The sequence below is a fragment of the Oncorhynchus kisutch genome, linkage group LG20 (genome assembly GCF_002021735.2).
Source record: "Oncorhynchus kisutch isolate 150728-3 linkage group LG20, Okis_V2, whole genome shotgun sequence".
Taxonomy (NCBI): domain Eukaryota; kingdom Metazoa; phylum Chordata; class Actinopteri; order Salmoniformes; family Salmonidae; genus Oncorhynchus; species Oncorhynchus kisutch.
In genome coordinates this window covers 32,533,695-32,822,052 of record NC_034193.2, presented here as the reverse complement: position 1 = coordinate 32,822,052, position 288,358 = coordinate 32,533,695, and the positions used below count along the sequence as shown (strand labels likewise).

Genomic DNA, 288,358 nt, shown 5'->3' with positions numbered 1-288,358 from the left:
CCTGCAGGAACACCCCGTCGTGGTCCGAAAAGAACACAGGCAACAGGCGCCCAGACAACTGACCCAAAGACCTGGATACAAAAATGTAGTCGAGCCTCCGCGCAACCCCCCTGGAGTTGCGCCATGTAGGACCGACCATTGCCGGAGTAGTGTGCAGGCCACCATCAACCAGACCATGGCAAGCCATTAGCCCGGTGATGGCACGTGCACTACTGTCTCCCCCTATCCCTAAATCAATATTAAAATCACCTCCTATCACTAAGTGCCTATTTGTAACACACAGGGGCGCCAGACAGTCCACCATCTCCCTCCTGTCTGCCGCCACCTGTGGCCCATACACCCCAAATAACCTATATCTAACATCCCTATACGTGACATCTACCCCTAACACTCTACCCTGCATAACAACAAAAGTGCCCTCTACCTTCACCTCCCTATTTCCAAACAAAATCCCTACTCCCGTTGAGTGCACCCCTCCTATGCCCCACAACGAATCTCCCTTTACCCACTCCCTCCTAAACCTTTCAACATCCCCTCCATCCCTCAGGTGAACCTCCTGTAAGAAACAAAAATCAAAACCAATCCCCTCTATAAAACTAAACACCGCCCTCCTTTTAACATAATCCCTTAACCCCCTAACATTTAGACTAAAAAAGGAAACAGAAATATTAATTTAATAAATTACCACCAAATAAACCCAAAACAAACAAAAAACAGGAGACTCACCCGATGCTCCCCTGTTCCCTCTCCCCCGGCAGGGATGTCCTCTCATCTCCTGAAGCCCCCCCGTCCTCCTCCATCTCTTGAACCCAGGATGCAGGCATGGTGTTAGGTCTTGGAGTGTCCTGCATCCCGGGCTCTTCACCAACACTCTCCCCGTAGGCTGTCTGGCTGAGAGTAGGAGACCCCACCCCCTCAAACAGGAGTTGGGATCCCCCCTCAAACAGCCCGGATCCACTTCCTGGGTCCCCCCCACCCATAGACCATGGGCTGTGGAAAAAAGCGATGCCAAATTAATATTTCCCCCCCATCCCTCTTTTAGCTACCCCCTCCCCATCCTCCACCCCCTCCCTCTCGCTGCCTGCCGAGACCCCCTTCATCTTCCGTTTCTTTTTTTTTGGTGTAGGAGGTAGCGGGGAGACACCACCCCCCTTCCCCGCTAGCTCCTCCACCATTTCCCTCACCATCTCTTCCACGAGGACACTCGAACTACTGCTGTCTCCCCACTCCTTTACCCCTTCTTCCCCCCTCCCATGCCCTGCCACCGACACCCCCCCTCCTTCCACTCTTGCTCTCTCTCTCTCCTCCACGGCTTTTCTTCCATTCTTCTCCTCCTTTCAGTCCTTCCGCTCCTGTGTCTTCAGTTTCCCCCTTTCTTCCAGCTTCCGCCGCTTGCTCCGCTTCCTTCCTTTCAGCAATTCCCTCTGTTGCCTTGCTCAAAGCCTGAGCCGGTCTTTCTTCTCCTCTTCTTCCCCCATCCCCCTCTCCTGCTCTCCCCCCAGCTGCAGACGCGTATGACCTCTGTTTAGCCGGGCACTCCCGCCACAGGTGTGCAGACGATCCACACCCGTGGCACGCCTTAGGCATTTTGCAGTCCCTCGCCTCGTGCTCCCCAGATCCACAGTATCTACACTTCCTTGTGTTGCACGAGGCGAGCATATGACCGTAGGCCATACAACGCCTGCAAAATGGAGGCTGACGGGCATAATACAGAGTTCCCCTGTCAGCCCCCAGGGAGAACATCGCCGGAGGATGGAGGAATCCATCATGCCCCTCTGGGTCCTCCCTGAGCAACGTCTGAAAAACTCTCCTTCCATTCCAGAAGCCCAGGGAGTCCCTTATGAGCCTCGCCGATGATATGTTGTCTAAATACCGTCCCAAAAAAGACCTCACCTCTTCGTCGGTCACATGAGGGTTATACATATTTACTGTGACCAACCTGAAATTACTTCTTCCCAGGCTGGTCACCTCGTAGTTGCACATCGGCTTCTCCTTTCCCACCTCTCTCGCCTTCTTCAACACTTCTTCAAATATTTCCTCCTTCTTCAACGTCACATCAAAAGATGCCTCCCCCGGATTTGCCTGGAGGCACAAAACCTCTCCCACCTCCAACTTTAGGGTCCCGATCAAAATAGTCCTTCCAAACGTTTCCCTCCCATACGGCTCCATCTCCTTATTCCTCCAGGCAAATCTCACGGTATTTGCTATACCGATACCAGGCATCTTTGGTGTAGAAAACCGAGCCATTTTTCCAAACAGAGAAAAATACTCAAAAATAGAAAGGGAAAAAAAATTCCGCACGAAACAATTTTATCGCCCTCCTGGTTCGACCTCTTGGCTAAGGGGTTACGGCACCTCGGTACCCAACTTGAACTTAGCCAAAAGGCCGAGAAGCGATAACCCACAAATGGAACCCTGCAACCGCCGGGCCCCCGGGGGTATCGACAGACATCAGCGGGTGGGTTGGCAAGAGCCGGCTCCTCCAATCCCACCCACCCACCGTTTCCCCGGCTACAGACAGACAGACAGGCAGGCAGGTGTTTTTTGTAAAAAGTCGCTAATGCGTCTTTAAGTGACTATCCTGGCCCATCTATGTCAATTTCTCTTGAAACAAGATACCGGGCTCTGCAAGAAGCAAAGCCCCTCCAAAAATACGTTGAACTCGTATGTGTTCCTCTCCACGGAAGTCTTTAGTAAAAGGCGAAAGGCTTGTGCGTAATGAAGAGAAACCAGAGTCAAATGGAAGTCAGAGGTCGGGGGCCCGAGACACACTCTGTGCACTGTAGGCCGGGTTCCCGCGGGTGCTCCCGGAATCCACTCTTCCAAGTTTTCGAGGGCTGTGGATGAAAAGAAGGTCACAGACACAGAGGCACAGCGACAGACAGAGAGAGAGACAGAGAGACAGAGACACACACACACACAATCCTGGCCCAATTTTATTTATTTATTTTAAAGTAAAATGGCGGGAAACGGGGGACCCCATTGAAAGGCGCTTCGCCCTTTTTTCAGTTTGAATGTTTCTTTCCTTCTCTTCTTCTGCTAGCTAGCTAAGCTAGCTGTTTACATAGCTTTGTGAATGAGTATTTTTCCTTGACAACGGGAGAAAAGTGTTGCACCGTTCCCGGAGGTACTGCAATACCGGGTCGATGCGTGGAGCGGACGGAGCAAGCCCCATTTCCGACTCCCTGTTCGAAAAATCCATTTAATATGTAGTCCCCCTATGGGGGACGTATCAGTTATTAAACTTATAAGAACAGAATTTTTTATTTTTTAAATTTTTTTTTATTACTTTCGAATACCATTCATTCCATACCTTAAGGGAAGATTTCGGCAGGTGCCATATGGTTAGTGAGAAAGTCCATATTGGAAATGTACGGTCCCTTACTAGACGTCCGAAATCGTTTGTAAAATTCGCGGACGGCGTCGGGCCGAGCGGCAGGGCATCAAATGAACTTTGTCGGACATTCGGTTTCCGTTTTACAAAAATAATACGATTTTGGTCATTTTGCCGCTGTCCCGGAAATTCCCACAAGAGGGCATAAGCAATCATATTGCTATTGGACAAAACATCACGATTCACGACGGGGCCTTATCTCGAAAACTGAAAATATTTCAAAGCCGAAACTCGGTGAGCGTAGGTTTGGCATAACGGGCAGTTGGCCCCGAACAAGATGGCGTCTAGGCCTCAACGGTTTTTGAGTTATGGCCATTTATCTGGGATTAAAGGTCCAAAATGAAAATAAAGAAATTATTTTTCCACTTCACGTCAAAGTCAAGGAGCCTCCGGTGTCAATAAAAAAAAAAAACAGCCATTTATCTATCGTCATTTAAGAGAAATCGTACAACGACAGATTGGTGATGTTCACGGATAGGTGTTTTTTTTTTTTCAACGGTTACAGATCCAGTTGCAGGGTGTTCTTACGAATCTTTTTAAAGTGTGCTGCGGAGCTCTGCGAGATTTCTGTGATTTTTTTATGATTTTCTGAAATAACACACACTCCCTAAACACTCCGTAAATAACTCAGTTCTTAACGTAAAGACTTAAAACTCAGGATTATGTAAAGGCATACCTCAATCAGGATATGAGTTTATTTATAGCTTCCTGTGCCAACCGGAAGTGCCTTAAATGGTGTCACAGTGGCATTTTCCAAGGGTTAAAAAGGTCAGATCTTTTCAAAACTTCATATGTGTGATTAGGCAACCCCCATAAACTGTAAGTCAGTCATTTCTCCCAACAGATGTCAAAGAAAAGCTCTCTCACACACACACACACACACAGAAACACACACACAGCAAGGATGGAGTGCGGTGCTTAAAGACACACAAAGCCTACAATGGCATTTCCATATTCTCTAGGCCATGCCGAGTTCAACAAGATGCCCCGCTTGACCGTAGCTCGCTCGGTCTAAGCACAGCGACCATTAGAAAAGTAGGCCCAAAATGAAGGCTGGCCCTCAATGTCATTTGCTTTTGGGTGACAGTGAGAGAACCACAATTCGACCTCAGGAACGTACCTGAGGTCCTCCCGATCCGTGCAAGCCTAACGTTGACCGTGTGGCATTAACCCTTAATAGTTAAAAGAAGGTGTTTACTTCAAAGAGTTTGCATTGACTTCTCTCCCCATAGGAATACATTGCCTGCACCCCTAAATTCAACCTGAAGCCTATGTGGGTTATGAATGCCTTATGAACCTGTCTTCTATGACAGTCCATCAGACCACTATGAGGTCTACCTGTGCCAATTCTAAGCTTCCTGAAGCAAACGGAAGTGGTTAAATTAACCCAAAAGGTGTTTTGATGTACATAACCTTCAAAGGTGAAAATGACTACATTCAACCCTGTGTAGATCGTAGATCAGTCAATTCTTAACTTAAAGACTTAAAACTCAGGATTCTGTAAGTTTCTATGTCAATCAAGACATGTGTTTACTTATAGCTTCCTGTGCCAACCGGAAGTGCCTTTAATTAGGTCACACTGTCTGTTTTGAAGGGTTAGAAAAGTCACATCTCTCCAAAACTTCATATGTGTGACTAGGTAACCCTCATGAACTGTAAATCAGTCATTTCTCCCAACAGATGTCAAAGAAAAGCTTTCACATACACACACACCAAGGATGGAGTGATAAAGTGCGGTGCTCAAAGACACAGAGAGCAGGCAATGGCATAAACATAATCTCTAGGCCGTGCCGAGTTCAACGAGATATCCCGCTTGACCGTAGCTCGCTCGGTCTAGGCGCAGCGACCATTAGAAAAGTAGGCCCAAAATGAAGCCTGCCCCACAACGTCATTTGCTTTTGGGTGACAGTGAGAGAACCGTTAGGGTGAGAAGCACAATTCGACCTCAGGTACGTTCCTAAGGTCCTCCCGATCCGTGCAAGCCTAACGTTGACCGTGTGGCATTAACCCTTAATAGTTAAAAGAGGGTGTTTACTTCAAAGAGTTTGCATTGACTTCTCTCCCCATAGGAATACATTGCCTGCACCCCTAAATTCAACCTGAAGCCTATGTGGGTTATGAATGTCTTCGATGACAGTCCATCAGGCCACTACGAGGTCTACCTGTGTTGATTCTAAGCTTCCTGGACCAACCGGAAGTGGTTAAAATCACCCTAAAAGTGTTTATCCATACCCTGCCTGCAGTTTGATAGACATAGTGCATTCAACCCTGTGTAAATCAGTCAATTCTTAACGTAAGGACTTAAAACTCAGGATTCTGTAAAAGCATACCCCAGTGAGGATATGTGTTGATTTATAGCTTCCTGTGCCAACCGGAAGTGCCATAATTGGTGTCTCCTGGGCTGTTTCGAGGGGTTAAAAAAGTCAGATCTTTCCAAAACTTCATATATGTGATTAGGCAACCCCCATGAACTGTAAATCAGTCATTTTTCCCATAGAATTTCAAAGGAAAAATAAAACACAACTTGGATGGAGGGACGTATTGGGGTGCGTAGAGACAGACAGTGACTGCAATAGACAGACCTAGAGTTCGGAAACTTTAGAATCCTGTTCTAGACCTCCGGTCAATAGTGCGTGGTGAGTTACGTGGCTCTAGAAGGTTCTCGGACCGAGAAACAGCCTCGTACATTTGCAATGACTTCAATTCATTTTGACCGTTACGAAAATGACGACATTTAGAAAAGTCTCAAACGCAAGACTAGGTGCATTGCGACCGTCTCGTTCCATAGAGACGGACCCCAACGTTTCTGTCCGATAGCTCATTCAAGGACCCCGTAGCAAGTCATGGAAAAAAGTGGATTTTCAGCACCAATTAGGGTTTTGCTCGGACACCAAATGACCGATCGAGCCGAAACTTGGGATTCGGGGTCGCCTCAGCTAGGCCTACACATAACATAAGAAATGGACCCGCAGCTAGAACGTAACTACGTGTTTTTATTGGTTTGAACCGAAGGCTTTGTGAATTTTGGGCCAGCTCTGAAGTATGTGATAGTTGGCTACTAAACGAGTTGGAAAAAGTGGGTTTGGTGTCAGAATGATATCTAATTGACTGACGGACGGTGACTTGCTGGTGACTCTTGTCCATTTGCAATATGTTTAAACAGTGAGGTACCATCACCAAAGTGACATTCTGAAATCAACCCTAACGAGCGACTGAGATTAACCAGAATCACTGCCCAGCCATCCCAAGTTCATCGGGCCAGTCAATTTCATATTCCTGCAGGATTTTTATAGCATGACAAATTCGTGATGGTACCTGCCCATTGAACCATATTGCAAATGCACAGTGACTTTGCAAAAGTAAGAAAACATAAACAAATGGACATAATGAAATCACCATATTTTTATTTTTGGGTTACCAGTTGCACAACAATGCACGTACACTTGCAATATGATTCAACAGTGAAAAAACATCACAAAATGGACATGATGAAGTCAACACAACGAGCGATGGAAAGGAACAACTATCACTGCCAGGCCATCCTGTGTTCATCAGGCCAGTCAATTTCACATTCCTTGAGGATTTTTATAGCATGACAAATTCGTGATGGTACCTGCCCATTGAACCATATTGCAAATGCACAGTGACTTTGCAAAAGTAAGAAAACATAAACAAATGGACATAATGAAATCACCATATTTTTTATTTTTGGGTTACCAGTTGCACAACAATGCATGTACACTTGCAATATGATTCAACAGTGAAAAAACATCACAAAATGGACATGATGAAGTCAACACAACGAGCGATGGAAAGGAACAACTCAAATCAAATCAAATCAAATCAAATTTATTTATATAGCCCTTCGTACATCAGCTGATATCTCAAAGTGCTGTACAGAAACCCAGCCTAAAACCCCAAACAGCAAGCAATGCAGGTGGAGAAGCACGGTGGCTAGGAAAAACTCCCTAGAAAGGCCAATACCTAGGAAGAAACCTAGAGAGGAACCAGGCTATGTGGGGTGGCCAGTCCTCTTCTGGCTGTGCCGGGTGGAGATTATAACAGAACATGGTCAAGATGTTCAATGTTCATAAATGACCAGCATGGTCGAATAATAATAAGGCAGAACAGTTGAAACTAGAGCAGCAGCACAGTCAGGTGGAAGTTGAAACTGGAGCAGCAGCATGGCCAGGTAGACTGGGGACAGCAAGGAGTCATCATGTCAGGTAGTCCTGGGGCATGGTCCTAGGGCTCAGGTCAGTTGAAACTGGAACAGCAGCATGGCCAGGTGGACTGGGGACAGCAAGGAGTCATCATGTCAGGTAGTCCTGGGGCATGGTCCTAGGGCTCAGGTCCTCCGAGAGAGAGAAAGAAAGAGAGAAGGAGAGAATTAGAGAACGCACACTTAGATTCACACAGGACACCGAATAGGACAGGAGAAGTACTCCAGATATAACAAACTGACCCCAGCCCCCCGACCCCAGCCCCCCGACACATAAACTACTGCAGCATAAATACAACTATCACTGCCAGGCCATCCTGTGTTCATCAGGCCAGTCAATTTCACATTCCTTGAGGATTTTTATAGCATGACAAATTCGTGATGGTACCTGCCCATTGAACCATATTGCAAATGCACAGTGACTTTGCAAAAGTAAGAAAACATAAACAAATGGACATAATGAAATCACCATATTTTTTATTTTTGGGTTACCAGTTGCACAACAATGCATGTACACTTGCAATATGATTCAACAGTGAAAAAACATCACAAAATGGACATGATGAAGTCAACACAATGAGCGATGGAAAGGAGCAACTATCACTGCCAGGCCATCCCGAGTTCATCTGGCCAGTCAATTTTGCATTTCAGCAGGATTTTTGAGCATGTCAAATTTCTTATGGTATTTGGCCCCAAAAAAACACATGATGAATTGACATAAAATTGAAACAATTTCGAAAAACGGTCCAGAAAGAACTTTTTTACGAGGGTGATAAGTTTTTTAAAAAGTTCAAATTTTCGACTTTTGACTTCATATGAAATCACATTGTAAATGGACAAAACATATTTCTTATGCGCATGTAAAAATAAAATAAAAATTATGCTAATAAAATTGGACAAAAGTATGTTGATACAGTTCTTATACATGTGTAATTGACACAAAAATGGAAAGAATTTTGAAAAACGGTCCAGAAAGCACTTTTTTAAGGGTGTGTGAAGTTTTTTACTAAATTTTGACATTTTTGACGTTTGACTTCCTATGAAATCACATTGTAAATGGACAAAACATATTTCTTATGCGCATGTAAAAATCGAAAGAATTTCGAAAAACGGTCCAGAAAGCACTTTTTTAAGGGATGATAATTTTTGACAAAAAAATCATTTTTTCAAAATTTTGCTTTTGGATGTTGACTTGATGTCCATTTCCAATATGAAAAACCACGGTGGAGCGCACTCACCCCCTGTTGGATTTTTGAAGTGTTACAACTGGCAATAGCCATATGACATTTGCCATCAACTTTGCACGAATTTACGTCCAATTGGGTGGTATTGACCAATGTGTATATGGTTTGTCCGGTGCCAATGTGTTGCCATTCATTTTTGTCCACTTCAGGGGGGTCTTCCCTTACATACAAAATCATACTTTCTATACAAACGTAAATAATGGTATTTTCATTTTAAATAACACCAAAAAAAACAAAATCCTCTGGGGAGCATCGTCCCTCCCCGTCATACCTAACCAATAGCTAACCCTTTCCCTATCTCCCCGTCCCTATCCCCTTACAACACTCAATTTAACACTAACAGCCCTAAACCCCCTTTCCACCTCTCCCGTGCCGCTTGCTGCCCCCACTTCTTTTCCTCCCTCTTCATCCTCCCTCTTAAATCTCCTTCCACCCTCCTCACTATCCCTTCCACCCCCCAATCTCTCCCTGGCTTCCCACAGCCCCCGTTTAAAGAGGCTCATGAGAAGCCAGAGCAGAAACCTATCCCTATCTGTTCCCCTCGCTCTCCCTACACCTCTTTCTAATCTAGCCCACGTCACCACAAAATCACTCCTGACCAAACCTATCAACACCCGTGCCCTAGCCCATACCACTCCGGCAAAGGCACAGTCCCAAAAGGCATGGCGCACAGTCTCCTCCCTGCCACAAGCAGATCTTGGGCAGGTGGGGGATCGCGCCAAGCTATGCCGGTACATGATGGAACGTACCGGCAAGCACTTGTGGAGGCTCAACCAATTCAGGTCCTTGAGCCTTTTGTCCAGGCCCCGCGCCTGCACTCCCTCCCAGACCACCGACGAGATGCCCGCTACAGGCGGAGGACTGCCTGACCTCCTCGTACAGGTGCCTGTGGTCTAAACCTACTCGGGCAACTTCAACCTCGGGGTGCGCACGCAGCCACTTGGCCGCATGGCCAAAGTGCCACGGCAGCTGTTCCGCCCGAGGACCCGCGTTAAAGACCACACCATTACGCTTCTCGCCTGATACGAGAAGAACACCCGCAGGAGGTAACCGGACGGGTGTATAACCGGACGAGCAAGCTCCGTCAACAGGAAAGAAACAAAAATGGCGTCTAGCTTGAGGGGGAGATGTGGTACCCCCCTACCTCCCTCCCCGATGGGACAGAGCATGCGCGCCCTGGCGACCCAGTCGTACCTGCCACCCTACATAAACTGAAACACAAGCCTCACTAGAGACCTTCTCAGACAAGCCGGCAATGGGTAGATGTACGCCAAATACAAAAGAGATGGCAATACATCCACCTTTAAGACCAGGACCTTGCCTATAAAAGACAAAGACCTAGCCTTCCACATTGCTAACTTCCTCTGTACCACTGCAATACCCATGTTCCAGTTCAGCGTCGCCGAGCCGGAGGTCTCAAAATGGACCCCGAGAATCCTCAGGGCCCCCTCACAGAGAGATAGCGCCATCTTCCGAAAAACTTAACGGAAGATTTTGCATGGTTCAGAACCGCCCCCGACGCTCGGGTGAAATCCCCAATGATGGCAAGGGACCTTGTCAGGCACGAGTCCTTGCAAAGCAGCAAGGAAGTGTCGTCGGCGTACTGCGTCATTTTAACACGCAGCCCACCGCTCCCAGGGATCAACAAGCCCTCCACCCCTGTGTCTGCCCTAATGGCAGCCCCCAGAGGCTCCATGTACAGAATGAAGAGGAGAGCCGAGACTGACTGACCCCAGACGAGAGGTCAAAAACATCACCCAAGTGACCGTTTACGCTAACTCGACACCCCGCTCCGACATATAATGTACGGATCCATCCTATATACTTCTCCCCAAATCCTAATCTACCTAACACCCTGAATAGAAAATATCTATTCACGCGATCAAAGGCTTTCGCCTGATCAAGCGCTGCTACCATTAAAGGCAGACCTCTATCTTCAACCCAAGCGATGGAGTCCCTGATCAACTGAAGGTTCCACCTAATAGAGCGTCCCTCTACCCCGCACGTCTGATCCTCGTGGACGACGTAGGGAAGGGCTGTGCGCAACCGCCGATCCGCTAAGACCTTTGCAAGCAACTTGTCGTCTACACACAGCATGGTCAATGGCCGCCAGTTGCCAAGGTCTGTTGTGTCCCCCTTCTTGTAAAGAAGTGACAGCACACCAACAGCCATTGATCCCCCCGGGACCCCTGTCTCAAGGATGGCCTTCATGACTTCGAGTACCACCGGTCCAAGTACACCCCAAAACTTGAGGTAAAACTCGGCCGGCAGCCCATCCATCCCAGGTACCTTCCCTTTTCCCATCCTCCTGAGGGCGCTCTCAACCTCTTCAAGGGAGATCTGAGCCTCCATCGCTTCTCTAATGTCCTCCGGCAATCGCCGGGACAAGTGTTCTAAAAACACACTTCCCTGCTCTACATCTACATCCCTCTCCTTAAAGAAACCGCGGAAATGGTCAGTGGTCACTCTGACCATCTCCTCCGGCTCTTTAGCCACACTACCATTTTCTTCCCTAACGCCATGCATTACCTTCCTACTCTGTCTGGCCCTAACCGACTTAAAGAACATAGCGGAACAAGTCTCATTATGTTCTAAAAAGCCACTATGCGCACGCTCCAGGAAAGCTCGAGCATTCCGCTCCTGCAGCTCCCTGAGCTGCGCCTTCAGGGCTGAGAATCTCTCCCAGTCAATAGACCCGCCGAGGTTGCCTGCCTCGTACTCGAGTTCTATTAAACTTTGGATACGATCCACCTCCCTCCTTTCCTCCCTTTTCTTCCTCTTACAATATCCTATTATAAAGGCCCTAATCCTTACCTTAACTAAATCCCACCACTCTAACACCCCCTCGCACATGGCCATCAAGCTTCCGAAAGAAACCAAAAAAGGTGTCAACAAAAGCCCGCTCTTCCAGTACCGCCTACCGAAGAGGCAGACTGGCGACCCCACCTGCAGGAACACCCCGTCGTGGTCCGAAAAGAACACAGGCAACAGGCGCCCAGACAACTGACCCAAAGACCTGGATACAAAAATGTAGTAGAGCCTCCGCGCAACCCCCTTGGAGTTGCGCCATGTAGGACCGGCCATTGTCGGAGTAGTGTGCAGGCCGCCATCAACCAGACCATGGCAAGCCATTAGCCCGGTGATAGCGCCTGCACTACTATCCCCTCCTATCCCTAAATCTATGTTAAAATCACCTCCTATAACCAAGTGCCTATTTGTGACACACAGGGGCGCCAGACAGTCCACCATCTCCCTCCTGTCTGCCGCCACCTGTGGCCCATACACCACCACTAACCTATACCTACTATCCCTAAATGTGACATCCACCCCTAAAACCCTCCCCTGCATTACAACAAAAGTGCCCTCTACCTTCACCTCCCTATTCCCAAACAAAATCCCTACTCCTGTCGAGTGCACCCCTCCTAAATGACTCTCCCTTGTCCCACTCCCTCCTAAATCTATTTACATCCCCTCCATCCCTCAGGTGAACCTCCTGTACAAAACAAACATCAAAACCCACCCCCTCTAAAAAACTAAACACCACCCTCCTCTTAACAAAATCCCTCAAACCCCTTACATTTAAACTAAACACTTTAATAGAAATATTCATTAATTATTTACAACAAAAAAAATAAAAAATAATAATAAAACCAATAACAACACAGGAGGCTCACCCGATGCTCCCTGCTCCATCATATCCGGCGGGGAGGCCTTCTCCTCTCCTGACGCCCCCCCGTCCTCCTCCATTCCTCCAACCCAGGATGCAGGTATGGTGTTAGGCCTTGAAGTGTCCTGCATCCTGGGTTCTCCACCAGCACCCTCCATTTCTCCCTCCTTGAAAGCTTCCGGGTCGAGGCTAGGGGACCCCATCTCCTCAAAGAGGAGTTGAGAACCCCCAGCCAGACAGTCCCGAGCCCCTTCCAGGGATTCACTCTCCACCAAATCCTGAGGGGCAGAAGAAAACAATGAATTTAAATACACGTTTCCCTCCCCCATCCCTCTCTTTGCTACCCCCTCCCCTCCCTCCGTCCCTCTGTTCCATCCTCTTCTTCCCTCTCCTCCTCTGAGATGGCGGCAAAGGGGTGACCATGTCCCCCATCCCCGCCAGTCCCTCCACCATCTCCCTCATTTTTTCCACCAGATCACACCCCCACTCCTTCCTTCCTTCCATCTTCCCTATCTGCTCCAGTCTTCTCTTCTCTCTTCTTTTCCTTCACCGTTCTGTCCTCCGTCTCCTGCCTCTCCACTCCCTCTTCTTCAGCTCCGTCCTTCTCAACCCTTTGCACCTCTCCTCCTGTTGCCCCCTTATCTCCCCCTCCTGTGCTGTTCTTTCTTCTGGGCCTGTTTTTGTCTCCGGGCCTCCTCTTCCTCCTCCTCCTACTCCCCCTCCAGCTGCAGCCGCGTACGACCTCTGGCGAGCTGGGCAGTCCCGCCACAGGTGTGCTGATGAGCCACAGCCGTGGCACACCTTGGGCTCGGCACAGGCCCTAGCCTCGTGCTCACCTGATCCGCATATCATGCACTTCCTGATGTCACCGCACAAGGCCATGGTATGCCCGTAGGCAGAAAGGAGGCTGACGGGCATAATGCAAAGTCCCCCTGTCAGCCCCCAGGGAGAACATTGCAGGGGGATGGAGGTAACCCCCCCATGCCTTTGGGGTCTTCTTTAAGGAGAGCCTGGAAGCTTCTCCTCCCATTCCAGAATCCGAGAGAATCCCTGACAAGCCTTGCTGAGGAGATGTTTTCCATATATCTCCCCAGGAAGGCCCTCACATCTTCATCTTTTACGTGGGGGTTATACATATTTACAGTCACCACCCTGAAATTATTCTTAGCCAGGCTGGTGACTGCATAATGGCCCATCGGCTTCGCATCTCCCACTTCTTTCATCCTCTTCATCGTCTCCTCGTGCTGCTCTTCGGTGTAGAGGGTCACATCAAAACCCCCCTCCATCATGTTCCCTTGGAGACAGAAATGTCATATGGAAGTCAGAGGTCGCTACCATCTCCCACCCCTCCTAAATCTACATTAAAATCCCCTCCCACTACCAAAACTCTGTTTGTTGCACACAGAGGTGCCAGACTCTCCACCATCTCACTTCTCTCTGGCACCGTCTGTGGCCCGTATACCCCTATAATCCTAAGTCTAAAATCCCTCCCCTGCATCGCAACGTACGTGCCTTCCACCCTCACCTCCCGTGTCCCAAACAAAATCCCAACCCCTGATGAGAGGACACCCCCCACACTCCACACAGACTTCCCTTTTACCCACTCTTTTTTAAACTGCTCTACACCCCCCCCCCATCACTTAAATGTACCTCCTTCAAGAAACAAAAGGTAAAACACATGTTTGATAAACAACTAGACAGCAGTTCTTTTACAGTGTCCCTTAGACCCCGAACATTCATAGTCATTATTTGAATCTCTGCATGGTTGCACAATTAAAAAGAAAAAAGTGGGTAAAGGTCCTTGTCGAACTTGGACGCTGGACCAGCAGCCTCCGAGGCCCCCCCAGCCTTCCCACCCCCCATTCCGCCCCCCTGAGAACCCAAAGATGCGGGGAAGGGGTTGGGGATGGGGGGGGTCCCGGCGTCCCAGAACTAGCCTGAGACACCCCATCCCCATATGGCAAAAACAGCCCCGGGGACGACATGTTCTTGTCCATCTGGAAGAGCTGGAGAGATGGACCCTGTGAGGACAGGGGAGACACCTCGGTAGTACTGACCATCTCCCCAACCCCTCGTACATTCACGGACAAGACCCCTTACCCCTGAGGCCTCCCCATCCACTGCATCCCCCTTCTGAGAAGCCCAAGATGTAGGGAAGGGGTTGGGGTTGTGGATGGGGGGGTCCCGGCATCCCAGAAAAAGCCTGGAACACCCCATCTCCATCAGGCATACACAGCGCAGGGGCCACCAGATCTATGTCCATCGGGATGAGTGGGAGAGATGATACCTACGGTGACTGGGGGGCCACCTCTGTGGCACTGTCCCCAATCGCTCTCACACCCCCACCCCTCCCAGCCCACTCTGGCCCTCCCCCATCTCGAAGGAAAGACTCTTCTTTTTCTTCCTCCGGGCCTCACCCGAGTGCACAAACAGCCCTGGCTCCTGCAGGGCCTGCTGGGCTGTGGAGGCGTCCCTCGTCATTCTTGGAGTGGCAGGTAAGGGTGAGTTGGACCCCCATTCCGCCGTCCTTGTTTGTGAGACTTGGAGCTCCTCCACAATCTCCTTCATCTCCCCCACGAGGGCCCCGAATGCCTCTTCATCGATATATACTTAGTCGAGAGATGAGCCCAACTCTCCCGTTGCTCCTCCAACCTCTCCCTGCGGCCTACTGATGGATTGACTACCCGTTGACATCTGGGTCTCTGGGACCACCTCCAACTCCACCAAGGCGCTCTCCTCCAAAACGACTTCGGCCTCATGTTCCTCCGACATGCAAAACCTGCATTTTACCAGCCCACATGAGGCTGTTCGACACATACAACATTCCATGTGTAACTGTGTTGAACAAAACAGTCAATAATACAGAAGAAAAAAAAGAAAAAAAGTATATATACAGTGAGTGCAAATTAGGTCAAATAAGGGAGTTAAGGCAATAAATAGGCCATGGTGGCGAAGTAATTACAATATGGCAATTAAACACTGGAATGGTAGATGTGCAAAAGGTGGATGTTCAAGTAGAGATACTGTGGTGCAAAAGGAGCTAAATAAATAAATGCAGTACGGGGATGAGGTAGATAGATGGGCTGTATACAGATGGGCTATGAACAGGTGCAGTGATTTGTGAGCTGCTCTGACAGCTGGTTCTTAAAGGAAGAAACAGTGTTTGTTTTCATGTGAGAGAAGCTGGATTTACACGCGTCTGTTTGGAAATTATTCTGCAATAATATGCTCAGTCCAAAACTTTGCACAGCCCACAGACTGAAGTGCCTGTCTCATATGATGCTTGCACATCTCTGAACTCTAGGTAGAGGGAACCCTTGTCATGTGACATTGGCACCATAGCATTTGCAGAGAAGTCTCCCCCTCGCATCGGTAAAGAAAGGATCCCTAACAAACTGCATCACCTTTGTGGGGAGACTAAACTCATCAAATCTTGTTGCGAAGTTAGTTTTCAGTTGAACAGAAAACTCTGATATCACAGGAGTCATTTATACTGGTAAGGGAACACCCCCCTGAAATAGAAAACATTAATGGTTTCATATTGGCACCGTACGAAACATATGCACGATGTACAATACCACTCAATTGGACGTCATTTCATTCAAAGTTGATTGCAAATGCCAAGTGTAACACTGCAAAAATCCAATAGATGGCGAGTGCGCTCCACCGTCATTTTTCATATGTAACACAAGTCAAGACCCAAGAGTAAAATTTTGAAGATTTGACATTTTTTTCTAAAACGTATCACCCCCTTAAATGTTTTTTTTTTTATCTCTGTGTATTCTTATCATATTTATTGTTTCAACAAAGCTGTTGCTGTTAGCAAATGATTCGATCTTAGACGTGCTTATGAATCAAAGTATGGTACTTTCAAAAGTTACCTTTCCACTCAGAGGCCCGACTGACACAGAAAAAAGTATGCGTCAACTGCTGGCTACTCGTCCGTTGCTTAACCCAACAACAGAAGGTCACAAGTGCTTCCCTAAAAGCTGTCAGGGTTTAAACATCTTATATTTTCAGAAAGTAAATTCCATTTTATGTCTCCTCGAATATAGAAGGCTGCAACTCAGCCTCCTAGTCATAGAGACGATCCTTATGGCGGCAGAACGGCAAAGACCGGCCTTGGCTGAAGGTCAGGCAGTATTATACACTATTCGGATGAGATTTGATTTACTGGGGGAGGTCGGGTAATGTAATTGTGCACGAACACGAAACACCATATCTGTCATTTTTGCCATGTCAGTCATTTTTAATTACAACCAGAATAGCCTAATGTTTTTTTGGTCTCTTGAAAGTATTTGTCCCGTGCGAATCGACATCAAGTTTTATTTGTCACATGCGCCGAATACAACAGGTGCTTACTTTCAAGCCCTTAACCAACAATACAGTTCAGGAAATAGAGTTAAAAGTTGTTGGGGATAGGGGGCAGTATTTTCACTTTGGATGAATTGCGTGCCAATAGTGAACTGCATCCTACTCTGTCCTAGATTGCTAATATATGCATATTATTATTACTATTGGATAGAAAACACTCTGAAGTTTCTAAAACTGTTTGAATTATGTCTGTGAGTATAACAGAACACATATGGCAGGCAATCTTCCAAACAGGAAGTGAAATTCTGAAGGTGGGTCAAATTTGACTTCATCGCCCCTTCCCTTCCAAATAAGATACGGATCTGGTAGCACTTCCTATGCCTTTCAGTAGAACGTGGAATGGAGCCTCTGGTGTGAACTTTGACCGAATGGGAGGGGAAATAGTCACGGTCTTGGCAGAATGCAATTTCCCTGTGGCGCATTTGTCTGTTGATGTCACCGTCTTTCCATTTGGCTGCAGATGAAAACGTATGATCCGGTTGGAACGTTATTGGATATATATGAAAATAACATCCTGAAGATTGATTCTCTACTTAGTTTGACCAGTTTATTTAACCTGGAATATATATTTTTGAAGTTTTCGTCCGAGTTCTCCGAGTTCTCTTGTGGAACTAGGACTCCTTGCACTGCATTCTGATGAAAGATCATCAAAGGTAAGGGAATATTTATGATGTAATTTCGTATTTCTGTTGACTCCAACATGGCGGAGAAATATATTTACGTCTGAGTGCTGTCTCAGATTATTGCATGGTAGGCTTTTTTCGTAGCATTTTTTAAAAATCTGACACAGGGGTTGCATTAAGAACCAGTGTATCTTTAATTACATGTAGAACATGTATCTTTAGTCAAACTTTATGATGAGTATTTCTGTTATCTGGCGTAGCTTTCTATAATTCCTCCGGATATTTGAGGCATTTCTGAATATGGTGTCAATGTAAACCGAGATTTGTGGATATAAATATGCATATTATCGAACAAAACATAAATGTATTGTGTAACATGTCATCTGATGAAGATTTTCAAAAGGTCATTTTATCTCTAATTCTGCTTTTGTGACTATCTTTGGCTGGGAAAAATGGCTGTTTTTAATTTTATTTGGTGGTGGTCTAACATGAATATATGTTGTGTTTTCGCTGTAAAACATTTAAAAAATCAGACATGGGTAGATGAACAAGCTGTTTCTTTAATTTGCTGTATTGGACTTGTGAAAGTTAAATATTCCTAAAGAATATTTTTGAATTCCCTGTGCCACCTTTTCAGGTGAATGGGGGGGGGGGGGGGGGGGGATCGCCTTGCCATAGACTGGTGATTTTATCAGTGTGAATCAGATCGAAATTATGTTATTGACATCGAATTGTTTAATATACTAACAAGCAGGTGTTAAAATTTGCGTATAATTTGTAGTGTTGTATAGGTCTATGAATTGGGTTGTTATTATACTAATTATGTTCTGGCCTGCCGACTATTAGCTCAGATTTTTTTTGGGCCCAGGGCCAAACCTAGTCGCCGACCCCTGATCTAATGCATTGTTTACATCTGGTGGCCTACTGTATACAGGAATTCATTGGCACAAAACTTGTCGTCCTTAGCAGACACAGAAATAAAAACATTAGTAGTTATTGCATTGTGCTAGTCAATTATTACAGAGAACAATCACTTTATGGAGCCCCTGTCCTGCTATCAGCCTGTGATGTGTGTGTTGTAAAGTGCCTTGCTGATGGGCACAACGGCAATAGGTAGTATACGGGGATATTGAAGCAAGGTGGGTTACCGGCTTCAATGTCCCTGTGTCCTACCTACTGCAGTTTTGCCTTTGAGCAAGGGACTTCACCCCTAATTGCTCGGCTCTGCCACAGCCCGTGCTGCTCCCAGCCTGTGACCAACAGGAAAAATAGTTACAGACACCTGCGCACTATGAGACTGTTTTTGTAGAAACTGACACACCCCTGGATGCTGACACATAATCAACATTTTTAAAACACTGAAAAATCCCCTCAACTCAGGGTTTGGCCAAAAATGTGATCTAATGCATTGTATACATCTGGGGACTTACTGTATAAGAAAGCACACAGGAAATGCCATAGGTGTAACATTTAGTTTTGAACATCCTATTCTGGTCAGATGCAGGACTGAACTTTTCAGGAGAAGCGCAATACTCTCATTAGTTGGGCTACTAAATGAGCCCACAATAGCCTAACTACTGAGTTCTTATTGCTAATGTTTTTATTTAATATATATTTAGTATGCAACAAGTGCACTGCATTCCAGTGCAATTTATGTTAGACTATAAATGTGTATTTGTTAAAGTGAAATAGTACATGTGAAAATAGAAAAAAGAAACTCATATTGATCTATGACTTTAGTAAAGTTCTTACCATAGGTTTTGGGCTGGACGACACATCAGCTTTGATGACCTGAAATAAGTGAACCAAGACAACAATTAGACATCAATTACATCTTGGTAGTTAAGAGACACTGTCTGCATTACAACATATTGCATGACAGGGTAGTGAATTGCTTATCATCCTGGCTCTTCCAAGATGGGTGGTAATTTCATCTAGCATCTTAAAAAAAAAAGTTCCTCACCTGTGTTGTCCATGGCCAGTCAGAATCACCGTAACTATAAGTCAACTCTTCGCCAATATCTCAAGTCGCGAAGAGGCACAAGTGTGGCTCATCGTTTGATTGTATGGCCTTCATTTTGAGATTGTGTCTTTTGTAATCATCATTAACGAGTCTCCCAAGGGAGGAGTCCTCTTCAGATGCATCAATGCTGCATAGAAACATAACATGTCACAGTTTAATGAAGATATTGCAGCACAAGGTTTATATTTCAGAAAAGGGACAGAAAAGTCCCTAACGCGTTGTTTAAAAAAGGAGTGCAGATGCCCTGATAGCGAACCAGTTGGTTTGAAGACTAATATTTTTCCTCACTGTTTAGGTCAGGGACAAGGTCAAATTAGGATCTGGGCCTGAGACAGGCCTACAGTGCATACTGTGCCACCAACCATTAAAATGTCTGTCTCCATGTGAATGTTGTTGCTTTTTTAAGATCTCAAAAGGTAGTAATGTGTTTATTTTGTTCTCATCAATCCTACTTACCACCATGTTCTTCCTTTCCATTGAAAATAAACACCTTTTCAGAATCATTGTACTGATCAGCTCGGACCTCGCTCTCCTGTTGTGTAAGCAGTTCACCTCGGTACTCCACAACAAAGTCTCCTTTGGATATGAATTCAGTGGCAAAAACTCCTCGTCCTTAGCAGAAATACAAACTTTAGGAGATATTGCATTGTGCTTGTCAATTATTACAGAGAATAATCCACTCTGGTCACATGATCACCCCATTCAACTTGCCAAGCTTCTCCAAAAACAACTGCTCCTATAAAGTGACCTCACACTGTCTAAAAGTGATCCCACACATATCACCGCCAATCAAAATGAGGTTCAGGTGTGCAGCAGGGGGTTTGGGGAGGGGGATGCACTGATCTGTCTGTTTCAAGAGGCTAGATTCAGTTGTCACTCTTACTTTGTCTTCTAAACCAATGATTCATTTTCAAGGTGGGCCTTTTCAGGTGGAAGGAGATTTCAGATGGAGCATCATGTGACTGTAGTGAACCTTTAACAATCCTATGACCATAACACAAAGACATGGCAAACTATTCCTTTAAACCTTTTTCCTGGGTGACTGTGCCCATATAGCCCAATTCACTGTTTCCCACTAACCTCTAAAATATACATCTGATTCATACCTGTCATATTTAGGACTGCCAGAAATATATTCAATATTCCCCTTACCTTTAAAGAATTTGATAAAACACTGGTAAAGTACTGGCTTATCGATGTTTGATCTTATGTGATGCTCTGCATCCTCCATGGCCCGGAGCAGTCTGGAAGATCTCTCCATCAGGCCAACTCAAATCTATCCTTAATCTGTGAAATAAAGCAGACATTATAAACTGGGTAGTTTGGGTCCTGGATGTTGATTGGCTGATATATTTAAGCAATAAGGCACCTCGGGGGTTTGTGGTATATGGCCAATATACCACGGCTAAGCGCTGTAACCAGGCACTCCGCGTTGCCTCTTGCACGTTAGAAGCAGTAAAAAATAAATATCATACTTTCCTTCTTCCACTCTGCCATGAGATGCAAGGTGGGGTGCACAACACCTGGTTGCAAGCTAGCCAACTTTAGCTAGCTAAACTAACAATGCACAATTTAATGTTATCAAACTGTTACCTTAGACCTACTCAAGTTTATCTATGGGGATTACGTGTCCCATTTAGCTGTCAATGCATGTTACTTATAACCACACTGATAGAATTGACTGAAATAGCTATCCATTAATATCAACACTTAGCTAACCAAGCTACCCGCCCAAATGTCAACAAAACTGGCTCACTAGTGCATTAGCTAGATAGCTTGTTTGTTGCTGATGCTAGCTCACTAACTACTAACTAGGCTAACATAGTTCATAAACCAATACAAGGATTTATGGCGGTGGAATTGTACTACAACATGAAAATAATATATTATATTACTCACCTTTTTTTTAGGGACAGCGGTGACCTGTATTTGGCATGCGCTTCTCCAGGTGAAAGTGATTTTCCCTCTCTGGCTCTGCGCGGTAAAGTGGGGGAGGGGCAATTACAACGTGGGGACAGAGATAGTCATATAGGGGACGTGTCACCACAGTGGTGTGTGTGCATCTGTCAAGGCTCTGGAATCCTATAAAATCGCCATGACTGATGTTGATATTTCAGTTGTGTAGTAAATATTATATAGACCTAAGAAGTAGGCTAATACATTGCAAAATGAATGCATTTTGCCTAGGCCTATAGGTCATAGGAAACCTCAAGACACCAAAATGGAAATTTTAAGGATTCAGAAATTGTATTGATTGATCCAGAAACACATAGAAATAAGGTCAATAGGCCTTGGCTATTTTCTAACATAGGAAGGGCCGGCTTACTGGGGCTATTGCCCCTGAGCCCCATATATACAGTATGTAGTATATATTTATTTTTTACTGCAACCTCTAACCACAGGGGGATTCAGGAGCCCACTCTCAATGAGTGTAGAGGCCTGCTTTGTTATTTGTCAGATGAGGAGGAGAGGAGGTAGGGGGGCCACTTGGGTAATTGATTAATAAAAATATATAAACTGCATAATAAATAAATGTGACTAGTAAATTGTGTGATTCAGGAGCTGGGACCAAGCCCGTAGGGGACCCAAGGGGCAAAACAAATACAAAATAAATACTTTTTACAATTATGATTATTTTTTAATCCAACCTCAGGAGCCCATTCTCAATGTTTAAAATACAACAGAGAGCATACTTTAGCCAAAGAGGATCAATAGTTTATAAAATAATAACTATCAAAAACACATACAGTGCATGTACTGTATCTGCCAAAATAAAAGAAACACCAACAAGTGTATCAAACACAGAGTTAAAATCAAATCAAATTATATTTGTCAACTGCATCAAACGCAACAGGTAAAGACATTACCTTGAAATGCTTACTTACAAACCCTTAACCAACAATGGAATTTTAAGAAAATAGAGTTTTACTAAATAAACAAACGTTAAAAAAAATAACAAAATAATGAAGCTATATACAGGGGGTACCGGTACCAATTCAATGTGCGGGGGTACAGGTTAGTCGAGGTAATTTAGATAATGTACAGTGGGGCAAAAAAGTATTTAGTCAACCACAAATTGTGCAAATTCTCCAACTTAAAAAGATGAGAGAGGCCTGTAATTTTCATCATAGGTACACTTCAACTATGACAGACAAAATGAGAAAACAAAATCCCCAAAATCACATTGTAGGATTTTTAATGAATTTATTTGCAAATGATGGTGGAAAATAAGTATTTGGTCAATAAACTTTTGTTATCTCAATACTTTGTTATATACCCTTTGTTGGCAATGACAGAGGTCAAACGTTTTCTGTAAGTCTTCACAAGTTTTTCACACACTGTTGCTGGTATTTTGGCCCATTACAATGTGATTTTCAGGATTTTTTTCCCCTCATTTTGTCTGTCATAGTTGAAGTGTACCTATGATGAAAATTACAGGCCTCTCTCATCTTTTTAAGTGGGAGAACATGCACAATTGGTGGCTGACTAAATACTTTTTTGCCCCACTGTAGGTAGGGGTAAAGTGACTATGCATATATAATAAACAGCAAGTAGTAGCAGTGTAAAAACAAAGGGGGGGTTGGGTTAATGCAAATAGTCTGGGTGGCCATTTTACTAATTGTTAAGCAGTCTTATGGCTTGGGGGTAGAATCTGTTAAGGAGTACTTTTGGACCTAGACTTTGCGCTTCGGTACCGCTTGCCGTGCAGTTGTCGAGAGAACAGTCTATGACATGGGTGACTGGAGTCTTTCACAATTTTTAGGGCCTTCCTCTGACACCGCCTAGTATAGAGGTCCTGGATGTGAGGAAGCTTGGCCCCAGTGATGTACTGAGCCATACGCACTACCCTCTGTAGTGACTTAAGGTCGGATACCGATCAGTTGCCATACCAGGCAGTGATGCAACCGGTCAGGATGCTCTCAATGGTGCATCCTTTTGAGGATATGGGACCTCATGCCAAATATTTTCAGTCTCCTAAAGGGGGAATAGGCATTGTCGGGCCCTCTTCCAGACTGTCTTGCTGTGTTTGGACCATAATAGTTTGTTGGTGAGGTGGACACCAAGAAACTAGAAGCTCTCGACCCGCCCTCCTTTTCCTGTATGCCACGATCAGCTCCTTTGTCTTGCTTACATTGAGGGTGGAGGTTGTTGTCCAGGCACCACACTGCCAGGTCTCTGATCTCTTCCCTATAGGCTGTCTCATCGTTGACGGTGATCAGGCCTACCACTGTTTTTTAATATGGTTTAAACAGAAGTCGCTGTGAATTTTGGGCCTGCTCTGAAATATGTGATAGTTGGCTTCTAAACGTGTTGGACAAAGTAGGTTTGGTGTCAATATGTATCAGTTTGGTGTCAGAATGATGTCTTATTGAGTGAGGGATGCTGACTTGATGGCTGACTTTAGTCCATTTCCAATAAGTTTAAACAGTGATGAACCATCACAAAATGGACAGACTGAAATCATTCTTATTCTAGCTGCGTGCACCGGTTCATGTAGTCTGACACCTCTGAGTTTCTCCATAAGGATAACATGGGTTTACGGGTTATGCTCTAACTGCTTCTGTGCAGGCGAATTTCAACTCCTTCAAGTCATTTTGCCAAGTGTTCAGGGTCACCTGTACCTCTACAGATATCAACATGAAAAGATTGAATGGTCCCCTTCATATCATAAAGGGGAAACGCGAACTTTAAAATCAAATAGGGCAGAGATCCCCAAATAGGGAGGCAAAAAAGCAAATGGCATCACCATCACCTACCCCAATGAGGATATGTGTTTACTTTCAGCTTCCTGTGACAACCGGAAGTGCGTTCAATTGGGGTCATAGGGGCTGTTTTGAAGGGTTAAAAAGGTCACATTTTTCAAAAATTTCATATGCGTTATTAGGCAACCCTCACAAACTATAAATCAGTCATTCCTCCCATCGGATGTACAAGAAAAAACTCTCACACACACACAGCTAGGATGGAGTGACACAGTGCGGGCCATAAAAACACACAGAGCCTGCAATGGCATCACCATAATCTCTAGGCCATGCCGAGTTCAACGAGATGGCCCGCTTGACCGTAGCTCACTCACTCAGTCTGACCACAGCAACCGTGCAATACAGTAGGCCCAAAATGTACTCTGGCCTAAATTTCAGGTGCTTTGGGTGACAGCGGCAGAACCATTAGGGTTAGAAGCACAATTAAACCTCAGGAACGTTCCTAAGGTCCTCCTGATCTGTGCAAGCCTAACCTTGACCATGTGGCATTAACCCTTAACAGTGAAAACCGGGTGTTTACATCAAACAGTTTGCAATTACTTCTCTCCCCATAGGATTGCATTGCCTGCTCCCCTAAATTCAACCTGAAGTCTATGTGGGTTATGAATGTCTTATGAACCTGTCTTCGATGACAATCCATCAGGCCACTATGAGGTCTACCTGTGTTTATTATAAGCTTTCTGGAGCAACCGGAAGTTGTTAAAATCACCTAAGGTGTTGTGATATACTAAACCTGCATTTTGTGAAAAGCATTCAACCCTGTGTAAATCAGTCAGTTATTAACATAAAGACTTTAAACTCAGGATTCTGTAAAAGCCTTCCTCAGCGAGGATTGGTGTTTGCCTTCAGCTTCCTGTGCCAACTGGAAGTGTACAAATACAAAAGGATAAATGAGAAAAGAAGAGACCGAAATTAATGGGAGCTTATCAGGCTTAGGTAACAGATGACAGAGTGTTGGGTTGTTGACGGCACAGGGGAGCGTGGCCGAGTGGTCTAAGGCGCTGGATTTAGGTCCCAGTCTCTCTGGAGGATTGGGTTGGAATCCCACCGCTGCCATCCTTGTTGTTGTTATCTCGTTGGTCAATTCAAACTTGGGTAGCGTTTCTATATTAATACAAGGGAAATAACACCTCTGCCACCTTTAGCACTATATTGCCTTAACTACCTCGTCATGTGCTATAGCGGTGGCCCGTTCTACCAGTTGGCCGAGATCCACCTTTCTGAGCTTGTTTAACTTCTTGGATATAGGGGGCGCTCTTTTAATTTTTGGATAAAAAAACGTTCCCGTTTTAAAAAAGATATTTTGTCACGAAAAGATGCTCGACTATGCATATAATTGACAGCTTTGGAAAGAAAACACTCAAAGATATTGTCTGTGAGTGCCACAGAACTGATGTTACAGAAAAAACCCAGATAAAAATACAATCAGGAAGTGCCGCATTTTTTGAAACCGCCTCATGGCAATGACTCCTTATATGGCTGTGGAGGAGTAGGAGTCAGCTTACCTTTTCCACGTTTTCCCCAAGGTGTCTGCAGCATTGTGACATATTTGTAGGCATATCATTGGAAGATTGACCCAAAGAGACTACATTTACCAGGTGGTTGCTTGGTGTCCTCCGTTGCAATTATTGCGTAATCTCCAGCTGCAAGTACTTTTCCGTTTGTTACTGAGGAGAAACCCAACTGCCACGAAGGATTTATCATCGAATAGATATGTGAAAAACACCTCGAGGATCATTCTAAACAACGTTTGCCATGTTTCTGTCGATATTATGAAGTTAATTTGGAAAAAAGTTTGGCGTTGTAGTGAATGAATTTTCGTTTTTGTTTTCTTAGCCAATAGTGATGAACAAAACGGAGCGATTTCTCCTACACAAATAATATTTTTGGAAAAAATGAACATTTGCTATCTAACTGCTATCTATCTATCTATCTCCTCATTGAAAACATCCGAAGTTATTCAAAGGTAATTTATTTTATTTGAATGCTTTTCTTGTTTTTGTGAAAATGTTGCCTGCTGAATGCTAGGCTATCAATACTCTGACACAAATTCTTGTGTAGCTTTGGATGAAAAGCATATTTTGAAAATCTGAGATGACAGTGTTGTTAACAAAAGGTTAAGCTTGTGTTTCAATATATTTATTTCATTTCATTTGCGATTTTCATGAATAGAAAAAGTTGCGTTATGCTAATGCATTATAGTTGAAGTATTTTTTCTGTTGATTTCTCAGCCAAGCAGGATGAACAAACGTGACGTTTTTCACCTACAAAAATATTATTTTTGGAAAAAAGAGACGTCTTTTGTCTCCAGGGTAACCCGATGGAAGCAGCATTTGACGTGGCCTTTTTTACACAGAGGAAAAGCACAACAAGATAATGAAGAAGGTGAGGGAAGTGGGAGATGGAAGGCTGATGTGCTATTATGAAGTATCTAGTCTGGCAAAGAACAGCTTCTGGGTGGTGACTGTTAACATGTTTTATCCGCATGTCACGGACGAGGAGGTGAGGACCTTTCTGGGGAGATATATGGATAATGTCTCCTCAGCGAGGAACCTACAGGACTCCCTGGGGTTTTGGAATGGAAGGGAGAGGTTTCCAGGCCATCCTCGGGGAGGATCCAAAGGGATTGCGTGGTTACCTTCCTCCTCCTGCTATGTTCTCCATGGGGGCTGACAGGGGGACGTTATTTTATGCCCGTCAGCCTCCTTTCGAAGGTGTTGTATGGCCTATGGCCACATCTTGGCCTCGTGCAGCACAAGAAGGTGTAGATTCTGTGGATCAGAGAAGCATGAGGCAAAGGACTGCGACGAGCCCAAGGTGTGCCATGGGTGTGGCTCGTCAGCACACCTATGGCGGGACTGCCCGGCTCATCAGAGGTCATACGCATCTGCAGCTGGAGGGGAGCGGGAACAGGGGATCGGGGAAGAGGAGGAGATCCAGACATAAGCACAGGCCCAGAGAGAACAGCTGCTCAAATTGTCGCACTGGGCGTAAAGAGCTAGTGACTTAAAGACGCATTGGCGACTTGAAAAAAACCCACTTCCCTGTCGCCAGGGAAACGTTGGGTGGGGAGGAGCCAACTTTTGCCAAACCGCTGAGATCTGCCGAGACCCCCGGGTGCCCCGCGGGTGTAGTGGTCAATTTGTGGGTTATCGCCTCTCGGCCTTTTGGCTCAAATCAATTGTGTGGCATTGCCCACAGCATGATCAATGAAGGAAAGAGAAGGTGATGGCGACAGGGGACTTTACGTCGGCCCCTTCAGCGTGACTTTTGAATACAATCTGGTTTGGTTTGGTGATAATGGGGGGGGATTTCAACACATACTTAGAGGGGGAATATGATTTTACTGCACAATATTTAAAAAATGTTTTGGGTGACTACAACTTGGCAGACATATATAGGAGACATAATAAAAAAGGTATAGGACACAGATGGAGAAAATCAAGAGGAGCAAGCAAAATATTAGATTATCTCTTTGTATCCAAGACCATCCAAAGCTTGAGTTTCTTCATATATCCAAACTGGTTTTCAGACCACGACACAATTGGGGCTTCTTGTGAAATTAAAGGGGTGGAGTTGGGAAGAGGATTTTGGAAGTTAAACATGAAGAAGCTGGAATGTGCGGAATTCAGAGCCGTCTTTACGACCTTTTATAATTCATGGAGGGATATGAAATGGGCATTTGAAAACACAGCTGAATGGTGGGAGGCATTAAAAATCAAAAGAAGGTATTTTTGTCAAATTTATAGCAAAAAGAAAAAAAAGGAAGAGAGGTATCTCGAGAAAGAACTGCAAGATGAATGACAGGCTATACATTCTGAAATAAATGAGGGTAAGCAGGTGTGCAGGGAGGAATACAGAAACATCCAAAATAAAATAGAACACAACATTGAAACTAAGGTCAGGAACTTTACATTTTTGGCCAAAATAACAGAAAAAGAACTAGATGAAAAATGTTCCAAGTGTTTTTTTCAGAGTGTTAAAGAAAAACAAAAAAAGTGTGTAATTTCCAAATTAGTAACAGGTAGGGGGAAAGTTACCAAAAAATAAGATATAATGACGCATGCTCCGGAGTTCTATCAGGCTTTGTTTAAGAAGGGAGAATTGGATAATGCAAGAGTGGAGGAATTATTCAATCATTTAGAAAGGGAAGTATCCAAAAAGGAAATAGAGGAGGAATTGATCTCTAAACACCTGGGAGTGATGGATTACCAAAATACATGTATTGTTGTTTTTGGGGAATCCTCGGTGAGGATTTACTGGAGGTCTAGAGATCTTGGTCGAGGGGATGATGCCGAAATCTATGAGGTCTGGTGTAATAAGCTTAATATACAAGAAGGGAGAAAAATACCTTTAAAAAAATTGGAGGCCCATTTCTTTGCTAAATTTGGACAATAAAAATTTGGGGAAAGTAATAACAAATAGACTGAAAGAGGTGATGCCTAGCCTGGTTAATGAAGACCAGACATGCAGGGTTATGAATAGATCCACAACATACAACCTACAGTTAACCAGGGATGTGATCGTTTGGGCCAAAGACAGAAACCTACCTTTGTGTGTGTTGAATGTTGATCAGGAGAAGGCATTTGACAGGGTCAGTCATGACTTCCTGTTCTCAATTCTAGAAAGCATGAATTGTGGTATGATTTTTGTTAATTGGATTAAGACAATGTATAAGAAAGCATACAGTACAGTACATACAGAGTGCAAATCAACAGGTTTCTCAGCAAATCGGTACTTCAAGAAGGTGGGGTGAGACAGGGGTGCACATTGTCACCACTACTGTACGTGCTATTTGCTGAACCACTAGCGAATTTGATGAAGAGCGATACATGTATAGACGGGGTGCATATCCCAGGGAGTAACGGAGAAAGGGTTAAAATTGCCCAGTATGCAGATGACACCACTTTGTTCCTATGCTCTGACCGGGCGATAGACAGGGCGATCGTACTGTTGAAAACTTATGGAGAAGCAGTGGGGTCCAAAATTAATATGGGGAAGTCCTCTATGATGTACTGTGGCGCCTGGGAAGGGAGAACAGAGGGCAAGGGAGGCATAACTGTCTGTAAGGATGAGCAAAAAATATTAGGGGTGTATTTCTTTCAAAGGGACGGGAGAAAGGAAAATTGGGAAGGAAAGATTGAAAAAGTAAAGGTAAAACTCTATGTGGAAAAGCAGAAGGTTAACGATCAGCGGAAAGATTATGGTAATAAAGGCAGTTATATGACCAACTTTAATCTACCTGGCACTGGTGTTCCCAATCAATGCCAGGAGTAAAATCGTTGCGACAAGGTTGATATTTTCATTAATATGGGGTGGCTCATATGAAAGTGTAAAGAGAGAGATGATGTATGGGAAAGTATCAAAGACATCCCATGTCTGTCGGTGAAACTGGATTGTCTTTTCCTCATTCAGATGTGTAAAACTATGTTGAAAGAAATACAGCAAATCATTTTTCTTTGTTAGGTTGCGGTTTGGGTCCACTTTAACAAATTCAGAAATGTGGCTCTCGGCCAACTGGTAGGAGGGGCCACCAGTATAACACAGGCCGAGGTAGTTAAGGCAATGTCATGCTAATTCAATGTATTCTGCGCTCGTGGGTTCGACTACACACAACATTTCTTATTTCCATTGTAAGAATATAGAGACACTGCAAAAGTATGGATTGACTAAAGAGATACCCACACTGAAGCCTTGCACAAACAATGGCAACATCAAAGATGGTAGTGTTTGTGATGCAGAGCCAATCCTCCAGAGAGACTTGAGCCTAAATCCAGCACCTTAGACCACTTTTCCACGCTACCCAGCCTCTTCCTCAAAGCCAAACTTTCTCATCTGTTACCTAGGCTTGCTAAGCTCCCATTAATTTCAATCTCTTCTTTATTCCTTCTTCATTTAATTTTCTTTGTTTATATCATGTTGCTTTTTCTTTCTGTGTCAACCCATTTGTTTTTGCTGCTATGTCTGAAGAGCACATTTGTAGAGCTTTAACAAGCTCAGAAAGGTGGATCTCTGCCAGCTGGTGGGAGGGTGGAATGGTGTTCTTCGGCTTGCAAGCATCCCCCTTTTTCCTCCAAACATAATGATGGTCATTATGGCCAGTTCTATTTTTGTGTCATCAGACCAGATAATATTTATCCAAAAAGTACAATTTTGTCCCCATGTGCAGTTGCAAACCGTAGTCTGGCTTTTTTATGGCTTCTTCCTTGCTGAGCGGCCTTTCAGACTATGTCAATATAGGACTCGTTTTACTGTGGACATAGATACTTTTGTACCTGTTTCCTCCAGCATCTTCACAAGCTCCTTTGCTGTTGTTCTGGGATTAATTTGCACTTCTCGCACCAAAGTACGTTCATCTCTAGGAGACAGAACGCATCTCCTTTCTGAGCGGTATGACGGCTGCGTGGTCCCATGGTGTTTATACTTGCATTGTATTGTTTGTACAGATGAACGTGATACCTCCACAGGTACACCTCCAATTGACTCAAATGTTGTCAATTAGCCTATCAGAAGCTTCTAAAGCCATGACATCATTTTCTGGAACTTTCCAACCTGTTTAAAGGCACAGTCAACTTAGTGAATGTAAACTTCTGATCCACTGGAATTGTGATACAGTGAATTATAAGTGAAATAATCTGTCTGTAAACAATTGTTGGAAAAATGACTTGATCAAATTAATTTGTAATTTGATCAAAGTAGATGTCCTAACCGACTTGCCAAAACTATAGTTTGTTAACAAGACATTTGTGGAGTGGTTGAAAAATGAGTTTTAATGACTCCAACCTAAGTGCATGTAAACTTCCGACTTCAACTGTATATACATATTTTGTGCACATTTGTTTACATCCTCGTTAGTGAGCATTTCTCCTTCGCCAAGATAATCCATCCACCTGACAGTTGTGGCATATCAAGAAGCTGATTTTAAAAAACTATGATCCATACACAGGTGCACCTTGTGCTGGGGAGAATAAAAGGTCACTCTAAAATGTGCAGTTTTGTCACACAACACAATGCTTCAGATCTTTCAAGTTTTGAACTTGCATGAGGCAAATGGTGGTTACACCAGATAGTGACTGGTGTTCTGATCCATGTCCCTACCTTTTTTAAGGTATATGTGACCAACAGATGCATATCTGTATTCCCAGTCATGGGAAATCCATAGATTAGGGCCTGATGAATTTATTTGACTGATTTGCTCATATGAACTGTAACTCAGTAAAATCTGAGAAATTGTTGCATTTATATTTCTGTTCAATTAATTATATATATTGTATATACACACATACTCACACATGAATTATGTTTTTATTAGGATAAGTGACAATAACATTTACTTCCATTGTGTGTTTAAAAAATATATATTCCTCTGTTTCAGTTTCTCTTTCTAGCTGAGTAAACTTTGGTTGATGAACCTCAGGTTTGAGGACAATTCCATGTAAATTCCAATGAATTAAGGAAAATACCTAGAAATTCCAATTCTCTTAAATGCTTTTCAATGAGGAACGTGTAATTTGAATCTGGTTTAGTTTCTGAATTGACTGGCATTGAAATGGAATTAACCACAACCCATGATGACCAATGATAAAATAATACATGCTGTATCTCCAAACAATCACTAGAGGGAACACTGCCTGGCATGTCTTGAAATGAGAATGGGCCAAGCGTTACGATATGGCATGAATAGCATGAATAGCATGAATACAATGAGGGATTCCGTGTACAGCACTTTAAAATGAAAGTGAATGTGATCTCTAAAGCAAACTGGATATTGTTTGAAGAGATTCCATTGTGTATGATGATGTCATGCAAGGAAGCTGAGTTGAGCTGAAAAATCGAAAGTGAAACTATAAGATAAGTTTAATGCTAGCTGGCAACTTACCTTGGCTTCTTACTGCATTCGCGTAACAGGCAGGCTCCTCGTGAAGTGCAATGTAAGGCAGGTAGTTAGAGCGTTGGACTAGTTAACCGTATGGTTGCAAGATTGAATCTCCGAACTGACAAGGTAAAAATCTGTCGTTCTGCCCCTGAACAAGGCAGCTAACCCGCCATTCCTAGCCCGTCATTGAAAATAAGAATGTGTTCTTAACTGAATTGCCTAGTTAAATAAAGGTGTAAAAATATATATATATATATATATACACACTGCTCAAAAAAATAAAGGGAACACTTAAACAACACAATGTAACTCCAGGTCAATCACACTTCTGTGAAATCAAACTGTCCACTCAGGAAGCAACACTGATTGACAATAAATGTCACATGCTGTTGTGAAAATGGAATAGACAACAGGTGGAAATTATAGGCAATTAGCAAGACACCCCCAATAAAGGAGTGGTTCTGCAGGTGGGGACCACAGACCACTTCTCAGTTCCTGTGCTTCCTGGCTGATGTTTTGGTCACTTTTGAAAGCTGGCGGTGCTTTCACTCTAGTGGTAGCATGAGACGGAGTCTACAACCCACACAAGTGGCTCAGGTAGTGCAGCTCATCCAGGATGGGACATCAATGCGAGCTGTGGCAAGAAGGTTTGCTGTGTCTGTCAGCGTAGTGTCCAGAGCATGGAGGCGCTACCAGGAGACAGGCCAGTACATCAGGAGACGTGGAGTAGGCCGTAGGAGGGCAACAACCCAGCAGCAGGACCGCTACCTCCGCCTTTGTGCAAGGAGGAGCACTGCCAGAGCCCTGCAAAATGACCTCCAGCAGGCCACAAATGTGCATGTGTCTGCTCAAACGGTCAGAAACAGACTCCATGAGGGTGGTATGAGGGCCCGACGTCCACAGGTGGGGGTTGTGCTTACAGCCCAACACAGTGCAGGACCAAGATTGTCAAATTCGCCACTGGCGCCCTGTGCTCTTCACAGATGAAAGCAGGTTCACACTGAGCACGTGACAGACGTGACAGAGTCTGGAGACGCCGTGGAGAACGTTCTGCTGCCTGCAGTATCCTCCAGCATGACCGGTTTGGCGGTGGGTCAGTCATGGTGTGGGGTGGTATTTCTTTGGGGGGCCGCACAGCCCTCCATGTGCTCGCCAGAGGTAGCCTGACTGCCATTAGGTACCGAGATGAGATCCTCAGACCCCTTGTGAGGTTGGCCCTGGGTTCCTCCAAATGCAAGACAATCTCATGTTGTTGGAGTGTGTCAGCAGTTCCTGCAAGAGGAAGGCATTGATGCTATGGACTGGCCCGCCCGTTCCCCAGACCTGAATCCAATTGAGCACATCTGGGACATCATGTCTCGCTCCATCCACCAACGCCACGTTGCACCACAGACTGTCCAGGAGTTGGCGGATGCTTTAGTCCAGGTCTGGGAGGAGATCCCTCAGAAGACCATCCGCCACCTCATCAGGAACATGCCCAGGCATTGTAGGGAGGTCATACAGGCATGTGGAGGCCACACACATTTTGACTTGTTTTAAGGACATTACATCAAAGTTGGATCAGCCTGTAGTGTGGTTTTCCACTTTAATTTTGAGTGTGACTCCAAATCCAGACCTCCATGGGTTGATAAATTTGATTTCCATTGATCATTTTTGTGTGATTTTGTTGTCAGCACATTCAACTATGTAAAGTATTTAATAAGAATATTTCATTCATTCAGATGTAGGATGTGTTATTTTAGTGTTCCCTTTATTTTTTGAGCAGTGATATATATATATATATATATAAATATAATTGGTGTCCAAAAATGCTGATTTCCGATTGTTATGAAAACTTGAAATCGGCCCTAATTAATCGGTCGATCTCTAATTAGGATCAAGAATCGTTACCCCTACCCGATGTCCGCCGCCTTGGAGTTGGCCCTAGGAGCCCAATTCTTCACCAAACGACCTCTGCAACGCTTAAAATCTGGTGAGAATCAGGGAGGGAGATGAGTGGAAAACTGCCTTTCACACCCCTAGTGGTCACTGAGTATTTAGTCATGACCTTCGGAATATCGAACTCACCGGCAGTCTTTCAGGCACTGATCAATGACAGTCTTAGGGATATGTTGAATCGGTTCGTCTTAGTTTACCTTGACGACATCCTGATCTTCTCCAAAAACCCTTCTGGAACACATATGGCCCTGTCCCACCTCACTCAAGGAGGTTTTTGCAGGAATCCTGAGGCTGACAGGGCATTCATAGAGCTCCTGATCCTACTCGCCCCTATATGGTAGAGGTGGACATCTCGGACACCGGAGCTGGGGCGGTAACCGGGAGCTCTTGGCAGTTAAGTGGGCCCTTGAGGGGTGGAGACACTGGTTAGAACCACTGCTTTATATTCTGGTCTCTTCTCTGCACCTGGGTCCAACCTTACCACGTCAAGTTATAGCATCTCTTAATCCCTTCTCTTAACATGTATGGACCCAAAACATTATCAAGCAGCTGACCAATTACACAAGACTTTAGTTCTAAGTTAACTGAGATTAATCAACAACTGGATACATTTCTTTATTTCTAAAGTGAAACTATCCTCTGCATTAGAGTATCTCTAAAAGTACAAGTTTAACCAGTATTTCAGTTGTTTTACCGTCCCATGAAGAAGTGTGGCAGGCATGTGAGGAAGGATCATACAGCCATGAGGAAACAGCCCATTGCAATGAGCCTGGGCCGGTGCAGCTTCGCCCCAAAATGGCTGACAACAGCCAGGAACAGCAGGTTACCTGCAAGAAACCACAACACTACAGAAGTCAGGAATTGCAAATTATAAATGCTGTTTAAAAAATTTAAAAACAAAATGGCATATCAGTTTGGATACTAGGCTGCAACAATATAGCATCAAATAAAACAATGTTAGGGGTTTGACAGTAGAGTCATGGACAAACGCCAGTCAATCAATTGAAAGGAACAACTATAAAACTGGACAGTATTGAGAGCAGAGTCTGATTGAACCACAAAAAAATGGATCATAATGTAGTCTGTATCTGGTTTTTACTACATGAATTCTCAAGCAACTCAATGTTATTGTTGATACCCATCTCAAAGCTGCTGTCTATGAGTCCAATGAGAGAGCTGGACAGGTCAAAGTGTCTCTCTGACGTGATGGCACTGTTCATGTAGGTCCAGAATGGTGAGCGCTTGGCCTGAACTTGCTGTTTCTCCTGCTACAACAGTGCAACAGCGCCATCTATTGGCCTGATGGACTGCTGACGCTCATGTAAAGCAACATTACATTAAACTACACATGTGAAAATGTGATCACGTTGTGTTCCAAAACATGTTTTCACATGGTTTCGATAAAATGTAAGTTGATATCATGTGGTTTTCTGTAAGGTCAGGAAGATAAGATGCATTTTGATGTTATGTTTGATGTTACATGTTCTTTGAGGTTCTTCCATGTTCCTTTCCATGTATATTCCATTTTACTTTCCCTCAGTCCTTTTCACTTTCCTTGGCAAAACAAGCTCTGTCTCCGTCAAGACTTATTCAGAGCCACCATGAATTGATAGCAGCTTCTGACAGATTTTAAACCATTCAACAAATAGTTTTATAATGAAGAGTAGACCCAACTTGTCAAGTGTCAGTGTGCAGAGGTGAGGACGGAGTCAGGAGCAGGACACAGAACTGAGTAAAATAACGTACTTCACTCGAAAAATAAACTATAAATTCCACGCAGGGAAAAACACACCATGACACATAAGACTAACACTCCACAAGGAACAATCACACACAAAACATCATGGGAACAAGGTGTGTACAATCAAGACAGAACAAATGGAAAAGTAAAATCAGATCGGTGGCAGCTAGAAAGCTGGTGACGACGAACGCCGCCCGAACAAGGAAAAACTTTGGCGGAAGTCGTGACACAACTAAACACCCTGGATTCTTTACACACACATTGAAAGGCAACAATCGCAAATTTGGACTCATCAGACCAAATGACAGATTTCCACCAGTCTAAGGTCCATTGCTCATGTTTCTTGGCCCAAGCAAGTCTCTTCTGATTATTGGTGTCCGTCCTTTAGTAGTGGTTTCAATGGAGCAATTCCATGAAGGCCTGATTCACGCAGTCTCCTCTGAACAGTGCATGTTGAGTTGTGTTTTTCTTGAACTCTGTGGGCATTTATTTGGGCTCCAATCTGAGGTGCAGTTAACTCTACTGAACTTTGGGTCTTCCTCATGAGAGCCAGTTTCATCATAGCGCTTCATGGTTTTTGCGACTGCACTAGAAGAAACTTTCAAAGTTCTTGAAATTTTCCGTATTGACTGACCTTCATATCTTAAGTAGCAATGTGGTTTCTCTTTGCTTATTTGAGCTGTTCTTGGCATAAAATGGACTTGGTCTTTTCCCAAATAGGGCTATCTTCTGTAAACCATCCCTACCTTATCCCAACACAACCTATTGGCTCAAAAGCTTTAATAAGGAAAGAAATTCCACAAGTTAACTTTTAAGAAGGTACACCTGTTAATTGAAATGCATTCCAGGTGACTACCTCATGAAAAGGTTTGAGAGAATGCCAAGAGTGTGCAAAGTGGTCAAGGAAAATGATGGCTACATTTTTGCTTACTACATGATTCCAATTGTGCTATTTCAGAGTTTTGATGTCTTCACTATTATTCTAAAATGTAAAAAATTGTAAAAAGAAAGAAAAACCCTTAAATGAGTAGGTGTGTCCAGACTTTTGACTGGTACTGTATATATTGTGATATTGCAAATATGGTACAATCCAGGGGTGCAAAGCTCTTGGAGACTTACCCAGAAAGACTCACAGCTTTAAATCGCTGCCAAAGGTGATTCTAACATGTATTGTGAATACTTATGTAAATGAGATATTTCTGTATTTCATTTTCAATACATTTGAGAAAAAATGTAAAACATATTTTCACTTTGTCATTATTAGGTATTGTCTGCAGCTGGGTGAGATGATAAACTATAATTTAATCCATTTGGAATTCAGGCTGTAAGAAAAGAAAATGAGGAATACGTTAAGGGGTATGAACACTTTCTGAAGGCACTGTATATCTGCAAGAAAGTGATAAATGAGCGACTCTTTGAAAGGGGGTCATATATACATTGCCTTATTTAAAAATAAAAAAAATAGCTATCATGCTATAATCAGCATAGTTTCTCAGACCAAATCTTCATTCTGGTTTAAACAAAGCAATCTGATACTCCAGTAAAATACACGCTACAGGGAATGCAAAAAAAAATGGCTTCTGCAAAGCACATATACATTGTCCAATCAACATCCACACATTGATTTAATTCTTCGGGTCTTTATTCAAACACAAACACACTTGGAATAAAATGCTCTTTCAGTGTCTTGTTGCCGGTTGCGCAATGTTCAAAAGTGTGTGAGAGATTAGCATTAACGTGTGTGTATGTGTGTGGGGTCAAGTTTGGACGGTCGTAAATATGCAAATAGCCAAGATTGTATATATATATATGTATATTTGAAACTGACTTATCAAACTACACTGTACAGCTTTAGTGTGTCTGTGCATCATAGGTACAACTGTAAGCAATTCCGTTCTCAAATGTCTGTTTAATGTGAGAAACAAAAGGAAAAACACCTGTTAGACCATTACAATGCGGACTGTCATGCATCTTTACTATTTCAAACAAGACAACGAAGTGATACGTGTCATGGAGACTTATAACGGATACTTTCCGAAAAACAAAAGTTTCAATTTTCAATTGACATGTAATGTAGTGCATTGGTGTCTAGATCCCTGTTGGGTGGCAAACTGTCACAAGAATCCTGTGGGGAGAGAAAACAAAAGAATACATTAAATTAATGGGTGTTAACTAATCATGGTTCAACAAAGCACTTCAAGTCCTCAATTCCTTCAAAAGAGAGAGAGAAGGAGAAAGGAGTATGGTCCCTGCAATAGGACTACATGCTGGCCATGAGGTTCTCCAAGTGGTACTCCAGGAGGCTGGAGTGCTCAGTGACCAGAGACTCTGGGTTAAAGTACCAGGCCAGCTGCTGGCCAAACATGTTATCCCACAGTACAGGGGGCTGAAACTAATCGGAATCAACTGCCAATTGCCAGTGGCCTCCTAAAGCAGAAAGCAGACAAGAGATTTGTTTCATGTCAATAAGACACAACTTGAATATCAGGGATATTTTTCAAACATAAATCCCCAAACTTTCAGAAAATTGTACCTCAAGGATAGTCTGCACATCTGGCACATCCTCAAGGATAATAGCAGCATTCTGGACATCAAGGAGGACTGGCAGCTGTGGAACATCTGGCACATCATCCAATGGCACATCCAAGTGGACCTCATCCAGGACAGTTGTTTCTAAAATGAGGAACATTGGAATATAAAAGAAACTATTGTTAGGACATAACGTAGCAAGATTGATAATACTAGCTAGCTAGGTAGCAAAAGTCGATCGCTTAGCAACAGTTACTAAAGTTAATGTTAGCTAGCAAGCTAGCTAGCTACAACATCTCTAGCACAAGCATTTTCCCAAGTCTGAATGATAGTAATACACGACATTTCGCAAATTATAATGACATTGTTAAATGTAGTAAAATAAGAGTTTTAAACTCCACATACCCTCTTCGAAGTTGCTGTCGCTGTCCACCTGTCGACGATCACGAACACTGCAAAACAGAAAACCGACTGTCCACCTGCCGCTGTCCACCTGCCGACGTCCACGCACTCTCTCCGCCAGTCTTGAAAAGCACCCAGAAATTTTCCAGTCGATTGTTCTCAGGTCTCAAAAATCAAACAGTTTGTTGTCAGCAGCAAACTGAAGTTGTTTTTTTTTCGCACAAAAAACATTCCATAGAACGTCGGTTAGATGTCTCTTGGCAACACACGTTCGAAAATGATTGTTTACAAAATTGACAACTGTGTCGTGTCGTGGAAATTTCCTCTATTTAGAGGAAGTTTTATGCTTAATCTTCACCTTTAATAATAATTAAGCTTTTGCAATAGCATTTTGACTTTCAACAGTTCAGTATCTCTAATGAAAAGTTGAGAGTCCCAACATAATGGCAAATGGGATCCTTTATAGCAAAGATCCACCCCCCCTAGACGACATGACAAACCACAGGTCTTAGGAACTTACACAAAGAAAGACTTTACTTCAGAGAGGAGTATCCCCTAGCCAGACAGAGTTGGCTATAAATTATCGTTCAGTTTGGTCTCCTAAACAAAGCTCTTATTTCGTCCTTGGTACAAAATGGTACCAAGACATTACCCCCACCCTACGATATATATCAAATTGTCATTTAGATACAACCAATTCTAAATACAACCAATCCTGGACAAGCTCACGGAGAGGAGAGTGAGGCTATAGGTTAAGATAGGAGCAACAAAAGAGGGAGCATAGAATGATTCCAGACACTGCCATCCTCCTCTCCCCGATGGGAAAAGTAGGGAGTGACTGGCACACAGACACAGTGGAGCAAAAGATATGTTTACACATGATGACACCTTGACCTCTCCCCTCTCTCCGGCCCAAACAACTTAGAACAGATACTGCAACCCCGCCACAGTATTATACAAAAATAACATTCTGTTGAGAAGTAACTTACAAACATATGATGAATATAAAACACCTAATTCTGATTATTCCCCAACAGTTGCCATAGAAATTAGTTTGGAATTCTAGGATTCCCTTTAGAATCCGTTAAAATTGCTTGTCATCATTCTAGTGACGTCGACGTGCTCCTTCGTAGCTCAGTTGATAGAGCATGACGTGTTGCAAACATTGCTAAGAAGATAGATAATGATTTTTGTGATTTTTGTGATGAGTTATCTGAAATTGAGATAAAAGACTGTATTAAAAGCCTTAAGGACAATAGGTCCCCTGGAAATGATGGTTTAATAAGCGAGTTTTATAAAGCATTCAATGATAAATTGATTCCTTTCATTCTTGCTATGTTTCACGAATCAATAGAAAATGGGGAGTTTCCGGCTTCCTTAAAACAAGGTGTAATTACTTTGATTCCCAAACTTAATAAGGATACTCTTTATATAGACAACTGGAGACCCATTCGTCTGTTGAATAATGATGGGAAATTATCACGTTAGATATTTTCATATCAGCTCTTTTTCAGAGCATTTCTGATTGGTTACTCAAAAAAATGACTGAATTGGGCTGCCTGTCTCAATGTTCCATCCCCGCAGTACTGATGTTGAATGGCAATAAATACACTTTTTTCGTTCTCTCCCATCCCCTGTAGGTTTGTTGAACATGAGTGGAATTGAATCTCCAGCACACTGGTAGCACTAAAGACGTGTGAGTATAACTTTTCCAGGTGAGTTGAACCTGCCTGTGGGTGCGGTGGGGATATTCCTGGGAGGTCTACTGATGAAGAGGTATAAGCTTGGGGTTGTGTCTGGAGCCCAGCTGTCTTTCGTCACCTCCTTCACAGCCAACCTCCTCCTCCCTCTGCAGTCTGGCACTAAGTGTGACAACGTTCAGGTGGCTGGTCAGACCATGTCCTACAACGAGTAAATATGACATCTGATTGGTTGGTTGGTGGGTGGGTTGATTAAAACAAAAGTTTTGATCAGTGGAATATGAGGGAGAGTTAGACCAAAACACACATGGGCTTTTGCCGGGGCTCCCTCTTGTGGGAATATTCAGTATGGTTGTTACTGAGCCCGGATTCCTGGCTGTTTTGTCACTGTGCCTGTGTCAATGATAGTTCAGCAAAAATTATTTTAACATAATTATTACCAGCCATTGTCTCTGTATGATGGCAGCCTGTTGTCAGAGTTTAACAGAGACTGCTCCTGCTTGGCTGGGGAGTGGGACCCTGTGTGTTCAGACAACGGCATCACCTACACCCCCCCCCCCCCCTGCCTCGCAGGCTGCTCCAGCTTTACAGGTTACGGCAAGAACACGGTACCAATACAATTAATGTACTGAGTGTACAACACATTCACAGGGATGCTGGCCCATGTTGACTCCAGTGCTTCCCACAGTTGTGTCAAGTTGGCTGTATGTCTTTTGAGTGGTGGACCATTCTTGATACACACGGGAAACTGTTGAGCGTAAAAAAACACAGTAGCGTTGCAGTTCTTGACACAAACTGGTACCCCTGGCACGTACTACCATGCCCCGTTTAAAGGCACGCACATATTGTGTCTTGCCCATTCACCCTCTGAATGGAACACATACATAATCCATGTCTCAATTGTTTCAAGCCTTAGGTAAAAAAATATATATGTTTCTCCTCCTCTTTAACTAGTGACATCCATAAGGGAGGCAGGGCATTCTCCTATAGAGCTCCATTTTTATTGAATGGTCTGCCTACCCATGTGAGAGACGCAGACTCGGTGTCAACCTTTAAGTCTTTTTACTTAAGACACATCTCCTCAGTGGATCATATGATTGAGTGTAGTCTGGCCCAGGAGTGTGAAGGTGAACGGAAAGGCACTGGAGCAACGAACCGCCCTTGCTGTCTCTGCCTGGCCGGTTACCCTCTTTCCACTGGGATTCTCTGCCTCTAACCCTATTACAGGGGCTGAGTCACTGGCTTACTGGTGCTCTTTCATGCTGTCCCTAGGAGGGGTGCGTCACTTGAGTGGGTTGAGTCACTGATGTGATCTTCCTGTCTGGGTTGGCGCCCCCCGTTGGGTTGTGCCGTGGCGGAGATCTTTGTGGGCTATACTCGGCCTTGTCTCAGGATGGTAAGTTGGTGGTTGAAGCTATACCCCTAGTGGTGTGGGGGCTGTGCTTTGGCAAAGTGGGTGGGGTTATATCCTTCCTGTCTGGCCCTGTCCGGGGGTATCATCGGATGGGGCCACAGTGTCTCCTGACCCCTCCTGTCTCAGCCTCCAGTATTTATGCTGCAGTAGTTTGTGTCAGGGGGCTAGGGTCAGTTTGTTATATCTGGAGTACTTCTCCTGTCTTATCCGGTGTCCTGTGTGAATTTAAGTATGCTCTCTCTAATTCTCTCTTTCTTTCTCTCTCTCGGAGGACCTGAGCCCTAGGACCATGCCTCAGGACTACCTGGCATGATGACTCCTTGCTGTCCCCAGTCCACCTGGCTGTGCTGCTGCTCCAGTTTCAACTGTTCTGCCTGCGGCTATGGAATCCCGACCTGTTCACCGGACATGCTACCTGTCCCAGACCTATTATTTGACCATGCTGGTCATTTATGAACATTTGAACATCTTGGCCATGTTCTATTATAATCTCCACCCGGCACAGCCAGAAGATGACTGGCCACCCTTCATAGCCTGGTTCCTCACTGTTTCTTCCTAGCTTTTGGCCTTTCTAGGGAGTTTTTCCTAGCCAACGTGCTTCTACACCTGCATTGCTTGCTGTTTGGGGTTTTAGGCGGGGTTTCTGTACAGCACTTTGAGATATCAGCTGATGAACGAAGGGCTAAATAAATACATTTGATTTGATTTATATTTGTCCGTGATGTGTATGCCGAGGAAATTAAAACGTTCAACTTCTCCACTATTGTCCTATTGATGTGGATAGGGGGATTGCTCCCTCAGCTGTTTCCTGAAGTCCACGATCATCTCCTTTGTTTTGTTGACGTTGAGCGTGAGGTTATTTTCCTGACACCACACTCCCGAGGGTGTAGCATAAGAACAGCTTCATTGGCACAATGGACAATAACCTTGCACAATGTTCTAATCTAACATTCTAATCTATATGTGCTTAATTTGTCAATTATGTCTGTTGGAGCCCCTGGCTATCAATAAAAGGAAAAAAACAAGAATATGGTGCCGTCTGGTTTGCTTATTAATATAAGAAATTGGAAAGGATTTATAGGTTTATAAGTATATTTTATTCAATTACATTTTTGATACTTAAGTATATTTAAAACCAAATACTTTTAGACTATTACTCTAGTATTTTACTGGGTGACTTTAACTTGAGTAAAAGTAAAGATACCTTAATAGAAAATGACTCAGTCATGTATGACAATTGGGGACTTTTTCCACCACTGCACTGGTTCTGTATATAAGCCATTTAGCAATAACTTTTACCCAAAGCTACTTAGATACGATCATGCTTGCTTCGTCCCGCAAAGTATTGTTCCTAGAGACACTGAATATGTCGCTGTTAAGTGGAAACGTTATTTTCGTTTGAGTTGGTTGATCAAGGACACGTACGGAAGCTTCTGCAAAGAGTCGTCTGTATCAACAATAGTTCGTTGCGGGACAAAGCAATGACCATGCACGTATACATTTTACGTATGGGTGCTCCCGGGAATCGAACCCATAATTCTTGCGTTGTGTTAGAGTCGCATCAATTCGAATCTGGTATCAGGATAAATATGACAATGAGTCACCGATTGTATACTACGTATTTTTTATTAGCTAAGCAATAAGTGGTAAATGCAATTTTCGTATATACGGGCTCTCTGTCCCACCTCGCAGGGCAAACAGAGAACTGACTTGTTCTTGACAAAGATATTATAAATATACTCTGACAGAAAAAGTTCCTGCTTCCGAGCCGGCCTGTCAGAGTAGAGACTGGGTGTGGTTTAGACTCACCCAGCCTATCGTTGATTGTTGTCGTACGAGCTGGTACCAGCCCCCGGGCGCTCCAGTTGATAGATGTAAATGTTGCTGTGTGGAGTATCTATGCGCTCATTCCCTAGATACCGTTATCACATATGTGGTTTCTGTTATTGTTAAGTTTGAGTTCTAACAAAAACAGTCTGTGGTTTGCTACACTACGTTCTGTATGTGTCCGTTTTTATGTTATTCTGTATTTTTCCATCATGAGAAAGGCCCATGGCCCTAAAACTGTTAACAATGTTTCAAGTCAGCGATGTTGCATTACACCTACATACATTCACACAAGCCAACAGCAGATAATATTCAATCACATATATGGTAACGGACTATACTGCATAACACAGAAACCTCGTAGTCGGCTGGCCCTCGCTACATATTCGTCGCCAGAACCACTGGCTCCAGGTCATCTGTAAGTCTATGCTAGGTAAAGCTCCGCCTTATCTCAGCTCACTGGTCACGATAACAACACCTACCCGTAGCACGCGCTTCAGCAGGTATATCTCACTGGTCATTGCAAAAATTGCTGAAGCTGGAGACTTATATTTCCTTCACTAACTTTCAGTGTTGCCAACTTAGTGACTTAGTCGATGTATTTAGCAAGTATTCAGACCCCTCTAGCGACACAATTTCAAAAAAGTGACTAGCGACAAATCTAGCGACTTTTTCTGGTGTTATTGGAGACTTTGTCGACTCTGAAGTGAAAGCACGTATCGTTCTTACTCATCTCAACGAGCAGCGGGTGCTGGCGTGGGCCCCATCCCCGTGCCAAAGCACTCACAGGCGGCCTAGTCCTCGCACAGCAGTCCCTTCCAGCTGCAGTCAGAGCAGGATATGTTCACCCCTCCGCGCCCAGATTGCAAATGAATCGCGCATGTTAGAAGCCCTCCCTGGCCTACTTAATTAACCTGAATTAGGGCCAGACTAGTTCCCATCATTTTCTCACATTGCCATTGAAAGTTTTTTTATTGTCTATTTTTGGTCCATTTAGATTGTTAATGTAGATGGTATAGAATTTTTAATTTTTTATGTTATGGTTAAAAATGTTAATGTTTTACTGTGACTTGTTGTAGGCTCCTAAGTGGACCATAAGGTTAAAAAGCAAACCAAATTAAGAAAACGAAACAAAAAAATACAATTAAAAACTAAGTTGTTCCGCCAGAGTGTCTCTTTTGGGTCACTTTTGCTGGTCCCAAGCCCGGATAAAGGAGGAGGGTTGGAATTGTGACGTTAAAAAAAGCAAGAATCGACAGAAGAAAGTTCATTTGACATTCTAAACATATTTAGGGTGTTCTTTACTCACTTCTTGTCTCTCCCACGGCATTATTCCTCTCTCCTACAGCATCCATCACAATTACACGATCATGGCCAATTATGCGAATTAGGAGATGACGTCATTTCGTGACTTCTAGCGACTTTTAGGACAGCCAATATCTACTTTCCTTACTGAGGAGTTGGCAACACTGCTAACTTTAAAAATCAGCTATCTGAGCAGCTAACCGATCGCTGCAGCTGTAAATTGCCCATCTGTAAATAGCCCACCCAATCTACCTACCTCATAGCCATGTGGTTTTAATTTACTTTCTGCACTTTTGCCCACCAGTATTTCTACTTGCACATCATCTTCTGCTCATCTATCAGTGTTCATTTGCTAAATTGTGATTACTTCGCTACTATGGCCTATTTATTGCCTTTAAAAAAAAATCCCTTCTATTTTGTTATTGACTGTGCGCTTGTTTGTTGTTTGTGTTGCACTGCTTTGCTTTATCTTGGCCAGGTCGCAGTTGTGCATGTGAACTTGTTCTTAACTGGCTTACCTGGTTAAAGAAAGGAGAAATTTAAAAAAACAAGAAACATTTTTTTCTTTCCCAGAAAGGGGGTGTAGCTCAGTGGTAGAGAGCATGTTTTGCATGTATGAGGTCCTGGGTTCAATCCCCAGCTTCTCTGTTTTTTTGCAAAGACTCAACTTCTACTTTCCAGAATGTTGAAATTCTAAGCAGGAAACAGAGATGTGCTAAATCATTTGGTCTTGTAATCTGAAGAACATGCGTTCAATCCCTGTTAGTACATTTATAGAACAGAAGTGGCATGGTTGCCAACTTTTATGGCATCATTTTCAAAAACTGAAGTTCATGTTTTCGATCCCTGTCCGTACCTGTTTTAAGAATTGCTGCTATCATTTCATTGTAGTTTCAATGGAGTGGTGTATATAAAATGTACATTGTATTAATATTGCGTTTTATCTGCAAATTAAATGGGATGGAAGCTCAGAGGGGGAGTGCATGCTATATTTGTATGAGGTCTTTTCTCCACTGAGTTTGTGTGCCAAATTCACATTTGCACAACTACTACTTTCAGAATGTTGATAAATATATATACATTTTACAATATAGAGTGGCATGGTGGCCAAGTGGTAAGGCGTCGGTCTCGTAAACCGAAGATCATGGGTTCAAATCCCATCCGTGCCTTTATAGAAAAGACTTCTGATTCCATGGAAATTTACATTAATTGGAGGACTTTGTAGAAAAATCATGTTGTATCAATATTTGAACACAAGGGGCAGTATCTCTACGATAGAGCCACTTTACATGTATGGTCCTACAGTATTCCCCAACTTCTCTTTTGAGATTATTCACTTGTTAAATTAGGTTTTGCACAACTCCCACTTTCCACAATGTTGACATTCTAAGAATTAAATAGATGTGCAAAGTCATCTGTTTTTGTTAACTGAAGCACATGGGTACAATCCTTGTTCGACGTTTATGATAGATAGCTGATATTATGGAAATATACTTGCATCACAACAGTGTAAAGAAAAGGTCAATTGTATTGATATGGTCACTGCGACCTGTATGCTCTAGTCGGCTGGCCCTCGCTACATATTCGTCGCCAGAACCACTGGCTCCAGGTCATCTGTATGTCTATGCTAGGTAAAAGCTCCACCTTATCAAAGCACTCACAGGCGGCCTAGTCCTCGCGCAGCAGTCCCTTCCAGCTGCAGACAGAGCAGGAGATGTTCACCCCACCGTGTCCGGACTGCAAATAAATCCCGCATGTGGGAAGCCACCGCTGGCTGATCCCGCCCTGGTCTACTTAAAAAAAAAACACAATTAACCTGAATTAGGGGCAGACTAGTTCACATCATTTTCTCACATTGCCATTGAAAGTTTTTTCTATTGTCTCTTTTTGGTCCATTTAGATTGTTAATATAGATTGTATAGAATTTTTTACATTTGAAATGTTATGGTTAAAAATGTTAATGTTTTACTGTGACTTGTTGTAGGCTCCTAAGTGGACCATAAGGTTAAAAACCAAACCAACACAAAAACATCCTATGGCGTTCTGCATTAGCATCGAACAGCCCCCGTGATATGCAGCTGTTCAGGGAAGCTAGAAACCATTGTACGCAGGCTGTTAGAAAAGCCAAGGCTAGCTTTTTCAAGCAGAAATTTGCTTCCTGCAACACAAACTCAAAAAAGTTCTGGGACACTGTAAAGTCCATGGAGAAAAAGAACACCTGCTCCCAGCTGCCCACTGCACTGAAGATAGGAAACACTGTCACCACTGATAAATCCACCATAATTGAGAATTTCAATGAGCATTTTTCTACGGCTGGCCATGCTTTCCACCTGGCTACTCCTACCCCGGTCAACAGCACTGCACCCCCCACAGCAACTCGCCCAAGCCTTCCCCATTTCTCCTTCTCCCAAATCCGTTCAGCTGATGTTCTGAAAGAGCTGCAAAATCTGGACACCTACAAATCATGATGTGAGGTTGGAGGGTAAATTGTCCTTACAACAGACTTCCATCTCTTAATATTCAATCACCAATTGTTTACTGTAGCTCTTCTCAAAGGCCTGTATAGCAACGGCAACATACAGTATGTCATTGACTGTATTGTCTTTTTAGACCAAGAGGAGGACCAGTGACAACAGGTCCACAGTTGAACAGAGCGGACCAGTGTTCCAACAATGTCTTTGTGAGAGTAGGTGTACAGATGATCTCCGCATGTGTGGTTCCCACCATGAAGCATGGAGGAGGTGTGATAATGTGGGGGTGCTTTGTTGGTGACACTGTCTGTGATTTATTTAGAATTCAAGGCACACTTAACCAGCATGGCTACCATAGTATTCTGCAGTGATACGCCATCCCATCTGGTTTGCGTCTCCAGGCTGTGTAAGGGCTATTTGACCAAGAAGGAGAGTGATGGAGGGCTGCATCAGATGACCTGACATCCACAATCACCCAATTGAGATGTTTTGGGATGAATTGGACCACAGAGTGAAGGAAAAGCAGCCAATAAGTTCTCAGCATATGTGGGAGCTCCTTCAAGACTGTTGGAAAAGCATTCCAGGTGAAGCTGGTTGAGAGAATGCCAAGAGTGTGCAAAGCTGCCATCAAGGCAAAGGATGGCTACTTTGAAGAATCTCAAATATAAAATATATTTTGATTTGTTTAACACTTTTTGGTACCTCCATGATTCCATGTGTGTTATTTCATAGTTTTGATGTCTTCACTACTATTCTACAATGTAGAAAATAGTACAAATAAAGAAAAGCCTTGAATGAGTAGGTGTGTCCAAACTTTTGACTGGTACTGTATACATATATACAGGAGTAAGACAGATATAGCTTCTGTTGCCTGTTTGAATATTTGTTTAATAGCCTACTGATTCTGTGAGAACCAAGCCTCATACTTTTACTTTTAAGATATTTTTTTTAATGTAAGAAGTGTGCACTTCTAGGTAAAGTTAAAGTCTGATGTTTACATACACCTTAGCCAAATACATTTAAACTCAGTTTTTCATCATTCCTGACATTTAATCCTAGTAAAAATCCCTGTCTTAGGTCAGTTAGGATCACCACTTTATTTAAAAAATGTGAAATGTCAGAATAATAGTAGAGATAATGATTTATTTCAGCTTTTATTTCTTTCATCACTTTCCCAGTGGGTCAGAAGTTTACATATACTAATTGAGTGTATGGTAGCATTGCCTTTAAATTGTTTAACTTGGGTCAAACGTTTCTGTTGGTCTTCCACAAGCTTCTCACAATTATTTGACTGAATTTTGGCCCATTCCTCCTGACAGAGTTGGTGCAACTGAGTCAGGTTTGTAAGCATCCTTGCTCGCACACGCTTTTTCAGTTCTATAGGATTGAGGTCAGGGCTTTGTGATGGCCACTCCAATACCTTGACTTTGTTGTCCTTAAGTCATTTTTGCCACAACTTTGGAAGTATGCTTGGGGTTATTGTCCATTTGGAATACCTACTTGCGACCAAGCTTTAACTTCCTGACTGATGTCTTGACATGTTGCTTCAATATATCCACATCAAATAAAACTATAAATAATCTTATCTAAGTCCTTTACAATTTTAGGGGGTAAGTCAAGTGATAACGAGACATAAACCAATCTGGATAACCCTTCAGCTTTGGATAATAATACCCGACCGTATAACGAAATAGCTCTCATCAACCAGAGGTTCAATTTCTTCGTTTTCTCAATGGAGTTAAAGTTCAATTCACTCCTTTGTTTTTCATCCTTGCATGTAACCTTATCTTTAATTGGGATACCAAATACTTCCTGTAAAACACAATACTTGAATGGAAATAAGACTGACTTACTGATATTAATTTTCCAACCCGAAACTAACGAAAAATCTTCAATACAGGAAACTGCTTTAGAAACCTCATTCCTGTCTCTTAAAAATATTATGGATTCGCCTGGCATTAATAGAAAAAACAGAAATTGACATTTACTATCACAGTGACTATATGAAGAATATTACACTTGTATACGTTCACATGAATCAGGGTCTCACAAAAAGAAAAGTTCTGACTAGTTGCAACTAAAAACAGTCCTTTGCACCACACAAGTGGTTGACCTAAATTATATATTTATTTATACAATTACAAATGTCCTTCACTCTTGCTTTGATGTTCTTGTCAGATTTTCCATCTCCGACTATACCGGTCATTATCGTTTACCTTTTGACTCCATTTCAGTGAGTTTCTTCTCCTGCTTTGCAACCTGAATGTTCAATGTTGCGTTCTGCTGCTTCAGAGTTTTTACTTCCTCAGCACTGAAATCAATCGATTTCTTCAGGTTAACGATACTGACCGTGTTGTTTAACACCAAATTCATGGACGATGTTGTCCTGTAGCTGGCTCATTGATGGTTCACTTCTCAGCTTCTTTGGAAGTTGCTCCTTGGTTGGGGTATTCGGGTATGAATCGCATTCACACCCCCTTTTTTACACTGCAAGAATATGAGTGAGTTTCAACAATGCCTCTTTTCTCCTTGGAAGTTTCAACATCCATTATCTCAGCAACAGTTTGGTCATGTCCTGATTACATGCTACTAGCTATGAAGACGTTAGCAGGCTAACTTAACGGCACACGCTGACACTTTTCGATAGCTAGCTTGTTCGTTGGAAATCGTCAAAAATATGTCAATGGTTTGATAAATTACAAAATTATTCATTGTATGGTTAGATATCATTTTTTGTGAAAACGAAAAACAAATTCCAACTGCAGTCTAAAACTATAAAAACTTTATCAGAAAGTCCTAAAATTGTTCCTCAGCTAGAAATGTTCCACCTTCTCATGTCGCCATCTTGACCATGTCACTGATTTCATGGAGCTCTCCTGCACATCATTTACTTCACAAAATCCCACAAATGTGAAAGCCCCAGAAATAAACATTGCGAGATTGTAAATGTGTGAGAGAGTCAGGGATTTGAAAGCAGACGCTTTCATCCAAAGCGATGTACAGTAATGCGTACATACATTTTACTTTTGAGTGGCCCGGGGAAATTAGACTTTTTCAAGCAATTTGAAGCAATTTGAATACTGTATGTATTCAATCATTTCGAATTGATCACTTCCCACTGGGCACATACATCAATTCAATGTTTATTCCACGTTGGTTCAACGTAATTTAATTGGAATTACATGGATATTGTGTCACAGTGAATTTTATAATCTGCAGTCAATTTCATTATGTTTTCATGTGCCATGATTCTGACATTTCACATATACAAATTCCCATAGGATTAGGCTACATAATTACAGTGGTGCAGTAAATGTATTCTCAATTCAATACGAGATGCATATACTGTACGTATAGCCATTATAGCTATTAAACCCATGTTCAGTTACTGTAATCTGTGACGCAAGTGGCCTAATATGTTTGTGACGTTCCATGGAACCCACGGTATTGTTTATAACTAGATTCTGATTGGCTTGCAGGTCATTCTACAGTGTAAATTATAAATGAAAACGTGTTTTTATATCAGTGTTACAGATTCACATTACCGAGCGTGTCTCAACCTGTACTGCGCTTTTATCTGCCTAAAGGTATCTTCACACACGACTGGACAGGCCTTTTGGATACGCTTGTCCAAGGTAAGGATATGTGTCAAGCTATAGCCTACTTTTAATGTTTTAGTTCCGAACTCAAGTTACTCCAGTCAAGTGATTAATCGTAAGAGTTAGTTGTTTTGACTGAGCAGTCCAATGGACAATGCTTTTTTGGACTATGAGACCCTCTGATATATACTATGATGAGCCAATAACATGCATAGATTATGCATTAGGCATTGCACAAGTCAGTGTTAGAATATAAAGTAGCTACTTCCGTCAACTCAAGTGATTAATCGTAAGAGTTAGTTGTTTTGACTGTCAAAACAAATAACTGATGGAATATTACAATGGCAATTATTCATCACAAATTCACAAATTACTTGTATTTCAATGATTCATCCAGGCCCAAGACATAAAGTCGCCTGAAAGCTGTGTAGCAATCATTCCATTGCTGACCCATAGGATGGTAATCACATACATGATTGGCTTAATCTAGAATCATGGATACATTTCATGTGAGTACTCACACACCAGATTTTTTTTTACATACCTCAGAAGGAAGATACCTCAATATCTGGAAGCACTGTCTCATGTACAATTGTTAATGCTATCTCTGAAATTTCTAACAAAATGTTGACTTGATCGTTTCATCAAGACCTTCTCATCACAAATTGGAACTAGTGGTCAACATTGGGACAATGCAGCCATAAATAACATGGACCAATATTTTCATGGAGGTAAGCACTACACTTCTGATGGGTTTAAAGATTGTATTACATTATCTAATAGTGAGAAAGTAAACCCCAGCTGTTATTCTTTCACAGGGAAGGACAATCCCCATTATATCATGAACGTTTCATTGCTGAACAACCATAGATATTTTTCCTCTAATTTGGCTCCTGTTCCTCCAACAGTGAGCAAGACCTGCCAGCAGAGCTCACTGGAGCAGGGAGACATGCCGTCATCATTTTGGCGCCTGACAAAGTACACTTTTTCCCTTCTAAATAACACTATAGTAACATCTTCTGCACAAAGTTACATTCCTAATAAGATTGGTGTTAAGTGAGAAAGAATCCTAAAGATGGTCCAATGGGCATAGTCTGAAAGCTCTCGCCATCTCAGTATGTTGAACCACCTGATTTCTTGCAGGCTTGAGATTCAGATCCTGCTGAACGATGTTAAGCATTCGATTAACCACATGCAGGGGACGCTGAACACCATGCAGGGGCAGTGTATTGAGTTGCAGACTGCCATGTCTAAGGTAGTGTCAGATGAGTCTCAAATACAGAAGAATAAGTCTATGATGGTATGGTGATAATGATTGAGATGGTGATTATAATAATGATGACTAGCGGCAAACCTCTTCAAGGTTAGGAGCGTTTGTCACAAATTAAATGGTAAACTGTCACCAAATCACCCAAGAATGAGAGTTATTTCGAACAGGACAGTACCTGTTTGTTTATTTCTCCGTCCTGGTCCACCCAGGCCGTAGGCGAGGTCAAGGATAGCAGGGTTCGGTACACGAATCGGGTTCTCGGTAGGTCCAGGTCCAAACGCCAACAGGTAAGTCCAAAACAATCCAGGTCATACACGGTAAATCCCGCCAATCTCTTTGTCTCTTTCTCTATTGTTCATAGATTCTTCCAGCACTCTCTCTTCCTCTTCCTGGTTTTTCTTGACCCTTTACCTGTGGGTCGGCTCCACCTTCTGATGGTTCCCCTTGCTTCTGGGACTTGTAGTTTTGGCGTTCTGACAGGGGTGGCCATTTTAGTGATCGGGCAGAGCCCGTTTATTAGTTCTGCTCTCACATATCTGCCATTTATCACTCGACCCCCTTCTTTGCCACAATACTTACATCAAATACTTTATGATAGCATCATCTCCTGTAGTAATAGTGCCATTCCAAACACAATAAATGTGAAAATGAACAAAGATACAAAATATTGTTGAAGTGAAGAAAATCAGCTCAAAATTGTAGGAGGAAATGCCCCTGCAGCAGGGAGGCTTACGGTATTATAATATATTGTCGATAACATTAATATAATTTGAGTATTTACAGTATCAGTACACATACAAATGAAAGTATATGCTAGGGATTGATCTACACTGAGTGAACAAAACATTAAGGACACTTCCTATTGCGGTTCCACCCCCCCTTGGTGGTGGACCATTGTTGATACTCAGGGAAAACTGTTGAGCGTGAAAAACCCAACAGCATGGCAGTTCTTGACACAAACCTGTGCGCCTGGCACCTACTACCATACTCTGTTCAAAGGGACTTAAATCTTTGGTTTTACCCATTCACCCTGTGAATGACACACATACACAATCCATGTGTCAATTGTCTAAAAATCTATCTTTAACCTGTCTCCTCACCTTCATCTACACTGAGAAGAAGATTTAACAATTAACATCAATAAGGGATTATAGTTTTCACTTGATTAGTCTATGTCACGGAAAGAGAAGGTGTTCTTAACAGTCTCAAAGATGGTGAAGGATGAATTGGGTAAAGTGGAATCTGTTCGAGTGACCAGGAGTGGTATGATGCCGATTGTGTGTCAACAGCGTAAAAGGAGAAAGCTTTGTGTGGTTTAGGTTAAACATTTCAGGTAGATGCACGTTGATTAAAATGAATGATAGACGGAAGGTTTTACTGTGGTTTGGTGAAGTGGTTCTCCCATTGTATGTAAAACCTGGGTAAGTGAGATATTCAGAAGCTGCTGCAGTGTTACGATTGTAAAAAAGTTTGGACATGTGGCAAGTGTTTGTCGAAGGAATAAATATGTAGTCAGATGAAGCATGTTGTATTTGTGATGGGAATCACGTTCCCGGAGTGCCCTGTACGGATGAAGGAGGTCATAGTAGCTAGGATGATCAGGCCCATCCAGCAGGTGTCCTATGTGGAGGCAGTGAAAATAGCCGAAGGAGTAGAGAGGAGAAGGTAGTTCATGTCCCACAGTCTGCAGTGAAGCCATGCAGGAGAAGGATCCCAACAGACAAATAGTGAAAGAGGTGGACTTTGTGTTTATAGAGCAAGTGATAAATTGCATTAATAAATTATTAGCAACCTTCGACCAAAACTAGCAGTTTCCGCATTAGCATGGAGGAGTTTCAACAAAATTGAGTTTGCATTGCCCTCACTGCCACAGTGATAAATTGCATTAATAATAAACAAATTAAACATTAAGAAGCTAGACTTCATTGTGAAGGCGGCAAATAGATTTCTGGATCTCCAGGACTTCAGACGAAATGTTACAGGGAGTACTGAATGAGGTTCCTGAACCTGTGTAGGGATCTGAATAGTACCATTTTTGTTTGAAAATCAGGGTAGTGGAGTGAATTTGGTCCGTGTTTATTTTTTATTTTACATAATTAGTATGATTTGTTAATCCCATTTTTTTTGCGTTTTGGTTATTTTTTACAACCCCTTACAGTAGGTGGCAGCAATACACCTGATGAATGTAGTCTGACTATAAACCTCAGAGAAGAGGTAGCCAACATATTCATACTTCGCTTACTCCTCTCTGATAAGATACCGCTGCACAAACATGCTTATCTAGGCCTATAATAGCACTGGTACCAGGCAGTATTAGCTAGCTATGTTTGCTCTGACTCGTTATGCACTAGGGGGCGCTATTACATTTTGGGATGAAAAACGTTCCCGTTTTAAACAAGATATTTTGTCACGAAAAGATGCTCGACTATGCATATAATTGACAGCTTTGGAAAGAAAACACTCCGATGTTTCCAAAACTGCAAAGATATTGTCTGAGTGCCACAGAACTGATGTTACAGGCGAAACCCAGATAAAAATCCAACCAGGAAGTGCCGCATTTTTTAAAACCGCCTCATGCCAATGACTCCTTATATGGCTACGAATGAGCTTACGTTTTCCACGTATTCCCCAATGTGTCTACAGCATTGTGACGTCTTTTTACGCATTTCCATTGAAGAATAGCCATAAGGGACCATATATAGCAAGTGGTCACATGGTGTCCCCGCAGACAATCTTGCGTTAAATACTGAGGTAGCCATTTTTCCAATCGCTTCTTATGAGAAACCAATTGCCTCGACGGATATATTATCGAATATATATGTTAAAAACACCTTGAGGATGGATCCTAAACAACGTTTGCCGTGTTTCTGTCGATATTATGGAGTTAATTTTGAAAAAAGTTTGGCGTTGTATAGGTAGCATTTTCCGGTCAATTTCTCAGCCAAGCATGATGAACAAACGAGAGCTATTTCGCCTACAAAAATAATATTTTGGGAAAAAGGAACATTTGCTATCTAACTGGGAGTCTCCTGAGTGAAAGCATCCGAAGTTCTTCAAAGGCAAATTATTTAATTTGGTTGCTTTTCTTATTTTCGTGAAAATGTTGCCTGCTGCCAGCAGAGCTAGCATAGCATTATGCCATGATAAACTTACACAAATGCTTGTCTAACGTTGGCTGTAACGCATATTTTGAAAATCTGAGATGACAGTGTTAAGGCTAAGCTTGTGTTTGAATATATTTATTTCATTTCATTCGCGATTTTCATGAATAGGAAAAGTTTCTAGGGGTATTTATGTCTGCTGCGTTATGCTAATTCGTTTGAGGCTATGATTACGATCCCGGATCCGGGATTGCTTGTCGCAATCCCATTTAGCAAGCTAGCTAGCCTGTTAACTAGCGACTAGCAGCTAACATTATTTGAGCAACACCTTGCTAAGACAATACATATACAATCTTTCGCCTTTAATGTAATAGCCTGAAAATAATTGCCAGAATATTATACAATGACTTAACAGCTGTAACAAATTGCCCCCTTCAGAAAATCTACACGGGCAGTTATAGAAAGAACCATTTACTATATAACCATTGATTCTTGAAGAATATAACTTATAAATGCCTCAAATGTTTCAACCGTATTACCCCACCAGAAACCAAAACATAAGCTCGTATAACGCCACTGTTTGTAAACTAATACTATATGGCTGAGGAGTAGGCTCGATCCAAGCGTTCTGACCTCACAATGACAGTAAAGCACCCAAGCTAACTGGCTAACGTTGGATAGCTTGCTAGACACAAATCAGAGAAAACCTCACTCTTACCATTTTACTTGCCCTAGCAGAGCTGGTTAGGCTGTTTTCATGTTATCCAGAACGTTGGTGACTAACTGTGCTGCTGGCAACAATTTAATTTGAGCTTTTTTGCAGATGTTTACTGACACCGGCCATATTCAACGGGTGTTGAGCGTTATTGAATTCATCAGTTATTCTGAGCTCTAATCAAGTCAATAAACATTGGGTAGTTAGTTAGAATATAGTTACTATACTGACAAGTTTGATGTATAAGTAGCCAACTAACGTTAGGTAGCTAGTTAACATACCGATACATACTGCTGTAAAGATATGCTATGCGTTTTGTAAGGATAGTGTAGCTAACATAACGTGTAACATAACTTATTTGAAAAGTCATTACTTTATTACAATGCTCAACATTTTCTTAACATTTGTCATAATCAGTTAAAGCAATGAATTTGTATCGGCTCTCGTTGGACTTGGCATATTTTCCTCCATTTTCTTCAAATCTGAAAACGCTGTGTAGCCACGCGCATTTCCTGAAGAATTGCATTATGGGCCCTAAAGTACTGCGTGTATACCGGGTCTCCACCCAAATAGGGCTAATTTTCAATTAATCGAAAATGAGACATGGCAATCTGCACAAAGGCAAAAAGGTCATTTTTAAACAATGGATGAGCTTTTCTTATTAATCTACTTGAGAAACATTTAGGGTTCAATTAAAACTTTTGAATGAGTGAATCTTTTAGAGAGAGGTTTAGTTATTGTATATTTAATAATCTCAACCCACCCAACTCCTATTCATTATATAGATAGGCTTGTTTTATTGTGCCTGGTTTAGCATCCCAGATAAAGCAAAATATTTTTTGCTCATATGATTTGAAAAACAAATTATCAGGAGTAGGCAGCGCCATAAGTGAGTAAACTGAGATATGACTAAGGAGTTAACCAGGGCAATTTTTCAATAAATAGACAGGCATTTACCTCTCCATGGTTGCAGGATCTTGTCTATTTTTACAAGTTTTCTATTGAAATTCATTGTGGAGAGCTTATTTATATATTTTGTGATATGAATACCGAGTACGTCTACTTCACCATCAGCCCATTTTATAGACAAGCTGCAAGGTAATGTAAAAGTTGTATTTTTTAAGGATCCAATACATAATATTGTACACTTGACTTAATTAGGTTTTAGTCCAGAGAGTCCAGAAAAGTTATCTACATCTTCAATGAGACATTGCAGGGATCTAGCGTATGGACTTAACATAAAACTTGAGTCATAGGCATACATGGACACCTTTGTTTTTAAGCCTTGGATTTCTAACCCTCTAATGTTGTTATTGGATCTGATGTTGATAGCTAGCATTTCGATGGCCATAACGTATAGATATGTTGACAGCGGACACCCTTGTTTAACTCCTCTTGACAATTCAAAACTCTAAGAAGTAGCCGTTATTTACTATTATACACCTGGGTTTACGATACATTATTTTTTACCCATTTTATAAGAGCATTACCGAAACTGAAAGAATCCAGGTATTTAAAAATAAAATCCAGTCTTACTTTATCAAATGCCTTTTCAAAATCCGCTATAATAACTATTCCTGGCTTCTTATATGTATCATGATGTTCTATTATTTCTAGTATTTGTCGTATGTCCAATGTATCGTCCAGGTAAAAAACCTGTCTGATCAGGATGAACAATATCTGGTAAAAACACTTTAATCCTGAGTGCTATGCATTTTGCTAGTATTTTTGCCACATAACATTGAAGCGTAAGGGGCCTCCATTTTTTTAGATAGACCGGGTCTTTATATTTGCCATCTGGGTATTGTTTTAATAATAGAGAAATCAGACCTTCCTGCTGAGTACCTGACATACTACCATTTCTATAGGAGTAGTTAAAACAATCCAACAATGGAGTTTTTAGTATATCAAAAAATAATTGATATACCGGTATGCCATCAAGCCCTGGGGCTTTTCCAGACTGAAAGGATTTAATAGCCTCAGAAAGTTCTTCCTCTGTAATTTGGCCTTTACACTGATCGTTCTGTACATTTGTTAATTTACCATTTTTTCCATTATTTGGAAAGAATTCCTTACCGTAATCTTCATTCAGTGGGAAAGGATAAAACGGAAAAGAGAACATCTGCCTAAAATAATTAGCTCCCTCTTTAAAAATATAATTCGGAGAATCACAGATGACTCCGTCTTCAGTAATGAGTTTCTGCAAATAATTTTTTGTTAGCGTTCCTGTATTGGAGATTCAGGAAGACTTTTGTGCATTTTTCTCCATATTCCATCCAGTTTGCATTTTTGTAATAAATTACATTAGATCGTTCTTGAATAAGTTCCTCAAGTTCTTTTTGTTTTTCCTCTAACTTGTTTTATATCTCTGTAGTATCGTTTTTATTGCCATCTCCATCTTGTTTCTTTAGCCAGAAACTGCTTTTTTATTATTGATGAATATTGAATTGAATGACCCCTGAAGGTACATTTAAAGATATCCCAAACAATAAGGGGATTTGCTGAACCTATATTATACTGGAAAAATTAATTTCTAAATTATTTTGTCTTAGTTAAAAATAAGCTGTCCTCCAGTAAACTTTGATTACATTTCCAATATCCCCGTCCATGTGGAAAATCTATAAGAGTTATGTGAATGCCAATTAGATGATGATCCGATCGCATTCTGTCTCCTATTAAAACTTTTTTAACCTTTGAAGCAAGAGAGAAAGAGACAAGTAGTCAAGACGACTAGCTTGATTAAGTCTCCTCCATGTATATCTCACTAGGTCGGGTTTTTTTAGTCTCCAAATATCCACTATTTCTAATGTGTCCATAATATTTGTGATTTCCTTAAGGGCACTGTGATGATAGTTTGTAGAGTGATTTCCTTTAAGGTCCATTGAGGTACTTAACACTGTGTTATAGTCTCCTACCATAATGATTAGATCATTTGTATAAATGTTTTCGAAGAAGTATGGATCTTCCTGATTTGGACCATATAGATTAATGAGCCAAATCTCTTTTTCGTCCACTTTCATATTCAAAATTATCCGCCTTCCTTGCGAATCATTCCTGATTATTTGCACATTCAGATCAAGATTTGTGTTAATTAATATCACACCCTTTGAGCTCCTTTGTCCATGACAGAAATTATTATTTCACCACCCCATTCCTTTTTCCACACAACTTCATCTAAGGATGTAGAGTGAGTTTCCTGTAAACAATATGTTATAATCCTTTCTTTAAGCCATGTAAAGACAAATATTTTTTATATTCTGCCAAACAGTTACAATAACTAGCTATACTTATTTCACCCCTTACCATAACAAGATACAATTCTCAGTCTAAATTGACCATAATTAGTGCTTGTAAAGTTACTGCCATCAGTGATATTATGGTCAAAACTAGAGCTTTCAAATGTCTGATATTTAGAATTCAAGAAATAGGTTCTAGCAATATTTATTTTATTACATTGCCTGTTTGCCTGTTAGCCAATGCCACAGATGTTAGAAAATTGAGACAAATGATGTGTAACAAATCTGTGTTGGTTGATGTGTATGATATTGGATATGATATAATGAGAGTGTGTATGATGTCTATAAGAGTAAGACTATAATGTGTGATGTCCAAATAAATAATAACTCTGCCAATTTGCATGTTTGAGTGTCTGTGTGTAACATGTAGTGCGTATTGCCTTAATATTCATAATTGTAATCCTTATCGTATCACCATCATAGTTGCATCATAATTACCTTTAACATAATTGAAAAACACATCCCAGCATTTCCATAGCAATTGACATTTCACGTGATGATGAAAGAGAATTTGCATTACTCTAGAGACGGCTTCACTACAGTACAAATGTATTCCGTACAATATATTTGTAAAGGTTTTCCTCCTCTTCAGACGAAGAGGAGGTATAGCAAGGATCGGACCAAGATGCGGCTTGGTAAGTGTCCATGGTTGTTTATTTAAAATAAACAAACTGAACACTCAATGAATACAAAACAATAAACGTGAACAAAACCAAAACCGAAACAGTACCGTGTGGCGAACAAACACAGACACGGAAACAATCACCCACAAAACAACAGTGAAACCCAGGCTACCTAAGTATGATTCTCAATCAGAGACAACTAATGACACCTGCCTCTGATTGAGAACCATACTAGGCCGAACACAGAAAACCAACGTAGAAACACAAAACATAGAATGCCCACCCAACTCACGTCCTGACCAACTAAAACAAACAAATAACACAGGAACTAGGGTCAGAATGTGACAATGTTATTATTCCCCAATGCCCCTATTTTGATATCTTCCCCTTGCTTGTTGTAAACATATATAAACTTGTAGACAAATACATAAAAAAGATAGACAAACAATAAACACATTAAATTATAAAACAGTTCTCGACAATAGAGAGAGCGGGAGTGTCACGGTCGTCCTCCTCTTCATCTGAAGAGGAGAGGCGAGAAGGATCGGACCAAAATGCGGCGTCGTAAGTGTCCATGGTAAATCTTTAATAAAGAAAGTACTGACACTGTATACAAAACAATAAACAAATGACGACCGTGAAGCTACAACATAGACAATCACCCACAAACAAACAGTGCAACCCAGGCTACCTAAGTATGATTCTCAATCAGAGACAACTAATGACACCTGCCTCTGATTGAGAACCATACTAGGCCGAAACATAGAAATACCCAAATCATAGAAAAACAAACATAGACTGCCCACCCAACTCACGCCCTGACCATACTAAATAAATACAAAACAAAGGAAATAAAGGTCAGAACGTGACAGGGAGAGAAGAGAAGAGAAAAAGAGAGTGAGAGAAGAGAGCGAGATCAGGTGAGTGTGGGTATGTATGTGTAAGCAAGCATGTAGTGGAGTACGTGTGTGTTCATATCCACTTCGTAATGTTCAGATATTTTAAATAGTTCCCATACCTTATTTTTTTCGTAACCTGAAGTCCCTGTAGAATTTAGTACAGCCACTGTGTTATGGAGCTGTCTCGGAATAGCTGTCCATCTATAAAGAGTTTGTCCACATTGATAAAGGCACGCCTACCATCCATCCTTTGTTGTCTTTGTACCGTATACAGTCTCTTACGACGTTCGTTTATCTCCTTTGGAAATTGGTAATTGAGACTGAATTTGGTCCCTTTAAGCTCCCTTCCTCTGCTTTTGATCAGCTCCTTTTGTTGGTAGTGTTCAAATTTTGCGATGATCGGTCAGGGACCCTTGGTCTTGTCACTCCAAGCTCCAAGTCTGTCTACTCGGTGGAAAGCCACCGTGTTTGCATTCTCTATAGGAAGTTTCAATGCGGATTTCATGAATTCTCTGATCGCGCCCTCTGGATTATTGGATGCGTCCTCAGGAATACCAGAAAAATATAGATTTTCACGCATGCTACGACTTTGTATGTCTAGTAGCGTCTCCTTCATCACCGTGTTTTCCCTGAGTAGACAATCCATGTTGGAATCGTGTATTTTTACCTTGGCTGTGAGTGTCTTGTTTTCTCTTTGGAGCTTAAGAATTTCACTCTGGCTGAACTCCAAACTCCCCCTCAGTATCTTCAGTATCTAAATGTTCATATTTTCAGTTGTATGGTCATAGGAACTTGATACAGACACAAAAAAAATCAAACAAAGGGTATTTGTCAAAACTTTATAAGATATTCCACAGAACAATTGTTTAAAGACGTCATTAAACAATGCCAACACACTGACCAAAAGATGAGGCAGGACTTGGTTGTCCAAGGGAGGGAGTCTGACCTCCTTGTACTAAAGGGAGAAACAAAGAGAACAGTCAAGCTAATGTCAGCCAACAGATGATTGGTTACAGCAGGGATTCCCAACCACAAGTCTGTGGACCCTCCTGCTCTTTTTATAGTTTATAGCCTGGCTGATGCACAGATCTGTGATAGCACCTTTTTTTTCTAAGTGTGTATCTAGAACCTAAAAGTGTTCTTCGGCTGTCCCCATAGCAAAACCCTTTGAAGAACCCTTTTTGGTAATCCAATAGGGTTTTACCTAGAACCAAAAAGGGTTCTCCTAACCTTTTTTCTGAGTGTAGGCAAACAGTGTTTTATGCTACATTACAGAAATCGTATTAATTATAATGTAGTAATAGATCATGTATATTTATACAGCATAAAATCTTATAAAGCATACAGAAAATATGTAACACTCAGTTTAACAGGTTTCAGGTCTCCCAAAATGGTAACATTTTTTAAAAGAACATTTGTATTTGAAAAGTTTTACCTTCCTTTACTTTTGTGTCTCTCTCTCAGGTTATTTTAACAGTATACCTATCAGGTTTAATTAATTCAACAATTTCATATCAATAGCCTAAGCCAGGTTAAAGTCTATTTTTTCACAAAGATCAGTTGCAAGCTTTGTAAATAGCCACTAGTGACTAGTCCACATTACAAGGTAGGATAAATCAATCAATAGCAGTTTTCTGCACATTTTCTACTGCGCACATCCTTCTCTGGCATGCCCACATGAGCAAAACTACATGACTAATTCGATTTCTGTAAAGTACATAAACCTAAGAGACAGCTGACCGAGGCAAATCCCCAGTTGGTTAGGCCCACCTGTGGCCTAATTCCAAAACATCTTGTGAAGTTCCCAGTCTGTCAAAGGGCTCATAAACGACGTGGCATTCAGATGCACGTGGCACTGCTGTTCCTGTCACTGCCCATATGCCCTCATTCCAGGTTAGCCTATTGTTAATCAACCTAGTTAGACTGATGCCCTTTGGAGTGCGATGTTGGGGTACCATACATTGTATGGATAAGCTTATTGGGTGGGTGAAGGGTGGGGTTGTCAATGGGATTTGATCATGTCAGTCTGAATCAGGCTTCGTGAAGGGAAAAGAGGCAGCTGTACATTTGGCATGTCTTTACTGGTTGCACATTCACACACCATTTGCAGCATGTGTGTACGCAATTCACGATGGCTGTCATTGTCAGCATATAGGCCTATAATTGGAACACCCTGGCATTGACATAACTCTCATACTCGGGTGGACAGGCTCACACACACACATAGTGCTGTACACCAGATGCACACCACAGCACACACACATTTTTTTCAGACCTCTTACACTGGACGTATTGCTGAGTGTGAGTCAAGAAGGATATGCTCCCCGTGAAACACAGACATAGTGTGAAATGTTGTAGTTATTTTGCTCACTGCCATTTGCTCATGCAAAATGTCACCCAAAGTGTAATTTTACTCTAAGTGTCCTAAATATTGATTTCATAACACATTAGAATAACCATTGTGCATTCTCAGAATTCCTGGTCCAGCTCTAAATGACGTTCAGCTTATAAAGGCTTAAAAAACGTCATAATGCCTTCATAAAGCACGACACAAATGTGTTACAAAGCATCTATAACCGTATGTCATGCTATATTAAGGGTTCATAAATATGGCATAACTGTGTGACATAATCATCAATGTCAAATATGATATAAACATGTGCTTTATAAAGGTTTGTGCTGAAGGATGGCATACGTTCTGAAGTGATGTCATGTTAGTCACATTACACCCAATCTCGTTCCCAGACAATTCCTCCCAAATGTGAGGATGGTCTGATGGACCAACGCATAAAAGTTATTTAGGGTTATGTTTAAAATAAAATTTTAAGAAGATAAATGGTGGAAATTGGCAGGATTTAGCAATAATTATGACTTTTTGACTGTGTCAAGTAGTGACGATGTCAAATCCTATAGAATTCTATGGTCCCTCCCACTAAGGTCAATTTTGAATAGCCTGGGGACAACAATACAACAAGAAACACTTACCTTGATGAAAGCCCCCAACCTAAAGAAATTGAAAGTTGCTTTTTCTTCCCGGAACCAAGTTACATTTTTTTCACTACACAAACACACAAATAACAAAAACCTGCCATATTGCGTGGTGCTGGGTCCAGACAGGTCTTTGACACATTCACCCACTCCCCCACTGAAAGATCAGCCTCAAAATGTTGGCACCATTGTAACAGGTTGTAATCAAGCCCTGGTCTCCAGAATGGGAACAGAAGAGGAATACCTGGTGCGGTAGTCTGAGGGAGGAATACTCCAAATCATCTTGGTTCTGAAATTGAAATACCTATCACAACCTACAGTAACCTGTGGAACATGATAAAACCTTGACAAATCAGCAGAATGTTAATAACCTATTTATTGACACTTTATGTAGTGACCTGTAATAGTTACAGTACCAGTCAAAAGTTTGGACACACCTACTCATTCAATGGTTTTTATTTATTTATACTGTTTTCTACATTGTAGAATAATAGTGAAGACATCAAAACTATGAAACACATGTGGAATCATGTAGTAACCAAAAGTGTAAACAAATCAAGATATATTTTATATCTAAGATTCTTAAAAGTAGCCACCCTTTGCCTTGATGATAGCTTTGCACACTCTTGGCATTCTCTCAACCAGTTTCACCTGGAATGCTTTTGCAACAGTCTTGAAGCAGTTCCCACATATGCTGAGCACTTGTTGGCTGCTTTTTCTTCACTCTGCAGTCCAATTCATCCCAAACCATCTCAATTGGGTTGAGGTTGCGTGATAGTGGAGGCCTGGTCATCTGATGCAGCAATCAATCACTCTACTTCTTGTTCAAATAGCCCCTACACAGCCTGGAGGTGTGTTGGGTCATTGTCCTGTTGCAAAACAAACAATAGTCCCATTAAGAGCAAACCATATGGTATCGATGCAGAATTCTGTGGTAGCTATGCTGGTTAAGTGTGCCATGAATTCTAAATAAATCACAGACAGTGTCACCAGCAAAGCACCCCCACACCATCACAACTCCTCCACCATGCTTCACAGTGGGAACCACACATGCAGAGGTCATCCGTTCACCTACTCTGCGTCTCACAATGACATAGCGATTGGGACCAAAAATCACTTATTTGGACTCCACCGGTCTAATACCCATTGCATGTGTTTCTTGGCCCAAGCAAGTCTTCCTCGTTTGTTTTCCTTTAGTAGTTGTTTCTTTGCAGCAATTCAACCATGAAGGCCTGATTCACGGTCTATTCTGAACAGTTGATGTTGAGATGTGTCTGTTAAACTCTGTGAAGGATTTATTTGGGCTGCAATTTCTGAGGCTGGTAACTCTAATGAACGTATCCTCTGCAGCAGAGGTAACTCTGGGTCTTCCTTTCCCGTGGCAGTCCTCATGAGAGACAGTTTAATCATAGCTCTTGATGATTTTTGCAACTGCACTTGAATAAACTTTCAAAGTTATTGACATTTTCTGGAATGTCTGACCTTCAGCTTTATTTGAGCTTTTCTTGCCATAATATGGACTTGGTCTTTTACCAAATAGGGCTATCTTCTGCATACCACCCCTACCTTGTCACAACACAACTGACTGACTCAAACGCATTAAGAAGGAAAGAAATTTCACGAATTCACTTTGAACAAAGGCACATCTGTTAATTCAAATGCATTCCAGATGAATACCTCATGAAGCTGGTTGAGAGAATGCTAAGAGTGTGCAAAGCTGTCATCAAGGCAAAGGGTGGCTACTTTGAAGAATCTCAAATATAAAATATATTTTCATTTCTTTTCAATGTTTTGGTTACTACTGTAACCAAAATCATGTACTATGGTACATGTACAGTACATTTACAATGTAGAAACAAATAAAAACCCTTGAATGAGTAGATTTGTCCAAACTTTGGACTGTCTTATATGATGCTGTACTTAACTATTTAACTAGGCAAGTCAGTTCAGAACAAATCATTATTTACAGTGGGTTATCTTCCTTGTTCGGGGGCAGAACGACATATTTCTACCTTGCCAGCTTGGGGATTCGATTCAGGAACACTTTCAGTTACTGGCCCAACTCTCTAACCACTAGGCTACCTGCTACCCCCAATCAAGTCAGACCCATTTGGTCATTCATAACGCATACATGTATTTTTTTTACCTTTATTTAACTAGCCAAGTTAGTTAGGAACAAATTCTTATTTTCAATGACAGCCTAGGAACAGTGGGTTAACTGCCTGTTCAGGGGCAGAACAACAGATTTGTACCTTGTCAGCTCGGGGATTTGAACTTGCAACCTTCCGGTTACTAGTCCAATGCTCTAACCACTAGGCTACCCTGCCGCCCCATACATAAAGACTTAATGATTTAAACACGAATTACACAAACACGAATTACACAGTGCATTATCACTAACAGATAAATTAAATAAACATTAAAGACATGTTTAAACCATACATTTCCATTTAATACTTCCGGATCTTCAAAATAAAAGTGATTTTAAAATAAAAGTGCCCCACGTAATAGTAGAGAAGTGTCAATAACCAAAATAATTGTCTAAACATTAATAATGATTCACATCTGTTCATATTTAAGTGACGTTTGTATTAAATGTGGGTTCTAAAACATGTTCCAATGTCAAATAAATGCCCCCAATGCTAATCACTGTACAGTATTTGGAATACATTTTGATTTAGAGCAAGAACTACTGTGGGAGCCGCAGTAAAAGTATTAAAGGGAATATTCAATAGGGTCGGTAGAATGTATATATGGTGTCATTTCATGGGGTACGGAGTGATGCTGGCCTTTTACTCCACCCATTACATTGGCGGCCTAATCACATCACGTGCACTAACTGCAGTACAGAAAATCCACTAACCAAACAATAGTCCAGGGCATGCTCACTGATTAAAAGGGCAAATACACAAAATAAATTAACTTCTCACATTTTTCCCAGACCTCAAAATTCATCCCCTTGTGCGTTTTAAGCATTATTGTGAACACAGAACATCTAAATGCTGTTGTTGTTCAATAAAAAAAGTTTGACTTTTGACTACACTTAAGAGTGGGGGAAGTTGAGGTCAGGTCCAATACTGACTATGCACCCAATAGGGAAAGAGATTGGGCCATCCTGGAAGTGGTTTAGTGAAATATAATATAATATAATATATAACATCCAAAGAAATGTGTGAATACATTTTTACGTATGGGTGGTCCCGGGAATCAAACCCAATATCCCAGTGATACATTGCTCTACCAAGATGCATGACAGGGTTATACATGCTTTGTGAAGCCTCAATTTAATATGATTTATAAGTTCTAGAATTAAGCTGTGCTTACGCCACCCTTTTTTAAAGAACAGGTTTATGTCATATTTGGTATAGTGAATTTTGTCACATTTGACACTAGCGGTTAAGTCACACAGTTATGCCACATTTATGAACCCTTTATAAAGCATGACGTAGAGTTATAGATTATTTGTAACACATGCGTGTTGTGTTTATGAAGGCTGAATGAAGCCTTTATAAGCTGCACATTATTTAAAGCGAGACTGAATTCCTTCGAATTCCATAGAAAGCTGTTATAAACTTGGAGATCTCAATATTAAAGAGTCTCTTACACTGGTGTTAAAGATGCTGACATATGCCTATACAAACTGACACTCAATTACTCAAACCACACACACTGGCCTGACAAGTGACACCCACACACAAACAAAAGCCTCAAAGGGTTCAGGGGCAGGTAGATATAAATAGTGCTCCTCTTGTCGGCTCAGTCACTGGAGGACAGAGCAATCCACGCTCTCTTGTGACCCAGCCCCCTGATCCTTCCAGAGGGCTCGGGAAGTCACCCTTGTGTCTGTCCCCAGAGCTGAGATTTACACTCCCTAACCCATACACGGAACAAGGCACATGCTTCCCAGGGTATGAGGACAGTTGGGTGGGGGAGGGATAGATACCATGCTCCCTCCTACCAACTCCCCCAACTACCATGCCTTGGCATCAGACACAGGGGTATAAAAGCGTGGGTAATAATACTTATGCTGGTAAGTTGCAGTTATCCTTTTTCTGGGGAAGAAGGATAGGAGATACAGAAGGAAGGAGGACAGACAGTCATACATACAGGAGTTTGTCATGAAGGGCCATACGCAAGTAAATCCTTTGTAAATCAGTTGTTCCTCAAAAGAAAAATACATCATTGGTTTGATTAAAGCAACAATTATTTGTCTTCTCACTTTATATGTCTTATCTCTTTGCTGCTTTTCACTCTTTCACAGGAAACACTTGTGAAACATCAACAGCACCTACAGAGGCAAAGGGATGTTGTCGCATACAGGATGAAGAAGCTAGCAGCTAAGCAGGTTGACTTTACAGTAAGTCAATGATTGTCTGGTGAATGTCTCTCGTCAGAAGCCTGAAGAACACTTGTTGGCATCCTATTCTATTTCGTTTAGATTCAGAGCTGGGGTGAGTTCCATTGCAATTCATTTCAATAAGTTTTATGGAACATTATGTCTGAGGGATAGGGAGTTTTGGGAGATGGTGAAATAGACCTACAAATGCGTTGAATTGCAGCAATGGTTTTATAGGCTTTCCAAAGATGGCATAGTCACTTGCCACTGTGAATCTGTATCTTTAAAAATATTATTTCCATTGCACTGCTGTCAAATGTTCTAATTATGACCATTTCACATGACCCCTCCCCCACTTCAGAAGAAGACCAATGCACTGAAGGAGAAGATTAAGAAGAAGTATGAGGACATGAAGAGGGTTCTGGATGAGGACCTGCGGATCACGCTGACCCAGCTGGACATGGAGTATCAAGCCACAGAGTGCACCATTGAGGACAGAATAGAGCGCTGCTACCACCTCAGTCAGGAACTTGACCAGGAGATAGCCCAGCTCAGCACCCAAATGGAGAAAGAGCAGACAGATGACAAGGTGAAGGCCGTCTGAACATAACATAGGGACATTCTAATTTCACTCACATGCCTGTAACTATCACATAAAGAGTGTGATAGCAAGTTATGCACACTTACTTCAAGTTTGGATTTGGCCCGTAGAAGCAGGGTTGGAGTCATTTCTGAATTCAATTGCTGATCAAATTCAATTATTGATTTAAATTCTAATTAAATAGTTCCCAGGTTGCAGAATAGGAATTTCAGTATAGGAAACAGAATATAATTACATGAAGAAGCTTTCACCCTACATGAATGCCATGTTTGTACGAAGTCCTGATATTCATATTCGACTTACCTTGCAAAATCTAAAAGTTATGCTAGGACGCTACAATCTACATGGGTGTCAATGGAGAGGCTAATTTAGTCCAATTTATTGAAACAAATATTTGGTAGCACTTTATAATATCTCCACATAATAAAACATTTAAAATGGATAAGTAAGTAGTTTATTCATATTTTATGAATCATTTATGAATCATTACTCCCACATTTGTAAATGTTAGTAACCTGGTTATTCAAACATTTATAAACAACTTTTAAAGTATTTAAAACCATTTACTAATCATTAGTTACATACTTTTGTGTGGCCCTATCTAAAGTGTGGGATATTTATACTTTATAAATAATTATTGTGTGAAGATTGTAATTTCTCACAAAAAGCTGGACATGCCATTGGTAGGTCCGAGCAGTACTGGATGCTCCTTAAGGTCTCAAAATGCCCCCTAGAACATACCAATGGTTAACCTTTTTCTGCCTGTCCGTTCGAAAATCAGAAACATTTCCAGTGGTTGTCACATCAATATCTCTGGGCTGCAATCATCACATTTTACATAAAACCCCTCTTTTGATAGGTTAAATTATGCATTAATAATATATGATTGGTTTATGGGTTAAGGGGCGGGAATTAGCCTCAACACGAATATTGCTAATTTGAGGCAGCTGCCACAGGGAGGCGCTTCTCCCCCCCTTCGATTTGACTTTGGCAGCTCCATCATTCAAATTTGGAGAAAAATATCAAGGTAAGAAACTGTATGTAATTCGTTTTTATGTTAGTAACGATAATATTTACATTTTAGTCTGTTTTTTCAGATTGAGTAGATGAGTCTGTGAAATGAACTTTCTACCAAGCCAAGCAGTAGAATCAGCTTGAATATGAGTTGACCATTTCTGAGGTAAAAGTTATTATTATATGATCAATGACATCTATATATTTTAAGTACATGAAAAGATTTAAGAAACTTTATGAAATATTCTCAGATAATGGTAGCTATCTAGCTAGATTGCTAGCTAGCCACCTAACTAGCTATGATGTGCTAGCCTGTGTTGTTCAAGTAAGTCACCCAAAACAAAGCAAGGTAGCCTACTTGATGTTAATGTTTGATAACTACAAAATACAATGCATTTGTCAATGGGTGTTAGAGCTAGAAACGAACTGGCTAGTGAGTATACAGTACCTTCAGAAGTATTCAGATCCCTTGAGTTTTTCCACATTTAAGTTAGGTTACAGCCTACATTTTTTAACATTTCTAGAAATCTGTTTTCACTTTGTCATTATGAGGTGTAGATTGCTGAGGAATTAAAAATACATCTATTTTAGAATAAGTCTGTAATGTAACAAAATGTGGAAAAAGTCAAGGTGTCTGAATACTTTCTGAAGGCACTATATTGTGTCCCTAGCTAGCCTGCTAAAAGGGAAAGGGTTGCTGTGAAGAAAAATTGGGTGAGTACATTTGAATAGCTAGTCATATCCCCATAGCTAGTCATCCCCTGCTGGCTGTATATTATTAGGTGTCTGTTTATCTGTGATATGAATCCTATAAAATATTAAGCCTTCTGGCTGTTGATTCCAAGAATTAATGTAATGTTATAAACCTAATTATAATAGCTTAGAAATAATGGCTTTGGTGGTCAGCTTGGTAACTAAATGTTCCTGGTCTAGCTGGTTTGTGACTGCTACTTACAGGTATACATTATCATATTATTTCAGTTATGGACTATCAGATATACAATTATATGGCATGTTTTCCCAAATGTTATAGTGAAAACCTTTGTATAATAACATGAAACATTGTCACCATGCGATTGTTAACTTGTGGATACAATATTCAATTTCATTGATGATTCCCTTTTTTATGTACTGAAGTGTATTCTGAATATAACTTTAAGTCAATCTCACTCTAGGGGTTGTCACTGATTTACATTTTAAATATTAATGTTCATTGTTTGTCTTTATGTTTGAGTTTTGGAAATGGACAGAGGATACCATTACCAGCGGATACCATTACCAGCGGATATTACAGTCCCTGTCCATGAGGAGGAGGACACTGACGCCAGATGTCATTGCTTCGGAATGCCTGCAGGATGAGGAGGACCATGAAGGCACGGCCTTCTTAGAGAAAGATGCCCATGATGCTGAGCTACTCAGTGAAGAGGAGAATGAAGAAAATTAGATCAAGAATTCAGAGGAAGTTGAGAAGCCACCACCTGAGGCCTCTCAGCCAAGCTCTTCAACTGAAAGGTAACTATAAAATTATGTGTTACTGATATGTCTTATCAGGCCTTCATACAGTGTCCTCAGAAAGTATTCACACCCCTTGACCTTTTCCACATTTTGATGTGTTAAAAATATCAATTAAATATATAAAAAAATTGGTCACTGGCCTACACACAATACCCCATAATGTCAAAGTGGAATTCTGTTTTTCAAAATTGTTACAAATGTGAACAAAAAGTCATGCTTAAATATCTTGAGACAATAAGTACTCAACACCTTTGTTCTGGCAAGCCTCAATCAGGAGTAAAAATGTGCTTAACAAGTCACATAATAAATTGGACTCACTCTGTGTGCAATATTATTGATTTAAATTATTTTTGAATGACTACCTCATCTCTGTACCCCACACATATAAATATTGTTAAGGTCCCTCAGTCGAGCAGTGAATTTCAACCACAAAGACAAGGGAGGTTTTCCAATACCTCGCAAAGAAGGGCATCTATTGGTAGATGGGTAAAAATAAAAAAGCAGACATTGAATATCCCTTTGTGCATGCTGAAGTTATTAATTATACTTTGAATGGTTTATCAATATACCCAGTCACTACAAAGATACAGGCATCCTTCCTAACTCATTTGTCAGAGAGGAAGGAAACCGCTCAGGGATTTCACCATGAGGCAATGGTGACTTTAAAACAGTTACAGAGTTTAATGGCTGTGATGGGAGAAAACTCAAGATGGATCAACAACATTGTAGTTACTCCACAATTCTAACCTAATTGACAGAGTGAAAAGAAGGAAGTCTGTACAGAATAAAACTATTTCAAAACATGCATCCTGTTTACAACAATGCACTAAAGTAGTACTGCTAAAAAAATGGCAATGCAAATAACTTTTTGTTCTGAATACAAATTGTTATGTTTGGGGCAAATCCAATACAACACATTACTGAGTGCCATATTTCCAAGCTTAGTGGTGGCTACACCATATTATAGGTATGCTTGTAATTATTAAGGACTGGGGAGTTTTTCAGGATAAAACAAGAAACGGAATGGGTAAAGCACAGGTAAAATTCTATAGGAAAACTTGGTTCAGTCTGTGTTTCACCACACTGGTAAATGAAGGCACCTTTCAGCAGGACAATAACTTAAAAAACAAGGCCAAATCTACACTGCAGTTGCTCTCCAAGAAGACAGTGAATGTTCCTGAGTGGCTGAGTTACAGTTTGGACTTAAATCTAGTTGAAAATCTATGGCAAGACCTGCAAATGATTGCCTAGCAATGATGAACAACCAATTTGAAGAATTATTAAAAGAATAAATGGGCAAATGTTGAGAATCAAGGTGTGGAAAGCTCTTAGAGACTTACCCAGAAGGACTCGCAGCTGTAATCGCTGCCAAAGATCAACTCAAACTGGACCCTAAACTCATCGAGATGGAGAGGGCGCATAGGAGTGGCACGTTCTTCCCGATGGACTGCCCAGTTCTATAGTGGTGAAACTGCTCGGGTTCCAAGACAAGGAGATTTTCAGGAGAGTCAAGTGTCTGAAGGGAACCAAAATCTTCATCAATAAAGACTTTCCCAAAAATGTTCTCAAAAGAAAGGAACTGCTGCCATAATGAAAAAAGGCAACATCGCATACCTGAAGTATGATCTGATGTGGATAAAATATTTACAGCCTTTAGTGGTGCAGTGGTCTAAGGCACTGCAGCTCAGTGCTAGTGGTGTCACTGATTCCAGGAGGTATTACAACCGGCTGTGATTGGGAGTCCCATTGGGCGGCGCACAATTGGCCCAGCGTTGTCCGGGTTAGGGTTTGGCATCTTTTTAGATTAATCCAAAGCGTTTGGCACGGTTAATTTAAATTGCATTATTACGGTTTTCATGATTATACATATAATTGCTTATATAGTTATGTTTTTGATAGAGAACAACTTGTTCATGCAAATGGCTGTGCATCAACCAGGGCCAAGATATCCTGTGGTGTGCCACAAGGTTTGATAATTGGACCTTTGTTATTCCTAATCTATATCAATGACCTTGCTGCTGTGTCTTCTACCGTATTTCACATTCTCTTTGCTGATGATACTAATTTGATTTTATCGCACAATAATTATGATTCACTAATTAATGAAACCACCTCAGGTATGGGCAAATATTTTAATGGTTCAAGATAAACAAATCATCTTTAAATGTAAAAATAAAGTGCAGGTTTATTGTATTCACTAGTAAGAATAAGGAATATTGTGAAGAAAGACTGAATCTCAGTTGGTGGGAATGAAATGTATCAAGTCACATCCACTAGATTCCTCTGAGTTCTAATTGATGAAAAGTTGTCCTGGAAAGATCATATTCAATTTGTCTGTAGCAAAGTGATGAAATCTGTTGGTATTATCAGAAAGATTAGTGGTTTGGTTGATCAGACTTGCTACCTAACTCTAAATTATAGCTTAATGATTTGTTGTGTGGTTTTCATATAAGCCCTCTTGGGCTTCCAACCTCACCTACACACACAATTTTTTACAATTTGCCCCAAAGTTTTGAATCAAGTGTCCTTTTTTGTACCAGTTGATAAACCATGTGCCATGGAATTGGTGCATCGAAAATCTCCTCCCATTTATTTTGCAACCTGTATGGCGCAGCTGTCAACATTTTTGTCCTTAGATGAAACTGGTATATTTTTCTATTTATGCCAGTTCCTTTCAGCCAATTTGTATCTTTAACATGTGGCAGGCAAACAACTTCCCTACCTTCTCCCTTTCCACTTGCCTCCTCCATTTGTGGTAGTGCTGCAATCAGTTGGTTGTAAATTTGGATTGAGCAGATATTCCCATATATTTTCGCTAACTGCATATGTGACATAACTCCTCCATTTGTATTTATAATATCATTAATACATCTAATACAATTGTACTTTTTTTTAACATGAAGTATGTTTTTTTTTATTCGTGTTTAACCATAACATTTGTTGAAATCTTTTCTGGAGGATAAAACTGAAATTGTAACCAGCTTTGCATGGCTTGTTAAAACTTCTTAGAGATAGGGGTCAGCATTTCTACTTTTTTGATAAAAAGCGTGCAAAATTTCAACTTCCTACTACTCATGCCAGGAATATGTTATATGCATATGATTAGTAGGTATGGATAGAAAACACTCTGAAGTTTCTAAAACTGGTTCAATCATGTCTGTGACTATAACAGAACTTATGTAGCAGGCAAAACCCCAAGGAAAAACTGTTCAGAAAAAAAGAAAAATCCCTCTGACAGTTCCCTGAAATGTCTTTGTCAAGGGAAATTAGATAACGCCCAGTTTACAGTTCCTACAACTTCCACAGGATGTCACCAGTCTTTGGAATTGGGTTGAAGTTAATTATTGGTGAAACGAAGAAGAGGCACTTCCTGGCAGAGGTTACACTGTGGATAGTTATGTAAGAGAGAAAATCGTGCATGTATTGGTGACTTGCTGTTATTGAATACAGATCGCCCCGTCAACAATTTGATCAATTATATAGGTATAGGTATATCAATTATACCTAAAGTTGGATTACAAAAGTAGTTTATAGACAACTTTTGAAATGTTTTGTAATGACGTTGCGTTTTGGAAAGCTGTTTTTTTTTCTGGATCAAACGGGCTTTATAAATGGACATTTTAGGTATACATGGACGGAATTAATCGAAAAAAAGGACCAATTTTGATGTTTATGGGACATATTGGAGTGCCAACAAAGAAGCTCGTCAAAGGTAATGCATGTTTTATATTTTATTTCAGCGTTTTGTGTAGCGCCGGCTACGCAAATTATTTTGTTTACATCTCGTTCAGGTGGTTCGGGGGGGGGGGGTGCATGCTATCAGATAATAGCTTCTCATGCTTTCACCGAAAAGCATTTTTAAATCTGAAATGCTGGCTGGATTCACAACGAGTGTAGCTTTAATTGAGTACCCTGCATGTGTGATTTAATGAAAGTTTGAGTTTTATCACGTATTATTTGAATTTGGCGCTATGCATTTCCCCAGGCTATTGGCCACACGAGACGCTAGCGTCTCCATATCCCTAAGAGGTTTTAAGAAAGGGCAATACTTTCAACAAAATTTCATTCTCAATTAGTCGGAAATGAGAAGTTGTAATCTGTATGAAGGCAAAAGGCCATTTTTGAATGAAGAATGGGCCTTAATAATATACTGGAGAACCATTTGGGGTTTAAGTATAATGTATGTATGAGTGAAGCGTTTAGAGAGAGGTGTAAAGCTTTAATATTAAATCATTTTAGTCCCCCAAACTCATATTTAATTAAAAGTAGGCACATTTAATTTGTCTGGCTTAGCATTCCAAATAAAATAAAATATTTTTTGCTCATGATTTAAAAAACTCTATCTGGAGTAGGCAGTGCCATTAGTACGTATGTAAACTCTGATAGGACCAAAGAGTTAATCAATGTAATTTTTCCAAAAATAGACAAGTATTTACCCCTCTGTGGTTGCAGAATCATATCTATTTTTGCAAACTTTCTATTGAAATTAATTGTGAGTTCATTTTTTTTTGAGTTATGAGATGTGTATACCAAGTATGTCTACTTCACTTCCGCTCATTTTATTTGTCAACTACAAGGTAATGTAAACACTATTTTTTTATGATCCAATACGTAATATGGTACACTTGTCATAATTAGGTTTTAAGAAAAGTGATCAAGATCTTTGATGAGACTGCGCAGGGATCCAGATTGTGGACTTAAGAAAAAACTAGTCATCGGCATACATTGACACTTCTGTTTTTATCCCCTGGATTTCTAACCCCTTGATGTTCTTGTTGGATCTAATTTTAATATCTAGCATTTCAATGGCCATAATAAATACAGTGCCTTGCGAAAGTATTCGGCCCCCTTGAACTGTGCGACCTTTTGCCACATTTCAGGCTTCAAACATAAAGATATAAAACTGTATTTTTTTGTGAAGAATCAACAACAAGTGGGACACAATCATGAAGTGGAACGACATTTATTGGATATTTCAAACTTTTTTAACAAATCAAAAACTGAAAAATTGGGCGTGCAAAATTATTCAGCCCCTTTACTTTCAGTGAAGCAAACTCTCTCCAGAGGTTCAGTGAGGATCTCTGAATGATCCAATGTTGACCTAAATGACTAATGATGATAAATACAATCCACCTGTGTGTAATCAAGTCTCCGTATAAATGCACCTGCACTGTGATAGGCTTAAAGTGGTTCTATGGACAGACACTCCAATCTCCGCTGTGGAGTTTTGCAGCTCCTTCAGGGTTATCTTTGGTCTCTTTGTTGCCGCTCGTATTAATTCCTACCTTGCCTGGTCCGTGAATTTTGGTGGGTGGCCCTCTCTTGGCAGATTTGTGTGGTGCCATATTCTTTCATTTTTTTTAAATATTGGATTAACGGTGCTCTATGGGATGTTCAAAGTTTCTGATATTTTTTTTTAACCCAACCCTGATCTGTACTTCTCCACAACTTTGTCCCTGACCTGTTTGGAGAGCTCCTGTTTGGAGAGATCTTATTTTGGGGCTTCATAGCAAAGGGGGGTGAATACATATGCATGCACCACTTTTCCATTTTTAATTTTTTACTTTAATTTTTTTCATTTCACTTCACCAATTTGGACTATTTTGTGTATGTCCATTACATGAAATCCAAATAAAAATCTATTTCAATTACAGGTTGTAATGCAACAAAATAGGAAAAACGTGAAGTTCGATGAATGCTTTTGCAAGGTACTGGTTTTTACATCTGGGGTTGCTGTACATACAGTTTATGTCAGAAGTTTACAGACACTTGTGCATGACACAAGTAATATTTCCAACAATTGTTTACAGACAGATTATTTCACTGTATCTCAATTCCAGTGGGTCAGAAGTTTACAAACACTAAGTTGACTGTATCTTTAAACAGCTTGGAAAATTCCAGAAAATGATGTCATGGCTTTAGAAGCTTCTGAAATGCTAATTATCATAATTTGAGTCAATTGGAGGTGTACCTGTGGATGTATTTCAAGGCCTACCTTCAAACTCAGTGCCTCTTTACTTGACATCATGGGAAAATCAAAATAAATCAGCCAAGACCTCAGAAAAAGAATTGTAGACCTCCACAGGTTTGGTTCATCCTTGGGAGCAATTTCCAAATGCCTGAAGGTGCCACATTCATCTGTACAAACAATCGTACGCAGGTATTAACTCCATGGGACCACGCAGCCGTCATACCGCTCAGGAAGGATACGCGTTCGGTCTCCTAGAAATGAACGTACTTTGATACGAAAAGTGCAAATCAATCCCAGAACAACAGCAAAGGACCTTGTGAAGATGCTGGAGGAAACAGGTACAAAAGAATCTATATCCACAGTAAAACGAGTCCTATATCAACATAACCTAAAAGGCAGCTCAGCAAGATAGAAGCCACTGCTTCACAATCGCCATAAAAAAGCCAGACTACGGTTTGCAACTGCACATAGGGACAAAGATTGTACTTTTTGGAGAAATGTCCTGATGTCTGATGAAACAAAAATGTAACTGTTTGGCGGTAATGACCATCATTATGTTTGGAGGAGAAAGGGGGAGGGTTGCACGCCGAAGAACACCATCCCAACCGTGAAGCACGAGGGTGGCAGCATCATGTTGTGAGCGTGATTTCCTGCAGGAGGGACTGGTGCAATTCACAAAATAGAATTATGAAAAATTATGGTTTATTGAAGCAACATCTCAGACATCAGTCAGGAAGTTAAAGCTTGGTCGCATATTGGTCTTCCAAATGGTCAATGACCCCAAGCATACTTCCAAAGTTGTGGAAAAATGGCTTAAGGACAACAAAGTCAAGGTATTGGAGTGGCCATCACAAAGCCCTGACCACAATCCTATAGAACATTTTTGGGCAGAACTGAAAAAGCATCTGCGAGCAAGGAGGCCTACAACCCTGACTCAGTTACATCAGCTCTGTCAGGAGGAATGGGCCAAAATTCACCCAACTTATTGTGGGAAGCTTGTGGAAGGCTACCCGAAACGTTTGACCCAAGTTAACCAATTTAAAGGCAATGCTACCAAATACTAATGAAGTGTATGTAAACTTCTGACCCACTGGGGGAAAAAAGCTGGAATAACTCATTCTCTTTACTATTATTCTGACATTTCACATTCTTAAAATAAAGTGGTGATCCTAACTGACCTAAGACAGGGAATTTTTACTCTGATTAAATGTCATTAATTGTATTACATTTATTTGGTAAAGGTGTATGTAAACTTCCGACTTCAACTATATCTCACTTGGTCAGGGCTTTTCAACATTCATATACCCACTAGTTCTAATGTATCCATGATCTTTGTTATCTTCTTAAGTGCTTGCGGGTGATAGTTTGTGGAATGATTTCCTTCACGATCCATTGAGGTACTTTAACCGTATTATAATCTCCCACCATAATAATTGATTTCGTTGCTTGTGATCTCAATAGATTATTATATATATTTTCGAAAAAGTGTGGATCATCATTATTTTGCCCATATTGATTAATTAGCCATATCTGTTTTTGGTCCAATAGCATATTTAAAGTAATCCATCTTCCTTGCGGATCTGTTTGCACAGTTTGCACAATCGGATCAAAATTTGCATTAATGAGTATAATAACCCCTCTTGAGTTTCTTTGCCCGTGACAAAAATATATTTCTCCTTCCCAGTCTTTTTTCCACCCAACCTCATCTATATTTGTAGAATGAGTTTCCTGTAAACAATAGATATTATTTTTCTTTTAGCCATATAAAAATGTATCTTTTTTATGATCTGCCAATGCTAAGCAATTATATCTTGCTATACTTACTTCCCCACTTACCATAATGATACCCACGTTTCAATTAAACTTACCACAACCAATGTTTTTAAACATACCATTAAAAAGCACCATGATGATTAAGTGTCCATATAACTTTAATATAATAACTTGCACTGTTAAGCATACTGTATCTGCAACTTTGTAAACCTCCAATTGTCCTAATATTCCACCCACTAAAACCTCCCCCCATATCTAGGTCTGTTGTCACTAAGACCATCAGACCATCTCCCTGACCCATGATGCACCTTTGCGTCCTAAGGCAAACCCTTGGTCACCAATTGACGTTGGCCAGAGGGAAATATGGGCAGTCCTATGATAACATAAATATCTATGAGGATGCTTAAAAGGACTAACCAAATACCATGGAAAACAGTCAGAAAAAAATAAATAGTCCTTCCGGAACCAATTTGGCCAGATCCAGTACCTCTCTTGGCATGAATGTTTTTTCTCTCACTTTTTGCAATGTAAACATTTGAATAAAATAGATAATTTGAGTTTCTTCTTCGTTAATTCTCCTGCCCCCCAAAAAACACAATGTGAAAAAGTTGATTTTCATTACAGGCCTGATAGTCCAAGAGTTAATTCGGGTTGGGCCGACCCGGGCTTATGGTTTGCGCAACATTGTAACCTACAGTATATTTGAGACAAGCGGGCACTGTGTGAGAAGTGCACCTGTTTCTCTCACAGAACTAGAAGATTAACTTTTTATGATCTTTCTCCATTTCTCTGCTCTGATAGCCATGAGCCTGCAACTCTCATCTCTCCAGTGTTGCCCTTTGTAATCTATTTCCTTATAGAATCATAGCCGTGCGAATGGTTCTGGAGGAGCTGCATCACCCCTAATAAATTTGCTAAAGTTATAGAATTAGTGCTATCTGTTCAGAACGAAATGAAATAATTTAGAATAGCCTACTACACCTTTAGAAGGTCTATAATTTACCCATAGAGGATCTCTTATTAAAAATAAAAAAAATCTGTCTCATAACCCCTTACACCCAAGTGTTTCAAAACTCCTTAACGTTGGTGGCAGCTCAGTTGCTGTCACGACTTCCCGAAGTTGGCTCCCCTGCCTGTTCGGGTGGCGCTCGTCGTCCCCAGGCTACTAGCCGGTATCGATCCCTTTTTCGTTGTCTGTTTGTTTTGTCTTATTAGTTTCACCTGTGTCCTGTTGTATGTGCTTAATGGGCTTCCTTATTTAAAGTACGTGTACCCGCCCTTGTTTTGTGCGGGATTGTATTTATGTTATGTGTGTGCGTTAGGTAGAGGTGATATATTTCTGGACCTGGCACCCTGTGTTGTGGGTGGTCCACATTATTGGCCGCGCTCTGTGTTTTGGGCTTGTTATTTTTTGTGCCACATTAAAGTGCACCTTTTCCAGTGGAACTCTCTGCACCTGATTCCTTCCTCACCCACCTAGTCCCGCGTGACAGTTGCCACCAACGTGGTGTTTACAAAAAACTTCATTTTAACAATGAATTAGCACAAAATACAGAGGATGTTTAAGAAAATACAGTATATTGAACATAAGTGACCTTTCTACCAAAACCAAAGTGTGGATTGCAGTCACTTAGAGCAGTCTAATCTCAGTTAACCCAGAATTAAAATATTGTGTAATTTGGTCAGCTGTGTGATTAAATTTTGGGTCTAAAGGTGTTAGAAATTGGGAGTTCCGGTTTGCGAAGTCTTCACCCTCAGCTCTTCCTCATGTCCTTGCAACAGTTATTTCACAACAGTTTTTGTGATAAAAATGTTCTATATGTTCCCTTTAACATCCAGTTTTGTGTGCTTATTCTTTTACCATTGATACATTTTAGGCTATTTTGAGATCGTGAGGTACATCAGGTACTGCTGGAAAGTCTACCAATGGCATATGCATCTTTTTGTAAGAAATAACACTGATCACTGAAAATATTTATAAAGTATTTATAAAGAATAAATAGCCCACACTTTTGATGAGGCCACGCAAAAATATTTAAATAATGATGAATGGAGTAATGATTAAGTTATTATAAAGTGCTACCAAATATTGTTTCTAAAAAGTACTTACAAAAACCTGTAGTTAATAAATGATTCCAGTGGTTGATGTTCATGCTGAAGTTAAATGTGGGCCCTTATGCTTTGTCATCATTGTTAGTGAATGAGTGTAAATGTCTGGAAAATCACAAGCTATATAATGGGAAATCACATATATATTAGCAAAAGCTAACAAAGTGCTACCAAAATGGGGGCCTAAAGCTAGCTGACAACCTAGCTAAAGGATGGCAGTAGTGACGGATGTTGTTGTGTGCTCATTGAATGGCAAGGCAAGGGAAGCACATATCATGTTTTAAATGTCCTTCTTACAGGTGGGAGCTAGCATTGCGGTAGAATTGGGAACCAGCATGGGTCCTATTTGGTAGATTTGATTGAATCTGGATGCAATAAACCAATATAACTTTCAGATTGATTATGATTTGATCTCTGGCCTCTAACTGCTTTGTAATCTCCATACAGGATGCGGAAACGGAGAGAAGGTATGTATCAGGAAACACATTTTTTGGTTACAATTTGGAACTTTCATGAACACCTCTTTCCATGACATTGACTGACCAGGTGAATCCAGGTGAAAGCTATGATCCCTTATTGATGTCACTTATTAAATCCACTTCAAAGTGGAGATGAAGGGGAGGAGACAGGTTAAAGAAGGATTTTTAAGCCTTGAGAAAATTGAAACATGGATTGCGTATGTATGCCATTCAAAGGGTGAATGGGCAAGGCAAAATATTTAAGTGCCTTTGAACTGGGTATGGTAGTAGGTGCCATGCGCACCAGTTTGTGTCAAGAACACAACCATGGGAAGCATTGGAGTCAACGCTTTCAACCCCTTGTAGAGTCCATGCCCTGACAAATTGAGAGTGTTCTGATGGTCAAAGGGGTGGTGAAATATATTTTCTTTACGGAGTGGAGTGGCTGCGTGACCAGACTCTCAGGACGCCTGCTAAAATACCGTACCTTCTGCACATGTGCTACTCTGGTGCTGCTCCCCCCTCCCTTCCTGTTCTACTCACCCTGAGGTGATGATCAGATGTCTTTGTCCGTTGTAAGACATATTGTACATACAACGACATGATCAACCATACAAATCGAATTTACCTCCTACACACATTGTAACCTGAGTGCAGCAGACTGATCACATGTTGAGAAAAACTCTGGTTACCGCCAGGTGCCAAATGTTTGGCTGCTCAGAAGTGGAAAAGGCTACTCTTGCAAATGTCAATGATGTACTGTCGAATAAATCGTGTGTTCCATGATCATTGAAAAGCTGTAATGCTCCGGGTGTCGTGGGTGTGGAGTCCAATGCAGGAGACAGAGAGTTCAATGCTGTGCGTCTTTTAATAGCACCTAACGCACCACAGGGTGCTCACAAAAGTTACGTTCCCAAACACAGGGAATCAAAATGTACAATGGAACAAATCACGACCAGGCACAAAACACGTACCTCTACAACAGAGCCGAAGGTTACATAGAAATAATCCCGCACAACAACCAGGCGGGCCGGCTGTCTAATAAAGACAAACTAATTAACCCTACACAGGTGCTACCACTAAACATACAAGGAGGGGGAGGAAAAACAATCAGTGGCAGCTAATAGGCCGGTGACGACGACCGCCGAGCGCCACCCGCCCGGGAAGAGGAAACACCCTCGGTCGGACTCGTGACAGTACCCCCCCCCCGACGCGCGGCTCCCGCAGCGCGCCGACACCGGCCTCGAGGTCGCCCCGGAGGACGAGGTGCAGGGCGATCCAGATAAAGGCGATGGAAATCCCTCGACATGGAGGGATCCAAGATGTCCCCCACCGGTACCCAGCACCTCTCCTCCGGACCGTACCCCTCCCAGTCCACGAGGTACTGCAGGCCCCTCACCCGGCGTCTTGAGTCCAGAATGGCCCGGATCGTGTACGCCGGGGTCCCCTCGATGTCCAGAGGGGGGGGAGGGACCTCCGGTACCTCACTGTCCTGCAGGGGACCAGCCACCACCGGCCTGAGGAGAGACACATGAAACGAGGGGTTAATACGATAATAGGAAGGGAGTTGTAATCGATAACACACCTCGTTTATTCTCCTCAGGACTTTAAAGGGCCCTACACACTGGGGACCCAGCGTCCGGCAGGGCAAGCGGAGAGGTAGGTTTCAGGTCGAGAGCCAGACCCTGTCCCCCGGTACAAACACGGGGGCCTCACTGCGGTGGCGGTCAGCACTCCTCTTCTGCCGCTCCACTCGCTTGTCGTAGAGAGTCCTGGATGGCCCTCCAGGTCTCCTTGGAGCGCTGTACCCATTCCTCCACCGCAGGAGCCTCGGTCTGGCTCGGATGCCATGGTGCCAGGACCGGCTGGTACCCCAACACACACTGAAAAGGGGATAAGTTAGTAGAGGAGTGGCGTAGTGAGTTCTGAGCCATTTCAGCCCAGGCAATGTATCGTGCCCACTCCCCTGGCTGGTCCTGGCAATACGACCGCAGAAACCTACCCACCTCCTGGTTCACTCTCTCCACCTGCCCATTACTCTCTGGGTGATAACCGGAGGTCAGGCTGACGGAGACCCCCAAGCGTTCCATGAACGCTCTCCATACCCGAGACGTGAATTGGGGGCCCCGATCAGAAACGATGTCCTCCGGCACCCCGTAGTGCCGAAAGACATGGGTGAATAACGCCTCCACAGTCTGTAGGGCTGTAGGGATACTGGGCAACGGGAGGAGACGGCAGGACTTAGAGAACCGAACCACAATCACTAGAACCGTGGTGTTCCCCTGAGACGGCGGAAGATCGGTCAGGAAATCTATGGACAGATGTGACCATGGCCGCTGTGGAACGGGAAGGGGTTGTAGCTTCCCTCTAGGAAGGTGCCTAGGAGCCTTACTCTGAGCGCACACTGAACAGGAGGAGACATAACCCTTAACGTCCTTAGCCAATGTAGGCCACCAATACCTCCCCCGAAGGCTCCCCACTGTCCTCGTCACCCCAGTGCGACCCGAGGAAGGTAGGACGTGAGCCCACCGAATCAGTTTGTCCCGAACACCAAGCGGCACGTACCTTCGCCCCGCTGGACACTGAGGAGGCGCGGGTTCAGCCCGTAACGCCCGCTCGATGTCCGAGTCCACCTCCCATACCACTGGGGCTACCAGCTTTGAGGCGGGAAGGATGGGAGTAGGTTCGGTGGACCCATCCTCCGTGTCGTAAAGGCGGGACAGTGCGTCAGCCTTTACGTTCTGGGAGCCCGGTCTATAAGACAAAGTAAACCGGAACCGGGTGAAGAAGATGGCCCACCTTGCCTGACGTGGGTTAAGTCACCTAGCTGCCCGAATATATTCCAGATTTCTTCCTTGAGAAGAAAGCGCAGGGGCGGAGTTTTGGTGGTGTACCCGAGCGCTGTGATAGCACGGCACCCACCCCAGCCTCGGACGCGTCCACCTCCACTATGAATGCTAGAGAGGGGTCCGGATGCGCCAACACGGGCGCATCAGTGAACAGCGCCTTCAACTTGTTCAACGGGCCCCCCTTCAGCAGTGAGGTAATGGGAGCCGCTACCTGGCCAAAACCCCGGATAAACCTCCGGTAGTAGTTGGCAAAACCCCAAAACCGCTGCACCTCCTTTACCGTGGTCGGAGTCGGCCAATTACGCACGGCCCTAATGCGGTCACCCTCCATCACTACCCCCGAGGTAGAAATGCGATATCCCAGAAAAGAGACGGCTCGTTTATAGAACACGCATTTCTCAGCCTTGACGTATAGGTCATGCTCCAGCAGTCTACCAAGCACCTTGCGCACCAGAGACACATGCGCGGTGTGAGTGGCCGAGTAGATCAGAATGTCATCGATATAAACAACCACTCCCTGCCCGCACAGGTCCCTGAGAATCTCGTCTACAAAGGATTGAAAAGATCCAGTTTTGTGAATAACTGCGCTCCGTGGAACGATTCCACCGCCGTAGCGATGAGAGGTAGAGGGTAACTATACCCCACTGTGATGGCGTTTAGACCTCTATAATCGATACACGGACGCAAACCTCCCTCCTTTTTCCTCACAAAAAAGAAACTCGAGGAGACGGGTGAAATGGAGGGCCGAATATACCCCTGCGACTCCGTGACATATGTCTCCATTGCCAACGTCTCCTCCTGGGACAGCGGGTACACGTGACTCTTGGGAAGCGCAGCGTCCACCTGGAGATCTATCGTACAATCCCTTCCCGGTCGATAAGGTGGTAATTTAGTCGCTTTCACTTTACTGAAAGCGATTGCCAAATCGGCATACTCGGGGGGAATGCACACCGTGGAACCCTGGTCTGGACTCTCCACCGATGTGGCACCGATGGAAACTCCCAAACACCTTCCAGAACACTCCTCTGACCACCCCTGGAGAACCCCCTGCCTCCACGAAATATTAGGATTGTGCCGGGCCAACCAGGGAGTCCCCAGCACCACTGGAAACGCAGGCGAATCAATAATAAAGAAACTGATACGCTCCCTATGATTCCCCTGCGTCACCATGTCCAGTGGGACCGTGGTCTCCCTGACCATCCCTGACCCTAATGGCCGGCTGGGTTCTGGGTGAGTTTGATGCTGACTCACCTGGGGTGACCGAGAAGCGTTCCGCCTGCCATCTCTACTCCCAGACGGACCCCCCCAGCACCGATCAGACGTGTGTCCTCTCCGACCACAGTTGGTGCAGGGAAGGCCTCCTCCTCCGGTACCCCTCGGCGCAGCCCCTCCCAACTCCATCGGAATGGGAGCGGAGGGGCTGGGTGGTGGAACGCACAGGACCCTCTCTGAACGCCCGCGGGCAGCCAGCAGATTATCCAGTCGAATGGACATGTCAATCAGCTGATCCAGTGACAGAGTGGTGTCCCGACACGCTAACTCCCGGCGGACGTCATCTCGGAGACTACACCTGTAGTGGTCCATGAGGGCCTTGTCGTTCCACCCAGATCCGGCTGCCAAGGTCCGGAACTCCAGCGCGTAATCCTGGGCGCTCCTCCTCTCCTGCCTGAGATGAAATAGTCGTTCTCCCACCGCTCGGCCGTCTAGAGGGTGATCAAACACGGCACGGAAGCGGCGGGAAAACTCTGGGTAGTGCTCCCGCGCTACCCAAACACCCTCGGTCGGACTCGTGACAGAAGCAAAATAACAGTTTTATGTTATTGATGGTTAAAACACAGATTCTTTGGCCCCAATGCAATGTAAATACAGGACTAGGCTACAAGTTACATGTAGGCTAGGTTATGTTGTCTTGTAGGCTAAATGCATTTGGTCATGTCGTCCTAAAGTAGCCGGCAAAACATATATTTCAGTGGAGGCTGCTGAGGGGTAATACGGCTCTAATTGTGGCTTGAATGGAGCGAATGGAATGGCATCAAACACAAGAAAGACACGTGTTTGATGTATTTGATAACATTCCACCTATTCCGCTCCTGCCATTACCATAAGCCCCTCCTCTCCAATTAAAGGTGCCACCAACCTCCTGTGATATATTTTTTGCAATGTTTATTTCAAATCGCCTCTGTGTTTTTATTTTATCTGAGCAGCGGCTACTGTAAAAGTAATGCACATGCAGAACATTAACGTAATTGCTGAACTATAAGCCGCTACTTTATTCCCACGCTTTGAACCTCGCGGTTTATACAATGACGCGGCTAATTTATGGATTTTTCCCGCTTTCACAAGATTCACAAGAGCATTGTCAAAAAATCCACTATCATCAACGGGTTTCGAAAGGCTGGACTGCTGCGTGTTGAAGGGGCAGCATGAGCTCAGCGGGGTATTTGCCTCCGGATGAAAGTGACGAGAGCGACAATGAAAATGATCCAACATCGGATGAAGCAATTCTGAGGCTATTCATCTCTGACACCGAAGGAGATGACTTCAGTGGTTTCAGTGCACAGGAGGAGGAAGATAGTGACCAAGTTCATTTGTTTCAATGTACCGGTAGGCACCTGCGGCTTATAGACATGTGCGGCGTATTTATATACAAAATACATATTTTTTTATAATTCAGTGGGTGCGGTTTATATTCAGGTGCGCTTAATAGTCCAGCAATTATGGTATATGGTTGTTTAGCTATAGGGAAGAGGCGTCCTGGGGGATGGGGTGGGACGATCTAGTCAATTTATTAATAGTGTTTACACTTTTTATAATGTATTGTATATTTTATATTGTATTGAATATCTTAATGATCTTGACTAAGTATCGGCCATCTTGAGTGGAAATTGATACATAAAAGGAAACATCCTATAATAAACCTTCTCATAAGACATTGTAAAGGCTCTAATCTTGGCAACCCAGAACCAAATCTTGCATGAGTACTGGTTCTAGGATGTTGAGATTGGTGCAGGCGGCAGAACCAGGGCGGATCTTCTTAATGCTTACTTACTTATATTGCTTGTTAACTGTGCTTATTCATGAAAATGATCATAACGTGTTGCCCATTTTTCTGTTAATGGTGTTTGCTGTGTGAGTATGACATCACATGTTATGTATGTTTTTGCATATGTACCACAATGGTCAAATAAACCTACATCTAAGGGTATCTGTGTGTGTATGTACCAATTTCTCTGCTTCCTTGTCTCCAGAATAGCAGAGACGATGAAGGCTACAGATCCAGAATTGCTTCAGGTGGATGAATTTAAGAATGAACAGCTCTTGAGTTTAACCATCAACCTCCTGCTTTTCATCCGGTCCCAGGTCCCTGTCACCAAGAAACTCTTTCAGAGCTGTGAGTTCAATATCAATTTATTTAAAGATCCTGTGCAATCACTTTTATTACATTAAGTGTTCATTAAGCCACAATATTAAGATTTATAAACACTTTTCAAAATATTTTTTCCTCCAAAATATGTTTACAATCTGTTTTTTTTTTAAAACTGAAATGAATTGATTGCTTTTAAGTGGGAGGATATTTATTGTCCAGGACCACAGCTGTGGTTCATTCACTTTTTCAGCCATGCTGTTGGCACTTAAACATCGTAAATGGGTGTACTAACCATCAAACATTATTGTACAATGTTGTAATTCACGTTGGCGTCAGCAAAGTTTTTTGGACATGATTTTTCACCAAAATAATTTAACAAGCTTTATTCTCGTATGTTGGTCGTTTGGGAAGCTTTGAGTTGTCATGTGTATTAAGGTGTTTGTAGTCGGACAAAACAAGTATCGTAATGGATATGGGCAATTGTCCTGATACTATAAGAATCCTAGTATTTTTTTGTTATTATCGGGAAAAAAAATAATTTCCATGTGCCAGTGCAAATCTTTCTAATCAAGTGCGAGGTGCTACGTGGTCTAAATAACTCAAACTGTCTAGTTTGCCTGTCTGTAAAAAGATCCTGCTGCACTGAATGGATCACTTCTCCTCTCATATTTCAGTCTGTCATTTAGATTGCTGCTGCCTCCTGTAAGCCTGCTACTATGATAAAACAGGATGTTTGCTAGCATAGTATCTAACAAGCGGGGCGAGGGTAGGGAAAAAAATATAAAATGCTGATGCGCATTCTGACTGAGTGACAGCCAACTTGTCTGCCCGCTGCAAGTTGAGGACACACAGACACACAGCTTTTTAGGTCTATAAATGCGCAGGAAGATTTAGGTGTTTTGCCAACATCTACTTTGGCATATTAAAACACTTTCATGTTTATCGATCACGAGTATCTTCCAACTATCAACTGTCATTTTACGAATACAATTACAAATACGAGTATGGCCAGGTCGACACACCCCTATAAAGCAGATCAATCAGATGGCCTTCCTACCGGTTCTAAACTATGGCGACATCATCTATACGAATGCAGCTGCCGCTCGTTTTAATCACGGGCGGTTTTGCATTCACCATTGCATTCTCTACACTCTATTTTCTGTAACCCAGAGCAGAGTCACTATATTACATAACTGGGTTATTTTGACCCAGCACTGTTGGGTTACGTGAATGACCTAACACGTTGGGTTACTTTATTTACCCAAAAATGTGGTTATTTTGACCCAGCTGTGGATTGCTTTTTACTCTTTTGCTGGGTTATTGTTATTCATGTATTTTTGACCCAGCAGTGTGTTATTTCTTACTTTATTGCTGGTGAATTTTTTTAGAGTCTGTACATTTTCTAAAGGTAGCAATCCGTCTAACAACAACAATCAATTTTACAACGTTACTACACAGTCTATGAAATTCTTAAATTGACATGTGGCCAATCATGACAAATTGTAGATAAAATGTTTATTGGCAGATATTAATATCAGCTACAAAATTAACTCATGCTAATGATAAAAGACAAATAAGGAACACACAAATAAACAAAAACTTGAGGCACAATCCATAATTTGAAAAACACAGCAGCCCTAGCAATTAAAATTAAAGCTGAGGAAAGGGGCTGAAGAAATGTAAACACTTTACCCTCTACTCACCCAACCCCTACCAGGTATACATTTTCAATTGGAATTGCTGTAAAACAACAACGAATGATGGTGAATGCCAGGGAGTAGAGGTGATTGTCCCTGAGAATGAAGGGTCAAGAGACCCGACTCTTGTTCTTTTGGTCGCCTGGCGGAGATATTCAGCCATATTTGTGGTATTAGGCCCGAGACGAAGTGGCATGGGAAACTGTGCCAATATATCCTCCAAACACCGGCTTCAAGGGCATTATCACTTTTATACAACGAGTTACCAACATATTAAAATAATGACTGACATATCTTCATAATTGTTTTTATTTTTATGAATTTATTCATACTATTTCATCCTTCCACAAGATATAGTCCCGACACAAATCTAGGGTTGCTACCCAAGCTGGCTGGTTGTTCATTCTATCAGTTTGGTTGCTAGACTCAGTCGTTCAGTCTTTTTGTTCTGTATCTATGGGCGCGATCCAGTCGTTCTTCCAAATGTTTCATTGCCATACTGGCTGGCAACATTCTTAACCCTTGCCTGCTAGCTAGCCAACTATGGCTTACTTACAGTCACGCCAAAAAGTGCAGCCAGAATAACAGCAAAGTATGCATTTGTTTAAGCTGTTTTCTAGTGACATGAGCTAATGAGGTGCGATTTCGCCTGGCATTGAAAATGTGCTCACTCATCAAGACACTGTTGTTCAGAGGAGCTAGCAAACAACACAGCTAACACATTCACTTAAAATTGAAGCTGGAAAGACTGAAAACTAGCTGCACTTCGTTTCTTTTGACCTTTTTTCAATTGACATTTGTTTGTATACTGATCATACATAAAATGTATGCCAGCTGACTCATGATTTTGACAGGCTAAGAAACGCTGCCTGCCTGTCTGTCTCATCCCGACAATTCCTTACTATGGGACAGCTGGAGATCGGATTTGAATATTGAAACAAAGTTGCAAATGTCGGAGAGACAGAAAGCAAGGTTTAAAAAAATCTCACCGCTGTTGAAAATTAATTGTTAGTCTAAAAGAAATGTGATATAATGTCTAGATACTTTTTATAGTGGAGATCAAGTTTATAACGTGCCTTGCTGGGCTGATGAGACAGTGGATTGCGCAGTCAGATGGAACAGAGTAAATAGGCATTTTAATGTCAGATTTAGCCGGTGGTAACTTGTGGAATAGACACCGGATGGAATGTAGTTTTAACCTATCAGCATTCAGGATTAGACTCACCCATTGTATAATATTCAATATTCCACGTATTCCATGTATACTTACAGGACATTATGACTCTTGGGCCTCATCAATGCATGGGTGGGCAGTCTTCTTTTCAACTCGTTACACTGTTGGTGGGAAAAACACTCTCAGGACCATGTTGTCTTTAGTATCTGGGGGACAAAGACATAACAAGCTTTTATGGGGCAGACAAAATGGATAAAAGTGGATTAACATTTGAGACACTACTTTAATTTCTATATGTAGCTTCCTGACCTCGGTACACTGGGGGTGGGAGAAACACTCTCATGACCATGTCCTCTTTGTAGACAAACAAATTAACGGTTTAATTGCTCACGCAATAAAAATATCATGCATTCTGATGAACGCTGTTGACAGCAGAAACCTATTCTCTTTATAGTGTTATTAGAAATATGTATTTAATTGCTCAATTTGTGTGTTTTACTTAGATGCCTCTGACGTTGTCCTTGACCCTACCACTGCCCACCCGAAACTTATAATTTCCCCTAAGGGTGACTTGGTAGAGTACACGGACACCTGGCAAGAAGTCCCAGAGAACCCCTCACGCTTCGACACCACCCTCAATGCCATCAGCCGACAGGGCTTCCGAGAGGGACGTCACTACTGGGAGGTACAGGTAAGTGGGAAGACCTACTGGGAGATAGGTCTCACCTACCCAAGCATCCCACGCAAGGGCCGTGAGGAGGACTGCTGGCTGGGCCGTGGAGACGAGTCTTGGGCAATGGAGTTCTTTAATGGGGACTACACAGCATGGCATGACAGGGTGGCCCATGCGCTCCCTGTGGTGGCCGGACAGCACTTCACTCGCATCGGCATTTACTCTAGCTTTCCCGGGGGCCTGGTGTGCTTCCTGGGGGCCGACACCATGACCCCTCTCCACTGTTTCTATGTCGCCACCTTCACCAATGTCCTCCACCAGGCTGTGTGCCCCGGGCACGACAATCAGGGGTCCAACTGGAAGCCCCTTAAGATTTGCGATGCCTCACGCTCTGCCCCTACCCTCTGATGGAGGACAAATGCAATGGGTGGAGGGAATGGGGGTGGTATATCACTTTTTTTTGTGTTATGAACCATGCACACCAAGTCAGATTTTTTTTCTGCACACCTGGCCTGACTGTCTGGTGCTGCAATCTTATGTCCACTTCCAATCTAAACAAGTTTGTGTATGTGTCCATTTTTTTAAATAAAAAATTCACCTGACCTATAACAGATCAGGCTGACTAGCCTATATTGAAACACCCACCTAATGTTGAAACATGTGTTGCTATACCCTTTGGACTTTGTGTGCAGGTTTTTAGGCAAAGTTTTCATTTAGCTAAATTGATTTATTGTAAATTCAGGATTAGCATGTGTATGCAACATTTGTACGACAAAAATAACACACTATTCTTTTTACAATACAATTCTTCATGTTTAATGCAATAAAGTAGTGTTTACATAGTCATCCCTTTGATGTTAAGTAATTTAAACATTGTATTGCCCCAGATTCAAAAGGAGCCATAGTAAATTCACAATATTTCCCTTTTTTAGGAAATTTGTCTTCCTTTTCTATATAATATTTTTTACATTTTTCTTTTGAAATATATTCCTGAGTACAATAGCATTAAACCTGGAAAACATTTAAAATATGATTTCCCCCTTCAATTCCACTCCAAAACAAGTGGAGCAAACACTCCTTTTAGTACAGGTTGGGCACTACATCACTGATTCATGTGTCGAGAGGATTCAAGAGTGCCATCTGTGTGATTGAAAGGTATGTGTGGAATGGGTAACATGTCTACTCGGTTGCCACAGTTCACTACTGTGGCTTATAGAATTATTTTGTAATCATGAAAAAAATCTAATAAGAAAATTACTGATGAAATTAAACAAAGAATGGAAAAAGATAATGGCAAAGAAATTCAAGATGGCACCGAATGTTTTCCCAAAGTTACTAGTAATCCGTAGTTGCAATCCTGTAAATTGTGCTGGAACGTTGCAGAAACATTGGAACAATGCAGTGTGCGAATTAGTTCAGGTGAATTGTGAATGATAAGAATTGAACCACCAGAAATAGCTGCCTCTGCAGATGACAGAGTATTTCTGGCTTTGGGACAACATGAATATGCAATAACAAACTTAAATCTGTGTATGTGTGCTTTTTAAGGGCAACAAAGCTCTGGCAATTGAAGATATTTATGATCAAATGTATGTGACTACCTCTTCATGTCAAGAAATGTTCCCTTCCCTCCAAACCTAAAGAAATACCCTTTGGCACAAATACTGTTAGCTGTGATCTTTGCCAATAAATCAAATGCTTGTACAAAAGCTGGAAAAAATTAGCAATTTTCAGATATAACTGAATCCATCCCCTAAACCTTTAACAACCCCACAAAAATGGCAGCAAATTTTCTGGGTCGGTAAAATACATATATTTCACACAGCCTGTCGACAAAGATCCGATCAAATGTGATATCATTATTCTTTGGAATAACCTGAAGAAGAGGCAAGTATCACCACCAACACATGAACGCAGAGTGCCACTGTAGAAATTAATTTGAAGAGATTGTTTTCTGCTCAGCTACGCTATGTGCAAAAAGGCATTCTCGCCCAAACGGCGCAGTGTCACACTGTGCCTGGATCATCCCTGAATTTTTAGGCCGCTTGGTCAGTGTGTGGATTAGTCAGTCTCGTCAGTTAGTCGGTCTGTCAGTCTGTGGTGTTCATTGGCGGTCAGTTGAAATGCAGTTATTTTGTCAGCATGGAGACTACGCAGGGGATCTGCTTTTTCTCGCTGAATCATGGGTCCTCGGAGCAGGACTCGAAGCTGGTGACCACCATGTAGTTGACACGTGTGAGGATCTGCATGATCTCCAGCTGCTTGCCAAACTCATTGAGGACTTTGCAGAGTGCCTGAACAAACCAGGAGCCGCGCCCAGGGTTCCTCCACGAGTAGTACCCTACTCTCTCCAATTGACACTGATGTCAGCACATACACACACACAACTATGTTTCCAGCCAGAGTTTTAATGCGAGTAAAGTCATAACGTTTAAGAAGAATCACGACAGCTGTGATGGAATGCAGACAGATCATTTGATTGTTCGTCATGGTGGGATCCTTTTGTGTCAGTAAAATTAATTACACCTTTATGCACAAATATGGCTATAATAGCCATCATATCAAAGTAAATGTGGAGTCACGCGATGATATGGTGTGTGGTTCTACGACTCGGGGAAACCATGCAGTTTATTAGGCTACAGAAGAAATAAAATATTATGAACTTCACAGGGTGGTGAATGTGCACGGTGATGAGCTTGATTCCAATAAATATTGTGGGTCTGGTGACATGATGAGTGATGCTTGACTGCCATTTGACAAATAATAATATTCTCGCTTATTCATAATGATCTCATCATGTAGACTAGCCTACCTGCATTGTATCTATGAGCTGTTGGCTAGACCGCAGGAGCCAAGACCAGAGTAGGCACATTTGCTATTTAACACAGCTGTTTTTTTGACAAAACTATTGGTAGAGTTGAAAATGCATTCGAAACACATTGAACTTATTCAGTACATGAAAACTTAAGAAAATTGATTGATTTTATATCTGAAAAAAGTCAGTTTGGTGAAAACACACCACTGGTGGGAAAATTTGAATATTTTGTTTATGCAGATTTGAGAACATTTTCATAATCTATCGCCAATTGGATGAAAACCTAGCTATAGAGAGTCTCACAATCAGATTCTCTCACACAGCAACAAAACTGGGTAGTGGATGTGTATTACCAGCTACCATGGTTCCAGGCATAACCTGTGAGGGTCTGAGGCAGAGATAGTAACTGTGGGATTTCTGTCAGACTATCTGTGCAGGGATCATTTAGTGGACGACTAGATTAGCTGGAAAATGTATGGTGATGCTGTGGGGTTACCTGGCATGGTGGAGTAGGCAAAAAGGAAGTCTGCCTCGACAGGAATCTTGTGCCTGGGATTTGCATCCATTTCCAGGGTATCATTGGGGGGCACGGAATCCATCTTTCTGCCATCATCAAACTCAGAACAAGACCTGCACAAACGTTTTCACACTTTCTGGCTGGTGTCCAGATTGCCTTCGTTGTTGTTTTCCTTACTACATGATAATAACTTTGGACATGTGTGCGTTTCTGTCAAAGTAAGTACCTTATTACGTTATAATAGTTTCTGTATGTTGTGTTATGTTCCTACTGTAGCTCACTGTATGTATGGAGCATAATATATTTGTGTGTTTTCCTTATAACAGTGGAGATGCAAGGTACTAATTTCATAACTTTTATGGTGTTATACTCAATTGTGCTTATGTAGCTAGCTACATTCTATTATATCTGTAAAACAATGCTAATTGCATCAGAAGTATTGTCTTGTCTTGTCTTTTGAAGATACCATGGCTTGTTTTCATTTGGCCTGTTTAGCATAAATCAGTTCTTCCCTGCCCTGCCCCCTTGTGGAGTTTAACAGTTACTGTTCCTTACTGTTAAATGACTCATATTTGTGATTTTGTCAATGCAATTTATTATTTTTATAGCAGTGTTATGTTACTTCTTTGTTATATTGTTTTATTGCTATAGCCTGATATTGTATTCTAATTACTAATAATTCCTCTTTATTCTGTACATTCAGAAACCATAATATGCCAATATCTTACCTGTAACTGGACATCTTTAGAACTGAAGATTGAGGCCAGCTTTAGTATGCTTGCAACATACTGTTTGAACGTTACACTCCTTAACAGTTTTACTGGATGAAAACACAGCAAGAAAACAATATACGCCTACATGTAATAATCGTCTATTTTATTGAAGTATTGGTGGTGGTTGAACAACAACAACAAAAACTAGTTTTACTAGAGGGAAAAAGCTGCAAAAAAAGACTGACAGCTTATGAATATGCATAACCCATATTCATGCAGTGATTGAACAACAACTGCATTTCCAACCCCCACCTATAAAGGCATAATATCATGGCAGGTCACCTGTCAAGTCAGTCAGTCAGTAATTGCTGCAGATGTGCTCAATAGTGCTTGAGCATATGATATTCCCAAAGCATGGTGAAATACATAGAGGTGTGTCACAAGCTAAACACATGTACTTCGTCAACCTCCTCTGCTTCTTTCTCCTGGTGCCAGACAGGCAGACTTTGCAAGGAAAATCCCGTGCAGTGAGGCATAGGGGATTGTCTGCAGCAGGATGGCACCTAGTGGCTGAACGCCGAGGGGTTGGTGCTCCTCCAGCAGCTCTCTCATGAGGTTTTCTCTGTACTTTTGGTATGTAATTACTTTACCAGTGGGGAGGATGAATGAGGGGAGATGATGATGAGGCAGTGGGTAGGTGGGTGAGATATTGTCAATATAATTGCATAATGGAACTGTCGCGATACGAAACCTTCAGCCCCGCCCCTTGGCCGGCAGCGGGGTGCTAGAGGTGGTTAGCGTCCCGTTCCCTGGATTGGACAGGGCCCTATAGATACTTCAGGTCATCTCGGTATAACCAGGACCGCTCGCGTAGCCCTGCCTCTCTTTCTATATCGATACGTTGTCCGCGTAGAGAGGTTTTTTGCCTTGTCACTCTCAACGGTCTAGCTCTAGCTGGGATGTGTGAACCCCACGTTTATCCTCTAGACTCTTTGTTTCACCACTAATTGATTCTTGAGTTGTTATTAAGCACTAGTCCTACCAGTCTCTATATGATTTCCCTCAGGTTGAGTATTCCCCTTCTGTGATGTATCTAGTTTAAAGTGTGAAGACCTTTAGTCAACTTAGTCTCACTACTCTGCCCGTCGGCTATGTATCGCTTGGATAATAAAACTTAGATAGATCGATAAGACAATTAATGAGTCACTACTGGACGCACCTTCCTCCTTGTCTTTTATTGGTAACTCACTTTGTCATGGAGTATTGGTCTCCGTTTCCAGTGTCCCGGTAGAGGGGAGTGTCAGAGTTGTTATCTCCCGTGCCGTTAACTGTCTTGGGAGGGCGTTTTACTCGAGACAAAATAAGACTACCGTTTATTTTTGGAAACACTCTGTTTTTTGTCTTTTACAATCAAACACACTTCAAAATACACAATTTGTTACTTGGTTACACACAGCGTTAATCAAAAACATGCAAATGCCTTAAAGCTCTACAATGCCTGGTACAATGATAACACTTATCTCTATATTAATCTTTATAATAGCTCATTAATTACCTTTGAGAGATGACGGGGAGACCCACAAGATCAGGAGCAGAGTTTCAGTCGGTCAGAGTTTTTTAAAGAATTTAGTTAGGTAGCGACTCCCCTCTACTGGCTGAGAGGTTGAATTGGAGTCGGTGCTTTACTACATTTAGAGATTCAAGTTTGGACTGGATGAGAGAACCCGCTGGTGATTCCCTGCCCCACTGGAATATCGAATAGTCTGTGCCATGCAACGAGGGCGAGGTACTGAGCTCAATCGAGAGGTTAAGTTTCTGAGACTTTCTCTGGATGTAATTTGCGTCAGTATACACGCACCAAGGCCGCAGGCGACAGGGTCAATTCAGATAACCATAGGTATAAGCAGGGGATCAACTAAAGGACTAGAGTGACTCTCAGTCCCGTTGAACTACCACAGCGTCCGTGCAATGCAACAAGGGCGAGGTACTGAGCTCAATCGAGAGGTTAAGTTACTGAGACTTTCTCTGGATGTAATTTGCGTCAGTATACACGCACCAAGGCCGCAGGCGACAGAACAGCTGTTCAATAGTTAAACGGTATATCGGAGAGACACTTCTCAGATCCAACAAGTTAGAATCTTTAAGTAATTCGGGTCAGGTGCCAATTACCCGAAGTCAAATGGTTGTCTAAATGAATTCAGAATTCAAGAAGGCAGCGCCGAAGTATCCGCAGTTTCTCTATAAATACCTTTTTATCCCTCACTCGAGGTCACGTGAGTGTCCTCCCCTCTACACACTTGGAGGACACACAACTGCTTTACCACAGATTAACAACAGTTCATATATGGGCATCTGTTTTTGACAGTGCCCTTACTCTTATAACAGTACATATATGGGCATCCGTTTATGACAGTGCCCTTACTCTATCAGCAATGAGTCTAACAGCTGTTCCCATTCAGAGGTGTCACTTGAGGCAGAGGGTGGTTCTTCCTGACACCAGTCTTGTTCATTAGTGGGTTGGCTTGAGTCATCTTCTGGTGACGTTGCCCAATCCGGTATTTCAGTAGGCGTGGTCATCTCTGTCTCTACCATTGGTGGGTAAGGCAGGAGAAGAGGACCAGGAGGTAGATCCATTTGGCGTTTTACTACAGAACGGTATGTGATTTTTATGTGAAATGTACGTCCAATTACAAAAAATACATTGTTCGGTAATCATCTCATCTGTTAGTTGGCAGTGAACTATGTGGCCATTTAGGGCAGCAATGTCGATAACATGGAAAAAAATATTCTTATAGTACTTGGTAGTTTTCTGAGCACATTCCACAAGCTGTTTATCATGTCCACCTTATCCACTGCCCCCATATTGAGGTTATAGTCAAGCACACAGTCTGGTTTGATCTTTCTTTCTTCCATCAGGTGGTCCACTTTCCCTGTGGCCGACATGATTGCTGTATGGACAGTGGAGAGGACATGGACGTCTCGTTTGTCTTGCCACTTTACTGCCAGCTGTTGACAGTTTTCCTTGAACTCCACCTCCTCTCTCTGCATCTTCCTGCATCTGAATGCCGGCATCCCCTTCCTGTTCGACCTGACTGTGCCACAAGCCCCTCTGCAGGTAGTTAACCAACGAGGTTCAATGTTAGCTAGCTAACATTAGGCTATAACTAGCAATGCAAATGGCTCTGAGATATGAATAATATTATTACACAGATCATATGCTTTAACTTGAAATGAAAATTACTTTCTGACTAAATTAGAATCTTCCTCGTATACATGGATGGACGCTTCTCCCTCTCTGTCATGGATGTGATGATTGCCCTTAGTTTGAAGATTTAATTCGGAGACAGGTGTTTTATACAACAGCCTTCTGTGTGTTCTCTTTCCGATTCTGTCTGCATATTTGCAATGAAATACCAGATTTTTCTCCATCTCCTTAGCTATCATACTGTAATTCCACTGAATCCTCCAGAAAGTGGAGAGCAGCACTTATTCAATTCTTCTATGTGATATATATATTTTTTTAAAGCAGCGTTGGAAAGGATAACTTACACATACTGACCAGCTCATGCTATGGACAAAAGCGTGCTACATGGCAGACCAATCCGAACTCATCTCTCAGCATGTCCAGCACACTCATTATCTCAGTCAATCATGGCTAGTGGGAAGGTTGCTGACTTTTTCCGTGGCTTGTAATTTAACAATTTAATTCGTAATTAATAATTACAGATGGCATACAAGTTTGTTATCCTCTATGGGACATATATATATATATATATATATATATATATATATATATATATATAGGGTTGAAGTCGGAAGTTTACATACAGTTAGGTTGGAGTCATTAAACTTGTTTTTCAACCACTCCCCAAATTTCTTGTTAATTAACAAACTATAGTTTTTGCAAGTCGGTTAGAACATCTACTTTGTGCATGGCACAAGTAATTTTTCTAACAATTGTTTCCAGAGAGATTATTTCACTTCAATTCCCTGTATCACGATTCCAGTGGGTCAGAAGTTTACAAACACTAAGTTGACTGTGCCTTTAAACAGCTTGGAAAATTCCAGAAAATGATATCATGGCTTTAGAAGCTTCTGATAGGCTAACTGAATAATTTGAGTCAATTGGAGGTGTAACTGTGGATGTATTTCAAGGCCTACCTTCAAACTCAGTGCAGTCACCGAATCTCCACCCTATTGAGCTGTTGTGGGTGCAGCTGACCGTATGGTAGCATTCTCATATAGGTGTTTCGCAACTCATTTCATGCATGTTTTCATGGAAAACAAGTACATTTCTAAGTTGGATGCGCGCTGTGTTAAGAAGCAGTGCTGCTTGGTTAGGTTGTGTTTTGGCGGACGCATGGCTTTCGACCTTCGTCTCTCCCGAGCACGTACGGGAGTTGTAGCGATGAGACAAGATAGTAACTACTAACAATTGGATACCTGGGCCGGGTGGAGATTATAACAGAACATGGCCAAGATGTTCAAATTTTCATAAATGACCAGCATGGTCAAATAATAATAATCACAGTAGTTGGGTGCAACTGTCACGGCAGATTTCCTCCTCTTCCTCTGAAGAGGTGAAACACGGATCGGACCAATACGCAGCATGGTAGGTGTCAATAGTTTTTAATAAGAAAAACTCAACATGAACACAAATACAAAAAAACAATAAACGTGAACTAACTGAAACAGTCCCGTGTGGCAGTTCACACAGGACACCGGATAAGACAGGAGAAATACTCCAGATATAACAGACTGACCCTAGCCCCCCGACACATAAACTACTGCAGCATAAATACTGGAGGCTGAGACAGTAGGGGTCAGGAGACACTGTGGCCCCATCCGATGATAACCCCAGACAGGGCCAAACAGGCAGTATATAACCCCACCCACTTTGCCAAAGCACAGCCCCCACACCACTAGAGGGATACCTTCAACCACCAACTTACCATCCTGAGACAAGGCCGAGTATAGCCCACAAAGATCTCCACCACGGCACAACCCAAGGGGGGGCGCCAACCCAGACAGGAAGACCACGTCAGTGACTCAACCCACTCAAGTGACGCACCCCTCCTAGGGACGGCATGGAAGAGCACCCCCGTGCTTCACGATTGGGATGGTGTTCTTCGGCTTGCAAGCCTTCCCCTTTTTCCTCCAAACGTAACGATGGTCATTATGGCCAAAGAGTTCTATTTTCGTTTCATCAGACCAGAGGACATTTATACAAAAAGTACAATCTTTGTCCCCATGTGCAGTTGCAAACCGTAGTCTGGCTTTTTTATGGCGGTTTTGCAGCAGTGGCTTCTTCCTTGCTGAGCGGCCTTTCAGATTATGTCGATGTAGGACTCATTTTACTGTGGATATAGATACTTTTGTACCTGTTTCCTCCAGGATCTTCACAAGGTCCTTTGCTGTTGTTCTGGGATTGATTTGCACGTACCAAAGTACGTTCATCTCTAGGAGACAGAATGCGTCTCGTTCCTGAGCGGTATGATGGCTGCGTGGTCCCATGGTGTTTATACTAGCGTACTATTGTTTGTACAGATGAACGTGGTACCTTTAGGCATTTGGAAATTGCTCCCAAGGATGAACCAAACTTGTGGAGGTCTACAATTTTTTTTTCTGAGGTCTTGGCTGATTTCTTTTGATATTCCCATGATGTCAAGCAAAGAGGCACTGAGTTTCGTACACCTCCACAGGTACACCTCTAATTGACTCAAATGATGTCAATTAGCCTATCAGAAGCTTCTAAAGCCATGACATCAAGGCACAGTCAACTTAGCGTATGTAAACTTCTGACCCACTGGAATTGTGATAGTGAATTATAAGTGAAATAATCTGTCTGTAAACAATTGTTGGAAAAAATGTCATGCACAAAGTAGATGTCTTAACTGACTTGCCACAACTATAGTTTGCTAACAAGAAATTTGTGGAGTGGTTGAAAAACAAGTTTTAATGACTCCCACCTAAGTGTATGTGAACTTCCGACTTCAACTGTATGTGCATGCGGTTCGAGTCGAAACATTGTTTCTTTAAACAATGGGCTTCCAAGTTCAATTAAAAAAATATTTGCAAGTCTTTGATCAATCAGAACCAAATTTATGAAAGCTGCCAAAATGTTGACAGTTCAATGCACCCAATTTGTTCAAATGAAAGGAAGATGGGACCTGTATTAAAGGTTAAAGATCTACAATATTTAGGTGGAATATTGAGGGACTTCATAGGTTTCAGTAAGGTAAACCATGCTGTATCAGTCAAATGGCTTGTAATGAATTGTAATATAACTCAGAAGTCCATGATCTTTGCCAAAGTACTGAATGGTAATATGCCCGAATTTGGACTGGTCAAAATCATATTTCTTGTTGATTCTAGGCTTTATTGGGCTTTATTGTTTGCAATATCAGCCATTTCAAACTATACGCTTTGATAGAAACGTCATTGCTTATCAAGTTGAGGTCCCACACCTTGCACAGGCCACTGAGTTAGTGTATGCTGAAAAGCTGATTGTTTTTAACTCTTATTACACAATTAGCAACAAGATGCAAACTTATGTATAAGTCAAATATCATCTTGGGGATGTAATAGAGTTGTACAACAGTTCAAAAGACTCGTAGTGTGTTCCCCAGATATGAAAAGTATACTGTCTTTGTTCTGTACTGTATTTTGTCTACATGATTACTGTCCTGTGTGTAAGATTGACAATAAAAAAGTGAATTCCATTTGGTCCTTATCTGTTCTTACAATGTGAAGAGATGAAAAGGATAAGATGCTTGAAATAAGAAATTCTGACTTTGACAAAGCAGTTGTGTATTTGTCAGTGTTGATCAAACAGCTTTATAATTCTGGTAATTCAAGCTTTAAGTTACTCAGAACTAGTAATGCAATCTCAGTAACAAGTTATATTATCTTATTAAGATATTTGAGGACAAAAAAAGCTTGAAGCAAGTGAAATGATCTAACATAAAAACTGCCTGGTAAGAAGAAATATCTTGTCAGACAAAAAAAAAAGCATATATTGCCTTGATTTAAGATATTTAATCTGACTTAGATTTCAAATTTTGCAGTGCATTGGAATCACAACAAACCTCTTATACACTATATTAGGCCCAGCCTTTGGAACTTTGTTTTTCCTACATATGGCTAATATTTTGTGATCACTACAGCCGATGGATTTGGATACTGCTTTCCAACAAATTTCTGCAGAATTAGTAAAAATCTGATCGATGCATGTTGATTATGTCATTCCTGTACAGTTTGTAACTACCCTGGTAGGTTGATTGATAACCTGAACCAGGTTGCAGGCACTTGTTACAGTTTGAAGCTTTCTCTTGAGTGGGCAACCAGATGAAAGCCAGTCAATATTTAAATCACCCAGAAAGTATACCTCTCTATTGATATCACATAAACTCAGCAACAACAAAAAAACATACCCTGTCTTTCAAAGATAATTTGTGAAAATCAAAATAACTTCACAGATCTTCATTGTAAAGGGTTTAAACACTGTTTCCCATGCTTGTTCAATGAACCATAAACAATTAATGAACATGCACCTGTGGAACGATTGTTAAAACACTAACAGCATACAGACGGTAGGCAATTAAGGTCACAGTTATGAAAACTTAGGACACTAAAGAGGCCTTTCTACTGACTCTGAAAAACACCAAAAGAAATATGCCCAGGATCCCTGCCCATCCTGCTGTGGTTGCAATGTTCGTACTGTGAGATGCCTATCGTCCTCGCAGTGGCAGACCATGTGTAACAACACCTGCACAGGATCGGTACATCCGAACATCCCACCTGCGGGACAGGTACAGGATGGCAACAACAACTGCCCGAGTTACACCAGGAATGCACAATCCTTCCATCAGTACTCAGACTGTCATTATTCCATTTCTGTTAGTCAAATATCTGTGGAACTTGTTCAGTTTATGTCTCAGTTGTTGAATCTTATGTTCAATCAAATATTTACACATGTTAAGTTTGTTGAAAATAAACGCAGTTCACAGTGAGAGGGCGTTTCTTTTTTGCTGAATTTACATTATCAGGCATTGTTATCCAGTGTCATGACGTGGCCCTTTCTCGGTGTAGCTCATGGCTTCCCCCTCTCTGTCACTCTCTCCTACTCTCAGGTTCTGTTATCTCAGGCCATAAATTCATGGAGGAGACTTTCTCCCCCTGGTAATACAGAGAGAGAGACCACAGAGAGAACACCAGAGACCACAGAGGGATTTCACTTGGCCAAACTCCTAATCCCCAACATGGGAGTTTTAAACAACATGTCCACCTTTGAGAGTGTGGGACTGGTCCTTGGACACTAAAGTGACAGTAATGTTGAGTGTCTTTCATTTGGTGACCTCATGAAGGACAGGAAACACACATAACTATATCTATGAATGTGTATATTTCTCAATTATAGGGTTTGCATCTAATTCTTGAATAAAATTAATGAGTAAAGATTAAACTATTTGTCAAATGATGTAATGTGATGTTAACCTTACAATCTGAGAGAATTGAATTCAACAGTAATAAAATGGCAGATTTTTTAAATGTTATATAACATACTATTAAGTAGAATGGAATGGTTTGCCTTGTGTTGTAGTATTTGTCAGCTTTGATACTCTTATGTGGGTGTCATAACCAGCCATAAAATATTACAATATGTCTAAACATGCCTAAATATTTGTCATGACAGTGTTACAATAATGTTATGACAGGTTACATCAGCTGTTGACCGTGTCATAAAGTGTTACCCATATATTTTATATACCGTAATTTCCAGACTATAAGCCGCTACTTTATTCCCACACTTTGAACCTCGCGGTTTATACAATGATGCGGCTAATTTATGGATTTTTCCCGCTTTCACAAGATTCATGCCGCCAAAAAACTGAGCACCGTCACATAATGTGACGTAAATCGAGCGCGCTCAAACTTCCCATCATTCTGATTACGGTAGTAATTTTGTCACCCTCATCATGGCAAAGACACAGAGAAATGCATATGATGCAGCTTTCAGGTTGAAGGCGATCGATCTGGCTGTTGGGAGCTTGGCCTTAATGAGTCGATGATAAGACGTTGGAAACAGCAGCGTGAGGAACTGACTGTGCAAAAATACAACAAAAGCTTTCAGAGGGAAGAAAAGCAGATGGCCCAAAGTATTTGCAGCCACTCGACATCAGTGTAAATCGTGCATTTAAGGTGGCGCTCCTTGTTCAGTGGGAGGCTTGGATGACAAGTGGGGAGAAATCCTTCACTAAAACGGGCCGCAGGCGAAGGAGCATCTTATGGTCAAGTCTGCCAGTGGGTCCTGACAGCGTGGAGCATTGTCAAGAAATCCACTATCATCAACGGGTTTCGAAAGGCTGGACTGCTGCGTGTTGAAGGGGCAGCATGTGCTCAGCGGGGTATTTGCCTCCGGATGAAAGTGATGAGAGCGACAATGAAAACGATCCAACATCGGATGAAGCAATTCTGAGGCTATTCAACTCCGACACCGATTAAGCATAACATTTGTTTTTACTTGAGTAGATGCTGAGAAAAAATCAATCTCAGTAAATGCATTCTGCTGTAATATTGTCAAAAGGTCTATGTCATCGTTATTGAACATATTCAGTAGGTACCATATGAAGAGTTTAATTCCAAAATGCTATATATACATTTTATGACATTTCTGTAAATGAGCTTTTATTGATTAAAGAACTTATGAAAGAAATTGGTGTGTTTTTCACCATCTAATCATGGCTTAGGGTTGTTCAATGACAGTCATGTCTTTGTGTCACACCCTGACCTTAGTATTCTTTGTTTTCCTTGTTATTTTGGTTAGGTCAGGGTGTGAAATGGGTGATGTATGTGTTTCCCTTGTCTAGGATTTTTTGTATGTTTATGGGGCTGTCCCGTTCTAGGTATTGTATATGTCTATGGTTGCCTAGATTGGTTCTCAATTAGAGGCAGCTGTCTATCGTTGTCTCTGATTGGGAACCATATTTAGGCAGCCATATTCTGTGGGTACCTTCCCACCTCACTATCAGAGGAATAAATAGTACTGCTAGGTTAAAACTACTTGGCACCACACGTCCCGCTAGGGCACCTCCCCCCACTGCTCAACTGACACAGTAGCACACAGAACGCAAAAAATATTCTTAGAAATATTTAACCTCCACACATTAACAAGTCCAATAGCTCAAATGAAAGATAAACACCTTGTTCATCTAGCCACCAAGTCAGATTTCTAAAATGTTTTACGGCGAAAACATAGCACATATTTATGTCAAACCACCACCAAAGATAGGCTAATTTACATAGCCATTTTGTAGAACAATAGATGCAATCACAAAAGCAGGATTAAAAGTAAAATAATTCACTAACCTTTTGAAAATATTCATCAGATGACAGGAATAGGACATGTTATACAGTACATTTATGTTTTTTTCAATAATATGCTAATTATATCCATAAATCACGGTTTACATAGAAGGTCATGGCTAAAAAATGCTACAACAATGCCTGGAGAAATTATGGTAACTCTGCCAGATAACAGAAATACACATCATAAACGTTGACTAAATATACATGTTCTACATATACTTAGAAAGATACACTTCTTCTTAATAAAACAGCTGTGTTACATTTATTTTTAACTTTACAGATTTCGTTCACTAGGCTATAATGTGAGTCGGCGCTCAGGAATTAGCATTTTGGCTCCTCTATCTCGGAGTCCACAGAAACCCAAATTTAACACATAAATGTTCCCTTACCTTTGCTGTTCTTCCATCAGAAGACCTGGAAGGGTTTATACTTACCAAAAACAGCTTTAGTTTTGAAGTCTGTGTCTTTCGGTTATCAAACACGACATATTTCGGTTGAAATGCAGCCAAAAAGTAAAGTTAGTTCGCACCAAAACGTCGAAATTACATATTATATGTCGACTAAACTTGTCAAACTTGGTTCAGAACACAGCGTTAGCATGCTATATAGCTTCACCGCAATTCTCAGGACAAAGAGAAACACACGCATCGTTTAATCAATCTTGAAAGAAAGACACCACAGGCGCAGATTGCGCGTGAGAGTAACCTGTTTTCTCGCGCGACCGAAAGGATTCGGCCCGTCATTAATCTCGTGAGCGCGCGATTCACACAATGAGAAGCCCCATTGAAAGCGGACACCGCGCTGAAGGCATAGGAACTGTTCCCAGGACTGTAGGTGCTTGGGAAGGGTGGCGGCGATGACGTCAAAGTTGGGCCAACTTTTTGGATGACAAGAGAGAGTTTGGGAGAATGAGTGCCCTGAGAGTTCTGCTTTACTTACAGACATAATTTAAACGGTTTTAGAAGCTTTAGAGTGTTTTCTATTCAATAATATTTATTATATGCATATATTAGCAATTTAAAAAAAAAAAATTGGTCAGTTTACTATGGGCACGCATTTCACTTCACTTCATTTCGCATTTCACCAACGGGGGCAGTATTCTGCCCTAGCCTTAACAGTCAAATGTGAGAAATAACGCCATTTTTACAAAAGAACTGTACAAATGCTACATTTGTGAGGTCAATATTTAAAAAAACAAATCTAAACAATGCATCAATACAGTAATATGAGATCTGTATGTAAAATATTTACATTTGACATTTAGCAGATGCTCTTATCCAGAGCGACTTACAGTGAATGCATTCATCTTAAGATAGCTAGATGAGACAACCACATACCACAGTCAAATATACAGGATATGAACATTCCATTCCAGCTAAACAATGTATATCTAGAGTTTTGCAACAAAATCTATTTTAATAAACAAAAAATCTATTAAATGAAAATCAGAGAACAGCAATATTTTACACACACCTGATGTGTGGATATAGCGTTTTGGAACTAAACTCTTCATATATACCCTTACATATTTATGTACCTTATAAAAATAAGCATTTGTGCCAAGGTTCAGTGGGTACTGAAGGAAAAACATACGGTTGAGGAAACATAGAGCTGAGGGAACATAGGTTGATGGAATATAGGGCAGAACCCTGTTTGTTTTAAATCCTGCTGTGGCTGAGCAGGTCGATCCTGGAGCCACAGACCGGTCCATGGGTACTGCAAGTGAGGTTGGAGGTGAGGGGAGTGAGTTTATTGGTGAATTGGTCTGCGCTTCTGTTGTTTTTCATTGCCAGAGTGATGCGGATGTGCTCGTAGTCTGATGTAGCTTGTCGCCAGGTGCCTCTGTTTGTGGCGTGGAGTTCCCAGAATGTTGTGTTTATGTTGCATTTCTTGAGGTTGGTTGTAATGTTGTCTTTGTGCCCCTTCTTTTATCCCACTTGCATTATTTTCGCCTCTGCCAGTTGTTTTTTGCAGCTTTGAGCCGGGCATACAGACAGTGTTCTGTCCATTGAAGTTGGTGCCAGATGATTTGGGATTCTATGCTGGGGACGTTGGCCTGTGTCAGGATGCTGACGTTGGTCTGTCGATCCTCCCTCCTGTATCTTCCTTAAGATCTTTTGCTGCTGACACTCCAGTTTTTGAAGGTGCCCTTCTGTATGTCACCCATGTCTCACAGCCGTTGAGATAGTTGGTATTATGACAGCCTTTTACACTACGAGTTTTGTGTTGGTCCTGAGGTCATGTTTTTTTTAAACCTCTTACGGATTATGCGCATTTTCGCAGCTTTTTGTTAAAAATCTCGCAGCATTTCAGCGTCCTGCTACTCATGCCAGGAATATAGTATATTCATATGATAAGTGTGTGTGTATAGAAAACACCCTGAAGTCTCTAAAACTGGTTAAATCGTGTCTGTGGCTAGAACATAACGTGTTTAGGAGTCAAAATCCTTCGAAAAACTGTTCACCAAAAACACAAAAATAATATCCATCCGCCAGTCAATGTATTGTCTAAGGCTGAAGAAAATACATGGCAATCCCCTGTAAACGCCTACAGCTTCCACACGATGTCGCCAGTGCTGGCATTTAGGGGCGGCTTTATCCTTGGTTTGGTAACGTGAGGCATTTCCTTTCTTTGGGCTCACCACAGGATGTTATGAATGTGAAAACATGGACGATGATTTCAAGACTTGCTGCTATCGAATACAGATCGCCCCGTGATCAATTTAATAGATTATTAACGTTTATTAATAACTAAAGTTGGTTTAGAAAAGTAATTTGAAGTGATTTGTAAAAGTATATAGGCAACTTTTGTAATTTTAAAAAGTGACGTTGCGTCTTGTAAAGGGGCATTTTTCTGGATCAGACCGGTCTTCAGCAAATCACATTTTGGGTATACAATGACGGATTTAATCGGGAAAAAGACCCAATTGTGATGTTTATGTGACATATAGGAGTGCCAAGAAAGAAGCTCGTCAAAGGTAATGAATGTTTTATATTTTTTTTCTGCGTTTTGGGTAGTGCCGGCTACCGCAAAAATCTGTTGTTTTGTTGACGGTCTGGTATTCTGGGGGGTGTATGCTATCAGATAATAGCTTCTCATGCTTTCGCCGAATAGCATTTTACAAATCTGACTTGGTGGCTAGATTCACAACGAGTGTAGCTTTAATTCAGTACCTTGTATGTGTGTTTTAATGAAAGTTTGAGTTTTATCGGAAACTTTCGGTAGCACTCTAAAATATCCGCTGATTTGATCCCGCCACAGGGACATCCTCCCTAACAAGTTTTAACACATATTTTGTCAGTTTTCCGTGCTGGTGCAGCATCTCCTGTGCTGTATTTCTTCCTCAATGGTGATTTGTTGTGAGCAAAGTGTTCCACATTGTCAAGTGGTTCACTTCCAGTCACCTACTGTCAGATTTGATGGTTGTCCTGGGGCAGGCTGTTAGAGCACCTTTTTTTCTGTATTTTCAGGTTGAGTCCCAGACTCTTTGGTGATTGTTTTGAGCTTGTCAGGGCACCCAAGGATTTCTCAGAGCATATCTCAACTGATTGAATCAAAGGCTTTTGTCAGGTCGATCAATGCCATGTACAGTTACTGATGTTTTTTCTTCTTCAATTCAATTAAAGCCAAGTTTTGGAAGAGGCAACCAGGTTTTTGGCTAAAATGTCCTGGTACTTGGTAAAGTTCACCATGCCGTTGATACTAGGACCAGTGGTCGCCATTGGACTCTGGAGCAGTGAAAACACATTCTCTGGAGTGATGAATCAAGCTTCACCATCTGGCAGTCCGACGGACGAATCTGAGTTTGACGGATGCCAGGAGAATACTACCTTCCCGAATTCATAGTGTCAACTGTAAAGTTTGGTGGATGAATAATAGTCTGGGGCTGTTTTTCATGGTTCGGGCTAGGCCCCTTATTTCCAGTGAAGGGAAATCTTGACGCTACAACATAGAATGACATTCTAGATTATTCTGTGTTTCCAACTTTGTGACAACAGTTTGGGAAGGCCCTTTCCTGTTTCAGCATGACAATGCCCCATGCACAAAGCAAGGTCCATACATTAATGGTTTGTCGAGATCGGTGTGGAAGAACTTGACGGGCTTGCACAGAGCACTGACCTCAACCCCATCGAACACCTTTGGGATGAATTAGAACACCGACTGCGAGCCAGGCCTAATCGCCCAACATCATTGCCCATCCTCACTAATGCTCTTGTGGCTGAATGGAAGCAAGTCCACCTAGCAATGTACCAATATCTGGTGGAAAGCCTTCCCAGAAGAGTGGAGGCTGTTGATTGATTTTGGATTGAGATGTTCAACGTACTTTTGATCATGTAGTGTATCTTTGCTATTGCGGCGGTCTCGCAATTGCATTCAGCCAAGAGTCGTTCACAATCTAGTCCAGTTGCGGCCAAACTAATCCTTCTTCAAAGTTATTATATATTTGTATGCCTAGCAATCACAAATGTACATTGTTTGAAGCACACTTGTATAAGTCTCAGTCACAATTGACAGCTCCAATAAGCCCCCTATGGTGAACGAGAGGCTTGAAAAATCATGATTCTTTTGAGTTTTTAGTTCATCATTTGCCTGTAGGGGTTCTGCTTACTCTGGGCATTACTGAATCAAATGAAATAAAGAAGTTGAAATGTTTTGACTGTAAAAGTTAAAGATGCACTTCGCAGATATCGCTATGCAATTTCCTGGTTGCTAAAATTCTAATAGTTGGCCTAATTTCAGTTTATGTTATGAAACAAGCAAGTCTTTTTGTCACGTCCTGACCTTAGTTCCTCTTTTATGTCTCTATTTTAGTATGGTCAGTGTGTGAGTTGGGGTGGGCATTCTATGTTTTGTGTTCTATGTTTTCTATTTCTATGTGTTTGGCCTGGTATGGTTCCCAATCGGAGGCAGCTGACAATCGTTGTCTCTGATTGATAACCATACTTAGGCAGCCTATTTTCCCACTATGGGTTGTGGGGAGTTATTTTCTGTTTAGTGTGTGGTGCATCTGAAGGAGCTGTTTCGGTTGTGCCTTTTGTTACTTTGTATTTAGTGTTCAGTTATATTTAATAAAATGTCGAACACGTACCCCGCTGCACCTTGGTCCTCACCTTCTTCCACCAACAGCCGTTACACTATTGTAGAGAATCATTGTACCATCTAAATTGCTGTGAAATAACTTTTCCATACCAAAAATATTGGTGGTGTAAGCTGGTGTACAAAAACGAAAGTAGAAGATGCGAAAACAAAACCTGAGAACGAAGCAAAGAAATAGCGCTGTCTACCCCTTCTTAGACTTGCTTAGAATGAGAATGACAGATCTATAACACACATTTCTATGTGAATTTGGTCAGATTGCCCAAAAAGTTACATATTGCAGCTTTAAAAAGGCAGTAAAAAGAGCCAAACTTCCCTTCACTAATTTCCACAGTGATTTTCACATGTTGCTTGCAAACGTATTTACAACAATGAAATGAAACATTTGTATACAAAAAAATATTGGTTGAAGCTGGTGTACAAAAACGAAAGTAAAAAAGAACCTTAAAACAGGAAGCAAAAAAATTGCGCAGATCTACCACTTCTTAGACTTGCTTTGAATGACAATTACAATAACCAGTAGTACTGGTACTTTACATTACTATTTATATTTTTGCTAACTTTCTGTACTATTTTCCTAAAGGAAATCATGTACTTTTTACTCCATACATTTTCCCTGACACCCAGAAGTACTTGTTACATTTTGACAGCAAAATGGTCCAATTCACAAACTTATCAACACAACATCCCTGGTCATCCTTACTGCCTCTCATCTGGGGGACTCGCTAAACACAAATGCTTCGGTTGTAAAGGATGGAGTGTGCCCCTGGCTATCAGTCAATAAAAATGGTGCCCTCTGGTTTGCTTAATATAAGGAATTTGAAATGGTTTATGCTTTTACTTTTACCTTTGATACTTAAGTACATCTTAGCAATACCATTGACTTTTGATTCTTAAGTATATTTAAAACCAAATAATTTTAGACTTTTACTTTATTTTACAGGGTGACTTTCATTTTTACTTGAGTCATTTTCTATTAAGGTATCTTTACTTTTACTCAAGCATGACAATTTAGTTTTTTTACACCACTGTCTATAACCTACATTTCTATGTGAATTTGGTCGAGTCGCCCAAACAGTTACATATTGCAGCTTTAAAAAGTCAGTAAAAAGAGCCAGACTTCCCTACACTAATTTCCACAGTGATTTTCACATGTTGCTTCCAAACTTATTACAACGATGAAATGAAACATTTGTTCACAAAAAATATTGTCCTATTTTTTATATTGTAAATCATAGGAATTAGCCGACTTGAGTGTAGTATTCCTTTAATTAATTAAAGCTAGTATCACAATATAAGATATCATATTTCATAAAACCAATTATTTCAACAATTCATCTTTATTTTTTATCTTTAAATAATTGTTTATCTTTATAGTATTGAAATGATGTGCTATGCTGCTATATAGATATTTTTGCACATCAATTTCAATGACTAATAATTAAAGTAAAGCATTCACTACCTTTTATTGTTGATTCATTTCATGAAAATACTGGAAATCTATGTATTCTTTTTACTCAAAATGTGAACATGAAAACTGTCCTTGAAAATCACAAAATTATAGCGCTCATACAGTACAAATCAGGAGTAAATCAGGCTTACAAAATAGGTGTATCTTTAAGTGACATTTATTACACATTGTCAATTGTTCCCTCTGCGTGGACATGTGGGCGTGTTCTTTGTTTATCTCACGCCCATGTCTCATCTTGGGCCCACCTTAGCTGAGGAGAGGTTTTTCTTGCTGTGGTGGGACTGTGTCAGATTTGTGTCTTTTGGTGCCACTTTCAGGTAAAAGTGCAACTGCAATGAGTAAGAAAATAGAACATTGAGTTTGAGGGACAGACTTGCAAAACCAAATGAAATTAAAGACATCCCCCGGAACTTTGACAACTAGTACGTTTTTTTTAAACCACCCGCTTTGGTCTGGATGTGTCAATCATACATGCATAATCTATGTGCAGATTTACTGTTTTTCCTCAATTAGCCACAAAATCCCTAGTTTGAAAGTTACTGTTCACTGGAAGCTGTACAGCGCAATTTCCCCTACATTTTCCTCCACATGGGCCAGCCCCCTAGCAATTCGAGTTCTAGCCAATGAGCTTCAGGCCCCTGCCATTTGAGTAACAGCTAGCAAGATACCCGCACAGCAGAGTCAGACAGAGAGATCAATGACGTGGTGCACATACAGTATCTGCAAATGTGTGAGGTAGTACTCAATTTTCGGGGACCATTTTTGACTTGTGAGTTAAACTTTCAGATCTACTGGCTAAAAAGTGTACAAATGTACGGGAGGAACTCTTTAAACAAAAATTGTTTTAAGGCTGATATCATGCCTAACATTTGAATAAACTCTCATTCTCCTTTCACACACAGTCTCACCTGTATAGCCTCAGCAGGTCCCACTGTCACCGTGCTGGTAGAGGGCAAGTATCCTGATGTTGATGCTGTCACAGAGTAGGTGCCTGGTAACAGCAATCTGAAGTAGTCTCCATCCACACCTCAAAAACAACATACAAGTAACATAGGTTCAGTGTACACTCCTGAAAAATACAACAGCTTGTGGCTGCCATGACAGCCTGAACTAAGGGTATGGCCACGTTGAGATTTTGTGTACAAAAATTGTGGATGGAACCAATGCTTTTTCAATGGCAATCATCTGTTGCCAGAATGACAACGGAGATGATTGTCCGACAATGTCTGCAACTCATCTGCAAAAATTGAGATGAGCTGAACTTTTGACAGACAATGATACACATCATATACTGTACACAATTTCATCGCCGTTCTTGAATCTCAGTATGGCCATACCCTAGTTAACAGGAGCAATTAAAAATAATTAGGTCCTACTTGAATTTGTCCTCAAAATATGTGGTTATTATGGAGAATGCCCTGTTAGAACAAAAGTAGTGTAGACACTGCAGGTTTACTCAAAATCTTTACTCCATATTCGGGTGTTAGCTCGCATTCACTCACGAAAGCCTGGGGAAGTTCACAATGGAAAAGTATGAAAGGAGCACATATTACCAGCGGCTCTTAGCGAGTGGTTGTGCGTGGAAACAATTTTTCAAAAAGAGCCATCCTGTCCATCCCTCGTCCTCCGCAAATGATCATTCTAGAGTAAGCAAATTGACTGTGCTAGGATTGCTAGAATGCTTCTTATTTATTTTTACATTTGGAAATTGTTTTTAATTTTATATAATTTGGTTGTTATGACACTCTAAAACGCCGCACTCTAAAAAATAAGGCGTTAAAAACAAGCCAAATTGGGATATTTGGTAACCCAGTGCAAGATAAATATTGGACAGAACACACGCTGGGTTAGTTTGACCTAGCCAGTTGACCTAGCCAGTTGGGTTGTGTGAATAACCCAACATATAACCATAGTTTGCTTTTTTTCCCACTTTCACGCTGGGTTAGCCAAGCAGCAGGCTCTTTTTAAATATAATCCTTAGATTATTTTCAGGAGGCAAAAAAAATATGGGGACGGAATTATACAGACAGCTTTGCACACTCTTGGCATTCTCTCAACCAGCTTCAGCTGGAATGAGTTCCTACATATGCTGAGCACTTGTTGGCTGCTTTTCCTTCACTCTGTGGTTCAACTCATCCAAAACCACCTCAATTGGGTTGAGGATTGGTGGTTGTGGAGACCAGGTCATCTGATGCAGCACTCTCCTTGGTCAAATAGCTCTTACACAGACTGGAGGTGTGTTTTGGGTCATTGTCCTGTTGAAAAACACATGATAGTCGCACTTAGCGCAAACCAGATGGGATTGATTGTGTATCAGATGGGATTGTGTATCGCTGCAGAATGATGTGGTAGCCATGCTGGTTAAGTGTGTATTGAATTCTAAATATATCACCTACAGCGTCACCAGCTAAGCACCCCCACACCATCACACCTCCTCTATGCTTCACGGTGGGAACCACACATGTGGAGATCATCTGTTCACCTACTCATCAGACCAAAGGACAGATTTCCACTGGTTTAATGTCTATTGCTCGTGTTTCTTGGCCCAATTAAGTCTCTTATTATTATTATTGGTGTAGTGGTTTCTTTGCAGCAATTCGACCATGAAGGCCTGATTCACACAGTCTCCTCAGACAGCTGATGCTGAGATCTATCTTTTACTTGAACTCTGTGAAGCATTTATTTGTCCCGCAATTTCTGAGACTGGTAACTCTAATGACCTTAACCTCTGCAGTAGAGGTAACTCTGGATCTTCCTTTCCTGTGGCGGTCCTCATGAGGGCCAGTTTCATCATAGCGCTTGATGGTTTTTGCGAATGCACTTGAAGAAACTTTCAAAGTTCTTTAAAGTTTCCGGATTGACTGACCTTCATATCTTAACGTAATGATGGACTGTTGTTTCTCTTTGCTTACTCTAGCTGTATTTGCAATATATTTGCCTCAATATTTGCCATCTTCTGGATACCATCCCTACACAACTGACTGACTCAAACGCATTGAGAAAAGAAATTCTACAAATGACCTTTTAACAAGGCACACCTGTTCACTGAAATGCATTCCAGGTGACTACCTCATCAAGCTGGTTGAGAGAATGCTAAGAGTGTGCAAAGCTGACATCAAGGCAAATGGTGGCTACTTTGAAGAATGTAGAATATATTTTTATTTGTTTTACACTTTTTTGCTTACTACTTAATTCCATATGTGTTATTTCATAGTTTTGATTATTCATTATTCTACTATATATACACAGTACCAGTCAAATGTTTGGACACACCTACTCATTTCAGGGTTTTTGTTTATTTTTGCTATTTTCTACATAGTAGGACATCTATAAGCCTCATGAAGCTTCTAAACCAGCAGTGTTCAACAATAACATGTGATAACTATACAGCAGAACAGATGAACAGGAATGACGTTTACTCTCACAGGTGGCCAGAAATAACTACCTGCAAGCCACGCCCCCATTCTTCAAATCTGACCCACTGGATCATATCTCAATAACCCAGCATCAATAACTCTGCATCAATAACCCAACCTGGCTCTTTCCCAACTAAGTGGCCCAATGCTTGCACGTGAAATAAAATTTGATTTGATTTGATTTGAGTAGCAGTTATTGGCTGTTACGTTTCGAATTTCTGCCTCTGTTTGAAGGTGCTTATATGGCTTGGGGGCAGTATTTCGACATCTGAATGAGAAGCGTGCCCAACGTAAACTGCCTGTTACTCAGGCCCAGAAGCTAGGATTTGCATATAATTGGTAGATTTGGATAGAAAACACTCTAAAGTTTCCAAAACTGTTAACATATGGCAGGCGAAAACCTGAAGAAAATCCATCCAGGAAGTGGGATATTTTTGATGTGTGTAGTTTTCAATTGAATGCCTATACAGTATGTGTTGTGTTAGGACCTAGCTTGCAGTTCCTATGGCTTCCACTAGATGTCATCAGTCTTTAGACATTGTTTCAGGCTTGTTTTCTGAAACATGAGGAAAAATGAGACCATTTTCTAAGTGGACTGTAGAATGAACCAGAGCTTTTTCATGCGCACGTGACCGATTGCGTGCCCTTCGTTCTTTTTCCTTTCTATTGAATACGCTATTGTCCAGTTGAAATATTATCAAAACGGAGTTATTGGGAAATAAAGAGGGACTTTATCGAACAAAACAAACATTTATTGTGTAACAGGGACTCTTGTGACTGCAACCATATGAAGATCATCAAAGGTAAGTGATTAATTCTATCGCTATTTCTGACTTTCGTGACTCCTATACTTGGCTTGAAAATGTTTTGTATGATTTTGTATGCGGGGAGCTGTTCTCAGATAATAGCATGGTATGCTTTCACCGTAAAGCCTTTTTGAAATCTCACACAGCGACTGGATTAATTGACAAGAAGTTTATCTTTAAGCCGATGTATGACACTTGTATCTTTTATGAATGTATTATGTGTCACGGCTCTTGTTGGAATGCATGGACCAAAACGCAGCGTGGTAAGTGTTCATGATAAATTTAATACTCAAAACACTCGAACAAAATAACAAAGAGGGAAACCGAAACAGTCCTGTCAGGTGCAGACACTACCCACCAAACACAGGTGGGGAAAAGGATACCTAAGTATGATTCCTAATCAGAGACAACGATAGACAGCTGCCTCTGATTGGGAACCACACTCGGCCAAAAACAAAGAAATAGAAAACATAGAAATAAACTAGAATGCCCACCCTAGTCACACCCTGGCCTAACCAAAATAGAGAAGGTGCGGACTCTGGCCGCAAAACCTGACTCTAAAGGGGAGGGTCCGGGTGGGCATCTCTTCACGGCGGCGGCTCCGGTGCGGGAGGTAGTCCCCCCTCTACCCGCAGATCCCTTCGCTTTGGTGGCGGCCCTGGTGCATGGACCTTCACTGGAGGGACCAAGCCACAGATCATCTCAGGCGGAACCAGACCACCGGTCATCGCTGGAGGCTCCGGACTGGGGACCATCGCTGCAGGCTCCAGACTGGGGACTGTCACTACAGGCTCCGGACTGGGGACCGTCACTGGAGGCTCTGGACTGGGGACCATCGCTGGAGGCTCCGGACTGGAGAACGTCGCTTGAGGCTCCGTACAGGAGACCGTCGCTGGAGGCTCCGGACTGGAGAACGTCGCTTGAGGCTCCGTACAGGAGACCGTCGCTGGAGGCTCCGGACAGTAGACCATCGCTGGAGGCTCCGGACCGCAGATCAACGCTGGAGGCTTCGTGCCATGGATCCTCACTGCAGGCTCCAGGCCATGGATCATGACTGGAGGCTCCATGCCATGGATCATCACTGGAGGCTTCGGGCCATGGATCATCACTGGAGGCTTTGAACGTGGAGCTGGAACAGGTCTCACCGGACTGAGGAGACGTACTGGAAGCCTGGTGCGTAGAGCAGGCACCGGATACATGTAAACTTCTGATTGTAAACCTCTGACCCACTGGAATTGTGATACAGTGTGTGTCAGGAAGTTGTTGGAGTTTGGCCCCCTGAAATATAAAATCCCGTTGCAGATTTATCTTTATTTCTGAACTTTTTTTCCATTTCTGTTTTGAAACAGATAAAAATACTAACTTGGTAAAGTCGTGTGGTTCTCTGTCTCTGTGAAATAATCTGTCTGTAAACAATTGTTGGAAAAATGTATTGTGTCATGCACAAAGTAGATGTCCCAACCGACTTGCCAAAACTATAGTTTGTTAACAAGAAATTTGTGGAGTGGTTGAAAAACCAGTTGTAATGACTCCAACCTAAGTGTATGTAAACTTCCGACTTCAACTGTAAGTACTTGGTAGTCATTTAGTATATAATTTAAAGTGTTAAAGATGCTTTATGCAGAAATCGTTCTGCCATTTCCTGGTTGCTAAGCAAATATTGTGTAGCTGAAAATTGTACCATCTAAAACGCTGTGAAATGTTTTCTTAACCAAAAATATAATATAGCTGCTTGAATCTGGTGTACAAAAAGACGCAAAAACTATTCCTAAAAATGGTAAGCATAGAAATTTGTTGGGTCGCCCAAAAAATGACATATTGCAGCTTTAATTGTTTGTAGATACAGTAGTAGATATTGTTAGTGTTGTTTCCTCTGTCTCTTTCCTCTCTCTCCCTGTGTGTGTGTGTGTGTGTGTATTCACAGACAAAGCGATAAGCTTGTTGGGGATGAACTGGGAGCACAGTGCTATAGTGGTGGGACAGCGGAGTTGGCAACAGAGAGGGCTTCGTCCTGGGCCCTATACTACGAATCAGGTTTGAGAAGGTAGCGAAGTAACTTCTGTGAACACACACACTCTTGGCAGGTTTGTTGTGGTTTGATCATGCTATTTTTTTGAATAAATTGTACTGGATAGACCTGAGCTCTGACGCCTGTTCATGATTATTTTAGTGACAGAACTCAGGCTATCGTAATTGATGGGTTTGTGTCTAAATTTTTAGAAGTACATAAAAGTGTACCACAGGTCGATTTTGGGACCTGTTCTCTTCACTATTTATATAAAAACCTTTGATCAAAATGTTAACGTTAATCTACTGTATTTGAGGATGATATGCTATTGCTCCGACTGTTAATCTGACTGTGTCAAATCTACAGTCAGATTTTATAGCTATACAGGAATCACTTGCTTATTTAAAACTTGTGCTTAAAGGGGCTAAACAAAATACTTTTTTTTTTTACTCTCGTAAGAATTTTTCAGATGAACTACATGTTCACTCATTAGACAGTTCTCCAATCGAACCTATTCCCGTATATAAATACTTACGCATTTGGATTGATATGGATTTGATGTCTAAAAACCATATAGATGAGCTGGTAGAACGCGAAGGACGCTATTTTTGGCTGGTGTTAAAGTGGCGCTAGTGTCAAATGCACATTAGTTTGCAATTTCGTCTTGTAAAAACTATCGCACTGGCTTTTTCCAGCCCTAAATCCAGGTTTGTCAATTTACCTGTGTGTGTTGGTATTTATTATGGATCCCCATTAACTCTACTCTTCCTGGGGTGCAGCAAAATGTTTAAAACATTACAATACATTCACAGGCTGTGTGCCCTCAGGCCCCTATTCCACCACTTCCACATATCTACAATACAAAATCCATACTGTACGTGTGTGTATAGTGCGTATGTTATCGTGTGTGTATGCATGTGTCTGTACCTATGTATGTTTTGCTTCACATAAGGTGTATTTCTATCTGTTTTTTATCTAATTTTACTGCTTGTATCAGTTACTTGATGTGGAATAGAGTTCCATGTAGTCATGGCTCTATGTAGTACTGTGCGCCTCCCAAATTCTGTTCTGGACTTGGGGACTATGAAGCGATCTCTTGTGGCATGTCTTTTGGGGTAAATATGCGCCAGTAATTCAAATAGATAGCTCGGTGAATTAAACATATCAACACCTCTTACAAAAACAAGTAATGAGGAAGTCAATCTCTCTTCCACTTTGAGCCATGAGAGATTGACATGCATGTCATTAATGTTAGCTCTCCTTGTACTTTTAAGGGCCAGCCATGCTGCCCTGTTCTGAGTCAACTGCAATTTTCCCATGTCCCTCTTTGTGGCACCTGACCACACGACTGAACAGTAGTCCAGGTGCGACAAAACCAGGGCCTGTAAGACCTGCCTTGTTGATAGTGTTGTTTAGAAGGCAGAGCAGCTCTTTATTATGGACGGACTTCTCCCCATCTTAAGCCTTACTCAGAGCCAGTGGCATGTCGTTAGTAAAGAATGGAAAAATCAAGGGCCTAAACAGCTACCCTGGGGAATTCCTGCTTCCACCTGGATTATGTTTGAGAGGCTTCCATTAAAGAACAACCTCTGTGTTCTGTTAGACAAGTAACTCTTTATCCATATTATAGCAGGGGATGTAAAGCCATAACACATACTTTTTTACAGCAGCAGACTATGATTGAGAATGTCAAAAGCTGCACTGAAGTCTAATAAGACACCCCCCACAATTGTATCATCAATTTCTCTCAGCCTATCAACAGTCATGTGTGTAAGTGCTGTGCTTGTTGAGTGTCCTTCCCTAAATGTGTGCTGAAAGTCTGTTTTCAATTGGTTTACTGTGAAATAGCATTGTATCTGGTCAAACACAATTTTCTTCCAGAAGTTTACTAAGGGTTGGAAACAGGCTGATTGGTCGGCTATTTGTGCCAGTAAGGGGCGCTTTACTATTCTTGGGTAGAGGAATGACTTTAGCTTCCCTCAAGGCCTGAGGACACACACTTTCTAGTAGGCTTAAATTGAAGATGTGGCAAATAGGAGTGGCAATATCGTCCACTATTATCCTCAGTATTCTTCCCAACATGATTTTCAGACCCTGGTGGCTTGTCATTGTTGATAGACAACAATAATTGTTTCACCTCTTCCACATTGACTTTATGGAATTTAAAAGTACAATTCTTGTCTTTCATAATTTGGTCAGATATACTTGGATGTGTAGTGTCAGCGTTTGTTGCTGGCATGTCATCCCTAGGTTTGTTTATCTTGCCAATGAAAAGGTGATTGAAGTAGTTGGCAATATCAGTGTGTTTTGTGATAAATGAGCCATCCGATTCAATGAATGATGCATTCGAATTGGCATTTTCCCAAAAGTTTAATTTAAGGTGCTCCAAAGCTTTTTACTGTCATTCTTTATATCATTTATCTTTGTTTCATAGTATAGTTTATTTTTATTTTAGCTTAGTCACATGCTTTTGCTTATTTTTTTCTTTAATTAAGCAATGGCTTTTTTTCTGGCCACTCAAAAACCCTAGAATGAGTCCAAACGTTTGACTGGTACTGTATATATACACTATATATACAAAGTATGTGGACACTACTTCAAATGAGTGAATTCTGCTATTTGAGCTACAACCATTGCTGACAGGTGTATACAATCTTTATAGACAAACATTGACAGTAGAATGGCCTTACTGAAGAGCTCTGTGACTTTCAATGTGGCACTGTCGTAGGATGCCATCTTTCCAACAAGTCAGTTAATCGAATTTCTGCCCTGCTAGAGCTGCCCCGGTCAACTGTAGGTGCTGTTATTGTGAAGTTGAAACATCTCGAAGCAACAATGGTTCAGCCTCAAAGTGGTAGGCCACACAAGCTCACAGAACGGGACTGCCGAGTGCTGAAGCCCAGTGAGTAAAAATCATCTGTCATGACTCTCTCTCCTTGGTGGGGATCAAAGGTGCCAGATCAGCTTGGCAATGGCCGACAGATAGCCAGAGACCCCCTTCTCTACCACAGGAGAGGATATACAAGAGAAGCAAAAAACATCAATGCAGACACAGGGATGAAACTCGGGAGGTGACAAATATAGGGAAGGCAATCAATGATGTGATTGAGTCCAATGAAGCGCTAGTGCGCATAATGATGGTGACAGATGTGCGTGATGATGAGCAGCCTGGAGCCAGAGAGGGGGAGCGGTAGCAGACGTGACACATTTATTAAATACTTTATTCATAAGAATGCACCTATTCAGAAACTGACTGTTTCAACTGTTATGTAAGGACATCTCTCTCAGTAGACAAAATATTACAAACAGCTAGCAGCCAAGTAGATTGGTCACGAAAGTCAGAAAAGCAATAAATGTAATCGCTTACCTTTGATGATCTTCGGATGTTTGCACTCACGAGACTCCCAGTTACACAATAAATGTTCCTTTTGTTCCATAAAGATGATTTTATATCCAAAATACCTCCATTTGATTGGCGCGTTAAGTTCAGAAATCCACAGGATTGAGCGGTCACGACATTGCAGAAGAACATTTCAATTAGTATCCGTAAAGTTCATAGAAACATGTCAAAGTTTTTTTATAATCAATCCTCATGTTGTTTTTACGATATATAATCGCAAAATTGTTCAACCGGGACTGTCTTCTTCAATAGGAGAGAGAAAGAAATGTCGGCTCCAAGCTGTTGCGCATGCAAAAGACTGCTGGCACCCAGCCATCCACTGACGCAATGTGATCTTTCTCGCTCGTTTTTCAAAATAAAAGCCTGAAACTATGTCTAAAGACTGTTCAAACCATGGGGAATCTAGTTGATATCCCTTTAAATGGAGCGAAGGTAGGCAATGGAACAGAGAGCTTTCAGGAAAAACAGCACTTCCGGGTTGGATTTTCCTCAGGTTTGTTCCTGCAATATCAGTTCTGTTATTCTCACAGACAATATCTTGACAGTTTTGGAAACTTTAGAGTGTTTTCTATCCTAATCTGACAATTATATGCATATTCTAGCTTCTGGGCCTGAGAAATAGGCAGTTTAATTTGGGTATGTTTTTCATCCAAACATCAAAATACAGCCCCCTAAACTCAACAGTTTTTAAGGCCCTGTCGATTAATGAGGAATTGAAAAGCTGTATGGTTCGAGAGAGACGAGGCAAAAGCAGTGGTGAATAAGTCTGGCTGATTGGCAAGCAATGTCAATTGAGAAATTATGTGACTAAACTGAAAAGAAGAATAAGAAATTGCATTATGAAAGCAAGATACGTTATCTCTTTTGGGATAGGGAGCAGCATTTTCACTTTTGGATGAATAGCTTGCCCAGAGTTAACTGCCTCATACTCTGTCCCAGATGCAAATATATGCATATTATTATTAGTATTGGATAGAAAACACTCTGAAGATTCTAAAACTGTTTGAATGATTATGGCAGACGAAAACCTGAGAAAATTTCAACCAGGAAGTGGGAAATCTGAGGTTTGTAGTTTTTCAAAGCTTGGCCTACCAAACGCACAGTGTCTATGGAGTCAAGTTGCACTTCCAATGGCTTCCACTAGATGTCAACCGTCTTTAGAAACTTGAATGAGGATTCTACTATAAAGGAGGGGCTCATGAGACCTGTTTGAGTCAGTGGTCTGGCAGAGTGTCTCAGGCTCGTGACGCGCGCTCCCAACAGAGTTAGCTCTTGTTCCAGTGCTTTTCTTCAGACATAGGAATTCTCCGAAAGGAAGCTTATTGATGTTTTATGTTAAAAACATCCTAAAGATTGATTCCATACATCGTTTGACTTGTTTCTACAACCTGTAACGGAAATTTTCAAGTTTTTGTCTGGACAAAGTGCTCGCACCTCATGAAGATGGATTACTGGGCTGAACACGCTAACAACAAGTGGCTATTTGGACATAAATGATGGACTTTATGGAACTGTATGGAACAAATCAGTAATTTATTGTCGAACTGGGATTCCTGGGAGTGCCAACTGATGAAGATCATCAAAGGTAAGTGAATATTTATGGTGTTATTTCTAACTTCTGTTGACTCCAAAATGGCAGATATTTCTCTGGCTGGATTGGGCTTTGAGTGTCGTTCTCAGATTATGCTTTTCCCGTGAAGTAAAAAAAAAAAATCTGACACAGCAGTTGCATTAAAGAGAAGTCTATCTTTAATTATGTGAATAACAATTGTATCTTTTATCAATGTTTATTATGAGTATTTCTGCAAAATCACTGGATGTTTTGGAATCAAAACATTACTGCACATAACGTGCCAATTTAAACTGAGATTTTTGGATATAACTATGCACATTATCGAACAACACATACATGTATTGTGTAACATGATGTCCTATGAGTGGCATCTGATGAAGGTCATCAAAGGTTAGTGATTAATTTTATCTATATTTCTGCTTTTTGTGACTCCTATCTTTGGCTGGAAAAATGGCTGTGTGTTTTTTGGACTTGGCAGTGATCTAACATAATCATATGTCGTGCTTTCGCTCTAAAGCATTTTTTAAATCGGACACGATGGGTAGACTAATAACAAGAAGTTTCTTTCATTTGCTGTATTAGACTTGGTAATGTGTGAAAGTTACATATTTCTAAAACATATTTTTGAATTTTGTGCGCTGCCTTTTCAGCAGAATGTTGTCGAGGGGTTCCGCTAGCGGAACGCCTGCCCTAGAAAGGTCATATAAAGTATGATGGAAAAAAGCTTTAGATACCTTAAATGACATTTTGGTCAGAAAGACTAATTCAACTCCATCTTTCATTGAATCAGATGTCTCCACCTGGTATTGACAACTTAGATGGAAAGCTACTGAGGATGGTGGAGGACGATATTGCCACTCCTATTTGTTTTATGTTTAATCTGAGTCTGGAGAAAAAATGTTGTCCTCCCGCTACTCAAGAATGAAAAAGCAGCCTTTGCTTACTGCAGACTTTTTGAAAACTTTTAGAAAAAATTGTGTTTGACCAGATACAATGGAAATTCTCTGTAATCAAATTAACAGCATACTTTTAGCATGCTTATAGAGAAGGGCACTTCACACAAATGACTGATGATTGGTTGAGAAAGAAATTGTGGACTCTGTATTGTTAGATTTCAGTGCAGCCTTTGATATTATTGACCATAACCTGTGTTTGAAATAAACATATGTGTTATGGCATTTTCAACCTCTGCCATATCGTGGAGTCAAATCTATCGATCTAATAGAGCACATCGGGTTTTCTTTAATGGAAGCTTCTCTAATGTTAAACATGTAATGTTTGGTGTACCGCAGGGGAGCTCTCTTGGTCTATTTTAACTAATGATATACCAGTATGTACGCTGATGATTCATTATTATACACATCAGCAACCACAGCTAGTGAAATCTCTGCAACCCTAAACAAAGCGTTGCAGTCAGTTTTAGAATGGGTGGCCAGTAATGAACTAGTCCTGAACTTCTCTAAAACTAAACGCATTGTACAAATCATTCCCTAAATTCTACCTCAAATTAATCTGATAATGAGTAATGTGGCTGTTGAGATAATTGAGGAGACTAAATTATAACTGTCATGGTGAAACAACATATTGATTCAATGATTGTAAAGTTGGGGAGAGTTCTTTCTGTAATAAAGAACCTCAAAGCAGGCTCTAGTTTTATCTTATCTTGATTATTGCCCAGTCATATGGTCAGATACTGCAAAGAAGAACTGAGAAAAACTTCAGCTGGTCCAGAACAGAGCGGCATGTCTTGCTCTTCACTGTAATTGGAGGGCTAATATCAATACTATGTATGCCAGTCTCTCTTGGCTAAAAGTTCAGGAGAGACCGACTGCATCGCTTCTTGTTTTTATAAGAAACAATGTGTTGAAAATTCTAAATTGTTTGCAAAGTCAACACAGCACTAACACACACTTCCAGAACAAATTCAAGGAAACATTCAGTATTATATAGAGCCATGATTGCATGGAACAACCCTTCCATCTCATATTGCTGAAGTGAACAGCAAACCTGGCTTAAAAAGACAGATAAAGCAACACCTCACAGCACAAAGCCTCTCCCTTATTTGACCTACATATTTTGTGTGTATGTACTGATAAATGCTACTGAATGCAAATGTAATATGAAAATGTAAATGATAAATGAAGGCCTAGAATAATAAGTCTCTCCTGTCTTTTTCTCTCTCAGTATTGATAACCTTTTAGTTCAAATGTTCTTGTTTAAAATGTATGTAGTTCTGTCCTTGAGCTGTTCTTGTTTAGTAATGTTCTGTTTTATGTAATGTTTCATGTTTTGAAATAGCTAATGGGAATATTAATAAAATACCAAAAATGAACATGAAATTAATTAAATAATATTGGAAATTGTAAGTGTGCAGCAGAATTTTCTATCCCATCAAAGAGTGTCACGGTTCAAAAAAGGTTTGGAACCACTGACCTAATATGGACATCTAAATACCTTATTATATTCTTATACTGCGACCAAACTGGGAACGTCCTCTTATGGTCCCGAGGTAATGATCTAGAACATTCTCCGAAACCCTAAAAGGGACTTAATGGGCATGTTGCCAAAAGTCCTGAATGTTGCCTAAAGATGTCAGCTGTGAGGAGACAAAATGAGAATACAAAGTGAAATTGACGTGTCCCTTTCATGGCGTTTATGTCGTTCATTCTGCTGCTGGTGGAAATGTCATATCAATGACAACGTTTAACGTTTACATGCACAGTAATAATTCAATATTAAATTGATTTTGGCAGTAGGAAGATTATGTAATAGTCGTGTTATGGTAACTAGCGCACTTTTGTACATCGCCCAGTTCCGTACAATTGACCTTATTTAGCGCCCAAAAAATGTAATACTTCCAGGTCGACTGTAATATGAACACCATTGTAAAGCACAATTTCTCACCTTTCCAACAAAATCAAAGACGAGACCGCCATGCTGCCCATTTCTGCATGATTTAAGTAGGTAATGGAGATTCGCCAGGTCTTTTTTAAAAAGGCTACTGAGTGATAGTAGCGAAGTGATAGTGAAAGGGGGAGATATGTTGTGAAGGGAAACTGCTTTTTTCACCCAATTTGTCCAAATTATCAACTCTAAAATGTAAATAAAACACTATAAAGAGTTTATATAATATCTCATTACATACCTGTTTGAAGGTTTGTGTCGAATTTCATGAGGCGTTTAGGGCTGCGCTAAAGTTAGCTTCACAAGTAAACTGCGTCTGTCGCAGCGTTTGAGAGTCATGATGGCTCGCAGTAATGAAGCAAAAAATGTACCATGATTGAATTAACCACTGTATTGATGAACTCACAAGTAATTCACTTACACTCACCTTTGATTATGTCTTGATAAATAAATAAATACAGTTAATAAACAATATTAACATAAATATTAACATAAATAAATAACTAACAACAGTTGTAACACCAACTCACCACTGTCCTCACTCCATGCTAACTTATTCACTGAGTGTACAACAAGTTAGGAACACCTGCTCTTTCAATGACATATTCAACACCATTATGTTGGATTACATGGAAATGTTATCCACATTTGTTAGTCCGTTTCCTTGGAACTATGTTAATGAAATATGTTGCATGAACACACACACACAAAAAAAACATTTTGACAGGAAAGTGGGGTCTTAGTGACAACTGGTGGTCGAGATTCATGACTCGCTACCCTGAACTGTCCAGCAGGATCCCAGACACCTTGGAACGGACCAGGGTGCATGGGGCAACAGTTGAGGCAATTGAGGGCTTCTTCAATATCTACGAGCCTGTCTTCAATAAGTACGCGTTTGAAATAAAGCCCTACCTCATCTTTAACTGTGATGAAACGTAGTTCGGGGAGAAGCCCAAGTCCAGGGAGTGTAGAAGGGCAGAAAGCATATTTATCAGCAACAGAACACCACCAGGGAGCACATCACTGTGCATGCTTGTGTGAGTGCAGCGGGTTTATAATCTTTATCATTTATCATCTTCCCCCACTGCCTCCCGAGTACTGCCTACTACCTGAAGGGTCCCAAGGATGCCATTTATGGAGTCTCACCCAAGGGCTATAAGGACAGTGAGCTCTTTATGAAATGGCTGGCCTTCTTTGTGAAGCATGCCCCTGCTGAGAGGCCCCTTCTCCTCATAATGGATCAGCATGAGACGCATGCATCCAGGGATGTGGTCAGGTTCTACCGGGAGAACATGGTGGAGGTGGTGTTGCTGCATCACACACCACCCATGTGAGGCAGCAGCCACTGGACATCAGTGTCTTTGGCCCCCTGAAGTCGGTTTTCACCATCAACGCAGCACGCCTGAGCCAGCAATGAACACTGCAATTCCAGCAGCATCAACCCCATCCCCTGTGTGCTGTCCCACCTGCAAGCAGGTCACCCCAATCAACCACCTGGTGGCTGCAGGCGTTGTCTCAGCGAGGCTGGCAAACGTCCTGATGCCTCCCATCTTGGCAAACAAGTTTATTCAGCAGCAGCCGACCGTGAAGAGCAGACTTCTCCTGCCAGCTTGGGTCATCACCGCTGACGACTTCAATGAAATGCTCATCAAGCAGGACCAGGAGAAGGACAAGGAGGATGCAAATCAGAGGAGGCAGGAGGACCTGCACAGGAAGAGGGAGGATATGCAGAGGAAGAAGCAGGAGTTGCAAAGGAAGAGAGAGGAGAACAAGAAATGCATGGCTGAGGTGCAGGTAGCAGACCTCGCTGGGGGGCACTGCGCCATCTGCCGCAACATCGAGCCATTAACAAGTGGGTGTAGTGTGAGTTCTCCCTGCTCTGGTTCCATCTCCAGTGCCTGGATTTGGAGGTGGTGCCAGAGGATGTCTGGTACTGTCCCAAGTTCAGCCTCAGCAAGGAGCTGTAGAAAGAAGTGCCCCCCTGTCCCCCCACACTGTCATCCACGGAACATTTAGTAACTATTTTTGTAAATTTGTTTTTTTTGGACAACCAATATGTTTTTATTCACCTTGATGCTTTTATTCCAATCAGCTGTTTTATTCCAATCAGTTATTCCAATAGATTTATTCCAATCAGCTGTTTTATTCCAATCAGTTATTCCAATATATTTATTCCAATCAGCTGTTTTATTCCAATCAGTTATTCCAATATATTTATTCCAATCAGCTGTTTTATTCCAATCAGTTATTCCAATATATTTATTCCAATCAGCTATTCCAATAGATTTATTCCAATCAGTTGTTTTATTACAATACGTTTTTTGGGAGGATTTGGATCAGCGTTCTCGTCTCGCCTCCTGTCAGTGCCTGTTTACAGGGAAGCCAATGGTCCAAAAACATTTAATAGTTCATAACTATAGCAGTTTGGTGACATGATGTAAAGGCTCACCGAACTGGCTGTGCACTTTGGTCTTTTAGGGAGTCCCCGGTCATTTTCTTTACTTGAACAGAAAAAGAGGCATGCAGGAATGTCGCATCTCATTTTGGATTAGAGCATGTCATGTGAAAATGAGTTTAATAGATAGCACACGTGAGAATTTAGGACATGCGTTATTGCACACATGAGATTTCACACTTAAGTTATTGAACACACAGCACTCATGAATAGGTTGGCACAGCGAAGGTATTCAAAACATTAACATAGCAAAGGTGAGAGAGAAAAAAAACGAAAGCTCTGTCAGCAGGTTTGCTCGTGTAAATGCAGATCAGAGGTTGGCACAGTTGTATTCTTTTTAAGATTCTGAACATCACAGTCTTGTGCAATTCATGATTGATTGATTCAGTGTTTGTGTTATTGATGACCACATTGCAATTAGCACCCTACTAATGAAATATTAGTTTAATATTAGCCATGCGAGAGAAGGGCTACCCCTGGTGGAAGGAGGCTGTATGGAACAAAATTAGTCGTGACACGCCACATTGTAACGTACCATGTCAGAGGGGTCCGTTTTTACACCTTTTCTCAAAAACTATTTGTGCATTACCATGTCAATTAACGCTGAATCGAAACTTTGTTCACACCCCGGATTTTGATGCCAACACAGTCACTACAGTCCCATTAGTTTTCATTGCAGACTCATTTGAATGCTGTGGTTGCGCAAATTTGTTTACGGAATGGGGTTAGTCACCGTTAAACACCTTGCTCTGCTTATGTTAATCGGCGTAAGGTTGAAATCAAATTAAGCATACGCTGATTAAAACACCTGGTTTTCTGATTAATCTTTCAAATTATTAGGACATGTAAACACCTTAATCTGCATTCCCACATTGTATTTGATCTGCGCATGTGCTAGCACCAGCACCATCCCTCTTTAGTGAGAGTAAAGTGAGTTCGGAACAACTGAATGTATGCATCTTAGAAGTAGTTTTCACATGTCCGAACTCAGAATCAAATATTCTTCCCAAAAATACCATGGTCGCAGTTGGATAACGTTTATTTTTATTGGCAATTTTCTGCATTGATCAGAGTGCAATCAGTTAGCCTGATTTCAGATGTGTTCTTGTAAACAAGATTATTAGGGAAATCTTTCTTCTTGCAGAGCCTGTTTTCATAGAACTATTATATTCACAATAATCGCATTATTGTGTGCATGTAACCATACTCACTGAGTCTCAGTTTGAAGGGCCTACATGTAACATTTTAGTCATAAATTCAATTTCTTCATGGTGTTTTGAAGGAAACTGCTGCGAAATGCCAAAAATGGCTTACTACTGCTTCTTACCTTATCATAATATTATCAGTTACAAGGAAGAAGATTTGTATTGCTGACGTTTTTGCTTTTGTTGTCTACCTTCTGAATGAGAACCAATCCTAATTCAGGAAGTTGTACACACAACAACAGACGGGACATATAGTTGCTGAATGCTAATTTGCTTCTAAAAAAAACTAATTAGCAGCGTTGCGCAGCATTCTAAGTATGTTTTAATCACATGAATTTCTATTCCTTTGCAACTAGTGGTATGTATCTGAAATGTGATGCTAGTAAATGTTATATGTTACTTATAGAATACATCATGAAACACTACAATCTCATGAAACACAAAGACTATTTAAGGTTAACATAAAGAATAAACACCCAGTTCAAAGCTTATAGACTAATATTATGTATTAACTAATGTCACCAAAGATTATTGCCCCCAATTTATTCAAAGTGTCTTGTTGTATTCTATTGTTAAATAAATGGAAATTATATCTGTAGTTGACGTACCTATTTAGTAAGCCTAAAAAATGTTGGCATTGCTCAGGGTTTTTAGCTGGTTGTACGTGTTTTTGTGAGAAAAACATGTCTCCCCTGATGTAAAATGGTTTCTCTGCCCCTCTTACCAGTGGTCACATCGTGGTTGATACCAGCTACTGAAATCTCTGCGTTGCCGATTGGGTTGTTGTTGTTATCATACACCATTCCTTTGATCCCATGATGCACCTGGAGAGGGCGGAAGGAAAGTTTACTGAACCCCCCCCAAAAGAGCAAGAAAACAATCCTTTGCTTTTATAATACTACACCTTAGAGCTGGGCGATATGGACTATAATTCATATCATAATACAAAAAAATGTAACCATTTTGCTCGATAACGATAAATACAACGACATACAGTGCATTCGAAAAGTATTCAGACCCCTTCCATTTTTCCACATTTTGTATCGTTACAGCCTTATTCTAAAAAGGATGACATCTAATTTTAATCTACACACAATAGCCAATAATTACAATTTTTTTGCAAATGTATTAAACTTAAAAAACAGAAATACCTTTCTTATTTACACTGCCTCATTGCCTGCATCCGTAATGGGTCAGCGGTCAAACGACCTCCACTCATCACTGTAAAACGCTCCCTGAAACACTTCTGCGAGCAGGCCTTTCTAATCGACCTGGCCGGGGTATCCTGGAAGGATATTGATCTCATCCCGTCAGTAGAGGATGCCTGGATATTTTTTTTAAATGCCTTCCTAACCATCCTAAATAAACATGCCCCATTCAAGAAATTTAGAACCAGGAACAGATATAGCCCTTGGTTCTCCCCAGACCTGACTGCCCTTAACCAACACAAAAACATCCTATGGCGTTCTGCATTAGCATCGAACAGCCCCCGTGATATGCAGCTGTTCAGGGAAGCTAGAAATCATTATACACAGGCAGTTAGAAAAGCCAAGGCTAGCTTTTTCAAGCAGAAATTTGCTTCCTGCAACACTAACTCAAAAAAGTTCTGGGACACTGTAAAGTCCATGGAGAATAAGAACACCTCCTCCCAGCTGCCCACTGCACTGAAGATAGGAAACACTGTCACCACTGATAAATCGACCATAATTGAGAATTTCAATAAGCATTTTTCTACGGCTGGCCATGCTTTCCACCTGGCTACTCCTACCCCGGACAACAGCACTGCACCCCCAACAGCAACTCGCCCAAGCCTTCCCCATTTCTCCTTCTCCCAAATCCATTCAGCTGATGTTCTGAAAGAGCTGCAAAATCTGGACCCCTACAAATCAGCCGGGCTAGACAATCTGGACCCTTTCTTTCTAAAATTATCTGCCGAAATTGTTGCCACCCCTATTACTAGCCTGTTCAACCTCTCTTTCGTGTCGTCTGAGATTCCCAAAGATTGGAAAGCAGCTGCGGTCATCCCCCTCTTCAAAGGGGGGGACACTCTTGACCCAAACTGCTACAGACCTATATCTATCCTACCGTGCCTTTCTAAGGTCTTCGAAAGCCAAGTCAACAAACAGATTACCGACCATTTCGAATCTCACCATACCTTCTCTGCTATGCAATCTGGTTTCAGAGCTGGTCATGGGTGCACCTCAGCCACGCTCAAGGTCCTAAACGATATCTTAACCGCCATCGATAAGAAACATTACTGTGCAGCCGTATTCATTGATCTGGCCAAGGCTTTCGACTCTGTCAATCACCATATCCTCATCGGCAGACTCGACAGCCTTGGTTTCTCAAATGATTGCCTCGCCTGGTTCACCAACTACTTCTCTGATAGAGTTCAGTGTGTCAAATCGGAGGGTCTGCTGTCCGGACCTCTGGCAGTCTCTATGGGGGTGCCACAGGGTTCAATTCTTGGACCGACTCTCTTCTCTGTATACATCAATGAGGTCGCTCTTGCTGCTGGTGATTCCCTGATCCACCTCTACGCAGACGACACCATTCTGTATACTTCCGGCCCTTCTTTGGACACTGTGTTAACAACCCTCCAGGCAAGCTTCAATGCCATACAACTCTCCTTCCGTGGCCTCCAATTGCTCTTAAATACAAGTAAAACTAAATGCATGCTCTTCAACCGATCGCTACCTGCACCTACCCGCCTGTCCAACATCACTACTCTGGACGGCTCTGACTTAGAATACGTGGACAACTACAAATACTTAGGTGTCTGGTTAGATTGTAAACTCTCCTTCCAGACCCATATCAAACATCTCCAATCCAAAGTTAAATCTAGAATTGGCTTCCTATTTCGCAACAAAGCATCCTTCACTCATGCTGCCAAACATACCCTTGTAAAACTGACCATCCTACCAATCCTCGACTTTGGCGATGTCATTTACAAAATAGCCTCCAATACCCTACTCAACAAATTGGATGCAGTCTATCACAGTGCAATCCGTTTTATCACCAAAGCCCCATATACTACCCACCATTGCGACCTGTACGCTCTCGTTGGCTGGCCCTCGCTTCATACTCGTCGCCAAACCCACTGGCTCCATGTCATCTACAAGACCCTGCTAGGTAAAGTCCCCCCTTATCTCAGCTCGCTGGTCACCATAGCATCTCCCACCTGTAGCACACGCTCCAGCAGGTATATCTCTCTAGTCACCCCCAAAACCAATTCTTTCTTTGGCCGCCTCTCCTTCCAGTTCTCTGCTGCCAATGACTGGAACGAACTACAAAAATCTCTGAAACTGGAAACACTTATCTCCCTCACTAGCTTTAAGCACCAACTGTCAGAGCAGCTCACAGATTACTGCACCTGTACATAGCCCACCTATAATTTAGCCCAAACAACTACCTCTTTCCCAACTGTATTTAATTTTAATTAATTTATTTATTTTGCTCCTTTGCACCCCATTATTTTTTATTTCTACTTTGCTCATTCTTCCATTGCTAAACTACCATTCCAGTATTTTACTTGCTATATTGTATTTACTTTGCCATCATGGCCTTTTTTGCCTTTACCTCCCTTCTCACCTCATTTGCTCACATTGTATATAGACTTGTTTATACTGCATTATTGACTGTATGTTTGTTTTTACTCCATGTGTAACTCTGTGTCGTTTTATCTGTCGAACTGCTTTGCTTTATCTTGGCCAGGTCGCAATTGTAAATGAGAACTTGTTCTCAACTTGCCTACCTGGTTAAATAAAGGTAAAATAAAATAAATAAATAAAAAAGTATTCAGACCCTTTGGTATGAGACTTGAAATTGAGCTCAAGTGCATCCTGTTTCCATTGATCATCCTTGAGATGTTTTGAGCTCTTTACAGATTAATTTGCCTACATTTTTTGGTGTGCAAATTGACCTAGGCCTATACTACTTAATTCACCACCTGAGTAAGTGGGAACTCAAAACACTTAACTAGAGAGCTAACTCTAAAAATGATCTTGTTGCTAGATAGCCATGTAATTGATAAATGGTATCAGTAAAAGTAATGTCCTACCAAGACCTTCCAGCACTAGGCATAGGCTTCTTGATGTATTCACTGCAAATGGGACCATTTGCTCTGTGGGTGCAACAAAACCATACTACATAGCCTACTCCAATTGTGAAATGGTTTTGCTCGATATTGAAGGTTGAGAAATTAATGATATACCCACAGAAAGCTGATACTCTCCTCTCTTTAACAATAACATCAGTAGTTGCTTTAAAATAGTTTTTCCAGCAATTGCATTTTGAAATGCGCAACGATCATATGCTTGTGCTTATGCCTTCGAAGTGGCGCAGTGGTCTAAGGCACTGCATCGCAGTGCTAGAGGCATCACAACAGACCTGGGTCTGATCCCGGGCTGTATCACAGCTGGCCGTGATCGGGTTAGGGGAGTGTTTGGTCAGGGTAGGCTGTCATTGTAAATAAGAATTTGTTCTGACTTGCCTAGTTAAATAAATGTGAACATATTTTTTATAAAAATACACATCTGAATGCATCTCTCCCTCTGTTCTCACAGAGACAGGAAGTGAGAGTGGCTCGGTTACACAGCAGCCAGCAGCGAAACACAGCAGGAATCAATATAATACACATTACTGTTGATCAAATAATAGTTTTACAACAAACAAATCTGCAGGAACGTTGTTTAGCAAATCACCAAAAATGACTGACCTAACCAAAATCTACTGATACTGAGCTACTGTGTGTGTGTGTGTGTGCGTGTGTGTGTGTGTGTGTGTGTGTGTGTGTGTGTGCGCGTGTGTGCGTGTGCGTGTGTGTGTGTGGAGAGATTAGAGAAAGTACCTGCTCCAGGAAGGAGATCAGGGCCTCTCTGTTGCCCAGCCATTCTCTTGACAGGGCTGATGCCGGGGGGAACTTGTCACAGCTGAGTTCCAGAGTGATCTCAAAGCAGTTGGTGTATAGGTAGTTAAAGTCCTGCATTCCTATGGAGAGACATAATACTGTTAAAGTGAAGGTACACTGCACACATCTACACAAATATTTTTTTTTGCTCTTTTTTCATCATACTTTTAAAATTATTTGGGAACAATGGGTACTTTAGAAAGAGATTAATCAAAGATGAATATTAACATGCACACCACCCCCATCTATTATACTGTACATTCCCCTCCATATGTATTTGAACAGTGAAGCTAAATTGTTTAATTTGACTCCATACTCCGACAGATTTGAGACATAATGTTTCATATTAGGCGACAGTACAGAATGTCAGCTTTTATTTGAGGGTATTTTCATCTGTTTTACCATTTAAAAAATGAAAGCACTTTTATCTAGTTCCATTTGAAGAAGTCATATTATGTTTGTATAAACTCATTTATAGTGTATTTAACACTAGAAATGCTAACCGGTCATTTTGACTGTTCGTGATTATCATTTTTTTCCTCACTTTTTCATTTTTCAACTCACACACCCCTCCATCCTTTAATTTTCCTAAATAAGTCTATATAACACACTGTAAAGTATGATGGGGAGAATGGGTGAGTTGATGAGCAGGGGAAGCAAAATAAGCACAATTATGTAATCACCAGTTGTGAACGAAGAACAGGGCGGGCCATTCTATTGTGTCGATCCATTCTAATTATAGGCCTAATTTTTAAATGTTATGTACCCTATATCAGTTCACCGAATCAAAGTGGTCTTATCAGTATACTCTGGTCTACTACAATTTCTTCACTTCACTGTCATTGGAGAACAAGTTTAATGTATAGAAAACAAGTCTGGCCGGCACCATGAATAAAGTGATGCAAAATAAAGCGCCTGCACAGCCGTTGTACTCCACAACAGTGCTGAATAATGACAAGACAACTGGACACAATCTAGAGAAAGCAGGATACTATTACGCACTGCAACCAAACAAAGGTATGTCAAAGTGGGTCAAGCAAGTGAACGTTATGAAAATTGTGTCAACTGTTAGGGCAAGGGATAACAGCTAAATTAAATCCAAATGAAGCAATTGCATGAAGATGCACACAAGCACGAGCTGACTATTTTTGACTGCTCTCATATTGACACTTACATTCATTATAATGTCCTTGTTGCTTTTGTGCAGAGTTGCACTATTTATGAAGGCCACTTGGCACTTTTAATGATGTTTTGGCTACTGGTGTTTTCATCTATTTACCACGCGTCTTTTGACCGTGCTTCTTGGTGTTGGGGTATTTTTTTATTTGATTTTGTCTTTACAGAAATAAGCTTTTACCATGTTCCAAAGCATATGCTTTCTGTTTCAAAGTAGTGAACAAAGGAACTCCACATGTGTTTTTACATATAGCCTACAATAACATAAACTAATGAAAATGCTATTATGTTATTTGAAATAAAATACAAATTGTATTCTAATGTTACCCAAGGCCTTCATAAACACAACCGACTGATAATTGTTGCTGTAGCATATTTGACATATATTAAGTACACTGTTAGAACATTGCAGTCAGAATGACTGCTCATTAGCTTGAAGGGTGATCAACCGATACCTGGCAGTTCTAGTGGTAAGTTGTCAAAAGTTTAGTATTTGGTACCATATTCCTTGCACACAATGACTACATCAAGATTGTGACTCCATAAACTTATTGGATACATTTGTGGTTTGTTTTGGTTGTGCCTTGGGTTATGTTTTGTATCGGTAATACAGTATGTAATACAGTGGCTTGCAAAAGTATTCAACCCCCTTGGCATTTTTCCTATTTTGTTGCCTTTACAACCTGGAATTAAAATAGATCTTTGTATCATTTGATTTACACAGCATGCCTACCACGATGAAGATGCTAAATATTTTTTATTGTGAAACAAACAAGAAATAATTTTTAAAAATTGAGAACTTGAGAGTGCATAACTAAACACCAAACGTGTTTGCTTATTTTTTTCTTTAAGCAATGCCTTTTTTTTCTGGCCAGTCTTCTGTAAATCCCAGCTCTGTGGAGTGTACGGCTTAAAGTGGTTCTATGGACAGATACTCAAATCTCCACTGTGGAGCTTTGCAGCTCCTTCAGGATTATTATTGGTCTCTTTGTTGTCCGTGAGTTTTGGTGGGCGGCCCTCTCTTAGCAGGTTTGTTGTGGTGCTCCGTGGGATGTTCAAAGTTTTTGATATTTTTTATAACCCAACCTTGATCTGTACTTCTCCACAACTGTGTCTCTGCCCTGTTTGGAGAGCTCCTTGGTCTTCATGGTGCTTGGTGGTGCCCCTTGCTTAGTGGTGTTACAGACTCTGGGGCCTTTCAGAACAGGTGTATATATACTGAGATCATGTGACAGATCATGTGACACTTAGATTGCACACAGGTGGACTTTATTTAACTAATTCTGTGACTTTTGAAAGTAACTGGTTGCACCAGATATTATTTAGGGGCTTCATAGCAAAGGGGGTGAATACATATGCACACACCACTTTTCGTTGTTTTGTTTTATTATTTTTTGAAACAAGTAATTATTTTAATTTCACTTCACCAATTTGGACTATTTTGTGTATGTCCATTACATGTAATCAAAATAAAAATCCATTTAAATTACAATTTGTAATGGAACAAAATAGGAAAAACACCAAGGGGGATGAATACTTTCGCAAGGCACTGTACTTGTAGTATTGGTCACCATCTGGATGTCACAGTGACATGCCATTTAGCTAACGTTGCGACAAGCCAGTGCAAATGACCAGTGCAAAGGTGTTGTATAGAGGTTCTTGCCATCATGAGTTGCTTCCCACCGGGCAGAGGTTGCTTCCCACCGGGCAGAGGTTGCTTCCCACCGGGCAGAGGTTGCTTCCCACCAGGCAGAGGTTGCTTCCCACCAGGCAGAGGTTGCTTCCCATCAGGCAGAGGTTGCTTCCCACCAGGCAGAGGTTGCTTCCCACCAGGCAGAGGTTGCTTCCCACCAGGCAGAGGTTGCTTCCCACCAGGCAGAGGTTGCTTCCCACCAGGCAGAGGTTGCTTCCCACCGGGTAGCTGTATCACACATCGCCGGCAGTAGCTAACGTGGCCAATTTCCCAGGTAACAAGGGACGTAACTGAGACATTTGTAACATTCCCGTTAAGTCTTCCAGAGGTACTGAATGTCATGGGACATTATAGGCACATTCATAACGTTTCTAATAAGCATTATAGAGGTTATAAATATCCGGTCGCTATACAGCCATCATAGGAAAATTAAAACCGTTCCTTTGTAGTCCATGAAAGGTTCTGAATATCATGCTATTTTGGAGATATCCTAGGAACATTTCATGACGTTAGATTTAGAGCTATGGTTTGTCTTCATATAACGTTACAATCGGAATGATAGAAATACATTTTGGAACGTTGTCTGTAAGTCAAGAGGTGGTACACTTGTGACATTGTCTTTCTAATAGTGTAGGAACTTTTTTTTACATTCTAATTAAGTACTTTAGATGTTCTGAATGTCAGGACACTTTGGTGACATTGTAGTAGTTTTTGTAATGTTACCAGAAGGTTCCTGAAATGTACTGAATGTCTGGTCACTTTGACAATATTTCACATAACATTCCCAATGACTCTAGTAGATCTGAATGTCAGATCCCTAAATGTCAGGTCAAATTTGGGATATCGTAGTAACCCAGCTAAGAAAATGAAGTTCAAGGACGTGGCCACAAAGTTATTTTAGTCCCCACATAAGTCATGGTAACGTTATGTGGTGTCAGCTGACAAAAGTTACGTCCCAAGTGTCCCAAGTCTTTTCATGACGTTAAAATGTCATGGATCTTAAATAGCTAAATGACGTTGGTAACGTTATAAGAGACGGCCTTGAAACTTCCCTGAACGTGCATACTGTTACGTACCTTATTGCTACTGCAGGTACCCACTGATGAAAGTTACATTCCCAGTGGTTACCAGAAACTCCATTTTGTGGGGCTCTCAATGTACTTTCTGACGTTTAACACGTTATGCGGTTGACCTAAAAAAATAATGTTTTCATGAAACGTCTCCAAATGTATGTCGGGAACCTCGGGGTTCTCTACGGTGTTTTAGGTCAGGGCGTGACTAGGGTGTTTTCTAGGTATTATATTTCTATGTTGGTGTGTGTGTATCGTTCCCAATTGGAGGCAGCTAATGATGGTTACCTCTAATTGGGTATCATACTTAGTGTCCTTTTTCCCACCTGCGATGTGGGATATTGTTTTGTGTGAGTGCCTATGTGCGCTATGTATTTCACAATCGTTATATCTTTGTTGATTTGGAAGTTTCACTATCATTAAAATGTGGAACTCTACTCACGCTGTGCCTTGGTCTAATTGTTCATACGACGGTCGTGACAGAATATCCCACCAAGTCAGGACCAAGCAGCGTGCCCAGGAGGTGAAGGAGAGTTGGTCATGGGAAGAGATACTAGGTGGATGCGAGACCCTCCCTTGGCGGGAGTTGCTGAGGAGTAAAGGAGGAGAGCGACGACACCGGGGTCCGCGGCCACAAACAGCCCAAGGGCAACCCCAAGTTTTCTTTTTAGGGGGGAGGCACAAGGGGCGGTCGGCTGATCCGTGGAGAGAGCAAGAGACCGTCTGGGAATCGATAGAGCAGTTTGAGGAGGGATATAGGAGAGAGCGCAGCCATTTTGAAGAGCGTGTCATCAGTCCGGTGCAACCTGTGCCGGCTCCACGCACCAGGCCTCCAGTGCGCCTCCCCAGCCCGGTACGGCCTGTGCCGGCTCCCTGCACTCGCCCTGAAGAGTGTGTCATCAGTCCGGTGCAACCTGTGCCGACCCGACGGTCCGCGACCCGACGGTTCCTGCGCCGGTGCCATGGCCGGAGCTTTTCACTGCGCCGATGCCCAGTCTAGGTATGGCGTCCAGTCCCGATCCATGGCCAGTGCCTTCCTCTGCGCCGGTGCCCAGTCCAGGCACGGCGTCCAGTTCCCCTCCATGGCCAGATCCTTCCTCTGCGCCGGTGCTCAGTCCAGGCACAGCCTCCAGTCTCGCTCCATGGCCAGAGCCTTCCCCTGCGCCGGTGCTCAGTCCAGGCACGGCCTCCAGTCTCGCTCCATGGCCGGAGCCTTCCTCTGCGCCAGTGCCCGGTCCAGGCCGGATTCGCCGGAGCTAGGGCTACATCCCGCACCGGAGCCGCCACGACGCTAACTCTCCCCATATAGGTTCAGGTTTTGCGGTCAGGGTCCACACCTTTGGGGGAGTACTGTCAAGCCCTGACCATAGAGAGCCCTCAGGGTTAACTATGGTGTTTTAGGTTAGGGCGTGACTTGGGGGGTTTCTAGGTATTATATTTCTATGTTGGTGTGTGTGTGGTTCCCAATTGGAGGCAGCTGATGATCGTTACCTCTAATTGGCGATCATACTTAGTGTGTCCTTTTTCCCACCTGCGATGTGGGATATTGTTTTGTTTGAGTGCCTATGTGCTCTACGTATTTCACGATAGTGAAACTTCCAAAACAAGAAAGATATAACTATCATTAAAATGTGGAACTCTACTCACGCTGCGCCTTGGTCCAATTATTCATACGACGGTCGTGACAATGTACCTGTGTTGTCAGTTGACTAAGGTTATATCCCAAGTCTCTTCAGGATGTTGAAATGTGTGGGACCCTGAATAGCTGAATATTGTTATTTAATAACTTTATAAGAGACGTCCTTGAAACTTCCCAGAACTTGCATACTGTTACCTACCTTATTGCTACTGCAGGTACCCACTGATGAAAGTTACGTTCCCAGTGGTTACCAGAAACTGCATTTTGTGGGGCTCTCAATGTACTTTTTGATGTTTAGTAACATTTGGAGGTTGACATAAAAAGCATGTTTTCATATAACGTCTAATTTTAGAATGTTAAAGAGCCATGCATAGTTATCTAACTTTGCAATGACTATTATAATAGACATTATGGATCATTGTCAGGAAGTCAAGTGAGCGTCAGTTGCGTTTTCAGTAAGTTCTTTGGAGGTTCTGAACGTCAGGAGACTTTGGTGATATTTTAGTAGTATTTGTGATGTTCACAGAAGATTCCTGAAATGTACTGTCGGCAGGTCACTTTGGCAATATTCTACATAACATTCCCAATGAGTCCAGTGAATGTCAGATCACTTTTGGGATATTCAAAGAACATTTAGGAATGTTCCTTTGAGAGCCCTGGTGTATCTACAAACAATATTGCAGTTGTGTTACTCAAAATACGTAGGAAAATATTTATTGTACAGTATGGTATCTATTTGTCACATTTTCTTTCTAAGCATAAGGGGACATTAGAAACATTATTTCTAAAGTCTAGGCAAGTTCTAAAATTACTTAACAATATGATGATTTTGGTGACATTTTGGGAACCTTCATAACATTCTCAGTTAGTCCTTTCAATGTTCTAAATTCAGGTCAATGTCGTGATATAATAATTCAGAACGTTTGGTATAGAGCCATGCATAACTACATCTAAAGTTGCATTATACATAGACATTATGGAACATTGTCAGTATATCAAGTGGTGGTATATCTGACTACATGTGGATATTAGTTACGTTTTCAGTAAGTACTTTGGAGGTTCTGAATATCAGGACACTTTGGTGACATTGTCGTAGTGTTTGTAATGTTCGCAAAAAGTTCCTCAAATGTACAGAATGTCAGACTACTTTGTGAATATCCAAAGAACATTTTGGAATGTTTATTTGAGAGTTGTTATGTGTCTACAAACAACGTTGCAATTATGTTACTAAAGAAACATTACAATTTTACTTAAAAATATATTTTTTAAGGTACCATATGAGTAATAAATAGACATTCTGGAATATATGCACAAAGTAAATACAGTGTATATCATAATACATAATACAGTGGGGCAAAAAAAGTATTTATTCAGCCACCAATTGTGCAAGTTCTCCCACTTAAAAAGATTAGAGAGGCCTGTAATTTTCATCATAGGTACACTTCAACTATGACAGACAAAATAAGAAAAAAAATCCAGAAAATCACATTGTAGGATTTTTAATGAATTTAATTGAAAATTATGGTGGGAAATAAGTATTTGGTCAATAACAAAAGTTTATCTCAATACTTTGCTATATACCCTCTGTTGGCTATGACAGAGGTAAAACGTTTTCTGTAAGTCTTCACAAGGTTTTCACACACTGTTGCTGGTACTTTGGCCTATTCCTCCATGCAGATCTCCTCTAGAGCAGTGATGTTGCTGGGCAACACAGACTTTCAACTCCCTCCAAAGATGTTCTATGGGGTTGAGATCTGGAGACTGGCTAGGCCACTCCAGGACCTTGAAATGCTTCTTACGAAGCCACTCCTTCGTTGCCCGGGCAGTGTGTTTGGGATCATCATCACAATTGGTGGCTGACTAAATACTTTTTTGCCCCACTGTATATTAAAACAATGCTAAAATCAAAGAAACATATGATTGCTAAGACTGTCCTTTCTTTATTCTCTAATGAAGCCATGCAGGAAAAGTCAGGAATTTAAGACTCAACATTAACTTGAATGTGGCACACTGCAGCTTTGCGTTCATGTCAAGGACCAGATTGCTAATGAAGGACAGCCTGTATGGAGCCTGGATAGTGCTGCTTGTGGTTGTGGATCCATGTGAAGTTGTTCCATGTGTAACGGTGCAACCCTGTGTGTGAAAAAACTTGTGGCCGAGTGAGGATAAATACCTGACTGCTCCACAGTAGTCTTGTGGCAGCAGTGACTCTGGGTAAGAGCTGGTCTTGGAACCTATCCCCAAATATGATTGCCAAAGGAAAGAGGGCCTTTAGTGTAGGATAAAGTAAGAGTAGCAGTGGAGTGAGATAAGATATGTCAAATAGTGGGTATGAGGAAGCAAGGAGCCTGGTGGAAGCGTACCGTTGAGAGGAAATTCTCATGGAAGTGGGGCCACAGTGCATCAAGTCCAATATCCAGGAAGTTTATGAAGTTCAACGCAGCCTATCCAACCTGTTTAGTTGGAGTCTCTAGCATGCCTGCTATGTTCCAGATGACGATTGCTGAAGTACATTTTGAGATGCAACCCAAAGCCAGTGGGAGTGGGTTGGCGACATGACCAGGTTCTCAAGACTATTGCAGATGCGGTAAGTACAGGAATCGGCATTGGCAAGCAAGTAAATTGTGAAGGAATGCCTTTCGTGCATTTGAAGCAGAATAGCAGTACCCATCATCTTCATTCATTCATGTTTGTATGCTTACATTATTTGCATATCTTGTAATAAATCCAGATTCAACCTTTCCGCATTTTCCTAGTGAAGCCCAATGCTGAGCAAATCACCTTTATTAGAGATCAGCAATATCCAAATCATCAATATGGAAATAACCAGCTGGAGGTTCGTTGGCCGATGCTGTTGAACAAGCCATTCAAAGCAAACAGAGGTTATTCAAAGTGGATATCTACCCTGAGCTTTGAATATCACTCCATGACAGAGATCCCAAAATATTGGGGCCAGCATTCTTGTGTTTGGAGTAAAGGAAGTGGTTCCAGCTCTTCCCTCCCGCAATGTATTTTTCCATAATTTTACCGATTTGAATAAATGTAAGGAAATTCATCAGGTCATTTTGACCTCAGTATAGGCCTGCTGTGTTTGCTCCACTAAAAGTTTAGCGATTATGCTGTGGTACTTAGAGGTAATTTGTGGTTTAGTACAGGACCCTGTGTCACCCCTTCATTGCTCCAGACCAGCGCAAGGGGCAGTAAAGAGCACTGATTATGCTTTTGGGTCCTACTGTGTCTCTGACAATGAATGGGTGACATAAACCTAAATAGAAGCTGATAATTGTACACAACTTCAGTATTACTAAGGTTTTTATTATTTATTTTGCCCACTGCTAACCAGTCACATTATACAGTGCATGAGTGGTGCAATGGTCTAAGACACTGCATAGCAATGCAAGCTGTGTTGCTACAGATGCTGGTTCAATACCTGTGCCAGCCTCTACTGGGAGACCAATGAGATGAATGTAGGTTTTTGGTTCCTGCCTCTAAAAACAGAAATAAATCATTCTAAAAAACAAGCTGGCTTTATTTACAAATTAGTAACAATGTCTCACCCCATGTTCAAGAGAGGCTTTTTTCACACTCATTTTACGTAATATTTTAAAACTAAGCGATTATTATTATTAATTTAGAATTATTTGAAAGCCCCCTGGATATTCTCACAGATATATTATTAACCTTCTTATTAGCAGGACAATATATATTGGTCACGTGGCTCCCGAGAGGCGCACATGGCTCCTGAGTGCTTTCCAGTTCTCCAGCTGTATCCACTGAAAGCGCGCAAGGTTCAAGGCACGAGGACAGGGGGACGGGATGGGCTGCGCACAGAAGACGGACCTAGCCCATTGGGAAGGGAGGAGGAGGAAATGTGAGGGGGGTGGACCACCATCCTGCCCCACTGGGTAGCACAGAGAAACACTTTAATAGGCATTGCACTAATAATGGCACTGACTAGGGAAACGTTCCCGCTGTTCTTAGTGCCAGTCTGCACGTTCAAACTAAAACAATGTAACCAATGTAACTAATAATATGCATTTGTTAATAAAATAATGATAAAAATAGTATTTCAAAATGCAGATGTTTATTTAGTTATGGATCCATAATGAATTACTATGGGAATAAATATCACTGAATAACAGAAATACCCTCCAATCCTTCAATCTTCAATGTGTAATTATTGGCGGAGAGTTACGTCATATTTTTTGATATACTGTAGGCCTACGGTAGGCAAAATGAGTCTCCCTAGTGTTGAGTAATGTGCTGTTAAAAGTGTTGTAGGTCTTACATATTTAAAGATCATATTGACGTTAGAAGCAATAGGATTTGAAGCAATAGCCTACAACTATTTTAGCACCGTTTTGCGTTGCAGTGAGACAAGCATGGGGACTGGTCTTGATAAATCAATGAGATTTTTATTTTGACTGAATCTCCGTTTGGGTATTGGTTAGAGTACAATTATGGTGTAGAAATGTTATGCTCTTAGTGTAACATTTATTTACATAATTTCTTGTCACAAACTCCACAAACTCCTGTCACAAACTCGGACACCTCCTGTGCCTCGATTGTCTGGGGGATTTAAATATGGACTGGCTTTCATCAAAATGCCCATTCAAGAAAAATACTGTAACTAGCGCCTGCAATCAGATTAATGTTATCAGCCAACCTACCAGGGTAGTTACAAACATCACAGGAATGAAATCATCAACATGTATTGATCACATCTTTACTAATGCTGCAGAAATGTGCTTTAAAGCAGTATCCAAATATAGTATCCATATCTAGAATAACCAAAGTTCCAAAGGCTGGGCCTAATATAAAGTGAGTGTGGAAGAGGTGAAACAAATTGTTGTCTGTCAACAATGACAAGCCACTAGGGTCTGACAACTTGGATGGAGAAAGATCGAGGATAATAGCGGATGATATTGCCACTACTATTTGCCATATCTTCAATCTAAGCCTACTGGAAAGTGTGTGCTTTCAGACCCGGAGGGAAGCAAAAGTCATTCTGCTACCTAAGAATAGTAAAGCCCCCTTTACTGGCTCAAATAGCTGACCAATCAGCCAAATAGCAACCCTCAGTAAAGTTTTGGATTTTTTTGGGGACAGATTACAATGCTATTTCACAGTAAACACATTGACAACAGACTTTCAGCATGCTTATAGGGAAGGATATTCAACAAGCACAGCACTTACACAAAGGAATGATGGGAGAAATGGATGATAAAAATATTGTGGTGGCTGTTTTGTTACACTATAGTGTGGCTTTTGACATTGTCGATCATAGTCTGCTGCTGGGAAAACATATGTGTTCTGGATTTACACCAGCCTGCAATATTGTGGATGAAGAGTTACCTGTCTAACAGAACACAGAGGGTCCAGGTAGAATCAGAAATTCCCTAGGGCAGCTGTCTAGGCCTCTTACTTTATTCAGTCTTAACTAACGAGATGCCGTTGGCAGATGACTCAACATTATACACATCAGCTACTAAAGTAACTGAAATGACTGCAACAGTTAACAAAGAGCTGCAGTTAGTTTCAGAATAGCTGGCAAGGAATAAGTTCAATCTTTACTAATGACATGCCACTGGCCTTGTGTAAAGCCAGTTTGTATGGGGATGTCTAAACACTATACATGTCAATTTCAGAATCGGTGGCAAGGAATGTTAGTCGTAAATATTTCTAAAACTAAAAGCGTAAATATTTCTAAAACTAAAAGCGTTGTATTTGGGACAAATCATTCACTAAACCCTAATTTTCAACTAAATATAGGCTTTTGATACTGTTAACCATGAGATTCTCATCACAAAATTGTCCAAGTTCAACTTTTCCCCTGATGCCTTGAGATGGATGAAATCATACCTTGAAGGCAGAACTCAGTGTGTCAGAGTGAGCAATGAGCTGTCGCCCACTCGTAGCTATGATGTGGGCGTGCCCCAAGGGTCAATACTGGGGCCCCTCCTGTTCAGCCTGTACATTAATGATCTGCCTTCTGTCTGTACTGGGTCTGAAGTTCAAATGTATGCAGATGATACAGTGATATATGTGCATGCAAAGAGCAAACAACAAGCTGCACAAGAACTCACTACTGTAATGGTCCAGGTTACAAAGTGGCTCAGTGACTCGTGTTTGTATCACAATGTGAAAAAAACTGTTTGCATGTTCTTCACAAAGAGGGCAACAGATGCTACTGAGCCAGATGTCTATGTGTCAGGGGAGAAGCTCCAGGTGGTATCCGATTTTAAGTACCTTGGCATCATACTTGATTCCAACCTCTCTTTTAAAAAGCATGTGAAAAAGGTAATTCAAATAACCAAATTCAACCTAGCTAATTTCCGATTTATACGAAATTGTTTGACTACAGAGGTAGCAAAACTGTACTTCAAATCTATGATACTCCCCCACTTAACATACTGCTTGACTAGTTGGGCCCAAGGTTGCTGTACAACATTAAAACCTATTCAGTCTGTCTACAAACAGGCTCTCAAAGTGCTTGATAGGAAGCCCAATAGCCATCATCATTGTCACATCCTTAGAAAGCATGAGCTCTTGAGTTGGGAAAATCTTGTGCAATACACCGACGCATGTCTTGTATTCAAGATCCTCAATGGCCTGGCTCCCCCTCCACATTTTTGTTAAACAGAAAACCCAGACATATGGCAGCAGATCCACAAGGTCTGCCATGAGAGGTGACTGTATAGTTCCCCTAAGGAAAAGCACCTTTAGTAAATCTGCATTCTCTGTGAGAGCTTCCCATGTCTGGAATACACTGCCATCAGACACACATAACTGCACCACATATCACACTTTCACAAAATGCTTGAAGACATGGCTAAAGGTCAATCAGATTTGTGAACATGGTCCCTAGCTGTGTGTTGCCACTCCATGTTGTCTGTTGTCTGTAGCTTGTGAGGTGTGGAAACACTTTGTTGCTTTTATGAATTTTGTCTTGCTGCTTTTTGTTTTATGCTGCTCTGTCTGTATGCTACGTCTTGCTTGTCCTATGTTGCTCTGTCTGTATGCTATGTCTTGCTTGTTCTATGTTGCTATTGTCTATATTGTAATTGTTTTTAATAACCTGCCCAGGGACTGCGGTTGAAAATTAGCCGGTTGGCTAAAACCGGCACTTTTACTGAAATGTTGATTAATGTGCACTGTCCCTGTAAAAAATAAAAATAAACTCAAACTCAAACTCAAATTATGTGGAAATTGAGCAAATGAGGTGAATACAATCCAGGGTTACTACAAGCAATTTAAACTGTCATGTTCAAAACATATTGATACAACAGTAGCTAACATGGTACTTGTTGCCCACGCTTCAAGGCAAAACTGCTCCAGCTCCTTCAAGTTGGATGGGTTCCGCTGGTGTACAGCAATCTTTAAGTCATACCACAGATTCTCAATTGGATTGAGGTCTGGGCTTTGACTAGGCCATTCCAAGACATTTAAATGTTTCCCCTTAAATCACTTGATTGTTGCTTTAGCAGTATGCTTAGGGTCATTGTCCTGCTCGAAGGTGAACCTCCGTCCCAGTCTCAAATCTCTGGAAGACAGATTTCCCTCAATAATTTCCCTGTATTTAGTGCCATCCATCATTCCTTCAATTCTGACAAGTTTCCCAGTCCCTGCTGATGAAAAACATCAGATGGTGTTCTTGGGTTGATGAGAGGTGTTGGGTTTGCACCAAACATAGCCAAACATAGACTTTTCCTTGATGGCCAAAAAGCTCAATTTTAGTCTCATCTGACCAGAGTACCTTCTTCCATATGTTTGGGGAGTCTCCCACATGAGGAGAGCTCCTTGGTCTTCATGGTACCGCTTGCTTGTTGGTGCCCCTTGCTTCGTGGTGTTGCAGACTCTGGGGCCTTTCAGAACAGGTGTATATGTACTGAGACCATGTGATAGATTATGTGGCACTTAGATTGTACACAGGTGTACTTCATTTAACTAATTATGTGACTTCTGAAGGTAATTGTTCTTTGCACCAGATCTTATTTAGGGGCTTCATAGCAAAGGGGGTGAAAGCATATTCATGCACCACTTTTCCGTTTTTTGTTTTTTAGAATCTTTTGAAACAAGCTATTTTTTTTTCATTTTACTTCAACAATTTGGACTATTTTGTGTATGTCCATTACATGAAATCCAAATAAAAATATATTTAAATTACAGGTCGTAATGCAACAAAATAGGAAAAACGCCAAGGGGGATGAATACTTTTGCAAGGCACTGTAAATGTATGATTGTAATGGGTTTATGTGGATTTTGAGATGGAGAAACATTTTGTTTAAACTTTTTGTAATGTTCGCAAGTATAGACGCACAGTGTTTCAAACGTACATTTTTGACTTACATGATTATATTGTGGATGTTTATTTACACAGTAATTATTATTCAACATGTCCTCACATGGTATTTGATCTCACAATCTCTTGGTTCACATCAAAACTGTCATCATATGTAGAAGCTGGACAACATAGTTTAAATTAAAAATCGGTAAAGATCAATATATACCCAAGCTACCGGGAGAGAGTGAGCTGTCAGTTATATACAACAGCGAACCAACCTGTGGGTAAAGCGACACTGTAACTCGAACCCAACAAGCCATGGCTTTCCTAAGAGGAAAAGACAAAGAACAATTTGGAGATGCAAATGAGAGTAACAGACAGCTGAAGGGTATACAGGAAAACAAAGCTAAAATGCTCACCAAAACAAACAAACCGTTACAATTAGCCTGAATTTTAAATGAATTAAATTGAGTTGTGTCACTGATCTAGATGCAATACCCATAATATCAAAGTGGAATTATGTTTTTTGTAATGTTTACAAATTAATAAAAAATGGAAAGCTTAGTATTCAACACCTGTATTATGGCAAGACTAAATAAGTTCAGGAGCAAAACTGTGCTTAAGAAGTCACATAATATCAATCAATCAATCAAACTTACATCAGCTGATGTCACAAAGTGCTGTACAGAAACCCAGCCTATAACTCCAAACAGCAAGCAATGCAGATGAATGGACTCAATCTGTGTGCAATAATAGTGTTAAACATGATTTTTAAACGACTACCTCATCTTTGTACACCACACATCTCTGTACCCCACACACTGTAAGGTCCCTCAGTTGAGCAGTGAAATTCAAACACAGATTCAACAGGGAGGCCAGGGAGGTTTCCCAATGCCTCGCAAAGAAGGGAACCTACTGGTAAATGGTAACCAAAAAAACAGTCATTGAATAACCCTTTGAGCATTGTGAAGTTATTAACTACACAGTCACTGCAAAGATACAGGACTCCTTCCTAACTCAGTTGCGGGAGAGGAATGAAACCGCTCAGGGATTTCACCATGAGGCCAAAAGTGACTAAAACAGTTACAGAATTGAATGGCTGTGAAAGGAGAAAACTGAGGATGGATTGACAACATTATAATTACTCAACAATAATAATCTAAATGACAGACTAAAAAGAAGGAAGACAAAACATGCATACTGTTCGCAACAAGCCATTAAAATAATACTGCAAACATGTGGAAAATCAATTAACTTTTTGTTGTGAATACAAAATGTTATGTTTGGGACAAATCCAATACAACACATTACAGAGTACCACTCTCCATAGTTTCAAGCATAGTAGTGAATGCATCATGTTATTGGTATGCTTGTAATCTTTAAGGACTGGGGAGTTTATCAAGATAGAAAATAATCCTATAGGAAAATCTGGTTCAGTCTGCTTTCCACTAGACACTGGGAGATTAATTCACTTTTCAGCAACACAATAACCTATAACACAAGGCCAAATCTACATTGGAGTTGCTTACCAAGAAGACTGAATGTTCCTGAGTGGACAAGTTACAGTTTTGACTTACATCTCAGATTACTCTTTTTCCCCTGCCCCACTGCAAAGTTTCTCCCTGCAGGCTGTCACTGAGTCCAAGGTGCTAGAGGAGCTCCTTAATCATGACCCCAAAAAAACATCTGGGTCAGATGGTTTAGACCATTTCTTCTTTAAGATTGCTGCCCCTATAATCGCCAAGCCTATCTCTGATCTTTTTAACCTGTCTCTCCTCTCTGGGGAGGTTCCCATTGCTTGGAAGGCAGCCATGGTTAGTATTTTATTTAAAGGGGGAGATCAAGCTGATCCTAACTGTTATAGGCCTATTTCTATTTCATCCTGTTTATCAAAAGTGTTGAAAAACTTGTCAATGATCAACTGACTGGCTTTCTTGATGTCTATAGTTAGTATTCTCTCTGGTATGCATCCTGGTTTCCGCTCAGGTTATGGATGGGTCACTGCAACCTTAAAGGTCCTCAATGATGTCACCATTGCCCTTGATTCTAAACCATGTTGTGCTGCTATTTTTATGAACGTGGCCAAAGCTTTTGAAACAGTAGACCATTCCATTCCTGTGGGCCGGCTAAGGAGTATTGGTGTCTCTGAGGGTTCTTTGGCCTGGTTTGCTAACTTCCTCTATTAAAGAGTGTAGTGTATAAAATCAGAACATCTTCTGTTTCAACCACTGCCTGTCACCAAGGGAGAACCCCAAGGGTCAATCCTAGGCCTCACACTCTTCTCAATTTACATCAACAACATAGATCAGGCAGTAGGAAGCTCTCTCATCCATTTATATGCAGATGATACAGTCTTATACTCAGCTGGCCCCTCCCCTGATTTTGTGTTAAACACTCTACAATAAAGCTTTCTTAGTGTCCAACAAGCTTTCTCTGCCCTTGACATTGTTCTGAACACCTCCAAAACAACAGTCATGTGGTTTGGTAAGAAGAATGCCACTCTCCCCACATGTGTGATTACTACATCTGAGGGTTTAGAGCTCGAGGTAGTCACCTCATACAATAGTATGGCTAGACGGTACACTGTCCTTTTCTTTGCAAAAATCAAAGTTGCAGACTAAAGTTAATTCTATACTTGGTTCCTCTATCGTAATCGCTCCTCTTTCACCCCAGCTGCTTAACTAACCCTGATTCAGATGACCACCCTATCCATGCTAGATTACGGAGTTGTAATTTATAGATCGGCAGGTAAGGGTGCTCTCAAGCAGCTAGATATTCTCTACCCTTTGGCCATAAGATTTGTGACCAATGTTCATCATAAGACACATCATTGCACTCTATAATCATCTGTAAACTGGTCATCTCTGTATACCCGTCGCAAGACCCACTGGTTGATGCTTATTTATAAAACCCTCTTAGGCCTCACTTCCCCCTATCTGAGATATCTACTGCAACCCTCATCCCCCACATACAACTGTTCAAACCACCGCATCTGCCTATGTCTGCATTCTGCATCTGCGGTGGAAGGTGACCGAGCTACAGTGGTGTTGGTCAGACCGTGAGACATCTTCTCATGAAAATGTTTGTAGCGTCCGAACGGTTTGGCCTAGAAGCTATTATGACCACACTATGTAAAGGGGAGAATCTTACAAACGCGATGGTTTTCCATTTTGCTCTATGACCCCCACAAGTGTCACGGGACGGTAACCCATACAAACAAATTGAAGTATGGAGGTAGTTTTGTGCTAACAAAAATAAGGTGTTATAAAATGTGACAAAAAAAGTGTATTTCCTGAGCTTTGTCCTATATCTGTCACGAGTCTGACCGAGGGTGGCTCCCCTTCCCCGTCGGGTGTCGCTCGGCGGTCGTCGTCGGCCGGGCCTATTAGCTACCACTGATTGTCTTTCCTCCCCCTCCTTGTATGTTTATTGTTAGCACCTGTTAGTGAGTCATTAGTTGGGCTTTATTAGACAGCCGGCGCACCTGTTTCTTTGTGCGGGATTAATTATTGTGACCTTTGGTTATGTAGTAGAGGAACGTGTTTGTTCCTGGTCGTGTATTCTGCTGTACTGTTTTCGTCCCCCGTGTTTGGGGCATTCGCTTTTGAGCACCCAGTGTTGCGTGAGTATATTAAAGAGCACAGTATTGCACTCTCTGTTTCCTGCGTCTGACTCCACACCCACGACACCCGGAGCGTTAGAATATCTCCTTGATATAGGACAGACACTTCAAAACCTTATTCCTCATGATAAATTTGTTTGACTATCTTTTGTGCCATTTATGAATGTGTTATTCAATGTGTTTCCATGGGCTATAGTAGAAAAGGCCAAATTCAATATTTTATCACAACGGCTTAGACTGTGTGATGACAGGTGATGCACAGCCATAACAAATTATGATCAATAACATCAAGGGCTGCACTGAAATCTAACAATACAGCACCAACTATCATCTTATTATCCACATTTATTTTAGCTAATCATTAGTCATCTGAGTCAGTGCAATACAAGTTGAGTGCCCTTTCCTGTATGTAAGTCAGGGAAGGGCACTCAATAGCATTGTATTTGTTCAAACACAATTCTCTCCATCAGATGACTAAGAACAGGCAGCAAACTGTTTGGGTGGCTGTTAGAACCAGTAAAGGGTGCCTTAACATTTTTAGGTGGTGGAATTACTTTGGCTTTGGTTAACCTATTGACACGTAAGTTCTAAATATTAATAATGGCCCATACAGAATGAGTTCTTTTTGCATGAGGTACCAGAATTATATGATGCTGTTCTAGAATTTGTTTAATTTTGCGCTATTCTCTGCAGCCCTCACTACATCAAGACCGCATTTCCTGCTTCACATTAGACTTTATAAAATAGTATTTTTTAACCACTCAATCTCTTAACCTTTCTGCCTATTGTAGTAGCAGCAAGAATCTATAGTATTATTGATAATGATATAATTATTTATACTTTCTTCATTATATGTATTATTTTCTGAAAGAGGCCTTGGGTATTGCCCTGTCTGAATGACTGCGCATGTGAGACAGTGCGGAAAACCTGAGGTGTTAAGTCCGGTGTGTTTGATACAATAGTGGAGAGCAAACAGTGTGAGAGCAAGGTATGAGGATATATTGCATATGTCTGAGGGAAACACTGACATCCTAAATACTTTTTTACATTTTTAAAAATGTAATAAATGTATTCTCCCCACTGCTACAGCAGTGCCTAAATGTTATCATCATGTCAACATATTCTCACCACTGGACATGTAGCCCAGAGATGCCTGCGTAGTCGCCAAGCGAGGAACATATTTTGCAATCATCAAATGAGTATTATGGCTTGGATAGATTTTAGCCTGGTCGGGGCAGAGGAGAGTGAGAACAGGGTGGATAAAGTCATGTAAGCAACAAAGTGTCGTAGTTTGTTCAGATGATCTGTTGGAATGGTGTGTGCGGGTAATCAGCTATATTGTGTGCAGAGACCGTGGCATGAGTGAGGCGAGGTTGAAGGTGTAATTAGTTATTGTAAACTATGGAGCTAGACAGGATTATCTAGGTTCATGCTTTGGCATCATCTACGTGCTGAATGTTATGTGAGTGGACCAGTTATCGACTTCCTTCTAAAACGTGGTTACATTTGTATGAACTTAAAGTATTACTGACTACATTCTTGGATTAGGGAGTTTTCACTTGTCAAACATAAACAAACATGGCTCCCATCATAAAGAATTTAGCCACTGTTAGCTTAGCTGACACATATCTCTTTTCTAAACTATATTACATTTCTCCCTTGCGCTCACCAAAGATGTGGCACATTGTAAACAGGTCTAGCTGTTAGGTCATTAATAACTTATGCTTTTTGTTCTCTCAGTGCAACCTGTTATTTGGACTTATTTATGAAATGAGTTTGGATGTGGATGTGTTACATGTGATGCATGGCTGATGAAGTTCGCATTTATCTTTTACAATAAAAGTTGAAATTGAGGAATAGAGCTGCAAAGACCTTTATTTTCCATCAGTACAAAACATTGTTTAGATGCTTTGCAGACAACAATGCTGTTTAGAAGTGTTTGTTGCTACTGTTCCAATCACATACACTACATGACCAAAAGTATGTGGACTCCCGCTCGTCGAACATCTCATTTTAAAATCATAGGTATTTATATGGGGTTGGTCCCCCCTTTGCTGCTATAACAGCCTCCACTCTTCTGGGAAGGCTTTCCACTAGATTCTGGAACATCGCTGAGGGGACTTGATTCGATTCAGCCCCAAAAGCATTAGTGAGGTTGGGCACTGATGTTGTGCGATTAGGCCTTGTTCGCATTCGTGTTCCAATTCATCCCAAAGGTGTTTGATGGGGTTGAGGTCAGGGCTCTGTGCAGGCCAGTCAAGTTCTTCCCCACCAACTAGAGGTCGATCGATTAAATCAGAATGGCCGATTAATTAGGGTATTTTTGGACACCGATTTGGCAGATTTCTATATATATTTTTTTTACACCTTTATTTAACTATGCAAGTCAGTTAAGAACACATTCTTATTTTCAATGCCGGCCTAGGAACGGTGGGTTAACTGCCTTGTTCAGGGGCAGAACGACAGATTTTTACATTGTCAGCTCGGGGGATTCAATCTTGCAACCTTACAGTTAACTAGTCCAACACTCTAACCACCTGCCTGCCTCTCATTGCACTCCACGAGGAGCCTGCCTGTTACGCAAATGCAGTGAGCCAAGGTAAGTTGCTAGCTAGCATTAAACTTATCTTATAAAAAACAATCATAATCACTAGTTAACTACACATGGTTGATGATATTACTAGTTTATCTAGCGTGTCCTGCATTGCATATAATCGATGTGGTGCAATCTATGATTTGATAGAGCAGTCTGACTGAGCGATGGTAGGCACCAGCAGTCTCGTAAGCATTCATTCAAACAGCACTTTCGTGCGTTTTGCCAGCAGCTCTTTGCTGTGCTTCAAGTATTGCGCTGTTTATGACTTCAAGCCCATCAACTCCTGAGATTATGCTGGTGTAACCAATGTTAAAATATTAAGTTTAAATATAACTCTGACTTGTGTGTGGTTTGTAAACTCTCCTCATTTAGTAATACAGGAAATTAGTTGTTGAACCTAGACGTTTCCACTTCACAATAACAGCACTTTCAGTTGACTGGGGAAGCTCTAGCATGGCAGAAATTTGACGAACTGACTTGTTGGAAAGATGGCATCCTTTGACAGTGCCACATTGAAAGTCACTGAGCTTTTTGGTAAGGCCAATGTTTGTCTATGGATATTGCATGGCTGTGAGCTCAATTTATACAGCTGTCAGCAACTGGTGTGACTCAAATAGCCGAATCCACTAATTTGAAGGGGTATCCACATACTTTTGCATATATAGTGTATTTGCGATTGTACACTACAGGAACCACTCAACAATGATCACATATACAATACCGTTCAAAAGTTTGGGGTCACTTAGAAATGTCCTTGTTTTTAAAAATAAAATAAAAAATGTCCATTAAAATAACATCAAATTGATCACAAATACAGTGTAGACATTGTTAATGTTGTAAATGACTATAAACAGATTTTTTTAATCGAATATCTACATAGGAATATCTACAGGCTCAAAATTTCCACAAACAAAGAACTTTCTTCTGAAAATCATCAGTTTATTCTTGTTCTGAGAAAGGATGGCTATTCCATGCGAGAAATTGCCAAGAAATTGAAGATTTCGTACAGCACTGTGTACTAGTCCCTTCACATAACAGCACAAACTGTCTTTAATTCTAACCAGAATAGAAAGAGGAGTGGGAGGCCCCAGTGCACAACTGAGCAAAATGACAAGTACATTAGAGTGTCTAGTTTGAGAACAGACGCCTCACTAGTATTCGCAAAACGAGTCAATCTCAACGTCAACAGTGAAGAGGCGACTACTGACTCTGCCTTCTAGGCAGAGTTCCTCTGTCCAGTGTCTGTGTTCTTTTACCCATCTTAATCTTTTATTTTTATTGGCCAGTCTGATGTATGGCTTTTTCTTTGCAACTCTGCCTAGAAGGCCAGCATCCTGGAGCCACCTGACCTTTTTTGGATACTTTCTTTGAATTGTTCTATTAATCTACGATCCAGGGGGCTCTAACAGGTCTCACAGTTAGCATCTTAACAGGTTTGTCAATAATTGGCTAAAATAATTTAACAAATATGGCTCTGAATATACGTGTATATATATATATATCAAACAGTCCATTTATATTTTGTAACGGGGCTATACATTTGGGTGAGGTTTTTTCTCGCCTAATAAAATTAAACCATCTAGTGTTCAGCAAAATAACAACACAATGTCAAATACAGTAGTTCGTCCTTTAAAAGTTGCAGCACAGCTTGCATGGTGCCGCAGAACTCCATGGCACGTTATTTAATTGTCAAACACTGGTACCATTAATGCTAGTTAGTGCCTGTTTGACCACCAGAGGGCATCTTTGAGAAGCATTTGAAAGCCTTCAATATTGGCTGTCCATCGAGAATTTAAAACCTTTTTTTGCAAGAACATAGAATATGGGACTGATTTTTAGAATTTTTTCTTAATTAATTAGATTAATATTATGGTGTTTCTATTCCAAGAAAAACAATAAAAACTCTAGGTTTCCATTACGATGGAACGGAAAATATGGCACTGCACAAAACGATGGTTAGGAGTAGGCTACAGTACTGGACAATTTAGCTAAAGAATACCCCTGTCGTGCGGGCACATGGGAAACAGAGGTTCAATTCCCTGACGGGGAGGAAAGAGTAGGCTGTCCTTGTAAATAAGAATTTGTTCTTAATAACCTCTTGAAACTAGGGGGCACTATTTTTATTTTGGGAAAAATAACGTTCACAAAGTAAACCGCCTATGTCTCAGGAACAGATGCTAGAATATGCATATAATTGACAGCTTAGGATAGAAAACACTGTCAAAATATTGTCTGTGAGTATAACAGAACTGATATTGCAGGCGAAAGCCTAAGAAAAATCCAATCAGGAAGTGACTCATGTTTTGAAACCGTTGTGTTCCTATGCACCCCTATTGGTCACTGAAAGGGATATCAACCAGATTCATTGCATTGCATTGTGACGTAGTTTCACGCCTTTATGTTGAAGAATGAGCGTAAACGACTGCATTGCGTAAGTGGCCAGCTGAGGGCTCTCAGAGTCTTAGAGGTTATGGTGCATTTTTTTCAACTTTTTGATAAAAAGCATGCAAAATTTCAACATCCTGCTACTCATGCCAGGAATATAGTATATGCATATGATTAGTATGTGTGGATAGAAAACACTCTGAAGTTTATAAAATAGGTTAAATCATGTCTGTGAATATAACAGAACTTGTGTAGCAGGCAAAACCCCAAGGAAAAACTGTTCAGAAAAAGAAAAAAAATCCCTCTGCCAGTTCCCTGTATTGTCTATGTCAAGGGAAATTAGATAGCGCCCAGTTTACAGTTCCTACAACTTCCACACGATGTCGCCAGTCTTGGGAATTGGGTTGAAGTTAATCCTTGGTGAAATGAAGAATAGGCACTTCCTGTCAGAGGTTACACTGTGGATAGTTGTGAAAGAGAGAAAATCGTCCATGATTTGTTGACTTGCTGCTATTGAATACAGATCGCCCCGTCATCAATTTGATCGATTATTAACGTTTACAAATACCTAAAGTTGGATTACAATAGTAGTTTGAAGTATTTTGGCAAAGTTTATAGGCAACTTTTGAAATTTTTTGTAATGACGTTGCGTTTTGGAAAGCTGTTTTTTTCTGGATCAGACAGGCTTTATAAATGGGTACATTTTGGGTATACATGGACGGAATTAATCGAAAAAAAGAACCAATTGTGATGTTTATGGGACATATTGGAGTGCCAACAAAGAAGCTCGTCAAAGGTAATGCATATTTTATTTCAGCGTTTTGTGTAGCGCCGGCTATGCTAATTATTTTGAGAGACGCTAGCAGGAGAGACGCTAGCGTCTCTATAGCCATAAGAGGTTAAAGACTATCAGAAAGAATGTTGGTACTTATTTATTTTGATCCAAAGCCATGAATGAGTGAGTCACTCTGGTTTATGTAGGTATATGACTGTGTCATCAAAATAATATTTGGAAAGGCCAAAACATTTATTTCTGTTTTCAGATAGAGAGAAACGCTGGGCCAATTGTGTGCCGCCCATAAAGCCCCAAAAATAGCCCAGCTAATAGCCATAACGTGACCGTGTGTTTTTGAAAGGTTTTTCCAGTAAGCAACCATTTGTTTATCTTCATTAGACAACTTTGCTCCAATATTTCTGCAACTCAGTGATATTTATTCTGATAGTAATTTGTTATGGATCCATAACTATATAAACATCGGCATTTTGAAAGAGTATATTTGTCATTATTTTATTAACGAAAGCATAAAGAGGTTGATGAAGAAATACAGTACTGTACCGTATATGCTTTTACATTTGGATAATAAATAATTTTGAAGATATAAGCCACCTGCATTTGTTTATTAGGCTTTAGCAGAACAGCATAACGGTCCGGACGGCCCTTGCTGTGCCCGGGGAGCAGTTGGTCAAGTTCTGTTGTCAGAAGAGGAATGGAAATGTCCGGGTGAACCGACGACCTGATGAACTCGCCAGGTATGTTGACTCTGCCTGTCGGAGGTGGAGTTCCAGAGCTCACAGGTGTGCCTGGAATGGATTGTGACTCCATCTCATTCCTTGCCCTCTTCAACGCGTCATTCACGGCCTGTCTCTCCACCAATGCTGCCTGGCTCTGGACCAATGCATCAGCTGTCGCCTGTATCTCTGCCCTCTGATTATGTTTCTCTTTCTGCTGGTCTGCCTTCAATGACTCAATCTCAGCCTTCTAAGTTTGAATCTGATCCATGTGCACCTTCATCAGATGAGCAGAAAGGTACCAGCCTGAGCCCCCTTCGATTACAGTAGTCTATGATAGAAATGGTAGATCAATTAAAAACTTCTTAGGAATCAAATCCCTTTAGCAGGATTGATTTGACAACATCCGGTGAAATGGCATAGCGTCAAATTAAAATTAAATAACTATAAATATTGAACTTTCTTGAAATCACAAGTGTAATACATAAAAATAAAGCTTAACTTCTTGTTAATCCAGCCACCATGTCAGATTTCAAAAAGGCTTTACGGCGGGAGGTGCGATACGAAAGTCAGAAATAACGATATAATTCATGCCTTACCTTTGAAGATCTTCTTCTGTTGGCATTCCAATATGTCCCTGAAACATCACAATTGGTCCTTTTGTTCGATAGATTACTTCGTTATATCCCCAAGATATCCATTTATTTGGCGCGTTTGATTCAGAAAATACATCGGTTCCAACTCGCCCAACATGACTACAAAGTATCTAATAAGTTACCTGTAAACTTTGTCCAAACATTTCAAACAACTTTCCTAATCCAACTTTAGGTATTTTAAAACGTAAATAATCAATCCAATTTAAGACGGAATATACTGTGTTCAATAGCGGATAAAATTAAAGTGGAGTGAGTTCCAGGATGCGTGCACCAAACAAAAAAGTACACTTGGCTTGACACTCAGAAAGGAAAGGGTTGCTTCTTCATTTCTCAAAGGAAAAACATCAACCAATTTCTAAAGACTGTTGACATCTAGTTGAAGCCATAGGAACTACAACCAAGTGCCTCATAAATCTAGTTCCCCATAGAATTGGTTTTTTAAACACAGTGATCTCAAAAGTTATTTTTCCTGGAAGCTTTGTCCTCGGGGTTTCGCCTGCCAAATAAGTTATGTTATACTCATAGACATGATTTAAACAGATTTAGAAACGTTAGAGTCGCTCCTATCTAAATCTACCAATTATATGCATATCCAAGCTTCTGGGCCTGAGAAACAGGCAGTTTACTTTGGGCACGCTTTTCATCTGGACGTAAAAATACTAGCCCAAAGAGGATTTATTAAGAATGAAAAGTGACTCCAACACAAAAATGCTGCATACACATTTATTTAATCTATCAAAACTAACCGCTTTCTTGGCAAACATGCGTTTTCTTTTGGTGCGGCCCGTTTTCCAGCCCTTTGTCCACTGATCTCCACGGATCGTTGTTGGCATGTTTGTATGCTCTGCAAAAACGTCCACATTTTGAGTAAACAATCATTTATAAAAATATAGATTTTTATTTAACCTTTATTTAATTATTGATTACACAGTATGCCTACACATTGATAGGCTATATACATTTTTTTTTAAAGAAATGCACTGAAACCAAAATACCTTTAATTTGGTGATCTCTCAGCTCCGACTCATTTTCAAGTCCTCTCGTGGTTACGGTTCTAACCCTGGTACGGGTAGCACCATAGAAAGAATCTGGCTTCATGAAAACAACGTCCATTCTGTCTGTTCTCTTTGGTCGCAATGTCATTTTTTGCAGGTGGGGGGGTTCACTTTCTAAAATCCTGTTTTCAAAATCACACCAGCTGTCCATCACTGCTGTAAATAAAAACACAGCATCTTGTTTACATTCTTTATTGTAACCACAATGTCACAAATAATTTGTATCTAGTTTTTGTAAGGTTTCCAATTACTTTTAGAGTTCGGGATTTACAAATGTGTGCTTTTCATGTAATTTTCATTCAATCCAGTTCGGATTTAAGTTGAACATTTGAGTAAAGCCTTTAATGAGAGGCCTAATTCTTTAATATTTAATCATATCGCCCCCCCCCCGAATTCATATCTAAGTGGCATTTCTCACACCATTATTAGTTACATTGTTTTAGTTTGAACGGCGGACTGGTTATAAGAACAGCGGGAACGTTTCCTTAGTCAGTGCCATTATTAGCGCAATGCCACTTAAAGTGTTGCTTTGTGCTACCCAGTGGGTCAGGGTGGGGGTCCACCCCCTCACCCTTCCTCTTCCTCCCTTCTCCATGGGCTAGGTCCGTCTTCTGTGCGTGGCTCTGCAACCCATCCCGTGCCCCCAGCCCTCGTGCCTTGAACCTTGCACGCCCACCACTGTTTCAGTGGATACAGCTGGAGAACTGCAAGGCAATCCCATTGTGCCCCACTGGGAGCCATGACCAAAATATATTGTCCTGCTAACAACGTGGTTAATAATTTAGCTGTGAGAATGTCCAAGGGGCTTTTATATAATTCTAAATTAATAATAATAAAAATAGCTTTGGTTAAAAAAAATACCAATAATTGATTGATGATTTAGTTTTCAATTTAGTTAGATTTAGTTTTCAAAAAATTGAAAATGAGCGAGAAAAATGTAAAATGAGCGAGAAAAAGGCCATTCTTGAACATGGGGTGAGATATTGTTTCTAATTTGTAAATAAAGCCAGTTTGTTATTTTGAATGATTTATTTCTGTTTTTAGAGGGAGAAAAACCAAAAACCTACAATCATCTCATGGGTCTCTCAGTCAAGGACAGCACAAGTATTGAACCAGCATCTGTAGCAACACAGCTTGCACTGGTATGCAGTGTCTTTGACCACTGTGCCACTCTGGCACTGTACAACATGACTGGGCGGGAGTGGGCTACAGTACAACAGTATGAGAAAAGTAGTCCTAACAAAAATAAAATAATAAAAACCTTAGTCTAACAACAGTTTTAGTAAGTAGTCCTGAAGTCTTGCACAGTAATCAGTTTCTATTTAGGTTTATGTTGCCCATTCATTGTCAGTGAGAGACACAGTAGGACCCAAAAGCATAATCAGTCATAACCCCTTGCGCTGGTCTGGAGCAATGAAGTAGTGATGCAGGATAGCGGTCTAAACCACAAATGTCCTCTAAATCCTGCAGCATAATCTCAAAACTTCTAGTGGATCAACCAATGTATAGGTAACCTAGTCAAATAATTAACATCCAATCATATTAATCGTTACTCTCTCGCGGGAATTTCACTAACAGTCCGTATATAGCCAAACGTAACTGCTGCTCATGCCGTTTGCTCGAGGATTGATCAATTGTTAAAAAAGTAAGGCCCGTGTGCATAGAGACACATACCAGCTCTACTGGTAGTACTGATACTACCATCAGTACTACACCTGCACCTACCGACGACACAAGTTGTTCTGCTTCCACGAGCACATCCAAAATTAGCATCGGTAACTCATTTGTTGTTAGCCCAACTAGCATGGACACTAACCGTTGTGAATCTGATGCAGCCGAAGAGCTACTGCCTCCTTACCCGTGAAAACACCAAACATCAGACAGGGAACGTTGGACCATCGAAGAGGAGCAAATATGATGAGAACTACATTGATTTGGGGTTCACTTAAACTGAGAGTAGTGCCTTTCCTCGCAACTCGATGAAACCTTCAATCTTGCGCAGACATTTAGAAACAAAACATGCCAATTAGAAGAAAAAAAATTGAGCGAGAATTAAGACGACTTCGAGTAGTAAGACATGTATGAAAGCAACAGATACCATTAACAACAGGGGGCTAGAAGCGTCTTATATGGTGAACTATTCTTCCTGCTGCTGCGGATATGGCTGGGATAATGCTAGGGGAAAAGGCCCAAAAAACTATACAGACAATGCCTTCATCAAACAACACTGTTTCACGACGCATCAGTGACATGGCAGGAGATGTTTGGAAACAATTACTGTTTTGCATACAAGCCAGTGAATTCTATGTGTTACAGTTGGATGAGGCAACAGACTTGGCAGGCCTCGCACAGCTCCTGGTATATGACAGTTACTTTTATGGGGGGTCAATTAAGGAAGATCTTCTTCTGCACACCACTGGAAACCAGTACTGGACAGCTTTGTGACATCAAATGGTCTTTGGTGGTCAAGATGTGTTGATAACAGTATTGTTCAATCAATGAAGCATGCCATTTCAGTGTAAAAACAAAAAAAGTTATGGATTTGTGGAAGAGATTTGACGCCCCTGATTGTGAACCACTTTCTAAAAGTGTCATTATCGAAAACATTCTTAGTGTGTCAAATTCATTAACCTACCGATTAAGAAATGTTACCCGAACCGTAAGTGAAACCTGAGAAGGGCTAAACATTGAATCCTTCCGGATGCCTCCTCTTGTTTCGACAAATTCTGCAAGGAAACATGCACATTTGACTCAGACCCAGGTGTGTTAGAGACTGACACTAAGTGATAATTTAAACATTGGCTAAGTAATTCTATTACATTCAATTCCATTCTACTATGATTATCAATTAACCTTTTCAGTAGCAGTTGGAATACATCCACATTGTTGGAAATAGAAGAACAACAGCTTTCCAGACAGACATGAAACATCTTGAGTGGTAGGCTGCAGGCCAAAGGTAGACTTGAAGGGTGTGCGTCTCCTAAGCTCTTCACTTGCTCTACATGGGCTTGCAGTCCAGTGCCCAGAGATGGAATGCAACCGGAACACAGAGGAGCGTGAGCCCTTGTGGAGAGACTGGAAATGCAATCTCTCAAGTAGCACACACACAATTATGAAGGACACTGGCCACTGGAAAGCTTAGATAATTCTCTTCAATGCATGTTCATAGCCACATTTTTAGAAATGTTCCAGCGGGTGAAATAATATATGGGTCACCATCAGAGGAGGCTGGTAGGAGGAACAATAGGAGGACGGGTTCATTGTAATGGCTGGAATGAAATAAATGGAATGGTATTAGACATATGGAAACCACATCTTTGACTCTGTTCCATTTATGTACATGCCTAGAAGAGTATATGCCTAGAACCTATGAGACTAGCTCAATAAGCTCTGTACCATTTACGTATTCAAACATTTCTTACAGTACAGTACTCCTCATTTCAAACTTTCCCAAAGTTCTCTAGGCCAATCAATATCAGTTGTAACATTAACTTACCATATGTAGCCATCTTTGCACGTATGCCTCACAGATTTCTTGAGCAGGCCTTTCTTCTGGAGGTATTTGATAACCTTTCTTTTTTGTTTTTTTGTTGTTTTTTTGCTGACAATATATCACTTAGCACACGAGCCATGTTCAATTCATAATCCTTGGGTCAGGTAAAAACAGTATTTGATTTGGGCGCTTACTGAGTTTAAATTTGTATCCAGCTGGAAATTGTAGAAATTGTTGTGAAATACCCACGTGTAGGAAATTGTAGTAATGTTACTCAGCAAAACAAAATTCACACTTGTTCTCATGTTGTTGAAAGACAAAAGCACAGTGACAGTCAACGTTGACCAAGGACAACTGAGGTAAACAAATAGTAATATTTGTAGTTCAAACATTGAATTGAAATCAGGGGCTCCCGTGTGGCGCAGCGGTCTAAGGCACTGCATCTCAGTGCTCGAGGTGTCACTACAGACACCCTGGTATGAATCCAGGCTGTATCACAACCACCTGTGATTGGGAGTCCCATAGGGCAGTGCACAATTGTCCCAGCGTTGTCCAGGTTTGCCAAGTGTAGGCCGTCATTGTAAATAAGAATTTGTCCTTAACTGACTTGCCTGCTTAAGTAAAAAAAAAAAAGCCTTGATAATCACTGTGTTTCATGTGACATCTCAGTGCAAGTAAGGTACCTTTTGTGGGACCATCTTGCTCTCGGTCCCAGCCTGTCATTAGCAACATTGCTACCTAGACACTGTAGCTAGCTAGCTAATGTTAGCTAAGGACTAAGTGACATAGCTTGTATTTAGCTGGTTTATACAAACAGTAGCTAGCTAGTTGTATTTTGTGAATTATACTATATTCACTTGCTTTATTATCTAGCTAATAATGTAACAGATACAAAAGGCATGTTAATCGTTGTCATAGCAGGATAAGCCAGTTTGCTGACAGTGGTTGTTAGGCCAGCCAGCTTACATTGGTTGTCCAACTGTCAGCTAACTTTTTTATGGCTACCTAACTACAGCATGTAGCTAGCTAATTACATTATAATATCATTAGCTAGGAGCCTGGCTATAGCTTGGCAATGTATAGCCATTTGCCATGTTTAGCCTGGCTATAGCTTGGCCATGTGCTTAATATAATAGTCTGGATCTAATGTAGATGTCCTTCATACGCAAATGTAAAGTACCTAGCCTGTGCAGTGGCCTAGTTAGCTAGCTAGCAAGCAAGCTCAGTTAATAAGCTAACTAAGGTTAATGTTACTAGCTAGGCTAGTCTACGGCCAGTGTGGTGCTAGCTAAGGTTAGCTTAGCCAAACCATATGCTGGTAGTTACTGTTTGCTAGACAAGCTGGTTGCTTTAGCTTGCTAGCTAGTTGTATGCCATAGCTCTAGCCTGCTCATTAGAAGTTGTTACCAACATTGTATTTACTTAAGAAGTGATATACCAATTTCCACATAATAACCTAAGACTACCAAAATGATATACAATGTCTACATATCACATAGGAGCTATTACTGTATATCTTTAATTACGTATGCATTCCTACAGTAAAACCTGATCTATTAATATAATTGGCCTTAGAATTATTATGTAGTGTTGTACCATAGCTAGAATGAATACCTGCAATTACATAAAAGTACAGTTTAGTACCTATTTAGATGAGTTTGTTACACCCTTAGGGATTCTGCAAACCATGTTTGTATGTCCCACACATTTATAATGCATTCCTTTAGGAGTGCATGACACATTTTCCAATGGTACTTCTGTTTACATTGAAAATCTGTTCTTTGTTCATTCATAGAATGTCAGGTAAAAGAACTTACAAACAATACAAGAAGATGGCTTCGTCAGGAGAGGATGATGCCATAACCGATGTGGTAGTTACCGAGATCCCTGAGCAAGAGATACAGGAACCAACTGTGGTTGCTGTAGATTATGTAAGTAGTCGGTAAGTATTGCTTGATTCATCATAATTTTTGGTTCCAGTGGAAACAAAAATACAATTCGTTTTGGAAAAAAGTTTAATATCTGACCGACCAAAGCACCAGAATGTTGGCTAATTGATATTGTTTATGTGACGAGTCTGTAATATTGACACTGCAAAGTGATAGCTAGTAGGTAGAACCTTTTATAAGCTTCAGTTCATATTTCAGTTCAAGTGCAGCAACAACAAATTGATCAGAGAGGGTGGTGGGAGCCTCGCCCCATGCAAATACTTACCCCTTTTCACACCAATAACCAGGGTTTTACCCTGTATATTTCAAGTGGGTTTAACCCGTGTCAGACCCATTCATACTAAATCTACGACACAGGTAATAAGCATGCAGGGCCGTTCATGGAAAATACCTGTTCAGCACACAGGTAGCGCTGTTGCGCTTGGACATTGCTGACTACGGATCAGTGAACACAGATCGACCCATACATACTAATGCCTCACCCATGTTTTACACCCATGTTATTACAGTAGGTAGGCTCTAAATCGATCTTGATTATTTGTGTTTTCAATATTGCGGAGGAAAGAATGGTTATCTGACCTGTTTTTGTGTATCACAGATCTATCTGTGCTTCAGCCATGCTATAAACTATAAAAAGTTGGTTGGGGATCCCTGCTGTAACCAATCATCTGTTGGCTGACATCTGTCTTTGTTTCTCCCTTTACTGTAGGACAAGGTGGTCAGACTCTCTCCCTAGGACCAAGTCCTGCCTCCTCTGTCGGGAAGTTTATTTGCATTGTTTAATGGCATCTTTAAAGTTTTGTTTTAAAGTAAGGGACAGAACTTTCACCTTTAGGACAAGAGGGTCAGACTCCCTCCCTAGGACAACCAAGTCCTGCCTCATCTGTTGGTCAGTGTGTTTGTATTGTTTAATGACATCTTTAAACAATTGTTCTGTAGAATACCTTATAACGTTGTGACGAATGCCCTTTGTTTGAATTTTAAAATCTGTATCAAGTCCCTCTGACCATACAACTGAAAATATGAAAATTGAGATGTTGAAGATGAAGAAGATCAAGATGGTGCCTTTGGCTAACATTAGCCTGAATACTTTACTGTAGGACAAGTGGGTCAGACTCTCTCCCTAGGACCAAGTCCTGCCTCCTCTGTCTGTAAGTTTATTTGCATTGTTTAATGGCATTTAAAAAAAATTGTGTCAGGGACCGAGAACTTTCACATACAATAACATTGATAGTAATTAAGAGGACAATAATGATGATAGCTACAAGTTTGACTCTAGAGCTGTGTCTCTAAAACTTACTAGCTGTTAAATCATTCCTCTGACCTTGGTTCCTCAAACAGGGTTTAAGAAGTCTTTCGTAAGTGTCTTGGTTTTGTTCTCAACAAATTAGGCAAATGTGACGACTTGATTCGGTCTTATGTAGCAAAATTTGAAATTGTGTTTTTTACATTGGAGACTCAAAAATAGTATATCATACACTACAGTTGATTAAAAATGGGAAAGTAATTCTGCTTTGAAAGTTAATATACTTGTAAGCTCACTTTTAAAAAATGTCCTTGAATATTTGGTACACTTACTGGAGAGCTCCTCTTTGTCTACACCCATTCAACATTGTTCACAGGCTCTTAAGCTCATTAACAGCAGTCAAGCGCCCAAGCTTACTGGCTAACGTTGGCTAGCTACTTCCAAACACAAATGAGAGAACAGCTCACTCTGACCCGTTTACTCGCCCTTTTTTTCCTTGACGGACACTGATGACATTAAGAACAAAGACACCATCGAAGTTGCTTACCTTGACCCTCCCCCTCCAAGTATCTACCATGTTATCGGATGGCACCTGCTCCTCTGGGTCCCGTGACACTGTGATATGGTCCTCTCCACTATGCTTCCTCCAATACTCAGTACGTCAACAGTGTGTCACTACATCAGAGTACGCAGCTGTATGCTGGAAACACTTGGTTTGTTATTATAACTAAAACATAACCAAACTTTGATAAACATAAATACAAAACTTATTTTTGCATGGATTCTGTGACGCGGTTAGCTTTTAAGAGCTAGGGCCGCTATTTCTTGTCGTAGAGTCCCGCTTAACTGACAGGTTAAAGTCTGCTTGAAAGAGCCACTAACCTAGCTAAGCTGCTAGCGTTAGCCGTCAAGCTAACGAAGTTGGTCCCAGATGAGTATTCCAATGGAGCCCTCTTTGTCTAGAGAAGTAAATGAACAGTTCCCTTTGCTGTAGGAGATGTATCTACTACGCTTTGTTTTGGGACAAACTGGATCACTCAGAGTTCCAATGCCACAACTGTTTGCTTGACGAAGATTATAGGCTTAAGGGGGCTTCCTTGATCACGCAGGTCGCCTGCCTACGTAAGAAATCTGTGCCGGTGGCTGGACGGAATTCGCACATGCAATTCCGTTATTCCGACTGGCCGGTGTTGCCCAGAGTTCGTTCACCAGGGAAGCCATCTCGTGCCTCTCCTCCCCCATATCTGATAGCGGAGAAGAAGGAGCACAGCCAGAGGAGCATGGCAATAAACGATGGTCGTATGTCACGAGCCGTGGAACCTGAAGTCAGTGGTCTCCGGCAAAATTGTCTACACTCCCAACGAAAGGCCCGGAGCAGTTAATAGTTTCGCTGCCCTGGAGCCTGATCTTCCTGCACCTTCGTCGCTAGGGATACCTGTGTCTGCGGCCACTGTGCCTACTCCTACTCTTTCCCCTACGATTCGAAATTGACGTCGACAACCTTCTGTTCCTGCTCTGGAACGAGCGGGGCTTCTCCATCTATCGGAGGCCTGCATCATCCTTGAAGCGTGGGAGTGTGCAGATTTCCTCGTCCTTCTCACCAGCCGTGATTTTGGGCAGCTCCATGGTAAGAAATGTTACTGTTCCTGGTGCAAAACCAGTGTCCTACCCATGTGCCTATGAACCAGATTTTGCTGTTGTCACTGTAGGAAGTCCACTGTGTGCAGCTCACCCTACACTTACATAAATAAACATGAGAATTTCTACTTCTGCTAAGCTTCCCAGTAAAACAATGAAAATAAGCAAGCATCCCAGGAAAGTGCTCAAAATAGCCAACGTTAACATATGTAGCTTAAGAAACAAGATTAATGAAATGAATAACTTGCTAGTAAGAGATGACGTTCATATTCCTGAAACTCACTTAGACCAGTGGTTCCCAAACATTTTATAGTCCTGTACCCCTTCAAACATTCAACATCCAGCTGCGTAACCCCTCTAGCAGCAGGGTCTGCTCACTTTCAAATGTTTTTTGTTGTTGCCATCATTGTATTCCTGCCACACACTATACGATACATTTATTAAACATTAGAATGAGTGTGAATTGTCACAACCCAGCTCGTGAGAAGTGACAAGGAGCTCTTATAGGACCAGGGCACAAATAATAAAAAATTATCAATAATTTTGCTCTTTCTTTAACCATTTTACATATAAAACCTTATTCACAATTTTCGATGAACAAATAACTCACCACGCGTTAATGAGAAGGGTGTGCTTGAAAGGATGCATATAACTCTGCAATGTTGGGTTGTATTGGAGAGAGTCTCAGTCTTAAAATCATTTTCCACACACAGTCAGTCCATGTATTTAGTTTTTATTGCTAGTGAGGGCCGAGAATCCACTCTCACATACTGTAGATATGTGGTTTCAAAGGGAATCAGTGTCTTAACAGAGTGTCTGGCAGTGGCTTCTGATTAAATTAAATTTTCACAGAACCGCTTGTTGCAATTTCAATGAGGCTCTCTTGTTCAGATATCAGTAAGTGGACTGGAGGCAGGCCATGAAAGGGATAACGAATCCAGTTGTTTGAGTCATCGGTTTCAGGAAAGCACTTGCGTATTTGCACACCCAACTCACTCAGATGCTTCGCTATATCACATTTGACATTATCCGTAAGCTGGAGTTCATTTGCACACAAAAAAACATACAATGATGGAAAGACCTGTGTGTTGTCCTTGTTATTGCAGACAGAGAAGAGCTTCAACTCTGTAATCAAAGCCTCAATTTTGTCCCGCACATTGAATATACAGTGGCTTGCGAAAGTATTATTTTCCTATTTTGTTTCCTTACAACCTGCTATTAAAATACATTTTGGGGGGGGTTGCTTAATTTGATTTACACAACATCCCTACCACTTTGAAGATGCAAAATATGTTTTAATTGGGAAACAAACAATGAAATAAAACAATGAAAACTTGAGTGTGCATAACTATTCATCCCCCCCCCCCCCCCCCAAATTCAATACTTTGTAGAGCCACCTTTTGCAACAATTACAGCTGCAAGTCTCTTGGAGAATGTCTCTATAAGCTTGGCACATCTAGCCACTGAGATTCTTGCCCATTCTTCAAGGCCAAACTGCTCCAGGTCCTTCAAGTTGGATGGGTTCCGCTGGTGTAAAGCAATCTTTAAAGTCACACCACAGATTCTCAATTGGATTGAGGTCTGGACTTTGACTAGGCCATTTCAAGACATGTACATGTTTCCCCTTAAACAGCTGGAGTGTTGCTTTAGCAGTATGCTTAGGGTCATTGTCCTGCTGGAAGGAGAACCTCCTTCCCAGTCTCAAATCTCTGGAAGACAAACAGGTTTCCCTCAAGAATATCTCTGTATTTAGCTCCATCCATCATTCCATCAATTCTGACCAGTTTCCCAGTCCCTGTCATTAAACAAGAGGCTCTCGGTGGATGCTGCAGTGTACCCAAGTGGCATCGGGAGCAACTGCTTGCACGCGGGTTACCACTCCACTATTTCTCCCTGTCATGGCTTTTGCACCAATATTACAGATACCAACACACCTTGACCACCAAAGTCCAGTTGATGTAACAAAGCTGTCCAGTACTTTAAAAATATCCTCTCCTGTTGTCCTGGTTTCCAGTGTTTTGCAGAAGAGGATGTCTCCCTTAATTGACCCCCCAAAAATGTAATGAACATATACCTGGAGCTGTGCCAGGCCTGCCAAGTCTGTTGATTCTTCCAGCTGTTACACAGAATTCACTGGCTTGTATGCGAAGCAGTAATTGTTTCAAAACATCTCCTGCCATGTCACTGATGCGTAGTGAAACAGTGTTGTTTGATGAAGGCATTGTCTGTATAGTTTTTTGGGCCTTTTCCCCTAGCATTGTCCCAGCCATATCCGCGGAAGCAGGAAGAATTAAATCCTCCACAATAACCTGGGGCTTGCCTGTCCAAGCCACTTGATAGCTCAGCATATAAGACGCTTCTAGACCCTTCTTATTAATTGTATCTGTTGCTTTTATATATGTTTTACTACTCGAAAGTTGTCTTAATTCTCGCTCAAAAAACGTCCGTGGCTTATTTTTCAAAATGTCTCCGTAGGAGTGAAGGTTTCATTGAGTTGTGAGATAGTTATTTTGCACATATAACACACTGTGGGTGAGGAAAGGCACTACTCCCAATATAAGTGAACCCCAAATCAATGTAGTTCTCATCATATTTTCACCTCTTCGCTTGTCCAACGTCCTTGTCTGTTGTTCGGTGCTTTTCCAGGTAAGGGGGCAGTTGCTCTTCGGGTGCATCAGATTCACAAGTGCTTTGAAATCCTGGTCATGGCTCACATCAACACCATCATCCGGGAAACCCTAGACCCACAATTTGCATACCGCCCCAACAGATCCACAGATTATGCAATCTCAATCTGTCACACCCTGACCATAGTTTGCTTTGTATGTTCTATGTTTTGTTTGGTCAGGGTGTGATCTGAGTCGGCATTCTATGTTGGATGTCTTGTTTGTCTGTTTCTGTGTTTGGTCCTGATATGGTTCTCAATCAGAGGCAGGTGTTAGTCATTGTCTCTGATTGGGAGCCATATTTAGGTAGCCTGTTTTGTGTTGGGTTTTGTGGTTGATTGTTCCTGTCTTTGTGTTTGTTACACCAGATAGGGCTGTTTTCGGTTTTTCACGTTTCTTGTTTATGTATATTGTTCTATTTTCATCTTTATTAAAGATGTATCGAAATAACCACGCTGCGTTTTGGTCCGCCTCTCCTTCAACAGAAGAAAGCCGTGACAATCACACTCCACACTGCCTTTTCCCACCTGGACAAAAGGAAAACCTACAGATTAAGTCAGAAGTTTACATACACCTTAGCCATATAAATTTAAACTAAGTTACACAATTCCTGACATTTAATCATTGTAAAAATTCCCTGTCCTAGGTCAGTTAGGATCACCACTTTATTTTAAGAATGTGAAATGTCAGAATAATTGTAGAGAGAATGATTCATTGCAGCTTTTATTTCTTTCATCACATGAACGTGGTACCTTCAGGCGTTTGGAAATTGCTCCCAATGATGAACCAGACTTGTGGAGGTCTACCAATTTTTTCTGAGGTCTTGGCTGATTTCTTTTAATTTTCCCATGATGTCAAGCATGGAGGCACTGAGTTTGAAGGTAGGCCTTGAAATACATCCACAGGTACACCTCCAATTGACTCAAATGATGTCAATTAGCCTATCAGAAGCTTCTAAAGCCATGACATGTCGTTATGAGGTCAGAGCTTTCGGATCAACCCTATTTATTGGCCAGAGAGTCCGGTGTGCGCTCTGAACGCGAAACGCTCTGCATTTACGGACAATCTGACAGCACAGTTGCAGTCACCAACGCTCTGGATAACAACCAGCTCTGCTAGGGCGAGTAATGTTTAGTGAGCTGTTCTCTCTCAAATGTCTGGAAGTAACTGGTAAGTTAGTACAGCATGCTTGGATCAACCCTTAAAGAGATGGGTGGGGCTAAGGCTTAAGAGGGTGTGAACAATGCTGAATGGGCATAGACAAAGGGCTCTCCAATACTAGTACCAAAACATTGAAAGACTTTTGTCAAAGCGAATTTACAAGTTGATCAACTTTTAAAGCAGAATTACTTTCCCATTGTTTCCTCAAATGCATTGTATGATATACCATTTTGTAGCTCTGAGTCTTTCATTTTATCCAATGTAAAAAACAGAACTTAAAATGTTGCTACATAAGACCGAATTCAAGTTGTGAGTCACAAATGTACATTGTTTGAAGCACACTTTTATCCATCTCAGTCATAAATGACAGCTCCAATATGCCCCCCATTGTGAACAAGAGGCTTGTAGAATCATGATTCTTTCACGTTTTTAGATAATCATTCACCGGTAGGGGGTGGTCCTGCATGCTCTCCGCATTACTGAATCTAAAGAACTAAATGAGTCAAAAGATCTTAACATCCCATCACTAAAAGCCAGTAACTTTATGATCAAACGTTATCAATGTACCAGCAACCGTCATTTTTCATACTTTGGTCATCACACTTTGATCTGGGTTCATCCAAATATCAATGCAGGACCTTTAAACTCACCTTTGGACAGAGAATACCAACTGGCTCCATTGGTGATCCCTTCATCAAAAAAATCTCCACAGTTCCACCCCTTGTGCATCCAACTGTGGGCATACGAATACGTCCTGGCCAACTGTAAGTACACAAAGACACATGTTTCAACATGTGCTATAATCTGACTGAGCTTTTTTTTTATGCAACTGTACCTTTTTGAATATCTTGTCATCTGGGGTTGTGGCATATGTAGTCTTGCCTCTGATTCGGGGGTCTCTTGACTTGTCAAAGGGGTAGTTGGCCACCACTGCCCCACCATGCAGGTTAGCAGACAGAACAAAGTTATAGTTCTGCATCCACTTTATCACTGCCAGTGTCTCCAGTTCAACCTGTAGGAGGCCAATGAGAGAGTATAATTTAAAAAAAAATGTATACTTAGCTTGTATCAGACAATTTAACACTCAAACAAGGTATTGAAAAAACACTTGGTTAGGGTAAGATTCTTTTCTTTTTAGTTGTATTTACTTTATTACAAGGTGTGCTTGCTGAAATCAAGAGCAACTTTAGAAATCGTTCATACTTATTATTATTCACTTTCCTCTGGAAACTGTAAAGCCAAAGCTCTAAAACGTCTAGATTGCCACTGGTCAATGTGCTTTAAAAATAACGTTTTTGCTAGTACTTATACTTTTCACACTAAAACCATAATGCATTAATCCCAATGCATTTCAAAGGCCATAGAGTTGAATGGTAAACATGTCCACTGTAATTATCCTTCAAACGCTTAAGCTAGAAACATCATTCAAACTTTAAAATGTGCAGACCGGTCTGGAATAGGCTGTTTGTATACAGCTTTTTGATACCATTTATATATTTTTTCAACTTTAACCATTTTAAATTAGCATTTCAAAGCCAATTTTGGATTCGCCACTGCTTTTGAAGCATTTCAGCTACAAACACCAACACAATGTCAACATTTGCAGACTGACTCAACTTCAATAGCCTTTCAAAAGATTGTTGATACTATTTGTACTATTTAAACATCAACCATTTTACATTTTCATAAAAGCTCCATGGTCTTCAAAGGAAAACTTTAAAGGAGAGGTTTGCTTTTTTAACCACCTATAGTTGATGTCCACGCCCCTGTGGAAATCTAATTAGCATAATAACAAATCTACATCAAAATCGGTCAGTTTAAGGGGTTCTAAAATTCTAAATCAAATAGCTAAATGATCCTTGGTATGACTATCTTAAAACAATTCAATATGTTAGCTTAGTAGAACCCAAAGAGTCTAGCCTAGCTGGTTAGCTGCCTGCTGTCTGACAAAAATCACTATTTCAGTAGTTCTTCAAGGCATACTTTTAAGACTGCTAACAGCTATTAATCAATTAGATGTATTGTCAGGTAGAGATACCTAAGCAACTGTTCTTTATCTCTCTCGTGTCTCTATCACTTTTCCTGTCCGTGTATCTGCCAGCCCCACAGGCTTGCCCAGGTAAGAACCAACAAGAACAGGTAATTGTAGTTAATTACCATGTTTGCTGCGCTTAAAGGGTGACTGCACCTTTTTAGTTTTTCCATTAAATGCTTTCAATATTTGTACGGGAATTTTTAGGTCAATTAAATTTGGAGCTGTTGAAATTTTAACATAATTAACCATTAGTCTTAACTAGCCCAAAGTCAATCAAATTTACCACGGGCATTATGGTTGGGGCGCGTGCAGCTGCACTCTGAATTGATGATTGCTTGTGTAATGCCAGATGTAGGCATGTGGGAAGGATTGAAACAAACCCAACCTTCATTTACATTGTGATGCAGTAATGACACAGGTCTCACTAAATTCTGTTTTGGATGAGACTGACATGACCAAAGTTATCCTATTTACACTTTGTAGTAAATTTTGAAGGTAGAACAAGTGTTTGACACATATTGATGAGGCTGTTTTCTAAATGAGAAGTTGTTTTTTAGGGGCAGTTGCTCTTTAACTATGGTGAGTTGGACGACATGTCCTAGAGAGAAATCTCTAAAGAAATGGAAAATTGAGCTTACATAAAAAACAAATGTAATTCAAATAAGTGAACCAACATCGGTCAATTAGTTATTTAAAAAACTAAACTAAACTTTTGCTTAATTACACAGCACTACTGAGAGATTTTTTTTTAAGAAAATTATTTTTTGGAGCATTTGTTCATGTTTTTTCAGAGCCCCCATACTACACAACAAGGATGAGGAAAACAAATCACTGATATAAAAAAACAAGTAAAATCTCAATAATTTTTTTTAACCTTGTTTACCTCAAAAATTTTGATTTGGTTTGTTGTGACTTTAGGCTAATTTATATGAAAGATCATTTACTGATTAATTACTGAAAAAAAGTATTGATTTGATTTATTTGATTAATGTTGTTATCCTATTTTATTTCACCTTTATTTAACCAGGTAGGCTAGTTGAGATCAAGTTCTCATATGCAACTGTGACCTGGCCAAGATAAAGCATATAAAACATATAACACAGAGTTACACATGGAATAAACAAAACACAGTCAATAATACAGTAGAACAAAAGAAAACAAAAAGTCCAGATACAGTGAGTGCAAATGAGGTTAAGTTAAGGAAATAAATAGGCCTTGGTGGCGAAGTAAATACAATATAGCAATTAAACACTGGAATGGTAGATCGGCAGAAGATGAATGTGCAGGTAGAGATACTGGGGTGCAATGGAGCAAAATAAATAAATAAATACCAGTATGGGGATGAGGTAGGTAGATAGATGGGCTGTTTACAGATAGGCTAAGTACAGGTGCAGTAATCTGTAAAATGCTCTGACAGCTGGTGCTTAAAGCTAGTGAGGGAGATGTGAGTCTCAAGCTTCAAAGATTTTTGCAATTTGTTCCAGTCATAGGCAGCAGAGAACTGGAAGGAAAGACTACCAAGGAGGAATTGGCTTTGGGGGTGACCAGTGAGATATACTGTACCTGCTGGAGCGCGTGCTACGAGTGGGTGCTGCTATGGTGACCAGTGAGCTGAGATAATGGCGGGGCTATACCTAGCAGAGACTTGTAGATAACCTGTAGCCAGTGGGTTTGGCGACGAGTATGAAGCGAGGGCCAACCAATGAGAGCTTACAGGTCGCAATGGTGGGTAGTGTATGGGGCTTTGGTGACAAAACGGATGGCACTGTGATATACTGCATCCAGTTTGTTGAGTAGAGTGTTGGAGGCTATTTTATAGATGACATCACCGAAGTCGAGGATCCGTAGGATGGTTAGTTTTATGAGGGTATGTTTGGCAGCATGAGTGAAGGATGTTTTGTTGCGATATAGGGAGCCAATTCTAGATTTAATTTTGGATTGGAGATGCTTAATGTGAGTCTGGAAGGAGAGTTTACAGTCGAGCAGGTGCGGGCAGCGATCGATTGAAAAGCATGCATTTAGTTTTACTTGCGTTTAAGAGCAGTTGGAAGGAGAGTTGTATGGCATTGAAGCTAGTCTGGAGGTTAGTTAACACAGTGTCCAAGGAGGGGCCAGAAGTATACAGAATTTGCGTAGAGGTGGATCAGAGAATCACCAGCAGCAAGAGCAACATCATTGATGTATACAGAAAAGAGAGTCGGCCCGAGAATTGAACCCTGTGGCACACCCATAGAGACTGCCAGAGGTCCAGACAACAGGCCCTCCAATTTGACACACTGAATTCTCAGAGAAGTAGTTGGTAAACCAGGCGAGGCAATCATTTGAGAAACCAAGGCTGTCGAGTCTGCCAATAAGAATGTTGTGATTAACAGAGTCAAAAGCTTTGGCTGCACAGTAATGTCTCTTATCGATGGCGGTTATGATGTCGTTTAGAACCTTGAGCGTGGCTGAGGTGCACCCATGACCAGCTCTGAAACCAGATTGCATAGCGGAGAAGGTATGGTGGGATTCGAAATGGTCAGCAATCTGTTTGTTAACTAGGCTTTCGAAGACCTTAGAAAGGCAGGGTAGAATAGATATAGGTCTGTAGCAGTTTGGGTCTAGAGTGTCACCCCCTTTGAAGAGGGGGATGACCGCGGCAGCTTTCCAATCTTTGGGAATCTCAGATGATACGAAAGAGAGGTTGAACAGGCTAGTAAAAGGGGTTGCAACAATTTCGGCAGATAATTTTAGAAAGAGAGGGTCCAGATTGTCTAACCCGGCTGATTTGTAGGGGTCCAGATTTTGCAGCTCTTTCAGAACATTGGCTATCTGGATTTGGGTAAAGGAGAAATGGTGGGGGCTTTGGCAGGTTGCTGTGGAGAGTGCCGGGCAGTTGACCGGGGTAGGGGTAGCCATGTGGAAAGCATGGCCAACCGTAGAGAAATGCTTCTTGAAATTCTCAATTATAGTGGATTTATCGGTGGTGACAATGTTTCCTAGCCTCAGAGCAGTGGGCAGCTGGGAGGAGGTGCTCTTATTCTCCATGGACTTTACAGTGTCCCATAACTTTTTTGAGTTAGTACTACAGGATGCAAATTTCTGTTTGAAAAAGCTTGCCTTAGCTTTTCTAACCTCCTGTGTATATTTGTTCCTAACTTCCCTGAAAAGTTGCATATCACAGGGGTTATTCGATGCTAATGCAGAACGCCACAGGATGTTTTTGTGCTGGTCAAGGGCAGACAGGTCTGGCGTGAACTAAGGACTATATCTATTCCTAGTTCAATTTTTTTTGAGAGGGGCATGCTTATTTAAGATGGTGAGGAAGGCACTTTTAAAGAATAGCCAGGCATCATCTACTGACGGGATGAGGTCAATGTCATTCCAGGATACCCCGGCCAGGTCGATTAGAAAGGCCTGCTCGCAGAAGTGTTTCAGGGATCGTTTGACAGTGATGAGGGGTGGTCGTTTGGTCGCAGACCCATTACGGATGCAGGCAATGAGGCAGTGATCGCTGAGATCTTGATTGAAAACAGCAGAGGTGTATTTGGAGGGTGAATTAGTTAGGATGACATCTATGAGGGTGCCCGTGTTTACCGATTTCCGATTGTTATGAAAACTTGAAATCGGCCATTGCGATTAATCGTTCGACCTCTAATTTGGGGTTGTACCTGGTAGGTTCATTGATAATTTGTGTGAGATTGAGGGCATCAAGTTTAGTTTGTAGGATGGCCGGGGTGTTAAGCATGTCCCAGTTTAGGTCACCTAGTAGCACGAGCTCAGAAGATAGATGGGGGGCAATCAGTTCACATAAAGTATCGAGGGCACAGCTGGGGGCAGAGGGAGGTCTATAGCAAGTGGCAACAGTGAATTTTTAGAAGTAGAAGCTCAAATTGTTTGGGTACAGACTTAGCCTGCAGAGTTCTGTATTACTTTCTATCTTTGCAGTAGATTGCAACACCGCCCCCTTTGGCAGTTCTGTCTTGGCGGAGAACGTTATAGTTAGCAATGGAGATTTCAGGGTTTTTGGTGGTTTTCCTAAGCCAGGATTCAGACACGGCTAAGACATCTGGGTTGGCAGAGTGTGCTAAAGCAGTGAGTAAAACAAACTTGGGGAGTAGCTTCTAATGTTAACATGCACGAAACCAAGGCTTTTACGTTTACAGAAGTCAACAAATGAGAGCACCTGGGGGGTGGGAGTGGAGCTAGGCACTGCAGGACCTGGATTAACCTCCACATCACCAGAGGAACAGAGGAGAAGTAGGATAAGGGTACGGCTAAAGACTATACGAACTGGCCGTCTAGCACGTTTAGAACAGAGAGTAAAAGGAGCAGGTTTCTGGGCACAATAATATAGATTCAAGGCATAGTGTACAGACAAAGGTAAGGTAGGATGTGAGTACATTGGAGGTAAACCTATGCATTGAGTAATGAAGGGAGAGATATAGTCTCTAGAGATGTTTAAACCAGGTGATGTCATCGCATATGTAGGAGGTGGAACAACATGGTTGGTTAAGGAATATTGAGCAGGGCTGGAGGCTCTACAGTGAAATAAGAGAGTAATCAGGACAGTAATGGACAAGGCATATTGATATTAGAGAGAGGCATGCGTAGCCAAGTGAACATATGGGTCCAGTGAGTGGTTGGGCTGGCTGGGGACATGGCGATTCAGACAGTTAGCAGGCTAACAAGCTAACAGTTAGTAGGCCGGAGCTAAACAAGCTAGCAGCTAGTAGACCAGGGCAAGCTAGCAGTTAGCAGACCGGGTTAGCAAGCAAGCAATTAGAAAGGGCTAGCAGTTAGCAGACCGGGCAGGCAAGCTAGCAGTTAGCAGACCAGGGCCCGACAGTTTAGCAGTTAGCAGACCGGGTTAGCAAGCAAGCAGATAGTGTGGGCTAGAAAGTTAGCCTTTGGGTGGGGAGGACGTTGCGATGGGGATAAGTCTGTTTTTGCCTCTTCGTGCGATGACGTCGATAGACCAGTAGTGGAATTAGTAGTGTCCAAGTAGCTCTTGGTAGCTAGCAGGCCGATATTGTAGCCCAGGAGTATGCTTCGGTGGTAGCACAGGAGTCCTGGCCGAGCTACCTTCAAGCTAAATTGGTGCTTGCTCTGGGATGGAAACACTAGCCAGGAGTATTCATCTTAAGAGGGGCATTACTATGTATTAAGGGTTGGATATAGAGAAACTGTTGAATGAACTCTATCAGTAGTTATAATTAACCGTTATTGAATTACTATATTAACAATATAATCACATTAGATTTGATTATATTCTCATTCTGAATAGCCGATAAGCTCGGGAGCTGTAAAAACCCAGTCACTCGCAAATGGCTTCAGTTTCACAAATAATTAATTCAAAGTTTTATTTACTAAAATAGGTAGTTAAAAGATACCATATAAAGGCAGGGTACAATGGGATACAACACAGTTATTCAGGCGAGAGTATTAAATATGAATGGCTGCTGTACTCAACCAAAATACAAAACTTAAAGCATTGTACTTGGGTCAAATCATTCACTAAACCCTAAACCTCAACTACATCTTGTAATGAATAATGTGGAAATTGAGCAACTTGAGGTCACTAAACTGTTTGGAGTAACCCTGGAATGTAACTGTCATGGTCAAAACATATTGATACAACAGTAGCTAAGATGGGGAGAAATCTGTCCATAATAAAGCGCTGCTCTGCCCTCTTCACAACACTATCGACAAGGCAGGTCCTACAGGTCCTAGTTTTGTCGCACCTAGACTACTGTTCAGTAGTGTGTTCAGGAGCCACAAAGAGGGACTTAGTAAAATTGCAGTTGGCTCAGAACAGGGCAGTATGGCTGTCCTTTAAAAGTACACAGACATGCATGTCAATCTGTCATGGCTCAAAGTGGAAGAGAGATAGACTTCATCACTACTTGTTTTTGTAAGAGGTGTTGATAAGCTGAATGTACCGAGCTGTCTGTTTTGAAGTACTTGCACACAGCTCAGACACCCATGCATACCCCACAAGACATGCCACCAGAGGTCTCTTCACAGTCCCCAAGTCCAGAACAGACTATGGGAGGCGCACAGTACTAGATAGAGACATGACTACATGGAACTCTATTCCAAATCAGGTAACTGATGCAGATTTTTTTTCAACGTAAAAAAATATCCCTTATGGAACAATGGGGACTGTGAAGAGACACACAAAGGTACAGACAGATGTATACGCATACATTGTGATATTGTTGTCTGGTGGTGTTGAACATTTTGTATTGTAGATATGTAGTGGTGTAATATGTAGTGGTGTAACTCGGTCTCAACCTTTAAGTCTTTACTGAAGACTTATCTCTTCAGTGGGTCATATGATTGAGTGTAGTCTGGCCCAGGAGTGGGAAGGTGAACGGAAAGGCTCTGGAGCAACGAACCGCCCTTGCTGTCTCTGCCTGGCCGGTTCCCCTCTTTCCACTGGGATTCTCTGCCTCTAACCCTATTACAGGGGCTGAGTCACTGGCTTGCTGGGGCTCTCTCATGCCGTCCCTGGAGGGGGTGCGTCACCTGAGTGGGTTGATTCACTGTTGTGGTCATCCTGTCTGGGTTGGCGCCCCCCCCCCCCCTTGGGTTGTGCCGTGGCGGAGATCTTTGTGGGCTATACTCAGCCTTGTCTCAGGATGGTAGGTTGGTGGTTGAAGATATCCCTCTAGTGGTGTGGGGGCTGTGCTTTGGCAAAGTAGGTGGGGTTATATCCTTCCTGTTTGGCCCTGTCCGGGGGTGTCCTCGGATGGGGCCACAGTGTCTCCTGACCCCTCCTGTCTCAGCCTCCAGTATTTATGCTGCAGTAGTTTATGTGTCGGGGGGCTGGGGTCAGTTTGTTATATCTGGAGTACTTCTCCTGTCCTATTCGGTGTCCTGTGTGAATCTAAGTGTGCGTTCTCTAATTCTCTCCTTCTCTCTTTCTTTCTCTCTCTCGGAGGACCTGAGCCCTAGGACCATGCCCCAGGACTACCTGACATGATGACTCCTTGCTGTCCCCAGTCCACCTGGCCATGCTGCTGTTCCAGTTTCAACTGACCTGAGCCCTAGGACCATGCCCCAGGACTACCTGACATGATGACTCCTTGCTGTCCCCAGTCTACCTGGCCATGCTGCTGCTCCAGTTTCAACTTCCACCTGACTGTGCTGCTGCTCTAGTTTCAACTGTTCTGCCTTATTATTATTCGACCATGCTGGTCATTTATGAACATTGAACATCTTGACCATGTTCTGTTATAATCTCCACCCGGCACAGCCAGAAGAGGACTGGCCACCCCACATAGCCTGGTTCCTCTCTAGGTTTCTTCCTAGGTATTGGCCTTTCTAGGGAGTTTTTCCTAGCCACCGTGCTTCTCCACCTGCATTGCTTGCTGTTTGGGGTTTTAGGCTGGGTTTCTGTACAGCACTTTGAGATATCAGCTGATGTACGAAGGGCTATATAAATAAATTTGATTTGTAATAATATATATGATGTACTGTTTTATCTTGAGTTTTTTTTGTAATATAAGTGCTTTATTATATTTGGACCCCAGGAGGAGTGATCACTAATAAATGCAAATACAATTGTACATTCACAGGATGTTTTTGAATGATATGATCTTACAAATTGAAAGAGGAAATGAAAAATGTTACAGGGTAATATTACTTGTATGTCGATGTTGCCTGCCCAGTTGGATTACGTTTGGATGGGATGAAGCCATGATAGAGCCGGGAAAAAGGCAGTGTTGTCCAAGTTTCTCTCTGAGTCCGGGAAAGCAAAGTCTATGAGAGCTCTTCTAAGCAGTAAATTCTTCCTCTGATCCCAGCTGGGATGGATTGTGAATTCATTAATTTAGTCTTTAATGCAAACAGTGAGTTTCACAGGATAATTTCTGGGATGATTGCTTCTGTCTGAGTAGGATAGAAAAAGTACATAAGTGGATAGGAGTTTGGTTTCCAAGGAGAGTTAGGTCATTCGTTCCTCATGGCATGGCCGCACCCCGAAGAAACTTGATCCGCCGTCTGTTAGCAAGTCCTGTAATTTATAGATACTCACAGAGGGCGGGTCAACATGTTTGAAGCAAACCACCATAGTCCCTGTGGCTAAGAACACTAAGGTAACCTGCCTAAATGATTACCGACCCGTAGCACTCACATCTGTAGCCATGAAGTGCTTAGAAAGGCATGTCATGGCTCACATCAATGCCATTATCCCAGAAACCCAACACCCCCTCCAATTTGCATACCGCCTCAACAGATACACAGATGATGCCATCTTTATTTCACTCCACACTGCCCTTTCCCACCTGGACAAAAGGAAGACCTATGTGAGAATGCACTATGTGAGAATTGACTACAGCTCAGAGTTCAACACCATAGTGCCCTCAAACCTCCTCACCAAGCTAAGGACCCTGGGACTAAACACCTCAACTCCCTCTGCAACTGGATCCCTCTGCGACTGGTGGTAAGGGTAGGTAACACATATGCCACTCTGATCCTCAACACGGGTGCTCCTCAAGGGTGCTTGCTCAGTTCCCTCCTGTACTCCCTGGTCACCCTTGACTGCACGGCCAGGTACAACTCCAACACCATCATTAAGTTTGCCGATGACACAACAGTGGTAGGCCTGATCACCAACAACGACGAGACAGCATATAGGGAGGAGGTCAGAGACCTGGCCGTGTGGGGCCAGGACAACAACCTCTCCCTCAATGTGATCAAGACTAAGGAGATGATTGTGGACGACAGGAAAAGGAGGACAGAGCACCCCCCATTCTCAACGATGGGGCTGTAGTGGAGCAGGTTGAGAGCTTCAAGTTCCTTGGTGTCCACATCACCAACAAACTAACATGGTCCAATCACACTAAGAGAGTTGTGAAGAGGGCACGACAAAACCTATTCCCCCTCAGCAGACTGAAAACATTTGTCATGGGACCCCAGATCTTCAAAAGGTTCTACAGCTACACCATCAAGATCATCCTGACTGGTTAGATCACTGCCTGGTATGGTAACTGCTCGGCCTCCGATCGCAAGGCACCACAGAGGGTAGTGTGTACAGCCCAGTACATCACTGGGGCCAAGCTTCCTGCCATCCAGGACCTCTATACCAGGCAGTGTCAGAGGAAGGCAAAGACTCCAGCCACCCTAGTCATAAAGTGTTCTCTCTGCTACCGCACGTCGAATCCAAGTGGAAATACATCCACAGGTACACCTCCAATTGACTCAACTGATGTCAATTGGCCTATCAGAAGCTTCTAAAGCCATGACATCATTTTCTGGAATTTTCCAAGCTGTTTAAAGGCACAGTCAACTTAGTGTATGTAAACTTCTGACCCATTGGAATTGTGATACTGTGAATTATAAGTGAAATAATCTGTCTGCAAACAATTGTTGGAAAAATTACTTACAAAGTAGATGTCCTAACCGACTTGCCAAAACTATAGTTTGTTAACAAGACATTTCTGGAGTGGTTGAAACACTTAGGTTGCCGTCACTACCAATACCACTACTACTATTATTTCACAACGATAAATAGTTTATGACTTGCAAGCATGCACATTTACTTCAGGAAATGTCAATTTCTTCCACTGATATTATTTGATTTTCTTTTAGCTATGAACACAAAACCAACATTTAAATGTGCAGATCGCCTCAACTTAGACTGCTTGAGAATTTGGGGGGGATATCATTTATACTTTTTGAACGACAACAATATTTCAAATGAATACCAAAGCTTTTCAATGGCAATAAAAGGGTCATACACTTCAATAGACAAACATCAACAATTCTAGAAAAGTCTCCTTTTGAACTATTGAAGCTATCAACACCAAATCACATTTGTGCAAACTGTGCAAACTGACCCAATTTAGTAGCAAAAATCTGTAGCAAAAAATCTGTATGCAAGCTATGTATACTTTTTGAACTATAACCCATTTACATGTGCTACAATACAAACTTTAAAACATTTAGGCTATCCTAACCTCAAATTCTTTAAATGAACTTTCAAAGCAGAATTGCTTTCCCATTGTTCCTTAACTGCAGTGTACGATGTATTTATTGATTTTTAGCTCTGAGTCGCTACGTTTATCCAATGTAAAAAAAATAGACTGTGTGTTCACAGTTTTGTTCAGGAATATGGAGGATTTATGTAGAAAAGATGAGAAAAAATAGATTTAACATGTATGGTCTATCAAATCTAAATTAATTTGAGTGACATCTCCATCAATACCCACATAAAGAACACAACCAGTGCAGCCTTTTTTTATTTCATACCGAAGGAGTGGAGGGGTTCTACTAAACTAACAAATGGAATTGTTTTAAGATGGTCATACCAAGGTTTATTTAGCTATTTGATTTTGAATTTTAGGACTCTTTTAGGTCTAAAATGTTATGTAATATATACATTTGTTTTTAAACTACCTTCAGACGAGTCTTGCAAGGCTTCTGGGCGTCCTAGAGATGTACATGTTCTTGAGAGTCTCTGCTTTCCATAGAGAGGTCATATCAGTGTGTAACACACAAAGTGTTTGGACGCTACAGACAGAAGTTGGCAGATTGGTGTTACCGACTTCAGATGAGTTCTGTGACGCTTGTGGGGGTTGTAAAGTAAAACGGAAAACACCATCGTGTTTGTGAGAGTCTAATCTTTCCATTAAGTTGTCATATTAGTTTGTAAGCCAAAAGGCAGCGAGAATACAGATTTTGTTCTGACAAACACAGCAAAATTCTGCCACCTTCCACCGTAGATGCGGAAGGCCGCCATTGGTGGATGCGGAGGACTGAGACGCAATCTGCATGCAGCCCATGCAAAAAAAAGTCTGATGGATTTTGACGGGGACTTTTTAATCTTACTTTTATTTACTGATGCAGACAAATGAATCCATGCCTTTATTACATCCTATCTAGACTACTATAAGGCTCTTCTATCAGGTTGTAACGCTACCAATCTGAAACATCTCCAACTCGTACAAAATGCTGCCGACCAGGAAACAAGGTTTGAACAGTCTCCAGTACAAAACATACAAAGCTTTACACGGGCAAGCTCCCAAATACCTTAAAGACATGCTAATACAACTGTACACCAGCCTTCTTGCCATTCTGCAAATATAAAAACAAAAAACAAAGCTGGCGTCCCTTCTCCTACAGAGCACCAAACCTTATGAACAGCCTGTCAATCCACTTAGTCTCAATGTTTAAAACTAGACTAAAAACACACCTTTAGTATTTTATATTTACTTTTTATCTCTGTGTCCTTGCTTACTTAACTTCCTGCTTTCCCCAACTGGGGCGGCAGTGTAGCCTAGTGGTTAGAGCATTGGACTAGTAACCAAAAGGTTGCAAGTTCAAATCCCCGAGCTGACAAGGTACAAAATCTGTCGTTCTGACCCTGAACAGGCAGTTAACCCACTGTTCCTAGGCCGTCATTGAAAATAAGAATTTGTTCTTAACTGACTTGCCTAGTTAAATAAAGGTTAAAAAATAAATAAAAATAAAAACTATACCCAGCTTGGGGTACTAAAGGGCCACCAGTCCACCCATTGATCCATCCACATGAGTGCCTGGCTGCTTCTCTTATGATCAAGGATTTATACTCCAGAATCCATCTGTCCTACCCTTTGATCCCTCCACCTTTCCTCCTGGCTGTCACTGCACTGACTGTCACAGTTTCACTCCTGCCCTACTTCACCAATCAGTGCTAGTTGTTTACATGCATGATGGACAGACAAGTATACCCTATGGCGCAAGATGCAACAGAAATTCTGGGGTAGGTAGAGAGCGAGAGAGGGTTGAGGAGGAGGCTTGAAGCACTGGGCATCTTGTTATGACATGGATTATACTGAACAAAAATATAAATGCAATATGCAAAAATTTTCAAATATTTTACTGAGTTACAGTTCATACAGTGGTTTCTCCTTTAAAAACGGTGAGCTTACACAGCGGGACTTAGAGGTAATTTGTGGTCTAGTATGGTACCCTGCGTCACCACTTCATTGCTCCAGTACACGTTCCCGCATTTTTTATATGTTCATAATTAATAGGCTGACAAATTACTTTTAGCTACAGAATATCTTACCCTGTGCATTTCCATCTCTTCCACTCTGTCCTTCATTTCTTTCTCCAGCACCCAGAGAGAGGGCCTGTCAACAGTTTAATTAAATATGTTTTGTTGTGAAAACGTTACTATCGATGTTCCCGAACAGATATCACTTGGCTTTCCAAGTTAAGCACTGGGTAGCTGCAGGAACAGGGTTGGAGAGCCGGTTTGGGTGGAATATCACCAATTTGATTTATTTTATTTAACCTTTATTTAACTAGACATGTCAGTTAAGAACAAATTCTTATTTTCAATTACTTCCTCCCAAAAGGCCTCCTACGGGGACAAGGTTTAGGATTTTTTTTTAAATAGGACAAACCACTACACTACATAAAGAGAGACCTAAGGCAACAACATAGCAAGGCAACGACACATGACAACACAACATGGTAGCAACACCACATGACAACAACACCACATGACAACAACATGGTAGAAACACAACATGGCAGCAGCACAACATGGTAGCAGCACAAAATATTGTGCAAACATTATTTAGCACAGCACCGGTTAGTGTTAGTCGAGGTAATTGAGGTAATATGTACATGCAGGTAGAGTTCTTAAAGTGACTAGGCATAGATAATAACAGAGTAGCAGCAGCGTAAAAGAAGGGGGTGGGGGGCAATGCAAATAGTCTGGGTAGCCATTTGGTTAGATGTTCAGGAGTCTTATGGGTTGGGGGTAGAAGCTGTTTAGAAGCCTCTTGGACCTAGACTTGGCACTCCGGTACCTCTTGCCATGCTGTAGCAGAGGGAAGAGTGTATGACTAGGGTGACTGGAGTCTTTGACAATTTTTAGGGCCTTCCTCTGACATGTTCTGGTATAGAGGTCCTGGATGGCAGGAAGCTTGGCCCCAGACTAGCACCACAGACTCAGTGTCTGCCTGCAGGCAGAAACTTTGTAGCAATCCCATGCTCCTCAAACAGTGGTTGATGTGTGGAGTGAAATAACCGGAGGAGCCTACCAGCATGAGTGAAGCGCACAGTTCCTGCCCATTTGATAATGGTCCATTCTAAATGTAAACTAATTTTACATATCAGTTAAGACAAGATTAAATTGAGAAGAGTCTGATGGGTGAAAATATGATCACTTATGAAAGAAAATCAAGCTTTTTTTGCGACTTCAAATCATCAAATCATTGGGGGTGGCAGGTAGCGAAGTGGTGAGAGCTTTGGGCCCGTAACCGAAAGGTTGCATCTACATAAAGTTCTTCATACATAAGTTGTCATGCAGTCAATATGTTGTACTGACCTTGTGGGCAATGCTGGATCTAATCCCTGAGCCGACAAGGTAAAAATCAGCCGTTCTGCCCTTGAACAAGGCAGTTAACCCACTGTTCCCTGGTAGGCCGTCATTGTAAATAATAATTTGTTCTCAGCTGACTTGCCTAGTTGAATAAAGGTTACACATCAATAGCCTATAGTTGCATCATGCCGCCCATATTTCTATTGTTTGTATCATTGACTTCTAAAGTTGCCAAATAACTCTAAATCTAGCATATAGGACCTGTTTCAAATGATAACTTTTACACTCAACATAGCCACTTCATATGCGCACACTTGCTCCGGAATCGTAAAAAAAAACCTTTCTATTTTATTCAACTAAGTTCAATTATATTCTTCTTACTATGAAATCATATATTACAAAATAATGGCACAGGACTTATAAGCATAGCTTTCTCTGCAAAAATAACAAGCCTACAGACTATAGGATGATTTATTAGACTTTTAAAAAACAATGTCCCAAAGGTGCGCAACAGCAGCTTGTACTGTATTTCATGACCTCCACAGCCCTTGCCAGGCACTCTGGTTTGTTTCAAGAACTGCTTGGTTTTTCACTCTCAACAGCTTGGTTTTTCACTCTCAACAGCTTGGTTTTTCACTCTCAACAGTTTCGCATGTGTATCAAGAATGGTCCAGCACCCAAAGGACATCGAGTCAACTTGACACAACTGTGTGAAGCATTGGAGTAAACATGGGCCAGCATCCCTGGGGAACGCTTTCGACACCTTGTAGAGTCCATGCTCTGACCAATTGAGGGTGCAACTCAATATTAGGAAGGTGTTGCTAATGTTTGGTATATTATACTTTTCTAAAGAATGTCTTCGTGGAGGTAATTCATATTACTGAGAAGAAATAGGAAAACATTGGGAGCCATGCCATTCTGAAGAGGTTTTGTTCTAACTGTAAGATTTATGGGAAGATTGTTCCATTTAATTAGATCTGCTTTCATGTTCTTGAGTAATGGGATACACTTATCTTTATATATATTTGTTGATTGTTGTCACTTATTTAGCATCCTATGTATTTTATATTTGTTGTGGTCCACTTAAAGGATTGCAGTAGATCATTCTAGATTATTCTTTTTATTTTTCCTATTGCCATTATATAGTTTTTTTCCACGTTCATGTTATATCCTGTAATTGTGAAGGTTTGTATTTTTTTTTTTCATTTAACACATTTTGGGTTTGTTCATTCTCCATATTCTGTTAATGTATTTTCTGTTGGTGTAATTAAGCAGGATACCAGAGAATGATCCGATACCACTATGTCATGGATTTTTGAACCCAGTAAATTCTTCAGAGAATTTTTGGATAGCTTTTCTTACTTTGAGAAAAAAAGGAGCAGTATTTTATAGTTTATATTATATAAATGAGAGTGTGAGGGAAGTGTGAGGGATGGTGAATATGAATATGTGTAGGTAATATGTTGGGCGGCAATGAATGAGAATGGATGAGTAAGTCAATGGATGGATGGCTGTAAGTGTGTCTGAGAGGTAGGGAGGGAGGAAAAAGATGGGAGGTTGGGGCAAGCTTGTCTTGGGTGGGCAAGGATGAGACTGAATGAATGGCAAAAGGATATATGGGCGATAGTTGTGTATTTTATTTCACAATTTAATTCAGATTAGGACCATCAATGATAAGGAGGGTGAAGTGGCTGATTTCATTTAGAAAGAAAATAGTGTAATGATGAGTTTGTGATATGGTTATTTATCAGTGTTGGCGCTCATGTTTTGCAGGTTTTTATCATTCACTTTTAGATTTTACTTTGTTAAAAACCTCTTAAGGATTGGACCCTTTAACAAAAAAATGGCCTAAAATTAAATCAAATCTAACTGCTTGTAGCTCAGGATCTGAATCAAAGATATGCATTTTCTTGATACCACTTGAAAGGAGGGGGTCTCTGATCCCGTAGAGGTTAAAAGAAGCTGTTATGGGACTATAACTCTGTTATTACTCAAATTTTTTGTAAGGGAAAATGAAAACATGATATGTGTTGCAATAGGCCTTTAGAATAATGGCAAACATATACTTGACTCCATTCGAGTTGATGAGGAATGAATGACAAATGGATGAATCGGCAAAAGTTGTGCATATTACTTAACAACTGAATTTAAATTAGGCCTAAGTTAATGATAAAGAGGGTGAAGAAATTGATTTGAATTTAGAATAACAATAGTGTAATGAGTTTGTGTTATGCCTATTTATTGGCGTTGGCGCTCATGTTAATAATTTGACCGTGCGCCTTGCGGGTTGATACCATTCCTCTTACGTTTTACTTTGCAAAAATAAGCAGTTACAGGACTGTTTTATTTACTATAACTCTATTACTAATCACATTTATTGTAAGGGAAACTAACACATGATACGTGTTGCAGTAGGCCTTTAGAATAATGCAAAACATATCCTTGACTCTATCCCAAGTTGATGAGCGAAAGGGAAACAAACAATGCCAGTCAGCCTGCGCAGCCGACCCAACGAAACTACTCCTAAACTATATTGAAAATAATTTCACACATAATAAGACAGCCAATAGAGAAGATTAAGTTGATTAGTGACAATATTATCAGTTGTCAAATCATACACGAAGAGATGGGTGCACCTTGTATTTGACAGATGCAGGGAAAGGAGCATCACTTTATGCAGGTAAAACATTTTGATGTCTATATAGTATCAGAAAGGTCATATTCTTCAGTTTCTATGACATTTACCTTTGTCAAATAACTCTCAAAATTCAAGATGTACAGCTTTATTTACAAAATGTTCACAAGAATATCTGCGCTGTCCATGCATTCAGCACATGACCACTCGCTCGGCACATTGCTCTGGCTACTAAGCAAAGACTAGTAACATGATAAGCTTAAAATATGCTATTCTGTTTTCTTTTAAATATATTTTCTTATTTTCACCATTTTTCTTTAGACCTGCTAAAACAAAATTATAATGGACTTCTTTGTGACAGACTTTTGTTTTTACTTGTAGCCTAAAATAAAGTAATGTAAATGTTATTATGCTCTAAGAAATAATATTTTTTTAGTATTTTTATGTTACCTAAGACCTTTATGAACACAACAAATGTATTATTCTTCAGATAGCATATATTAAATGTATTTATTAGACTGTTAGATTGTTGATGGGTCTTTGGCTGTAAGTGTCGAAAATTGGCTTTCGGACCACATTTCTCACTTGGACTTTGTAGAATTAAACAAAACATGTCTTTGACTCTATCTAAACAAATAACTATTGTCGTTCAAATTTTTACATGTATGTACTGTATTTCCACAAATATTTATTAATGCAATTCATGCTTTATATTTGTTTATTCACTATTTATCAAGCGTTGGTTTTCATGTTTGCGCATCTTGTGGGTTGATATGAATCTGATGTACAGTGCCTTGCGAAAGTATTCGGCCCCCTTGAACTTTGCGACCTTTTGCCACATTTCAGGCTTCAAACATAAAGATATAAAACCGTATTTTTTTGTGAAGAATCAACAACAAGTGGGACACAATCATGAAGTGGAACGACATTTATTGGATATTTCAAACTTTTTTAACAAATCAAAAACTGAAAAATTGGGCGTGCAAAATTATTCAGCCCCTTTACTTTCAGTGCAGCAAACTCTCTCCAGAAGTTCAGTGAGGATCTCTGAATGATCCAATGTTGACCTAAATGACTAATGATGATAAATACAATCCACCTGTGTGTAATCAAGTCTCCGTATAAATGCACCTGCACTGTGATAGTCTCAGAGGTCCATTAAAAGCACAGAGAGCATCATGAAGAACAAGGAACACACCAGACAGGTCCGAGATACTGTTGTGAAGAAGTTTAAAGCCGGATTTGGATACAAAAAGATTTCCCAAGCTTTAAACATCCCAAGGAGCACTGTGCAAGCGATACTATTGAAATGGAAGGAGTATCAGACCACTGCAAATCTACCAAGACCTGGCCGTCCCTCTAAACTTTCAGCTCATACAAGGAGAAGACTGATCAGAGATGCAGCCAAGAGGCCCATGATCACTCTGGATGAACTGCAGAGATCTACAGCTGAGGTGGGAGACTCTGTCCATAGGACAACAATCAGTCGTATATTGCACAAATCTGGCCTTTATGGAAGAGTGGCAAGAAGAAAGCCATTTCTTAAAGATATCCATAAAAAGTGTTGTTTAAAGTTTGCCACAAGCCACCTGGTAGACACACCAAACATGTGGAAGAAGGTGCTCTGGTCAGATGAAACCAAAATTGAACTTTTTGGCAACAATGCAAAACGTTATGTTTGGCGTAAAAGCAACACAGCTCATCACCCTGATACACCATCCCCACTGTCAAACATGGTGGTGGCAGCATCATGGTTTGGGCCTGCTTTTCTTCAGCAGGGACAGGGAAGATGGTTAAAATTGATGGGAAGATGGATGGAGCCAAATACAGGACCATTCTGGAAGAAAACCTGATGGAGTCTGCAAAAGACCTGAGACTGGGACGGAGATTTGTCTTCCAACAAGACAATGATCCAAAACATAAAGCAAAATCTACAATGGAATGGTTCAAAAATAAACATATCCAGGTGTTAGAATGGCCAAGTCAAAGTCCAGACCTGAATCCAATCGAGAATCTGTGGAAAGAACTGAAAACTGCTGTTCACAAATGCTCTCCATCCAACCTCGAGCTGTTTTGCAAGGAGGAATGGGAAAACATTTCAGTCTCTCGATGTGCAAAACTGATAGAGACATACCCCAAGCGACTTACAGCTGTAATCGCAGCAAAAGGTGGCGCTACAAAGTATTAACTTAAGGGGGCTGAATAATTTTGCACGCCCAATTTTCAGTTTTTGATTTGTTAAAAAAGTTTGAAATATCCAATAAATGTCGTTCCACTTCATGATTGTGTCCCACTTGTTGTTGATTCTTCACAAAAAAATACAGTTTTATATCTTTATGTTTGAACCCTGAAATGTGGCAAAAGGTCGCAAAGTTCAAGGGGGCCGAATACTTTCGCAAGGCACTGTATCTGTGTGCTAAAGGTGTAGCCCAGCAACATGAAAGGCCAGGCGATTGTAGTGTTAATAGCATCATAGGTTTGATTGTGTGATAATATAAATGTTTTCTAATATGTGGAAATTGACCATTTTTACACAACTCTCCTCTTTCTTTCTTCCTAGCAGTTATCCATTGCAGACTGGTTGATGGATTAGGCTAGTCAACGACTGGCAAGGACCTTCTGCTCTAGGCCTATGTCCACAGTGAGTAATCACAACATATCCCCTCACACTACACACTGTAGTATTAAAGAGGAATTTACCACAACAAGCAACCTGTAACAAAACTTTCCTAATAGCAAAACACACAACAGTCACAGTGCCTGCTCTATCCGAGTTAAATGTAAAAAAAAATATTGATTTCACAGGTTAAAAAAAGACAAGTCAGCAAAAAAAGAAACATTTTCAGGACCCTGCCTTTCAAAGATAATTCGTAAAAATCCAAGTAACTTCACAGATTTTCATTGTAAAGGGTTTAGGAGGGTATATCGTCAAAGGAATGAGCGTTACACCGAGGCCTGTACTCTGGAGCGGGATCAATTTGGAGGTGGAGGGTCCGTCATGGTCTGGGGCGGTGTGTCACAGTATCATCGGACTGAGCTTGTTGTCATTGCAGGCAATCTCAACGCTGTACTTTACAGGGAATACATCCTCCTCCCTCATGTGGTACCCTTCCTGTAGGCTCATCCTGACATGAACCTCCAGCATGAAAAGGCCACCAGCCATACTGCTCGTTCTGTGCAAGACAGGAATGTCTGTGTTCTGCCATGGCCAGCGAACAGCCCGGATCTCAATCCCATTGAGCACGCCTGAGACCTTGTTGGATCGGAGGGTGAGGGCTAAGGCTATACCCCCCAGAAATGTCCAGGAACTTGCAGGTGCCTTGGTGGAAGAGTGGGGTAACATCTCTCGGCAAGAACTGGCAAATCTGGTGCAGTCCATGAGGAGGAGGTGCACTGCAGTACTTAATGCAGCTGGTGGCCACACCAGATACTGATTGTTACTTTTGATTTTGACCCCCCCCCCCTTTGTTCTGGGACACATAATTCAATTTCTGTTAGTCACATGTCTGTGGAACTTGTTCAGTTCATGTCTCAGTTGATGAACCGTATTATGTTCATACAAATATTTACACATGTTCAGTTTGCTGAAAATAAATGCAGTTGACAGTGACAGGACATTTCTTTTTTTGCTAAGTTTATATAAACCGGGACTTTTTTGGGGTTCAAACCGGTTCAGAATTTTATTTTGCTTGTCGGAACAGTGGAGAAAGAAAGTAAAAAACATAGTGGTTCTGTTCAGAAAGAAACTGTTGGAAAGAATTTTGGGTTTCAATCCCTGGTCTTAACCCCATGTATTCTTCCTGTACTTGGTCTTGTGGTTGATCTGCAGGGCTGTCTGTACATACCTGATGCTCCCAGTTATCAGGCAGGGGCAGGTGATGGTTCCGACCATTAGTCTTCTCGTAGTAGTACATGAGAGCGTTCAGGTCTGGAAAATTCCGGTTCAGGTCCACCTCCCTGGAGTTGCCTCGCCCAACTAGATAGCCATTGAACTCAGGACCCTGATGGACAAACATAAGAAAAATTCTATGAGGTTACACTATATCTAAAAGTCCTATTTCAATGGATGTTCCCCTGGTAACAGTGATTACCTTCACTAGCGTAGGGGGCACTATTTTCACAAAGCGTGCCCAAAGTAAACTGCTACTTAGGCCCAGAAGCTAGGATATGCATATAATTGGTAGATTTGGATAGAAAACACACAAACGTTTCCAAAACTGTTACAATAATGTCTGTGAGCAAAACAGAACTGATTTGGCAGGCAAAAACCTGAGAAGAATCCATCCAGGAAGTGGGATTTTTTTGTGTTTGTAGTTTTCTATTGTATGCCATTAGTGTCCATTGACTTAGGACTCAAGTTGCACTTCCTATGGCTTCCACTAGATGTCAACAGTATTTAGAAATTGTTTCAGGCCTGTATTCTGAAAAATGAGAGAGTAAGACCACTCTGAATGAGTGGACCCTACAGTGTCCCAGAGGTTTTTCATGCGCACGACCGACAGTGCGCCTTTCTTGTTTACCTTTTATATTGATGACGTTATTGTCCGGTTTAAATATTATTGATTATTTAGGCTAAAAGCAACCTGAGGATTGATTATAAACAACGTTTGACATGTTTCTAGAACTTTACGGATACTATTTGGATGTTTCGTCTGCCTGTTGTGACTGTGTTTGAGCCTTTGAATTACTGAACAAAACGCGAGAACAAAACAGATGTTTTTGGATATAAACAGGGACTTTATCGAAGAAAATGAACATTTATTGAGTAAATGGGAGTCTTGTGAGTGCAACCATATGAAGATCATCAAAGGTAAGTGATTCATTTTATCGCTATTTCTGATTTGTGTAACTCCTCTACTTGGCTGGTAACTGTTTGTAATGATTTGTCTGCTGGGCGCTGTTCTCAGATAATCGCATGGTATGCTTTCGCCGTAAAGCCTTTGTGAAATCTGACACCCTGGTTGGATAACAAGAAGTTCATCTTTAAACCGATGTATAACAATTGTATGTTTTATGAATTTTTATAATGAGTATTTCTATTTTTGAATTTGGCGCTCTGCATTTTCACTGGATATATATTTGCCACGCTAGCGTCCCACGTACCCTAGTGAGTTAAACAATGGGTATTTTATGGCTTTACTTTGAATGAAGTGGTCAGTGGTGTAGTGCTCTTTTTTTAGGTGCCTAAGCACTCAGTCAGCATTTAGAACATACACATTTTAAGCCATACACACCAGAAAAGCTGGTGAAACCCTATTGTATTTGTTGGCGTACACTATTAGGGGTTCAGCAGTGAAGCTGGTGAAACCGTATTGTATTTATGGGATTCTGTAAATTGATGCACAAAAACAACTTGGTCAAATGGTTGCGCTATAAACAGATTTTGAATTCAAAAGGTCAGCTGACTCCTCGACTCAACCTAGAGTCTTGGAATTTGGTACATATGTTTACCGAAAGGAACACATTTGCCTCTTGGACCAATGACGTCACAGTGATGGATTATCTGTTTTGAAAATAGTATAAATTCTTCTACAGTTTTAAACAACATCTCCTCAGATACCACTAAACCAATTTCTCCCAAACTTGCTGTACAGCATCTATAGACCAAGATATTGAAATGTATTATACATTGAGTTGATATCTTAAACGTCATGGCAGCTGTGAGCCAATGTATTTGAGTGAGTTTGGGCCTGACAATTCAAGACATTATTGGAGGGAATAGAGCCCCCTGCTGGCCATGCATTTCAATACTCTACAGTGTTTCCTGAAGTGTGCACAAATCCACTACCCACATGGATTGAAAAGTATAACATTGGTGTGAGTGGAGTCAAGACCGTACCCCTTTAGATCTAGACCAAGACTAGATTTTCTCAGACCCAGACCATGGACAAGTGGGTCAAGACCATGACCAGACAGACCAAGACCAGTTTAAATGGGTAAAAATAAGATCCAGTGGAGTAATTTTAATTATGTTATTTATTAATCCTTTATTTAACTAGGCAAGTCAGTTAAGACAAAATCTTATTTACAATGATAGCCTAGGAACAGTGGATTAACTGCCTTGTTCAGGGGCAAAATGACAGATTTTTACCATGTCAGTTTAGAGATTTGATTTAGCAATCTTTCGGTTACTGGCCCAATGCTCTAACCACTGCCGCCCTTTGAGTAAAGTATAGCTCTGTACAGTACAGTTCAGTACAATATAGTTCAGTTCAGTAAACTATAATTCAGTACAATAAAGTACAGTATAGGACAGTAAGGTACATTACAATAATGTACAGTTCAGTACAGTGTAGCTCAGTACAGTTCATTACAGTATAGTTCAGTACAGTAGAGTATAGTACAGTTCTGTACAGTACATTACAGAGCAGTAAAGGACATTACAGTACAAAGCACATTATAGTAAAGTATAGTACATTATAGAGGTCTATGTTTGAGCCAAATATACACCTATGTTTGCTCTTTGAGGGTTGGAGCCAATTGCAGGCTCTGCATGTCAATAACCTACATCCAAATGGTGGTCCTCTGTGGCTCAGTTGTTAGAGCATAGCGCTTGCAGTGCCAGGATAGTGGGTCTGAATCCCACGTCCACCCGAATGTATCCACAAATGACTGTAAGTTGCGTTGGATAAAATAGAAAATACATAATATAAGATTTGTGTAAACGCAAGAAATTGAGTCAAGACTGGAACCAGCAATTCATACATGCATGCTGTTCCATAGTGTTCAACCCTGATTTTTGCCACGGCTCAGAGGGTTAGTGACTTAGTCTTGAAATACATGCCAACCCATGACGGCCTGTGTTCAAATCCTATCAAGACCTACTGCCTCTTTCAGATAGACATCACTAAACAGTGAGGGATTGTTGTTGTACTTGAACCAAATTGTATGACTTCTAAAATAAGGCGTAATGTTTGAGAAACTATAAAGCAGGAAACGGTCGGAAAGGCGAAAAGGGTGAAATGGTCGAAAAGCCTCGAACCAAGACCAGTTTAAATGGGGAAAATGCAGCATGCAGAAACTACTCTTCCTGGGGTCCATATAAAACGTACAAATACATGACAAAATACAGAACAGTAATAGACAAGAACGACATAAGATATTACGTTAAATTAAAATGTAAATAGGAGTTACACACTGAGTGTACACAACATTAGTAACACCTTTCCTAATATTGAGTTGCACCACCTTTTGCCATCAGAATAGCCTCAATTCATTGGAGCATGGAGGCTACAAGGTATCGAAAGCATTCCAGAGGGATGCTGGCCCATGATGACTCCAATGCTTCCCACAGTTGTGTCAAGTTGGCTGGATGTCCTTTGGGTGGTGGACCATTCTTGATGCACACAGCAAACAGTTGAATGTGAAACAAACAAAGGACGAATAGTCTGACATATTATTGTTCTCTCTTCCCATCATTGCATTAAGTCCTTCCCATGCTTGTCTTGGATTGCCAGTACAGAACCTCTGCTCCACTTTTTCCTTGAAGTCCTTTTTTGCTTTCCATATGTTTGACCTGAATTAATTTTCTTTCTCCTTCAGTATCAGTATCTCCTTTCAGGAATGCAAACATCCTTTCATTGAGGCACATTTTCAAGTCCTTAGACACCCAGGGCTTGTTGTTGGGAAATACTAAGACAGTTTTCGTGTTAATGTCAGTATCCTCACAGAACTGGATATATGAGGTAATGCTGTCTGTCAACTCGTGGGGATCCCTGAGTCAAAGAACACCTCCCAGTCTGTGACGTTAAAGCAATTACCTGAATGGATTTCTACAGGTTTTTCACGTTTCACCTGCTGCCTGTATCTCAGTAGGAGATTGATAGCGTTATGGTCTATTTTTCCCGATGGGTGCTCTGCATACTGCCTTGTATGCGTCCTCTACGTTGCCATAACAGGATGTGAGTTGGACAGGTGACGTACTGTTGCAGAGTGGTGCGCGGAGAGGGAGAGCATATTAAAATTCCCAAGCACAAATAATGGCTGGTCAGTTGATCGTGAAAGTGCAGCACTGAAACAGTCTGTAATCCTGTCAGCAGCTTCCTTATTGATAGGTCCAGGCACATAGACCAGAATAATGGTAATGTGTCCAAACATGCATGGTAGATAGAATAGCCTGAATGATACAACGAGAATCACAAGTATTATCTACAAAGATGCATAGCGCCCCGCCTATTGATTTATGTAACGTTGTTTTGTCTCGATCTGCTCTAATGACAGTGTATCCATCAATATTAACCTGCTGTAGCCACATTTCTGTAAAGCAGATTCAATTACTTCTCCTAAAGTCCTCTTCAAATTTAGCCCTTGCTGCCAACTCATCCAGTTTGTTATTTAATGACCGCACATTTGACAGGGTGATCAATGGGAGCGGGTGATGGCATCCCCGCCTCTAATCGGTTCCTGATACCACCTCTTGAGCCTTGCGTCTTCTTAGTTCCCCTTTTTGACTTTGTAGAACCACCATTAGGCAAGGCAATGCTGTTTTGGACAGTGTGAGCTTTATCTTCAGAAAGAGAGCAGAAACTTACGGGAGTAGGTTATGGTGGTTGATTTACGAACTGAATCCATACAACCTCCGGTAGTGATTGTAAAGTTTTCCGAATATTACAGCGGTTAGGATTAAGGCCGTCACACATGCCACGAACAATACAATTTTAAACCTGCGACGCACTTAGATTTAGACAAGTGCGACAAAACTAAACAAAATTTAACGATATTACTAACTATAAACAAACAATTCACGAAGGTGAGCTCAGGGTCTGGCAGCAGTGCCGCGAGTAGAAGCAGTGTAAAAACAAAGGGGGTCAATGCAAATAGTCTGGGTGGCCATTTGATTAATGCTCAGCAGTTTTATGGCTTGGGGGTAAAAGTTGTTATGGAGCCTTTTGGACCTAGATTTGGCACTCCGGTACCGCTTGCTGTGCGGTAGCAGAGGGATCAGTCTATGACTTGGGTAACGGAAGTCTTTGACAAAATGTTGGGCCGCCTAGTATATAGGTCCTGAAGCTTGGCCTTAGTGATGTACTGGGCTGTACGCACTACCCTCTGTAGAGACTTAGTCGGATGCCGAGCAGTTGCCATACCAGGCAATGATGCAACCGGTCAGGATGCTCTCCATGGTGCACCGGTATAACTTTTTGAGGATATAGGGACCCATGCCAAATCTTTTCAGCCTCCTGAGGGGAAAAGGTGTTGTCTAGCCCTCTTCACAACTTTCTTGGTGTGTTTGGACCATGATAGTTTGTTGGGGATGTGGACACCAAGGAACTTGAAACTCTCAACCTGCTCCACTACAGCCCAGTTGATGTGAATGGGGGCGTGTTCGGACCGCAGTTTTCTGTAATCCACGATCATTTCCTTTGTATTGCTCACTTTGAGGGAGATGTTGTTCTGCTGGAACCACACTGCCAGGTCTCTGACCTCCTCTCTATGGGCTGTCTCATTGTCGGTGATCAGGCCTAGCATCGTTCTGTCGTCAGCAAACTTAATGATGTTGTTGGAGTTGTGCTTGGTCACGCAGTTGTGGGTGAACAGGGAGTACAGGAGGGGACTAAGCACGCACCCCTGAGGGGCCCCCGTGTTTAGAATCAGAGTGGCAGATGTGTTGCAAACCCTTACCACCTGGTTGTGGAGCGTCAGGAAGTCCAGGATTCAGTTGCAGAGGGAGGCATTTAGTCCCAGGGTCCTTAGCTTAGTGATGAGCTTTGTGGGCACTATGGTGTTGAATGCTATAGTCAAGGAACAGCATTCTCACATAGGTGTTCCTTTTGTCCAGGTGGGAAAGGGCAGTGTGGAGTGCGATTGAGATTGCATCATCTGTGGATTTGTTGGGGCGGTATGCAAATTGGAGTGGGTTTTGGGTTTCTGGGATGATGGTGTTGATGTGAGCAATGACCAGCCTTTCAAAGCACTTCATGGCTACCGACGTGAGTGCAATGGGGCAGTAGTCATTTAGGCAGGTTACCTTCACTTTCTTTGGCACAGTGACTATGGTGGTCTGCTTAAAACATGTAAGTCTAACAGATTCGGTCAGGGAGAGGTCGAAAATATCAGTAAAGACACTTGCCAGTTGGTCCGCGCATGCTCTGAGTACACATCCTGGTAATCCGTCTGGCCCTTGTGAATGTTGACCTGTTTAAAGGTCTTGCTCACAACAGCTATGGCCCATCTGGCAGGCTTGTGTCACTGGGCAGCTCGTGGCTGGGTTTCTCTTTGTAGTTCGTAATAGTTTGCAAGCACTGCCACATCGACGAGCATCAAAAACGGTGTAGTAGGATTCAATCTTAGTCCTAAATTGAAGCTTTGCCTGTTTGGCGGTTCTTCTGAGGGCATAAGCATCCGGATTAGTGTCTCGCTCCTTGAAAGCGGCAGCTCTAGCCTTTAGCTCGGTGCAGATGCTGCCTGCAATCCATGGCTTCTGGTTGGGATATGTTCTTAAGGTCACTGTGGGGACGACGTCATCGATGCACTTATTGATGAAGCCAGTGACTAATGTGGTATCCTCCTCAATGCAATTGGATAAATCCCAGAATTTATTCCAGTCTTTGCTAGCAAAACAGTCCTGTAGGATAGCATCTGCTTCATCTGACCACTTCCGTATTGAGCGAGTCACTGGTGCATCCTGCTTCAAATTTTGCTTGTAAGCAGGAATTCGGAGGATGGAATTATATTTTCCAAATGGTTGGCGAGAGCGAGCTTTGTACGAGTCTGTGTGGACTAAACGTGGTCTAGAGGTGTTTTTGCTCTGTTTGCACATGTGACATGCTGGTAGAAATGAGATACAATTAATTTAAGTTTGCCTGCATTAATGTCCCGGACACTAGGCCACGCTTCTGGATGAGCATTTTCTTGTTTCCTTATGGCCTTATACAGCTTGTTGAGTGCAGTCTTAGTGCCAGCGTCGGTTTCTGGTGGGAAATAGATGGCTGCAAAAAATATAGAAGAATACTCTTGGTAGATAGTGTGGTCTAGAGCATAACATGAGGTACTCTACCTCAGGAGAGCAATACCTCAAGACATTCTTAATATTAGACATCGTGCACCAGACACACCCCCACCCCTCATCTTACCAGTTATGTCCTGCCGATGCACGGAAAACCCAGCCAACTGTGAATTATCCGTGTAGTCGTCCAGCCACGACTCTGTGAAACAGTTTTTAATGTCCCGTAAGATAGTCTCGAACGGAGCTCATACAGCTTATTCTCCAGTGATTGCACGTTGGCTAATGGAATGGATGGTAGAGGCGTGTTACCCACTCGGTGACAAATTCTCACAAGGCAACCTAATCTCCACCCCCTGTATTTCCTTATTTTTTTCATGTGAATGACAGGGATTTGGGCCTTGTCTGGGAGCAACATTATATCCTTCACGTCCAGTTCGAGGTGATTGGCCATAACAAGTGAATTTTTCAATAACAAATGATGATCAATAACAAAGGCTGTACTGAAATCTAACAATACAGTACTTACTATCATCTTATTATCCAAATGCATTTTAGCCAATCAGTCATCTGAGTCAGTGAGGTACAAGTTGATTGCCCTTCCCTATATGCATGCTGAAAGTCAGTAGTTAACTTGTTCTTTAAAAAATAGCATTGTATTTCGTCAAACACAATTCTCTCCATCAATTTACTAAGAACATGCAGCAAACTGATTGGGCAGCTGTTAGAGCCAGGAAAGAGTGCTTTACTATTTTTAGGTAGCGGAATTACTATAGCTTCCCAACACGCCTATGGACACAAATACTCTTTTAGGCCTTGGTTAAAGACATGGCAAATATGGGTGGCAATACAGTCCGCTACCATTCTCAATAGTTTCCCATTTATGTTGTCTATAACTGGTGGCTTATCATTATTGATGGATAACAACTGTTGTTTCACATCTTCATTATTAGATCTTCAAGACACACATGATGGAGGCTGCATTCATTGTAGCTGGGGATTTTAACAAGGCTAATCTGAAAACAAGACTCCCTAAATTTTATCAGCATATCGATTGCGCAACCAGGGGTGGAAAGACCCTGGATCATTGTTACTCTAACTTCCGCGACGCATATAAGGCCCTGCCCCGCCCCCCTTTCGGAAAAGCTGACCACGACTCCATTTTGTTGATACCTGCCTACAGACAGAAACTAAAACAAGAAGCTCCCACGCTGAGGTCTGTCCAACGCTGGTCTGACCAAGCTGACTCCACACTCCAAGACTGTTTCCATCACGTGGACTGGGAGATGTTTCGTCTTGCGTCAGACAACAACATTGACGAATACGCTGATTCGGTGTGCGAGTTCATTAGAACGTGCGTTGAAGATGTCGTTCCCATAGCAACGATTAAAACATTCCCTAACCAGAAACCGTGGATTGATGGCAGCATTCGTGTGAAACTGAAGGCGCGAACCACTGCTTTTAATCAGGGCAAGGTGTCTGGTAACATGACTGAATACAAACAGTGCAGCTATTCCCTCCAAGGCTATCAAACAAGCTAAGCGCCAGTACAGAGACAAAGTAGAATCTCAATTCAACGGCTCAGACACAAGAGGCATGTGGCAGGGTCTACAGTCAATCACGGACTACAGGAAGAAACACACTGTCAATGACACTGACTCTACTCCAGCCACTTTAATAATGGGAATTGATGGGAAATGATGTAAATATATCACTAGCCACTTTAAACAATGCTACCTTATATAATGTTACTTACCCTACATTATTCATCTCATATGCATACGTAGCTACTGTACTCTATATCATCGACTGCATCCTTATGTAATACATGTATCACTAGCCACTTTAACTATGCCACTTGGTTTACATACTCATCTCATATGTATATACTGTACTCGATATCATCTACTGTATCTTGCCTATGCTGCTCTGTACCATCACTCATTCATATATCCTTATGTACATATTCTTTATCCCCTTACACTGTGTATAAGACAGTAGTTTTTGGAATTGTTAGTTAGATTACTTGTTCGTTATTACTGCATTGTCGGAACTAGAAGCACAAGCATTTCGCTACACTCGCATAACATCTGCTAACCATGTGTATGTGACAAATAAAATTTGATTTGATTTTGATTTGATTGTTCACTGTACAATGTTGTCATTTCACTTCTCAATTTGTCAACTTCACCAGTGAAATTGTTTTTGAAAAAGAAATAGCTCATTCAAGAGTTTGTTACAAATGACCCATCAACTTCAATGAACGATGGAGATGAATTGGGTTTTCTGCCCATAATATAATTTGAGGTGCTCCAAAATCTTTTCACATAGTTTTTGTAATTTCTTGCTTTAAGATCATTTATTATTTTTGTCTTGTTCGTATCATGTTTTGTACATACAATGGGGCAAAAAAGTATTTAGTCAGCCACCAATTGTGCAAGTTCTCCCACTTAAAAAGATGAGAGGCCTGTAATTTTCATCATAGGTACACTTCAATTATGACAGACAAAATGAGAAAAAAAATCCTGAAAATCACATTGTAGGATTTTTTATGAATTTATTTGCAAATTATGGCGGAAAATAAGTATTTGGTCACCTACAAGCAAGATTTCTGTCTCTCACAGACCTGTAACTTCTTCTTTAAAAGGCTCCTCTGTCCTCCACTCGTTACCTGTATTAATGGCACCTGTTTGAACTTGTTATCAGTATAAAAGACAGCTGTCCACAACCTCAAACAGTCACACTCCAAACTCCACTATGGCCACAACTACTGACCACAACTAATGACCACAACCACACAATTACACAACTACTGACCAGAAATACTGACCACAACTCCTGACCACAACTACTAACCAGAACCACACAACTACTGACCACAACGTACAACCACATCTACGGACCACGTCCACACAACTACTGACCATAACTACTGACCACAATTCCTGACCACAACTAATCACCACAACCACACAACTACTGATCACAACAAATAATCACGATCACTGACCACAACTACTGACCACAACTACTGACTGTACCTACTGACCACAACCACACAACTATTGACCACAACTAAGAACCACAATTACTGACCACAACCACACAACTACTGATCACAACAACACAACACCTGACCACAACAGCACAACTAATGACCACAACTATTAATTTAAACCACTGACCACAATTTGACTCGTTTCAGAATTCTAGTCTATGTCGCAAGTCATGACATCACAGGAGAGGCGTTTGAACATTTATTTACATTTTTTTAAATCAAAATGCATTTTTGGGCAGAAATGCCTTCTTGAACATTTGAACTTTCATGCGCCTTAATAACAAACTTGTATGCCATCAGTAAATACAAATAAAGTTATTAAATTACAAGCCTAGAAAAAGACATGAACCTTCCTACTAGCCATGATTGACTGAGATATGAATGGGCTGGATATGCCGAGAGATGAGTTTCGGATTGGTCTGCTGTGTAGCATCTTCTGTCTATAAAATAAACTTCTCGTTATGAGTAGATAATCCTTCCTCCAGTAGTTGTGGGGAAAAATGGGGAAAAAAACTATTAAAAAAATAAAAAATACATCTTATTGAACAGCGGGGACTGTGAAGCAACACATACATAGGCATAGACACATGCATACACATACAAACTATACACACACGTACACATGGATGTTTTATTGTAGATATGTGGTAGTGGTGGAATAGGCACCTGAGGGCACACAATGTGTTATGTGAATGTATTGTAATGTTTTTAAAATTGTATAATTGCCTTAATTTTGCTGGACCCCAGTATGAGTAGCAGCTAATAGGGATCCATAATAAATACAAATACCACATCCCCCATGCATCCCGCAAAGACGGAGGTGTTGCTGACATTTACAAAAGCACATTTCAATTGACAAAAAACAAAATTAATGCCTTTGTACTTTGAGTTTCTGGTCATGAAATCTATGCAGCCTACTCAATCACTTTTTAGAGCTACTGTTTACAGGACTCCTGGGCCATATACAGCGAACTCACTGAGTTCCCTGAATTCCTATCGGACCTTGTAGTCATTGCAGATAATATTTGAATATTTGGTGACTTCAATATTCACATGGAAAAGACAGCAGACCCACTCCAAAAGGCTTTCATAGCCATCATCGTCTCCGGACCCACTCATTGCCACAGTCATACCTTGGATCTAGTTTTGTCCCATGGAATGAATATTGTGGATCTAAATGTTTTTCCTCACAATCCTGGAATATCGGACAACCATTTTATTACATTTGCAATCCCAACAATAATCTGCTCAGAACCCAATCAATCATCAAAAGAAGCCGGCCTGTGATGTGTACACAGTCTTTTTGTGATAAGTGCTGGATACCTGAGGCGGCTTCTTAGAGAAAGCATCGTAAATGCCAACTTCTTAGGATCCTTCTTAGCCATGCTACAAATTCTCAGACAACCCCAAAATTCCTAGATGCCCTTGAAGACTCCCAAAAATCGGTTAACCACCTAACTGAGGATCTACATTTAACCTTGCGTAATACCCTAAATTCAGTCGCACCCCTAAAAACAAAAAACATTTGTCCCAAAAAATTTGATCCCTGGTATACAGAAAATACCCGAGCCCTGAAGCAAGCTTCCAGAAAATTGGAACGGAAATGCCTCTCCCCCAAACTGGAACTCTTCTGACTAGCTTGGAAAGACATTACCATGCAATATCAAAGATTCCTCACTGCTGCTCGATCATTCTATTTATCCAACTTAATTGAGGAGAATAAGAACAACCAAACAATGTTGCAAAGCTAACTAAAAAGCAGCATTCACCAAGAGAGGATAGCTTTCACTTCAGTAGTGATGAACTTCGTTGACGAAAAGATCATGATCATTAGAAAGCAAATTACAGACTCCTCCTTAAATCTGCGTATTTCTCCAAAGCTCAGTTGTCCTGAGTCTGCACAGAACTGCCAGGACCTAGGATCAATTGAGACCGTCAAGTTTTTTAATCCTATATCTCTTGACACATTCATGAAAACAGTCATAGCCTCTAAACCTTCCAGCTGCATACTGGACTCTATTCCAACTAAACTACTGAAAGAGCTACTTCCTGTGCTTGGCCCTCCTATGTTGAACATAGTAAAAAGACCAACTTTATCCCCCAAAAAACAAAAAACTATTGGCCTATATCGAATCTCCCATTCGGCTCAATTTTTTTTAAAGCTCACTGCCTTCCCAAAGACAAATAATGTATACGAAATGCTTCAGTCTGGTTTTCGACCCTATCATAGCACTGAAACTGCACTCGTGAGGGTGGTAAATGACCTTTAAATTAATGGTGTCAGACCAAGGCTCTGCATCTGTTCTCGTGCTCCTAGACCTTAGTGCTGCTTTTGACACCATCGATCACCACATTCTTTTGGAGAGATTGGAAACCCTAATTGGTCTACATGGACAAGTTCTTGGACAAGCCTGGTTTAGATTTTATCTGTTGGAAAGATATCAGTTAGTCTCTGTGGATTGTTTGTCCTCTGACAAATCAATTGTACGTTTTGGTATTCCTCAAGGTTCCGTTTTAGGGCCACTATTGTTTTCACTGTACATTCTACCTCTTGGTGATGTCATTCAGAAACACAATGTCAACTTTCACTGCTATGCAGACGACACCCAGCTATATATTTCGATGAAACGTGGTGAAGCCCCAAAATTGCCTACCCTGGAAGCCTGTGTTTCAGACACAAGGAAATGGATGGAGGCACATGTTTTACTTTTAAACACAAAACAAAGATGCTAGTTCTAGTTCCCAAGAAAAATGGATCTGCTGTTGGATCTGTCAATTAATCTTGATGGTTGTATGGTCGTCTCAAATAAAACTATGAAGGAATTGGGCATTACTCTGGACCCTGAACTCTCTTTCGACGAGCACATCAAAAATATTTCAAGCACAGCTTCTTTCCTTCTCTGCTACCTTGTCCCAGACCTACTAGTTTTGACTCTCTCTCTCTCTCTCTCTCTCTCTCTCTCTCTCTCTACAGCACCTGCTGTTTGACCTCTTAATGCTCGGCTATGAAAAGCCAACTGACATCAACTCATGAGGTACTGACCATCCTCTACAACCACTATGATTATTATTTGACCCTGCTGGTCATCTATGAACATTTGAACATCTTGAAGATGTGGCCTTAATGGCCACATACTCTTATAATCTCCACCCGGCAGAGCCAGAAGAGGACTGACCACCCCTCAGAGGCTGGTTCCTCTTTAAGTTTCTTCCTAGGTTCCTGCATTTCTAGGGAGTTTTTCCGAGCTACACTGCTTCTACATTTTCATTGTCTACTGTTTGGGGTTTAAGGCTGGGTTTCTGTAAAGCACTTTGTGACATCTGCTGATATAAAAAGTGCATTATAAATATATGTGATTGATTGATTGATTGAGTAGTACGTGGTTGTGGTCATTAGTTGTGGTCATTAGTTGTGGTCAGTAGTTGTGTGGTCAGTAGTTGTGTGGTTGTGGTCAGTAGTTGTGTGATTGTGGTTAGTAGTTGTGGTCATTAGTTGTGGTCAGTAGTTGTGTGATTGTGGTCAGTAGTTGTGTGGTTGTGGTCAGTAGTTGTGTGGTTGTGGTCAGTAGTTGTGTGGTTGTGGTCAGTAGTTGTGTGGTTGTGGTCAGTAGTTGTGTGGTTGTGGTTAGTAGTTGTGGTCATTAGTTGTGGTCAGTAGTTGTGTGGTTGTGGTCATTAGTTGTGGTCAGTAGTTGTGTTGTGGTCAGTAGTTATGTGGTTGTGGTCAGTAGTTGTGTGATTGTGGTTAGTAGTTGTGGTCATTAGTTGTGATCAGTAGGTGTGTGATTGTGGTCAGTAGTTGTGGTCATTAGTTGTGGTCAGTAGTTGTGTGGTTGTGGTTAGTAGTTATGATCAGTAGATGTGGTCAGTAGTTGGGTGGTTGTGGTCAAAAGTACATTGTTGTTGTCAGTAAATGTGGTTAGTTGTTTTGGTCAGTAATTGTGGTCATTAGTTGTTGTCAGTAGTTGTGGTCAATAATTGTGGTCAGTGGTTTTGCTTAGTAGTTGTGGTAATTAGTTGTGGTCAGTAGTTGTGTTGTTTTGGTCAGTAGTTGTGGTAATTAGTTGTGGTCAGTAGTTGTGTTGTTTTGGTCAGTAGTTGTGTGATTGTGGTCAGTAATTGCTGTCTTTAGTTGTGGTCAGTAGTTGTGTGGTTCAGTAGTTCAGTAGTTGTGTTGTTTTGGTCAGTAGTTGTGGTAATTAGTTGTGGTCAGTAGTTGTGTTGTTTTGGTCAGTAGTTGTGTGATTGTGGTCAGTAATTGCTGTCTTTAGTTGTGGTCAGTAGTTGTGTGGTTCAGTAGTTCAGTAGCTGCGTTGAGACAAGGAATCATCAATGACCCAAGCCCAGCTCAGGTAATCAATACCATTATGACGCAGAGTTGTCATAATGCTTCAGAAAATGTACATTACACCAGGGGAGTCGGTAGACACAATATAAGTAACCTACTTTATGTCCCTTATCTTCCCTGAATGCCTCTACTGATCCTACAGCTATTGTATTAAGTAATCATTATGCCTGTGAACCAGATTTATACTGTTAGCACTAAGCTGGTGTGCCCTAGGAGGAAATCCACTGTGTGCAGCTCACCCTGTACTAACATAAAGAACATGAGCACATCTACTGCTGATCATCTTCCCTGTAAAGCAATAAAAGCAAGAAAGCATCCCAGAAGAAAAGTGCTCAAATTTGCCATCTTTACTAAAGCTGCAGAAATTAGCTTGAAAGCAGTAGCCATATTTAGGAAAACCAAAGTTCCACAGGCTAGGCCTAATTTAATGTATAAGAGGTCATAGAAGTTTTGTAGTGACTCCTATGTTATTGATGTAAAGAATATCTGTTGGTCTGTGGTGTATAATGAGGAGCAAACAGACACTGCACTTGACACATTTATGAAATTGCTAATTCCAGTTACTAATAAGCATGCACCAGTTAAGAAAATTAGTGTAAAAACTGTTAAATCCCCATGGATTAAAAAATGGTATGGTTGAGGGGGATGTGTAACTACTTGAGGCAAAAGGAATGGCAAATAAACGTATTGCAAATTGAGAAATCATGTGACTAAATTGAATGAAAAGAAGGAGAAACTACACTATGAAACAAGGATAAATTACATAAAGAATGATGGTAAAAAGCTTTGGAACACCTTAAATGACATTTTGGGAAAAAAGGAAAACTCAGCTCCATTATTCATTGAATCAGATAGCTCATTCATCACAAAACCAACTGATATTGCCAACTACTTTAATGATTTTTTCATTGGCAAGATTAGCAAACTTAGGCATGACATGCCAGCAGCAAATGCTGACATGACACTACACATCCAAGTTTTTCTGATCAAATTATGAAAGACATGCATTGTGATTTTGAATTCCGTAAAGTTAGTGTGGAAGAGGTGAAATAATGTTTGTTGTCTATCAACAATGACAAGCCCCGGGGTCTGACAACTTGGATGGAAAATTATTGAGCATAATAGCGGACAATATTGCCACTCCTATTTGCCATATTTTCAATTATCTGTTGGTCTGTGGTGTGTAATGAGGAGCAAACAGACACTGAATTAGACACATTTATAACATTGCTTTTTCCAGTTCCTAATAAGCATGCACCCATTAAGAAAATGACTGTAAAAACTGTTAAATCCCTGTGGATTGATGAGGTATTGAAAAATTGTATGGTTGAGAGGGATGAGGAAAAAGGTATGGCAAATAAGTCTGGCAGCCCAACTGATTGGCAAACGTACTGAAACCATGTGACTAAACTAAATAAAAATAAACTGTACTATGAAACAAAGATCAATTAAATAAAGATTGATAGTAAAAAGCTTTGGGGGACTTTAAATGACATTTTGGGGTAAAAAGACCACTCGGCTTCATCATTCATTGAATTAGATGGCTCATTCATCACAAAGCCCACTGACATTGCCAACTACTTTAATGACTTTTTCATTGGCAAGATAAGCAAATTTAGTAATGACATGCCAGCAACAAACACTGACACCAGACATCCCAGTAGACATCCCAGTATATCAGACCAAATTATGAAAGACAAGAATTGTACTTTTGAATACTGTAAAGTCAGAGTGGAAGAGGTGAGAAAATTATTGTTGTCTGTCAACAATGACAAGCCACCGGGGTCTGACAATTTGGATGGAAAATTACTGAGGATAATAGTAGATGGTATTGCCACTCCTATTTGCCACATATTAATTTAAGCCTAGTAGAAAGTGTGTGCCCTTAGGCCTGGACGGAAGCTAAAGTGATTTTTATTTTTATTTTACTAGCGTTATGCCACTGGCTTTGAGAAATGCCAAAGTGTCTATGTATGTGGATGACTCAACAATATACATGTCAGCTACAACAGCGATTGAAATGACTGCCACACTTAACAAAGAGCTTCAGTTAGTTTCAGAGTGAGTGGCAACGAATAATTAGCCCTATATATTTCTAAAACTAAAAGCATTGTATTTGGGACAAAACACTCACTAAATCCTAAACCTCAACTAAATATTGTAATAAATAATGTGGAAATTGAGCAAGTTGAGATGACTAAACTGCTTGGAGTAACCCTAGATTGTAAACTGTCATGGTCAAAACATATTGATATAGAAGCAGCTAAGACGGGGAGAAGTCTGTCCATAAAAAAGCGATGCTCTGCCTTCTTAACAATACTATCAACAAGGCAAGTCCTACAGGCCCTAGTTTTGTCACACCTGGACTACTGTTAAAACCTGTTTGGGATAGGGGGCAGCATTTTCACTTTTGGATGAAATGTGTGCCCAGAGTAAACTGCCTCCTACTCAGTCCCAGATGCTAATATTTGCAAATTATTATTAGTATCGGACAGTGGAACTAGCGGAACCCCTCGACAACATTCCGCTGAAAAGGTAGCGTGCGAAATTCAAAATTATTTTTAGAAATATGTCACTTTCACACATTAACAAGTCCAATACAGCAAATGAAAGATACACTTGTTAATCTACCCATCGTGTCTGATTTCACAGCACAACATATGATTATGTTAGATCACCACCAAGTAAAAAAAAAACACATCCATTTTTCCAGCCAAAGATAGGAGTCACAAAAAGCAGAAATATAGATGAAATTAATCCCTAACCTTTGATGATCTTCATCAGATGACACTCATAGGACATCATGTTACACAATACATGTATGTTTTGTTCGATAATGTGCATATTTATATCCAAAAATCTCAGTTTACATTGGCACGTTACGTGCAGTAATGTTTTGATTCCAAAACATCCGGTGATTTTTCAGAAATACTCATAATAAACATTGATAAAAGATACAATTGTTATTAACAGAATTATACATAGACTTCTCCTTATTGCAACCGCTGTGTCAGATTTTTTTTTTTACTCAGAGCCCACTCAGAGCCCAATCCAGCCAAAGAAATATCTACCATTTTGGAGTCAACAGAAGTTAGAAATAAAAACTATAAATATTCACTGATCTTCATCAGAAGGCACTCCCAGGAATTCCAGTTCGACAATAAATGACTGATTTGTTCCATACAGTTCCATAAAATCCATAGCGTGTTCAGCCCAGTAGTCCATCTACATGAGGCGCGAGCACTTCGTCCAGACAAAAACTCGAAAAGTTCCGTTACAGGTCGTAGAAACAAGTCAAACCATGTATGGAATCAATCTTTAAGATGTTTTTAACATAACACATCAATAATGTTCCAACCGGAGAATTCCTATGTTTGAAGAAAAGCACTGGAACGAGAGCTAACTCTGTCGGGAGCGTGCGTCACAAACCTGAGACACTCTACCAGACCACTGACTCAAACAGGTCTCATCATCCTTTATAGCAGAAGCCTGAAACAAGTTTCTAAAGACGGTTGACATCTAGTGGAAGCCGTAGGAAGTGCAACTTGACTCCATAGACACTGTGTAATTTGGTAAGCCAAGCTTTGAAAAACTACAAACCTCAAATTTCCCGCTTCCTGGTTGGATTTTTCCCAGGTTTTCGCCTGCCATATGAGTTCTGTTATACTCACAGACATCATTCAAACAGTTTCAGAGTGTTTTCTATCCAATACTAATAATAATATGCATATATTAGCATCTGGGACAGAGTAGGAGGCAGTTCACTCTGGGCACGCTATTCATCCAAAAGTAAAAATGCTGCCCCCTATCCCAAAAAGGTTTACGTCTCAATATTGTGAAATGTATGTGACTAAACATGAAACTATTTGTGAAAAGATGCAATGTGTTGTTAACTTTCTAAATGAGAAAATATAGGTTTTCATATAAAGTTGGCCACGCCCAAGTGAGCATTACGTCGGCGTCATGGACCGCCATTTGCTCAGGAGTGTATGAAACCCACTCCTGACTAAATTTACATTAGACCTGAAAATATGGAGCTGACGCTACATGTTGAAATGGTTAAGAACTACAACTCTATAGGCCTAGAAGACCATACAGCTGGAACATTGGCTACACGGCTGGAAATTGTTCAATTCTGAGACTATCGATCACTACAGAATGAGAGCAAATCCTAGTACGTCTAGGTGAATTACTAGTCTGCAGCTGGATATTATATAAATCGAGTATGAGAATACCGACAACCGCGGCAGCATCTATTCTATGCAACAAACAGCTGTACGCCTGACATTCATTGCAACAGACACTATCCAGAGCTGCTGAGGAAGTAACTACTATGAAAGACATTGTGACTTCTGGGGAATTTAACCAGAGACTCTCTGATGAACTGACTCTCCAGCAGACGGACCGGCAATTCCAACAGAGAAGACAAAAACAACATACAGGTGTAAATATATACATTACAATTATTCTCGACGTTCATGTGCAAAAGATTAGCATTTCAAATAATATAATTATCAACTGTGTGTAGTGAATCCATTTTGTCTCTTCCATTGTCTACCATGCCATCATACCGGTTTAGCCCACTAGGGACTTATCAATGCATTGTGCTAGTAACCAATATCTACTGTTTGTTTGTATTTCTGTGACTAGTTAGTTAGTAAATAAATGATTAGGCCAATTTGTATATCGCTGATTCATCATTTAGGCTAGGGTTTGTGCAGATATCCAAAGGGTTTGCGACGTTCAGTAATGAGAACTGATGAGGTAATAATGATACATTAGTAGAAGACTAATCGATAAGATATGAAAACATCTGAAGAGTCAATTCGGGAAATAGAGGCTCTATAAAAATGTTCCCGTGGTGCTCCGACTTCTTCATGTTTATATGATTAGTTTAATTACGTAATAATAATTACACATAGAGAATTGATTTGATAAAAGAACAGTCTTCACATTTAATAATAGTCCAGACACAACAGAGGGTAATATACTGGACCGGCATGCCTTGTTGTTCAATGAAGTCTAATATCTTTTAGGTGTTACAAAATAAAAGCAGAAAAGGGAAGAAAGAGGTGACGGCACAGCAAGGAACAATAGAGGTGAGCATCTGTCTTTGTGACCTTATACTACAGTAGAACTCTATTTTTATTTTTTTACCTTTATTTAACTAGGCAAGTCAGTTAAGAACAAATTCTTATTTTCAATGACAGCCTAGGAACAGTGGGTTAACTGTTAATTGCAACCTTCCGGTTACTAGTCCAACGCTCTAACCACTAGGCTACGCAGCCGCCCCATGTAAGTGATGCTAAGTAGTTGGAGTCATTCAGTACTCACCATCACATTTACTTTTCCTCAGCCAACAAGACAAGTAACAAACAGCAAAATCAATAGCCTATCAATCTACTATTGTAGAAAAGTTTAGGCTACCTATTCTATTGGTCAGCTTGTTGAGAAAGAAATAGCGTATTCCAAACGGACTCTGGGACAGTTGTTGGACAATAGATCCCAAATTCATACAACCAGTAGGCCTAGGCTAAACATTTTTTTTAAAGCAATGAGTAGGATGCAACCGATAAGAACGTTTAGCTTAAAATGTTGAGGAACTATTATTTCTTCACATTATAATTACACAAGGCAGTAGGTTACGCACAAACGTTTGTTCCATAATGCAATTAGCGGGAAAACACCTTTGTCAAAAGGGTACTGCACATGCAAGCGGTTTCATGTGACAGAGATTAAAATATCCCTTAGAAATTTGGAAAGAATGGAGATCTAATAGGCTACTTTGAACTCGGGTCCCCAACTTTTGCTTTTTTCCCTAGCACGACACAAATAATCAACTAATCATCCAGCTTAGAATTTTGAATCAGCTGTGTAGTGTTAGAGCAAGTAAGGTAAAACATGCCTCATATGTATAAAAACGTTCAGGTTTTAAACAATGAAGTATATGTTTTCAAAATGTATACTGCCTTCAGCTCATTGCAAAGTGCTGTGTGACGCGCCGATGAAGCCTGCCTTCAGTTGCCGTTTGATTCCACATTCAAAACAACTGGGAACTCGGAAATCTCCGACTTCAGACTTCAAGTCATTCAAGAGAACTGGGAACAGGGGGGAAAAACTAGCTCACACCCTAGAGCACACACTCAGAGCACACTCTGAGCGCTTTCTGGCACCCCAGCCTGAATTTACGAATGCACCCTAGAGCGTACATCATGATTTGACCTCGTATTTTTCAGAGGTCCCAGTTGTCTTGAAACCCCCACAAAATGCTGCAGCAGCAGCTCTTGCACTGTCTGACAAAATTTCCACTCGAAGGCTCTGTATGCTGTACGGGTGTCTTAAATGAGATACTTAACAAATATAGTGTACATACGTGCCTATAGACCGATAATCATGACCAGACGGTATTTCCATCATTGAATAGGCTAAAAAGCATTATTTCGCAATGGAATTTTTTCTTCTCCTACCGGACTCGGCTTTTCAATTTATTTTGCGAACAAGAGCCGGCTATTACCAACTGACTGAAACCCTGGTGTTTGTGTGTGGATGGATGCATTCATAGACAAAGTGATCAGCTTGTTGCTGGTGAACTGTAGCGGCGGGACAGAGGAGACGGCAACATCGTCGTAGTACGGACGAAGATTGACCTGGAATGTGAAGTTAACTGAACCTGGCTAGCTTTAAGAAAGCCTGGGTAGATGTATTTTATTTTGTGGTATACCATTCTGGTGGCAGACATAAACAAACTACCATTCCCTTGTATAGTAATACATTATTTGTCTCGACAACCACCCCATTTCCAGCCAGAATACCTGCATTTATACCGGTATAACTTACTGATAAGACCATAACATTTTTCTCCTTCCCATCTATCCCTCTCTTCCCCCTCAGTGTTCCTCTGGAGAGACCGCGAAGGCAGCCCCCCAATACCACCACCTCGTCTCACTGAAGAACGATGAAGGCAAGACTGAGGAGTACAAGTACAGTACCATTGTCTAAGAGAGAGATAGGGGACATGAATGAGTAGGGTCACGAGATGAATCACAGACATACACTAATACATGATCACATACAGTACAAACGTGTAACAAAGTGCCAGAGGCTCATTCCTAGCTTGAAATGTCACGGATGAAGCCATCCAATTGGTACCTTTTGGGTGGCTCAAACCATTGGTAAATTGTCAATAGTGCAGTTTTCAAACAATTAAGTTATTTTAGAGCTACTCTTTTTACTGACTCGAGAGTCATGGATTCATTTTTCTGAGTGACTTTTTAGTTTAGTTCTTCATTTTACCTGTTAGTGCTGGCCGCAATGAGTCCTACAGCAAGATAATACATGCTCCTCCGGCAGCTCCAGAGACGTGCTCCGACCACCAACTGTCTGTCATACAGTGCCTTCAGAAAATATTGACACCCTTTGACTTTTTCCACATTTTGTCTTACAAAGTGGGATTAAAATGGATTTAAATGTCATTTTTTACAACGAACCTCACAAAATACTCTGTAATGTCAAAGTGGAAAATTATAACATTTGTGAAAAATAAAACACTAATACAGTATATCTTCATTACATAAGTATTCAAACCCATGAGTCAATACATGTTAGAATCACCTTTGGCTGCGATTACAGCCAAAGGTGATAATGGATAGTTAACCCATCTACCAATAGGTGCCCTTGTTTGCGAGACATTGGAAAAGCTCCCTGGTCTTTGTGGTTGAATCTGTGTTTGAAATTCACTCCTCGCCTGAGGGACCTTACAGTATGTGTGTGTACAGAGATAAGGTAGTAATTCAAAAACCATGTTAGACACTATTATTGCACAGGCCATGCAACTTATTATGTGACTTCTTAAGAAAACGTTTAGTGACATCATGCGGAATTGTGTGTAGGCCAGTGACCCTGGGCATTACTGCCTCAACTGAACAAAATTTGTCTAAATATTTGTTATTTTGACTGAACGAGTCTTAAAGATCAGAGTTAGTAGAAAGAGCTGAACTTCGCATCACTAGTTATCAAGGAGGATGTTCACATGTGTTTGCGATCAGAGGATCACTGGATTGAGCCCAGTGTGGGACAGGGACAGTGGAAGAAGATGTACTGTTTTTGCCTTAGCGTGTGGCTACTCTAACAATGAAAAGAAATGTCTTAAAAAATGGAAGGCAGTCAGAAGGAGGCAAGATCATTTGGGACTATTCTAGCCAATGAGAAGGCAGATGTGTGTGTGTGTGAACAACAAGTACAACGGTTTCCACTAGTTACTGAAGCCACAAAGTCAAAATTGGCTTAATCAGGTGGGTTAGCTGGGTGGAAAAGTGTGACACCAATCAGGCCGCGGAGGGCTGGAGTACCACGATGAAGATGACCAGATCGAGATGGAATCAACAGACTCGACACAAGATCTAGCATGATCTGATTGATGCAAGGCTCTCCTGGAGAGTTACCGTCTTAAAGGTTTTCTCCAAACCTAATCTAGTGCACCTGATTCAAATCAAATCAAATGTATTTGTCACATACACATGGTTAGCAGATGTTAATGCGAGTGTAGCGAAATGCTTGTGCTTCTAGTTCCGACAATGCAGTAATAACCAACAAGTAATCTAGCTAACAATTCCAAAACTACTACCTTATACACACAAGTGTAAAGGGATAAAGAATATGTACATAAAGATATATGAATGAGTGATGGTACAGAACGGCATAGGCAAGATGCAGTAGATGGTATCGAGTACAGTAAATACATTTGAGATGAGTAATGTAGGGTATGTAAACAAAGTGGCATAGTTTAAAGTGGCTAGTGATACATGTATTACATAAATATGCAGTAGATGATATAGAGTACAGTATATACATATACATATGAGATGAATAATGTAGGGTATGTAAACATTATATTAAGTAGCATTGTTTAAAGTGGCTAGTGATATATTTTACATAATTTCCCATCAATTCCCATTATTAAAGTGGCTGGAGTTGAGTCAGTGTGTTGGCAGCAGCCACTCAATGTTAGTGGTGGCTGCTTAACAGTCTGATGGCCTTGAGATAGAAGCTGTTTTTCAGTCTCTCGGTCCCAGCTTTGATGCACCTGTACTGACCTCGCCATCTGGATGATAGCGGGTGAACAGGCAGTGGCTCGGGTGGTTGTTGTCCTTGATGGTCTTTTTTGCCTTCCTGTGACATCGGGTGGTGTAGATGTCCTGGAGGGCAGGTAGTTGGCCCCCGGTGATGCGTTGTGCAGACCTCACTACCCTCTGGAGAGCCTTTCGGTTGTGGGCGGAGCAGTTGCCGTACCAGGCGGTGATACAGCCCGACAGGATGCTCTCGATTGTGCATCTGTAGAAGTTTGTGAGTGTTTTAGGTGACAAGCCGAATTTCTTCAGCCTCCTGAGGTTGAAGAGGTGCTGCTGCGCCTTCTTCACGATGCTGTCTGTGTGGGTGGACCAATTCAGTTTGTCTGTGATGTGTACGCCGAGGAACTTAAAACTTACTACCCTCTCCACTACTGTCCCATCGATGTGGATAGGGGGGTGCTCCCTGTGCTGTTTCCTGAAGTCCACAATCATCTCCTTAGTTTTGTTGACTTTGAGTGTGAGGTTATTTTCCTGACACCACACTCCGAGGGCCCTCACCTCCTCCCTGTAGGCCGTCTCGTCATTGTTGGTAATCAAGCCTACCACTGTAGTGTCGTCCGCAAACTTGATGATTCAGTTGGAGGCGTACGTGGCCACGCAGTCGTGGGTGAACAGGGAGTACAGGAGAAGGCTCAGAACGCACCCTTGTGGGGCCCCAGTGTTGAGGATCAGCGGGGTGGAGATGTTGTTACCTACCCTCACCACCTGGGTGCGGCCTGTCAGGAAGTCCAGTACCCAGTTGCACAGGGCGGGGTCGAGACCCAGAGTCGAGACCCAGGTAGCGGGCCGTGTCAGTGGCACTGTATTGTCTTCAAAGCGGGCAAAAAAGTTATTCAGTCTGCCTGGGAGCAAGACATCCTGGTCCGTGACGGGGCTGATTTTCTTTTTGTAATCTGTGATTGACTGTAGACCCTGCCACATACCTCTTGTGTCTGAGCCGTTGAATTGCGACTCTACTTTGTCTCTATACTGACGCTTAGCTTGTTTGATTGCCTCGCGGAGGGAATAGTTACACTGTTTGTATTCGGTCATGTTTCCGGTCACCTTGCCCTGATTAAAAGCAGTGGTTTGCGCTTTCAGTTTCAGTTTCAGTTTCCTGTTGTATTCGGCGCATGTGACAAATAAAATTTGATTTGTTAAGCTTACAAGAGGGTAAGTCCCCAGGAGATCTGAACCCCCACCCTTTTCTCTTGTAACCTCTCTCCCTCTACTATAGGCGTCTTTGGTGATTGGACTGAGAGGGACAGCTTGCAGCTACCATCTTTAATCATTCAATGTGTGATTCATTCACCATTACATCAACATTTAAAATTAAGTGAATAATATTTGTTTTATATTCTTGTTTGTTTGTGAAGAGGTCCAGTAGGGTAATATGAATAGTACTGATGACTGTATTCCAATCATGTCGGTAAGGTTGACTTGAGTGAAATATTGTTACGTTTACATTTTGATATTGTAATACTTTTTGTAACTGGTCTCATCATCTGCTGCTTGCATTTCAATAGCTAAGTTGTTTATGACTGCTGCCCTACTGACTGCCCTCGACCAGCACAAAAATATGTGGCGGACTGCAATAGCATCGAATAGTCCCCGCGATATGCAACTGTTCAGGGAAGTCAGGAACCAATACACGCAGTCAGTCAGGAAAGCTAAGGCCAGCTTCTTCAGGCAGAAGTTTGCATCCTGTAGCTCCAACTCCAAAAAGTTCTGGGACACTGTGAAGTCCATGGAGAACAAGAGCACCTCCTCCCAGGTTCCCACTGCACTGAGGCTAGGTAACACGGTCACCACCGATAAATCCATGATTATCGAAAACTTCAACAAGCATTTCTCAACAGCTGGCCATGCCTTCCGCCTGGCTACTCCAAGCTCCGCCCCCCCCCGCAGCTACTCGCCCAAGCCTCTCCAGGTTCTCCTTTACCCAAATCCAGATAGCAGATGTTCTGAAAGAGCTGCAACACCTGGACCCATACAAATCAGCTGGGCTTGACAATCTGGACCCTCTATTTCTGAAACTATCCGCCGCCATTGTCGCAACCCCTATTACCAGCCTGTTCAACCTCTCTTTCATATCGTCTGAGATCCCCAAGGATTGGAAAGCTGCCGCAGTCATCCCCCTCTTCAAAGGGGGAGACACCCTGGACCCAAACTGTTACAGACCTATATCCATCCTGCCCTGCCTATCTAAGGTCTTCGAAAGCCAAGTCAACAAACAGGTCACTGACCACCTCGAATCCCACCGTACCTTCTCCGCTGTGCAATCTGGTTTCCGAGCCGGTCACGGGTGCACCTCAGCCACGCTCAAGGTACTAAACGATATCATAACCGCCATCGATAAAAGACAGTACTGTGCAGCCATCTTCATCGACCTTGCCAAGGCTTTCGACTCTGTCAATCACCATATTCTTATCGGCAGACTCAGTAGCCTCGGTTTTTCGGATGACTGCCTTGCCTGGTTCACCAATTACTTTGCAGACAGAGTTCAGTGTGTCAAATTGGAGGGCATGCTGTCCGGTCCTCTGGCAGTCTCTATGGGGGTGCCACAGGGTTCAATCCTCGGGCCGACTCTTTTCTCTGTGTATATCAATGATGTTGCTCTTGCTGCGGGCGATTCCCTGATCCACCTCTACGCAGACGACACCATTCTATATACTTCCGGCCCGTCCTTGGACACTGTGCTATCTAACCTCCAAACGAGCTTCAATGCCATACAACACTCCTTCCGTGGCCTCCAACTGCTCTTAATGCACCCGCACGCCTGACCAGCATCACCACCCTGGATGGTTCCGACCTTGAATATGTGGATATCTATAAGTACCTAGGTGTCTGGCTAGACTGTAAACTCTCCTTCCAGACTCATATCAAACATCTCCAATCGAAAATCTAATCTAGAGTCGGCTTTCTATTCCGCAACAAAGCCTCCTTCACTCATGCCGCCAAACTTACCCTAATAAAACTGACTATCCTACCGATCCTCGACTTCGGCGACGTCATCTACAAAATTGCTTCCAACACTCTACTCAGCAAACTGGATTCAGTTTATCACAGTGCCATCCGTTTTGTCACTAGTCGGCTGGCCCTCGCTACATATTCGTCGCCAGACCCACTGGCTCCAGGTCATCTACAAGTCCATGCTAGGTAAAGCTCCGCCTTATCTCAGTTCACTGGTCACGATGGCAACACCCATCCGTAGCACGCGCTCCAGCAGGTGTATCTCACTGATCATCCCTAAAGCCAACACCTCATTTGGCCGCCTTTCGTTCCAGTTCTCTGCTGCCTGTGACTGGAACGAATTGCAAAAATCGCTGAAGTTGGAGACTTTTATCTCCCTCACCAACTTCAAACATCTGCTATCTGAGCAGCTAACCGATCGCTGCAGCTGTACATAGTCTATCGGTAAATAGCCCACCCATTTTTACCTACCTCATCCCCATATGGTTTTTATTTCTTTACTTTTCTGCTCTTTTGCACACCAATATCTCTACCTGTACATGACCATCTGATCATTTATCACTCCAGTGTTAATCTGCAACATTGTAATCATTCGCCTACCTCCTCATGCCCTTTGCACACAATGTATATAGACTCTCTTTTTTTTCTACTGTGTTATTGACTTGTTAATTGTTTACTCCATGTGTAACTCTGTGTTGTCTGTTCACACTGCTATGCTTTATCTTGGCCAGGTCGCAGTTGCAAATGAGAACTTGTTCTCAACTAGACTACCTGGTTAAATAAAGGTGAATTTTTTTTAAATAAATGATTTGCACAATTGCCAGAAAGTGAGGATACATCAGGCTATGATGCTGCAACATCAGTCAACAGCCATCTTAGTGCAGAACACATTTTTTCACATTTTGTTATGCTATAGCCTTATTTCTAGTGGTTAGAGTGTTGGGCCAGTAACCAAAAGGTTTCTAGATCGAATCCCCGAGCTGACAGGGTAAAAATCTATCGTTCTGCCCCTGAACAAGGCAGTTAACCTACTAGGCCGTCATTGTAAATAAGAATTTGTTCTGAACTGACTTGCCTAGTTGAATAAAGGTTAAATAAAATATAAATAAATAAAATATTTCTACATTGGATTTAAAGTTTTTTTTTCTTCTCATCAATCTACACACAATACCCCATAATGACGAACCAAAAACGTTTTTTTGACATTTTTGCTCATTTTTTGCTTTGTCATTATGGGGTATTGTGTGTAGAATGATGAGGGGGAAAAAACAATTTAATACATTTTAGAATAAGGCTGTAATGTAACAAAATGGAGATATGGCTAAAGAGTAACTAATACCGACAATTAAGGAAATAATAGATATAGCTATAATGTTCTACTTCTGTTTGATGAAAGTGTCACAGAATTATACTATTGTATGTACATATAGAGCATTGGTTTGAATAGCTAGCTACGGTTGAGCAGTTGGTTTGATGCGCTATGAATGTTTGTAGCTGATCTGACCTCATGCCTTAGATAGATAGTTCATCTCACTTGAATTTAATTGTGAATATGGGTGAGATAACAAAACTATATTGAGGGTTAGTCTCGCTTTGCCATACCTAAAAAATCACATGGTTGTCACGCCTCCCTTGGAGGTTGGAGAATGTTGTATTGCAAAAATGGTTAGAATTGTCCGCTGGTTCCCAGAGGCAAGATTATGATTGGATGTTACATTTCAAGAACCTGTCCCCCACACACCTGTTATGTGCTTCACCGTTTTCCGTCTGGGTAGATGTTGCTTAAGTTAGTTTCAAGTGCTAGTGTGGCCAACAGTCTGCGATTTATATTTATTGAAATTGAAAGTGGATTACGCTGGTAAAGTCAAACATCACAACATCTTCTAAATCGCTCTGGTGACAAATATACTTTTTTCCATGTTTCCATTTGTCCACATGGCTGCTGGCTATGCTTTTCTACCAATGAAAATGTTGTGAAGTTTACACATTATTTAGTTTTTGTTAGGACCCCAAAAAATGGAGGCAATGGGAGAGCATATTCAATGAAGTAAATACATTTAAACAATGTTTAAAAAATGATGTATTGTTAGCTAGATAGCTGGTTATGTTAGGCCACTTTGTAGGCTAACTCAACTGAGCTGCTAGCTAGCTAGCTAACTTTGCACACTGTTTAGCAAAGTGAATTAAATGTCAGCAGCTAGCTAGCTAACTTTTTATTAGCTAGCTATCTTAATGTAATCATTGAGATAAGAGGTTGAAATTGCAGCCTCAGCTGTCAGTAAAGGGAAAGTGTAGGCTACTGGATAGCCTAGGCACAATCGGCTGCCTAAGCTAGCTACTGGATAGGCGCTGTTAATTTTGTGGGAGGACATTCCCTAGAGAAAACTTTGAGGACAGAGATATAATAGCAACATAATATTCAGTGCTGTCTAATTTGAGTATAATGAAGCCTGTTTATTCAAGATGTTTTCTGTCCTCGGTTATGGAAAGCTGTGAAAGCCTGTTTGCAGATGAAGTGAGAGGTCTCAAGGAATGTCCCAAGAGACTAAGGGTATATCCTATATGCTAAGGGTTATACAGTATGTGTAGGCTTACCTATATTTGCAAATGTTGTATATCAGTGGAGCAAGGTTGGCCACCGCTGGTATGGAGTTTTTTTTGTTCAACTGAAATAATGCTTTCGTAATAATAGCCTACTTGGTACTACTCAATTATCTATTGTTGTTTAGACTAAGAGATCAAATCCTTATATACGAGTTAGCTTCTTTGTACATTTTGAAGTGAAGTGTTGATTAAACTATTATTCAAAATGAACTAGTGTCCAAATGTTGATTAATCACATATCACAATACTGCAATAAAAAGGGGAAGGGTTCTGTCTCTAATGTGTCTGTTTTTCTGTGTTGTATTCTCAAATTAACATTTCCTTTTTTTCTAGTCGTAAGATCCCCAATCTTTTTTATCTGATTGTCTCTCTCTCTCAGTATATCAGCTATATGAATCCATTTTGCAACTTATCATATGGCATGCATCGCCAATGCAGACATAGGCATACACTATGATGACATTACTGACTTATGGGAGTCTGTGATCAAATCAAAGTTTATTTGTCACGTGCGCCGAATAAAACAGGTGTAGACCTTATAGTGAAATGCTTACTTACAGGCTCTAACCAATACTGCAAAAAAAGGTATTAGGTGAAAAATAGGTAGGTAAAGAAATAAAACAACAGTAAAAAGACAGGCTATATACAGTAGCGAGGCTATAAATGTAGCGAGGCTACATACAGACACCGGTTAGTCAGGCTGATTGAGGTAGTATGTACATGTAGATATGCTTAAAGTGACAATGCATATATGATGAACAGAGAGTAGCAGTAGCGTAAAAGAGGGGGTGGTGGGTGGGACACAATGCAGATAGCCCGGTTAGCCAATGTGCGGCAGCGCTAGTTGGTCGGCTCAATTGAGGTAGTATGTACATGAATGTATAGTTAAAGTGACTATGCATATATGATAAACAGAGAGTAGCAACAGCATAAAAAGAGGGGGGGGGGGGCAATGCAAATAGTCGGGGTAGCCATTTGATTACCTGTTCAGGAGTCTTATGTCTTGGGGGTAAAAACTGTTGGGAAGCGTTTTTGTCCTAGACTTGGCACTCCAGTACTGCTTCCATGCGGTAGTAGAGATCTGAAGAAGAGAATAGTTAAACTCACACATTGTTTACATGTTGAGCTATATGTTCTCAATTTAAAATGATACCAGTAGACAAACCATATACCAGATTTTGCACATGCCTTTTAAGTGCTGACATAAAATAGTTTAGTGCAAATCCAACCCTTGTAATTTAGGTAGAGTATGAAAACAAGGTGTCAATTATGCTACAGGAGATGAGCATTACAGGTAACATTTTATGAGGTTAATTGTATTTAATTCATTTTAGCAACATTATTTGCAACCATGTACTGTCTATGTTTCACTGACCCCGAATAAGGTAGCGACTGGTCTAACACAGCTATCCTTTCAGGTCAATAATATGCTGATTTTATTAAAATGTTGTTGGCTTTATAATCGTGAGGGAAATTGAACTAGCTAGCAGTTTGTTAGTTATACCTAGCTAGCTTAAAAGGTTAGCTGACTTCTCAAAATGAAACTCATTGTGGCTAGCTACTGTACTCCTTGCCTTTACAGCCAAATATCACTTCAGAAATATATTGAGATGGTCAGCGTTGTACACCATTTGTGTTCCGTTTCAGAAAGCTAGGCGTATGTCGCACGTCACAACTTCACAGGAGAGGCATTTGAACGTAAACATTTGATTTTTTTATCAAAATTTGGTTTCATTTGCAGAAATACCTTCTGGTACATGTGAACTTTCATGTGCCTTAACAACAAACTTGTATGCCATCTGTAAATATGAATACAACATTTTAATTATGAGCCTAGTTGTTTAGCCATGGAAAAAGGCAGGAACCTTCCCGCTAGCCATGATTGGCAGAGATAATGGATGGACTGGAGATGAGCTGGGATTAGTCTGACATGTAGCATGCTTCTGTCTATAACATGAGCTGCTCGGTACGTGTAAATAATACTTGCTTCTGCAGCGTTTTTGAAAGACATCATGGAGAACTGCAAAAGTCTTGCTACTACTCTCAACAACATTGCTGCCCTGAATTTAGCAGGCGCTATCGAACAAAGATCAGTCGAGAAAAAGTTGTGATGGACAACCTTCTGGAGGACAATCGTGCCTTGCTGACTCTCTCTGACTCTGAAAATGAATTAGACGATGAGTAAATCCCTGATTTGAAGTAAAAACATTTGAATTGAACCAGACATTGTAGAGTCTTCTGATGACATTCATGGGGAAGAAACGTTGATCAACAGTGTTGTTTTCACGGAAGATGAACACGTTTTGAAATCAGTGGAATTGTCTATTTTTGTCAGGAACTCGTTTTCATTGGAAGTTTAAGCATACTGTTAGATAGCTAGCTAATGTTAGCTGACTGGCTTGCTAGCTAACGTTTACGTGTATGATCTGTGTAGTAATATTATACTTATCTCCAAAACCATTTGCATTGCTAGTTATAGCCTAATGTTAGCTAGCTAATATTAAACCTAGTTGGTTAGCTTTAGCTACCTGCAGATTAATACTCCAGCATTTCATGCATGTGGCTAGATATGACCATCGGTTTGCATTGCTAGTACTGCAAATTGTATCTGTTTCATTAGTTGACATTGTAACGTTATTTGCTAGCTATCTAGCTTGCTGGCCAGACTCCCAGGTTCACGTCTTTTCCGAGCAGCCCAGCTATGGTGCAAGTTGGCTAGCTGGCTAGCTAACTCATGTACCTTGACAAGTCGCTAGCCTAGTCGCAAGTAGAAAAATGATTGGAAAGTACATTTCTCTCACGATTATAATGCCAACAAAATGTTAATAAAATCAGCATATTATTGACCTAAAAGGTTAGCTGACCAGTCAGTAGCTTATCCAGGGTCTGTGATGCATATACAGTACCTGGTTTCTCTATCTATGGGAACAACTACAATCATTTTGCGAGCAACACTGCTAAAATTAGTTCAAATCAATAAAATAAACCTCACAAAATGTTACCTGTAATGCTTATCTCCTCTAGCTTCAATGTCATCTCCTTATTTTCATACTGTACATAAATTGCATGGTTTGGATTTGCACTGAACAATTTTATGTCAGCACTTAAAAGGCATGTACTGTACAAAATCTGGTATATGATTTTCCTCATATACTGTACTTTGTTTACTGGTATCATATTAAATTGAGAACATATAGCTCAACATGTAAACAATGTGTGAGTTTAGCTATTCTCTGCTTCAGATGACAGATAAGGCTAGTAATGCCATCATACTGTAGGCCTATGGCTGCATTGGTGATGCATGCCATATGATATGCTGCTAAATGTTTTCACATAGCTGCTATACAGATAAATAAAACAGATTGGAGATCTTACAACTAGACAAAAAGGAAATGTTTATTTGAGAATACAATATAGAAACACAGACATATTAGAGACAGAACCCCTTCCCCTCTTTATTGCAGGATTGTGATATGTGATTAATCAATGTTGACACTAGTTCATTTTGAATAACAGGTTAACAATTACAACATATTTAAACACATCAGCATCCCAGAGTCGCCTCTTCAATGTTGATGTTGAGACTGGTGTTTTGCAGGTACTATTTAATGAAACTGCCAGTTGAGGACATGTGAGGCGTCTCTTTCCCAAACTAGACACTCTAATGTAGTTGTCCTCTTGCTCAGTTGTGCATGGCGACCACCCACTTCTCTTTCTATTCTGGTTAGAGCCTGTTTGAGCTGTTCTGTGAAGGGAGTAGTACACAGCGTTGTACGAGATCTTCAGTTGCTCTGCAATTTCTCGCATGGGATGGCCTTAATTTCTCAGAACAAGAATAGACGGATGAGTTTCAGAAGAATGTGCTTTGTTTCTGGCCATTTTGAGCCTGTAATCGAACCCACAAATGCTGATGCTCCAGATACTCAACTAGTCTAAAGAAGGCCAGTTTTATTGCTTCTTTAATCAGCCTGACTGTTTTCAGCTGTGCTAACATAATTGGAAACGTTTTCTAATGATCAACTAGCCTTTTAAAATGATCAACTTGGATTAGCTAAAACAACGTGCCATTGGAACACAGGAGTAATGGTTGCTGATAATGGGTCTCTGTACGCAACTGTAGATATTCCATTTAAAAAATCGGCCGTTTCCAGCTACAATATTCATTTACAACATTAACAATGTCTACACTGTATTTATGATCAATTTGATGTTATTTTAATGGACAAAACATTTGCTTTTCTTTCAAAAACAAGTGGCCCCAAACTTTTGAACGGTAGTGTAAGTTAGTCATAAATATTTAAAACACTAAAAGCATTGTATTTGGAACAAATCCTTTACTGAACTCTAATCCTCAACTTAATCTTGTAATGAATAATGTGGATAATGAGCAAGTTAAGGTGACTAAACTGCTTGGAGTATCCCTCGATTATAAACTGTCATGGTGAAAACATGTTAATGCAACAGTAGCTAAGATGGGGGAGAAGTCTGTCCATAATAAAGTGTGGCTCTGCCTCCTTAACAACATTATGAACAAGGCAGGTGACCTCAAACTTTTGAACGGTAGTGTATAACCTATGCATATAGGGTATACCCATAGTCTCTTGGGATATTCATTGGGACCTTGAACGGTAGTGTATAACCTATGCATATAGGATATACCCATAGTCTCTTGGGATATTCATTGGGACCTCTCTCTTCATCTGCAAACAGGCTTTCACAGCTTTCCATATCTAAGGACATAAAACGTGACAAAAAACAGGCTTCATTATACTCAAATTAGACAGAATTTAATATTATGCTGCTATTAGCTCTCTGTCTTCAATATTTAACCTTCTAGGGACTGGAACTGGAGAATCTTTTCATTATGTCCTCCCAAAAAATTACCTACCCTATCCAGTAGCCTACACTCCCTTTACTGACAGCTGTATCTGCAATTTTATCCTCTTCCATGGCTGTTATCAACAAATGCATTTACAATGATTACATCAAGATAGCTAGCTAATACGAAGTTAGCTAGCTGATGACATGTAATTCACATAGCTAAACCGTGTGTAAAGTTACCTAGCTAGCTAGCAGCTCAGTTGAGTTAGCCTACAAACAGGCCTACTGTAGCCAGCTAGTTAGCTAGCTAATAATATGTAGTTGTTTTACATTTTAAACATGTATTTACTTACTTGAATAGGTTCTCCCACTGCATCTGTTTTTTGGGTCCATACAAAAACAAAATAATCGCCAATCTTCTTAATACTTTAGGTGGTACCAAATTGCAGCAATTGCAGCCATGTGGATGAATGGAGACATGGAAGAAAAAATGTGTTGTGACGTTTGACTTTACCAGAGTAATCCACTTTTAATTTCAATAAATACAAATCACAGACTGTCGGCCACACTTGATAACTTGAAAACTAGCCCTTGAAACTAGCAAAGGCAACAACTAGCCAGATGGAAAACAGTGACACACATAACACACAGCACCCCTTCTAAGGGGATGTGGAGGGAGGGTTCTTGAAATGTAACATCCAATCAAACTGTTTTTTGTAACACAAAATTCTAAAGACTTCCAAGGGAGATGTGACAAAGACGTGATTTTGGAGGTATGGCAATGCGAGACTAAGCCACCCAGTGTGTGGGTTGGTAACACTTACATTGGTTGCTCAACTAAACGTTTTGAGATTATGCTGCGGGATTTAGAGGTAATTTGAGGTTTAGTGCGGCGCCCTGCGTCACCGCTCCAAGGGGGAGTTAGAGCATTGATTATGCTTACTGGAAAATACTCTTTCAAAATTAAAAGAAGAGGCAAGTGGAAGGAGAAAAGACAGCATTCAGAGGTCAAGACAGCGCTGCTCTGAGACAAGCAATGGGACTGCTCTTGGTAAATTTCACTGAATCTCTGTTTGGGTATTGGTTAGACTAAAATTAGGGTATGGAAATGTTATGCTCTTAGTACTGTAGCCTACTCCCTACCTTCACATTGTACAGCGCCATATCTTCCTAACGGAAACCCTGAGGGTTTTGTTTTTTAATTTTTCTTGGAATAGAAACACCATTTTATTAATCAAATGAATTAAGCTACTTTTCTTAAAGACAATCCCATATACTGTGCTCTTACAAAAAAGTTTTCAAATTCTCTAGTACAGCGAATATTGAAGACAATCAAATGCTTCTCAAAGATGCCCTTTGGTGGTCAAACTAGCACTAACTAGCATTAATGGCAACACTGGTTGACAATTAAATAATGTGCCATAGAATTTTGCAGCGGACCGCATGGTGTGCAGGAATAACCACTGTAGGGCTGGTATCTATGAAGTCATTATGAATATTATATTTTTCTATAAATACTCTCCAGATGTTTCTGTTATTCTTGGATGGTGAGTGTAACGTGCTGAATTTCATGTTGTATAATTACAAAAAATCGGAATAGTTCCATGATTGATATTACTGTACATTCCTTTTTATTGTTGTGAGTGCCCTTTTCAATGGTGCACACTTCCTTCTCCCCCTGTATTCCCCCTCATAAACATCCCCTGCCCCCCTTACGTCTTACCGTCTACAGTAGTGATGTGGAAGAGGTAGCTTACTGTAAAATTGTCCCATGAAATCAATCAATGTATGTTAAAACAGTTGAGTTTATATGGTTACTGACAATGTATTATAATGGTATCCCTTCATTATATTGTGATATGTATGCATTTCAGTAATTTATGAATGTTTTGTCTTGTACCGTGTGCCTATTGTACATGTTAGATAGCTACTGTATTTTATACTGTACGCTACATCGTCATTGGGGTAGCATGGCTAATCATGTCCACTTTCGATGTGAATTTGTACTTTGCAGAGGAGTTGGCAGATAAGGGCACCACAGCATTTGTTTATGGATGTTTTTCCTGTCATTATCAGAGAAGAAAATATCAACACCAACCCTGATCCTTTTGGTCAGATGTAAGCTGATCAAAACACAATGAGGAGGCAATCTACACCGGTCACAAATGCAGCTGCCACTGCATTGAAGCCAGTGGATGCAGTTTATCATTATGCATTTTGTATCAGAATGTAGACTGGCCCTTGTTGAAGTCTCGTAGATCACTGTATTGGGCTCTTTTTGTCTATAAAGCCCCCTTGCATAAACTTCCGCCATACCTTACCTCATTGTTAACCTATAGATGTACGGCCTACCGGACCCGGACTAAGGGATTGCTAACTCTGGAGGTCCACTGACTTGGGGAAATCTGCTTTTAGTTTTTTTGCACCTACACCTACAATACACTTAAACATTTGAGTAATTGGTGCCTCTAGGGAGGGCTCTCCAACTAACCTGATTCAGCTTATCAACCAGCTAGTTATGGGAATCATGTGTGCTAGATTAGGGTTGGACTGAAAACCTACAGGACGGTAGCTCTCCAGGAACAGGGTTGGAGATCCCTGCTCTAGGGCATTTCAGATGGTTGTTAGGGGACCTATATACTGAAGAATGTAAAATGTTCTTTATTATTGTGTTTTGCTTTTTGTGTGTTGTGTATTTTAATGTGTATATGAATGTGTAATTTAATGTGTTTATTGTATTTTCATGTGTATTACAGGGCATATCTGGAAAAGAGATCTTGGTCTCAGTATTGACTCCCTGTCAAAACAAAGGTTAAATCATATTTTTTAAAGTTATTTTACTGTAACAGTTGCTTGTTTTCCATTTCACTTGATTAAAAGCCCTCAGTAGGCTACACTTACCCTACTGGTTTAACAGCAATACGTTGTCGTGTGTCTTTTATATCTTGGCCATGCAGCCATGTTGCCATTCCATAAAACGTGTTTAAATCATCCATTTGTGAGAGAGCCTTGAATTCAAAATATACTGCACATCCTAAAATATATTCACATTTGCCTGCATACTTCATTTAGCTTGTTCAAGTATCCATCCCCATTTCCAAAGAGCGGTTACCAAAGATGCGCTCCTCCAAATGTTGTCACGCCCTGGTCTTAGTATTTTGTGTTTTCTTTATTATTTTGGTCAGGCCAGTGTGTGACATGGGTTATTTATGTGGTGTGATTTGTCTTGGGGTTTTTGTAGGTTTTGGGATTGTGGTATAGTAGAGTTGTCTAGGTAAGTCTATGGTTGCCTAGAGTGGTTCTCAATCAGAGGCAGGTGTTTATCGTTGTCTCTGATTGAGAACCATATTTAGGCAGCCATATTCTTTGAGTGTTTCGTGGGTGATTGTTCCTGTCTTGTTTGCACTAGATAGAGCTGTTTAGGTTTTTCACTTTATGTTTTTTTTTTTTTTGTATTGTTCGTTATTATCTTTATTAAAGATGTATCGAGATAACCATACTGCATTTTGGTCCGATCCCTGCTACACCTCCTCTTCAGAGGAAGAGGAAGAAAACCTTAACAAATGTATTTAAATTATTCAGTCCTATAATGCAGTATCAATGGTAGGCCTAGGCTATATCTTGCTTACTAAGAACGTGCCTCATGTATAAAATAACATTTACCGGAGCCTAGTATTTTTTTGTATCTTAGGATAAGGGCATGTAGGACATACTCATAGTAGCCAATTACAACGTTGACTGCCAACACATATTGAGCACACACTGGATATTTTTTTTTACTCTTGCTATTACTCGTCATTGTAGCCTATAATATTAAATAAACGAAGGACTAAGACGAGAATATTATGTGCCACAGCCGAATTGGAGTAGATGTCAACGCAAAGGCTGTCAATAACCTACAGAACTTGAGACAAGCACATGCAATATTAAGCCTTAAAACACTTTGATCGGCCAGTGAGTAACCAGCCCTTGTCACATCTACAACTAATTTATTCATCAAAACCTAGCCCTTTTGCATCAACGCCAGCTATTGCGCTCATAATATGAAAAAATAAATAGTTCTGACACACCCCTGGACTTATAGCGCTACCAACAGTGCTAAGATTTACCATTGTTAAAAGAGGCCTCAGAGCAGGCGAATACACAGCTTCTATCGATGAAATTAAAGTGTGCTCGTTCTAGCTTGTGGTGAGGAGATTTTGGAGGTTTATGACAAAATGTATTGTTGTTAATATAGTAATGACTATATACAGTGGCAGAGCTAGGTGAATTGCCCATTAAAATATGTATGTACAAGCACAGAACAGCCGTGTCTTCAATTATAACTTTGGTTGTCATGCCCAAAAAATGCAGAATGAATGCACCCAGTGAGAGACAGCAGGACAGGTGTATAGTTGCAGTTAAAATTATTGGCACCCTGACACTTTACAATGAGTGCAATGGAGCAGAATGTTCTGTTTTTTCTTTTCAAAATTGGGTGAATGGATATTTTGACCCTGTATTTTGACGCAGTAAACGATAATCAGTTGCCTCCAACCAAATTACAGTATTTTGAATTAAATAATTTAGTCCAGGTCATTATTTGACTTTAAAGTGGAATACATGTGTGAACACCAAACGTTTTTTTCAATTTCAACTTATTTTAAAAGAAATAGTAAATCCTGCAAGGGTGCCAATATATTATAGCGCAACTGTATCACCCAGAAAACCTTCCTGACTGAACTTTTACGATATGGATTCAGTGTATTTTCCGTGTCAGTTGTGCCTCTGCTAAGGATTTCAGCTATGGTCAATAAAAATCTTAAGCTAAGGGGGATACTATTTGACCTTGGCCAGTGCTGTTGATTTCTTGCTGTAGCCTACAATTCTGAGCTTCCAGAATTACAACAGTGAATTCTAGGCGATAGTGATATGGATTGTAATATGTCACTGGACAATGACAATGTTTCCACTTTAGTGATAGATGTTAGCAACAGATGAAGGGGTGTGCTAATTCAAACAATTTAAGTTGTTATAGCAAGTGGCAAATAAATGCTAGTGTCACTCAAAACTGAGAAGGTGGTAATGAGGAAAAGTACAGGGATAGGTTTCCACACAGACAACATTTCCTAACACACAACATTTCCTAACACACTTCTATGGAAGGCCCACCTCTGCAAATTCATGATTAGTCTAAATAATCCATGACGCTATCCAGTGCATCATAAAAATTGTTTCTCAAAATACCAGACAGATTTAATATTGTAATTTATTTAACATTTTGTGCCAGTTTCCCGGAAACAGATTAAGCCTAATCCTTTATTTAATTGCTAAGCCTCTCTCATGGACAAACTATGTAAACATAAATGGTACTGTAGAATCTGTAAAGTGACTATGGAAACATTGGATAATGAGCAGCAGTTGTTCCAGTGCTTGGGCCTTTTGTCAAATGTTATTTGGAAGTATCAGGATAGTGCGAGGGTGTTTCTTAAACTGGGGATGTGGATACGCTGCTATTTCTCCCACAGCAGACACATTAAATATCAAACTTAGCCACGCTTGAAATATCAAACATTGCCGTAGCCAGTTGGCAAGCATGAGAATATGTCTCTTTTGCCAGTCATTTTTAAAGAACAACTGCACCTAAAAACCGACTTCTCATTGGGAAACAGCATATAGATATGAGTCAGAAACATTATTTTACTGTCAAAATCGACTACAAAGTGTAAAAAGGATCATTTGGGTCAAAAAGTCAGTCTCATCTAAAACATCACAACATAAATTGTAATCATCAATCAATTGCAGCTGCACATGACCCAATCGTAATGCCTGTGATAAATTTGGCTGTGAGTTTTCATTTGCGTCTCCCCTAGAACTTAATTGAGTGTCTGACCAAATTATGCAAGATTTTTGTTCTGGGTTAATCATGACAGTCATGAGAGACTAGTGTGTTCACAACATCAATACAACTGTGATGAACATCACAGTCAGTACCTGCTTGGCAGCCACTTCATAACCATCTGGGTTCATGGTAGGCAGGATGTGGATGCGCGTGTCATGGATGAGGCGTGTGATCCTCTGGTTTCCGGCCCGGTATTCCTCACATAGGAACTGGGAGAGCTGGATCAGCAGCTCCCGACCCAGCACCTCGTTTCCGTGCATGTTCCCCACATACTTGAACTCAGGCTCCACTGAAAAACAAGAGTCAGGTGGCTGGAGGTCAGGAGGGCAAATTAATGAAAGGTCATAGATGCTCACATCCGCTTAAAGTGCTGTGCGTGTAGAAAACTAAAACAAGCAACCCCTCACCCCCACACTACCCATTAACCCTCCCCGGCTACTCAGGCTGCCACTCCATTTCTGCAGTTTTGTTTTTGTCAGAACACTGTGGAGCAAGAGCAAGAGCAATGTTATGCAAAGCGCCCGTTGACCCTGTTAGATGTTTAGAGAATTGGTGTGTGTGTTAAGCCACAATTTTGTCATGTTCTGACACGTTTCTTCAGTAGAATCCATCCCTTAGGCCTTTCACTGTGACACAGCACCATTTGATCAAGTGAGTTGTTGAACTGACAACATAGTATCTCTTGAATGTAATATTGATTCAATAGAAACACAAACAGTACATCAGCCAACAAAAGACAAAGAACAAGTGACATGATTGGATTATTTAGCTAGTGTCACCTGTTTCATGTAGGTAAATACAAACTTATTAGGTTAGCAACTTACCAGGATAGACGTTTACCCCAAAAGGTATTGGATTACTTTATGACTTCATTCATGCTAATAGGGTGGACAGATCTCCAGTTCTCCTTATGGGAATTGAGCCCTAACTTTTCCAACAGATATGCTGCTAAAAAAGTAGCTTTTTATCCACCATTCTTACGTTGGACAATGTTGGAGACTGGAGAGCACTTGCAGCAAGCACAATTGCAACTTTGATTGTCTTCTAACATTGCAAGACAGTCAAGTGAGTTTTAATATTGTGAGTTTTAATATAATACTGCTGAATGGCTAAATTGCAATGTGAATGTAGTGCTGTGTATGTATTTTTATATCTGTTATGTAGTTTTTATTTTGTTTAATTTTTGGACCCCAGAGTAGCTGCTGCCTTGGAATATACAGTACAATATCAGGTATTTCTACAGCTGCACTGTTGAAAGCATCTTGACTGGTTGCATTTCTGCTTGGTATGGCAACAGCACCACCCTTGATCGCATGCCGCTACAGAGGGTGGTGCGGACAGCCCAGTGGGGCAGAGCTCCCTGCCATCCAGAACCTTTTATATTAGGCAGTGTGAAAGGAAAGCCCGGAAAATAACTACACTCCCACCCAAGCTATAGACTGTTCTCGCCGATTCCTCACGGCAAGCGGTACCAGTCTATCAAGTCTGACACCAACAGGTTCCTGAACATTATTTTTTTTTGCACTGTCTCTATACACAATCACAGGACTCTATTCCCTGTTTATTATCTATGCATAGTCACTCTACCCCTACCTACATGCACAAATTACCTCGACTAACCTGTACCCCCGCACATTGACTCTGTACCGGTACATGTATATAGCCTTATTATTGTTATTTTATTGTGTTTCTTTTATATAAATCTTTTTTTAACATTCGTTTATTGAGTAAATATTTTCTTAACTCTATTTTTTTTAAACTGCATTGTTTGTTAAACAAGTCAATGCCCCATAATTTAGCCCCATAATTTCTTTTCTGTCCACAGTTCCTGTTTTTCAGTTCTTTCACCGTGTCATGGAACACTCACACATCCCTCAATTCTACTAAGAAAGGCCTTTCAGCAAAAAAAATGCAAGCTCAGCCCTGGTCAAAAGTGTTACCACAGGAACTCCCAGCTGTCAAGCTTTTGTCACAGTGGAGGGTGGTGTTAAAAACAGGTATATCACTACATTTGTCAAACTGCATCCATTTTGGATAGTAATTGTTTATTATGAACCTATTTTACTTAAATTCAGTGTATAGAAAATAAACAAACAGGCAAACATGCTCACAATAAATGCTGATTCAGTTGTGGTCCACAACAAGCCTACTAGCAAATAGAAGTACAGTGGACTATTTCTCCTATACTAAGCACAATATGTAGAAATCACTCCGTCATTGCCTCGTTGCTAAAACTCAGACTTTTCTGTTTATATGACAAAACAAGAAATGTATAGTGTAGAGAAGCATTGCACCATCTAAACCACTGAAAATCATATTTCCTTTAGACCTATTCCATTTGACTATCAGTTTTCCAAAACACTAAATCACAGCACAAAATAAAACTGCTTCAAATTAGAGAGTCAAATTATGAGTTTACATTTCATCTCACCAGGAAAAGCCACCACCCCCTTCAGATAACAGCAATATATGACATTTCAAAAAATATTCTCACTCTTCTTTTACGATATACAAAGAAACAAAACTAACTAATAAATATACATCTTGAGATGATTGAAAAACATGAATTTAGTACAAGAGATTAGGACAATTATCTTGCAATATCATACCTACAAAACTAAGGACCTGATACTGACACATCAGCACAAAAGATTGTCACCTGTGATGCCTCAGCACTCGCCCTTGGAGCTGTTTTGCCTCAAGTGCATGGAGGCATGGAACGGCCAGTGGTTCTTGCCTCATGGGCCTTGTCTCCGACTGAACAAAAGTACTCTGTGGGAGAGCGGGAGGCCCTGGTTTGCATGTGGGTGTGCGAGCGCTGGCACTTGTACTTGTATGGCAGACCATTCAAACTCCGCACAGACAATCATGCCATCACAGCACTGCTGGCCACACAGGGTTCTGGACACAAGCCTCTACGGCTTTTCAGATGGGTAGACCATCTGAACCAGTATAATTTTGATCTTGAGTTCACCCTGGGATGCCATAATGTTGTGGCTGACCTGCTATCCAGAGCGATGTCACCTGCATCAATGGTGTGCAATGGTGTGCATGTCCTGAAAACACGAGTGCTTTACATGGCACACGAGGGGAACCTGGGCATCGTTAAGGTGAAGCAACGATGCAGGGATAAGGCCTGGTGAGAAAATATTGACAGAGACATTGAGTCCCTTGTGAAGGACTGCACAGCATGCCTGATGAGTGGAAAATCGGCCAGACACCAGTGAAATGGCCAACGGCTCCCTGGGACCACCTGGAGGTGGATATCTGTGGAGAGTAGGGGAACCAGTATACTGGTCATTCATGACTTGAATTTGAAATAGGCAGAAGCCGTGCCATTGTCCCCTACCCCCTCACAGATGATCATCCGAACACTAGATAAGCTGTTCTGTCAGTGGGGGTTGCCCAACACCATTATGACAGACAATGGCCCCAGTTTTTCTCTAATTATTTGTCTGTGTACCTTGAAAAGCAATCCATCAAGCACATCCGGGACGGCTGTGCACCACCCTCAAGCAAACGGTGGTGGTGGGGGGGTGGAACGCTTGAACAGGACCCTGAAGGAAGGAATACGGGCCTACTTGGCTGTGGAGCGACCTTTTGATGTGGCTCTGTGCCTTACCCTACTCACATCAGGGCTACCAAGCACTCCACAACTGGGGCGTCTCCAGCCTCCCTGATGATTGGCAGGGAACTGAAACTCCCTTTGGACAGCCTCTGCCCAAAACAAAAGAACAGCAGCCAGGCAAGCCCATGTTAAAGTTGCACAGCAATGGATGAAACAACATTATGACACGTCTCACAGAGTGAAACAAGCAAGTCTGAAAGCCCAGGACTGGGTACGGATCAGGATGTTACATAGACTCCAGAATGTTATGAAGAGTGATCAGATGAATTGCAAATAATTGCATCCATCGGAACAAGCTCTCCACATTTTGATCCAAGCCCCTGAGAGTGGAACGACAGCTAGGGCCTGCAACATTCAAACTTCAGGATGGATCCCACTGGCATTCAAATCACCTCAGAAAGGTCCATTGCCTGTGGGGGATCCTTTACTGACCCGTCTGTCCACAACTCACCATGGGCAGGAGCAAGGTCAAGGGGCTCACGCACCTCCACCCCTATATCAGGCTCAGTTCAGGGCCTGTCCACCAGTCAAACCTGAAATGCCTGCAGTTCCCCTGCCACCAGTCACACCAGCTGCACCTCTGAACACTGGGAGACCCCAACGGGTTATAGCTCCTCCCTCGCTGCTTAATCCCACCACAGTGTCCGATTTCAAATATGCTTTACAGCAAAAGCACCACAAACGATTATGTTGGGTCACCACCAAACAACAATAAACACAGCCATTTTTTCCAGCCAAAGATAGCAGTCACAAAAAGCACAAATAGAGATAAAATTCATCACTAACCTTTGATGATCTTCATCAGATGACACTCATAGGACTTCTTGTTAAACAATACATGCATGTTTTGTTTGATATAGTTCATATTTATATCAAAATATGAGTTTACATTGGCGCGTTACATTCACTAGTTCCAAAAACATCCAGTGATTTTGCATAGCCACATCATTCAACAGAAATACTCATCATAAATGTAGATGATAATACAAGTTATACACATGGAATTATAGATATACCTCTCCTTAATGCAACCGTTGTGTCTGATTTTAAAATAACTTTATGGAATAAGCAAACCATGCAATAATCTGATACAGCGCTCAGAAAAATAGTCAAAATAGCCGCCATGTTGGCGTCAACATAAACAAGAAATTGCATGATAAATATTCCCTTTCCTTTGATCTTCATCAGAAAGCACTCCAGGAATCCCAGGTCCACAATAAATGTTTGTTTTGTTCTATAATGTCTGTTATTTATGTCCAAATACCTCCTTTTGTTAGCGCGTTTGGTATACATATCCAAACGCTCTTTCTGGTCAGACAAAACTTCAAAAAGTTATATTACAGGTCGAAGAAAAATTTCTAACTATGTACAGAATCAATCATTAGGATGTTTTTAACATATAGCTTCAATTAAGTTCCAACCGGAGTATTCATTTGTGTCTTGATGAGCAATGGAACGCAAGTGGATACTATGAGGAATGCGCGTGATCAGAAAATGGCTGACTGCCAGTCACCTGATTATACATTCTGCTCTCATTCAGTCCCACAACACAATAGAAGTCTCATTCAAATTGCTATAGACGGTTCACATCTAGTGGAAGCCCGAGGATGTGCAACATCATTAATATCTCAAGGGGATTTCAATGGGAACTGTTGATTTCTCCTCAGGATTTTGCCTGCCATATGAGTTATGTTATACTCACAGACATCATTCAAATAGTTTTAAAAACTTTAGAGTGTTTTCTATCCAATAATAATATGCCTATATTAGCAACTGAGACTGAGGAGCAGGCCGTTCACTTTGGGCAATTTATTCATCCAAGCTACTCAATACTGCCCCCCAGCCGTAAGAAGTTAAGAACAAATTCTTTACAATGACAGCCAACCCAGGCCAAACCTGGACCACTTGTGCACCACCCTATGGGACTCCCAATCACAGCTGGATGTGATGACTGCAGTGATGCCTCTTGCACTGAGATGTGGTGCCTAGACAGACCACTGCGCCAACTCAGGAGCCCTAAAGTAACCAAATCCCTTACCTAACCTTAACCATTTTAAATGTCAACTTTGATTTGGTAGGGACATCCAAAGGATCTTGAATAGCACGTAAATGTGACTGTTTATCATCTGAGAGCTGTATCCAGGAATACCCGGCAGGGGACACAAGATAAGAGAGACTGGTGTGAGAGACAGACAGTGGCCTGACCATGGAATCAGGAATTGGAATACAATTATGATATAGCCTGACAATAGATCACAGAAAAGGTTATTTTCTGATGGAAATATTGCTGCTCTCCGATCGCCACTTGACCATACCTGTGCATAGTTCCCTCTTCTCACAAGGAACACATTTGCCTCAAGGACCCACAAGGTCTGCCATGATGGACTTTCTGCCATTTAGAATTTTTCAAAACACTTAGCATTCAGAAAGTATTTCTACATTTTCTTAGGTTACAGCCTTATTCTAAAATGGATACAAATTTTACAACATTTCTCATCAATCTACACACAATACTTCAAAATGACAAAGTGAAAACAGATTTTTTTAACAAATAATAAACAAATAAAAAACAGAAATACCTTATTTACATAAGTATTCAGACCCTTTGCTATGAGAGTCGAAATTTAGCTCGGTGCATGCTTTTTCCAATGATCATCCTTGATTGGAGTCCACCTGTGGTGAATTCAGTTGATTTGACATGATTTGGAAAGGCACATACCTTGAGTGGCCCAGCCAGAGCCCGGACTTGAACCCGATTAAATATCTCTGGAGAGACCTGAAAATAGCTGAGAATCAACGCTCCCCATCCAACCTGACAGAGCTTGAGAGGACCTGCAGAGAAGAATTGGTGAAACTCCCCAAATACAGGTGTGCCAAGGTTGTAGTGTCATACCCAAGAAGACTCAAGGCTGTAATTGCTGCCAAAGGTTCCTCAACAAACTACTGAGTAAAGGGTCTGAATACTTATGTAAATGTGATATTCCCATTTCTTTTTTTAATAGATTTGCAAAAGAATATATAAAAAATGTTGCATTGTCATTATGGGGTGTTGTGTGTAGATTGATGAGGGAAAAAAACATTTGGTCCATTTTAGAATAAGGCTGTTACGTAACAAAATATGGAAAAAGTAATGGGGTCTGAATACATTCTGAATGCACTGTAGATACACACATACAAACATGTAAGGCAGAGGTGGGCATCTCCAGTCATCGGGGGCCTGATTGGTGTCACACCTTTTCTCTATCCCTAGCAAACACAGCTGATTAATCAAATTGCATTCTAAACTGAAGATCATGATTGTAATATTTGTGTTGTGGAGAAATGACCAGGCAGGAAAGGGGAGGACAGTAGGTTTCGTTGAGTCAAAAACACCCTCGTGCTCTACAGCCCCCGGCCCAATAGTGCACATCTGCATTTCCTATTAGGTGTATTAACATATCACTGCCGTAATACATTACCGCTTAGTAACAGCATAGTAACTAATCTAAACAGATGTAGATCACAGATACTACAATGATTAGGTAATTATTGGAGTCAGGCTGGTAACTCTAATGAACTTATCCTCTGCAGCAGAGGTAACTGTGGGTCTTCCTTTCCTCTGGCGGTCCTCATAAGAGCCAGCTTCATCATAGTGCTTGATAGATTTTGCAACATGAAAAAAAAAAGTTCTTGAACTTTTCTGGACTGACTGACCTTTGTGCAAAGGGTGGCAACTTTGAAGAATATAAAATGTAAAATATATTGTGATTTATTTAACACTTTTTTGGTGACCACATGATTCCATGTGTTATTTCATAGCTTTGATGTCTTCACTATTATTCTACAATGTTGAAAATAGTATAAAATAAAGAAAATCCCTGGAATGACTAGGTGTGTCCAAACTTTTGACTTATACTGTGTATGTGACTTGTTTCAGGAAACTAGGCGTATGTCGAAAGCCACTACATCAAATGAGAGGCTTTTGATCGTTTCTTGTAATTCCATTTTTAAATGCATTTTTTGGTAGAAATGCCTTCTGGAACATGTGAACTTTCATGTGCCTTAATAACAAACTTGTATGCATCGGTAAATACAAATCAAATGGTTAAATTACGAGCCTAGTTGGTTTAGCCACGGAAAAAGTCAGCAACCTTCCCGCTAGCCATGATTGGCTGAGATAATGAATGGGCTGGACATGCTGAGAGATGAGTTCAGATTGGTCTGCCATGTAGCACCTTCTGTCTATAACATAAGCTACTCAGTATGTGTAGAAAATCCTTCTACTGCAGCTTTTTTTAAGACATCATGGAGAGCTGAAAAATGTTTCCAAATCTTCTCAATAACATTGCTGCCCTAAATTTACAAGGTGCTATCGACAAAGGTCAGTAGGAAAACATTGTGAATGACTACTTTCTGGAGGACGATCGGGCCATGCTGTCTCTCTCTGACTCTGAAAATGAATCAGATGATGAGGAATTCCCTGATTTAGGTAAAAACATTTATTGAACCAGACATTGTGTCTACATGGAACTCTATTCCACATCAGGTAACTGATGCAAGTAGTATCCGATTCAAAAAAACAGATAAAAATACACCTTATGGAACAGCAGGGACTGTGAAGAGATATAGACACACGTACACATGGATTTATTGTAGATGTATGATAGTGGAGTAGTGGCCTGAGGGAAAACAATAAAGTGTATTGGATAAAGTGTTATGAAATGGAATGTCATGTAATACTTTAAACTGTATGTAACGGCATTAATGTTGCTGGACCCCAGATAGAATAGCTTGGCAGCAGCTAATGGGGATCCTTAATAAATACATACAAATCCCACAGCTAATTGGATTGGAGGATGGTACGATGCTGGTGGAAAGCTATGGCTGGCAACAACGCCTGACTACGTACTTCAGGCTGCTGCCACAGATCAAGCTGTACCAGCACTCCAGGTGAATATAATCTTAATATCTAAACTTGGGAGGTAAATTTATGTTACGCAAGGTTGTAATGTCTTGAAATGTTTTTTTTTGCTATTTTCCTGTTTTTACAGCCTCTGGAGCCTGGTGTTGTTGTCACCAAAGAGCATTCGGACTCAGTCGGGACCAGGTTTCAGCTGTTGAGCAATGCTGACGTCCTTCCTCCCATAGATGGTCTGCCTGTGCAAGCAGCACCTGGACTGGACACAACTAGACAAACTTATTTGAGAAATCAGGGAGTTTTGCGGGCATTGACATCACATGCCTTGCACCAAAGGGCAGGGGGCAGGACAGAAACTGGCTCTGTATCCTGTGCATGTGACAAATAAACTTTTTTTATTTACACTACCCTTCAGGGTTACTTAGAAGTTTACTTGTTTTTGAAAGAAAAACACATTTTTTGTCCATTAAAATAACATAACATTTATCTGAAATACAACATAGACATTGTTAATGTTGTAAATTACTATTGTAGCTGGAATTGTTTTACAGAATATCTACATAGGCGTCCAGAGGCCCATTATCAACAACCATCACTCCTATGTTCCAATGGCACGTTGTGCTAGCTAATCCAAGTTTATAATTTTTAAAGGCTAATTGATCATTAGAAAGCATTTGCAATGATGTTAGCACAGCTGAAAAATGTTGTGCTGATTAATGAAACTGGCCTTTTTTAGACTAGTTGAGTATCTGGAGCATCAGCATCTGTGGGTTCAATTACAGGCTCAAAATGGCCAGAAACAAAGCACTTTCTTCTGAAACTCATCAGTCTATTCTTGTTCTGAGAAATGAAGGCTATTCCATGCGAGAAATTGCCAAGAAACTGAAGATTTCGTACAACGCTGTGTACTACTCCCTTCACAGAACAGTGCAAACTGTCTCTAACCAGAATAGAAAGAGGAGTGGGAGGCCCCGGTTCACAACTGAGCAAGAGGACAATTACATTAGAGTGTCTAGTTTGAGAAACAGACTCCTCACAAGTCCTCAACTGGCAGCTTCATTAAATAGTACCCGCAAAAGACCAGTCTCAATGTCAACTTTGAAGAGGCGACTCCGGGAGGCTGGCTTTCTAGGCAGAGTTGCAAAGAAAAAGCCATATCTCAGACTGGCCAATCAAAAATTTAAATTAAGATGGGCAAAAGAACACAGACACTGGACAGAGGAAGTCTGCCTAGAAGGCCAGCATCCCGGAGTCGCCTCTTCACTGTTGATAAACTTGGATTAGCTAACACAATGTGCCATTGGAACACTGGAGTGATGGTTGCTGATAATGGGCCTCTGTGCGCCTATGTAGATATTCCTTTACAAATTCGCCATTTCCAGCTACAATAGTCATTTACAACATTAACAATGTCAACACTGTATTTCTGATCAATTTGATGTTATTTTATTGGACAAAAAATGTGCTTTTCTTTAAAAAAAATACAATTTCTAAGTGGCCCCAAACTTCTGAATGTTAGTGTATATAGTGTGTGTTTATCAGAGATGGCAATGTGAAGAACAACATGACCTGCACCAAAATCAGATTAGGATATAGGACAAGGACTAAATAAAGTGTATATTTTTACCTGGAGTTTTTCCTTATTGTAAGCTACTACTTATTGTAAGGTTCTACACTACCTTACGTGGCCTCACATGTGAATCCCTAAAGAGATGGGTGGGGCTAAGGGTTAAGAGGGTGGGAACGATGCTGAATCGGTGTAGATAAAGAAGAGCTCTCCAGTAGGTATCCCAAAACATTCAAGGACCATTTGCTCAGAAGTGGGGTTACAATTTTATCAACTTTCAAAGCAGAATTACATTCCCATTGTTCCTCAACTGCATTATATTATATACTATTTTATAGCTCTGAGTCTCTACTTACATAAGACCGATTTGAGGCAGTCGGTCACATATGTATGCAGCAGCATCTACACGTAAACCACTAGATGCTGTTTTTCATTGTGACCTTAGGTTTATTACTTGTAACCATTGTGTTTTGTATCCAGAAGTGGGTTGGGCCTTTTTGTGTGTAAGAAGAGAACAGCATTTTATTGTGTTCATCTACAAAGTCCTCGTGCAAAACCTCCTATGTATCTATCATCATTAATAGGGGCTCCCAAGTGATGCACTAGTCTAAGGCTGTGCCACTCTCCAAAATCAATTTAGACTTCCAAATGACCAAACCCGATCTCAGGCTTGTATAACACTGGAGGCTGTCTCCACAGAGTTGGGTAAAGCTACATTAAAGTATTTTTGCACCCGTTATGTTGAATAATTTAAAGAGCTTTCTGAAATTAGATGTTCTGGCCCCACTTGGTCAGTTCAGAGTAATGATCAGAGACCTCTATGCTGATAAATGTTGTCTGTTTTCCTTAATATGTTTTTACATTTTGAATATTGTATATTGTATGTGTTTGATGTATTTATGCAGTGCTCATCTGTAAAAGAGACCCTAGTCTCAGAATGACTTCCCCATCAAAATAAAGGTTAAATAAACAAATACTTTACTGTACATTACTGTACTGTACCTACTGTACTGCATATTACATTACATTCCTGCACTGCACTATACTTTACCTAACTGTACAATACTTTACAGTGCTAAATTGAACTAAACTGTACCATACTGTACTTTGCTATACTGTACTGTCCTGTACTGAACTATACTGAACTGTACTGAACTGTACTGAACTATACTGTACTGTACTGAACAATATTCTACCTTATTGTACTGTACTTTACTGTACTGAACTAAACTGTAGTGTACTGAACTATATTCAAGTTTACTCTACTGGATCTTGTTTTTCCCCCATTTAAACTGGTCTTGCTCTGGTCATGGTCTCGATACACTGGTCCTTGGTCTGGGTTTCAGAAAGTCTGGGTCTGGATATAATGAGCTTTGGTCTTGACTTCATCGCTGGTACTCACACCAATTTGTGACGGTCTGGCTAAAAATCGGTCGCATGTAGCAAAATTTAAATGGTGTTTTTTACATTGGATAAAAGTAGAGACTCAGAGCTACAAAATGGTATATTATACACTACAGTTGAGGAACAATGGGGAAGTAATTTTGCTTTGAAAGTTGATAAACTTGTAAACTCACTTTTGAGAAAATGGCCTTTGAATGTTTAGTTACTACTATTGGAGAGCCCTTGTTGGTCTACACCGTTTCAGCATCGTTAACACCCTCTTAAACTTTAGCCCCACCCATCTCTTTAAGGTGTGATTCAAATGTACTAACAACAGCAGTCAAGCACCCAAGCTAACTTGCTAGCTACTTCCAGACATCTAAGTGAGAGAGAACAGCTTACTGAAAATTACTCGCTCTAAAGGAGCTGGTTAGGCTTTATGCTATCCAGAGCGTTGACTGCAACCATTGACTCTGACTGCAACTGTGCTGTCAGATTGTCCGTTTGTAAATTCAGAGAGTTTTACATTCAGAGCGTACACTGGACACTCTGACTGATGGGTAGGGTTGATCCCACGTTCTGACCTCACAACGGCAGTCATACACCCAAGCTAACTGGCTAACATTGGCTAGCTTTCAAGCTACTTCCAGATACATAATGAGAGAACACCCGACTCTGATCATTTTAGTCGCCTTAGCAGAGCTGGTTAGGCTATTTTCATGTTATCCAAAGTGTTGGTGACTGTAACTATGCTGCTGGCAACAATTTAATTACGTTTTTTTGCAGACGTTTATTGACACCGGACATATTCAACGGGTGTTCGTAAATCCATCAGTTATTCTATGCTCCCTGGCACACTCAGACGAGAGTGCTCTGAAATCGTAGTAGAATTTACGAATGGACCTGAAATGGTTACTTGCATGGTGGAGTATTTTGTTAAGACATGTAGCGAGCTAGCTAGCAAGGTAAACAATGAACCATAATCCCAACTACAGGTAGCTACCAACCAGGTTCAACATTAGCTAGCTAAGATTAGGCTATAGCTAGCTAAGCAAATGGCTCTGAGATATGAATAATAAGGCCATACACGTAACATTAGCTAGCTAGCTAGGTAAACAATTAACCATAATCACAACTCATGACGTTACTACCCTGCATGAATCTACAGGTAGCTAACCAACAAGGTTCAGTGTTAGCTAGCTAACATTAGGCTATAGCTAGCTAAGCAAATGGCTCTGAGATACGAATAAGGTCATACATGTAACGTTAGCTAGTGAGCCAGCCAGCTAATGTTAGCTAGCTAGCTAGGTAAACAATGAACCATAATCACTACTCATGACGTTACCACCCTGCATGACTCTGCAGGTAGCTAACCAACCAAGTTCAAAGTTAGCTAGCCAAGCAAATGGCTCTTTCTGTCAAAATTAGAAACATGTAATATCTGAAAATATAGCTAGCTAGACTACCTTACCCATATGCATCATTCATGGTTGGACGCGTCTTCTATCGGATGCCATGGTTGCCCTTAGTTTGAAGATGTAATCCGGAGACAGGTATTTTCTCCATCACTTTAGCTATCATACTCGAATTCCACTGAATTTAAAACTCAGTCCTCCAGAAAGTGGAGAGCAACACTTTTGCAGTTTTAATACCCAATACATAAAAATAAAAAAAGCTGTGTTAGACAGGATTACCTGGACATACTGACCAGCTCAAATACACAGAAGCGTGCTAAATGGCACACCAATCCAAACTTATTTCTCGGTATGTCCAGCCCACTCATTATCTCTGCCAATCATGGCTAGCGTGAAGGTTGCTCACTTTTTCTTTGGCTAAACTAACTAGGCTCGTAATTTAACAATTGTATTCGTATATACAGATTGCATGCAAGTTTGTTATTAAGGCACATGGAAGTTCACATGTTCGAGAAGGCATTTCTGCCAAAAAAACAACATTTTGATTTTAAAAAAAGTTTACTTTCAAATAGCTCTCCTGTGAAGTAGTGACCCATGACATATGCCTAGTTTCCTGAAACGGGTCGCATTTTATACACTTCAGGAAAAAATGTAGAATATTGAGAGGCATGGTCAGCAGGGGGCTCCATTTCCTCCAAGAATGACTTGAATTGTCATGCCCAAGCTTCATTGGGTCACAGCAGCAATAATGTTTAAGATATCAACCTAATGTATCATGCATTTAAAGATCTTGTTTTGCAAGTCATAAAATGTGGTTCAGGTACAACATAACAACAACAATCTCTCATTGTCTAGCCAGAGCCTCTTTGGGATAGGCGTAATGCTAGCTCCCGGCCTCGACAACATCCGGTGAAATTGCAGAGCACGAAATTCAAATGACAAAAATCGTAATATTAAACGTTCATGAAAATACAAGCGTCATACATAATTTAAAAGCTTAACCTCTCTAGGGTATGTGGGACGCTAGTGTCCCATCTGGCCAACATCCAGTTGGGGGTGTCCTCGGATGGGGCCACAGTGTCTCCTGACCCCTCCTGTCTCAGCCTCCAGTATTTATGCTGAAGTAGTTTATGTGTCGGGGGGCTAGGGTCAGTTTGTTATATCTGGAGTACTTCTCCTGTCCTATTCGTGTCCTGTGTGAATCTAAGTGTGCGTTCTCTAATTCTATCCTTCTATCCTCTTTCTTTCTCTCTCTCGGAGGACCTGAGCCCTAGGACCATCTCCCAGGACTACCTGACATGATGACTCCTTGCTGTCCCCATTCCACCTGGCCGTGCTGCTGTTCCAGTTTCAACTGTTCTGCCTTATTATTATTCGACCATGCTGGTCATTTATGAACATTTGAACATCTTGGCCATGTTCTGTTATAATCTCCACCCGGCACAGCCAGAAGAGGACTGGCCACCCGACATAGCCTGGTTCCTCTCTAGGTTTCTTCCTAGGTTTTGGCCTTTCTAGGGAGTTTTTCCTAGCCACTGTGCTTCTACACCTGCATTGCTTGCCGTTTGGGGTTTTAGGCTGGGTTTCTGTACAGCACTTTGAGATATCAGCTGATGTACGAAGGGCTATATAAATACATTTGATTTGATTTGATCCAGTGAGGTTGCAGAGCGCCAAATTCAATTACAGAAATGCTCATTATAAAAATTCAGAAAACAACACATATTTTACATCGGTTTAAAGATGAACTTCTTGTTAAACCAACCACAGTATCATATTTATAAAATGCTTTTCGGCGAAAGCATACCTAGCCCAGAACATACCTAGCCCAGAACATAGCCCAGTTGACAAATTATTACAGAAGTAGAGATCAAATTAATCCCTTACCTTTGATGATCTTCATATGGTGGAAATCAGAAGACATTAATTTACTCAATAAATGTTCCTTTTGTTCGATGAAGTCTCTTTATATCAAAAAACCTACGTTTTGTTAGCGCATTTCCTTCAGTAATCCACAGGCTCAAACTCAAAACAATCAGACAAAAAAATCCAAATTGTATTCGTAAAGTTCATAGAAACCTCTCAAACGATGTTTATATTCAAGCCTCAGGTTATTTTTTTGCCTAAATTAGCTATAATATTTCAACCGGACAACAACGCCGTCAATATAAATGATAAAAAAGAAATGCACATGCGCCTGAAAAAACTCTGCGTCATGTTACGGTCCACTCGTTCAGACTGGTCTTACTCCCTCATTTATAAGAATACAAGCCTGAAACGATTTCTAAAGACTGTTGACATCTAGTGGAAGGCATAGGAACTGCAAATGAAGTTCTAAGTCAATGGATACTGTAATGGCATTGAATAGAAAACTACAAAATCAACACAAAAAAAACTTCCTGAATGGATTTTTCTCAGGTTTTCGCCTGTTAAATCAGTTCTGTTATACTCACAGACACTATTTTAACAGTTTTGGAAACTTTAGAGTGTTTTCTACCCAAATCTACCAGTTATATGCATATCATATCTTCTGGACCTGAGTAGCAAGCCGTTTAATTTGGGCATGCTTTTCATCCAAAATTCCGAATGCTGCCCCATACCCTAGAGAGGTTAACTTCTTATTAATCCAGCCGCTTTGTCAGATTTCAAAAAGGCTTTAAGGCAAAAGCACCCCATGTGATTATCTGAGGACAGTGGGGAATGGACCCCTAATGAACCAGAATAATTACAATTGAGTTTCACCAGCTTCACTGCTGAACCCCTAATAATGACTGAGGAAAAAATACAATAGGGTTTCACCAGTTTCACTGCTTGAACCCTAAATACACAATGTTGGATTTGGACTAACAAGGTTTAATACAGCTTTGCTTAAGTTGTATTCTCCTAGAATCATATTGTAGATTTTTTATAATATTTTGAATGAATGTTGAAACGCAGGAATAGTCTCAAATTGAGCATATGCAATTTGCAATGTGTTTTATTATTTTTCTCAACAGCATGCATCTAACCGCTGTCAGACTATGCCGTGCGTGCATCTCAGTAGATGGGCCAGACATATGGTCCGACCTGGGGTTGGGAAATTGGGACATAACTTTTTTAGAGCAATTTGGGGCTTAGAAGGCATTTGTCAGTGGTTGAAGTAGTTGCTTCGACATTGGGACATGTCTTTCTCTGCTTCTTGTCATCTTTTAAAAATGTCAAAATCCTCTTCTACTCTACCAACCAAATGAAAACATCTGGGGCTAGTTTCACCATTTGTGCGTTAAAAAGTTGGTCTTAAATGCTAGGTCAGACAAAGCTAAGTCCGACTTTGGGATCAGAATTTACACCTGTTGCACCAACCTCAAAAAACGCTTGTCGTAGCTAAATCCAGTATAAGAAATGCTTTCATGAGATTTGATGCTTCATAATGATGGTTGCTCGGCAGCACCTATTACTAGGCTGTTACCATTCTGAGGCATGTCGCTACGACAATCACCTCGCAAAGCCCACCACTATGCATGCATGTTTTCTTAACCACAACTGGATGGATCAATCAATAATTACTGTGGGAATGAATATCACAGAATTACGAAAATATTGGAATAAAGTAGTCTAATGCCATTGAAGGAATGTATCATACATATTGTTGCTTACTGAAACTCCCAAAGTCATCCAAACATTTTAAATAATTTAATGTGCGGTCAACAATAATTTCAGCACTGTTAAGATTGGGAAAGATACATCAATCAATATGATATTTGGCTACAATTAAGCTGGTAAAACATCAGACAAATTGAGGTGAATGTTCACAATGATAATCTTAAGTCTAGTTTGCTCATGTAACAGTGTTATAAGAACATTTTCCTAGCATCTTAGCTAGCTATGTAGCCTACGCTAGCCTTGTAAAACAGGTTTTGCTCTTCACTCGTGTAGTATCCTGACCAAAATACCTTGACTTTTCTGAAAATCAATTAATGTGATTTTGTTTCACTGAATCGCTGTCTGTATGTTTGGTTATTTGATCTCTGGCTGGGCAAATAAGTGGAAGTGGCAGCTCATCTATTCGTTTGCTAACATCTGATCAGACACATTTAGCATGCTATGTAATATAAATCAAGTGTATTATTTTGCAATTGACTTGCGCATAGGCAACTCAAAAAGCCCGCTGAGGTCATGAAATATTAACACCAGACTCATCCTTTTGAAAATATAAATTGATATGATTTTCTGTGCATATCATGAAAGAATATAGTCCCAATTTAACACCCTACATCTGCTTGTATGTTTCAATATCTGGGGTTTTGCATGTGCATTCATTGATTGATTGATCTTATGCCACACAAAGATAAATAACATACATATTTCTAAACTAATCCAATCTGTTAGTAGTTGTACTTATTGCAGCCGTTACTGAGATGGTTTAGGTAGTCTGATTTATCAACCTTCCCTACCTTGACAGTTATTCTGAATTCAGGTTGCGGATGACTTAGCTCCAATTGTTGGATATCATCACTCTGGCTGGATTCCAATAGGAATTACACTTCAATTTGCAAGCCAGCATAATGTCACTTACATGCCTGATGTGGCCTGCGAACTATGAGTTTCAGACCACTGTATTAGTGTAAAACTAGGCTGTCAAAGTAAGTTATTTTGATATATGTGATGTATTGTCATAAAGTGTTACATTTTAATGATAACATATTCACTTAGGCACTCATTTGGTGAAGACCACAGGACTGAAAGCAATCAAATGTCACAAAAGAACACTCATGGGTGGTACAGTTACTCTACAATTGACTCAAAAGACACATTGGGAAGTATACAAATAAAGATTTACACCCTTCATAGAGGGTTCTATGAAGAACCTTTAGAACACTGCAGACAACTAGGCCCTCCACAGAATGAGTTTGACAACCTTGCTTTAGAGAATAAAAGGGTTCCTGGTAGAACCCTTTGCAGAGGGTTCAAGGAAGACCCAGGTAGAGCCATTTACAGAGGGTTCTATGAAGAACCCTTCAAGCGGTTCTACCTAGTCCCAAAAAGGTTTTCCCTATGGGGACAAACTGAAGAACCCTATATGTTTCTGTTTCGGAAATATTTTTCTGAGTGTAATTACCAGTTTTGAGCAGTTCAGTGACAGTTCAAATTACAAGAAAACAATATCCAAAGCTATGTGAATATTGCATTGTGAAAAGCAGATACTAAGATTGAATATGTATGCAAATTGAAAGAGCGATCCCATACTGATTTTTTAAATTGTATTTTCTACTTTTAAATACATTCCAACATATGTGACCCACGACTTGGATTTGGTCCTATGTAGCAACATTTGAAATGATGTGTTTTACATTAGATAAAAGTAGAGGCTCTGAGCTAGAAAATGGTATATTATACACTGCAGTTGAGGAACAATGAGAAAGTAATTCTGCTTTGGAAGTTGATACATTTGTAACCCCACTTTTGAGAAGATGGCTTGTGAATGTTTTGGTAAGCCTCCTGGAGAGCGTTTCCTTGTCTACACCCACTCAACATTGTTCACACCCGCTTAAACCTCTTGATACTACCCATCCCGGGAGCTAATCATCAACGGACACTAATTAGCATAACGCAACGGACATAAATATTACTAGAAAATATTCCTATTCATGAAATCACAAGTGAAATATATTGAAACACAGCTTAGCCTTTTGTTAATCACCCTGTCATCTCCGATTTTGAAAATATGCTTTACAGCCAAAGCAAGACAAGCATTTGTGTAAGTTTATCGATAGCCTAGCATAGCATTATGACTAGCTAGCAGCAGGCAACCTGGTCACAAAAATCAGAAAATAAATCAAATTAAATCGTTTACCTTTGATGAGCTTCGGATGTTTTCACTCACGAGACTCCCAGTTAGATAGCAAATGTTCCTTTTTTCCAAAAATATTATTTTTGTAGGCGAAATAGCTCCATTTGTTCTTCATGTTTGGCTGAGAAATTGACTGGAAATTGAGGTCACTACAACGCCGAAAAATATTGCAAATTAGCTCCATAATATCGACAGAAACATGGAAAACGTTGTTTAAATCAACCCTCAAGTTGTTTTTCAAATATCTATTCTATAATATATAAACCGGGACTGATGGCTTCTTAGTAGGATAGAGAGAAACAATGGCCGCATTTGTCCTTTACACACTAAACACTCTGAGAGACTTAAGCTGACTACTGACGCAATGTTGACGTTCAGCCTCATTTTTCAAAATAAAAGCCTGAAACTATGTATTGTGACACTAGACACATTAGGGAAGCCATAGAAAAGGAATCTGGTTGATATCTCATTCACTTCTCAATAGGGACGCATAGGAATGCAGAGCTTTCTAAATAAGAGTCCCTTCCTGATTGGATTTTTCTCAGGCTTTCGCCTGTAATATCAGTTCTGTTAGACTCAGACAATATTTTTACAGTTTTGGAAACTTTAGAGTGTTTTCTATCCTAAGCTGTCAATTATATGCATATTCTAGCATCTTGTCCTGAAAAAAATTGCAGTTTACCCTGGGGATGTTATTTTTCCAAAAATGAAAATAGTGCCCCCTAGATTCAAGAGGTTAAGCCTTAGCACCAGCCATCTCTTTAATGATTCAAAGTGTAGTAAACAACCAAATATTTGAAGACTAAAAGTGGTGAAAGTAGTAGAAAAAAATTTATCCTAATCTAATTTTGGTGCGGGTCATGTTGTTCTTCCCATTACCGTCTGTGGAAAATATACACACAATATCAAATAGAATCATGTGCATTTGTCACATGCACAGAACACTAAAGGTGTAATGTTAGGTACAATGTTTTCCTACTGAGCTTTGGCAATAGCGCTATTAACTTCAGGGCAGCAATGTTGAGAGCAGTAGCAAAACATTTTCAGTTCTTTGTGATATCTTTCAAAAAAGCTGCGTTAGACAGGATAACCCACGCATACTTAGCAGCTCATGTTATAGACAGAAGCATGCTACATATCAGACCAATCTGAACTCATTTCTCGGCATGTCCAGCCAATCCATTATCTCAGCCAATCATGGCTAGCGGGAAGGTTCTGTATTTTTCCGTGGCTATACCAGCTAGGCTCCTTATTTAATGATTGTATTAATATTTACAGATGGCATACAAGTTGTTATTAAGGCACATGAATGTTCATACGTTCCAGAAGGCATTTCTACAAAAAACATTATTTTGGTCAAATAAAATAAAAACTTTAAAATTCCTATCCTGTGAAGTAGTGACATGTGACATATGCTTAGTGTCTTGAAACGGGTCACATATATTTCGGAATGTATTTATGAATGTATATGACAATATATTTGAAATGCATCAGAATATGTATTTAATGTATTTCAAAATACATTCTGAAATACATTATTGATGTCACGTTCTGACCCTAGTTTTTGTGTTATTTGTTTGTTTTAGTTGGTCAGGACGTGAGTTGGGTGGGCACTCTATGTTTTGTGTTTCTAGGTTGGTTTTCTGTGTTCGGCCCAGTATGGTTCTCAATCAGAGGCAGGTGTCTCTGATTGAGAATCATACTTAGGTAGCTTGGGTTTCACTGTTGTTTTGTGGGTGATTTTTTCCGTGTCTGTGTTTATTCGCCACACAGTACTGTTTCGGTTTGTTCACGTTTATTGTTTTTGTATTCATAGTGTTCAGTTTATGTTTTTTAAATAGCCCTTACACAGCCTAGAGGTGTGTTTTGGGTCATTGTCCTGTTGAAAAACAAACGATAGTCCCACTAAGCGCAAACCAGATGGGATGGCGTATCACTGCTGTATGCTGTGGTAGCCATGCTGGTTAAGTGTGCCTTGAATTCTAAAACGATCACCACAGTGTCACCAGCAAAGCACCCCCACACCATCACACCTCGTCCTCCATGCTTCATGGTGGGAACCACACATGCGGATATCATCCGTCCACCTACTCCGCATCTCACAAAGACACTCTGGTTGGAACCAAAAATCTAAATTTGGACTCATCAGACCAAAGACAAATTTCCACGGTCTCATGTCCATTGCTCATGTTTCTTGGCCCAAGCAAGTCTCTTCTTCATATTGGTGTCCTTTAGTAGTGGTTTCTTTGCAGCAATTCGACCATGAAGACCTGATTCACACAGTCTCCTCTGAACAGTTGATGTTGAGATGTGTCTGTTACATGAACTCAATGAAGCATTTATTTGGGCTTCAATTTCTGAGGCTGGTAACTCTAATGAACTTATCCTCTGCAGCAAAGGTAACTCTGGGTCTTCCTTTCCTGTGGTGGTCCTCATGAGAGCCAGTTTCATCAAAGCAGTTGATGGTTTTTGAGACAGCACTTGAAGAAACTTTAAAAGTTCTTGAAATGTTCCAGATTGACTGACCTTCATGTCTTATAGTAATGATGGACTGTCGTGCTCGGGAGAGGTGAAGTTCGGGTCATGTGTCCTCCGAAACATGACCCGCCAAGCTGCGCTTCTTAACACCCGCTCGCTTAAGGAGTCACTAGAGCACAATGAGCCAAGTAATGCCACCCACCCCTAACCCAGATGACACGGGGCCAATTGTTCGCCGCCATATGGAACTCCCGGTCTCCTGGGATCAAACCCCAGGCTGCGGTGTTGCCGCAAAACTACGATGCAGTGCTTTAGACCGCTGCGCTACTCGGGAGGCCTTGGTCTTAAAATGTATTTTGAAATAAATACAACTAGCTAGCTACTGTTTGTGTAAAACAGCTACATTTCAGTTGTGTCGCCTAGTCCTTCGCTAACATTAGCTAGCTAGCTATGTTGCTAACGGCAGACTGTCCCACAAAAGGTGCCTCATTTGCACTGAGATGTCACTTGATATCCAACGATTATCAAGACAAATTCAATTCTACATTTTAACTACATTCATATCTTACTACTTATTTACCTTGGTTCTCCTTGGTCAACATTGACTGTCACTGCACTTTTGTCCTCGATGTCGCTCAATAACATGTGAACCAGTGTGAACCACGTCTTTTTTTTGCTGAGTAACATTACTACAAATTCCTACACGTGTGTATTTCAACAGCTGGATACAAATTTAAACTTTTTTAAAGTGCGCACCCAAATTCAATACTGTTTTTACCCGACACAAGGATTTTGATGGCTCGTGTGCTAAGTGATATTATCAGCAAAAAAAATTAATGATGTCAAATACCTCCAGAAGAAAGTCATTCTCAAGAAATCTGTGAGGTGTCCTATCTGTGGCCACAAGCAGAAAATGATGCGTGCAAAATGGATACATATAGTAAGTTAACGTTACAACCAGTATTTATTGGCCTAGATAACTTTGAGAAAGCTTGAAATGAGGAGTACTGTAAGAAATGTTTAAATATGTAATTGCAGTGAATCTAACTTTCATCTTGAGCTGGTATGTAGCCTAGTTAGCTAGTCTCATAGGTTCTATGCGTGTACACCACTGGCGCCGAGCTGACAATTGACTCATATGGCATTTCACCAGCCGGGAAACATTTTAAAAAATGGAGAAGAATCTAAGCTTTCCAGTGGCCAGTGTACTTAATAATTGTGTCTGTGCTGCTTGAGAATTTTGATTTCCGGTCTTTCTACAAGGGCTCACGCTCCTCTGACACTCAGGACTGCAAGCCCGTGTAGAGCGAGTGAAGTGTAGAGCCAGTGAAGACCTTAGGACACGCATACCCTTCTGGTCTACCTTTGGCCTGCAGCCTACCACTCAAGATGTTTCATCTCTGTCTGGAAAGCTGTTGTTCTCCTTTTTCCAACAATGTGGATGTATTCCTACTGCTACTGAAAAAGTTAATTGATAAGCATAGTAGAATGGAATGTAATAGAATTACTTAGATTACGTTCCATTTCAATTATCACTTAGTGTTATCATGCACCTGTGTCTGAGTTAAATGTGCATGTTTCCTTGCAGGATTTGTAGAAACAAGGAGGCATCATCAGACTCCTACTGCTCCATCCAGAAGGATTCAATGTTTAGCCATTCTCTCGTTCCACTTACGAACTGCGTAACATTTCTTTATCGGTAGGTTAATGAATTTGACAAACTAAGAGTTTTGGATAATTATATTTTTGGAAAGTGGTTCACAGTCACAGCATTATCCAAAAGGGCTTTCTAAAATCCCTAACACTTTTTGTGCTTTGTTTTTACACTGGGATGGCATCATGCTTCATTGATGATAAAAAAATAGCTGGGCTACTGGTAGACCTGCCAAGGTCAGAAAATACATCATTTTTACCGCGCTGTTTGTAAATAGCTGTTACCCATAGAAAGTCTATGCTCTTTCAACACCCTATAAAATTAAGCATAACAACCATACACAAGGTACTGGTGAGTGTGGGGCTCTCTGCTAAGTCATTACATTTTAGTTAGTGTTCCATGGCATTGGCTTGTACAGAAGTGGAACAAAGTATAGCGAGTAGGTCTCTACATGCTGAAGAGAATGTGGTTTAAGGTCAAGTTTCCAAGTTGAGTCTTGGACCAATCGTGGGTTTCATTTATGAAAAAAAGTTTTGGGTTTCTACTGTCATGTGCTATTGATCTGATTTGGTAATTTTTTTGTGGCAATACTTGAGGGCTACACTTGAGGCAAGTTGATATGATAGAGGATGCCATTGCACGGAGCTCAAAGAACCTGACAAGAATGAAGAAACGCATGAGAAAGGTGAGAGGTGCAATATCATTGTTACCCTTGTCGATCAACACAGAATTATAAGCAATGTTAACCTTGGAAAAAACACCAGTTTAGTTTACCTATATTCACTCTGAGAAAATGTTTGCTCACTTAAAAACTGTATGTAAAAAGGGTGTTTTTAATCATCAGGCTTTTGGTATATTTCATGTGTTATTTACTGGACAGCTTAAAGGGGCAGTTCAAGATTTTACACAATTAGCTTGCATTCCAACCATCCCAACCAATTCCCACAGGAATTTAGGTTACTTGTCATGGTTGCAGGCCGGCAAGGGCAGCATGGCACGACTGGGGAGGCTTGCACCACTGCTGCTGCTCTAATTTGTTATTCTTGTGAGCCTACACTATTCAGTCAAGTAAAGTAAAAGCTGTTATGTTTTGAGTACCATTGTGTTTTGAGTACAATTGTGTTTTGAGTACTGTTTTTAGAGCTGCAACTAACACCTATTTTGATAATCCATCTGTCAATTGTTACTTTGATTACTCAATTTGTTAGAATTTTAAAAAGCCTGTTTTGCAGACTGAATATAGGCTGAAGTGCAAACGGCAATAACAGACACACTCAAACTCAGTCATTTTGTTAAGACTTCCATTAAAGTGGATTGCCAAATGAGACAGGAACAGTGTAAGCTCAATACTTTTTGGACGATTAAGTGAAATTTGATTTTGGTGTCCCTTCTATAGAAGTTGAGGGTCATGCTCCCTGGGACACTCAAGTCTTATATCACTAACATTTGTCTTACCTCTCATTATTGAAGGTCTGCAACAAAGCCCTGAGGAGGTTCAAGAGGAGGAAGGGTTTCCAAATTGGGTCAAGTTATCTAGTAACATTCATTATCTGGGATTGGGAACTGAGAGATAATTTGTTGATATATTTATTTTATGGTAATCAGTTGCCATTTTAAAGTACTCCTCAGCAGATATACTGATATGGAGAAAAAAAGAATAGAGGGCTTGCCCATTTTTTATATACTGAATTATTTGATAAATACATATTTCAGTGCTCTTGGACACATCATCAGTGATGTTTCCTAGGATTATGTTTTGGGTCTTTCAACATTATACGGCTTCACCATCAGATCTTAGCTTGTGTCATAAGTGACATTATGCTAGTTTCCATGGATTTACCTCGCTATTTCAAGGCGTGACTAACCACTGTCATAAAACAACGATATGCATTTGTTCCTATTTTAAGTACAATCCTGGAAGGATGGTGTTAACATGGAGAAGACAGGGTTGGGTGTTTGGGATGATGGAGGTAAAAAAACAACAGACCGCGCCCAGTTCTTAAAATGGCGGAATACCGCTCACAGGCAAACTTAATCCCTATCATCAGACGACATGTGCGAAGAGGATCCAACATTCTGAGTGACTGCTGGAGAGCGTATGTCAGGTCTCTGAATAGGCTGGGTTACAATCACCAGACAGTCAACCACACAAACAACTTTGTGGATCCTCACACAGGATGTCACACACAACACACTGAAAGGGTGTTGCAGACAATAAAGGGGCAGGTCTGGAGGCTAAGGGTTTATAATTTAAAGAATCATCTCCATTTTATTGAGTGGATGTACTCGTTGGGTAAAGAAAATAAGAAAGGAGTACTCTCTCAACACTTCAAAGACATTGGATTAGTATATTGGCATGCACCTAGAGGAAATATTTTGTCAAAACCATTCCAAGCTGTAAGATCAGACATTGTTTGTCACATAAGTAGGGTCAATGTTATCTTTCAAATTAGTGTGTTTCATTCTTTTGACAGGGTTATAAGCATGTTTTGTTGCTATCAGTGTTTTTTGGGTCACTGCACGTAAAAATGTTTTTGATATCACATGAAACGTGAGACTATGGATTCCATTGCTTCCTAACATATCACTGTCTGATCAACAGGCTATGCACCAACCCTCAAGAAAGTGTATTACGAAACTGCACCCACTACAATCAGAAACACGTTATAACATAGTAACTACATATTAATTACATGATTAAATCAAAACGTTTTTCACTTTACATTAAGTTGCTTGTTCCTGTGTAGAAACATTGTAGTTATGATACTATTCTTTAAAATGACATTGTAATGACACATTTTGATAAACCTGCAAAACATTTAATCATATTGAAAGTACATAGTAATTACTCTTAAAGGTGCTGTAACAAAATGTTTCCCATTGATCACAACTACTAGTACAGGGTGTCTGCCAACGTTGTAACATAGTAACTACATAGTAATTGTATGAGTAATTCACAGTACGTTTCAATTTACATTAAATTGCTTGTTCCTGTTAAGAAACATTGTAATTACAATACTTTTCATTATAACTAATAATTACTGAAATGTTGATATATACTGCAATATATTTAATAACAGTGAAAGTACATAGTAATTACACTTAAAGTTGCTGTAACAACATGCTTCCTAGGTTGAGATAGATTCCATTGATCACAACCTCAAGTACTGTATTTTTTTATTTTACAACTAGGCAAGTCAGATAAGAACAAATTCGTATTTTCAATGACTGCCTAGGAACAGTAGGTTAACTGCCTTGTTCAGGTGCAGAATGACAGAATTTTACCTTGTCAGCTCGGGGATTTGAGCTTGCAACCTTTCGGTTACTAGTCCAACGCTCTAAGCACTAGGCTACCTGCCATATTGAGTGTCTGCCATCGTTGTAACATAGTAACTGCATAGTACTGTAATTACATGAGTAAGTAATTTACATTAAGTTGCTTCTTCCTGTGTAGAAACATTGTAGTTATGATACTTTTCTTTATAACAACATTGTATTAACTGACATTTTGATATATCCTGTGAAATATGTAATTGCATGGAAAGTACATTGTAATTACACAGGTGCTGAAACAATGTTCCTCCTACATTGACGTGTATTTTCCCAGGGATTGTAATAAAAAGGTTTATTTCACTTTACTTGAAGCTGCTTGCTCATGAGTACCTACATTAACATTATACAGCACATTATATTATTTTGAACAACATTTCACTTACATTACACCTTTTAAGACAGAGAAATAAACCCCAAATCCCTTTTCAAAGGCAGGTACATAGTATTTACAAAGGTTATACCATTATGTGTTTCACTTTACATTAAGTTGCTTGCTTCTGGGTAGGTACATTATAGTTGCATGCATATCCATTGTTAATACATTGCTCTTACATTTAATTCAGTACATCCTTTAAGCCAAATAATATGGAAATAAGATAACTGAAGCTGTAGTTAATGATAGGGTGTGCGTTGTTAGTCCTAGCCTAGCTTATTTTGGTGGTGGTGACTTATGTAGTTACATGTAACAAGGTTAAATAATAGGATGCATTGTTAACATGGTGCTATACAGGAGACTGCAAAAGTGTCATTACAAAACATGTTAGTTACATTTGGAATAAGACATGTAAATATATCATGAGTAATTACAAATGTGGAATAACCTCCGACAAGCTGATTTGTAATTGCATGTCCTTGTTCCACTAATAACCTATACCGCTTAACCCTTATTACACTGTAATTACATAGTATTTAGATAGTAATTACATGTAACTACTATGTTATAAATACATGTATTACTATTTAGTTACATATTAATTAATGTACACTTAAGGTAAAGCGTTACCAAGTGGGTATATCAGAAGAACTCTTAAATTAAAACCAATCAAACAATGTTTCCATCCAACCATTGTATGTGAGTAAAGTACCTGTTGGATAAAAAAAACTAATGTCAGGCCATGAAACAGAAGAATTGTCGATAAACTTTCCAAATGTCGACAAAAAAATATATACTTGGAGGGTGGATCTTTTTTTAGTCTGTGAAACAGATCATATTGCAAATGTCAGTGGAAACGCTAGGTTGTGCATTTGTTGATAGAATAACCATCAAGCTTTCAGTCACGCTATGCTATGTTGTGTGGTCCTCCCACTACTAATTGGAAAAGCATACAGTTTATTAGGCTACAGACTCAATCATTTATGATGAACTTCACAGGGTGGTGAACGTGCATGAGAGGAGCATGAAGCTCCTTTCCAATAAATATCGAAGGTCTTCATTTTATGCTGAAGCTACAATGATCGGTGCTTGGCTGCCAAATGACAAATAAAAAATGATCTCGCTCTTATCCATCATCTCATCATGTAGCATACCTTGAAGGAGGTGAGAAGCCATAAGTTAACCAAACATCACAAGCCCTCTCTAAAGCCGTAAAGTTAAGAATGGACCACTCACTTGCTTCGTGGATGCCTGGGGTATCACTGAACTCCAGTACATAGAGGTGGCGTCCCTCCACACTGCGCCCAATGCTGTAGATCCGTGTGATGTATGGGCACTCGCTCTGCACTGCGAACAGGGCCCGCACTAACTCCTCATAGCGGTGGTGCTGGATGTCAGATGCCCAGGCTACGGTCCCATTTAGGCCAATGAGAAGGGCCCCGAGCCAGACAATATTCCACCCCAGCCACATGGTCACTCACTGTAGCAGGGAATTGGAGATGAGTTGAGCTTCCCTTGACTGCCAACCCCTCTCTTCGTCTGACTGCCGTAGAGCCTGTCTCTCACTTATTCTTTCTGTTCCTATAACTTTGTCTCTCTCTCTCTCACGCTCTCTCTCTCTCTCATTCTCTCTCTCTCTCTCTTCTGCCTCCTCCCACGAGCGCCCTACACCCCCACACTGAAGAGCAAATAAGGACAGCCCCCTCTCTCTTTGTCTTGTTCCCTTACTCTCTCAACTGCCTCTTTCCTTTGGTCCCTTGTCAAGTACGTGCTAGTTGCTTCACTGGCATTAAGTGTACATAAGAGGCTGTCTGGTTTTACTATGTCAGTACCCCCCCCCCCCCCTCTTCTCTTCATTATTCCTCTCTTGCCAAATGTGGGGGTTTAGATTGACAATAACTCCTGGCAGGGGTTTGTTCTCTCTTCCACTGACTACAGTAAAACTACAAACATATGGAGTAGGAAAAGGAGACAGAGTGTGTGTGTGTGTGTGTGTGTGTGAGAGAGAGAATGATACCTAACTCACATATGTTACTTGAAACATTTATTGGGAATTGTTTATATGATCCCCTTTCAAGCAGTCACATTTTTACCACATTCTTGTCAGCATTCACCTTTTATAACGCCATTGCTTTCTGCAACTGAGCAAGAGTAATTCAACTTTGACCCTCTTGTTGCAATCGTTGTCTTGGTAACCTGACATGAGAGCAAGCCCTAAAACAAACAGAAATGGACTGCTTTCATTTCTTAACATTCACAACAGTAAGTTAGCAGCTCGCCATACTTGTAAATTCTTTGTAAATAATTACCTTGTAATGTTCCTGTTATGGTGAATAAGAAGTTGGCTACAGTTAAATTCAAACTTTGTCACATATTTTCTGATAATTATATTAGCTGGTTAGCTAGCTAGATAGCTAACAAGCTAACATAGATAGCTAACAATAAACCGAAACATTGTCTAGAGTCTAGAGAAAGTTGCTTTTAGATGCCTGGCTTGCTAGACTGACATAGTGAAAGCTATCTGCATTTTTTGTCCAAATTTAGTTATTCACATAGCCTTGTTCTATGTTCTCTACCTATATAGTACTCTAAATACCCAAATTCATGTTGTTAAGTTCAAAATAATACAAGATAAAAATTAATGACACCATTTAGAACTTTAAAGCCATTTATCTCAGAATCATCTTTTTGCTGGTAAAACCTCAATATCCTATATTTAGCTTGCGACTCTAAGGTTCTTTGCTGCAAGAAAATAGAGCAAGTAACGTTGCTATTTGTACTAGGCTGCTGCGATGTCAGACTGATGTTTTTGTGTTTATACTTTTTCATAATGAGGAGGACAAGTTTGGTCATTATTTAATGCGTGCCAAAGACAGTAAGATGTAAGGTGACGTTTATACTGAGGGGTTGGCAGGACTTTTAAATACATTACCGCGATCATGACTAGGTTGGTCGCAGGAAGTAAAAGTACAGGCTTTGTCGCCGGCAATACCTTTCAGATATAAAGAATAGCCTATTGAAAGTTTGCGAAAAACATCTAGGTGTATGAGAGGGAAAGGGAGAGAGATGACCGTCATTTTTGCCAATAAATCAATCTGTGGACACGTAGATTGAAATTGCATTGAGCGATAAATCTGGTTCCCACATAGGCTGTGAAATCTGAAACCACGTGAAGCTGGGATGTCCCTCCTACCATTTAATTTGTTTTCCAACTGTCCATCAACTCCTGGCTGAACCTTACTTCACAGCCACTGACAGCAGGAGAGAGTGGTTTAATCACTGTAGCACTTTCAGAGATCAATTTATAGACATTCATCTCAAATAATTAATAGATTTGAAACAAAAAACACTTTCTGCTTTTCATAGACGGACAATACTCAAATGAGATGAAAGGCAAGTTCCTAACGAGTTCAGGAAGCCAAGCTTTTAGATGTTCACAGTGATGGGGGCAGAAGTTTTGATCAAAAGAGACCTTTTGAAAATATGCAGTTTTTCTAACAGTAAGCATACAAATATGTATTTTACAGATATAAGGAAGGTGAAATGTTATAATTACTCATGTTATAATTTCAATAAACTATATTTAGAAAGCATATAAGTCATTTCAAGCCTTATTCATACAGTTTTGTTGAATAGGAAATAAATCCTATAAAATATTTCATATTTTTATAATATTTGTACTGTTTAATTGAGCTTGTGTCCTCAAAAGAGACTACACCTCAGCAATTTATAGCTATTTTACCAGAACGGGGAGATTTGAACCTTTTTTGGAGTATACCTCATTACTAGATATTGTTTATTGCTCTCTCATGATAGATCATTACTTAGATACAGAGATACATTTTCAATTACATTTAGTTACATTTAACTTTCCTTTCAATGACAATGACACATGGATTTAGATTTACCAAATTATTAACGCAATCCCAAAATTTGTGACATACTAAAAGGGTGTGATTACTCTAAAAACATATTCAATAAAGACCCCTCCCCAATAACTGTTTGCCCTGGGGGGTATTCTCAGGGTCCTTACAACCTTTGTAATAGGTTATTTTCAAGGCGGTAAAACCAATTACATAAAACTTAGAAAGAAATATTAGGTAAAAGTATTTTAATAGCCATATTTTATTGATCCACGCAATATATTAAATACTTTCTTTCTACTATTCAAAAGAATAGATAGATGTCTCTAAATCCCCCCCAAAAATCACTACAACTCTATTCATCACTACTGGGACATGCCAGTTTGATCATCCAAAGAACTTTCAACATTGCATAGAAATAAAGTTTTGCAGTATAAGTGACTTACATTATGTTTATTAATTAATCAAATTAAATGTATTTATATAGCCCTTTTTACATCAGTTGATATCTCAAGGTGCTGTACAGAAACCCAGCCTAAAACCCCAAAGAGCAAGCAATGCAGGTGTAGAAGCACGGTGGCTTGGAAAAACTCCCTAGAAAGGCCAAAACCTAGGAAAAAACCTAGAGAGGATCCTGGCTATGAAGGGTGGCCAGTCCTCTTCTGGCTGTGCCGGGTGGAGATTATAACAGAACATGGCCAAGATATTCAAATGTTCATAAATCAACAGTTCAATATAAACAAAAACATGTATGATGCATAACTATTTACCATTTAAAGTTTTTTTCATGGTTGCAAAGGCGAGGGACACAAAATCCCCCAAAATCGAAGAATGACCATGGTTGTTTTAGCAATACCACCCCCCTCTCTTCAAAATACATTGATGCCTCCATCATTCATTAACTCTGGTGTGACGACAAACAGTGGATTTTGTGTCTACCCCCACTTCTGGGAAAAACAGCTTCACTGATCCAAAGGTTCAAAGAGATCAGTGCCAATTCCCAACAGAGGTGCGCACACACACACACACACACACACACACACACACACACACACACACACACACACACACACACACACACACACACACACACTGGTTTCTGTCAACCAAGAGACTATAAAGCTGTCTTCTCATCCACCACATGGGGCATCATTTATCAACCGTGTGTACATTCCTCACTAAATTCTGGGGTACCGTGTGCAACCAATTAGTGGGATTTATGGCATGTAGATTCAGTCTATCACCGTGTTTTATCACTGGGGACAATTGTCATACACATCACTGCATTTTGTATAGTTATGTTGGCTGGGAGTCTCTGACTACCAAAAGGGCCCCTCATTGGGATACAGCATACTTTTTGTATATAAAGCAGTTCTTCAGAAACTCCCACACTACCTCAGCTCATGTATTAATTGGAGATCCAGCAATTTTCAGACCAGCTCTTTGGACTGGCTGGTTCTGGAGGTCCCGCTTGTCTCCTACTGACCTGGGGGGGGATGCTTTTAGTTTTTTGCCTCCAGCTCATGAAATAGCCTTCAGGCTACCTTGAAATTAGACTTGCAGGTCTCCATTGGACAGTTTAGATTGAGTTTAAGGAAGGTTTCTTGGCAATTTCTCACATGGAATAGCCTTCATTTCTCAGAACAAGAATAGATTGATGAGTTTCAGAAGAAAGTACTTTGCTTTTGGCCATTTTGAGCCTGTAATCGAACCCACAAATGCTGATTCTCCAGATACTCAACTAGTCTAAAGAAGTCCCATTTTATTGCTTCTTTAATCAGAACAACAGTTTTCAGTTAAGCTAACATAATTGCAAAAGGGTTTTCTAATGATCAATTAGGCTTTTAAAATGATCAATTTGGATTAGCTTACACAACGTGCGATTGGAACAGGAGTGATGGTTGCTGATAATGGGCCTTGGTACGCCTATATAGATATAAATGACCCCAAACTTTTGATACACCTACTCATTCAAAGGTTTTTCTTTATTTTTACTATTTTCCACATTGTAGAATAATAGTGAAGACATCGAAGTATTAAATAACACATATGGAATCACATAGTCACTAAAAAAGTGTTAAACAAATCTAAATAGATTTTATATTTGAGATTCCTCAAAGAAGCCACCCTTTCCCTTTATGAAATATTTTCCCTCTGCAGGATTGAAGGTCCCCAAGAACACAGTGGCCTCCATAATTCTTAAATGGAAGAAGTTTGGAACCACCGAGACTCTTCCTAAAGCTGGCCACCTGGCTAAACTGAGCAATTGAGGAAAAGGGCTTTGGTCAGGGAGGTGACCAAGAACTCGAAGGTCACTCTGGCAGAGTTCCAGAATACCTCTGTGGTGATGGGAGAACCTTATAGAGTGACAATCATCTCTGCAACACTCCACCAATCAGGCCTTTATGGTCAAGTGGCCAAACGGAAGCCACTGCTCAGAAAAAGGCACATGACAGCCCGCTTGGAGTTTGCCAAAAGGCACCTAAAGTACACTCAGGCCATGAGAAACAAGATTCTCTAGTCTGAGGAAACCAAGATTGAAGTCTTTGGCCTGAATGCCAAGCATCACATCTGGTAGAAACCAGGCACCATCCCTATGGTGAAGCATGGTGATGGCAGCATCATTCTGTTGGGATGTTGTTCAGTGGCAAAGACTGGGAGACTAGTCAGGATCGAGGGAAAGATGAATGGAGCAAAATACAGAGAGCTCCTTGATGAAAACTGGCGATGGTTCCCCTTCCAACAGGACAACGATCCTAAACACACAGCCAAGAAAATGCTGGCTTCGGGACAAGTCTCTGAATGTCCTTGAGAGGCCCAGCCAGAGCCCGGACTTGAACCCGATCGAACATCTCTGGAGAGACCTGAAAATAGCTGTGCAGCGACACTCCACATCCAACCTGACAGAGCTTGAGAGGATATGCAGTGAAGAATTTAGGAAACTCCCCAAATACAGGTGTGCAAAGCTTGTCATGTCATATCCAAGAAGACTTGTGGCTGTAAGGTGCTTCAACAAAGTACTGAGTAAAGGGTCTGAATACTTATGTAAATGTCATATTTCCTTTTTTATTTGTAATACATTTGCAACCATTTCTAAACACAGTTTTTGGTTTGTTATTATGGGGTATTGTGTGTAGATTGAAGAGGAAAAAAACATTTAATCCATTTTAGAACCGTAATGTATCAAAATGTTGAGAAATTCAAGGGGTCTGAAAAATTTGCAAAAAATTATAAAAACCTGTTTTCGCTTTGTCATTGTGGGGAATTGTGTGTAGATTGATGAGGGAAAAAATATTTGATCAATTTTAGGATAAGGCTGTTCGAAAAAGTCAAGGGGTCTGAATACTTTACAAATGTATTGTACATTTTTCCAGCAGCAGATTATGATTGATAATATCCAAAGCTGCACTGACGTCTAACAAAACAGCTCCCACAAGCTTGTTATTATCAATTTCTTTCAGCCAATCATCAGTCATTTGTGTGCCGTACATGTTGAGTGCCCCTTCCTATGAGAATGCTGAAAGTCAGTTGTTAATTTATTTTCTGTGAAATAGCATTGTATCTGCTCAAAAATCATTTTTACTAAGGGTTAGTTGTAGGCTGATAGGTCAGCTGTTTGAGCCAGTAAAGGGGCACCACTTTCCTGTAGCTTTTGCTATTCTTGCATAGCGGAATGACTTTTGCTTCCCTCTAGGCCTAAGGGGCACCACTTTCCTGTAGGCTTAGATTGAAGAGATGGCAAATCAGAGTGGCAATATAGTCTTCTATCATCCTCAGTAATTGTCCATCTTAATTGTCAGACCCAGGTGACCTGTAATTGTTAATCAATAGACAACAATACTTTTTTCACCTCTTCCACACTTTACAAAATACAAAATTACAATGTTTTTCTTTAGGTAGTCTTTCATATTTTGGTCAGCTTATAGTTGGCAATATCAGTGCCCCCTTCGTTTTGCCCAAAGTTTAATTTAAGGTGCTCCAAAGCTTTTTACTATCATTCTTTATATCATTTAGAAATGTTTAATAATACAGTTTCTTCTTCTTTTAGTTTAGTCACATGACTTCTCAATTGCTATGCTGAGTCCAGGAAAATGAACAGATACAGTAGACTACAGTATTGAAAAGTTGGCCTAATAATGCTAAAAAATAATGCTTAAATAAACATACTGCTCGTCTTTACTGTATGCTGCACATTTTTTACATTGTATTCCATGACATGTAGGTCTCCTGGTGTAAACCCGATCAAACTTGTTTGGCATCAACTGAAAACATTAATCCATAACTGTAACGGTTTTCGTAGGAGTAGGAAGGATCGGACCAATGCGCAGCGTGGTAAGTGTCCATAATATAATTTTTATTAAATATAACTGAACACAGAAAACAAAAGAATAAGATAATAAATGGAAACCGACACAGTCCCGTATGGCGCAAACACTGACACGGAAAATAATCACCCACAACCAAAATGGGGAAAACAGGCTACCTAAGTATGATTCTCAATCAGAGACAACGATCGACAGCTGCCTCTGATTGAGAACCATACCAGGCCAAACACAGAAATACAACATAGAAAAAAGAACATAGACTACCCACCCCAACTCACGCCCTGCCCAAACTAACACAAAGACATAATAAAGGAACTAAGGTCAGAAGGTTACAGTAACTCTGTGAAACCTACAAGCAAAGATGAACTCGTGAAGGCCATCAAGACGTATTGGCTTGAGAAACTGATGATACAACAATACAACAAATAGATTGATAATCTCAGCAAGGTTTTACCCGTAGTCGTGGAGCAACTAAAATGTAGCTGAAATGTAAAGTAGATGAAATAATAAACATCTGCATTTTGAAAGAGTATTTTTTCATCGTTATTTTATTAATGAAAGCATAAAGATGTTGATGAACAAATACTGTACATTATATGCATCATCCAACATTTTGCGGTTGCATGAGGTTTGTAGTTAGAAATGTAACATTTTTGCATACTTAATACATTGCAAGTTGGGGGGGAGGTTCACACCTTGCCGAGCTATTAGACTATCCTTTTGTAAATAAATGGAGGTATCTTGTGAAAAACAAGTGTTTGAAAACATGTTTTCAAAATGCCTCCAGCTGTCCATCACTACCGTAAATAAAAACACAACAGTGGTACAAATATATTATTAAATTTGATAAAAAAATACAAACGCACATAATGTTCAATGTTATTTTAACAAGTGATTACCATGGTGAATAATCCAATAATAATTGGTATGACAAGGCTCTCGGAACTCATTAAGAGGCGGCTTCTAAATGAAAATACTTGCAGATCAATAAAAAGTCCCTGTAGATTTTATGTAAATTTAAAGGATTGGAGGATTCTAAATTAATATCTTAAGGGCTTTTATACAGTTATAATGCAGGGTTAATAATAAATGAATATATAACCAATACCCAAACCGAAATTCAGTGGGGGAAAAAATCTGATTGATTTATCAAGACCAGTCCCCATGCTTGTCCTAAAGCAGCGCAAAACAGTGCTGAAATAGTTGACCACATGCAGGTAGGCTATTGCATCAAATTCTATTACAACAATTGGGTGACTTTTGGTATTTCAGTAAGCAACAATTTGTTGCCTTCATTACCCTACCTTATTCCAATATTTCTGTTATTCAGTGATATTAATTCCCACTGTAATTCGCTACATCCATTAATAAATGTAAAGTCCCTAAACTCGGCAAGACTCTACTATCCTGCTAATAGCCCATCATGGGTGGATAATTTTTTTTGCTCTTAAAATAACTCCAGCACAGAGAAATGTGTTTCTATTCCAAGAAAAATAATCTTTGAATAATGAAACAATAAATAAACTGCAACATGTCGGCCAAAGCAAAATAATTCAGGAATTAATTCAAAATATGTGAAACTTTAATTGACATTTTTTTTATGGCTATGGCTTCGCCATTAAACAAAAACACAACCTGCTACACTTGGGAAAAACAAGTGTTTGAGAACATGTTTTCAAAATGCCTCTAACTGTCCATCACATACCTTAAGGGAACATTTTGCCATTTGCCATATGGTTAGTGAGAAAGTCCACATTGCAAATGTACGGTCCCTTACTAGACATCCGACAACGTTTCTAAAATTCGCGGACAGCGTCGGCCATTCGTCAGGGCCGACGCTCAGGGCCGACGCATCAAATGAACTCTCTCAGGGTTTCCGTTTTATAAAAATGTCAAATTTGGGTCATTTTTCCGCTCTCCCGGTAAATCCCACAAGATGGCGAATGTAATCATATTGCAAATGTACAAAACATCAGCAATCACGACGTGGCCTTATCTCCTAAACGGAAAAGATTTCGAAGACGAAATTTGGTGAGCATAGGTTTGGCATAATGGGCAGTTGGCCCCGAACAAGATGATGTCTAGGCCTCAACGTTTTTTGAGTTATGGTCATTTTTCTGGGATTAAAGGTCAAAAATGAAAATAGAGCAACAATTTTTCCACTTCACGTCAAAGTAAATGAACCTACGGTGTCAATACAAAAGAACTAGCAATTTATCTATCGTCATTTAAGAGAAATCGTACAATGTCAAATTGGTGATGTTCAAAATTATTATTATTTTTTAAAGTTACAGATCCAGTTGCAGCGTGTTCATACGAATCTTTTTAACCTCAGGCACATTCTCACAGGGTGTAAAACAAGCCTCACCCAAGGACGCTACACTTGGCGTCACAACCAAGTCCTTAAAAACCTTGCGTCCGCCCTGGAGGACAAGCAAGCTGCCACCAACTCCCTACCACCCCCAGCAGCATCACACCCCTTACAGACGACCTTTGTCCGCGAAGGGGCTAAACCACCCAAGAGCGGCTCTACACCATTAGAGCGAGAACAGCTGCGCTTGGCCCGCAACTGGAAAATGCTAGCTGACATTGGCCGGCAACTTGTGTTTCCTCCGGAGATCGCAACCACCCTAAGACCTGACATGGTGCTCTGGTCCCGTTCGCTCAAGAAGGTCTTCATCATTGAGCTCACAGTACCCTGGGAGGACTCAGTAGATTAGGCTTATGAGCTAAAACATCTGCGCTATGCCGATCTAGCTGCCGAAGCACGGCATCATGGCTGGAACACAGAGGTCCGACCAGTGGAGGTGGGCTGAAGAGGTTTTGTGGCAACATCTACAACCAGACTGCATAGAGACCTGGGAATTAAGGGCCAGATCCAGCGTTCGACAATCAAAGCTGTATCGGAGGCGGCAGAAGGCAGCAGTCAGTGGCTCTGGATGAAGAGGAAAGACCCCAGCTGGGCCCCGAAGTGAAGAGGGCCAGGAGGTATGCGGTCAACAATGCTTGACTCAGGGAGGAGACACTCAGATCCTGCAATGGCATTACCATAATCTCTAGGCTGTGCCGAGTTCAACGAGATGCCCCGCTTGACCGTAGCTCGCTCGGTCTAAGCACAGCGACCATGAGAAAAAGTAGGCCCATAATGAAGCCTGGCCCTAATTTTCATTTGCTTTTGGGTGACAGTGGGAGAACCTTTAGGGTGAGAAGCACAATTTGACCTCGGGAACGTTCCTGAGGTCCTCCCGATCTGTGCAAGCCTAACCTTGACCGTGTCGCATTAACCCTTAATAGTTAATCCGTTTTTTTTTTATCTCACAATGATTACAATGACATCTCTACTTATAGGAATACATTGCCTGCTCCCCTAAATTCAACCTGGAGCCTATGTGGGTTAATATTGCCTTATGAACCTGTCTTCGATGACAATCCATCAGGCCACTATGAGGTCTACCTGTGTTGATTCTAAGCTTCCTGGAGCAACTGGAAGTGGTCAAAAATCACCCTTTAAATTATTATTATTATTTTTTTCCATACCCAACCTGATGTTTGATAGAAATAGTGAATTCAACCCTGTGTAAATCAGTCAGTTCTTAACGTATAGACTTAAAACTCAGGAGTCTGTAAAAGCATACCCCAATGAGGATATGTGTTCACGTTCAGCTTCCTGTGCCAACCGGAAGTGCCATAATTGGTGGGTTAAAAAAGTCTGATCTTTCCAAAACTTCATATGTGTCATTAGGCAATCCTCATGAATGTAAATCAGTCATGTCTCCCATCAAATTTCCAAGAAAAACTCACACACTCACACACACAGCTTGGACGGAGGGACACAGTGTGGTGCATAGAGACAGACAGAGCCTGCAATAGTTACCTTTGTTCGAACTAAAAAAGAACCGTCAGACCTAGAGTTCTGAAACTTCAGAAACCTGTTCTAGATCTCAGGTCGATAGTGCGTGGTGAGTTATGTGGCTCTCGAAGGTTCTCGGTGGGAGAAACAGCCTCGTACATTTGCAATGACTTCAATTCATTTTGACCATTAGAAAAGTCCCAGAGTCGCAAGACTAGGTGCATTGAAACTGGCTCGGCCCATAGAGACAACCCCAACGTTTCTTTCCGATAGCTCATTCAAGGACGCCGTAGCAAGGCATGGAAAAAAAGTGGATTTTCAGCACCAATTAAGGTCCAGCTCGGGCACCGAATGACCTATCGATCCGAAACTTGGGATTCGGGGTCGCCTCAGCTAGGCCTACACATAATGTCAGAAGTGGACCTGCAGCTAGAATGTAACTACTTGTTTTACGTTTTTATTATGGTTTGAACAGTGAATTTTGGGCCTGCTCTGAAATATGTGATAGTTGGCTTCTAAACGAGTTGGAAAAAGTGGGTGTGGTGTCAGTTTGTATCAGTTGGTGTCAGAATGACATCTAATTGACTGATGGACGGTGACTTGCTGGCTGACTTTTGTCCATTTGCAATATGTTTAAACAGTGAGGTACCATCACCAAAATGACATTCTGAAATCAACACCAACGAGCGATGGAGAGGAACCAGAAACACTGCCCAGCCATCCCGAGTTCACCGGGCCAGTCAATTTCGCATTCCTGGAGTATTTTTGAGCATGACAAATTTGTGATGGTAAATTCCCATTGAAACATATTGCAAATGCACAGTGCATTTGCAACATGATTCAACAGTGAAAAACATCACCAAATGGACATGATGAAATCAACACAGTGAGCGATGGAGAGGAACCACTATCACTGCCCGGCAATCCAGAGTTCATCAGGCCAGTCAATTTTGCTTTCTGCAGTATTTTTGAGCATGTCAAATTCTTGATGGTACATGGCAAATGGACATAAAATCCTGATTTGGCACTTTCAAATCTTTCATATTGCATTTGGACATTTCTTATGGCATTTGGCCCAAAGAAAAGTGACTTTTGACTTCCTCCGAAATCATATTGCAAATGGACAAAACGTATGCCTTATGCACAAGTAAAAAAAATGATGATGATAATAAAATATGACTAAAGTATGTTGATACAGGTCTTATACATGTGTAATTGACACAAAAATCGAAAGAATTTCAAAAAACGGTCCAGAAAGCACTTTTTTAAGGGGATGAAACGTTTTTTCAAAATCTTTGCTATTTTTGACTTTTGACTTTCTATGAAATCATATTGCAATGGACAAAACATATGCCTTATGCACAAGTAAAAAAATATATATATAAAATAATAATGATAATAAAATTGGACAAAAGTATATTCATACAGTTATTACACATGTGTAATTAACAAAATAAATCGAATGAATTTAGAATTTAAGGGGGTACTACGTTTTTTTTTTTAATTCCGTTTTTTTAAATGTTACTTTTGGGTCTTGACTTGACATTTGCAATATGAAAAATCACGGTGGAGCGCACTCGACATCTGTTGGATTTTTGCAGTGTTACACTTGGCATTTGCAATCAACTTTGAATGAAACGATGCCGAATTGAGTGGTATTGGACAGCATGTATATGGTTTGCACAGTGCCCATGACATTTTTTTTTACCTTTTTATTTAACCAGGCAAGTCAGTTAAGAACAAATTCTTATTTTCAATGACGGCCTGGGAACAGTGGGTTAACTGCCTGTTCAAGGGCAGAACGACAGATTTTGTACCTTGTCAGCTCGGGGATTTGAACTTGCAACCTTTCGGTTACTAGTCCAATGCTCTAACCACTAGGCTACACTGCCGCCCCATTTCAGGAGGATTTCCTTACTACTGTAAACAGAGAACTGTATTCTAAAAATAAAGACACACATCTCCGTTTGGTTATTGGTTAAACTACAATTAGGGTCTGGAAATAACTGTTTTAAAATGCATATGGTTATTAGGCTACTGTGCAGTCTAACAAAAAACAAAAGGACAATGAGATGCCAAGACAGCAGCTACTCTTCCTGGGATCCAGCAAAATTAAGGCAGTTTATACAATTTTAAAAATATTACAATACTCAACCACTACCACGCATATACAGTACAAAATCCATGTGTCAGGAAGGTAGAGTAGCCATATCATGGACATACTTCTCCCCATTTTAGCTACTGTTGTATCAATATGTTTTGACCATGACAGTTTTACAATCCAGGGTAACTCCAAGCAGTTTAATCACCTCAACTTGCTCAATTTCCACATTATTTATTACAAGTTTAGCTGAGGTTTGGGGTTTAGTGAATGATTTGTCCCAAATACAATGCTTTTAGTTTTAGAAATATTTAGGACTAACTTATTCCTTGCCACCCATTCTGAAACTAACTGTAACTCTTTGTTAAGTGTTCCAGTCATTTCAGTTACTGTAGTAGCTGTCATGTATAGTGTTGAGTCATCCACATACATAGACACTCTGGCTTTCCTCAAAGCCAGTGGCAATTAATTAGTAAAGATCAAACAAAGTAATGGGCCTAGACAGCTGCCTTGGGGAATTCCTGATTCTACCTGAATTATGTTGGAAAGGCTTCCATTAAAGAACACCCGCCATGTTCCATTAGACAGGTAGCATTTTATCAATAATATAGCAGGCGGTGTAATGTTATTAACACATACTTTTTCCAGCAGCAGACTATGATCAATAATGTCAAAGGCTGCACTGAAGTCTAACAAAACAGCCCCCACAATCTTTTTATCATCAACTTCTCTCAGCCAATCATCAGTCATTGGTGTAAGTGCTGTGCTTGTTGAATGTCCTTCTCGATAAGCATGATGAAAGTTTGTTGTCAATTTGTTTACTGTAAAATAGCATTGTATCTGGTCAAACACATTTTTTTCCAAAAGGTTACTAAGTGTTGGTAACAGGCTGATTGGTAGGCTATTTGAGCCAGTAAAGGGGGCTTTACTATTCTTAGGTAGTGGAATTACTTTTGCTTCCCTCCAAGACTGAGGGCACACACTTTCTAATAGGCTTAAATTGAATATGTGGCAAATAGGAGTGGCAATATCGTTCACTATTATCCTCAGTAATTTTCCATCCAAGTTGTCAGACCCCGGTGGCTTGTCATTGTTGACAGACAACAATAAAAAAAATTCACCTCTTCCACACCAGCTTTACGCAATTTAAAATGTAATAAACAAATGCAGGCTGCTTCTATCTTCAAAATGCTTTAAATGCGTCATTATCCAAAATGTTTAAAGTGCGCGTGGGCAACCTCATGCAACAGCAAAATATTTTCAAAAAGCGTATACTGTACAGTACTGTATTTCTTCATCAGCATCTTTATGCTTTCGTTAATAAAATAATGATTAAAATACTATTTAAAAATGCAGATGTTTATTTCGTTAGCATTCATAACAAATTATTTTGGGAATAAATATCACTGAATGACAGAAATATTGGAAAAAAAATAGGCTAATGAAGGTAAACAAAATGTTGCTTACTGGAAAATACTCTTTCAAAATTAATGGAAGAGACAGAAATCAGAGGTCAAGACAGGCATGGGAACTGGTCCTGATAAATCAACAATATTTTCATTTTCACTGAATTTACATTTTGGGTATTGGTTAGACTACAGTTAGGATGTTGAAATTATAGGATTATTTTGCTCTTACTGTAGTACTATTGCCTACTCCCGACCAGTCACGTTGTACAGCGTCATTATGGGCTTTTAGTAGGACAATAGACTCTTGCCAAAAAGGAGAGTATGGGGAGAATTGTATAGTGAAATGTATTTCTTAGTTAGGTTGGCTGTATCACAACCGGCTGTGATTGGGAGTCCCTTCGGCAGGTCACAATTAGACCAGCGTCATCCTGGTTTGGCCAGTGTAGGCCGTCATTGTAAATAGAATTTGTTCTTGCCGATTTAAATAAATACAGTGCCACATTTTCCTAACGTAAACCCTTGTTTTTTCTTGGAATAGAAACACCGTAAAATGTATCAAATTATTTAAGCTACATTTCTTAAAATCAATCCTATATGCTATGTTCTTACAAAAAAGGTTTTATGAGGCGACAGTGGGCTTTTGGTTTCTCTCCCTCTGATAACATAAACAAATAATTCAAAATGACAAACTGGCTTTATTTACAAATTAGTAAGAATGTCTCACCTCATGTTCAAGAATGGCCTTTTCTTGCTCACTTTCGGATATTTGAAAATGAAATAATCTCCAAAATATTGTTATTTTTAAAACAAGCCATGGAAAGTTGTTTGCAATTTCAGTTTAATCCACCAGAAAATACATAACAAATAATACAACAAATATTGTGGATAAACTCAAGTATACTAATTAATAAAAAATTAAAAAACTTTAACATGTGGAAGGGGGAATTTTATTTACTTATTATTATTAACCCTGTTATTCACAAGCGTAGCAGGCTGTGAATTCTGCAAACAACGTATTTAGAATGGGCTATTAAAAGGACAATATAGGTGAAGTCAGAAGTTTGCATACACCTTAGCCAAATACATTTGATCTCAGTTTTTCACAATTCCAGAAATTTAATTCAAGTAAAAATCCCCTGTCTTTGGTCAGTTAGGTTCACCACTTTATTTTAAGAATGTGAAAAGTCAGAATAATAGTAGAGATAATGATTAATTTCAGCTTTTATTTCTTTCATCACATTCCCAGTAGGTCAGAAGTTTACATACACACAATTAGTATTTGGTTGCATTGCCTTTAAATTGTTTAACTTGGGTCAAACGTTTCGGGTACACTTCCACAAGCTACCCACAATTTGGCCCTTTCCTCCTGACAGAGCTGGTGTAACTGAATCAGGTTTGAAGGCCTCCTTTCTCGCACATTCTTTTTCAGTTCTGCACACACATTTTTTATAGGATTGAGGTCAGGTCTTTGTGATGGTCACTCTAATACCTTGACTTTGTTGTCCTTAAGCCATTTTGCCACAACTTTGGAAGTATGCTTGGGGTCATTGTTCGTTTGGAAGACCTTTATCCCCATCTTTGTGGGCTATACTCAGCCTTGTCTCAGGATGGTAAGTTGGTGGTTGAAGATATCCCTCTAGTGGTGTGGGGGCTGTGCTTTGGCAAAGTGGGTGGGGTTATATCCTTCCTGTTTGGCCCTGTCCGGGGGTGTCCTCGGATGGGGCCACAGTGTCTCCTGACCCCTCCTGTCTCAGCCTCCAGTATTTATGCTGCAGTAGTTTATGTGTCGGGGGGCTGGGGTCAGTTTGTTATATCTGGAGTACTTCTCCTGTCCTATTCGGTGTCCTGTGTGAATCTAAGTGTGCGTTCTCTAATTCTCTCCTTCTCTCTTTCTTTCTCTCTCTCGGAGGACCTGAGCCCTAGGACCATGCCCCAGGACTACCTGACATGATGACTCCTTGCTGTCCCCAGTCCACCTGGCCATGCTGCTGTTCCAGTTTCAACTGACCTGAGCCCTAGGACCATGCCCCAGGACTACCTGACATGATGACTCCTTGCTGTCCCCAGTCTACCTGGCCATGCTGCTGCTCCAGTTTCAACTTCCACCTGACTGTGCTGCTGCTCTAGTTTCAACTGTTCTGCCTTATTATTATTCGACCATGCTGGTCATTTATGAACATTGAACATCTTGACCATGTTCTGTTATAATCTCCACCCGGCACAGCCAGAAGAGGACTGGCCACCCCACATAGCCTGGTTCCTCTCTAGGCTTCTTCCTAGGTTTTGGCCTTTCTAGGGAGTTTTTCCTAGCCACCGTGCTTCTACACCTGCATTGCTTGCTGTTTGGGGTTTTAGGCTGGGTTTCTGTACAGCACTTTGAGATATCAGCTGATGTACGAAGGGCTATATAAATACATTTGATTTGATTTGATGAAGTGCAATGCTGGAGAGATGAGTTGCAGGCTCATGTCTATCAGAGCAGAGAGAGGGAGATGGATCATAGAAAGTGAACAATTAATGAAGAGGCAAACCAAATGAACTTTGATTGCTTTTATTCAACATTTTTATGTTATTCAATTATTTTTCATGCCATGAGGGGTACCAGATTCAGCCAAATAGGTCCCTGAACTAAACAGTCCAAATCGGAGAGAAGCCGGATCCTGTTCCGGCAGGATCAGGCTCCAGTTAAGCACTGGTTATTGTTTGCTTTTCTTTTTCTAAGTCTACCAACCTTGTCAACAGACATGCCAGCGAAGATACAGATAACTGACAAAATAATGGAAACACTTTAGTAAATTTGGGATATAAAGTATAATGAAAGCAGGTGCTTCCACACATGGTTCCTGAGTTAAGCAATGAACATTCCATAATACTTAGGATGACAATACCTCTATCCACAGGGCACGAGTGGTCACTGAATGGTTTGATGAGCATGAAAATTATGTAAGCCGTATGCCATGGTGGTCTCAGTCACCAGATCTCAACCCTATTGAACACTTATGGGAGATTCTGAAGCGGCGCCATCAACAAAACAGCAAATTATGGAATTTCTCAATGAAGAATGGTGTCACATCCCTCGAATATCCCCCGCTATCATCCAGAAGGTGAGGTCAGTACAGGTGCATCAAAGTGGGGACCGAGAGACTGAAAAACAGCTTCTATCTCAAGGCCATCAGACTGTTAAACAGCCACCACTAACATTGAGTGGCTGCTACCAACACTCAACTCCAGCCACTTTAATAATGGGAATCGATGGGAATTCATGTAAAATATATCACTAGCCACTTTAAACAATGCTACTTAATATAATGTTTACATACCCTACATTATTAATCTCATATGTATACGTATATACTGTACTCTATATCATCTACTGCATCTTTATGTAATACATGTATCACTAGCCACTTTAAACTATGCCACTTTGTTTACATACCCTACATTTCCCAAAGATTGGAAAGCAGCTGCGGTCATCCCCCTCTTCAAAGGGGGGGACACTCTTGACCCAAACTGCTACAGACCTATATCTATCCTACCGTGCCTTTCTAAGGTCTTCGAAAGCCAAGTCAACAAACAGATTACCGACCATTTCGAATCTCACCATACCTTCTCTGCTATGCAATCCGGTTTCAGAGCTGGTCATGGGTGCACCTCAGCCACGCTCAAGGTCTTAAACGATATCTTAACCGCCATCGATAAGAAACATTACTGTGCAGCCGTATTCATTGATCTGGCCAAGGCTTTCGACTCTGTCAATCACCATATCCTCATCGGCAGACTCGACAGCCTTGGTTTCTCAAATGATTGCCTCGCCTGGTTCACCAACTACTTCTCTGATAGAGTTCAGTGTGTCAAATCGGAGGGTCTGCTGTCCGGACCTCTGGCAGTCTCTATGGGGGTGCCACAGGGTTCAATTCTTGGACCGACTCTCTTCTCTGTATACATCAATGAGGTCGCTCTTGCTGCTGGTGAGTCCCTGATCCACCTCTACGCAGACGACACCATTCTGTATACTTCCGGCCCTTCTTTGGACACTGTGTTAACAACCCTCCAGGCAAGCTTCAATGCCATACAACTCTCCTTCCGTGGCCTCCAATTGCTCTTAAATACAAGTAAAACTAAATGCATGCTCTTCAACCGATCGCTACCTGCACCTACCCGCCTGTCCAACATCACTACTCTGGACGGCTCTGACTTAGAATACGTGGACAACTACAAATACTTAGGTGTCTGGTTAGACTGTAAACTCTCCTTCCAGACCCATATCAAACATCTCCAATCCAAAGTTAAATCTAGAATTGGCTTCCTATTTCGCAACAAAGCATCCTTCACTCATGCTGCCAAACATACCCTTGTAAAACTGACCATCCTACCAATCCTCGACTTTGGCGATGTCATTTACAAAATAGCCTCCAATACCCTACTCAACAAATTGGATGCAGTCTATCACAGTGCAATCCGTTTTATCACCAAAGCCCCATATACTACCCACCATTGCGACCTGTACACTCTCGTTGGCTGGCCCTCGCTTCATACTCGTCGCCAAACCCACTGGCTCCATGTCATCTACAAGACCCTGCTAGGTAAAGTCCCCCCTTATCTCAGCTCGCTGGTCACCATAGCATCTCCCACCTGTAGCACACGCTCCAGCAGGTATATCTCTCTAGTCACCCCCAAAACCAATTCTTTCTTTGGCCGCCTCTCCTTCCAGTTCTCTGCTGCCAATGACTGGAACGAACTACAAAAATCTCTGAAACTGGAAACACTTATCTCCCTCACTAGCTTTAAGCACCAACTGTCAGAGCAGCTCACAGATTACTGCACCTGTACATAGCCCACCTATAATTTAGCCCAAACAACTACCTCTTTCCCAACTGTATTTAATTTTTATTTATTTATTTATTTTGCTCCTTTGCACCCCATTATTTTTTATTTCTACTTTGCACATTCTTCCATTGCAAAACTACCATTCCAGTATTTTACTTGCTATATTGTATTTACTTTGCCATCATGGCCTTTTTTGCCTTTACCTCCCTTCTCACCTCACATTGTATATAGACTTGTTTATACTGCATTATTGACTGTATGTTTGTTTTTACTCCATGTGTAACTCTGTGTCGTTTTATCTGTCGAACTGCTTTGCTTTATCTTGGCCAGGTCGCAATTGTAAATGAGAACTTGTTCTCAACTTGCCTACCTGGTTAAATAAAGGTAAAATAAAAAATAAAAAAATTACTCATCTCATATGTATATACTATACTCAATACCATCTACTGCATCTTGCCTATGCCGTTCTGTACCATCACTCATTCATATCTTTATGTACATATTCTTTATCCCTTTACACTTGTGTGTATAAGGTAGTAGTTTTGGAATTGTTAGGTTAGATTACTCGTTGGTTATTACTGCATTGTCGGAACTAGAAGCACAAGCATTTCGCTACACTCGCATTAACATCTGCTAACCATGTGTATGTGACAAATAAATTGGATTTTGATTTTAATAGAGTTTCAAACCCTTGTAGAATCTATGCCAAGGTGCATTGAAACTGTTCTGGCTTGTGGTGGCCCATTGCCCTATTAAGACACTTTGTGAATTGTTTTGTTCTCAAGGAAAGGAGTGATTACTGGGGTAGTAGTAAAAGGTGACCAACTGAAGAGGAAGATTCCCAGTGTTTATGATGCTTGTCGTTTGGTGCAACACAGACAGGGTGGCTTGAGTGGTGAAACAGAAGTCATTGTCTGTTCTTTTGAGATTTGATATTGAGTCTTTGCCCGACAAAGTGATACAATCATCTCCTTTGTATTGATCACGTTGAGGGAGAGGTTGTTGTCCTGGCACCACACGGACAGGTCTCTGACCTCCTCCCTATAGGCTGTCTCGTAGTTGTCTGTGATCAAGCCTACCACTGTTGTGTCATCGGCAAACTTAATGATGGCGGCCCATCAGGAAGTCCAGGATCCAGTTGCAGAGGGAGGTGTATAGTCCCAGGGTCCTTAGCTTATTGATGAGTTTTGAGGGTACTATGGTGTTGAACGCTGAGCTGTAGTCAATGAATAGCATTCTCACATAGGTGTTCCTTTTGTCCAGGTGGGAAAGGGCAGTGTGGAGTGCAATAGAGATTGCATCATCTGTGGATCTGTTAGGGCGGTATGCAAATTGGAGTGGGTCTAGGGTTTCTGGGATAATAGGGTTGCTGTGAGCCATGACCAGCCTTTCAAAGCACTTCATGGCTACAGACGTGAGTGCTACGGGTTGGTAGTCATTTAGGCAGGTTACCTTAGTGTTCTTGGGCACAGGCACTATGGTGGTCTGCTTAAAACATGCTGGTATTACAGACTCAGCCAGGGAGAGGTTGAAAATGTCAGTGAAGACACTGGCCAGTTGGTCAGTGCATGCTCGGTGTACACGTCCTGATAATTCGTCTGGCCCTGCGGCCTTGTGATATTTATAGCAATGGTTATCATCTGCTCTGCAGGGATGGAACGTAAATCACAGAAAATTGAGGTGGCAGCTGCAGAGAGTTATTTGGTTCTGCGAGACTTGACATCAGAAGAGTTACAAGTTGTTGTCCAATCCTTTCCGGTTGTTGGCCTGAGGTATGACTAAAGAGATTTAAATAGTGGAGTAGGGTGGTATTATTATTATTATTATTATTTTTTTTTTTTGTCAGTTATGTGTTAGATCAGGTATTCCCAAACTGGGGTATGTGCAATGCCTTCAGGGGTACTCCAAATAAAAACCTGCTTAAAACACTTTAAAACAATTTTTTATTTTTCTTCACATTTTCAAACAATCCATTTAGATTTTCCAACGGTGCTATACATTCGGGTAAGGGTTTTTCTCGCCTGAGTAGCCTTGTTTCACTGCCAAAAATACAATTAAACCATCTATTGTTCAGCGAAATAACAATGTGATATCAAATACAGGTAGCCTAGTCAAATAATTAACATCCAATCACATTAACCGTTACTCTCTCGCGGGAATTCCACTAACGGTCCGTATGTAGCCAAACATAGCTACTGCTCATTCTGTTTGCTCAAAAATGAATTAATGGTTAACAAAAGTAAGGCCCGTGTCCATAGAGACACATACCAGCTCTAGTGGTAGTACTGCTACCACCAGCAGTACTACACCTGCACCTGTCGATGACACAAGTTGTTCTGCTTCCATGAGCACATCCATTGCTAGCATTGTTGTTAGCCCAGCTAGCACTGACAGTTGTGAGTCTGAGATGTTGCGGGCCTGGCACAGCACCTGGTATATGTCCGTTACGTTTATTGGGGGTCAATTAAGGAAGACATCCTCTAATGAAAACCACTGGAAACCAGGACATCAGGAGAGGATATTTGTAAAGTACTGGACAGCTGGTCAAGATGTGTTGGTATCTGTACTGATGGCGCAAAAGCCATGACAGGGAGACATGGTGGAACGGTAACGCGCGTGCAAGCAGTTGCTCCCAACGCAACTTGGGTACACTGCAGCATCCACCGAGAGACTCTTGCTGCCAAGGGAATACCTGACAGCTTGAAAGACTTTTGGACACTACTGTGAGAATGGTTAATTTTGTTAAAGCAAGGTCCATGAACTCTCGTGTATTTTCTGTATTATGCAGTGATATGGGCAGCGACCATGTAAAGCTTTTACAACATACAGAAGTGTGCTGGTTATCAAGGGGTAAAGTATTGACACACTTTTTTAAATTGAGAGACGAGTTTAACATTTTCTATTGTTCAGCGAAATAACAATGTGATATCAAATACAGGTAGCCTAGTCAAATAATTAACATCCAATCACGTTAAACGTTACTCTCTCGTGGGAATTCCACTAATATCTATGTATGTTGCCAAACATAGCTACTGCTCATTCTGTTTGCTCAAAAATGGATTAATGGTTAACAAAAGTAAGGCCCGTGTCCATAGAGACACATACCAGCTCTAGTGGTAGTACTGCTACTTGTCTGACCGCTTGCATGATGATGAGTTTCTCACACGACTGGCCGATCTGGGTGATGTTCTTTCTCACCTGAATGATCTGAATCTAGGATTACAAGGACTCTCCACACAATTTAGGCTATGATTAAGAAGTTGGAGCTCTTGTCTGTCTGCATTAACAAGGACATTTATTTCCATCACTGTATGATTTTCTTGTGTGCAAATGAACTCAAGCTTACGGATAATGTCAAATGTGATATAGCGAAGCACCTGAGTGAGTTGGGTGTGCAATTACGCAGGTACTTTCCCGAAATGGATGACACAAACAACTGGATTCATTATCCCTTTCATACCCTGCCTCTAGTCCACTTACCGATATCTCAACAAGAGAGCCTCATCGAAATGGCAACAAGCGGTTCTGTGAAAATTGAATTTAATCAGAAACCACTGCCAGATTTCTGGATTGGGCTGTGCTCAGAGTATCCTGCCTTGGCAAATCGCGCTGTTAAGACACTGATGCCCTCTGCAACCACGTACCTACGTGAGAGGATTCTCAGCCCTCACTAGCATGGAAACTAAATACAGGCACAGACTGTGTGTGGAAAATGATTTAAGACTGAGATTCTCTCCAATACTACCCAACATTCCAGAGTTATGTGCATCCTTTCATGCACACCCTTCTCATTAACCTGTGGTGAGTTATTCCCAATTTTTGATGAACAAATAAAGTTTTATATGTAAGATGGCTAAATAAAGAGCAACATTTATTGTTGATTATTATATTATGTTTTGTGCCCTGATCCTATAAGAGCTCTTTGTCACTTCCCACGAGCCTGGTTGTGACAAACTCCCACTCATTCTTATGTTCAATAAATGTATTGTATAGAGTGTGTGTGTGTGTGTGTGTGTGTGTGTGTGTGTGTGTGTGTGTGTGTGTGTTTGAGAATGCGCTGAGTCTGACCCTTGTGCTAGAGTGGGCATGCAGGTGGAGGTTGAATGTTTGCAGGGGTACAGGACTATAAAACGTCTGGGAACCACTGTAGATGATAGGGTATTTATTTATATTTTTTTCAAGCAAAGTATAAGGGAGTTATACTCCAGTCTAGTAGGTGGCGGTAATGCAACATTTATTGGAAGCTAACCGCCGTTAAAACTCATCGAAGAAGAAGCAACAGCAGCCGCTTTTGACTCTTAGGACATAGCTAATATTACCACTTTGTTTCATTTTAGCGTGGAACAAATATACCGGTAGCCAATTAATCTAGAAATGAATTACTATCAACGGTGTTTTATATCTTTCCGTTATTTGTTCTAGATGGTTTTATTGTTGTATTCAGCGCTAGTGCCATTTGGCTAGATAGTAACGTTAGCTAACGCGTTAGTGAAAGAGTTTTGACAGGACAGCTCTAGCTACTTTGTTTACGTCTTGCTTTACGAACTTCACCTGGCAAGCTAGCCACTCCGGTCCACTGTGGAACTAGGACACGGCATGGTTGTGGGCATATAGGCATATCCAACAATTGTATTGTTCTGTCAGCCTTCCTGCCTTGGTAAATAAAAAGTTGCAGAGTTGTTGGAGCGCTAGAGAAGGCCTTTACTAGCCTGACACGATCACACCTGATAAAACATTCTGATTGAACTGATCAACTAGACATGGTCGGGAAGCGTCATAGCTGAATCTGTTGTGTTAGTGCAGGGCTGAAAAAAAGTCCTGCACACTCCAGTTGGAGACTACTCCGGAGGCTTCACAGCAAATGTCACGTGAAAGTCATTCTGTCCAGGGTAACTGACATTACACTCTCGAGCCCTCCACAGCTGAGAGGGATGGAGAAAGTCACGGTCAAACAGAGCCAAGTGTGTGGGCTGTGGGAGCTGAAGGAGCAGTTGGGGACCGGAGGGTTTGGACACGTTTACCTGTACCAGCACCTAGTGAGTCCGGATCATATGACTACATATACACATAAAGCCATCTGGAGATGAAAGTCTCAAACAACATTATCTTCTGAGATGCTCAGCAGGAATGCAATGTGTGTGTGTGTGTGTGAAGGAGACATCAGAGAAGATAGCAGTGAAATTGTGTCGTCTGGAGCTGAACTCAAAGAACAGAGAACGCTGGAGTAGAGAGATACAGATTATGAAGAAGTGAGTGTCACATCTACACATCTAGTAATAACCACACAAACACTGTCAGAACTGGGTTCAAATACTATTTAAAATAATATAAAATTCTTTAGCTGTACTTGCCTGCTGCACATGTATCACTCCAGTGTAAATTGCTGTATTGTAATTACTTCGCTGCTATTGGCCTATTTATTGCCTTACGTCATTTGCACACACTGTATACAGATTTTTCTATTTTGTTATTGACTGTACGTTCATTCATCCCATGTGTAAATCTGGGTCGTTTTTGTCGCACTGCTTTGCTTTATCTTGGCCAGGTCGCAGTTGTAAATGAGAACTTGTTCTCAATTGGCCTACCTGGTTAAATAAAGGTGATATGAAAAAAATGGAACCAATAAAACCTCAAAGTGCAAACCCACCTTACCTGGCACTCCAGAGAGGTATCCTACAAAGAAAGCTAGATCTACTCAGGGTTTTCTAAATCTAACCAGCTTGACATTCAGGCTGCATCCGTAGTATGCCGGTGGATATTGCTCATCCGCTTGCCGCTAACTCTAGCAGGTTTGTAACTGCATGTAGCACATGGCTAGTCAAATGCCAACTATGCTAAAAACGTCAGTCAGTGCCACATTTCCATTTGTGCCAAAATCAAAATGAAAGAAAAGAGTGTGCAAAGCTGTCATCAAGGCAAAGTGTGGCTATTTGAAGAATATCAAATATCAAATATATTTTGATTTGTTTTACACTGTTTTGGTTACTACATGATTCCATATGTGTTATTTCATATTTTTGATGTCTTCACTATTATTCTAATTTAGAGGTCGACCGATTATGATTTTTCAACGCCGATACTGATTATTGAAGGACCAAAAAAGCCGGTATCGATTAATCTGCCAATTTTTGTATTTATTTATTTGGAATTTGACTGCCTTCATGACTCGTGACAGCTGGTCACTAACAGACCTTGTCTGAAGGCTAATATCCATTCTATGAATTCTATTTCTGATTGAAATAACACCCACCCTGTATAATTGACCTTAAAAGTAAAAAACAATCCTTTTTTTTTTTATGAATACATTTTATTTCCAAGAAATTGTCATAGTTTGACAACTGTAAGCTTTAAAATGAAATCAAACTGAACCCTTTATATTTTCCAGTGATGAAGACCATAGATGTCTCATGGTATGGTGGGATATGCAAAATGTGTCAACTTTGAGCACCTTTTGTCTCCTGAATGTTTTGTCATTTATGTCCAATATGTCACTTTCTGACAACTTCCATTGGCAAACATGTATGGAAAGTTTTGTTTAAATCTAAAGGGATGCTGTCAAAAGGTGATTGAATTTGAACAGATTTACTCCATAGAAGCATAAACACAGGGATCCCATGGATAGAGTGTACAGTAACTATAGATCATCTTTTGCTGCTCTTGACTGTCACCTTCTCTGTCCTTT

General features: G+C 40.9%; 3 protein-coding genes, 1 long non-coding RNA gene, 3 other non-coding genes and 1 pseudogene across 9 annotated transcripts in view; 5 read left to right on the top strand and 3 right to left on the bottom strand.

Moving 5' to 3' along the window:
• Positions 1–2,621: 2,621 nt before the first annotated feature.
• On the bottom strand, positions 2,622–2,738 carry LOC116355569 (U5 spliceosomal RNA). Its single transcript, XR_004204577.1, has one exon. It is a non-coding gene; the product is annotated as a U5 spliceosomal RNA (small nuclear RNA).
• Positions 2,739–3,105: 367 nt separating this feature from the next.
• LOC116355566 (uncharacterized) lies at positions 3,106–3,278 on the bottom strand (annotated as a pseudogene).
• Positions 3,279–45,618: 42,340 nt separating this feature from the next.
• trnaa-ugc (transfer RNA alanine (anticodon UGC)) lies at positions 45,619–45,690 on the top strand. The gene has a single exon. It is a non-coding gene; the product is annotated as a tRNA-Ala (tRNA).
• Positions 45,691–46,139: 449 nt separating this feature from the next.
• trnat-cgu (transfer RNA threonine (anticodon CGU)) lies at positions 46,140–46,211 on the top strand. Its single transcript has one exon. It is a non-coding gene; the product is annotated as a tRNA-Thr (tRNA).
• A 21,800-nt stretch (positions 46,212–68,011) lies between these two features.
• On the top strand, positions 68,012–92,387 carry LOC109865987 (zinc-binding protein A33). Its single transcript, XM_020454511.2, has 6 exons — positions 68,012–68,140; positions 68,266–68,361; positions 68,702–68,929; positions 81,771–81,790; positions 87,879–88,021; positions 91,372–92,387. The coding sequence occupies exons 1-6, from the start codon at positions 68,123–68,125 to the stop codon at positions 91,947–91,949; spliced, it is 1,083 nt and encodes a 360-aa protein (XP_020310100.1). The 5' UTR covers positions 68,012–68,122; the 3' UTR covers positions 91,950–92,387.
• A 19,914-nt stretch (positions 92,388–112,301) lies between these two features.
• On the bottom strand, positions 112,302–263,098 carry cpn1 (carboxypeptidase N, polypeptide 1). 2 transcript variants are annotated; one of them, XM_031798902.1, is made up of 12 exons: positions 262,538–262,939; positions 234,836–235,032; positions 194,855–195,010; positions 173,872–174,048; positions 173,687–173,798; positions 160,824–161,039; positions 160,575–160,672; positions 149,339–149,387; positions 135,139–135,278; positions 131,014–131,113; positions 113,431–113,549; positions 112,302–112,851 (listed from the first exon to the last, which is right to left on the bottom strand). In XM_031798902.1, exons 1-12 carry the CDS (start codon positions 262,770–262,772, stop codon positions 112,753–112,755), a joined length of 1,698 nt encoding a protein of 565 aa, XP_031654762.1. In that variant the 5' UTR covers positions 262,773–262,939; the 3' UTR covers positions 112,302–112,752. The 2 variants fall into 2 exon arrangements, with proteins under 2 accessions (XP_031654762.1, XP_031654763.1); XM_031798903.1 differs by lacking the exons at positions 149,339–149,387; positions 160,575–160,672; positions 160,824–161,039 and having other exon boundaries at positions 262,538–263,098.
• On the top strand, positions 153,157–169,620 carry LOC116355391 (uncharacterized). Its single transcript, XR_004204410.1, has 3 exons — positions 153,157–153,262; positions 166,172–166,307; positions 167,035–169,620. It is a non-coding gene; the product is annotated as an uncharacterized LOC116355391 (long non-coding RNA).
• A 22,822-nt stretch (positions 263,099–285,920) lies between the features above and the next one.
• LOC109865571 (inhibitor of nuclear factor kappa-B kinase subunit alpha) overlaps positions 285,921–288,358 on the top strand; it is a 22,433-nt gene continuing 19,995 nt past the window's right edge. For both annotated transcript variants that reach the window (XM_020453855.2, XM_020453856.2), the window contains exons 1-2: positions 285,921–286,712; positions 286,831–286,925. In XM_020453855.2, the coding sequence (XP_020309444.1) occupies positions 286,608–286,712; positions 286,831–286,925 (200 nt within the window). In that variant the 5' untranslated portion in view covers positions 285,921–286,607. The remainder of the gene's footprint in view (positions 286,713–286,830; positions 286,926–288,358) is intronic.

Bases quoted from the DNA above. Each gene is read 5' to 3' on its own strand.
- cpn1 (XM_031798902.1), bottom strand. From the start codon at position 262,772: ATGTGGCTGGGGTGGAATATTGTCTGGCTCGGGGCCCTTCTCATTGGC. The intron at 160,673-160,823 runs GTATTTTGGTTT...ACGTTTTTGCAG, and splicing joins GAGAGATCACCAAATTAAAG to AGCATACAAACATGCCAACA. The intron at 131,114-135,138 runs GTACTTTCTCTA...CGCCCTCTCCAG, and splicing joins TGATCTCCTTCCTGGAGCAG to GTGCATCATGGGATCAAAGG.
- LOC109865987 (XM_020454511.2), top strand. The intron at 81,791-87,878 runs GTATGTATCAGG...CCTTGTCTCCAG, and splicing joins GATGCGGAAACGGAGAGAAG to AATAGCAGAGACGATGAAGG. The intron at 88,022-91,371 runs GTGAGTTCAATA...TGTTTTACTTAG, and splicing joins CAAGAAACTCTTTCAGAGCT to ATGCCTCTGACGTTGTCCTT.